At 40.7% G+C, this 288358-nt stretch overlaps 1 protein-coding gene across 1 annotated transcript; it reads right to left on the bottom strand.

The window, feature by feature from the left end:
• Positions 1-19738: 19738 nt before the first annotated feature.
• On the bottom strand, positions 19739-33453 carry RGS18 (regulator of G protein signaling 18). Its single transcript, XM_059677486.1, has 5 exons — positions 33077-33453; positions 32402-32503; positions 31391-31452; positions 21742-21908; positions 19739-20100 (listed from the first exon to the last, which is right to left on the bottom strand). The coding sequence occupies exons 1-5, from the start codon at positions 33193-33195 to the stop codon at positions 19843-19845; spliced, it is 708 nt and encodes a 235-aa protein (XP_059533469.1). The 5' UTR covers positions 33196-33453; the 3' UTR covers positions 19739-19842.
• Positions 33454-288358: the final 254905 nt, after the last annotated feature.

Here is a 288358-nt window from a genome sequence, read left to right as displayed (position 1 = left end):
AGATCAGGTATGTGTAGTCTTGGTTCCAGATTTCTGACACGCAGTGAATGTCTGCATGTTTAAATTTCATGTTGAAAAAGACACAAGCAAGAGAAGTGTTTTCACGGGAAGAGATGAGTGAGTACTGTGTTTTGTCAGAGTATGGCTTATAGGAAAGAAATGCGAGACACACGAGAGGAAAGCGGGCGACTAATGCGTCGTTGAATGTTCCAATAAGCAATTCAGGCTGTGAGGTGATAATTGCAGAGTTTGTATTTCAAGTCAAATTTCTGCATTATCTGTGGCATTTTAAGCCTGGAATCTATTATGCCTCCAGAACAATTAAAAACGTTCTGTGACACCAGTAAGTGCTCTTCTGTTTCCCAAGTAACAGACTTCCCCGGCGTTTCACTCACAGCTCCATTGTCTTATTTGCCATTGTGAATTCTGTGTTTTTAGTTGGATATAAAATGTGTCCTTTTACACATTAGACTTTGGTTGCTCTTAAGCGTGTTCCTAACTTTTTCTTCTGACACACGCAGTGTCCTGGGAAATACGACCGCTCCATGAACGTGTATCCTCTCTAGTTATCCTATTAGTTACTATTGTTGATGCAGGTCAAGTCCAGATGGTAACCCTGAATCACTGCCATTGTTCTAGACCTTATGTACATATCCTATATAATAAAGAGTAATATGCAAATTGACCATCACTCCAACACACAACATGGCCGCCCCCATGTGGTCAAAGATGGCCAGCAGAGGAGGGCAGTTAGGGGTGAGCAGGCTTTCAGGGGAGGGCAGTTGTGGGCGATCAGGCCTGCAGGGGAGGGCAGTTGGGAGGGGGCCGGCCAGCAGGGGAGGGCAGTTAGGGGTGACCAGGCTGGCAGGGGAGGGCAGTTGGGGGTGACCAGGCCAGCAGGGGAGGGCAGTTAAGGGCAACCAGGCTGGCAAGGGAGGGAAGTTAGGGATGACCGGGCCAGCAGGGGAGGACAGTTGGGGGCGACCAGGCCTGCAGGGGAGGACAGTTAGTGGCTTCCAGGCTGGCAGGGGAGGGCAGTTGGTGGCAGTCTGGCTGGCAGGGGAGCAGTTAGGCATTGATCAGGCTGGCAGGCAGACACGGTTAGGGGCAATCAGGCAGGCAGGCAGGCTAGTGGTTGGGAGCCAGCAGTCCTGGATTGGAGAGAGTGCTGGCTGGGCTGAGGGACACCCCTCCCCCCTTGCACAAATTTCGTGCACCGGGCCTCTAGTGTATATATAATAGTATGATATATGTCACCTACAGAATATGTGATAGTATGATATATATCATGTATGTGACTATAATTGTATGCTCTATATCATATAATGTGTATATATAATAGCATGATATATATCACATGTATACATGCACACAAACACACTCACATTCTATTTCCCATAATGTAGTTAGAAAGAAAACGTTCCTAAGATATGTTTCCGGTGAGTTTAACAAGTTGATCCTAAAGCCAGGTGTTCCAGCAGTTTGGGAGATATTTTGCATTTAAGAAAATGCCTTATAAGCAAACTGCTAAATATAGCTTTTTTCCAAAAGGATACAAGATGCCAAGGAGCCATTGATTTGCACATTGCTTGGCAACATAAGCATAACATCCCTAAAATTTAGAAACTGAGCATGCAAAGGATGTAACCCTATGGTTGTTTCCATGTCCTGTTGTGAGGTGTGGGGGCAGATTTTCTGTTATATGCACTGAGCAAATGAAAAAAAAAATACAGTCCATTTGCATGTAGTTTTGTTCGAGAGCATGTTTAAAAATAGTTCTGAGAGTTGCCTGTACTCTGCATTTCTTATTAGTTTTGCTCTGTCCCCATGGTGAGGGGAACAGCTGAAATCTGGGAAGAGAGAATTAGGACTTAAAGTGAGTTTGATGTATTTGAGAAGTGGTTCGGAGGCATGGTCTGTGCTGCCTACATTCTCCAATGGAGTGCTTGTTCTCACTGCTGAAAACAGAACAAAGGAAATTCATTTAAATCTGAGCAAGAACAATTTGGATCAAGCATAAGAAAAGTTTTTTTTATTTTTTATTTTTTTATTTTTATTTTTCCCCCCAAATATATTTTATTGATTTTTTTACAGAGAGGAAGGGAGAGAGATAGAGAGCTAGAAACATCGATCAGCTAAGCAGTGGGAGTGCAGAAGGAACAAAGAAATCTGTAACTGGCTGTGGTCAATTAATTGTAGGCGCCACTGCACTCGGACCAGCCGAAAAGGTTTTTTTTTTTTTTTTTTGGTTCAAACAGAAGTCAGACATGAAAGTGGATTATGGGTGAAAGCTGTATTTTGCTATTCACTGCAAATCATTAACTATGCATGAACCATGGTTTGGACCCAGAAGTTAAGATATACATAATAGAGTCAAATCAACCGCCAAGCTCTTCAGGACTGTCTCTTTTGCCTGTTTTCCATATTGATATTTTCTTTCCATTATATACATAAAATAATTAACCTCAGGCAAATACATGAATACATATTACATCTACAATGGTTATTTTAAGAAAATCACTTAAAAATCATCTTTGGAAAAAATAAATAATGCTTTATGGCTATGCATCAACTTTGGGTGGGTCTGGAACTTTGAAGCACTTTTATGAAAAAATAGGAAAATTTTTTCTGTTCCTTAAAAATAATATTTTTCCTTCTGTCTCTGTTGCTCCCTATCTGTGTGGGGTCAGAAATGACCGCTGTCTGGTACCAACAGGGGTGATTCATTACAGTTCAGGCTGTTGGTATTTGGGAGATTCTTGTCTGCTACTCAGTTTTCTGTCTCTTCGAGTTGTCGTTAAATGTCCCTAAATGCAGATCTCTTCATTGTCATGCACAGGAGTGGGCCGTCGCTGGGCTGTTCCACTTATGATATAATTCTCATGAGTAGGAATTGTTTCATGTGTAGATGCTTCTCTTTTTATTAAGAGTAAAAAGTTGCAAATCTTTATAAAGTTTAATATTCAGCAATAAATCTATACTTCTCTTCTGAGGTCGTTTAATCCATCTCCAATATAAAACATAAAGTAATATGAATTGCATGATGTATTTATGGGGATAGATATCAGCTAAAAATATAACCCTGGGCAAAACTTCAAATGAAATCCAGATAATTGATTTTTTAAAAATTTCTTATTCCATAAATAATAACAATGGTACCTTTTTTTTTCTATATGGATTATTCACTTAGAGAAAACTATTGAGTTCTAATAAAAATATAGATTGAACTTTAAATTAAAATGTTGTAATGATTGTTGGTAAGTTGACATTTTATTATAAATACTTGTCTAATTTTCTAAATTTTTATAAAATATAAATTAAATGGAAGGGCAGGTCAAAAAAGGTACCGTTCTCAAAATTTATTTTCCTCCCTTTGTCTTTTACTGTGGTGTTTGCACCCAAATGAAGTTATTCACCAAACCCTTCCGCTCCCACCTTAGCCACCCTATACCTGCCAGCAAATTGAAGTCCTTAGGGCCAAAGGACAACAATCATTTTCAAAGAAATTCAAATTAACTTAAAAGCATAGCAGAGTAGGTTATCTATCTAATGTCATGGTTTTGGCAGAACGAATTGAAAGAAAGAAGAACTCTAAAAAGACAAAAGCAAAGTAAAATAAAACAGTTAAGTAAACTCTGAATTAAATTGAGCTAAAACTTGAAAATATCACATATGTAGATCATTTTACATGAATTTTTTAAACTCTTCAATTCTATCAGTGTTTATTTTACCTTTATTTTCCTGGAGTGCATTTCTCAGCATGTGAATGATTGAGAATTATTTGTAAATAATTTTAAATGTCGAGATTTTGACAGGTGAAGAAGTTCTAGGCTTAGACCATGACCCTTGACCTACCTATGGATAGAAAGTGGAAATTGAAAATGATGGTGTTTTGTGTTTCTTCAAACTGTGGAAACGCATAGCCTTTTCTGCATTATTTTAGGTCAACATGCAGGATCTAGATTTTTCCTGGTGCCTAATAAACCCTCCACATCTAAGCCTTAAAATTTATGAGCAAATGCTTTTCTTGCTTTAGCAGAAGGAACCTGTTTTCCACTGTTTAATTCTATAGGTTCAATTCTTCTCTCTTAAAATCTCTCCCAAGAGCATGTTGGAGAATGCGATTTGGTCACACGGTGCCGGCAACTTGCCCTGTTATCTCGTAACGACTCTTACGACACACACGCTTCCTAGGATCAGGTTCTCAGCGTGGCTAATGGCCACAGTCTTCACTTAGACCTTAAATTCTCTGCTTGATGTGCTGATCTCGTTATAGGATGGCTGTATTCATGCTGGGTTGGAAGGGCTTCTGTAGGTTTCCTGTTGCTAAGGTCAGAGGATGACTCACATATTCCTTTCACCCACAGGACTACTAGGCAGTAGTCTCCGAGAAGAGGCAGTAGACTCAGTGTCCATATGAAGTGGACACAGGTTTGGCTGTATTTATATACATATGCCCTGCACCAAACTTGAAAAGCCCTGGAAAAAGTGAGGCCTTGCCTCTGTGCTCACGCATAGCTTCGTCCCTGCCACCGTGGATACTCGGCTCATTGTTGAATTGTGTGAGCAGTGGGATGGCCAAGGAGAGGGGCAGACTGACCCCTACTGGACAAGTTATCTCACCCGCCCAGTTGTTCGGTATCTTCCCTGCAGTACATGTTCTCCTGTGGACATCGACACAATACACACAAATCTTCCTATGTACACAGGCCCACCCACATGCCTCTTCACCTTAACTCCTTTCTTATTTTGTTGCCTCAAAAGCAGACCTAAGAGAAAGACTTTAATTCAAGTCACACCCCGGTTCTGTGAAGCACTATGACTTTTATTATTATTATTTTTAACTGCTGAATCTGCTCATCTGGAACAATACCTAATACCTAACAGATGCCCCAAAATAATGACTAAATGACCGATGAAATGACAAGCAGATTCCAAACTCCTATAGCTTTCCCAAACTCAGCAACCACGGCGTCCCTTTCTACTCTGTCCCTAAGTCTGTTTCCAGCCACATCATCCACAAAGCTCCCCTCACAAAGTGCCACCCCCGTCTCCTGCTTCCTGTACCGTTACGTTCCCAGGCACCAGCCCTTCTCAGAATGAAACAAGCATTCCCGAGTGTAGACTTTTTTTAAAAAATACATTTCTTTATTGATTTCAGAGAGGAAAGGAGAAGGAGAGGGGAAGAGAGAGAAAGATCAGTGATGAGAGAGAATCATTGATTGGCTGCTTCCTGCACACCCCCCACTGGGGATTGAGCCCGCAACCCAGGCATGTGCCCTTGGCTGGAATCGAACCCGGGACCCTTCATCCGAAGGCTGACACTCTATCCACTGAGCCGGCTAGGGCCCAAGTGTAGACTTTCGCTCTTCTTCCCTCACGTGTCTGAAATGATCCCTTTCCATCTCTCTCATCTGCTCATTAGCTAAGGTAGGCCTCAAGTTTCTTATACCGCTAGTGTTCAAGCAATAATGATGTCAGTGTCTATATTGTAATAGCCAGTGGCTGTTCAAGACAAATGAAAACTATCACTTTAGACAAGCGTCTTAGGGAGGATTTCATGTTACTGTGTCAAGGACTGAGCTGTGATGGCCATGGCAAAGAGAGCTTCGTAGGGCAGGCACTCTGAACCCAGAATAAAGAAGACACCCTAAGTGATCCACCTTAGTTCAATAATAACTCCGACCTTTATTTCTTGTTGTTGTTACAAAGCCTTATATCTGGGATGACCTTCTAGAAAGTCAAGGTAGTCGCCTTCATCAGTTTTCATCAAGTTTCCTTGACTTTCCTGTGTTATGCGTTTTATTATCCTTTTGTTAGTATAGGGTGGGTACTAACAGAATCATTGCAAATCATTTACAGGATGGGGCAAAAGTATGTTTACAGTTGTGAGTCTGCGAAACACAGTGCTTATTCTTGTAGTATTTATTGATTATTGTATTATTTTCCATATGAACAACTTGTAGTATTTATTGATTATTGTATTGTTTTCCATATGAACAACTGTAAACGCCCCTTTGCCCCACCCTGTATAATCATTTTGCAATGTTCACCTTAATTTTTAAATACTGAAACTTTTGCTTGGCTGGTGTGACTCAGTGGTTGAGCATCGACCCATGAACCAGGAGGTTAAGGTTTGATTCCTGGTCAGGGCACGTGCCCGGGTTGCAGGCTCGATCCCCAGTAGGGGGCATGCAGGAGGGAGCCGATCAATGATTCTCTCTCATCATTGATGTTTCTATCTGTTCCTCTCCCTTCCTCGCGGAAAACAATAAATATAAATAAATGCGGAAATTTTTACGGATAGAATGGAATTGCTCTGAGTGAACATATTACTCAGTAAAAACAGGGAAGATACAAAATAGCCCACAGATAAAAGAAAGAGCAAAATATAAATTGCCACCTCTTAATTCTGAAGGCAGATGTAGTCCGACCTTTGTCAAGCATGTTGGTTGAGCAAGCCTTGTGCATTTTAGCAACCACGACAGCCCCCTCAGTGTGCGCTGCCTATGTTTTATTCATTCTTTGTTTAGTCATTCTTATCATATTTTATGGCTAAAATAACTTCCTCTTAGATTAAAAATAAATCATTCTTCTTTGATCGAAAGAGTAGTAAATCTTTATTTTGTCAGCAGTTTGTGCCTATTAGCATATTTGAAATGAAAGAAAACTGTGTGTTCCTGCCTTTGATATTGTGAACGGTAATTAGATTATTTGCTAAGAAATTACTTTTCAGAATTAACTCTATTATTTTTCCCCGCGGTGGAACTTAACTGATTTAATGCACCTCCAGTGCCTTTGGCAACAATAGAAGAACGCCGAGGTGGGATGAGCCCACGTCTGCACAAGTAGAACTTGAGAACTTATAGGGACAGATACATTTCTGAAAAATGAATTTTTACAAAAAAACAAAACAAAAAACTTCCTACTTAAGTCATGTGTCTTATCCACATAGTGCTACGATTTCTCTGCGGGGTGACAGGAAGTGGGTTTTCATTAGTTTTCTAAAGATGCCGGGAGTGTGGGGGCAGGGACAGTGAAGACCCACGTGTCTGTAGGGAGGTCGAATCATGGCAGGTGCTGTGTGTGAGCCTTCCTGCTCTCCCCCTGCTGGCACCTCCCTCCTGGGAGATTGTGGGTGTAACGGTTACCCTCAGAAAAATCTCACATGTGTGTAGACTTTGTGTGTGTGTGTGTGTGTGTGTGTGTGTGTGTGTGTGTAATTGTGACTTGGCCACTGTAACTTCCATAGCAAAAACTTTCTTGACCTGACCACCTTCTGTCCCCCAGACATGAGAAGTCCCAGGGTCACAGCCATGAAAGAGAAAGGAGTTCCTTTAAGTTTCTAAATACATGGACTCCATTCCTTTTGGGGTCTATCTGTCTATCTATCTATCTATCTATCTATCTATCTATCTATCTATCATCTGTCTATCTATCTAAAACCCTAATATGCAAATAGACGGAAGGGCAGAACAATGGAACAACTGAACAACCGGTCACTATGAGGTGCGCTGACCACAAGGGGGCCTGCGCGAAACATGGCAGGTGTTGGCAGCAGGCGGCATAGAGCAGAACATGGCGGGTGTCGGCTACGGTGAGATGGTGGAGCAAGTGGGCGGGGGTGCTAGACCAAGGCAGGGTGTGCCATCATTATCATCGGGGCGAGCCTCTGGTGGTTACTGAAAATTCTTTGCTCCTGTGCACCATGGTCCTGCCCAGCGCTTGCACCTGCTGCTGGCGCCGGCCCCTCTCGCCCCCGCTGCCAGTGTCCATTGCTGGCCCGGATCGCTTGGCACTGTCACGGGGTGCGAGCGGTGGCTGCCAGCCCTGATGGCCCCTTAGGACTTCTCCACGTCCCCCTGCTTCTGAGAGGCGATCGGGGCCAGCAGCCGCCACTTGTACCTGTTGCTGGCGATGGCCCCGCTCGCACCTGCAGCCAGTGCCGGAGCCACCGCTTGCACCCGCTGCCGGCACCCAGCACTGGTCCCGATCACTCGGAGCCGTCAGCAGGTACGAGCGGCAGCTGCTGCTCCCAATCACCCCTAAGGGCTTCTCCTCCTTCCCCTGCTCCTGGAGGGGCGATTGGGGCAGCAGCCGCCACTCACACACGCTGCTGGCGCCGGCCCCAATCTCTCACCGCTGTCAGCAGTTATGAGCAAGTGAGGCCAGCAGTGGCAGAGGCGGGACCGGGGCTGTTGGCAGACGGGACCAGTCGCCGTGGCGGGAGGGGCCGGGCAGGGGCACGGAGGATGGGCCAAGACCCGCCCCTCTGCCCGCTGCAGCCTTGCGGCCCACAGTTCCTTTCAAGGTGCATGAATTCGTGCACTGGGGCCCTAGTATGAATATAAGTCTATTGGCTTCGATGGCACAAGCATCGTAAAGCAGGCGGTACCAGGTCTCCTGCCCAGAGCTGGTGTCAGTCCTAAAATTATGGTCTCCTTAACGTCTTCTGTGGTCTGGCTCCTGGGTCCACCGGCTATAAACATAGGGCTCTTGTATACATTCTCTGCTGGGCCCATTTCCCTCTGTAACTCTTGTGCATAATTTAAAACATATTATGTGAGCCTGCAAAAGATTTATGGGTTTGGGTGGAAGGCAGAAGTAAATCTTAGTTATTTACCTTCTCACGTGGGGACTTTTCTTTGCGTGCTACGCAGAGGTGTGGGTGACATTTGAAGCACGGTTAACTGAGTTGGAAGAAACTTTTTATTTTCGTTTTTACATAACTCGGGGAGCTTTTAAAAGTCGGAGTGGGCGTTGCACAGCAGGTGGTGAATGGCAGGCGTTTGGGCAGAATAGGAATGAGAACATCAGACACCTCCAAGGAGATGAGCTTCGGAAACAGAGTACTAGTATGTTGGGTCTGCTATGTGACAATGCATCTGAAATCACCAATTCCTTCCCGGTCCTCTCTGTTTTTCTTTTTCTTTTCTTTTTTTTTTAAGTTCTGGTTACATTGCTTCTGTAGATTTAAATGAATAAATGAATAGAAGTCTATTTTAGATACAATTGGAAGTTTGAATTTAAAACTCTCAATAAAACTTTTCACCAGTGGTATGATTGTAGTTTTAACTGTTTCCAACTCTGAACTTTTCATTAGTCATTTCTGGCGAGGGAATTAATGAAGGGGGGGCGTTGTAATTGGAAAAACTCTAAATTTGAGTTTGGATCTGACTTCTCATCCCATTCTAACCACTATCACCTTCAAATCGTTAAAACAGGGTGGACATTAAAGTAGATTTTTAAAAAAAAAATCTTTATTGTTGAAAGTATTACATATGTCCCCTTTTTTCCTCCATTGACCTCTTCCAGCCCACCCATGTCCCCTGCCCCAGGCTTTCACCACCCTTTTGTCTGAAAAAAAAAATTATACATATATATATATATGTATATATATATATATATGTATATATATATATATACACAAGTTTTTTGGTTGATCACTTCCCACCCACAAACCCTCCCCTAAACACTAGTTTTTCGTGTTAAAGTCTTGAAAAAGTCAATGTCTGCTTTTCAGCACAGACATCTATTCATTCATTGAAACTTTTTCTATTTCTACTCTGTAGGAGACCCCATGTTGGATACAAACATGAATAAATCATAGAATCTTCAAAAAGCCATTTCTATAGCAAGGATGACAAGAGGGAGAGTAAAAAAAAGAACATAAATATGTTCAGAGATGATCACATCGGAATGCGATCCGTGTGTTTTAGAATTTAGAGCATTTCCAACAGCCAGGAGCTGAAGTGCAACAAGGGGGAGGACCCTGTGTTTATCTTGAGAAATATCTATTATTTCTACCCAAGGAGAGAGATGGGACCTTTCAAAGAATGACCTGAGCCACAGTTGGGAGAGCAGAAAGTGCCGAGTATATGCAGAACAGGGAGTGGTATTGGCAAAAGGGTGGGAAAGAATACGAGGGTCGCACCAGTACACCACAAAGACAAAATCAAGAGGTGACACGAAGGCCAGACAGTAGAAATATTCTTGATGATGAAATGAAAGAGCTTCCCTATTCTGAGTACGGTGAGCCTCGAACAAAGTGGATGCTAAACAAATATAAATCGGATGAATGTCTTATTTCCTTTGATTCCCCAAACAATTAAATAAAGTAGGAATAATCATTGTCATTATAATGAGAAAACTTAGGAGCAGAAAGCAATTCGCACCTTGGTCAAATCCTTACAGGGAAGTTTTGGGATAGAGATTCAAAGTTAGCTGCACCCTATTATGGCTGCTTTGCTTATTACCAGGAAGGGAATTCCGATGCCATAAAGATTGCAGGTTCAAAGCTGGGCTTGTCAGTTCAAGTGCTGGGACACAAGGCCTGGCAACCGATCAGGAGAAACGATGTACCAAAGTCACAGGCAGTCCACCTGGTAATCACAGCTACGCCGTGTGGCAGGAGCAGTGAGCTGGAGAGGGAGTTAGAACCTTCGTAATTGTTGCAGGAATTTTCACACTGTCTCCATTAAGTGAATGAATTTGTATGGAAATGAAAGTTTGAGTCATTATTCTGAAAAGAGTCCTCCTCACCTGGCCTGTCCAGTCTCTGTTTAACGAATCTGTTGGAATCCATCTGGTATAAGTCTATGAATTCAATCTGACTCGTGACTTTCAAAAGACAATAAAGAATAAGTTAAGATGAATGCAACCCACATTAAAAAAACAACAACCAGTGGATACTGCTACTTAAGCAGCTAAATACACATAAACATGTAAGTTTATGCCATTTATAAAACACTAGAGGCCCGATGCATGAAATTCGTGTAAGAGTAGGCCTTTCTTCCCCCGGCTGCCGGGACTGGCTTCGCTCTGGCACCCAGGACCTGGGCTTCCCTCGCAGCCCCGGCTTCATCCGGAAGGTCGTCTGGAAGGACACCCGGAAGGACATCTGGCCTAATTAGCATATTATTCTTTTATTATTATAGATAAAAACTATATATTCTCGCCCTAACCGGTTTGGCTCAGTGGATAGAGCATCAGCCTATGGACTCAAGGGTCCTGGGTTCGATTCTGGTCAAGGGCATGTACCTTGGTTGCAGGCACATCCCTAGTGGGGACTGTGCAGGAGGCAGCTGATCAATGTTTCTCTCTCATCGATGTTTCTAACTCTCTATCCCTCACCCTTCTTCTCTGTAAAAAATCAATGAAATATATTTTTTTTAAAAAAACAAAACAACAACAAAAAAACTATATATTCTCATAAATAAATATATAAGTATTTTAATATACATATCCAGGGAAACCCCAGCCCCCAGTCCCTGGGTATAGCTCATTTAAACTTAGTTACCAGTAACTCAACACAACATGTATATACTCCTGCTCACACAGTTCATATATAGTATTTGCTAAATACAAGTGTGCATGCTCTGTGTTAAATAGACTGCCCAGCGAATTCTGTGACTAGAAAAATCTTAGTTCTAAGCACTCAACGCTCAGATGAAATACTGAAATACAAACCAACATACTCTACCCTGAGCTCCCCACCTTCACCACATTTAAAAAAGCCAAATATTTCAGCAGCCATTTATTTTATTTCTAAATAAACATATTCTATATATTCAAATTTTCACACTTCAGTTGGTTGCAGATAACTAATGCCTTCGAAAGCAAAATCATAGATGGGAGTGGAGGGGACCAATGCAGTGTGTCTCCTAGTGGGTGAGCAACATTTTGGTCACAAGAGTAAAATAAAAGTTCAGTAAGGCTAAAAAAAACCCCCCAAAACATCAGCCTTTACATGAAGGATATTTGCTTTCTAGCTTCATGCCTACCATTTTGTTTTCAGAGGTCATAGAATTATTTAAAATGTCAATAATTTCAACGTACATTAAAGAGTTGTTCAGAAGTTCCTGCATGCTGCTTATAAGATAGTTTTTACTATGCATCAGTCACCCAATCACAATTACAGTAGATGTTTCTAGAAATGTCAACGGCTTTCTGGTTTAGATTCACTCCATAGAACCAACAGGAGCTTGTAATTGACATTTTACTATTCCACTTCAAGCTAAAGGCAGATGGGGGTGTATGTGTATGGGATGAAAAGCAAGTGTTTTACCAATTTTTTCCCAAATCAAATCATGGTCAGGTTTCAGTAGGTTTTTGAAAAGGTGTGTCTATTCTTTATTTCTAGTGTGGTATTTTATTTTGTTTTTGTTTGGTGTTTTGTTTTTTTTTTCTATCTCGAATTGCAGCCTGACTCAAGGTCTTGCTTCATAGACTATGGCAGCAGGCAATTGGAAATTAGAATTTCAATATAGCAATTATCTCTTTGGAAGGTATATAGGAATTAGTGGTAAAATAATAATGAAGGATCAGGTTAGATAGTACGTCAATCTGACATCTGTTTTGAGAATTCCAAATATGAACATTAACGTGAAGGTTGTATTTTAATTTACTATACTCCTTGAAATCATGAACCCATAATCAGTGATGAGTCTGATGCCTGTTGAAATTAAGGTTAAGACGATGCCTACAAAATGTCATCTCATATTTATTTCCAGAACTAATCATTGCAAAAGATAGAGAAATGTATTTGATCTGGTGAAGTCACTACAAATTAAGTCTGTTCTTAAATAGGACACCATGGCAGTATAGTTGGATAAGAGAGACTCTATAAATAAGATCATTAAAATGCCTTTTGTTATTAGTAATCTCCTTTTTGCATTTGCAAAGTGTACTTCAAGAGGCTTAAAGTGCTTTTAAAAATATCTTTGTGCGGCTTCACAGTAACTCTTGAACAATGAAACAGACCTCCTCTAAAAAACGTCATCGCAAAGAGAATTTTCTCTGTGGGAATGAATGACCTAACATTGAATAAATAGCCTCCTGAAATCTATGGCTACCGTTGCCTGCCTCAAAGTGTACAGTCAGATCAATGGTCCCGTTGAACTTTGCACTGGTCTGAAATCATCTGATGTATCTGATCAATTTTGGGTGTAACATTTTAAAAAGGAGTAGTCGATCCTGTTTAATTTATCACCAGGTCCAGTACCCCCAGCGCCTCTCCTGTGTTCATGATATACAATGGCTGTTCAATAAATATTCAACACCCGAAATAATAGCAGGTGGTGGCTATACGAAGGCCATCAAAGCTCTACAGATACAGGGAGAAGTTTTTACTGTTGCGTAGCAAATTCCCACAAGCTTAGCAGTAGATCTGGGATCTAGGCAGGGCTCAGCTGGGTTCTCCGCTCAGGTCTCTGTAGGCTGAAACCAAAGCACAGGCCAGGGTTATGTCAGCATGGGAGTGATCATGCCCTCATGTGCTCGGGGACATCCTCATTCAAGGCCAGGTGGTTGTCCAAGACCTGTGCACGGGGGAGTGAGAACCTTGAGGGACCATCTTAGACTTCTTCCAACCACAATGAGTAGGTGTGCGCGCGCGGACACACACACACACACACACACACACACACACACACACACACACAGAGGCAAAGTCCAGGAAAGCCATCATGTAAATATCATTACTGTTCCTTCATTGTTCTCTCCTTGCAGGAACAGGGATAGGAAGAGGACTGGCAGTTCTGTTCTGCCTGTGGATCAGCTGTTTCGTGAGATAGTAGCGAACATGTAGAGAGTACTTGCCTGTAGTGCCAGCGATGCATCTCAGCGCTTTAGATGCACTAGTTCCGTGGTCGGCAAACTGCGGCTCGCGAGCCACATGCGGCTCTTTGGCCCCTTGAGTGTGGCTCTTCCTAAGCCTTAGGAGGACCCTCATTAAGTTCATAACAATGTACCTACCTATATAGTTTAAGTTTAAAAAATTTGGCTCTCAAAAGAAATTTCAATCGTTGTACTGTTGATATTTGGCTCCCTTGACGAATGAGTTTGCCGACCACTGCCCTAGGTCATCGCCTCCCCCAGAAACTGGTGAGGAGTTAACATGATTGTTACCATTTTTTAGTCGAAAAAAGAGCCACAAGAAATTAAAGTGTCGGAGTCTATATACGGGAAGTGGCCCTGTAGGATACTATGCTTAACATGTATTATAGACTCAAGACAGGGAGTTTTTCATGTGATTGTTAGAGTTACTAGAAGTTGAAAGCGTATAGAAAACACCACAAGGGCACGGATACCTACCGGCGCTTCCCTGGCACGGTCGCTGTTTATGTTAGTGTCACCCCAGAGGAGGGCAAAGCCGACTGGGAACGAACTCCACATTCCAAGTGACTTCTGTTCAGTCCTGCCTGGTGCGACGCCGCCCAGCTTCTCAGTGCATTGACCAAGACAACCCGGGAGTGGAGGGGATCAGATCTTAAAATGACCACAGACACTTCACCAGAAGCAAACCCCACTGGGTAAGGTCTGTCTCCATTCTACAATGTTTAAGATAGAAGACAGTGAAGGAAAAACGTTTGACGCACATTTTACTTAGGGACATAACCTGACTTGGAGCCCATGGGAAAGAAGCTGACAAAAATGTAGCAAATGCTTTCTCTCTCTCTCTCGCTCTCTCTCTCTCTCTCTCTCTCTCTCTCTCTCTCTCTCTCCCCCCCCCCTCCCTCCCCTCCCTCCCCTCCCTCCCTCCCTCCCTGATTTTGTTTTTTCCAAAGGAATGGAGGCCATCTCTCCAGGTGCCAAGGGCTGGCTGGGAGGTTGCCACAGTATTGTGCCTGTTCCCTATCTCTTCGCAGCATGTCCCCTGGCCCCCCAAGAACTGATTGGCCCCCCAGCACACTTGTTTTCACCTGGGGCAGAGACTACAAAGCCTGATGAATGGCTAGGAATCTGGACTCTACGCCAGGGTTGCTGAGCCAGTGGAGGGAGCCCTGGAAGGATGGAGGGAGGCAGGCAGGCTCCGTGAGAGGTTTAACACCAGGAGCCAAACCCGCAGGAAGTCACCTGGAGGAGGTAGTGTGAGCCACGCAGTGTTTCTTTGTAGGCGTTCTAGCAGTTCAGACCAGCAGAGAAACAAAGTCATGTCTCCGAATCAGTATTTTGTAGGATCCTTTATAAAATGTCAAGAAACTCTGGAGCCCAAATAGAGTTCCAGAAAAATCGGACTTCTTTATCAAGAAATATCGAGGATTGCGAGTTATTCTTATTTGAAGGGATAGGGTAGGAATCACTCAAGTGACCCAGAGAGAGACTGTCATCCTATGACACTCTTCTTATTGAGATAATTTAGGATAAACGGATCAGCCCAGCCAGCATGGCTCAGTGGTTGAGTATCGACCTATGAACTAGGAGGTCAAGGTTCGATTCCCAGTCAGGGCACATGCCGGGGTTGGGGCTCGATCCTCAGTAGGGGCATGCAGGAGGCAGCCAATCAATGATTCTCTCTCATCATTGATGTTTCTCTCTTATTCTTTTTCCTTCCTCTCTGAAAGCAAGAAATATCTATATCTATATCTATATCTATATCTATATCTATATCTATATCTATATCTATATCTATATCTATATCTATCTATATATCTATATCTGTATATCTACCTATCATCTATCTATCTATCTATCTATCTATCTATGATAAACAGATCAACGGGTGTCTGCCATATTATTGTGAATAAAAATGCAATTTCAATCCTGTTCGGATAAATAAATGTGGGACATAGCCAATAGAGCAGAGAGTGTTGGTTGCATGATTAAAAAAATATTGAGCTACAAAGAGATAATCAGCATAAATATCAAACTGACATGAATTACAGGACCTGATTGGTGGACCTGCATAGGGAATTGGGCTAGTAGGAAGACAAAGCTAGCATTGCTAAACACTTCCGGAAGCCAGTGGGCTTGTGAAGGAGGCCTTACAAAGGACTGCGAATTCGAGAATGTGTTCTTCTCCAAGACTGTCTCTCCGTGTCTCTCACCTGGAGAGTATAGTAGTTGACATCATCAGAAAAAGTTTGTTGTAATTGTTGAACCATTTCCTATAATTGCTTTCTTAGCCCTGAGGTTGGTTTTTAAAGCTGGAATGATGAATTTTTCATAGTATATTATTTTCATATTCCGTGTGCGTACCTCATGCAAATTGACTTTCTTATAGCCTCTCCCTGACCTTTCCCTCATTGAACGAAATTAAATTGTACAGGGAACCTGTTTAGGAGATGTCTCTGTGAGGAAAATGGCTCTTCTATACGGTTCAGGTTTAAGAGAAGCCTTTAGCATTACAAGTCACCAACCCCATTACATAATGAAATAAAAACCTAGGTAATCGGTAAAAAAAATTAAATCATTTTTGTCTGTGAACAGAAAATACACAACCTGCCGTTTTATTTAAATTAAATGAAAATATTTTGTTTTCTCAGAATGGAAAGGAAATAGCAAGGTTTAAACTGTTAGCATACTGCACTGGGGGGGGGGGGGGGGGCGGGGGCGGTAGGAGAAAGTGCCTGCAACAATTGACTTAATATTTTCAGGATTCGAGGGTCCTTTTTATACCATATACTGGCATATTTGACATTTTCCCCTGGCTGCTTGAAATTGGGGGAGATGCATATTGAGAGAAAGATATTCTGGTTCTGTAAATAATCTGGATATCCTCAATGTCTGCTTCCAATAACATATTCATAGCCTAAGAAACAAACAGACAAAAGCAGTCTTGGATACCTAGACACAAAAATGATTATTTTTTTTGGCATGTAGTTCCAAATAATAAACTACTTTCTATTTTATCGGAGAGTGTTTTGGGGGAATTTTACATCTGGTGATTTCTGAGGAAAATAAAACCGCAGGTTGTGTATTTTCTGTTCACGGAATCTCGGCTGCCTCCTAAAATTCGCCGTAACCTTCTGGTGCACGGTGGCGCCCATGCCTCGCATACTAAAGAAGGAAAACTTTGGTCTTCCCCTGAGCCATTTATTTTAAATTCACACAGCATCTTATTTTCAAAACTCTGAAATCATATTACATGGATTTGACTTCCTTTATCCAAAGATCCTAATTCAATTTTCATCTGAAAGTGTTCCTGAATGTAATGGTATGCATGGGATCAAAAATAGAAGTATGGGTGTTTATTTTTGCACCCAAAACAGTGTTGTACGTAAGCCAGGTTTAAAGGGAATGCACCTACAAGGAGAGAGTTTCTAGAATAATCTCCATAAACTACTACTTAGATTAGGAAGCCTGGAGTCTGAGAGAGAAAACAACCCCATCTGTAGAATAACTAGAGACTCGATTGATATTTTAATTTAAAAAGACGTAGAAAAAAGAATAGCATATGAAGTAGAAGAATTGTCAAGCTTGTTGACTTCGGGGCTTGTAAAATAAAAACAAACAGATTCCATAATGGTTTAATGAAGTCTATAACTCAGTTACACACAAAATATTAATGTACGTACACAATTCTTTCTTCATTCTCTGGTTCTCCCCCTGCCCTACACACCACCATACCCCCAATCCCTATTTCTGTCAAAGCTACACCTTTCTTTCTATGTGATGCATCGTTTTGGTATGATTTTTAATGCTATGTTGTGTAGCATAATTAGAAATTTTAAAAGGGTATATTCATTAAAAAACTTGCAAATTTATCATCGTGGTGTTACATTTGACATCTGAATCCCTTTTTTCCCCTTCTCACTGAAGTCAAGTCTGCTCTGAATCATCACTTATACTTTGGAAGAGACCTGAGCAAACCAAACAGTTTATATCTTGGCCAAAGACTTAGCCTTGAAAAGTAGGAGACAAAAATTAACCTTTATAATCATTTTCAGTTTTCACTTTTTATAATACTAATTTTAACCAGTGTTCGTCATCCCTGCATTTATTTTTGCAGATATATTAGACTCTTGGAAGCAATTAGAAAGTATTAAAACGAATCAGTAGGGGTTTTTATAAAACAAAAGAATAAATCTACAGCTCCAATTAAGTCTTTTAAAAATTATCCAATATCTGAAAATTAAAGTAGCTTCTATTTTGAAATGAATTTTAAGAGATCAACTCATTTAATATGTAATGCATATCTTCAATATAAAAGCCAGATAGAACTATCTATGCTTAGTATTTTAATATTGAGTACTTATCAAATATGCAGTTTTAATATAAAACTAACTGAGTATCTCAGTCCTTAAAAAAATCTGGAAGCCTGGAACTGTGTACGTATATGACTAAAATTTAAACTCACTTAGAAATTATGGCTAACATGTTTAGATACTATGCCAGCAAGAATAGTTCATTTTCCCCCACAAAATAAAATGATCCGAACTTTCATTGCTCCAAATATTACCTTCAATTAAATTGTAGTATCTTTAGCATTTTATATAGAAAATAAAATTAAAAACAATTGATTCTAATATTTCTTTCAATAATGATGGATACGCATGTGTATATTCACTACCCATATTTATAACATCAGCAGAATTACCCTTGAAAGACAGAACCTCGTTTCAGGATGAGTTCTGACCTAAGGTTTAATTTCCAGTACAACAAGCAAGACGACTTTTTTGACAGGTTGGTGTATTTGACATACTCACCTGATACTGTATTTTATAAGAGAATCCTGATACTTAGTGGGCACTGGTCAGTTACTTTGCCGTGATAACTATGTAACGCCACCTTTAGAGATGCGTTTTCTGACTCAGGCATTCACTGGAGGCCCCTGACTACTTCCGAGGTTCTGTGTGAAAAATTGACAATGAGGATCCCTTTTCCTTTTTTAAGACAGACTCTGATGTTGCTAGAACATATGCAGTAATATTTTCAGTATTTAGGGATTAAAAACATACTTCTTTTCACATGATTTTTTAGAACACAATATTTAGTTGTTTTATTGATTTTATTTCTCTCCAGTTACTTTTTATCTGTTATTTGTAATCCCAATTTTTAAATCAAAATCCTCCGCAAAGTATAAATATTGTCTGTTTATATTACCTGCAACATCTGCCTAAGGATTTCCCTTTATGAGGGAGAAATAGTGTGCTGTGGCAGGGCAATCATACTTAGTAGACTGAAGAATAATTATAATTTTTATTTGTCTCTTAAAAATCAAGCTGCTGATCTAGATCTATTTATGTGTAGGTGCCACACCCTGAAAACTTCTTTTACCTAAAATTCTTGGCAAAATAGCCAGCTGGAGAAGAAGAAAAACAAAAATAAAATAGAAAAGAAGAAAACGTGTCCTAAATTGGCTAACAAAAAGTAAATTAACAGACTCAATTGTAAAGTTCTTGTTTCCTTCATGTGATTTTTTAAAGTGAATGTATTTATTATATTTCACAATAGATGGGCTTAGGAATTATATCTAAATATATAAAAGCCTAAGTGACTGGCTGACCAGCCGACTGGCTGGTAGCTATGATGCGCAATGACCACCAGGGGGCAGACACTCTGACCGGTAGCTATGACGTGCACTGACCACCAGGGGGCAGGCGCTCAACGCAGGAGCTGTGATTTGGCAGCTGTGGTTCTCAAATCTGGAGCCCGATTCTGGGGTGTGTCACCTGAGAACTGCCCTCTCCCAATCCGGGACCCCTTGGGGGATGTCAGAGAGCCAGTTTCAGCCCGATCCCCTAGGCCAGGCTGAGGGACCCCACCAGTGCACGAATCTGTGCACTGGGCCTCTAGTAGATAAGTAAAATTTTATGGGTTGAATCTCGATCTTTCAATGAGTTTACTTCATTGTTTCAGGTGTCATATATATTATTTTTTGGTTGATATTCATTTATCAGTGTCTGTTCACATCTACTTTTCTTGATTATGTATGGAATGAAGTCAAGTGGAAGGTGTGACTGAATATACTGGCAGGCACAGTATGTATTGTTAGAATAAAAAGTTTTGATTTACGTTCTTAAAATCCTCTTACATGACATATTTTATTTTGTTCACATATGCTATGTCTTAGAGGCAGATGTACAATCTCGCCCCCAAAATGAGCAAAATTAATTTTCTTTAAAACCAAATGGCAACATCCGACTTCACGTCCTGGAATTCGTTGTAGGTGAAGGAACGTGACCGCCTTCTCAGATTGGTGGGTCTCTGAGGTCTTCCTTCTACCAAGTCTGAATAGATGTCAGATTTCAGAAACCGCGTGTAACTGTCTTGTTCCATCAGCTGATACACTCTGCTCTGTGCAGCATCAAAACTGTGCAGGGTGGGCTGCGTGATGCTCTTCACGATGAGTTCTTTGGTGTGAAAGTCAAGGTTAACCTGGATTGTAATTTCACAAAAGGGTAGTTAGGGTCAGTGGATGGAAGTAAACACCTTTGAAAAACAGCACAAGACTATTCATTGTTGGAGTGGGCATGTGCTTGGGTGCTGGGGTGCTCAGCCTGTCATGGGTCGAGGGGTTGGGTGATTGACTCTTGGGTGGCATCCCATGTGGCTCTTGTCTCCCCGATGCTGCTGGTCCTTGCCCCTCGCTTCTAATCAAATAATGGGACGTTGTAATAGCAAGTACCATAGAGGTCATTAGGTCCCACTTATTTTCAATCATTAGTAAAATCATGTTCATTGACTGCCAACAGGGAGTTTAGAGCCTATTTGGGATTTCAAAGTGGGCCTTTTGTTTTAATCCAGCACTTGTTTTCATGCTATGATGATGTTTTCCTACAAGCACATGTGTGCTGAGAATGAATATGTTTAAAAAATGTAAATCACTGAATGCTTTTTATCAGAGCGCCGCTGATATATCAGGTTCTGATGGGTGAGTTTTCAGGGGTGTCTTTCCTTTTCCCTCCTGGGTAACACCTTACACCTAGCTGCTTTTTCTTGGTCTGTGTATAAGGTTGGCCCTGGGAAAATCAGAATCATACATTGAATCACAGAACAGAATGAAACATCCTGAAGCAAGGAGAACAATCATTCTTTTCAGTGTGCACCAATATCCACATAGACAAGGTCACCTCACGGACCATACAAATTTGTAGTCAAGTAGAATTCTTAGCAGTGTAGACTGCTAGATCTACCCCTTCAGCAAAGAAGCACTATTTATTGAACAAATAATAAAAATATAGAAACTACTGAGTTCATATTTGAGGATAGGTAATTGCCATTTTTAGCAGTTGTGTCACACAATTATCTCACACTGAGCTTTCAGTCAAAGACAGTCACAATTGTGTTGTCACTTGGACCATTGCCAAATTAGGTTTTTCTCATCTATTATGATTTTTTGAAGTCTATTGTAAGGAGGAGGAATAATCATTTCGAGGCAAATAAAAGTTTGTATAGGTAGATGAGCTAAAGTGGTGCATGATACCAACTTCTTGGTTTCTCTTGCCTTTATCTTTTGTTTCTATGAGAGTTTGCTTACGCTAAGATGATTAATATGGCCCTAAACGGTTTGGCTCAGTGGATAGAGCGTCAGCCTGCAGACTGAAAGGTCCCAGGTTCGATTCCGGTCAAGGGCATGTACCTTGGTTGCGGGCACATCCCCAGTGGGAGGTGTGCAGGAGGCAGCTGATCAGTGTTTCTCTCTCATCGATGTTTCTAACTCTCTATCCCTCTGCCTCCCTCTCTGTAAAAAATCAGTAAAATATATTTAAAAAATAAAGATTATGATAAAAAAGATGATTAATATGAGTAAGTGACTGACTCAATGTTGCAAGTAATTGTGTTCACTGTTCGTCTAGAATCAAAATAACCCTGAGGAGCAACCTCGATTATACCTTTTCTTCCGTGACAATGTCTTACAACGTGTTCTGTTTGAGTGGAGAAATCTAAAAAGACCCATTCTGCTTCCACAAAACCCTGGCCTTTCTGGTGGAATGTAGCAGGAAGGCACTAATTTGATGAAGGCAGATTCTCTCCCCAAATTTTCAAACAGTTGTACATTTTCCTAGTTGTCTTTACCTCCTGTGGGGCATCATTCTGGATAAATTTCTCATATATTGCTTTTGCTTTAAGGATCATTTGTTGAGGGTCTTTGCTTTTCTTGAAGTCTTCGCAGGCCATCCAGAACTCAATGTTTTCCTCGCTGAATTCGGTTTTAAGAAATCGGGTGAAAGTCTCCAGTCCATCTACCAAGAAAGGAAGTGACATATTTTAACTATAAAATATTAATGCGGAGAAAAGGCACTGCCTGCTATTAAAGTAGAGCCAGAAATACGAACAGAACAGCTATGTCTTCTCCATGGCAGCACAGCAACCCACTTCTTGAACAGAATCCATGAGGGACCTCATAGACATTAGCTATAATCTTCACAGCTGTGAAAAGGAGATATCATTCCTGTTGAAATGAGGCTGGGCTCATACTTAGACCTGAGTACGAGTGACCCCCACTCTGGAACTTGCTTAGGATCTGTTTTAATCATGCCTCTTCCCGGGTGTGTGTGTGTGTGTGTGTGTGTGTGTGTATGTGTGTGTTTGTGTGTGTGTGTGTTAGTTACTCTATACTATAGAAGCCATTCCACCAGAACCCCTTCTCCCCTTCTAGACCATATTCTGGTACCCAGGACTCTGGATCTCCCTGTTTAAGACTCTTTCTCCAGGGTTTGTCTGCTCAACTCATTTTCACTTACATCCACTTCTGTGAATTAATTATTGATTTTTTTTTTGAGAGAGAGAGAGACATTGATTTGTTGTTCCACTTACTTATGTGCTCATTGGTTGATTCTTGTATGTGCCCTGACCAGAGATTGAACCCACAGTCTTGGCATATCCACTTATCGGGACGATACTCTAACCAACTGAGCTACCCAGCCAGGGCTATATTCATTACTCATGTTCACTACCCTCTAGGACAGTGATGGCGAACCTATGACACGCGTGTCAGAGGTGACACGCGAACTCATTGTTTTGGTTGATTTTTCTTTGTTAAATGGCATTTAAATATATAAAATAAATATCAAAAATATAAGTCTTTGTTTTACTATGGTTGCAAATATCAAAAAATTTCTATATGTGACATGGCACCAGAGTTAAGTTAGGGTTTTTCAAAATGCTGACACACCGAGTTCGCCATCATTGCCTTAGGACTATTTCTCATGGTCAGTGATTATTTGTAACAGAACCAGTTCAATACAGAAGGAAGCAAGAAGAATAAATCCCTTTTGGTAGAATTGTGGCAGTAATTCAGGGTTTTGCATTGATAACACGTGGAGGGGTTGTGAGGGCTAAGGGCTGTTTATACTCCTTTCTGCATTTAATTTTTACAACGGTGCCTGGAATATACCCCATGTTCATCGTCATTGACGAGGAAACTGAGTTTCAGATACGTCCAGTTGCCCCAGGTCTTACTTGTCCAACAAACAAAGAATGTTAGAAATGGATCTAACATTCTGGAAGGCAGCACTTTCGGTGGGAGGCACAGTGACAGCCCTCCAAGGGCTGATCCCCAAAACGGTGATTGTGACCTCACAGGGGACACGGGCTTTGCTGATGGGACCTCGGGGAAGGAGCTCGAGAAGGGAGAGCATGTGGGGGATCCAGGTGGACCTGCTCTGATCACAGGCGTCTTTAAAAGCAGAAGTTGTCAGAAGAGTGGGTCAGAGAGGTGCAGTGTGGGAAGGGCCATTGCTGACCTTGAAAGCAGAAGTCGGTCATGAGCCAAGCATGCAGTAGGTTCTGGAAGGTGGAAATGGCCCTCAGGTTAGAGCCAGCAAGAGAATGGAGAGCTTCATCCAAAATGTCAAAAAACGGAATTCTGGCCCCAACCCAAATTACCCCTAGACCCTCCAGAAAGGGCACCGGCCTGTTGACACCCCGATTTCTTTTCAATGAGGCCCATAGTGCACTCCGACCTACAGGACGGTCCTATAATAAATGTGCCCTGTTTTAAGTCACTCAAGTTGTGGTAAATTGTAATAGCAGCCACAGCAAACGAATACAGTCCTCAAACTGTGCTTCACGCATCCCCATTTCTTTCTCCTACTTATAGAATGTTCCCTCTTTGTTATGAAGCCTTTTTTTTTAATGTTGTAAGCAATCTTTTGAATATATGAGGGACCCAGGAGCGTCGTGTTTGAGAAACCAGTAGTTAGAAGCGATGTGACTGATGTCCTAGACCAGTGGTTCTCAACCTGGGCTGCACATTAGAATCACCTGGGACTCTTTTGAGAATCCTGATGTCTGGGCCTCATCCTCTGCAAATTCTGTCTCTTTGTTATGCGGTGGGGCCGCAACATGAGTAACAAAGATACAGAATTTCCAGAGGATGAGGCCCAGACATCAGGATTCCCAAAAGATTCCCAGGTGATTCTAATGTGCAGCCAAGGTTAAGAACCACTGCCCTATAGGCATCACCTAAGTCTCAGATATGATATGGCTCCAATCCCACCTCGATGAGAGCCACCTGGGTATTTTCATTGGCAGGAGGAGAGAGTCCGCCATTTCTTTTCCCCAGTAAATTGGCCCAGGGCACCAGCTGATGGTGATGAAATGCTGGTGAAGGAACTAGGAAAACAAGCAACGTCGGGCTCAACAAGACTTGGAGGAGACATCGTGCGTCTGGGGCGCGACTCAGGACTTGTCTCCGTCATTAGATGCCTGTAGTGTGGTCGTTCTTGGCCCAACGTGACCGTCTTACGGAGGCCATAGTGCTGCGCGCTTCCTGAGCGAATGGACTAATTTCTGATCCTGGAGCAGCAGCCGGAGTGGTCAGCGTGAGTGGTGATTAGCACACTTGTTCTTGTTTCTCCAGCTTAGAGCTTGATCTTCAAGATGAATTTCTTAAGCTAAGTCTTGTGCTTTTTCTCAGTAGGTAGCAGGAAACAGGATTGGACAAATGATTCTTTGAAGAATTTTTTTTTAACTATTATTTATATATATTTTTTACTTTTTCCCATCGCTATTTATCCCTCTATGCCTTCTACCACCTCCCCTGCCCGCCAACACCACACTATTATCCTTTGAAAACTTTGACAGAAGATTTCCCCCCAAATACTTAGAACTGTATGTACCTCAGGATAAACTTAATGACCTAGTTCTGTTTTTAGTATTTTTTTAAACCGAAATCTTTGCCAAGATGAACAACATAGGAGTCAGACGCGTGGGTTTTACTAGGGTTTATTCTCATGGCAAAGTCACGGGATCGTTGGTTTTCAGGGTGTTTCTGTTGGATTTCCTCCCCCATAATTCCTTTCACCCTCTTATCTCAGCCCCCGAACTTGTGAAAAAAAGCTGAGCGTCGCTGTTATTTGAGCTGAGGTTCCTTTAATGGTGGAAAGCGATTATGATAACGGTGGCAGCCCCCTCTCCTGACCTGGGGCCTTGGGCCGGAGACTTCAGGGAGGGGTGGCCTGAGCATCCTGGGGCCACTGGCTGGTAACAGCCTGAACACTTCTTCCTCTTCTATTTCTGAGACAGGAAAGGTGGTTGTGTTGCATCCTTTCTGGTTTTAATGCTGTCTTTCCCCCCTTCCTCCTCTTCCTATATTGATTCTGGAAGGAAACCAGAGACGAAGGCAAAACAAGCCTTTCAACCCCTCATTCAAAGCTGAGGTAGAATTCGAAAGGTGGTCGGCCTGTAGGTCTCTGAAGCAAAACCACAACCAAAACAACAGTCTGTAGGCCAGCGGGCGTGACCCACCCACTGGAGTTGCTTTCGCCATCATAATTTACCTACACGGTCCATTTATAACTTAAGGTGGATTTTACTTATTTTTATCCTTTAGATGATTAAGGAATTGGGTGTTTGTTATGGGTAAGCTTGATTCAGAAATTTTAATTTTGCAGAACAACGGAATCCCTTATCTCACAGAAAATTGGTAAGTAAAAATGGGGAAGAGCAACTTTAAAAGCCACTAGATGAACAGCATAAGGAGAAGTAGCCCTTTTCTTCCCCAAAAGGGAAGTACTCGTTTCCTTGTAGCCTTTCCTCTCAACCTCAGTAATAAGTATTTTCCACAGTCTCATCAGTTCATGTTTTTAAATCAAGGGGGTGCAATGACATACATCTTTTACTTGTTTTTCTTCATTATCCTCAGCATTAAGCTTGGTAGGACCACAATTCAGGGTGCAAAGAGTCCAAGCAAATAGTCATTAAGTATAAACGTTAAAAGTATTGGACTTATTCGCCGGGAGTAGGAAAAGAGGGTGCACAGGAGAATAAACAGCTATGTAGTTGTCGGAAGATGCTCCTCTTGATGGGAATCCCTCATAGGAGATACCCTTCTCTTCCTCATCTTCAGTTATCAGCTGTGTGAGAGGGTTAGAGAATCTCTGTGTGTGGTCAAGCTGTCTTACACCTTCTACGTGTGGGCCTCCAAAACCCTGCGAAACTCCTGAGAAGGTTTCCAGCAATTAAGTTTGAACTCTAACCTGATATCGTCTCACAAATACTGTTCTATCTCCATTTCTCATCTATAAAAGGCACGGCTACCTTCCTCTTAATATGGAATAGAATGTGGGGATCTTTTTAAAGTTATTTTTTTAAATCTAATATTTATTTAAAAAATAATATGTTTAGCCCTAGCCGGTTTGGCTCAGTGGATAGAGCGTCAGCCTGTGGACTGAAGGGTCCCAGGTTCGATTCCGGTCAAGGGCATGTACCTTGGTTGTGGGCACATCCCCAGTAGGGAGTGTGCAGGAGGCGACTTGTTGTTTTCAAAATTATTTATATGCAGAAGTAGTGTTTCCTTTCAAAGATATCTTACACAGAAGTATATACATATATGTGCACAAACCAAACCTATAATACACATGTATAAGTAATGTAATTGGAATAGATTGATTGGTTAACTTCATATTGATAGCATTTACTTTCATAAAGTCAGCCAGTGAGAAGAAATGATGACCAGATTTGAAATCAATAATTATGAATGATGGATATAGTCTGATGTTGGTCTTTCATGCTTTTTGTTTTTATGAAGCAACATTTTTTAGAAATTATTAATTATATAAGTAGTTAAGTTATAGATTTTTATGGTTCATTTGCAATTTCAGACAAATTTGTTAACAAACAGGAATGGGAAAAATGTATTCTAATACTTGTATAGTAACAAATGGGAGAATGACAGTTAAATTATTGAAGGATTTCAGTAATTTACTAAATGTCTTTGAGCTTATTTTTAAAAATTTTTTTTTAGAATAAATTTAGATTTACAGAAGAGTTATGAAGATAGTACAGTTCCCACATATCCCACATTCAGTTCCCTTCTATTATGAAATACTGATATGTTATTATTTAAAGTCCATTCTTTGTTTAGATTTCCTTAGATTTTAACTGACGGTGTTTTCTTAAGTGTCAAAAGACTTAAACTACAGTTTAAGAATGGGATTTGAATAAGGTAGTGGAAATACCAAAAAACTCCTGGATTGTTTGCTTTCTGTGGAATACAGCAACAACATTCTCTAATGTAGTCTCATCTGGCTATTAACTGTTACCTGAAGCCACCTTTTTTCAAATGCTGTTTCTCAATAAGGAATTACGTCTTATTAGTTCCCTAAACTCATTGCGTTGGTCACTTCCCCAGGCCAGTGCTGGCTCTCTGCCTGTATGTTCTCTTTTCCTCCTTGTCCAGATGGTGAATTTTGATGAATCCCCTAAAATCTAGAGTAAGAACCATCTTTTCCTGTGGCCCCATTTCTGAAGATGCTAATACCAGTCTCTAGTGGTTTTAGTAGCTGCCGTTTTTTTGTCCAACTGAGTACTCAGATTTCTATTCTGTTTTGTTCATTTCATGTCCCATTTGACTAAATTGAATAAAATTTCCATTTCCTCTTTATACATGTGACATACCGAATTTGAGAAGCTTACACATTTAACCAAAGGGAAAGTCTATAAAATTTGATAGATAAGGTCTTGTGTGTGTGTGTGTACACACCTAAGTATAAGATATTTCCTTTTTTTAAAAAATATATGTTATTGATTTCTTACAGAGAGGAAGGGAGAGGGATAGAGAGTTAGAAACATCGATGAGAGAGAAACATCAATCAGCTGCCTCCTGTACACCCCCTACTGGGGATGTGCCTGCAACCAAGGTATATGCCCTTGACCGGAATCGATCCTGGGACCCTTGAGTCCGCAGGCTGATGATCTATCCACTGAGCCAAACTGGTTAGGGCTAAGATTTTTCCTTTTTTTTTTTTTTTTTTTTTTTTTTTGTGGGGTGGGGGATGGCTAGAGTGAAGTCAGTAGAAACGAGCTGAATTTAACCATTGCCACCAATGGACTTCGGTAGCTGATTATTTTAAGCTTTATAATTTAACATTACAATAAGCTTTCCAATTAAAATAATTGGATTTTTTGAGGGCTGATTAAAAGAACACCAGTCGCACAATTTTTGGTGAATTCAGTATAATTTAATTAGCACTTTGATCGTGAGTGCCCATAATAGCATCCAAGTGGGTCACGGCGGATTTTTTGTTATTAATGTCACCCCCTCTTGCCTCGCGTGCTGCCGCTGCACAGCTCTGAAGTCTTCCCACCAGTGAACGGGAGAGATGGAGTTTTTCTCTGTTTGGCTCTGACTACTGGTAAAGCAGCGTGATTAGGCTGCCTGGTGAGCATTTTCTATAGGACTGATTACCCTCGCTAGCTAACCCTTTCTTTTCTCTGAACGGGCTGCGAGAGTATGATGGAATTACTAGGTACCGATTTATTAAGTTAAAGGAATAAATCCAGTGTATGCTTTATCCCCCCCCCCCCCAATGGAAATGTAGTCCTGTCCGTGTTTGTCCAGTGAGGAGTGAACTAAAAACCAGGAAAAGGTAATTAAAGCCATTGTTGCTATTTCATAATAGCAGTGACATTTACATTTGTGTGGCAGCGAGCAGGCCTGGGTATCGTATTTGCCATCTCTTTTAATCCAGACAGGAATCTGTTTCCACTGGAACTAAAGACATTGTTATTTCCCTTGACCTCGGAGGCAGCTGAAGGTCAGAGTAATTAGGAAGCTGAACTAAGATGATACAGTCTTTATGTTGCAGAAGAGAACCCAAACTCAAAGCTCAAAGGGACCCTGGAGAACTTCTCCCAGCAACAAATTGGGTTTAGTTGAGTTCTTAATATTGACCAGGTGATGTGCTGGCTTAAAAGACATCCTATATAATAAAAGGCTAATATGCAAATCGACCAAACAGCGGAATGACCAGTTGCTATGATGCGCACTGACCGCCACGGGGCAGATGCTTAATGCAGGAGTTTCCCCCTGGTGGTCAGTGCGCTCCCACAGAAGCCGGGCTCACAGCTGGTGAGCTCAGCGGTGGTGGTGGGAGCCTCTTCCACCTCAGTGGCGGCACTAAGGATGTCTGACGAATGGCTTAGGCCTACTCCCCGAGGGCTCCTGGACTGCAAGAGGACCTAGGCTGGGCTGAGGGACTCCCCCCCCCCCCCAAGTGCATGAATTTCATGCACCGGGCCACTAGTCTTCCTTATAAAAAACAGTCAAGTTGCAAACCAAGTGAATTCCCTTTCCCCTGCTCGTCCCTTGCTCTGACTGGCTAAGAAGCTGAAGGGCTTGTGTGTGCCAAAATATTGGAAATAATAGGATTTCTTTGAAAGCAGATTTGGGGGGCATGTATATGTTATGGGGGAACATTTTACACAGGTCGTTATAATTCGTCTTGGGAACTGATCAATTTAGTGGCAGCGGAATTAGAGAGGATGGGCAAGGTTCCACATCTGTTTGGCAAGAATTTTGACTGTAGTTCAGAAATGATTGGACATAGGGAATGAAGTCAAGTCATTGAGGATACCTGTTTACTTTACTCTTCTCCAAAGGGGTTGCTGAGAGTAGGAAGTACCAGGGCAGTGAGGGGGAAAGAGTAACAGGTTATATTCTGTTGGCATGAATGTCTTTTCTTACTCCTGCCCTCCATCTTCATTGATTACATCCTTGTCTACATTTAAGTCTTGATTTTGCTACCTATTTTTTTTTAAAATTTATTTCTTGAGTCAATATTACAGAATCTGTTTTCCCTGGAAGAGGGAACATTTTCAGGAATAGTCTGCAGAAATAGGATTCCTAGGTCACTAAATTCAGGGGGAACATGAATTGGTCACCAACGCCTTATAGGAGGATAGACAATTGAGGAGGAGAAAACACAGAAAATAAAAACCAACAAGCGGAAGTCGGGGTTTTCTCCAAAGGAATACAGGCTGGATTACTGCCTGCCCCCTCCCCCCATCCGCCACTGCCCCAGCGATAGGAACCTCTTCTTCCAGGAGGCCCCCTGGAATGTGAGCCCCACTGGCAGTGTTGTGAACAGCCTGGTTAGCCTCACCTGGGAAGTGGCTGCGTAGCATTTTGGTTTCAAAGAACGAGGTAAGGAACAGGAAAACATTGAGATACCGGTGAGGGCTGCAGGCTTGAGGAAGTGCGTGGCTCTTCGGTAATGACAAAGCAGACGCTGCCTGGTTCAGTGTGAACAAGGAGCCTGTGGTTGCCCCGCCCAGAGCCACTCACGTCAGCCTGTCCGCTTTGCCACCTGAAATACATCCTGGGCCGAATGAAGACCAAAGAAGCTCCCTCACCTGCTGCCTTTATAAATGGACCCTAAGCCTGACCTCTGACCCCTGCTTTCTCATAGGGTAGGACAAAGGGGGCTCCAAGTCAGTCCTAACCTCCCATCGCACCTGCAAAGCTCCACCTGCACAGACCACTTCTAGACAGTTCCGCGTTAAAAACACACGATTACGTGAGAACATTATGCGAAGTGAAATAAGTCAGGCAGAAAAAGCTGAGAACCGTGTGGTTTCACTCGTATGTGGGAAATTAAACCGAGACGTAGGAACACAAACAGCGGCGTGGTGGCTGCCAGAGGGAAGGGGTGCAAGAGAAGGGGGTCCTAATATGAGGTGACAGGAGAAGATTTGACTCGGTGCAACATACAGATCTTGTAACCTAGAAACCCACACGTGAAACCTATATGTTCATGTTGATCAATGTCACCCCAATCAAGTTAATAATAAATAAAATAAAAACACATGATTGATAGGGAGAGTAAAGTATAAAAGTAAAAAGAAACTAGTTTCATGAGCGTTACCTGAATGTCCACCAAAAGCATTACTTTAAATTTTAGCTCACTTAACAATAAAAATAGCACGGATAACCTGGGATTTAATAAAACCAAGGGTTGCATTTAAAATTTAAAAAAGAATAGATTTGAAACTGTTAACCACAGCACAAAGAGATATTTCAACCACAATAAGTAATTCTTAATAAAATGAGATTGTTTTATATTAGTTGACTATTATTTAGTTACTAGAGGCCTGGTGCACGAAATTCGTGCATGGGTAGGGTTCCTAGGCCTGGCCGGTGATCAGGGCTCTCCGGCTGCAGGCCAGGGCCTCCCTTCCTGGCTGGCTGCCGGCCGAGACCTTCCTTCGTTCTGCGCTGCCTCCTGGTGGTCAGCACACGTCATAGTGAGCGATCGGTCTCCCAGTTGAACTCCCGTGGGGGCAATTTGCATATTAGGCTTTTATATATAGAGATCTGTCAATCAGAAACTCAGATGGCTACAAATTACCCATCAGACTCAATTTTTATGAAGGCCTCTGTTATCTAGATAGTTCCAAGCATACTTAGGATATTTTTTCGTGAAGGAAAAATACCACTAACCTTTATGGGAGAGCAGTTTATCGAATGATTCACCCCATCGTATTGCTTCTTCCGGGCAGACTCTGTTCAAGACACAACATGTTTTGTAAGGAGCGTGCGGCAAGTCTGCCTGGAGTCTGCGCTACAGACGCCGCGAGGCTGCTCTTCCCACCAGCCTTCACGGGTTCTCGTTGGCCTATTACATAACGAAATCTGCATTCACACTGGCAGCTTCAAAACACCGCTCAACTTGCTTTTCACTTTTGTCTTTGATTATCTTCTAAGGAAAAACTGAGCGTGTGTTAGGTTAAAAACCAAGGGGGAAAATTCAGGCCCATTATTTTTCTTAATTCAGCAAATAGAAGGACCTAAGCTGATAGTATCTTTCATTTTTTTTGTAAACTGCAATTTCCTTGAAACTCTGACCACAATATGCAGCTTTTTTTTTTTTTTTTAACAGATACAGGAAGTTTGACTAATGAATTTTTAAAGGGATAAGAAATAGAAAACATTTTCTTTTAGCGATGCTGATAATTTAGGGAGTTGAGTATATTTCACGTTTGGAAGAATTTATACAAGTACATAAGGCTGTTCCATTTTCTGTCTGAATTAAAGAAATGGCTAAAAATTACAAAATACTCCTTTTTTGTAATTTACTTGCTGTCATATCTAGAACATTTTTTCAAACCACTGAGGAAAGATGTGGCTAGCTCTTCTCTATGACTGTACACCGTGAGAACTCTTAATGAGTATTAGTTTACAAGGAGTCAAATATATCATTTAAAATGGACAGCTCTATCATTTTAAAAAAGAGAGCCCTTGAATTTTTATTAGACTATGTAATTCAAGCTATCGAAGTGGTTACATTTTATAGAATATTCCTTGTTTTTCTGAAATGAGATCGCTAACCTTCCCATATTCCTGTGCAGTTTTCAAATAAAATGGAAATTCCCGACTTCCTCTTTCTTAAACCTTTCCTGATAGAACCAGCAAAATTCCTCTGACCCCCCCAGGTAACGAAACCTTACTCACCTGGTTACTCCGGTCAAGTGCGCAGACCTCCTGGCCTGCGGCTCCTCATGAAACTCGGATTTCTGCAGGAGGAGGCTCAGCCGGTTCCGTTTCTCCTTTGCTCTGTCATGAAAGGGATTAATTAGTGTCAGGAAAGTTTCGGTGACAGACTCTGTCCTGGTGACCCTCAGGTTTAGAATGACCTGGTCACCCGTTCTCACCCACCTCCCACCCTCACAGTGGTTTTCTTAACTTCACTTAAATACTACGGGGAGGAATTAGGGTAGCATATGTGAAATATACTGGTTTTTCCCTCCGTGACTGCAAAGTATTCAAGATTTTATTTCAATAAAGATTGTTGCTAGTCTGTGTGGTTAAAATTTATTTTCTTAAAAAAATTTTTTTTCTTAAAAAAAATTCTTAGCCCTTTTTTTTCTTAAAAAAATGAAAACACGTGAGGGGTTAATGGGAGAGAAAAGGGGACATACGTAATACTTTCAACAATAAAGATTTTTTAAAAATTTTAAGAAACGAAAACACCATTTAACAGTTTGCTTCTAATAAAAACTTTTTTTTTCGATTGGACCAGTACAGTCAATATATTTTCAATTGGATATTTTCAAAACAAGGGCGAGCCAGTATCCTTCAGTCATGTTTTTACAAGTATAAGGCAGGTTTTAGAAATTCGGATTTTACCTGATTTTGGCTTCTTTGCTTGCTTCTTCTTTGGCTGAACCAGGCATTAACTTGAAAAAAGTTTTTTCTTTTGATTCCCACATATTCCGTTGAGAAAAGAAAAGCAACGACGTTTCCATCTTCTCTCTAAAAGGAAGAGAGGGCTAATCCGCCCCATCCTTCGCTCGCAAATGCGATTCCATAGTCAGACATGGTGGAAGGGAGAGTTAGCTCAACTCTGCGGGCAGCTCTTCTAATCGAAAAGAAAACAAGAGGCTAAGAGGAGCCGGCTTTCTGCCTCCGCAGAGGCAGGAACATGCAGAACTGAGGAACCAAAGTGCAGCTCGGGCCCCGGTTGTTTAGGGAAATGATACTTCAAATTTGCAAAGTGGCTCTTGGTCTCTGAGATAAAGGCTGGCTTCACCACAGCACGACTTCCCTTTCTGGCTTGTGCAAGCAGCCAGATGCCTGAACAGGCCGATGCCACGTGAACCTTGGGGAGAGATCGCTAACGTGGGGAGTGCGTGTTCAGATGTGTTGCGGCCAAGTCCCACGTCACGCCTAGAGATGATGACAGTGTGTGTGCGCTCATGTCCTTGTGAACAAAGAAACGGCAGCTCCCCATTGGCTCAGCCTTCACCTGGGTAACTTTTCCATGAAACCCAGATCGATAGCTAAGAGATTCTGATCTAGTCCATAACTCAGAGGTCATGGAAGAGGAAACCGAGGTGGTAGGTACTATGTGATGTGTTTTTACAAAGTCCCAGGGGTGGGACGAGGCATGACATTAACAGGGACCTCGATCACCAGTGGCGAATGCTCTAATGCAGTGGTTCTCAACCTTCCTAATGCTGTGACCCTTCCTCATGTTGTGGTGACCCCCAATTTCATTGTTACAAATTGAACATAATTAAAGCATAGTGATGAATCACAAAAAAACATTATGTAATTATAGATGTGTTTTCCGATGGTCTTAGGCGACCCCTGTGAACGGGCCGTTCGACCCCCAAAGGGGTCGCGACCCACAGGTTGAGAACCGCTGCTCTCATTCCTCCGTGGTGTGTGGGACGGGGGATGAGACACTTTGGAGAAGGCAAATACCAGGGAAGCAGAGAGAAGTTCTGAAGTGACTTCGAAAGTCGTGGGTTGGGCGCAGTGGCAAAAACTCCAGGAGGGGAGAGCGCCCCTAGGACCTGGGTCCCAGCTTGGGGAGGCGCAGCGACCGATGCCCCCAGGGAGCAGCAGTGCTAGTGGTGGAGCCTCTGGAGAAGGAACACATCACAGCCGCCAGCGGGGTGGACTTGGCCCATTGGCTGCTGACCACCCCGGGTCCCTGCCACTGACCCTTCGCTTTGACAGCTGGGTGCTCTGAAGGGGTTCACCCCATGGCTTGGATGATGGGAAGCGAGGGGTGCATGACTCACGAGTGGACCCTGACGGATCAGGATGTGTGGAAAGACATTTCTCTCCAATGGGCGAGGAAACGGAACCCCAGGGGTGTCTCCCAAGTCCCCAGCGAAGAGGGGTTCTGGCCTGGGACGTGAGCAGAGCATTTTCCCGGCTCAACGCCCTCAGCCACTTGCACGTGACCTCCAGGAAGGCCAAGGATCATACAAATCCCACTTCAGCTTTCCCTCGGCCAGTGACGGGCTGGCAGTGTGCGTGCCATCTACCTCTGCTCAGCCTCGATGCTCTCAACGGTGGGCTGGAACTCATCCATATCTTTGATTCTGTGAATCTACAGAGGCAGGTTTTCAACTTCTTTGGATATGTTGACAGGTTTTATATTTGATGACGTAAAAGGTGAAAACATAGAGCCCGTGGACACAGACAATAGTGCGGTGAAGGCTGGGGTGGGGTGGGTGCGGGATGGAGGGGGGCCGTGAGGGGAAAAAACAGAGGGGACATCTGTAATGAATATAACAATAAAGATAAATGTAAAATAATAATTAAAACATATTGCAATATGAAAGGGAACTAAACATAGTTTTGGCCGGAATATAAGGCTTTACATTCCCATTTTGGCAAATCCTTGGATGTGGTAATCTCACTGAGCTGTAGCATTTTCCCAGCCTGTGATTTATGATCTGCCTAGTGACCAAAAAAAAGGGGGGGCATGTCGACCTACTTCACATTATTCAGCTAATTCTGTTAAACAGCTTAACTGCTTTTCTTTCCTGTGTCGTTGTTGCACACATGAAAACGTCCCATGGAGCAGAAATTGTCTATAATATATTCCTTAGGTTTCCAGGCTCAGCTTCCAAAGGAGAATTCCAAGCAGTGATTCTTGGATTCTTTTCCGCTGTGTTTCCTTTGACCCCTTCGGGCTTCCTTAACCATCTCGGTGAGAGGTCTTTCTGCTTCCCTCTGTTTCTGTAACGTCGGTGCTTTTACTTTCAGGGGGAAGTAGGGCCTCTGAAGGTTTAATTGGTGTGGAGTCCGCGCCTGATTCGCTCAGATCGGTATTTACAGCACTAGCTTCGCTGTTCTCTTCTCCCGACCGTAAAACCATCCAAACCCCTCAGGAAAGTCCATTTGTCCAATAAATGCTCACATGCACTGCACTAACCAGCCAATTGATTATGTGAAATACACGCTGTCTGCATAGGTGCACCTCCCTGCACTTTTTGGGCTGGACTTTCCTGACTTCCAGGACTGTCCCTTTCTCAGAGCAGCTGTCACCATATTCCCTTCTAGCCCTGGCCCCCTCGCTCTGGGGGAGCTGACCCCAGTCTCCAGGGGGGGCTGGCAGAGGAAAATAGGGACTCTCTTTAGCATATAGCACAGCCAAGTGAGTGCCACGTGGTCGACAGTCTGAGTTGTGGGGAGATGTGTTTGCTGGGCAGATGTTTCATTTCAGAGTTGCATGGGCAGCCCACCCCCCCAATGGAATTCCTACCCTACACCTTCTGTTCTCTTCCAGTAACTTGATGGGACAACTAATGGGGTCAGAGGCTGAGAAAAAGAACAGATCAGATCCTGGGGAAGGTCAGAGGAGTTAGGAGACTTAACGGTATCCTGAGGGGAGTGGAGGAGAGACAGAGAGACAGAGATACCCAGAGACAGAGAGAGGCAAAGAGAGACAGCGATAGAAACACAGAGAGACAGTGACAGAGAGACAGAGACAGACAAAAACAGAGAGAGAGAGAGAGAGAGAGAGAGAGAGAGAGAGAGAGAGAGAGACCTTGAATTCTATTTTATGCCAACCGAGTAGACAGATAATAACCTGATAGGCAAATATTTGTGCATGCGGCGTATGTGTATATTATTTTATTGGATAAAAATAGAGACCAAGAGGTAGTTGTGTCGAGACAGAACTTAGAACAGAATCAACAAGACAAAACTCGGAGAAACCAAGATGGCGGCGTAGGTTAACGCAGGAGATCGCTGCCTCGAACAACCACTTCAGAGATATAACTAAAGGACAGAACGGACATCATCCAAAACCACAGGAAGGCTGGCTGAGTGGAAATTCTACAACTAGGAGGAAAGAGAATATCATACCCAGACTCAGAGGAGGCGCAGTGCTGAAGTGAAATACTCAGGTGCGGAGTGCGCGCGCGGAGTGGGCTGGTGGCGGAGGGCGCGGTTGTTGTTTTCAATCGGGAGGGAGTTTCAGACTCTGAGCTCCAGATCCGGGCGAGTCTCTGGGGAGCAAGACTCAAACGGGAGAAGCGGGACTGTCTGGCTTCGGTCGGAACTCGAAGGCAGCTTTCTCTCCGAGGTTTGCAGCCATTGTTGGGACTCTGAGAGGCAGAGCCCCTGGGGAAGGAACTGAGAGCAGCCATAACTGCTCGCTCCAGCCCGCCCTGTAGATGCCCTGGGACCCGCCCCGCCCAAGCCCAGCGCAGAACCATTTGCCGGATAGCCTCAGGCAAAGGCTAGATTAGCACCACCTTAGAGATCCAGCACAGAAGCCCTCCCACTGCAGACCCAGCGGACTCTCATAGCCAGTTAGCCTGGAGGTCAACTCACCCCCGGTATTGCCGACATCAATCAAGGCTTAAAGGCAACAAGACTGCACACAAAGACCACTAGGGGGTGTACCAAGAAAGCGTAAAAAATGCGGAGACAAAGAAACAGGACAAAACTGTCAATGGAGGATATTGAGTTCAGAACCACACCTTTAAGGTCTCTTAAGAACTGTCTAGAAGCTGCCGATAAACTTAGTAAGGCCATCGAAAAGACTGGTGAGACCGCCGATAAATGTTGTGAGATCCTCAAGAAATCTAATGAGACCCTCGATGTTATATTGGGGAACCAACTAGAAATTAAGCATACACGGACTGAAATAACGAATATTATACAGACTCCCGACAGCAGACCAGAGGAGCGCAAGAATCAAGTCAATGATTTGAAATCCGAGGAAGCAAAAAACACCCAATGGGAAAAGCAAAATGAAAAAAGAATCCAAAAATGCGAGGATAGTGTAAGGAGCCTCTGGGACAGCTTCAAGCGTACCAACATCAGAATTATAGGGGTGCCAGAAGATGAGAGAGAGCAAGATATTGAAAACCTATTTGAAGAAATAATGACAGAAAACTTCCCCCACCTGGTGAAAGAAATGGACTTACAGGTCCAAGAAGCGCGGAGAACCCCAAACAAAAGGAATCCAAAGAGGACCACACCAAGACACATCATAATTAAAATGCCAAGAGCAAAAGATAAAGAGAGAATCTTAAAAACAGCAAGAGAAAGAAACTCAGTTACCTACAAGGGAATACCCATACGATTGTCAGCTGATTTCTCAACAGAAACTTTGCAGGCCAGAAGGGAGTGGCAAGAAATATTCAAAGTGATGAATACCAAGAACCTACAACCAAGATTACTTTATCCAGCAAAGCTATCATTCAGAATTGAAGGTCAGATAAAGAGCTTCACAGATAAGGAAAAGCTAAAGGAGTTCATCACCACCAAACCAGGATTATATGAAATGCTGAAAGGTATCCTTTAAGAAGAGGAAGAGGAAGAAAAAGGTAAAGATACAAATTATGCATCTATCAACAAGTGAATCTAAGAATCAAGTGAATAAATAATCTGATGAACAGAATGAACTGTTGATTATAATAGAATCAGGGACATAGAAAGGGAATGGACTGACTATTCTTGGGGGGGAAAGGGGTGTGGGAGATGTGGGAAGAGACTGGACAAAAATCGTGCACCTATGGATGAGGACAGTGGGTGGGGAGTGAGGGCGGAGGGTGGGGCGGGAACTGGGAGGAGGGGAGTTATGGGGGGAAAAAAAAAGGAACAAATGTAATAATCTGAACAATAAAGATTAAAAAAAAAAAAAGAGGTAGTTGTGTCTGTTGTGCATCAACACCGTGCCAATCATTTCGCATATATTTCACCTTTAGTCTTCAAACAACGTTGAAGGAAAGTCCAGCAGCCAGCCCAGGGGTGCAGACAGGCAGTGTGCTGTGAGGCGCACACGCCCTAACTTAGCTCTGAGTCCACTAATTGCTTGAATTCAAACTCGTTCAAAAGAGGTTTTTTTTGGTAAAGTTATTTAAAAAAATGTTGTTATGTAAGTGTTATTTTCCTAAAGGCAATACTTTTAATTTTCTTTCTTCTCCCCAAACCCCACTCCATTCAGATCTCTCTCATTTGCACCAATGAAACCACCAGCCTGGTTTTGCTGGGCTGGCATGTTTAAATGCAAGTTAAATGACTTGGAATGAAAGGCTACGCATGGACATTTTCCTGAGGTATTTTCAAACTGCGGAGGCCTTCCGTTCTTGATGGATTTGAGAGACAGTATCATAGCCACCGAGCTCCGCTCTGCTTTTATTAGGAAGAGAAAATCTCTCCTCTCTCACATTAAAAAAAAAACACACCAACCACTCCCTTGCAGACTCCCGCTCTCAGCTTGCAGCCTGCCCTTCGAAAGGCTTTCTACAAAACGCTGGCGAAGCAGGAGCAGCACTCGAGTAAATCCTCTAGGTGATGCAGACAGGCAACATTATCCCATTTTTAAGTGCTTTCTACCACTCTCATGAGATCCAGGGGCTGCCTGTAATTGCCAGCTTCAGATGGTCACACTTCCTGACCTGATCATGTCATGCCAGTAACCCAGCCAATTCTAGAAATCCTACTTTGCTCCATGATTTGATTATTCTAAACCCTTCACAGAAGTGTTTTTTTTTCTATCAGGAAATAATTGGAGCAATTTTCAAAACACTTTTGAAATTAGTCATACATGTTTGCACAGCCTAGGTACCCTCCTATATATAAATTTTAAATTTTTATATATATATATATATAAAAAATTGAATTTATTGGGGGTGACATTGGTTAATCCTATACAATAAAAGCCTAATATGCTAAGTGTCCGGTCGGCCATTCAACCAATCAAAGAGTAATATGCTAATGATATGCTAAGGCTGTTCAACTGCTCGCTATGACGTGCACTGACCACCAGGGGGCAGACGTTCTGACCGGTAGGTTAGCTTACTGCTGGGGTCTGAGTGGGACAGGCCAGACATGCCCTCGATCCCTCCCATGGTTCCTCTCTGGCTGGCCAACCTCCTGCGTTCCTCCCCAGCCCCAGTCGTGCATCAGTGGGGTCTCTCGCAATCCGGGACCACTCGGGGGGATGTCGGAGAGCTGGTTTCGGCCCGATCCCACAGGCCAGGCCGAGGGACCCCATTGGTGCACGAATTTGTGCACCAGGCCTCCAGTAAAATTATATGTTTCAGGTGGACTTGACCCAACTACCTTTTAAAAATATATATATTTTTTAAAAATTGATTTTAAAGAGGAAGGGAGAGGGAGAGAGAGATAGAAACATCAATAGTGAGAGAGAATCATTGATTGGCTGCCTCTTGCACGTCCCACACTCGTGATCGAGTCTGCAACCTGGGCATGTGTCCTAACTGGGAATCAAACTGTGACCTTCTGATTCATAGATCGGTGCTCAACCACTGAGCCACACCGGCAGGGCGACCAACTCTTTTAGAACTAAACTTCCCAATATATGTCAAACCAGTATTCACTTTGGCCAGTACCCAAATAGGGATTGATTTGGCTCTAATACCCGTGTGTTGACACACAGTGAATCAATCCTGTGTCCTGCCTGTCAACTTTCCCCAACTCTCCCCAGACCTAGTTATAGTTACTAAAAGCAGGATCTGCTATGTAATTTGTAGAGTTCAGTGCAAGATAAAAGCAAGTGTTTCTCATTCAGAAATCATTAAGAATTTCAAGATGGCAACATCAGAGCATTAAGCCACGTGCAGGGATCTCCTGAGCCCTGAGCCCGTGTCACTGCCCACACCCCACGCTCAGGAAAGCAGGGTGGGTATCATCCCAGCTACTGGGCTGGCCACTGTGTTCTTTCCTGGTAATAGCCTATGTTCCAGGTATCATGTTCATAGTCATATTGTTAAAAAATGGTGGCTCTACTAATTCTGTCTACAAATAAAGATGAAGTAAAAGAAAACCATGATGCTAATATAATTTTCCTAGATTTTGAGGGCATTCTCAGAAACATTCCTCACATCAAGTTAACTCTCAGAATGGGTAACATGAAGAACTAAAGCAAATGCTATGATCTGTCAAACTTATTTTGAGCTTCAGTACTTTAAAAAAAGTGACTGGGTGCTGGGTGACTTTAGGAAAATGCATTTTTTCTTGCTATACTAGCAAAGCTCTCTAGAAATCTCTCCCAAGTGAACATGCCATTCTCTTATATCTCAGATATATTTCATTCTCTGATCTCTCAGGTACTGTTTCTGATCAGAGTGCCCCTGACACATGCTCTGAGGGTTATGACCCTTGAAGGTGACCTGCCCTCCTCACCTGTGTCTCCAAGTGTACTTTTCACTTGCGAGGATGCGTGTAGACACTTTGAATGATTTATTGCAAACCGGTGGTTCTCAGCACATGAATACATCCTATAACATAATTAATGTATGTAGTCTAAAGCAAAATAAAAATTCGGGCATGAAAAATAAATAAATGACCCATATTTTCCCAACGTAAGTTATTAAATTTTAATATTGGGATATATTCTCTGTTTTCTTCTCTTGTGTTTAAAAGAGAAGAGGGTACTATGCATATTTATATATTCTTTTGGTATTTAACACTACACATTAGAAACGTCTTTCTAGATCAGTGATGGTGAACCTCTGACACACAGAGGTGACACGCGAACTCATTTTTTCGGTTGAGTTTTCTTTGTTAAATGGCATTTAAATATATAAAATAAATATCAAAAATATAAGTCTTGCCGAAACCGGTTTGGCTCAGTGGATAGAGCGTCGGCCTGCGGACTGAAAGGTCCCAGGTTCGATTCCGGTCAAGGGCATGTACCTGGGTTGCGGGCGCATCCCCAGTGGGAGATGTGCAGGAGGCAGCTGATCGATGTTTCTCTCTCATCGATGTTTCTAACTCTCTATCTCTCTCCCTTCCTCTCTGTAAAAAATCAATAAAATATATTTAAAAATATATATATAAGTCTTTGTTTTACTATGGTTGCAAAGATCAAAAAATTTCTATATGTGACACAGCACCAGAGTTAAGTTAGGGTTTTTCAAAATGCTGACATGCCGAGCTCAAAAGATTCGCCATCACTGTTCTAGGTCAACAAATGTGGTTCAATTGCCTTTTCTATATCTGCACTGCAGTCTATTGTATTTGTAGCGGATTCACACAGCTCTCCTCCGTTGCTGGGGAGTAAGGACCTTGGTCGACTCTCTCTTGCAGGCCTTTGTTACTCAATCTTTCTGACCAAAGTGCTATCACCTCTTATCTCTCAGCCCCAGCATCACCTTTTCAACCATAATCTAGTTCGTAAGAAAGCTGTTGTGTTGTTTATTTAAATTCATTTTCTTTTTGGATAAAATGCCATGTCTCCCTCTTGGCTCCCAGGCATTTGTTTTAGTATTTAAGTTTCCACTTATAAGGCACTGTTCTCTTCCCTTGGTATATATCAGGCAAAAATTATACACACTCCCCAAACCCTCCTTCCTTTATAGGAGAGAAATGGAAGTGGACACATAAATAATTTTAAAGTATTGTTAAGAAATGTAATAAGAGAAAATGGTGTTCTTTTATCTCCAACAGGCAGGGAATGGATCGCTTTTCTTAAAAAGTGACACTTGCTAAGTTATATTACACCTGCAACTAATATAATGTTGTATTTCAGTGTCATTGAAAAATTTTTTAAAAAAGTAAATATGACAGTGTGCTGAACAAATAAGTGACATTTAAGCTGGGAAGCAACAGACACACACAAATATCTAGAAAACGCCCATGCAGAGGGGACAGCAAGTGCAAAGGCCCAGGAGGCATGCGGGGTCACCATCTGGGGCAAACAGACAGTATTGTGACATTTTGACAATAAGCGGGAGGGAAAAGCTTAAGAAATAAACTCATGCTGTGAATCAAGATAAGGCTGTGGATGACTGGGTGAGGTCAGGTAGACAGCCCAGATCTTTGGGGTTGATAAGGCTGAGAAACTGATAAGCCAGGGTACTGGGCAAAGCATTGTCATGGGTACTGAAGTCTCTAAGGATGATGGTATCCCTTTCTTTTCAACCACAATTAGAAACTTCTAAAAGGAGAGGTCACCAACAAACTAACGGATTCTAAATTGGGGATGTTGGAATTGTAGAGTTAGAAGTAGGGAGAGAAAGACTGGGGACAAGGAAGAAAATCCTATATAATAAAAGGCTAACATGCAAATCGACTGAACGGCGGAACGACCATTTGCTGTGACATGCATTGACCACCAAGGGGCAGACGCTGAACACAGGAGCTGCCCCCTGGTGGTCAATGCACTCCCACAGGGGGAGCACCGCTCAGCCAGAAGCCGGGCTCACAGCTGGTGAGCGCAGCAGCAGTGGTGGCGGGAGTGCTGAGGATGTCGGACTGCCATGGGGAGCAGGCCTAACCAGGCCTAAGCCATCAGTTGGACATCCCCCAAGGGCTTCTGAACTGTGAGAGAGTGCAGGCCGGGCTGAGGGACTACCTCCTCCCCCCTCCCCAATGCACAAATTTCATGCACCGGGCCTCTAGGATAGAAAATAAAATTGCACACACACACACAGAATCATTGAGGGTGGGGGAAGATAAGCAGGCAGGCAATATTCCCAGATACTAGGACCAATTTGGGTAGAGGTGGCTTGATTGGTATGGGACGACTGTGATGAACTGAGTCATATAGTGCCAGCTAAAAGGATGCCATTTGGGGTTTCAATCACTGAGATTTGAGAGTTGTTACAACACCATGACTATCCATCCTGAGTGACACAAAAAGGAAGTCTCAATCCCTTCCCCAGACACACTTTACTGCGAGAGGTATCAGGAGATCGACTCAAAATCCTTCAAAATTTTGATATTCACAATGGAATATTGATACTTAATTTAAAATTTGATTTTATAAAAAATTATTGTTATCAGTCTATTGAAAGTTCTACAGTGTAATAGCCCTGAACTGTTATTACATTTAAGTGAAGGGGAAGTTGGTAGAGCTGGAATTAACATAGAACCTGCTCCCTGATGTGATTCTATTTATGATGTTAAGAAAGAACAGCTTAAAGACTCCATTTTAGCTGCAGTGTAAGTTGAAGGGTAAAAGTTAAAATTACATGTTTGGAATGAATTTACCTATGAATGAAGCCTACTGCTCCTAGGAAATGTTTCCGCAATTTATCAAAATCACATGCATATTCATTGTAAGTTTACTTTTACTAAAAGCCTTAATTTGCCAACACTTTCATGATAATGTGATTGTGATGAAGATCTAACTAGGCATCACTTTGTCATCAGAGAAAACCTATGTTTGTCTCATCAAGAAGTTTCAAAGCAAAAATAATCTTTAGGAGCTACGTAAAGGAAAGATCATGGCAGTCGAGTTAGAATAAAGCTTCATTTTTGCAAAGAATAGCATCTTACTCAGTTGTCATGAGAATTAAAATTACAGCACCTGGCCTGGCCGGCATGGCTCAGTGGTTGAACATCGACTTATGAATCAAGAGGTCATGATTCTCTCTCATCATTGATGTTTCTCTGTCTCTCCTCCTCTCCCTTCCCCAAAAAAAAAAAAAAAAAAAAAAAAAAATTGCAGTACCTGGCACATAGAGAATTCTCAAAATATGTTAGCCAAGCACTATGGCAAACTCTTTAGATAGATATAGAAAAATACTTTGAAATATCACCCAATGTGCTTTCCTTTCTCTTTAAGTTTTTGTTGTTGTTGTTGTTTGTTTGTTTGTTTTTGTATGTGGTGGGGGTATTGGTTAGAGAGGTAAAGAGTGTTTTAGTTATTTGGCCATTTAACCGTTAAGGCTAAGCCTAGAGGTTAGAGGAAGGGGATAGAAGAAACTACCACCTTGGTCTTCTTTCTGCCTAGAATGTTCTTTGTCATCTTTACAAGGTTAGCTCCTTCTTTGATTACAACCTCAGATTAATGTCACTATTGTGGGAAATCTTCCCTGACTTCTCAATATCATGTAATCACTCTATATGTATTTACCATTCAGTTGTTCTGCACTCAAGTTTTTGTAAGAATTAAAATGCTTCCCCCCTTAATGGCATTGTTTATGAACAAAGACTTTTAGGGCTTTTGGAGGAAAAATGTCCCTGGTTATTTTAGTGAAGTGTGTGAAGAAGATGAAATGACCAGCTCCCTGATACAAGACATGCTAACAGTGGCATGTACAGTATGAGAGGGACGCCATTCAAACGGCAGCCTCTGACATTATTCAACATCGACTTGGAGAATTTTCACCAATGTTTGCTACAAGAATGCCAGAGGTCAGGATTCACTGAGCACCGATGTACCTCACAAGACCAGACTCTGAGTTGAAATGTGGGGAAATAAAATTATGGAGGAAACTTGGAATAATTTTTCAGATTTTACAAGGAAGTCAAGATTGTTTTTCTTATAATCATGCAAAAATAGGCATTTCCCGCCTGGCCGGCATGGCTCAGTGGCTGAGCATTGACCTATGAACCAGGAGGTCAAGATTCAATTCCTAGTCAGGGCACACGCCCAGGTTGCAGGCTCCATCCTGAGTGGGGGGCGTGCAGGAGGCAGCCCATCAATGATTCTCACTCATCTTTGATGTTTCTATCTCTCTCTCCCTTTCCCTTCCTCTCTGAAATCAATGAAATATATTTAAAACAAAAAAACAAAGATAGGCATTTCCAAAAGCCAACTTCTGGACAAAAAGACAATATATATTATGCTTAACATACCATTCACAGGTTTAAAGAGGGGAATGAAGAAAGAAGTTAAAGTAATGAGAGGATGAAGATGGATTGCCAACATAATTCCTTATAGGATCTGAGACCCAAAGGCTCTCTTCTCAGAAGAAGACATATCACTGTGTGTGTGTGGTCTTAGTTGAAGATAAAATGGGCCAGCAGTGAATTGCCGACAATCCGAGTACTTCAGGCATATTTGCATTTGTCAGAGAATCTGCAGACAGTCAAGAAAAGAACGTTAAAATGGGAGCGAAATCAAAATTCAAGAATGCTGAGGGAGTAAGCACAGTGTTCTGCGTCTCCGAAACTTTGACGCACATTTTGACAATGAAGGATGTATTTTTAACCGTGGGAGACAAACACTAGCAGATGAATATGCAGAGGTTGGGTTGGGACACTTTCACCAAAAAACCTGGGTCATATGTCACTCAATTGCTGTTCCTAATTTTATTTTGCAACAATTTAAGAGCCGTTTCCAGAGAAAGCACTGAGATTCAGCTAATAAATCCCTTTTTATTAGCCTATAGATTAAAAGAAGATAAATGTGAGGATGAGAACTAACCACTGTTTCCAATGAAGAGGGAGGTTAACTATAGATTCCTGACAAAGACTTTCTCCTGGCAAGTCATGCACCTCTCAGAGTAGGCCTCATCCTTGGGCCTACTCTTTGGCCTGTACCCCATTTTTAGCAAGAATCCTGCTAAGTCAGTGTAGCAAGAATTACCCCCACTCTTGATATAAGATTGCTCTTAAATATGTGATATCATTATTTTTTAAATATATATATTTTTATTGATTTCAGAGAGGAAGGGAGAAGGAGAGAGAGAGAGAAACATCAATGATGAGAGAATCATTGATCTGCTGCCTCCTGCACACCCCCTCCTGGGGATGGAGCCTGCAACCCGGGCATGTGTCCTGACTGGGAATCAAACCACGAACTCCTGGTTCATAAGTCTACGCTCAACCACTGAGCAACATTCGCTGGACATGATCACATTCTTTATCCCACTGTTTTGCTCACCGTGGCCTGTCATCCACAAGAATTCTCTCGTACCAGCTTAGCAAGAATCCCCCTACCCTTGATGTCCCTTCTTGCTGACTTTCCACTCACTGGTCCCCCTTCATTTTCCCTGGCTGTGAATCCTCACTTGTCCTTGTACTTGGAGCTGACCATCTCTCTCCTCTAGTGCAATAGTATCGGCCCCCACTGCATTGGAATGAAGTCTGCCTTGCCATTGTAATAATTTTCCTTTACCATTGTGCACAGCTCTTTTATCATATAGAACTCTCATTAAACTAAAGAAGGCAAAGGATGAGGCAAGTTGATGGTGATGGACAGGGCGTGTTCAAGTTTCACTGCTCAGATGGAGAAGCTGTGGGAAGGGGTGTATCCTACTGAAGAGAGAGTTTCTGTTTTCATGGAACGACCCATGGAGGAGGATGAAGGTTCAAAACCTGGGAGGGTTAACCCAGAAATCACACGAGACGAAGGCCAGCCTTCTACTGAAATGGGTGAGGTGAGGACCGAGCCCAGGGACAATCCTGGCTACAAGGACGGAGCCCATTTCAGGCCTGTGTGGGCACTTCCTCCACAAAACGGCTTCAAGTGAGGAGCTAAACTAGCAGCATTTCACTCGCAAGGGGTAAAACGGTGCCATAGAGATTCTAAAGGCATAGACAGACCCTCCATAGTTGGAGTCAGTGTCTGAATTTGAGTTTATCATTTATCACGTGATTAGCACCTTCCAGATGGATCCAGAGACCATTTCCAAGGCAAATAAATTCGTAAAGCATTTAAGAATTTTCCTCAATTCATCATGTCTTCCTCTGACCTTTGAAACTGCGACTAGATCACACGTTTTTAAAACCACGCCTGTTTTTCCGCGTGCGCTTCTTGCTTATGAAAATCCTATCGTTTACCTCAAATCCCTCTGGTGCATATGTCGCGTCGTTGCATAATTTTATGATATGCGTTGTGATCCGTCGTATATTTAGATCGCTCACATATTTTCCTCAACTTGAATCTCTTAAAATATTACGATGGCAGTGGGGACTTGTGTCTCCTCTGGCTCCATCTAGCTCCCAAGAGGCAGATGCACTGAGTCATGGATTGTTTACGACAGAGAACAAACATGCATGTACCTTTAACAAGAAAGCCAACCCAACAGCAGGGAAAAGACCTTCCTAATACACTTGACCTTCTGTAGCTTTCTGTATCTGGTCACTCGTGACTTAACTCTCTTCCCTATAAATCCTCACCATCTGCCATCAGACCTGTGTTCTCCGAGCTGCCCTCACACCACATACTGCGCTTCTTTGTCAGCTGTCTTCTGTCTGAGCTTGTGCTCTTGTGACTCCACAAGGCAGAACCCCCAGCAGCGGGTGGAGATGCAAAGAGGCTGGTTTTGCATAGAATTTTCTGATGAACAAAGAGTGGCCACAGACAGACATGAGCAGCAGTACACCCCTGAGCCTCTCCCAGGTCCTTCCTGCAGAAAAGCTACATAAAAACCCCGTGCCGGGGATTTCAGGAAGTCGATACCTGTGGCTGCCACCGCTTCTCCAAATACCTCTTTGGAGTCCATCCTTGGACTGTTCTGTACGCGGCACACTCGGAACGAGGAGTTCATTCTGTCGCTTCCTGTTCTGCCGCCTCCCCCATTAATTATCCCACATTAACTCGAACTTTGTTCTCTGAGTCCGAGGAACAGGTTGTTCCTTGAAATGACTGTTCATTGCCAGGGACAAGAGGCAGTTACCACGTTGCTCAGGACACACCCCATTCTTCATTGTAACTTTGGAGATTAAAGAGTTCCCCTCCTAAACAGATCGATTCCCCCTCTTGCGCACTTTCTCTTTCAAGAACTGTCTCACTCGCCCCGCCAGCCTGGCTCAGTGGGTTGGGCGTGGACCTATGAACCAGGAGGTTGCGGTTCGATTCCCGGTCAGGACACATACCCAGGTTGCAGGCTCGATCCCCAGTAGGGGGCATGCATGAGGCAGCTGATCAATGATTCTCATCATTAACGTTTCTCCCTTTCTCTCAATCTCTCAATAATAATAATAATAATAATAATAATAATAATAATAATAATAATACAACTGTCTCACAATATGGAGTAAAGAACATCTACTTCTTTGTGTAAGTTTATCAATATAAGGGGGGAAAAACAATGAAAAGTTGTTCCATGAGGCTTGACTAACTGCTGCTGTGTTTGCAAAGGTGTTGCCTGGTGACCTGAAAAGAGGGAGCCACCTTGAGGAGCAAGAGGAGTTTCCAGTGGCCAAGACACAGTCAGAAGTAGCAACAGAGCCCGAGGTCACAGCATCACCCACAGCTGCTTGAACCCTGCCTTGCAGGTAAGTCTACTCATTGTCCACACACCAGGCTCTCCCCCAGACCACCTGGGGTGTTTCTCTCCCACTCCCGCCCAGAAACAAGCATGCAGGTGGGGTCAGAAGGAGTGAGGGTCAGGGTATAACGTTCTGCCGGCCTGGGAGACCGGTGGCCTCCGAGAAGCCGGAGCGAAAACCAGGGAAGTGCTTGTGGCAGCCACAGGCACCCTCCTGACACTTGCCCCTTCCACGCAGGGCCTCTGGGAGCAGGACATGAGTCTGCATTCCGTTTTACATGCCCATTTCCTGAGGCCGGTTATTTAAGCTGTCTTCTGTCGGATGAGTTCGGAATCACGTGCCTTTTCTATAGGTTGGCCAGTTTATCTTTAGGAAACCGATGTTTCCCCCAAGGTCAAAGCCAGCATACGCTGTGTTGTTGGCAAGAGTGCGTTGCTAAGAGCAACATACTAGCCTCAGTTAGCATCACCCCACCAAGGGCGATTCCTGAAGGCCTGCATCTCCGTGCTGGCTGCAGTAATGGCCACGGCAAGACGTTGTTTCTGTACAGAACAACGATAAAATGCTGCTGGGCACCACAGTATACAAGCCTGCTTAGGTCTCTTCTGCAGTATCCCCCCAGCACCGTGTATCGCCAAGCCCGAGTTCTGGTCTATTGGAAATATTAATGGAAAATAATTACCCACAGCTCTACCAGCTAGACCATTATTTCCAATTCCCCCTGAATCATTTAAACAACATAGAATGGATCTTCCTTGATCGTTTAATTATTGAGTATAATTACTTAGAAGTTTGTAAGAGGGCTTCACTTAAGAATAGACCATACATCCAAAAATTAGATCTTCTACACTGGATATATCCTGAAATTAAAACATGTCAAGACCGGGGGTGGGGTGGGTGGGAAAGCGGATCTTGTTACAAGCATATTACTTGCAGAGCCCCTTGCAAAAACCTGCTCGCCATAAAGGCAGGAGCTTGGCTGTAGTAACGTCGTAACCGCTCCATCGGCAGCACCTGGGAGACGGTCTGGCAGTTAATAGGAATTCAATAAGCAGCAGCCGAATGAATAAATGAAGTTGAATTTAATCAAAAGCTTAGGCCTGCACTTAACACGATTCAGACTTTTTAATTTGACACATAGAAATGGAGCTGGAGGAGGATTTGTTTACTGTGTTATTGCTTTTGATTTAAGAGTAAAATGATAGAGTCAAGGGTCCCGTGGAACCTTTTCCGAATTGCCTTTGCCAAGTTGTGGTGTGTGTTCAAAGGGCTCAGAAGGGCCAACCTACCTGGGCTGCGCATGACCCTTAGGATATTATCCCACCAGCAAGGAGGTACTGGATGCCACCTGGGCATTCATTTCTGAGAGAAATCACAAAGAAATAGAAGCTCCTCTCGCCCCTCAGGGACACAGCGGTTAGAGCAGTGGTTCTCAACCTTCTGGCCCTTTAAATACAGTTCCTCATGTTGTGACCCAACCATAAAATTACTTTCGTTGCTACTTCCTCACTGTCATGTTGCTACTGTTATGAATCGTCATGTAAATATCTGATATGCAGGATGGTCTTAGGCGACCCTTGTGAAAGGGTCGTTCGACCGCCAAAGGGGTCGCGACCCACAGGTTGAGAACCGCTGGGTTAGAGGGAAGTGACCCCCACCAAAGAGTACAAAACAGTACAGTGTGAAGCATGAAGCCATTTCATGAGTTAAAATCCCTGCATTAAAAAGTACAACCCAAAATGTTCCCCTTGTTGTGGAAACCGGAGGTGGCAAACAGGTGGCTCCAGGCAACACTGGCTTTGTTTTGCCTCCACAATGTTCTGAAAGGAGGAGTGCGTAGTTAACTCTTTCTTTTCAAAAAATAGACATATTTTTATTGATTTCAGAGAGGAAGGGAGAGATAGAAGCATCAGTGATGAGAGAAAGTCATTGATCCGTTGCCTCCTGCACGCCCCCTACTGGGGATCCAGCTGGAAACCTGGGCTTGTGCCCTGAGCGGGGAATCGAACCGTGACCTCCTGGTTCAGAGGTCGATGCTCAACCGCTGAGCCATGCCGGCTGGGCAGTAGTTAACTCTTAACGATTTTAGATTTAAAAATCTTTTTGTTGCTTTTCTCAGAAAATAATTTCAGAAAATCTGGCATGGTTGGATCAGCCCTTTTTTTTGGAGATGACGGATGGCTGTTGCTCTTAAAAGGTGCTGATGACTTCACACCAAACATGACTCTTACCCACTTCTGTTCCTCTCCTGGAAATACAGTGGGGCCTTGACTTACGAGTGTCCCGACTAACGAGCTTTTTGAGATACCAGCTGTCTCTCGGCCGATTTTCTGCATTGAGTTTACAGAGTAAATTGAGTTAACGAGCTCCTTAACGAGCTCGGTCTCGGAACGAATTAAACTCGTAAGTCAAGGCCCCACTGTACGTGCTTTTGTCCCTCTGGCACTATTTCTGCAGCGTGTCTGTACCCTAATCCTTCCTTTGGTCTTTCTGATACAAAGGACAGGGATATCAAGGAGGTTTCTGTGAAAACAGGTTCTTAAACATAGAGAGGGCACCGCACAGCTGTGTTTTTTTAATTACATGCAAGAAGGACCCAGAGTCCCAGCCCCAGCCCCATCCTTAAGCGAATGTTTGCACTTTGTGACTTCCGCTGTTCTTTCCGGTTCAGCAGCTTATCATCTCGTTAATTGTTTCTTTATGCTGGATTTTGAGGAAGAATTCTTTCTTCTGGTCCTATTAGCTTCCTCTCCAAAATCATGCAGGCCTCACGAGCATTCTAGATGTCATCATCCATTTCTTCCACCCATTATTTATATACTAGAGGCCCGGTGCGCAAATTCGTGCACAGGTAGAGTCCAGCCAGCCCGCCCGATCGGGTTAGGGGTGAGAGGCCGATCAGGGCTGGCCGAAGGGAAGGGCTGCGGGCAGTTGGCTGGCCAGCCCCGCCCCCTAGTCAAAATCCTGGTCGAGGAGACAATTTGCATATTAGCCTTTTATTATATAGGATGTCTATTCCAGTCAGGTTTTATTTGGATCTTTTTTTAAGTCTTGGAAACCTTTGTGGAAATAGAATCACTTGTAAAAGCCAAATTTGTGAAATGAATGTGGTATGAACTGTGCATAGTTGAACACATTGTAGCACTGTAGATTCTTAGAGCGCAAGGGACCGTACAAGGCCCTTTAGTCCAAACTCCGCCTTGATCCCCAGAAGTTAAGAAAACATTTTCATGCCCAAATGTTTGCAGGCTGGTAACTGCCAGGGTTGAGGCCTATCACTGTGGTTTTGTTTTTTTTTTTTTTTGAATCAGCACAGACTTGTCCCAATACATCACAATTAGAGACGTACCCCTGGCTGGCTGTCAGTCAGGCGAGCCTGGCGGGGACAGTACTTCCCTGGACAGGCACCCGGGCGTGCAGCGGCGACGTCAGGGGCTTAACTGCTTTCCCGACCCCCTGCTGCTTGTCACATGCCCGTGGTTTTGGTCACTGGACGTGTCACGGACATTTACCAAAATCACAATAAGACGGCGTTCGACTTAACCGCTCCTGTTTCCTAGTGGATGTGGGAAACTGGACTCAGGTCCTCTTGAAGGGCCACAGCATTCATCCTGATTAAAGCGCGGAGGGTAGGTTTAATTGCACCCACACGCGAGAAGGACTGTTTTCTCTCAATCGTCAAAGACCCTGCATTGTCTTTGGGCTCTTAGTACGAGAACAGCCCTGGTTTGGAGCCATACGCCGGCTTCCCAGCCTTTAGGGCCACATTCTAACCATTCAAGCATCCTACATGCTGGTGGAAGGAGTGGTGAGTGCATCGATGCTCATATCTTGTTTCCTTTGCAAGAAGAAACTTGTTGAACAAGGGAGCTGTCCTGGGGGATAACGGCACACTGGGCGCTCCCTCCTCCTCGCAGAGCTCCGTGCTCAGCTCTCCTGCAGCCATGGGTTCAGGATGGTCCTTCCCCTGCTGATGGGCACGAAGGCAGAACCTGGGCGGGCGGACGGCTGTGTGTTTAAGCTAACGGTGATGCCGCCACTGCTTGAGTGGCAGCTCACTATGGCCGTGGAGGTTCTGCTGGGCACTTTTTACATACGCTGCCTCCTTGAAAGATTGCTCTCAAGTCCAGGTACTTATTTTTCAAGTTTGTCACGTTTAGTCAAACTCAGGTTCTATTCCTTCATCCCCTCTGCTGGCTTCCCCATATTCTTCTACTCCATCCATTGCCTTTATCCTTGGATATTTAACCACAAATTGTGAGCAAGCGCCAAAGCGACTCTTTTGTAAAAATGTCTCAAATTGAAATCCACCTTGTCGCTCACGTATCTGGCACGCGAGCCTGTGATTTTTAGCTTCTAGACCAGCGGTTCTCAACCTGTGGGTCGTGACCCCTTTGGCGGTCGAACGACCCTTTCACGGGGGTCGCCTAAGACCATCCTGCATATCAGATATTTACATGACGATTCATAACAGTAGCAACATTTCAGTGATGAAGTAGCAACGAAAAAAATTTTATGGTTGGGTCACAACATGAGGAACTGTATTTAAAGGGCCAGGAGGTTGAGAACCACTGTTCTAGACAGCCTGACTCGGCACTGTTGGAACCAGCTTGCAGGGGACACGGTGCTCATGTCTCTGATGTAGCCCAATCTATATCGGCACTGGATTCTTGGCTCGCCTGGGATTGTCCCCCAAGCCAGTCACTATAACTCCCTATTTGCAGAGGCTGCTCTAAAAAAGAATGACACCCAGTGTCCCTTCCGCCCCTGACATCTCCAGCGCCATGCCCTCCTCATGGTGGGCATCCAGCCCTCATGGACCTTCCCTGGTCCAGTTGCGTTTACCTGAGTGCCCACTTGGTGTCTTTACTTGAGAAACGTGTAGGCATCTCCAGGGGCAGCAAGATCTAAGCTAAGCCAAACAGAGCTTCTTTCTTAAAAAAAAAACACTATATCTCTATATATCTATATATATCTATATATCTATATCTATATCATCTATATATTTATATCTAGATCTAGATTCAGAGAGGAAGGGAGAGGAAGAGAGATATAGAAACATCAGTGATGAGAGAGAATCATTGATTGGCTGCCTCTTGCATGCCCCCTACTGGGGATCAAGCCCCAAACCCAGGCATGTGCCCTGACTGGGAATTGAACGGTGACCTCCTGGTTCATGGGTTGACGCTCAACCACTGAGCCACACCAGGCCAGGCCAGAGCCTCTTTCTTTCAACCAGAAAATTCCTCCATTGAACTGACAGAATCGTGTCATCCCTTGGCCAGAAGACAGGAAAGGGAGCCCCCAAGGGTTGGAAAATGAGGGGAGGATGGGAGAAGGAGAGAACCAGCGAAGGAGATCCCCTGATTCCAGGTGTGAACCCTCAGAAGTTCCAGACTAGCCTCTGCTATGCGCATGCATGGATCCGACTCCGCCCCGCATAGCAAAGGCTGGGAAACGTGCACTGAGAATGGAACAGGCCCACATAAGAGTGAGCACAGAACAACTTGCCGTCTAAGGCTAGCACGACTGATCGCCTCCTGAAACAAAAAGCTCCATATTTTGCAGAGATTTACGACAGAACCCAGAGTTTATATAGCATTTGCACGAAGTGAAATCCGAAATCACTCAATATTGAAGGAAGCAGGAAAATGTGATTTATGCTCCAGAAAAGGCAAGAAGATGTCGGCGGCAAGCTCTCTGAGACATTGAAATGATCAGATGAAGGCAAGACTTCAAGCAGACCTTATAATTATGCACCAGGAGATAAATGCAAAGTCATCTGCAGGAAATGAAAGGATAAAAAAAATATAAGACTATCAAAGGCTATTTGTTTTCTCTAAAGTTCCATAAGTTTCCAAATTTATTAGTGTACATTTGTTCACTGTGTTCTTTTATTAAGCTATTAATCTTCTATTGTGCTTGGAATTATTCCTCTTTTTACATTCAGAATTTATTTGCATGTTCTCACTTATTTTATGCTTTTGGCAGAGATTTGGCCAAATTTCATTGTTCTTTCCTAAAACACAGTTGTTGTTTGTTTAATGCTGTTAATCTTACCTGTTGCCTTTTCTCTGGTTGTTATTGTTACTGACCTCTACTCTTATATTTATTATTTTCTCCCTTCTGTCTCCCTTGGGTTTACTCTCTTGATATTTCACCAATTTTTAAAAGTAAATAGTTTGATATTTTTTTTAAGAATTTGCCTTGTTTTGCCAAATATATGTAAATTTTTCATTTCCTTTTTAGTCCCACTTTATCATCTACTCCCTATACTTTTGAAATGTAGTGTTTTCATTTTCCTTTGGTTCTAAGTATTTTTTTTTTAAATATATTTTTATTGATTTTTTTACAGAGAGAAAGGAAGAGAGATAGAGAGTTAGAAACATCGATGAGAGAGAAACATCGATCAGCTGCCTCCTGCACATCTCCCACTGGGGATGTGCCCGCAACCCAGGTACATGCCCTTGACCGGAATCGAACCTGGGACCCTTCAGTCCGCAGGCCGACGCTCTATCCACTGAGCCAAACCGGCCCTGGCTGGTTCTAAGTATTTTTAATTAACCTTGACAACTTTATTTCTATAACAAATAATACATATTTGATAGCAATCTATACCTATATGCATAGATATATTTATTTTAACTTCATGTTATATATACACACACACACACACACACACACACACACACATATATATATATATTAAGTATACAGTCATACTTAATGATTTCAATTTTTATCTTATCAGCATCAGCAAACATAACTTTAAGTTGTTGATTTTGTCAAATTTGTTGAGATTTTCTCTTGGAGATTACATTGTTAAGAAAAAAAACTCAACTGAGTAAGTTTTAAAGACCTTATTGGCTTTATTCAAACATCCATGGATTGGGCAGCATCTCCTTTAGAAGATAGAAAGGGTCTCCTGGAAAGAGCTGTGTAGGCCAGTGATGGCGAACCTATGACACGCGTGTCAGAGGTGACACGTGAACTCATTTTTTGGGGTTGATTTTTCTTTGTTAAATGGCATTTAAATAGATAGAATAAATATCAAAAATATAAATCTTTGTTTGACTATGGTTGCAAAGATCAAAAAATTTCTATAGGTGACACGGCACCAGAGTTAAGTTAGGGTTTTTGAAAATGGTGACATGCCGAGCTCAAAAGGTTCGCCACCACTGCTCCAGGCCGAAGGGGCGGGCCACGGCAGTTCCTAGCGAAGAGTGGGTTGTGTGTGGCCAGGTCACCTTCTTCACGGAATGACAGGGTCCGTCAGGCAGAAGCCCTGCCGAGTGCTCACCAGGTGAGTCCAGATGGACCTGGTGTAAGAGTCCGCTCCTTGGGGAGGCTGACCCTATAATTAAATGAGGCATTAGGTCGTGGTTTGGGAATGTGGCTCTAGCACCACTGACTCCATTTTGAGCCTGTTGTCTCTCTTTTTTAACAGTATGCACAATTTTGTTTGTTTTCCAAATATGCTCAAAATGAAAGCGTGTTTTTTTTTGAGGTTTAAAGCACATTTTGTGGACCATGTCCCACCCAGGGTATTATGGGAGTGACACAATAGCATCCACGTTTTCCCTCAGCAAAAGTTTCCTCCCCTTCTCACTGTCCACCAATCCTCTTCCCATCCACCCAGATAGTCACCTCAGGTCATAGCTCTTCTGTTTGCTTAGGGGGTTTCTTCTTTTCTTTTTTTTTTAAAAAAAAATAAATTTTACTGATTTTTTGCAGAGAGGAAGAGAGAGGGACAGAGAGTCAGAAACATCGATGAGAGAAAACAACGATCAGCTGCTTCCTGCACACCCCCCACTGGGGATGTGCCCACAACCAAGGCACATGCCCTTGACCAGAATGGAACCTGGGACCCTTCAGTCCTCAGGCTGATGCTCTATATCCACTGAGCCAAACCAGTAAGGGCTGTTTCTTGTTTTCATGTCAGTTTCACATATCCACAGACTGTCCAATTTTTATCACCGAAAGAGGACAGGCAACCATGTGTTTATTCTTTTCAGGAATTATCATCAAGATGTAGAAACTAATCTTACACAGAATATGTTTATACACCTTGCAAACTGCCTTGCATGAAGGCCAAATGTTGCTTGACAGAGAGTTTCAGCAATGCACTGATTAAGCAGTATGACTGAGAGGGACCGGATTGCTCAACTTATACGCTGAAATTGATGACCATATAAATAAAACACTGAAGGTCTACGTTGATATAATGATTCAATTAATTTTTCCTGGTTTCATGTTCGGCTTTAAGGCAAATAGTACAATTTCGGTAAAATCACTGTGTTTAGGTACGAAGCCAACTGCGAGAGATTGCTCAGTAAACTTTCCAACTCAGTGGCTCAGTGACACTAGTGACAGCTTTTGCAATTAGTTCAGGCTCTTTGTTTCTTGAGGCAACTGTAAAACCTACCGCCATGGCTCCACTTTCCAGCGAAATTGGTCCACATCATAAAAATCGTAGTTGAGTTAATTGGTGCATCAGCTGACAGACTGTTCGGAGAGGCCGCGCCCCAAGCCATTGGGGTATTCCTTAACTTCTCTATGGTAGCTACGCTGGCTAAGATCACTGAAAAGGCTCTGCTTCCCCAAGGCTTAAATAAGGCACGGATTGAGGACTTTGGTATCGAGGAATGTCAGTCTGACACTTTTCATAAGCATCAAACACTCAAAATTACGAAAACTAAAATGATATGCTTCCAACGAGAACATTTTACTGTATAAATACCAAGTGATGATATTGCTCAGGAATAAGCAGCAAGACCTGGCCAGTGTGGCTCAGTGGTTGAGCCTCCACCTATGAATCAGGAGGTCACAATTCAATTCCAGGTTGGGGCACATGCCCGGGTTGCGGGCTAGATCCCCAGTAGGGGATGTGCAGGAGGCAGCCAATCAATGATTCTCTCTCATCATTGATGTTTCTATCTCTCTCTCCCTAGCCCTTCCTCTTTGAAATCAATAAAAATAAAAAGAAATAAGCAGCAAGGAAACTTTCTGGTAACTGGATGGATAAAAAAGTCATAGGTGATACAAAATCTATTTTTAAATTTAGATATTCCTTTATCAATTCTACTGGAGCCTCATATTTTAAAGTCCAAGAAATTTGGCTCTTTTTCCTCCTTTGACCCCCAAGGAACTTCTCATCCACTCCGTGAAAATAAACTTTGAGCTCGCTTTCAAAAGTTGTTTATTTTGAGTATTCTTGTAAAACAAGAATTCCTCACGTGTCTATATAGAAAGCCATTATTAAAGGACACCAGATGTGATAAGATAATTATTCTTAAACCTGAGGCTTCCCTTTAGAAGAGCATGAATAGACCAATAGTGATTCCCTCACTCATTGTTGGTCATCTACAGCCAAGGAAAAAGAATATGTCTCAGAGTGTACTCAGGATATTAAACAGTAAAACATTAAGACTACCTTAGAATTAAATAGATTATTCTAAGTAAACCTGACCCCTCACAGTTTTCAAAAAACAGGTACTTCTGAGAAACCATGTATTTTTCAATTCCAGAGTTTTGGCCACTGGACATAGACAGGCATCTATATATAAAAGCCCAATGTGCAAAGTGTCCCCTCGGGCGTTCGACCGACTGGGAGTTCCATCGCTCGCTATGACATGCGCTGACCACCAGGGGGTGGTACGGAATGAAGGAAGGCCCCTGCCGGCAGCTGGCAGCCCCTAGGGACCCTACCCATGTACGAATTTCATACACTGGGCCTCTAGTTTAAAATATTACTCTATTATGTCTGTAGCATTCAGGAGGGGACAGTGGTAACCTAAGAAAGTAAATCTCAATCTGAGAATAATTTGCCAGATCCCTTTCTTCTCAAATGGCTTTCAATAATTGCCTCTGTCTGTGAAACCCCACCATGTACACGCTACGTTAAAATATAAGAAGGGAAGGTGAAGATCATGAATTATAAACACCGTGGACCTACAGAGCTCTGAGTGAACACTACATTGGGTAATTCAAAATGTCTGTAACTGCATCATTTTTCCTAATTGCATGGTTTGCATCTCGCCCATAAAAGCATAAAAGTCGCTAATTTCCCATCACACTCGAATCTGCGAAGTGTTCTGCACAGATGGCTTTTAGCTTCTCGTTTGCCAGCGGAGCTTCATTAAGCACCAAACACAAAGGCAACCGCACAGAGACGAACCCATTCTTCATTTCTGCTTCTTGGCAGAAATGAAGAACCTATGTTTTATTTCTGGAGAAAAGCTCCTTTAGCTCACATTTGTGTGTCCTAACATTTTTGTCAGGATTTATCCTATTGAGCATCTTAAGGTCAAACTCAGGTTTAGAACTATGTACTTGGGCAAAAAATATGGCACTTTGTCATCCTTATATTTCCAGAACCTAGTGGGGTGTCTGGCTTTCAGTAGGTGTTTATTGAAGGTGAAAGAAATGAGCTACGTGATCGCAGAGACCAACGAATGGAGTGTCTGAACACTAAGTTCATTACAGTGTTTATATCTATGAGCGCTCTAATGTTATACTCACCGTTGAAACACCATACACGGAATAACTTATTAACTTCATGTAGATACAGTAATACTGTTTATATAATTTCTTATAACATGTGGATTTATATTTGCATAAAGCATTAAATGTGGGGGGAGGGGGAGGCATGCATATTATTAAAATGTTTGAGAGGAAATAAATTACCTTATACACTTAAATTTCCAGCTCTGTGGCTTGGCATATGTTTCCGGCGTCTTTAAACACACTGATAACTAGCATGGCTGCTTGAATCTTGGAACAAAGCTCTAAAAATAGTTGACATTTTGCTGTTGCTATAGTAACAAGGAAAATGGCTTCATACTCTAGCACCGATCCCACAGAGCTTAATGTTTTCCCTCTGTTGCCTATGAACTAGACGGCTACGTTCTTGTAGTCAAACTCCCGTTAACTCTTCTCTTCACGCCTTCGATGTGTCTTCTAACAGTCTGATCCCTGGGGGAGCAATCTGAGTGTTTACCTAAGGGGGGCAAGGCAAATATTCCAGACACCTCTCAAGAAACGTAGTTTTACCTCAAAAAGTGCTAAAACCAGACCAGGCTTTTACATGACGTGGTTTGAACTCAACTGGACGGTTCCTGATTGTCGTCTCCACCAGACTCAATGTCTAACATTTTACCAGAACTTTCAATAATAGGGAATCGACCCAGACATAGGTTACCAGATAACTGTGTTTGTTGAGATACTTTGGTTAAAGGACAGAGGTTACCGGATAACTTTGTTTATTGAAATGCTTTTGTTAATGGACATAGGTTACTGGATAACCTTGTTTATTGAGATACTTTGGTTAATGGACATAGGTTACCGGATAACTTTGTTTATTGAAATGCTTTTGTTAATGGACATAGGTTACTGGATAACATTGTTTATTGAGATACTTTGGTTAATGGACATAGGTAACTAGATAACCGTGTTTATTGAGATACTTTGGTTAATGGACATAGGTTACTGGATAACTGTGTTTATTGAGATACTTTGGCTAATGGACATAGGTTACCAGATAACTGTGTTTGTTGAGATACTTTGGTTAAAGGACATAGGTTACCGGATAACTTTATTGAAATGCTTTTGTTAATGGACATAGGTTATTGGATAACCTTGTTTATTGAGATACTTTGGTTAATGGACATAGGTTACTGGATAACTGTGTTTATTGAGATACTTTGGCTAATGGATGTAGGTTACTAGATAACTGTGTTTATTTAGATACTTTGGCTAATGGACATAGGTTACTGGATAACTGTGTTTATTGAGATGCTTTGGCTAATGGACATAGGTAACTGGATAACCATGTTTATTGAGATACTTTGGTTAATGGACATTGGTTACTGGATAACCATGATTATTGAGATACTTTGGTTAAGGGACTTGGATGCCATTATTCTATATTTTAGAACTTTGCAAGTAGTCGGCAATACTCCCTCCCTAAGAGAGAAGATAGTGTGCAAAATTAGATTTCCCCAGAATGGTTATTGCACATTGACAAAATTAAAATTCTGCTAGGAGACTTCTCCCAGTGGAATTTACGTTCACAAGTCTTACAGTCTGAAAACATCCCCGAGAGGATCGATCTGATAGTTCACTCTCTCAAGCCACTTTTTTCTCAGAAATGACTGAGTTTCTGCCACGCTCTTTGGCAACACGAGGCACCAGATTATAGGAACATAATTTTGCCCGAGGAGCTGCTTTTGGGAAAAGAGTTGGCATGTTTTTTTTATTTGGAGAGGATGGGACTGATTCGCTATTAATTTTGCATATGCTGTCATCTTTAAGTGTTCTTTAAAAGCGAGGTACATCAGAAACTTGACATGAAATTAATCCAACTTTTGAGGCCATAAAAATTTCATAATAGATATCCCAGGGAGTGAGAGAGCCGTGCAAGTCCACACAGGCTTTGAGAGCCTCAGGCTGAGACTGGACGAAGGAGGAAATAGAATGGGTTGCTTTGGGCTTTCATTAGATTGGGCATTTAATGCCTGGGGGAAAGAAAGTTTGATTTTGCTAATTATTTTAGACTCCGACTTATAAAGAGGTTTGCATTGTGGATTTTATTTATTTTTAATATATTTTTATTGATTTCAAAGAGGAAATGAGGGAGAGAGAGAGAGAAACATCAGTGATGAGAGAGAATCATCTATCAGCTGCCTACTGCATGCCCCACACTGGGGATCGAGCCCACAACCCAGGCATGTGCCCTGACTGGAATTGAGCATCGACCTCCTGGTTCATAGATCGATGCTCAACCACTGAGCCACACTGGCCAAGCTATGGGTTCTCTTTTCTCTGTCTCCAGGACAGAGCAAGGCCTGGGATAGGCTCTGAGTATTACAGGAAATGGTGGCAGAAGCTTCCATGAAAAAAAACCTTCGACTTAACCTCTTATTTTTTAAAACTAGTGGGCCGGTGCATGGATTTCTGCACATTGAAAGGAAATTAATGAGAAGAGAACTGCCACTGCCAAGTCACCGCAGCTCAGCAGTAAACCAGATTTGGGGCCGACAGTGCCCCAGCAACAACATAACCCATGTCTGAAGGTGGAATCGCGCAGCCCCGCGAGGAATCGGGCTCCCTCCTCTCTGGTTCCGGGGTGCATCAACCGAGAACTGCCGCTGCCAAGTCACTGCCCCCTGGTGGTCAGTGCGCATTGTATGTTCCAGCTGGTCGGACAGTCACTTAGCCTTTTATATATATACTAGAGGCCTGGTGCACAAAAATTTGTGCACTCGGCGGGGGGGGAGGTCCCGCAGACCAGCCTGTGCCCTCTCTCAGTCTGGGACCCCTTGGGGGATGACCGCCTGCTGGCTTAGGCCTGCTCCCAGGGGGATTGGGCCTAAGCTGGCAGTCAGACATCCCTTTGGCAGCCCGGGAGCCCTCGAGGGATGTCCACTTGCCAGCAGGGAGTAGGCTTAAGCTGCAGTCAGACATCCTTAGCGCTACTGAGGAGGTGGGAGAGGCTCCCATCACCACCACTGTACTGACAGCCGTCAGCCTGGCTTGTGGCTGAGCAGAGCTGCCCCTGTGGGAACGCACTGACCACCAGGGGGCAGCTCCTGCATTGAGCATCTGCCCCCTGGTGGTCAGTGTGTGTCATAGTGACCAGTCATTCCCAGTCGTTCTGCTGTTAAGGTCAATTTGCATATTACCCTTTTATTATATAGGATACTAGTGGCCCAGTGCACGAAATTCATGCGGGGGGGGGGGGAGCGTGTCCCTCACCCTGGCCTGCACCCTCTCCAATCTGGAATCCCTCTCGCAATCCGGGACTGCTGGCTCCTAACTGCTCACCTGCCTGCCTGCCTGCCTGATTGCCCCTAACCACTCTGCTTGCTGGCCTGCTCACCCCCAACTGCCCCCCCTCCCAACTGCCCTCCCTTTCTGGCCCGATCACCCCTAACCGCCTCAGCCTCAGCCCTTGCAGCCCCGGCTTCGTCGGGAAGGTTGTCCGGTAGGTTGTCTGGCTGTCTGGTCTAATTAGCATATTAGGCTTTTATTACTATAGATAGATAGGTTCTTAGCATCCTAGCCTTTCATTATGTGCACAGCCCGGATAGGACCACCGAATTGAATGAGAGCCGCTTTCTTTGGTGGCACCACAGCTTAGGGGCAGGGCTTCCAGATCACGGTGGGGAGGGGGTCACCTGTGTCGCCTGGAAGTGGTAAAGGGGGACTTTGCTGAATACATCCTGTAAGTCTGCCCAGGTTCAGCGAGCTTTGCCTTCACCCCCAGCAGTGCGGGCACGGACATTGTCCAGTCATTACGTGCGTTGACAAGTCCTCACTCCTAATGCAATGTACACAGTTGATCAGATCGAGTTAATTCTGAGATACAATCTGCTTGGGTGACTCTCCACCTGCTTAGGAGCCGAAAGGCCATACGGCGTGGAATGAGACAGGAAGCCTGGCAGGCCCCCGTGGCCCTCTCTTCCCTTTCATCGCCGCCCAAGACAGATCTGATTTATTGAGGTTTAAATCTGCACTCCCAGCACTGTTGACTGGGGGGAAATATAATTTGCATGTCACCAGCTGTGAAGAAAGATTATTAAACAGTAAAGGATTAAGAGCTAAACAGCCCAGCCTGGTAGCAATACGTCGAGTCCAAAATTTAAGTGCTGAGCATCTAAAAGTTTTGGGGTGTTTTTTTGTCATCGTTGTTTTTTTAAGAGGTTTTGAATAGTGTTAGGGTGCTGACTCTGTTCTTGGAATAGGAAGAAGTATAACAATCTGCAAAAACGCTTTGCTGTTTCATTACCAATTCTAGGAGTTTAGCTCCTTTTTGTGATTAATGTGGCTATATTTTAAGTTTTAATTTATGCTATGCTCACTCGGCTTCCTCCCTCACTTTGATAATGTAAATATTCCTAAGTTGAATATGTTTTCTATGGGACAATTTGCAGCCACGATCATGCGTAAAAAGAGATTGTATCTCTAGCATTAGCATTGATCCTCAAGACGACCGATGCTCTCTCTCTCTCTCTCTCTCGCTCTCTCTCTCTGGCTAATCTTTAAAGTTGAAACAGTAAACAAAGTTCATTAGCTTTGTTCCTTTTTAAATTGCTGTTTTCAAAGTTACTCATTTGTCAGCCTATACATCCGTTCTCACTTTCAGGAAAGCCAGTTATTAAAAAAGAAAAAAAAGGAAAAGAAATGTCTCTGTGTTTCAGACATGTATTGGGATTCCACCGACAGTCTTCGATCATCACTATCTTACTACTCATCTTATTACTATCACTATCCTGTTACTCCAAGAACCCATCTTAAGCAAATTTTTTGAGATAATATTTCTAGGCTATGCAGAGAGAAGCATTTGAGAGGAACAAAAACTTAATTTACCACTGTAGTTTGTGAATACAGAGCCGTTGGCTCTAAACCATATATAATATTCTCTCCTATTTATATTGCACAACACCGCCAACTCCATTTATTCTTTTTTTAAAAAAAATATATTTTTATTGATTTCAGAGAGGAAGGGAGAGGGATAGAAATAGAAACATTAATGAGGAGAGAGAATCATTGATCGGCTGCCTCCTGCACGCCCCACACCGGGGATGGAGCCTGCAACCCGGGCATGTGTCCTGACCAGGAAAGGAACTGTGACCCCCTAGTTCAGTGGTGGGCAAACTGTGGCCCCTTGAGTGTGGCTCTTCCACAAAATACCACGTGCGGGCGTGCACGTATGGTGCGATGGAAACTTCGTGGCCACACTCAAGGGGTCAAAGAGCTGCATGTGGCTCGCGAGCCGCGGTTTGCCGACCACTGCCCTGGCTCATAGGTCGATGCTTAAGCACGGAGCCACACTGGCTGGGCCATTCTGATTCTGTGGCTGACAATACATTTTCTGATGTGATTTTATTGCTTAATTTTATAATTACTGAACAAGATGGGTATGCTCCCTATTTCTGACAGATGCATTGATTCTTTCTCTCTCTTTTTTTGGTCTGTTAACAAGGTCTCCCATTGTATTATTTATAAACTTTCCTATTGCAGGTTTGATTAGTCTGCGTAGATCACCGATGGGTATAATTGAGATGTCCTCTATTTTTTAAAAAAATATATATTTTATTGATTTTTTACAGAGAGGAAGGGAGAGGGATAGAGAGTTAGAAACATCGATGAGAGAGAAACATCAATCAGCTGCCTCCTGCACATCTCCCACTGGGGATGTGCTTTCAACCCAGGTACATGCCCTTGACCGGAATCGAACCTGGCACCTTTCAGTTCGCAGGCCGACACTCCATCCACTGAGCCAAACCAGTTAGGGCGAGACGTCCTCTATATTAAGTGCCGGAAGGCTAACCCATGAAATAAAAGACAGGTTGCTTCCAGTCCTCGATGAGTATCCATAACTCCAATGTCACCTCCCAGTCTTCCACTCACAGATAATTATGTGGGTTTTATTAGGCATATGAATGTGTGTTTGCAGGATGCTGGTAGTATCAAGAACTTGGTTAATAGGAAGGAAGCCAGGGAGAAGTCTCATAGTACTAAGGGTTTGCTGAGAGTGGTGATGGAAGCCGGCCGAGCCAGGTTACCTGTCTTCAGGTGAGCTGGACGGGTATTCCAGGAGTCCAGGTCAAGTTATTCACACAGCAGGGAGGGGAAAATGTAAAGCTTGCATCTGATTTCCACCCTGAAGGATGTGGGTTTTTATTATTATTATTATTATTATTATTATTATTATTAATTTTTTGGTTAATCGCCACCTGAGGTGGTTTTTCCATTGAGTTTTAGAAAGAGTGGAAGAGAGAGAGAAAGACAGAGAGAAACATGGATGTGAGAGAAACATATCAACTGGTTGCCTTCTGCACGAGCCCCGGCCAGGGCCCGGGCCAGGGAGGAGCCTGCAACAGAGGTGCGTGCCCTTGCCTAGAATCGAACCCGGGACCCTGTGGTCTCTGCAGTCCCAGTCCATTACTCTGTCGCTGCCTCCATCTGCGTTTCTGCTCTGTTTGAGGATTGTTTTGCATTAATTAAGGAGCCTGACAATACATAGTCATTTTCTCATTTTTGCTCTTTATTCTGAAAAATACTGTCGAATTGAATGTGGGGGGAAAAAGCCCACACACAACCTCTTCCCTTTGGTATTCACACGAGCCGCCAGCAGCTGAACTGGGTGCTGGTCAGACGTGGCGCCGACTGAGTCTGACAGAGAGCAGACGCGTGCCAAGGCCCATTGGGAAGGAAAGGCCCTGCCAGAGGCAGGCTGCTGAGAATCGGGACTGCCCAGGGACCTGCCATTGCAGCGCAACGGCCACTGTCTCCTCACAGTGCTTATTCTAGTCAGTAACGATGATGTTGCTATGGAATGTATATGGTTTCGGGGTGCTAGACTTCCCAGGGGAAGGGGTCCCCCGAGTCACGTCATGTGCACACCCATCTGTTACAGGATAGGACAGGGGCTCACCTCCCCCGGTGGCTCATGGGAATGGGGTTCTTGCGATATCTCAAGAAAAAGAATTTTCTGAGACTTGCACTAGAGAATCAATGCTTTTGATTTGGATGGAATTACACCCCTGAGTTTCCAAAGTCCCCATTCTTTTAGTCCAGACCTAGAAGACGTGCAGCTGGGGTTTCTGTTGGAGCTAAGATCAGAACCAGCATCCAGAGTTTTTCCACGTGTGATTACAAAGCCTGTTTTCCTAAGAGCTACACCATAGTTCCTGTATCCTAAAACCCCCTAGTATCACCTTGCTCTAATGAAAACTAGAGGCCTCAACACAAATTAGTTAGAAAAAAAAAAAAATCACTGAACACACACACGGACAATAAACCTTTTTAATAATACAAATGAATTTTGTTTTATATATTTTATGATTTTTTTTAAAGGCTCAGAGGGAGTAGTGTTTAAAACCAACCATTTGCTTGACTGATGTGGTTGGTTGGTTGGCTTTTTGTTCACCTGTTTCCCAGATGCGGACTCTGTTTGTCACTCTTTGTCCACCCTTAACAGTCTGCAAACGTTACGCTCTCCAGCCTCTGAAAGAGGAAACAAACCTTTGAAAGCATCAGAACGGGATCAGGTGCAGTTTTGACACTCGTTCTATTTCGGCCTTTTTGGGGGGTTTCCGCTGCGCTTCCTTCCTCTCTCGATGGTTTCAAAGATTACTTTTTAAGCTGGTTCTGTCGCTGCGGCGTATAATAAGAAAAGCGTTAGAAGCGCTTTTCTGACGAGAGAATCCTTTTTGTTCCTTTGTGATATTAGCAGCTGAGACTGTTACCAAGAAGCCTGGAGAAAAAAAGGGAGACAGACAACGAAGAGACACACTTCCATGGGGGGTGGCGGGGGGTACACAGCCAATGTATTTGACTTTGGTTGACTCTGGTAGGCCCCTCCGGCTGACATGACTAGAAGGTAACCCGGTCCCTGGAATGAAGTAGAAATGGGGAGAAGGAGGCAAGAGACTTTCTCCCCATCACAAATACTGTAAACGAGACCCCCCGAAAGATTCTTCTCTAGCCTTCCGTTAGCCTGTTCTGATATTCCCTTTCTGGTTCTGCACTTTTCTCTCTGGATTCCTAAACTTGCTGATGATCCATGTTCCCTGTTAATAGCGGGACCATCAGTAACAAATTGGAAGTTTTGTATGTTTTTTTTTTTTGGTCAGAACTGGATTTATAAAAAGCGTGCAATTTGAATGTTACTGTTTGTAGTTGGTTTGTTAAAGGGCTCGTTGAAACTCTGCTATTAGCTGCGGCCTTTGAGTGTCCTCTGAGGTCCCAGAACTAATGTATCTTGGAGTTTTGTAAAGGAAATGCAAGTACGATTTGAGAATAAAATAAGTCCCAGAGATAATAAATTACGTCATAGTTACTCATCAGCCAGTGCATCTTCATCAAGCTACCAATATTAGTAGTCATTCCAGCAAGTAAAAATTATACATCTTCTGGCCAGCGTTTTCTTTTCCTTTCCCCTAGGAAGACACCAGGAAATGCTTTTCTTCTCACCATAACCTGAATTTTCGTGTAGAAAAAAATAGTAAAATTTTGGTGGGTAATTTGGGTCCGATTTGCTTTAAAATACAGATGTGAGCTCCAATTAACAATGAATTCTTCCATTGCTTTTTTTTTCTAATAACAAGGCTAACCCTTAGAGATCAGCTTGTACACTTATATATTTTTTTGATATTTTTATGCAATTATTCTGCAGCACTGAATTGACATAAGTAATTGTTACAGAATTTACCAGGCGACCGAAAAACACACAGGGAGTACTCGGAGAGCCAGGATAAACTCATTTATTTTCAGATGTTTCAGATGTACCAGTACCGTGACTCAGCGGGTCAATTCTCCAAATCCCTGAGTGGGTGAACATGGAGGAAGATTTACCTTTTACTAGTATACCCTTTGGTTTCTCTCTGTTTCGTAACTACCAGGCTTCTGTGGTGGGCTTCCACAGCCCCCCTGAGTCCCTTAGAATGGGGAAGTTAGATTGTATCCAAATGCCCGGTGTGGGTGGTGCCAGGGACCTCCCCTCTAGCTAAGTCATTCCATTCTTTGTTTATGGCCCAAGGGCGTATTCTGGGAAACAGGTTCTGCAAGACAGAAGAGGGATCAATGGAGTTAATTATCAGCCAGCAAGAGTGTGCCTTACAAGGCAGGTTACTGGCACAGATTCAGTCCCCAACCCCCCAAAAAATGTCTCATATTCCCTATCATAATCTAATGCAGCGGTTCTCAACCTATGGGTCGCGACCCCTTTGGGGGTCGAACGACCCTTTCATAGGGGTCGCCTAAGACCATCAGAAAACACATATATAATTACATATTGTTTTTGTGATTAATCACTATGCTTTAATTATGTTCAACTTGTAACAATGAAATTGGGGGTCACCACAACATGAGGAACTGTATTAAAGGGTCGCAGCATTAGGAAGGTTGAGAACCACTGATCTAATGCCTCTCAGAACTAATCATCTTTATCCCACTTTCTTAAGTCAAAAGTAAATAATTTGTTTAAATTTTGCAGGAATTATTTGTTATTAAAAATATTTACCCTTTGGGTTTCTCTAAAAATGTCTATTGGTAAAAAGAAATACTAACCAGCTGTACTTCTAATAGAGGTTTCCTAAACTGGATTTAAACCTAATATTTAAATTAGCCGAATCCACTTAAAGTAGCTAAGGATTGAAAAATGTCATAAAAATAAAAAAGAAATGTCAAAATATTAGAGAGGAACTAAAGAGAGAAATAACCTAACCTCACGAGGGGATAATCTAAGGATAGAATTGCTTAACTTGTGTTTTTATTCAACATTAACTAATCTTCCTGTGGAATTTTTTTTTTCTTTTCTTTAATGAAAGTGCTGAGCTCATTCAGGGAGCTCGATGCTGAAAGGACGTTAAGATTCCTCTGCAATTAGCAGAACTCTTTGTCCTTTCTTCAGAGCTGAGATAATCCCTCACAGAGCTGCTTAAAGCCACGTCAAGATGTCAGCGGGAGTGGGGGGTTTTCCCAATAACCAGAATCCCATATAAATGTTAAGCACGGGCATTAACTCGCTAAGACGACGCGGAGCCCTGATCCCTGGGAGTGTTCAGCCTGGAAGGAAACTGTAAATTATAAAAGTTCTTTCAGGGCTTCTTTGATTTGTGTCCAAACTACTAGTTGGAGACGGAGGATCCGTGCTGATGGCCAGACAGCCATTAGCACCCAGGTGAAGTCGAGCGCGAGGCGGCCGCCCTTCTGTTCTTGTCTGGGAGTTGGAAATGGCCAACACAGTGCTCCAAAGGAGAAATTTTAGAAACTTTTACCACCTGATTTCAGTTCATTACAAAACTGGTGTGAAGACAGACATGCGTGTCAATAGGAATGAAATGCCATAGGAGGCACATTGCCCATTGGTTGGCTAAAAGGTCAGGTGATCCGAGGCAAGAACCTCACTTACCCTCTCACTGCTGTGTCTCTGTGGCTTCAAACCAGGCTCTGTACAAATGGAAACTCAGTATTTGTTGACTAAAAAGAAGGCTTGTTAGGGATCCCTCCTGGTCTGGCATCATTCAGAGAAGACAGGTAGGGATGTCTGACTAAACTATACAAGTCATCATTTTTGTAAACAAACCCAAGGCCCTGCAGTGGTAAGTTAATTTTTGATACACTCCATGACTGTACACAGGCAGAGAGAGAATGCGGTTTATATATTCTTCTGTGCATTATAACATAAAGCCGAGATAATTCTTTAAAAGATGAGATGGCTTGAGTTTAGAAAACTGATAGAGTCATTTACAGATTTTTGGAACTGTGTAGACACGTGGAAATCTAATTGCAAAAGGGTTTCAATGAGGCAGGAGATGAGTTGATAAGATAAACTAAAAAGGCCAACCCCAAAAGGTTAAACCGTTTCCGCAGAAATAGTCCCAAAGATGCAGGTTCCGGGAGGCCTTTGAACAAGGTGCCGCGGAGAGAGAAGAAATGGAAAAGGGTGAAGATAAAAGTGTTGCCTTGAAGGAAGTAGAATAAATAAATATGTAAAATGAAGAGCAGCCAGTCAAGGGAAATATTCTGAATTGTGTGCTTTAGTCTGCTGTTTTATTTGTTGTTGACATGGGCATGCATAAGAAGGCTTTGATATACTCATGTATGTGTTTTATGACTGGAGTTATATACACACCTGCACACCTACACACATTATGTAGATTACTGGTATGTAAATGATCACAAGATGTCTGTATCTATATTGATCAATGAAATGGCCTTTAATTTTGATTCTTAATGTCTTTTACTGGTTTTGATCTTAAAGAAAACACAGCACGAATTAGGGAATATTCCTGTTTTGTTTTTTTTCTCTTCCAAAGCTACTGTGATCTCTTGCAAATATCTGAAAACTAGAGGCCAGGTGCATGAAATTCATGCACGTGTGTGTGTGTGTGTGTGTGTGTGTTTTCCTCAACCCAGCCTTCACCCTCTCCAATCTGGGATCCCTCTCACAATCCATGACTGCTGGCTCCCAACCACTTGCCTACCTGCCTGATTGCCCTAACTGTTTCTGCCTGCTAGCCTGATCACCCCCTAACCACTCCCCTGCCAGCCTGATCGACACCTAACTGCTCCCCTGCCAGCCCTATTGCCCCTAACTGTCCTCCCCTGCCGGCCTGGTCACCCCTAACTGCCCTCCCTGCCAGCCTGGTTGCCCCTAACTGTCCTCCCCTGTAGGCCTGGTCACCCCCAACTGCCCTCTCCTGCTGGCCTGGTTCCCCCCAACTGCCCTCCCCTGCAGGCCTGGTTGCCCCCAACTGCCCTCCCTTGCAGGCCTGGGTCCCTCCAACTGTCTCTCCCCTACAGGTCATCTTGTGTCCACATGGGGTCAGCCATCTTCTGTGTTGGAGTGATGGTCAATTTGCATATTACTCTTTTATTAGATAGGATGTCTGTGCCTTAATTTCATCATCTTTCACTTTATAAATCAAATGGTATAAAATATATACATTTGATTAATCCAATTGGACACTTGCTACATGACGGCTATTGTGCTAACCTTGTGGGGCAATGGCATTAAAGAAAATGCCACAGCTACCTCTTATTGAGTACAAATTACAACATGGCCAATAACATAAGCTGAGTGTGAACTGAAAACGAATAACATACTAGAGGTCAATAAATATTAGATCCATCTGCTGACTTACTCATAGATCTGTCCATAATGCTGAGAAACTTTCAAAGTCCCCTTCATTCAGAAAACCTGCATGCTTTCTTCTTAGTTTTCTGTCTCATGAATAGGGCCGCATCTGCCATCTGCAGCTCTCCACAGACCTTGATTATAGTTACATGGGAAATAAGATTACTCCCCACATAGCCAGCATGTTCATGTCTATTTCACCAATTATTTTTATATTAAATCTTAGGAAATTGTTAAGATGCATGGCGTTATGTAAAGCATAAAAATCTGTCATATGGACATGTAGGCCGGAGTTCTGTCTCCAAAATTTATTAACTACATGAACTTGAAACGTTGATCTTCTCTTCTGAGCAACTGTTCATTCAGTGATAAAATAATGATGAGGAGGCTAGTGGGAAGAAAAAGAAGAGTCCTTGCTTCTAGAAGGTTCCTGTGGGAATCATCTAAATGAATATATTTGAAAAGTGGTTTGCTATCTGATGCGAGCAATACGTATATTAATGCTCAAAAACAAAGAGAAATGTATGGCCACAGGCTATCTATGGCGTTATAACGATTTCTACACATTTACGTAAACAGAAGTGCCATAATTTGGATGTCACTCGCCCCTTGTCCAGTTCTTCCATTCTGAGAGATGGATGAAATGATGAAGCATCTCCACAGAGGAATACAGCCGCCTCCCGAGCAGCCCCAAATCCACATCTGACAGGTGACTCTGCATCGGCCTTTTGTACCTGCAGATTCCACAACCGGGGACCGAAAACACTGTTTTCCATCTGCGCTGAGAATGTGCGGCCACAGATGTGAACAGCATGTGAGGCTGGTGGAATCTTTAGGTGCGAAACCCCTGATGGGAAGTGTGGACCCCACTGGGGTCAGTGGCCCCCCAGCTCCAGCCCAGGTGGCGCGAGGGTCTGGTGACCACGAAACCTCCTGAACCAGCCAGGTACCAGCCAGGTAGTTACGCCAAAAATGTTTTAAAAACGTAATATTTTAAAAATGTGACTCCATATGCACATAGATTAGACACACTTAGCAATGGCTCCAGAAGAAAGTCAGAGGGAAAGGATGAAAATATGGGGAAAAGTTACTCCTCTTCTTGCATTACTGGCCCGTGCCACTTCCATTACCCGCCGTCTTCTTGTTAGAATTCATCGTTGCCCTGACCGGTTTGGCTCAGTGGATAGAGCATCGGCCTGCAGACCAAAGGGTCCCGGGTTCGATTCCGGTCAAGGGCATGTACCTTGGTTGTGGGCACATCCCCAGTAGGAGGTGTGCAGGAGGCAGCTGATCGATGTTTCTCTCTCATCAATGTTTCTAACTCTCTATTCCTGTCCCTTCCTCTCTGTAAAAAAAAAATCAATAAAATATATAAAAAAATAAAATAAAATTAATCGTATGTTGGATTAATGTTACCGCTGTCTATTAAAAGGATTTCTGCTTTTGTATAACTGGGAATAAAGTTTATTATTTATTATGTATCTAATACACGTTTTAATGACCGGCAGGACACTTTGGAGTGAGAGGAATGTGTCTTTTTTACACTGTTCTCTCCCTCAGTAGTGTCTGCGGCACCAGAAGTTGCTACCTTGTCTAGGAAGTGTGTGCATTTGAAAAAGTGGTGGAAATAAAAGGTGCTAAGAAAAGTTGTTCACAGAGAGAGAGGTAGAGGGATCGTTTACCCATCTACCCCACATGCATTTCATCCTGAAATATACGGTGCCTCCCCAAATGTATGCACACTTTGAATAACTATTAATTCCAGTGGGTTAAATCTAAAAAGACAGACACATCCATGGAGCTATCAGTTGCTGAATGTGTATACATTTTTGGGGGGGACACCCTGCATTTTTCTGTGACTTGACTTACAGGAAGGTAACCTTGAAGGGCTTTAGATCTCTGTACACTCCAATTCCATGCCTTAGCCGGGCCCACCAATAAACACGTTGACTCATTAGAATTCTACTTAGAAAAAAGCCAAATGCCTTATTTGTGAGCCAGTCAAATGGCTTATGCTCCAAGTACTTAATAGTTGACTTTTTCTGGATTCACCTCCTCCCTTTGAAAAATAAAATCAGTGAATGTTGCATGTGTAAAGGACCAAGTCATGAGATTGAAGGGAATGGTTAATTCCTGACCAACTAGCTGGAAAGAGAAGTCCTCTCCTCTGAACACGCATGTTCTGATGGGAAAAGTGTGATTCTGTTATGTGAGGGCAGTTTTACAGTTTGGGTCTGTTCGTTACAGCAGCTTGTCTGCGACAGGACTTACCTAATCTAGCGGGTGACCAGTTTTTAAAAACGAAAATGTTATGTCTCCCCTACAAAGTCTCCTGTTTAGGGAATTTCTCTCTGCATGAGCAAATGGTAATAATAAACATAAAATACACTTTTAAGGTAAGATAAAAATTATAAAACTAACCGTAAAAGCAATTTCAAATAGCTTTTATATCCCTTCCTCACCTCTAAATTTTACTTTTTGAGATATTAATTTTATTGTGGTAATTACGTCTGAAGGAATGATTTGTCTAGAAGTCTATAAACCAAGACAAAATTAATATTTCATCAAAATAAATGCATGCCCCCTGGCTCCTGAGTAGAACCCGAGAATAATGTCATTCTTGAGGCTAATACTCTGGTTGATGATTAATGCTCTTTTTGAGGAAAATAAAATAAACCTTGCCAGGCTTGTATACTTCCCTGTTCCTTTAAGATTCATTCATGCCAGGGCTTGTCACTTTGAAGGAGTGATTCTTTGTAAAGGTAATTAACAGAGAACATCCTCACAAGAATTATTTTAATTGCTTTCGTGTTGTTGCTTCTTTTTCAGTCTCGAGATGCAAACCTCAGATGGGAGATCGAGGCCGAGCTATTCCTCCCGCCTGGTTCTCAGGTGAGCTCAGCTAAGGAGGTTGACGTTGCTAACTTCCCCTGGAGGTGGATTGTTTCAGGGGAGATGGAGGAGCACTTTCCAGATCCCTTTCTCACTCTCCTCTTGCCATGGAGGGTTGCTGCAGGTTCACGATGAGTTTTGTTTTGTCTGCAAAGAGGCCATTTATTCAAAGCCTCGATACAGTGGGGCTGCGATGAGTTGACTTGCCGAAAACTACGGTGGTGATTTGTTTACTTTCTTGGGTGTGTGAGGTGCATGCTTGCGTTTATACTGGCATCCAGCACTTTGGCAAGTGTTTCATTACTGACAGGTACACTAACAAGCCACCATGATGTCACTCTGATTTTTGAAGTGTAAATGTCATATCACCTTTAACTAGAGAAGCATTGCATCTTTAAAAATTGTGTCTCAAGCCAGCAATCACTTTTATTTGGCTGAATTAACCTTATTATTCATGAGTGCCTGTTGTATGGGGGACTGTTTTTGGTATCGGGATAATACTCGCCTCATAAAACGAGTCCTGAGAAACTCTGAAAAGCGCCTTCAGATGAATCACTGACCTGCTCCTCAGTCACCCGAGAGCAGCACACACAGCGTTATTAGGACAAACCTTTCGCTGCCTGTTGGAATCGATACGGGGGTGAATGTTGGCAATGTGAATATTGTGAAAACCATTGTTTTTACACGAGCCTGGGCTGGGGATGGGTGAGAGATTTTGCAACTGTGAGTGAGTTGGTATTGAAGTGAAGGTGCCAGTGAAGAGGGAGGCAGGGAAGGCACAGGCACTAAAGACAAGCACTTAGGAAGAAGGGGGAGGGGGCTGATTGGCAGACTCAGCTCAGGGGAATGATGTAAAATTAGACAAAAACCTTTAACAGGGATTGGTAGTTACTCCTTGAGACAATGGCAGGTGTGTCTATTTTCTGATAAACAGGATTCTAAAATTTCATCTCTAAAAGCAATTTACTGCCCAGCTGGCATGACTCAGTGGTTGAACGTCAGTCAACCTATGAACCAGGAGGTCACAGTTCTATTCCAGGTCAGGGCATGTGCCTGGATTGTGGGCTCGATCCCCAGTAGGAGGCAGCTGATCAATGATTCTCTCTCATCATTGATGTTGCTATCTCTCTTTCACTCCCCCTTCCTCTCTGACATCAATACAAATATAAAAAAATGAAATAAAAGCAATATACTCATTTGTACTGGTTTGTATGTAGGAAACATATAGTACCTAGATAAGTTCTGGGGAGGGGCAATACATGTGTTGATATTACTCCAGTTGATACTGGGATTTGGGATTACATTTATTTTATGAATGTATCAAGGAAATATATACACATATATATATTTAAATGCAGAGGAAAGCAAAGAGGACGTTCTCTGAAAAACTGTGTGAGATGATGCAAAAACTGGCTCTATGGTGCTTGATGGCAATACTGCAAGTCAGGAGCCTAAATCATATTGTTTAATACCAGGTAACGAAGGAAAACATATGGTGTATTTCTAAATAAAATGTTTTTTTATAATAGTTAAGATAGTTATTTAATTATGTTAATAAATTAGTATCAGTGATTACTTTATTTCACCTAGGTTCCCAAGTGCTTATATATTCACACTGACCAGAGTACTTTAAAAAAAAAAACACCAAAAAACTTTAGATTTGGAAAATAAATTATCACTTTATTTTCTAGTTTCCTTTATAATTAGGAATGCATGCTGCATTTTGCAAACTGGATGCAGAATAAGTTATATTTCACACCTGATAATTTCTTTCTGTAAAATGGAAATATAGATGTTTGCCAGTTAAAGCATGAAGTTAGATTCTCAAACTTCCTATAAATATTAATGTGACGATAGATTGATAGTAAACATAAATTCATTGAAAAAACTATTCATTTTGCTTGCAACAATTTGGAACCTTGGTTACTCGATAGAATATTTTTGGGGAAGAAAAACATGAAAGATGGAGAACTGGTCCAGTTGACATTTCTGTTCGTACCTTCTAATCCCAGAAGGACAGAAATACATAAATGTATTATTTCAGTTGAGCATGTCACTATATATGTAGTGCTGTAGAAATTGCATGTAGCATTCACTGGATATTGGCTTAACAAGGCCCATATTTTCTGCAAATTGCTTCAATCACAAAGCATTTAAAATAAAATTCCATTTCGGCTTAGCTTGATTCAATCTATATTGATGCTAGCAAGTCAGCGGGCAGCGTAATGAGCTCATCTGACCAGTAGTTACGGTGTTTTCTAAGTGAACACTGTCAATTTCTTTCCCATCAGTGCCGTGACCTGAGCTGAGTTTGACATCATTCTGGATGTTTTCTTCTAAATATTATAAACTGCCGTTTAAAACAGACTGAGATATAATCAATGACATCTAACAAAAAAAAACAACAACAGCAAAAAGACCACAAAACTGTTCCTGGAGCCTCCAGCCCTCTTATCCCCCCAGGCAATGCGCAAATCTCCGCTGGCGAAGGTGGGCGTTTTAGCACTAACAACACTCCTCAGTATGTCACCCACTCTGGAGATGACTAAAAAAGTCACACTTCAGCTGGAGTGTCTTTGCAGCTTGTACTTTCAAAACAAGGCCCCGCAGGAGCAAGTTTAGACCTGGGACCTAGAAGTCAGGGTAATTTACTAATGAATTTTCTTACGTGTTTATTATTAGCAAGTTGCAGGGGTCTGCAGAACTCCTCCTCCATCTGCAGTGGATGGTGCTTGCTCAGGTGCCCTGGTAGGATGGCTCACAGGCTGCATGCTGAGCTCAGCGCCTTTGTACTTGCCCTTCCCTCTTCTGGAATGCTGTTCCCTCTTTTTCTCTCCCAGTTTCGGAAGCCTTGACTGAAAGAATAGCCAAGTTCGCCCCCCCCCCCCCCATCCTGCTGCTTTGCTGTTCTCCTTAGCCACTATATCATCATCATCCAAGCACTTTATTTCTTTTTAAAATTTCTTTATTGATTAAGGTATTACATATGTGTCCTTATCCCCCTATCACCCCCCCCAACTCCCCGTTCATGCCCTCACCCCCCTGTTGTCTGTGTCCATTGGTTGGGCTTATATGCATGCATACAAGTCCTTTGGTTGATCTCTCTCCCTTACTCCTCCCCTCCCCTACCTTCCCTCTGAGATTTCACGGTCTGATCGATGCTTCTCTGTCTCTGGATCTGGTTTTGTTCATCAGTTTATGTTGTTCATTATGTTCCATAAATGAGTGAGATCATGTGGTATTTATCTTTCTCTGACTGGCTTATTTCGCTTAGCATAATGCTCTCCAGTTCCATCCATGCTGTTGCAAATGGTAAGAATTCCTTCTTTTTTACAGCAGAGTAGTATTCCACTGTGTAGATGTACCACAGTTTTCTAATCCACTCATCTGCTGATGGGCACTTAGACTGTTTCCAAATCTTAGCTATGGTGAATTGTGCTGCTATGAACAAAGGGGTGCATATATCCTTTCTGATTGGTGTTTCTGGTTTCTTGGGATGTATTCCTAGAAGTGGGATCACTGGGTCAAATGGGAGTTCCATTTTTAGTTTTTTGAGGAAACTCCATACTGTTCTCCACAGTGGCTGCACCAGTCTGCATTCCCACCAGCAGTGCACGAGGGTCCAACCACTTTATAGAGGCGGATTAATTTGTTTACAGCCTGTATCATCTCAACAAAATGTAAAATCTCTGTGGCCGGAAATGTTGTTTTGCTTCTAGAACTCTGTGTCAGACACCAGGTGCTAAGATAAATATGAATACATCAAATATCTGTTGACCAAATAAATGTGCTTGCATGGGTGCATGAAAGAATAAATATATGACTGTTAGAAGTAGATTCAGATAGTAAGATTCTCAAGCATTTCCCCACATAATTAGCCAAAAGACAAATAATTTAAGCCTGACTACCTTAAGTGTGTTTTCTCAAACACAGAAAATGACTAATTTCAAACTTCTCTTTACATAAAATGGAATGCTATGCGAGTATTTATTTTAGAAGTTTGTCGACCCTACAGTTTAGATAAATATATATGTACATTAGCGAGTTAATTTATATTCCTTACTTTTTAGGACAAGCTTTTTTTCAAAGTTCGTTCTATTTTTTTCCCCCCTGCAGTACCTCTAAAAATATCCTTAATACATGAACACAAAAAATAATTTTTTATAAAATGAGAGGACAAACGATTAAAAAATGGGTCAACAAATGGGCCAATATTAAAATTGAAACCTCCTGTGTGTCAAATGTCAGTTCTTAAGGGGAACATGCAAATCACACCGTGGGAGAAGATATATTTAAAATTTATATAATGAGGCATCAGTGTTTAGGATAGTGGGAAAAATAGAAGCAACCTGTTTCTCAGCAGAGGAATGGACCAACAGGGGCTTATGTAATGCTGCCATGAGAAATGAATATTAGCAAGATGTAAAAAGTGTATACATCCCCAAATAACATCAGCTAAAGAGACAGGCTGCAAAAGTGTGGGCAAGTATGATACCACTTACGTGGTTTAAAATACAAAACAACATACATTATATAAGCATATGTGGGTATGATACATAAGAGTTGTCTCGAGAGAGGGAATATAGGAATCCAAAATAGAACTTTAAAAGTAACTGTATTTATTTAAAAGAAAGAACCAACTAGCAGAAACTTCAACCAATTTTATCTTTTTGGATGAGTATATCGGGATATCTTTTTAAAAAATATATTTTATTGATTTTTTTACAAAGAGGAAGGGAGAGGAATAGAGAGTTAGAAGCATCGATGAGAGAGAAACATCGATCAGCTGCCTCCTGCACATCTCCTATTGGGGATGTGCCTGCAACCAAGGTACATGCCCTTGACCGGAATCGAACCTGGGACTCTTCAGTCCGCAGGCCGACGCTCTATCCACTGAGCCAAACCGGTCAGGGCAACGGGATATCTTTAGTATCTGTCTACCCTCCCCCCTCCAATACCAGCTGTGAACCAGTCTCATATGTAGAGAAAAGGGTATTTCAAATAACTTCTCTACACCATTTGAAAATAATTGTGCATCTCTCATACATACTTTAGTATTTCACCCGAACACATTCTTCAACAAAGCCTCCAGAATAAGAAAATCACTCCCAATACATCTAACACTTAGACTCCACTGAAGGTTTAACAGCTCCTGGTAAGTGTGTCCATTCAAAAGAATGCAGCCTGGAGCCTCACATGGCAGTTAACTGCTGTCTTTTCGTTTTCCTCAGTTTAGAGTTTAGACCATGTCTCCAGCTTTTCTTTCCTTTCACGACCTTGACATTTTCAGTGATTACAGAACAGTTATCCTGCAGTGTGTTGGGGGAACGTAATTAAAAATAACATCTCCTTCCCACCCAGAAAACCTCTCTATGAAGCTAGAAGAGGGGGAAGAAAAGGACAGGTTGAGCTTTCTTAATGAAGAAACATGGAAGCAGAATATGCTGCCCATCACCGGCCATGCACCAAGAGGGCTGCAAAGACAGAAAGAAATCTTAGCTTCACATAGGCAAGCAGACACAACCCATTCCATATGCGTTCTCAAGAGAAACAACCACTGGTCCACGAGTAAGAGGAGTTGACCGCACCCTGTCACAGGTGTCGTGCCATTGAGTCGGCTATAGGCTCTGACTCCTGGTGGCCCTGTGAATGAGTGACTTCCACATGTCCTGTCCTCACCGCCCTGGGGACTCAACCAATGGCTTCTTTGATGGAGTCAATCCATCTCCTATTCTAGTTCAGGCAGTGCCCTCCCATAGACAATGGGAGATTGGGTGCTAACTTCCTTAATGATTGGATCCCAAAGTCCTTGATTAATACCTTTCTACTCATTCCTTATAGTGTCTGATGGCTGTTAAAGCCACCCCTGCGAACGCTGCCATGACACTGGGAAGTTCATGTTTTAAAACATCAAAGCGGGAAGCTTGTTCCTGTTTGTATTTAATGGCAAACATTCAAAAATTCAGTGTAACCAGAAAATATTTATAGGATAATAAGACAGCTTTAAATGCTATAGAAAAAAAAAAATCAAGGACTTACCAAGGAACAAACCAAATTAAAATAATAAAACTATGTCTGGGAAAAAAAAAAAAAGCCAAAGCCAGTCTCCATGCAAAAACATTCTAATATGCTAATTATGCCCTGATGCATAGGCAGGATGCTAATATACCCTTGCAACACAGGACTTCCCAGCTGAGGAGCAAACCAACCTGTGCTCCACTTCCAGCACGAGAGCCACAGCAGACTAATTTTCCTCCCTAGCTCGGCGTGCAGGTCGGGTGCATCATAAATGGATGTAAATATCACACCTCTATGATGTACAGTGCCGGGCCCTCTAATGCAGTTTCTAAAAAGTGAAGTATTTATCACGTACAATTGTCAGTTCTTCGTTTGCAGACCAAACTGTCAGCAAAACCCATTCTGCATTAATGGAAAAACTGTGCTACTGAACTGCAAAAGCATTATTTTTATAACAATGCCTATTTCTCCTTGCCTTTTTCTCTTTCTTGATTTTTTTGAACATATTTGAAAGTGGTTGGCCAGTGGCTTTGGCAAAGAGACCTGCTCTAACGTATCCATCCCTGGTGTTTTTGGAGCGCGCGCGTGTGTGTGTGTGTGTGTGTGTGTGTGTGTGTAAAGCTTGATGTCAATATACACTGAGTGGCCGGATTATTATGACCACCTGACGTTTGTAGGCAAATTAGCCGTACACTGCATCGTATGGGATATGGAAGCCGAAGGCCGGTTCGAACACCTTTGCTGTCTGCAGTTACCAAGATAAAACGTCTCCAATTAGCACAGGAACACAAGGATTGGACAGTTGAGCATTGGAAAAAAGTCATGTGGTCCAATGAATCATGTTTCCAGTTGCATCATGCAGATGGCAGAGTGAGAATTTGGCGGAAACAGCATGAAAGCATGCACCCCACATGCATGAGTACAACCCTTCAAGCTGGCGGGAGCAGTGTTGTGGTTTGGGGCATGTTTTCCTGGCGTGATTTGGGCCCTTTAATTCGTGTGGAACAACGTCTGAATAGCACAACATACCTAAGTATCACTGCTGATCAAGGTCATCCTATCATGTTGATGGCGTATCCCCATGGAGATGGCTTCTTCCAACAAGACAATGCGCCATGCCACGGTGCTCGTGTTGTGCAGGAGTGGTTTCAAGAACATGAGGGAGACTTTACCTTGCTTAGGTGGCCCCCACACTCACCAGATCTCAATCCAATGGAGCATTTGTGGGACGAAGTTAAAAGAGCCATCAGGCAGCTGGTTCCACAACCATCAGATCTCACAGAACTGGACAGTGCTATTCATCAGGCATGGTGTCAGATTCCTCGCATCACCTTTCAACATCTCGTGGAGTCAATGCCAAGAAGAATCGCCGCAGTACTGAAGGCAAACGGTGGCCCAATGAAATACTGATGGGGTGGTCATAATAATCTGGCCACTCAGTGTGTGTTCTTCTCCCCTTTTGTAACTGTTTTCTCAGATAATCCAGGCATCTGTATCTTGAGAAGACTAGTTAGAAAATTAGGTAAATTAACTTCTTGCAGGTTTGAGAAGTAATCACGGTTCAATGTCTGTTTCTTCTAAAGAGTATTGAGATCTTCATGTGGAAATTGAATTATTTAATGCAAAACAAAAAGTTAAGGGCCAATCAAACTTGAATATACACAAAAGTCATTGGGGAAATGTTGGGAAAATGTGGTGTCCAGAACACCGTCAGAAGATTTGACTCAGTAGGTCCAAGATGTGGTTTAAGGAAGTTTGTCCCTCCAAGTGGCCCTGTGGGACTTGGCCCAGTGGCTACACTGTGAGGAAGATGGTAGTGAGAAGGTAGGCATTTCTGGGACTATGGGGAGGGGTGCAGATATTTTTGACAGTTTTTGTTCAGGCATCTTTGTTACCAAACTGAGGCATCAGACTACATTTTAATGTTGCCACTAAGATCTTTAACTTTTACATCATTTTTAAAAAAATATAATTATGGGAGAGCAACCATATAAAATTGGTTACATCTCTATATGATATGGCTGCCTGCAAAAGAGGTGATCGAGTCAGGCAGGCTGAACTCCCCAAGCTGTCCAATTCTTCACCATTTCCCATGCTCTTCCCTAAAACCTTAAGTACAAAGAACCCATTTGTATGAGGCCAATTGTTTGTTGAAGTGCATATGATTTAAATAATTACCATTAAGTATGCAAATACTTGAGTCACATCTCAAATTTTGAGAGTAATACCTAACGTGGACTTCTGAGATGTCATAGGGAATCCAACAAAGACAAATGTTTGCACTTCAAGTGTCCTGAAATAAACTTTCATCTGAGTGAAATAGAATATGAAATAAAACTCCAAATGCTATTTCCAATATCAGTGACATGACATAGTAAGTCCAGGGACTGAATCAAGTAGCCGCACGCACACAGTCTGCCCTGGAGGGAGATGGGAAGTACTTACAAAAAGGCTAACCACACACACAGAGGTAAGTCTCATCTATACATATTCATCCTACCACGTTGACCTAGAATATTATGTAAAGTTTCTCGTCAAATTATTCATGAAATATGGATGCTTCTGCGTCTGGATAGGAATTCGATCTGAGAAGACATAAAAAAAAAAATAGCTGATTCTATTAAAGAGAAAGGCTGGGAGTGGAGAAATGAAATGTTATAGCTGTTTAATATTTCATGATTATAAAACATCGTATCAGAGCAATGTGTAATTTGGATAGATTTCTTTTAGGTACCTATCTTTTAATTTTAGAAGTAATTAAAAAGCAAAAAAAAACCAACAAAGCAAATCGTCACTTTGGACCATGCTTCTAATTTAATTACCGCCTGGCCCAAATTCACATTGAAGTCGAAGGGATGAACATGAACAACTTCCTGTCTTGAGGTGAAGGTTTTCAACACGAGAAGAAATGCCAAATTGGAAAATATATCTAAAACCTGTTCTTGTACCTTCAAAGCCATTTAATACAGTAGGTAGAAACCGGACGGCACGTAGTTAAGAAACAAATAGAAACAAATGGCTCTCCAGTGAACTGGAGTTTCAAGACAAGTTCATTAGCGTATGAAAAATAAGCGTGAGGGGAGTTGAGAGCCTTGCAATAAAACCATTTTGTAAATAAATTCTGCTGAATAGGGGGAAAACAGGTAGCCCAGCTAGAGGTGGATCCGCATAACTCACATTTATGTGGGACTTTGTGGGCACTAGTCACTGTTCTAAGTGGGTTACATTTAAAAGTTGCAATTTAAAAACGAGGAGCCATCATTAGCGCCACTTCCACTCTATAGATAATACAATGAAGGCACAGAGGGGTAGGTCCCTCCTCTCACAGCTACTCAGTGGCTGAGCCAAGACATAAACCCGGGGGTTCTGCTTCCATAGTTCATGCTTTTTTCTTTTCTAAATGTATTTTATTGGTTTCAGAGAAGAAGGAAGAGGGGGTGGGGGAGAGAGAAACATCAATGATGAGAGAGAATCATTGATCGGCTGCCTCCTTCATGCTCCCCATAGAGGATCGAACCCACAACCCGGGCATGTGCCCTTGACCGGAATCGAACCTGGGACCCTTCAGTCCACAGGACAACACTTTATCCACTGAGCCAAACCGCTAGGGCATAGTTCATGCTTTTAACATCATGATATATTGCTTTTTGAAAATATATATTTTTATTGATTTCAGAGAGGAAGAGAGAGGGAGCGACAGAAACATCAATGATGAGAGAGAATCATCATTGCGGATCGAGCCCACAACCCAGGCATGTGCCCTGACTGGGAATCGAACTGTGACCTCCTGGTTCATAGGTCGATGCTCAACCACTGAGCAACACTAGCTGGGCTCTTCTTTATTATTTTTCATTAATTTTTTGGAGTGACATGGGTTAATAAAATTACATAGGTTTCAAGTGAACAATTCGGTGGTACATCATCTGCATGTTGCATTTGGGATTTTAAATAGCTTTACTGTGGTGAAAAGGGGAAATGGATGGAAATGCTGATAGAGGTCAGGCAACTTGTCCAGGGGGAGAGGTTGGCATGACGTTGAAATGGGGAGGGGGCTGTGACAGAGCCGGCTCGTGTGGCAGGATAAATACTGTTGCTATCTATGCACAGCGATGGAGAACAGTGGAGGAAGACAGCCTTTTTTTTTATCCTTTTTTTTTTTAAATAACTTTCTACAGACGAGTGTGGGTGTGTTGTGGACATATTGAATTCTGAGCGAACATGTTGAATCATTTCTGAGGAGGCAAGCAAGCCGTTGGATGGGAAAGTCTGAAAATATAAATGTACGCGTCAGCTGCTCGCAGCTGAGAAAGTGCAGCCCAGATGGGGGTACTGGGAAGTGGTCGAGGAAGGAGCCATGTGTGATGTCTGCCTGGAGGAAGCTTCGTATTTGGCTGAGATAAACCAGCCGGCGGGACTGAGAAGCTACGGTGTGGGGCGAACGCTGTTTCACAGAAGCTCAGAAGTGTGTGTTCCAGGCCCGGCAGGCGTGGCTCACTGGTTGAGCATTGACCTAGGAACCAGGAGGTCACAGTTTGGGGCTTGATCCCCAGTAGGGGGCGTGCAGGAGGCAGCCAGTCCATGAATCTCTCTCATCATTGATGTTTCTGTCTCTCTGCCCCTCTCCCTTTCTCTCTGAAATCAATAAAAATATATTTTTTAGAAAGAGTGTATTCCAGGAGGTAATACTGAACATTATGTCACCCCCCAAATGTATGTAATCCTGAGGGTTCACAGGGGTGAGGACTGCAGATGAGTGTTGGAAAACGGATAAGCACCCCGAGAATTATTTTGGGGTGACTGGGGGCGAGTTCCACTCTGAGCACGCCAAAGGCTGGGAGGGGAAGACATGGACATCCCTTTGACGAGTTTGCTAATGATGCAGCGGTTCTCAACCTGTGGGTCGCGACCCCTTTGGGGGTCGAACGACCCTTTCACAGGGGTCGCCTAAGACCATTGGAAAACATATATAATTACATATTGTTTTTGTGATTAATCACTATGCTTTAATTATGTTCAATTTGTAACAATGAAAATACATCCTGCATATCAGATATTTATATTACGATTCATAACAATAGCAACATTACAGTTAGGAAGTAGCCACGAAAATAATTTTATGGTTGGGGGTCACCACAATATGAGGAACTGTATTAAAGGGTCGCGGCATTAGGAAGGTTGAGAACCACTGACATAGAGGAATAGGTCAGCTGCTGAATGGGGATAGCAGGTTGAGAGAGGGTTTCCTTGAAAACTTGGGAAAATGATATCGTGTTCAAAATTCTTCTACTTCTGACATTCTGGCAGACCTGATACGCTACCAAACACCCCCTCTTAGAAAATCAGAACACCTCCAGGCACATTTCCTATATAAAATGGAACGACTGTGAATCTATTCATGTAACACTTGTCTGTATAAATGCACTGTTATCTGGTGAGGAAGGTAGGAAACCCTCCTCAGAGGGAGGAGCCGGACTTCCCGGACCCACTCCAGTAGGAACAATATTGAACTATTACAAAGAAGTCCGCCAGGAGACACGAGACCCCGCCAGAGGCAGGGGAAATTGCTGCCATCATTTTGTAGTGAAGTTGATGATGTACAGGCCCTGGGATCTAGTGTTCCCACTCCTAGAAGATGGATGAACTACAGCTATTTCAGTGCATAATGTCAAAAGTAATACAGCTAAGCAAAAAGAACAAATTAGAGAGGCATTTGGTACAGTATGATCAATGGTGAGTGTTAAAAACCATGCAAACCTACACAACTTACGTTTGTATATTTATATAATACATATAAAGAAGCACACATACATAAATATATGTTTAAAACTCTGAAGACATGCACATAATTTAGAAATAGCATGGTTGTTGCCTTTGATGAGATTAGGCATTAATTTGATCAAGAAGAGTCTCAGGGCTTCAAAAATAATATTCTATTTATTTCAGTATAGTCTTTTCATCTATTCTTTTCTGGGGGAAATTGAAGCTTCCCTTTATGAAATTGTGTAAATCACAGCTGTTGATTAAATACCATCGAGATGGTATTGGAGACATTGCTACACTAAAAAAAAAATATGGTTTTTATGAACTTCAATGTGACTGATTTTTATGGCATTATCTACATATAGGAATGATTGTAACTGAATTTTCCATACACTGCAACTTCAATGAATGGCCATTTTATGTTGGGGGGAAGCCATTCAAATGACTTTACCTTTTTTTCCTTTGTATATTTCAGCTGCCCCAAAATGTAAAACATGCATATTTTTTGACCAGAGACTATACACCCAACACACCACCGACACACACCACTAACATACACATGATCAGATGTTAGACTGAGGTTTTACTTTGAACAAACCATCTTCCATTTCTCTCCTGCTCTTTGGAACATGGCAATGTCTTGAGAATCAAAGATCCCTGTCCTCCTTCCTCTGGATAAAAGCCAAGCTTAAGCTCTTGCTTATAAGCAGAGAGCAGTAAATAATTCTTAAAATGAAGTACTTTAGAAGAAATGAAGTTGTTATCAGCCTGCTGAATAAGGAAGCCATTCATGTGATCCCGGACAATGAAGGTCTTTAGAAACAATGAATAACTCGCCTAATAGCCACTGAAGTCATTAAGAAACACATTAAAATGTTTACTCAGACTCACACAACAGCGAAACATCATATCAGAATATACATAAAATAGATTTATGTATGGCGAGGGATTACGGTTTATGTACAACATGACTCTCAGTCCCAAATCCTTCATGCCCTCTGTGTGCTTTAAAGGGGAGCCCGATAGTTGTTTTTTCTACATTCTACCCTCTAAGCCAGTTTTCACCCTCACTGTACATTTGCAAAGGAGGTACAGAGAGGACACCGTAGGCAAATGCCTATTGAGAAAACCCACAAATATTGTCCTGCCCTGATGAGCCATGCAAAAATAATGGAAATGGAGTTATTACTTTATTAGAGGTCTGGTGCATGAATTCGTGCACGGGTGGAACCTGGAGGCCCGCCCAGATGGGGGCTGATTGGGGTTGGACCATCAGGGGGAAGGGGAAGTGGGAGGTTGGCCACTGGCCCCACCCCTGATTGGGGTTGGGGGTCCGATTGGGAGCTGGGCTGGCTGGGGCTGCAGGTGGTTGGGGGGCAGATTTGAGGCCAGGGCGAGGATCCATGGGTGGTTGGCTACCTAGCCCTGCCCCCAATCGAGGTGGGGGGCTGATCGGGGACCAAGCCCACCAGGGGGAGGGGCCGTGGGTGATTAGCCGGCCAGCCCCACCCTCGATCGGGGTGAGGGGGGCCAGTTGGGGGCGGGGCCGGCCAGGGGAGGGGCCACTGGGGATTGGCCAGGCAGTGGTGCCTCCTATTGGGGTCGGGGGGGGGCTGATCGGGGACGGGGCTGGCTGGGGGGAGGGGCTGTAAGAGGTTGGGGGGCTAATTGGGGCCCCAATTGGGCCGGTTGGCCACTGCAGTGTGTGTCATAGTGACCAGTCATTCCTGTCATTCCTGTCGTTCCGTCATTCTGGTTGCTTGGCTTTTATATATACTATATAGATTATTGCTAATATTCATTAGCTATGTTTGTTGGAATTGAATCCTGTGAGCGGTGGCTGCTGCCCTGATTGCCCCTCAGGAGCAGGGGGAGGTGGAGAAGCCCTCAGGGGCAATCGGGGCCGGCAGCTGCCACTCGTACCTGCTGGTGGCACTGAGCAATCGGGACTGGTGTCGGGCGCCAGCAGCAGATGCAAGTGGTGGCTCCAGTGCCGGCTGCAGATGCACGTGGGGCCAGTGCCAGCAGTGGGTGCGAGTGGCAGCTCCTGTCCCGGCAGCGGGTGCGAGTGGGGCCTTTGCTGGGCACCAGCAGTGGGTGCAAGTGGCGGCTTCGGTGCTGGCAGCAGGTGCGAGTGCTGGGCCGGACCATGGCATGTGAGAGCAAAGAATTTTCGATAACCACTAGAGGCTCACCCCGATGACAGCAACTAGCGCCTTGCCTTGGTCTGACACCCCTGCTCACCTCCATCATCCCACTGTGGCCAACACCTATCATGTTCCACGCTCTGCCACCTGCTGCCAACACCGGCCATGTTCCACGTGTGCCCCCTGGTGGTCAGTGCACATCATAGCAACTGGTTGTTCTGTTGTTCAGTTGTTCTGCTGTTCGGTCTATTTGCATATTAGGGTTTTATATATATCGATGTCTTTATATATATAGATGAAATGATTTTCAATTATAGATGAACTAGAGACCCGGTGCGTGAATTTGTGCACGGGTGGGGTCCGGCCGGTCCACCCCAATAGGGGCCGATCGGGCTGGGCTGGCCAGAGGGAGGGGCTGCGGGCAGTTGGCAGGCTGGCCCACCACCAATCGGAGTGGGGGGGGGTGGTCAGAGGTGGGCCCGGCCAGGGAGAAGAGCAGCAGGCGGGTGGCTGGCTGGCCCCACCCCTGGGTGAACTCCCCGTTCACTTTCCGGTCGAGGGGGCAATTTGCATGTTTCTCTTTTATTAGATAGGATAATACCCATCCAGTGGTTCTCAACCTTCCTAATGCCGTGACCCTTTAAATACAGTTCCTCATGTTGTGACCCAACCATAAAATTATTTTCGTTGCTACTTCATAACTGTAATTTTGCTACTGTTATGAATCATAATGTAAGTATCTGATACGCAGTATGTATTTTCTGGGGTCGCGACCCACAGGTTGAGAACCGCTGGAGACTGACATGAAAAGGCAGCAAACAAATATAAACTATGACTTTGCAAAATAACGTCTTCATCCAGGGCCTGTCAATTCAATAGTTGACTTCCCAGAGGGTTTTGAATGTTGTGCAAATCTCTTTTAGCTTTTGGCAACAGCATTAATTTAAATATAAAATGCCATTTGAACCCATAAACCGTTTTTCATTAGTGACTTCTAAATAACAGTTAGATTAACAGGCAAACACTTAATTACTGCCTCTCTCTCTCTCTTTTTTTAATCAGGCAAGCAATTCTAATAGGAAGTGACAGGGCATTGATTTAGGAAGCTACTTACTTTAAACCATCACTGACAGTTGCAGAGATTTTCTTTTAAGCCTATGAAATGGACATTGGAGATGAAGAGCCAACAATATATTTGAAAACTAATTGGGGAAAATAAAACCTGATAGCCATTACTTCCCATGTTCAGATTGTAAAAGTTCCTTGTAGGTAGTAGAAGTCTGAGGATCAGAGATACTGGGAGTTAAAGAGACAGGAGTGAGTTATGGTGGAAGGATGTGCTTATGGAGAGCCAAAACTCAGAGTCACTTTAGCAGTTGATCACAACTTGAGATATAACCGTCAGCCTTTTCTTCTTTAAAAGCTGGGCTGAGGGGCAGGTGCGGGGTGGATGGGATCAATGGGGAAAAGAAAAACAAAGGGGACATTTAATCCCACCCCCATTGTCTCTAGGATCTAGTTTTATTTTCCATTCATTTATTTATTATTTTAAAAAATATTTTTATTGATTTCAGGAAGGAAGGGAGAGGAAGAGAGAGAAACATCAATGATGAGAATCATTGATCAGCTGCTTCCTGCATGCCCCCTATTGGGGATCAAGCCCACAACCCAGGCATGTGCCCTTGACTGGAATTGAACCCAGGTCCCTTTAGTCCACAGGCCAACGCTCTATCCCCTGAGCCAGACCAACTAGGGCTATTTTATATTCAATTTATTTTAATCAACAATAAAGATAAATTTAAAAAGATAACAAGCTGGACTGGCCCTGGCCAGTGTTTCTCAGTGGTTAAAGCATCGGCCTGTTCACCAAAGGGTTGCAGGTTTGCTTAATGGATGCCGTCCGCTGTGATTCTGGATTTGCTTTATTTAAGGGGCTAAAATGCACAGTGCTTTAAGAAAATCTTTTTACTTGAGAGAAATAAAATTCTATATAAGTGCAAAACGATAATAATAAAAGAAATAGGTACTTCTAAATTTAGATTCAAATTCTAATAGGGCCAAAATCACAAATTCAGATAATGATTAATTTTATAACTGGAAAGATCTTTTATAATCTCCTTTTTAAAATAAAACCAATTAGTAGTTGATTCTTTAATTTATTTTTTGTTAATCCTTGCCCAAGGATAGTTTTCCATTGATTTTTAGAGAGAGTGGAAGGGAGAGGGAGAGACAGAGAGAAACAAACATTGGTCATCGGTTGGTTGCCTCCTTCACGCACCCTGACCAGGGCCAAGGAACTGGCAACCCAGGCATGTGCCCTTGACTGGAATCAAACTCAGGACCCTTCAGTCCACAGGCTGACACTCTGTCCACTGAGCCAAACGGGCTAGGGCAGTAGTTGATTCTTTATTACAGTTATGACACTTGTGTAGCTGACGAGACGTTAAAATAAAATGTATAGCAGTGCTGTTGAAACTCAACAATTTAATTTCCTTGAACACTGTATATGTGTTCTCTTCCTCACCATCTACACTTGCAAGTTTGCCCATCGAAACCACTTGCTATTAATTCTAAGGTAGCGAACCCCATAGCGTGGCCCTTAAGGGAGCAAGTTATACTTCACAAGCAAAGAAATCCATTTCCATGATGTTTCTATAGCACGACAGCAAGATTGGTTAAAACATGAAGAATTCAGACAATCAGCCAGCTGTGTCCTATACAAAAGGCCAAACATCTGGTTCCCCTGGCTTTGTGTTTCTGACTGACTTGATTGAAACAGCAGGGTTGATTGTGCTGTGCAAATATAGCCCCGGAGCGGGGAAAGGCGGGAGTCAAGAATCTTGACTTTATTGTCGACTTTCCTGAAATCTCAGCTTCAGAGATTCAGAGGCTGTAGCGTCAGCTATTTGAACAGACTGCCTTCTATTGTTTTTCATAGTCGACTCAGTGAGATGTTCATGGAAGAATTCCGGAAGCTGCAAGACCATTTTAATGACCATAGTTATTAGCATTTCTGTTCCCCAGTTACCTTCCAAACGCCCCTCCCAAGTCTAGATGGATGGATGGAAGACTGCTTACTGGTAGATCTTCCACAATCCCAGTTCCACAAACAAGCTGGTGTTCTGCCTAAAGAGAAGGCCGTTGACTTGATACACATTTGCCCGTTAGAGTGGATGGTATAGGACTCCATGGCATTCTCTCATATGAAGGTGACAGGTAATCTCAGGCCAGCGAGTCAGCTGAATTGTGGATTCACAGTCGAGATAATATGCTGTGGTTGACCCTGCTATGCACTGCACGCACAGCTTACCATCCCACTTGGGAGGGGTTGGAACCATTATTATAATGATAATTGGTATATTCATAACAAAAGTCGACAGGCTGTCAGCTAGCAACAGGAAGGCTGTAGTAGGATGATAGAGTCAAAACAGAACAAAACAGCCTGGCCGGCGTGGCTCAGTGGTTGAGCATCGAACTACGAACCAGGAGGTCAGGGTTCAATTCCTGGTCAGGGCACATGCCCGGGTTGTGAGCTCGATCCCAAGTGTGGGGCATGCAGGAGGCAGCTGATCAATAATTCTCTCTCATCATTGATGTTTCTATCTCTCCCTTTCTCTTCCTCTCTGAAATCAATAAAAATATAAAACATTCATGCGCGCGCGCGCACACACACACACACACACACACACACACACACAAGCCCCAAAGAAGAATAGGAAAATATCCAAAAGAAATGAGAGGGAATTGGAAAATGACCTCCTCCTAAAATTAAGACCATGCTTCAGTGAAAATTGTAGAAAGGTGCCGGATGTAAAAATCAGAGTCCATTCAATCATTTGCCTACATAGCGAGGATTCTAAACAACTAGGCTTTTCCCCACAAATTGTATGCGTTTGTATACTATTTATCTGCCGAACTCGGCAATGAAAGAGAAAAGCAAGGTTAAAGTCATAGAGCACTTAAAGACACAACCTTCAGCAGGTAGCATTCATAATTACCAAATTATATAGCAATGTTTTGCTAATCAGGATGGAGATTTCAGGATGGAAACGTAAAAGAAAAAGAAAACACCCCCAGAAAACTGAACTGCAAACAAGAAAGAAAAGGAGAGAAAAGAAATTTAATTACAGGTGCCTTTTCAGTGCCTCCTATACGTTAGAATACATTTCTGGTAGCTCTCCAGCTAGGAAGGCAGCCATTGTTCTCAGGGGAGCTAATTATCCTAAGAAGCCCGCCTTCCTGGTGGACCCTAATCAGCACAGCTCATGGAAGAACTCCACCAGTGCGCATCCAAGACCCACAGCTGCGTGGGGCAGGCAATGCACAGCTCTGTAGTGTAGCTGCAGTGAACACACACCCCATTACTGGGGAACTGTGGGAATAGTAGAGAGGCCTGGATGAAAGGGAAGTTACGGTTCCCTTACTGCTGAACTGTAGGGGTCAAGAGCTAATGAAGGGGTTAAAGGGCCAATGATCCCACCTGTGATGCACACTATCCACCGTGTAGTCTTGAGCAGACTTCTATGTTAGCAGGAGTTGTGTGGAAGGGACTGTTAGCTTTCTGCTCATGTGCTACTTGACATTTTTTCTCTTAGCTTAGTTACTATAATCAGTGACCACAAGGCAATGGAAAGACCAACAGTAATGGGCTGGGAGGGATTTACAAACCCCAGTAAAGTAGATGCAACATATACACAACTTGCGATATACACTGAGTGGCCAGATGATTATGACCACCCCATCAGTACTTCATTGACACTTCCAAAAATACTTAATATTGAAAACTTCCTAAGCAAATACTCTCAAGGTTTTATTATTAGTAGTATTGGCATAACTAATTCAGTTCATTGTACTGATGAGGTGGTCATCATAATCTGGCCACTCAGTGTATATGTATCTCAAGTTGCCATTAGAGTTCCGTAAAAGAGTGATCATTAAAATCTAACCATTAATCTCTTAAATGTTCACCTGTTGAGTTTATGTCTCAAAAAATGGGACCCTTGGATCGTGAATGAGGTCTTCATGGTGTCTAACTTTGAGTATCACTAGAGAGTTTCAAGTCTCTTCAATGAAACACAATGGGTACAAGTTGACACACCCACATGAGCAGCCTATAATTTTACTATGAATTCCTAAACTCTCTGTTTATATCGGGAACTTAATTGATTGCTTTAGTCTATGGCAGTGGTTGGCAAACTGTGGCTCGGCAAACCGCAGCTCGCGAGCCACATGCGGCTCTTTGGCCCCTTGACTGTGGCTCTTCCACAAAATACCGACTTCTGCACATGGGCCACGAAGTTTCAATCGCACTGTACGTGTGCGCCCGCACGTGGTATTTTGTGGAAGAGCCACAGTCAAGGGGCCAAAGAGCCACATGTGGCTTGTGAGCCACGGTTTGCCGGCCACGGGTATGGGACAAAATTTCGTGAGGATGGCACCATGTTTGTTTTTCTGTCGCCACAGAAATGAAAACTTGCAAAGAATTTCTGAATGCGTATTCTTTTCTTATAGCCACGCAGGCTTCCGTCTTTTTTTACTCCCTCCCAATGATTGTCAAAAAATAAACCTATTGGCAAACACAGTTGCCTCTTTATAATGTAATGCTATATAAATAAATTTCTGTCTACAGTGCTCTAATAATAAATAAGCAATAGAGTTTAAACTATCCAAAATGTAAAACCAACACAACTTACAGCAAAGCCCTGAAAACGCCTTTGAGACGACCATGCTTGCTGCCCTTGGCTGTGGACTTGCAGACTGTTACCTTAGCTCCAGTGAGCATTCATGCTCCTTGGGAGAAGTTTTGAAATTTCCGCTGGAAATCCCACGAGGGAGCTTCCTAAAAAACCTTACGGAAACAGCCTGGCTTCCAGCACATTCCTGTTGCTTCAGTTGAACAGAGTCGGCCAGCTGTAACCCAGAGCACAGCGAGTTTCTCCTTCAGTGTCCAACTCAAATCTTCATTACAGTGAAGTTGTCTCCCTTGGGAGGAAACTGCAACTTAGTCTTAGGATTGGTGGCGTGAATGCCCTCCCGTTCTTACAGAGTAACAGGGTGCAGATGCCAGTATTCGAGGGGAACAATGGGAAACAGCACCCTTCGCCCGAGACATGGAGGAGCATACCCTTTCTTCTTGTTGTTCTTTAGTTCGGGGCATTTCATGCCTCCCTAAAGGAGAAGCAAGCAACTGTTTCCCAGTGTCCCTATGTCTGATCCCATGCAGGTGAATGAAGTTCCATCAACCTAGGAAACTCACCCAGAGGTGGATCTAGAAGCTGGAGATGTGGGATGAAGAAGGCACTACACGGAATCCTGCCTGGAGGGGTATTCTGGGACATTTAGTTGTTTTTTAAAATATATTTTTATTGATTTCAGAGAGGAAGGGAGAGGGGGAGAGAGAGAGAAACATCAATGATGAGAGAGAATCATGGATCAGCTGCCTCCTGCATGCCACAAAACTGAGGATTGAGCCCCCAACCGGGGCATGTGCCCTGACCTGGAATCGAACTGCGACCTCCTGGTGCATAGGTCGATGCTCAACAACTGAACCACACCAGCCGGGCAGGGACAATGTTTTCCAAGGCCGAAGTATCACAGTGAGAGACTGTGCCTGGTGAGGGTGTCAGTGGTGTAGCATCCAGAACCACACCTGGAATGGGCACCTGGATCTCCAGTCATCAGTTAATTATGGATTAGAAGTAGGACATCATAGATTCCTCAAGCCGTGCATTTGGAAAACATTTTGTGATGGTTACTGTTTGCCTTTCTCGTACACTCTCCGGTGGGAGACGCCTTCACGAATGCAGACCGGATTATTAAGCACACTCGGCAGGGCCAAGGGCCACGGCACCTCCAGTTCACCCGTCTCCCGGCAGGATCCAGCCAGCACAAGGAGCAGTAAAAATGAGCCGGTGATAAACTCCGGCCACGTCCGGGAAATCGATCATTTTCCAGCCGTCCCCTTGCCTACACTGATAAATGGCATTGTTTTTGCATCGCAGGCCCTTTTCAACATGATGAACTTTTCTGAAAGGAACCCAATTCCATGATGAAGAGATTTGGGCAGAAATGAGGAGCCGCTGCCCAGTCAGAGAGCGGGCTGCAGGGTTTGATGAATGATGCAGCCGGGCGGTGGCTGGGCGCCAGGAGGTGGGAGCAGGAGCGTCTGTGGCTGAAGGCAGGAGTGGTTGCCGACATCCTGAGGACACCGTGTGCCCTGATACGCCTAATGCCATCCTGGGCTCTGATAGGCTCTCCGTAAACATCTTGTTGAATGAATGAATATATGAATACACGATTGTGACATTTTGACATTTGAATACTATGTCTGATTTTTTTTTAAATCCAAAGTTTAGTACCCTTGGGAATAACTATGTGAACCAGTTCAGAAAAATATAAAGCTATTTTTAAAGGGCAATATAAACTTTACATGGACATATAGTGACTGCAGTTTATAGGATTTAATGTACTTTGAAAAATAATTTACGAACTGAAGACATTAAATATGGAATAAAATTATGGAAATCTAAAAACCATATTTGAAGGTGCTGTCATACTACGTGTTATAGCTAGAGCTGTAGACCCGTAGAACGATGCTCTCAGAAGCATAGATGTCTTATTTCACTACTATTACGCCATTAAAGAATTAGGTGGTTACACAAATATTAGATCTCTTTCAGACTTGGGAGTGGAGGGGGAAGGGAGGAGAAGTGCTCAATTCCAATAATAATTAGATGAGTTTTAGCCTGGCCTGCGTGGCTCAGTGGTTGAGTGTCGGCCTATGAACCAGGAGGTCATGGTTTGATTCCCAATTGGGGCACATGCCCAGGTTGTGGGCTCGATCCCCAGTGTGGGGCGTGCAGGAGGCAGCCGATCAATGATTCTCTCTCTTCATTGATGTTTCTATATCTTTCTCCCTCTCTCTTCCTCTCTGAAATCAATAAAAAAAATATTTAAAAGACAATAATCAGAAGAGTGTTAGCTCGATCTGGATAATTTGGTCACATAACCCTACATTACACCCAGCCCTTTCAAATTTCATGGCTTTGCATAAACCCCATTCTGCATTTCAATGGACCTTTCACTCACCTTCTTAGTGTACGACTCAGAGGAACTCCAGTAGGAGTGGGGCATCTCCCTCGACGTAACATCCATGTTCATGGCCGGGGACAGTTTTGTATTGTTTCTCTCCAGGGCCTGACCCCCTGCCACCCTTTGGTGGCAGCACTACAGCTGACAAAGGGAAAATGCTTTGGACTGGATGACTGGAACCCTTCGGTGTGTTTCTTCCAAAGACACGTGACCGTGACGCATCCAAAGTATGTTCCTGGAGACAACACACAGAATTCCCTTTATCCAGGGCCGTCGTGAAGTTCCGCAGCAGACCTCTTCCGTGAGTGGGACTTCGCTTGTGCCATGGCTCTTTATAGAGTCCTTGTGAGAGACCACAGCCCTGTATGGACACGTGCTCTCGGGTGAAAGTCAGCTATGATTGATTGGCAGGCCTGGTCCGCTACCTACATTGTCAAGAAAGAGCAGCGAAGAATAAAATTGCACTCACTGATCACTTCTACTGTCCTGAGGGTTTTTACCTGATATATGCTCTTCAGGGATTCTTTGAAGAAGCAGTTTTCTATTGTTTAGAAGAGTTTAATAAGATTGAGATGATTTGTTGCTGGAAGCCAGTAATACCATCTTTGTAGGAATAGTTTTCATTTTTTTCTGTGATTTTTAAAACTTTCTAATTATAGAATTTCTTAAGCAATTCTGGTTTCCTCAAATCAGAAAGACTGATTGTTTTCTACCTGTGCCAGCCAAGGGCTCATAGCCCCAGGGTGAGAGCTGCTAAAAAAAACACAAACAAAACCCAGGAACTAGGTGTCTTCTCCTTTGTGCTTTCAACTGCTTATTTTTTTTTTGGGGGGGGGGTATTATGCACAGGTTTTATGCAAGGGGTTAATCCAGCAGGGCCTTTATTGTTAGACTCTATTGTTGCTTGAAGCACTAGTTCCTAACTTCTCCTGTTTCATTGATTTGAGTCTTGTATTTCTTATCTCCTTCTGTCTTCCTTGGTTTGCTGTTGTTCTTTTTCTAATTTCTCGATATTTCATTTTTAACCTTTCATCTTTCCAGGGGTAAGTACACAGGTATCAAACTTTATGGGAAACATTGTGGCTTCACTCTTGCTAGTTTTTTTTAAAAATATAATATATTTTTATTGATTTCAGAGAGGAAGGGAGAGGGAGAGAGAGATAGAAACATCAATGATGAGAGAGAATCATTGATTGGCTGCCTCCTGCACGCCCCACACTGAGGACGGAGCCCACATCCCGGGCATTTGCCGCCTTGACAGAGAATCAAACCGTGACCTCCAGGTTTATAGGTCAGTGCTCAACCACTGAGTCATGCCAGCTGGGTACTCTACTAGTTTGACTAAGTAATAAGGATTTAAAAGCTGTATCTATGATTTTTCTTGCATTGTTGTTTTACACTCTGGTTGGTTTTGAAAGACATGTGCCTAAATATCATGCTGCTTTGTCATTTTCTCAGGTTGGTCACTATTTTTTCTTCACATACTTGATACATACGTGTTCACAACTGCTAATTCTTTTTGGTAAACTATATCTGTTACTTTTTTCATGATATTCTTTCTTCACAAAGATGTTTACTACAGTAAAATCCATTTATCTGCTATCAATTTAACCATACTAATGTCTAGGATCATCAGTGTTTCAGTCAGTCAGGAGTGTGGCCAGAGGTTTGATACATGACACATTTCTCTGTATATCTGGCTTCTGGATAATTCGTGCTGTGTTAGAATCCTAAAGTGTAATCAACCTATTACAAACCAATTTTGAGTATCGTGAGAAATCTTCCAAGCAGTAAATAGTTTTGTTCTCATTTAATACACAATTAAAACATCACTTTCAGAGGTTAAATCTGTGTCTGATGCCTATTTACCTAATATTTCAAGGGCTGTGCAATCTCATTAAGTGAAATCCAATTATCTGTTCCAAGGAGAAACAAGTATTTTTTCTTATCTCTCTGCCCAAAATGTTATTGATCAGAAGATGACCTATGGCAAGTAACATGCCCAAGGTCAGAGATAGTTTCTGATGCTCAGAAGGTTCACCCAAGGTTCTCCGTGTCATAGATGTCTCATTTCATTTCTGGCTGATACTACTTCCTTTATTTTAATTCGGACATTAAATTTAACTAATTGAATACCTAAGCCACTTTCTCCTACTTTAGAGTCAACATCACTTTTTTATAAACAGAAGCTCATTAAGCAAGTAAGAAAAGTCTCTTTTTATATGACTGGTTCCATTATAGATTTTCAGTTCCAATACTAAGTAATTTACTTTTTTACACTGCTAAATATTAAGCACATCTTTTTATCTTTCTCAAAAATATGCTAAATATACTCCAAGGAGAAGTGAATTTTATTTCAAAAATCATATGGAAGATATAAAAATAGTTAAATAAGATACTAGGCACTTTATTTCCATTTCATCTCAATCAGGACAAGAGGTAAATGAGAAATGCAAAAATAAAGATACAATGGTGGAAGAAGAATCAAACTTTTAAAGTCTTTATCACCCCCTCTCCAGTCGTCCCCACCCAGGAGCCGTGGCTAGTTGAGTGGGAGAGGAAAGGAGGATGGGGGGAGGGTAGAAATTGACCCCGGCATCCGCCCACTGAGTTTTCTGTACCTGGGTCAGGCCTGAGCTCTGAGACACAAAACTTCAAGTTGGATAAAAGCTTGATTAAAAAAAAAAATAGTTCATCACATTCTTATGTGTTTTCATGGAATTCTCTCATCAAGGCCTTTCCTGCTATCTCCCTTATGCAACACAGAATCCCATGCTCACGGATTTTCCCGTATCCTAAGACTCAGCTTCATGACTCAGTGCTACCTCACAAAATTCTAATTAAGACCGGGGTGGACAGAATGTCAGCTTTCTTCTCTCTCGGTTAGACAACTAATTACTATAGCTTGCCTATTCTCCTTTCAGATGTCGTTCTGCAGAAATGAGTAATGCATAATTTAGTTTATGAAAACAGAGGTTTATTAGAACCCAGACATTCTGCTACAAACAAAGTGATGAATCAGAGTGGGTTTCTATGCTCGTGTTAAGCAGGTTTTAATTGGTATTCTGGTAGGAGAAACTGATTGAGATTCTGAGAGCGCTCTGCTTTTAATAATGAACACCAGTAAAGCCACAGGCAGTGCCTAAAAAACACACATAAATGATCGGAAAATTTCACAGCTTGGTGCGCCGAACACAGTCCCTGGGACTGATGGTCTGAGGGAGCCGCTGTGAACAGAATCATTCCTCATTAAAAGCTGCAGGTAGAGCACGTGTATTTATAAAGTGTTACGAGGACGTTGGCACAAATGATAACTCAAATAAAGTCACAGGCTTCTAAATGGAAAAAAAAATCAGTAAGACAGACATGCTTACTATGTGGATGGATACTGGTGCTATTAAAAATATCACTTCAAAACGAGGGATCCTTTATTATAATAATTCTTCAGAATGAATCTGTATGTACACAAATTATATTCTAGACTATTTTATTGCAGTGCATTGAAAACGTTTGCCCTAATGTCCCAACATTTTAGTCAGTTTTACACACAATATGGAATGGCACATCTACACTAATAAAAGAGAAAGACGCAAATTGACCGTACCTTCGCGATGCCTACCAGCCAACCAGAAGTGAATATGCAAATTAATCCAACAAAGATGATGAGCTGATTTGCATATGTAGGTGCCCAGTGGGTGGGGGCAGGGCGACGACATAGGCATTCCGCACGCCCCAGCCACTTCGGGCCTCTGGGCAGCATGGGAAGGCAGAAAGGCGGCTCCGGGCCGGAGCAAAGGTGGTGCTGGCAGCCAAGGGAAGGAAGGCCCATTCTTGCATGAATCTTCATGCATCGGGCCTCTAGTTATTTCATAAACCATTGTTTAATGTCAGAACCAATTAATTACATGAAAATCCAACATCAGACAAAGCAACCAACACATGGATAAGAATGAACCAAAACAAAAAACAGAAACCAAAACAAGTTTATATGGAAAAGGCTCTACAAAAAAAAGAAAGGACCAAAAATTCATACTTAAAAATGATAACAGCCCAGCTGGTGTGCTCAGTGGTTGAGCATCGACCTCTGAACCTGGAGGTCGCAATTCAATTCCCAGTCAGGGTACATGCCAGGTTGTAGGCTCGATACCCAGTGTGGGGCATGCAGGAGGCAGCCAATCAATGATTCTCATCATTGATGTTTCTATCTCTCCTTCTCCCTTCCTTTCTGAAATCAATAAAAATATAATAATAAAAAAAAGCTTTTAAAAATGATAAATATGAGAGCATTTCTGTTATGCACAAAATCATCTGCGAGAAGCTGTGCTCTGTACAATTTATGTGTAACGAATACAATCTTTACCTAGTGCCTTAAAATTGTGTCATCTGTTAGGGCAGTGATTTTCAGCCTTTTTCATCACATGGCACACATAAACTAATTAGTAAAATTCTGCGGCACATCAAGAAATATACCGTTCTGACCAAAAAATAGATATGACACTTTTTACAGATAATTTGCTGGTTGCCTTGGGAAGGATGACAGTTTTGGTCAATGTCTCATTTCTCTGTAGTTCTTAGCCGTAATCGCTAGAGCCTTCTAACGGCCTCATGTTTAAATTTAGCCTCGAGGACCTGTAGAAATAGAATACCCACCTTTCTGGTGTGATGCTCAAAGGACTTTTCTTTTTAATGCAGTCTTTATGTCCACTTTTATTTCAGAAGGCCGTTGGGCATGCCATATTACGTGTCTTTACAGGTGATCTTATGCTATCAAATCTAATTTAATTTTACCTTCCATAAAATTCCAAGTAGATGTCCTGCAATAGATATCTTTTTTGAGTGGTCGGAAATATTTTACCTGTTGCTTGTGATATTACTATGAAAAAAGGAAGGAATGAGAGAGGTGCATTCAAATTTCACATCCGGAAAGGCAGCCACCTTCAGCCTCATTTCTGTGTGCTTTGTACTACATCATATTAACTACAACACCCAGAAGGTTCTGAGTTTTGTAACAGCCATTAAGAGCTTCAAACCCATTGAGCTAATAATTAAAACAGCTATCATTGTATATGTAAGTCTGATTTGAGGAATTTATTGGCATTTATTTAACATTACCAAAATCTTATTAAAGCTATATTAAATGCATCATTGGCAACTTTAATTTAAACCTTATTATTATTCTATATTTAAATTTAAAGAGTACTGACATACAGTACCACTGCTTCTCTATCCGGCAGAGTGTTGAATATTTTGAGTTGAATCACTCCATCAAAAATTATTTTCCAGAGATGTTTTGTTGGGGGGAAAATTGCTCATAACGTTTAGAGAGTAAAGACAATAATTTTAGTTAATTGGTTTCTTTCTAGTGAAATTTCTTTTGTGAAGTAGGGATACTTTAAAAGACTTTTTTTCAGGAAAATGGTGACTAACTTTGTGTGATTGCGTCAAAGTCCATTATCCTGAAAACAAAACAAATACTTATGAGAGTCTAAGAGTTAAATCCTTTTTATAATTTTTTTTCTTTCCTATTGAGTTTATTGGGGTGACGTTGGTTAATAACATTATACAGTCTTCAGGTATACAATTCTATAATACAGCATCTATATTGTGTGTCCACCACCCAAGTGAAATCTCCTTCATCACCAATTATCTCCCCTTTATCCACTTCTACCTCCTCCCCACCCACCCCTCTTTCCTGTGGGAACCACCATACTGATGTCTGTGTTTAACTGTGCAATTCTAATAACTTCCCACTACTCTTAACTTTCACTGGAAACATAACTTATAAAGTATTCCCTTTATCCAAGTAAATTGATGTAGCAAGACATAGGAGCGATCATTAAATATAAGGGTACAAATAGAATTTTAAAATATCTTAGCTATAGATGGCTTTTCTTCTAAAAGTGCAGGATCATATGTGGGTTCATTAAGTTTCTTTGTTGTTAATGCTGTCGCAGAGCTTTTACATTGTAGACGCGGGTTAGTGCCCAAGTGCATTACAGTCCATCCAGGGTTAGTGCCCGAGTGCCTGTCTGAACACCTACTGCAACCACCCTTTCTCCTCCAAAGGCTGACGTGTAGCTCGGTTTGGGTCACTGGAGTTTCAAAACAAGTGTGTTGTTTGTTACATGGAAGACCCAGCTTGAAAAAAAAGAGAGGGAACGAGGAGGAAATTGTGTTGAATGAATGCATTTTGTAAAGCTAGGTAAGCAAAGAGATTTGGCCAGGCGTAGACGTGAAGAAAACAACACCTCCTATTTTGTCCAAGCGCAATGCTCTGTTGGCAGGAATTCACACAGGGTTGAAGGCGTGGATTCTGCTGTGTCTGTGCGGGCGGTGATGCTGTGTCCTTCCTGGCCAGTGCTAATGGGCCAGGGACCACCTTGTTTGCAGAATTCCCTGAATAAGTATCAGTTTTCTTTCTGATTCCAGCTCAGTACCTACAGCTTTTCTTGCCTAGAGGAAAACAGAAAATTTGTAAAAGGGGTGAAATTTGTTTAAAGTGCATTTTGCTTTGTTTCTTATTCTATCTCTAAAAGCAGATGTGGCAACATCTGGTGCTGCTTTACATATGTACTCAGTGCAATATTTTTGAGAGTGATTTATTTATTCATTCAACTCACAGGTACTGTGTGTTTCATTTACTTCTTGCCAAGAATTAAGATAATGAAGTATACCTTGGTGTTATTTTTAATGTCCCTAGCTCTTTCCCTTCCGGAGCCAGCTTTATCTCAAATCAGACCTACTCTTGGAGGTTCCACTGATGAAAGCCAATAAATACATTTCCGTTTCCGCATAACTAATTTTGCTCTGATGTTCTGCCATTTTCAAAAATGCTTCTTAATACCACATATAAGAAGCAGTGCTCTAAAGATGGATATAAAGAGTTCTTGCTTTTCAGCTGTAGGAAGGGCAGATTTCTTTAAACAAAGAACCATGGAATGCCTGGTGGAACAAAGGTATTTGCAAAGGCCTGTGGGGGAAAGACAGCTTTTGTGGGAAACCTGTAGCCACTGGGAAGATTAATTATCAAGGAGGATAATTAGTTGCTCTGGAATGAATTGTCCAAAAATAATAGACAAGACCAGGAAAAAATGTTTTCAAAAGCCTCAAAGTAGACTTCTCAAAATTTGAATTTGTAGAAATGAAAAATTTGTAACGAAAAAAAAAATCACACACAAAAAACACCTTTAAGAATGTAACCCAAATCTCAGGCCCCATACTTACTAGTTGAGCGTAATAAAGTATTTTGTGATGCCTGCTCATAATTCCTGAAGTCCCTTCCGTATGCTTGGTTAGTCCTCTGTATAATAAAAGCCCAAGTGACCGGATGACCGGGCGACTGGGTGACTGGATGACGGGACGACCGCTGGCCAGTAGCTATGATGCGCACTGACCACCAGGGGGCAGATGCTTAACGCAGGAGCTGCCCCCTGATGGTCAGTGCATTCCCACAGCAGAAGCTCTGCTCAGCTGACAGATGGGCACCAGACGCTGGGCTCACAGATGGTGAGTGCAGCGGCAGCATGAGCCTCTCCCGCGGACACTCCCTCTGCACACCCGAGCGGATGCAATGGGGCCAGGATGAGTGGGAGCAGCATGGCTCCCAGCCGGGGCTCGGGGTCCTCCCTGGCCACCTGCCGCTCCACGTACTACTTCGTGCTGTGGGGGATCGACGCGGACAGCGGGCTGGCGCCCGTTGAGCTGGTGGGTAAGGCTGGGCAGAGGTCCACTGATCCCTGCAGGTCAGGCTGAGGGACCCCACAGGTGCACGAATTCGTGCACCAGGCCTCTAGTGTTTCATAATTAGGCACAAAAGCACAGGCTTTCAATGCACAGAAGTAAATGCTTGGCTCCTTCATGAACAGGACAAGTTAACCTTGTCCATCTTCCCTTGGAAACGAAACAATCCTAGTCCCTTCATTGAGGTGAAAAACAATGTCAAATGTACTTTCTCCTTAAAAGGTGCAGTCACGTAATTAGTCACCTTGATGGTCAGGAAAGGCTTACATGAGCTTAAACACCTTGGCTTCCCAGATAAAGTTTTTCCTTTCTTAAAAGATTGAAGTGGCCACTTGAAAATTTTTTTTATAAGAATAGAAAGTCCATTAGGAAGTATGTGGCTTCTCAAACTTGTTACTTGAATAAGTAATGTTCAAGGCATTCCTTTAAGACAGAATCCTCTCAGAATGAATAGGAAATTTTTTTAAAATAAAGGCAATAGTGATAGTTACTATCAGGGTACCTTTCACCCGGAAGTAAAAGACAATGAAAGGAGACAGGAGTAGATCAGTAGGTGATACTCATCTGGGCCCTTAAAAGAGAATGTGTGGTTTTTGTTGTTGTTAAAGCATGCAGTAGGAAACTATTAAAGCCCATTTTTATCATAGGAAATGAAGTTCAGTATAAGAGTTTAAGTGAAAACGCTGAAATATGAATAAGCTATATCCTTGATAACATTGAAGCAACATAGACCAAAAGGCAGAAAGCGGGAAGGAGAATAAATAGGTGAGTAAAAGAATGTAATATGCTAAGAACTTTACCCAAGACATAAACAACCAAACCACTGAAATATCTAACGTGGACAAACATTCGGGATGATTCAGAGCTGGAACATTTAGCAATATTTTTCATTAGGATATGAATTTTACTGAGGAAATGTAAGTTCAGGGAGGAGCGGGTTACTTTTTGAAAAGTTTGAAATTAACCAACAACTTAGTAAAGAAGTAGGGGAAAACCATTAAAAATTTGGATTATAAGGGCTCTTTCTTTTTTTTAAAAAATATATTTTATTGATTTTTTACAGAGAGGAAGGGAGAGAGATAGAGAGTTAGAAATATCGATGAGAGAGAAACATCGATCTGCTGCCTCCTGCACATCTCCTACTGGGGATGTGCCCGCAACCAAGTTACATGCCCTTGACCGGAATCGAACCTGGGACCCTTGAGTCCGCAGGCCGACGCTCTATCCACTGAGCCAAACCGGTTTCGGCATAAGGGCTCTTTCTTGTGCGGATCTCAAAATGCTTTATACATTTCTGCCCTTCTCTCTCGAAGAATAGATGATAAAGTGCTTCCCTTCACAGGTTAATTAGTACGTCCCAAGGATCCAAGATCCCATCACTCATTAGCGCCTCATACATCGAGCAACCCTAAGATCGTCCATAGTGAGTAGTTTACTTTCTTTTACAGAAAATTCTGATAATACAGGGCCAGGTATAGGTTTCCTCAGGCTTTTCTCTGTGTTCAAAGGAAAAAAACAAAACAGGTAGAGTCTAGGCCAGTGGTCCTCAACCTTCCTAATGCCACGACCCTTTAATACAGTTCCTCATGTTGTGGGGACCCCCAACTATAAAATTATATTCGTTGCTACTTCATAACTGTAATTTTGCTACTGTTAGGAATCGTCATGTAAATATCTGATATGCAGGATGTATTTTCATTGTTACAAATTGAACATAATGAAAGCATAGTGATGAATCACAAAAACAATATGTCATTATATATGTGTTTTCCGATGGTCTTAGGCGACCCCTGTGAAAGAGTCGTTCGACCCCCAAAGTGGTCGTGACCCACAGGTTGGCGACCCACAGGTTGAGAACCACTGGTCTAGGCTGTAGGATTCAAGAGCCAATTTTGAGAGTCCAAAGTAGACGATTTCCCTTTCTTTCTCATTTAATTCCTAGCCTAGCAAGTCTGATTCTCTTCCCAACAGGATTAAACCAGGAAAACCAAGATCTATAGTCCAATATTTTTCTTCAAAATGTGTAAGAGTGGAGATTTGCCAGTGTACATATGTGCGGAAAGAAAGTTTGCAAATGGCGCGCCCACCAGAGCTTTCATAGTTGCAGCATGAGTTCATCTGTGCAGGCCTTTCATTCCACTGTATTTCATGAGACGTTCAGGGGGTGCCTTATGCTGACTGTTGAGTGTGATTTCTTCTCAATCTCCTCAGCCTACGAAGGAGCCCCCAAACACCTCAAGATAGACCCCAGAAGAACAGGAGAGAAAGAACCAGGCTCATTCTCTTAACATTTTACTGTGTTGGAAGCATATTTTGCATTACAATTAAGCTGAAATGTAACTACTTCCCTGAACGTTTTTTTTTTTTCTTCAAGCAGGAAATTTAAATGTCTATTAATGAGGCCATAAAAGAGAACAATCGCTTTTATGTTTAATAAAGTACTATCTATAATATTTTATTTATATAGTATTATGCTTTCCATTTTGAGCGGCGAGATGTAAAATCACTCTCATTTATATGAGCGCTCCTCGGGTAGCCTTTCAGAGAGGAGGCCTGGGGAGATGGGGATCCGTCCTCAAACCATGAATACCAAGTAGATCCGATGCCGCAATGCTCCCAGGAGCTCTCACAGCCGGGCGGGTTGGCAGTAAAATGCCTAATTAGCAGCGTGGGCTTTTAGGGAAGTTTGTCTCTACCTCCAAAGGAACAAGTGCTCCTCCCACATCCGTTCAAGATGCTCTATCCAGGAGCAGCTCAGCAGAGGGAGTTGGAACATAGCTTCCCTGGAAACCTGCATCTGCTGGACATTTTGTAGATGCGTACACCCTGGACAAGTCATCAACCTCTCTGTCCCAGTCTTCTTACCTGTCACTCTCCTTCGTGGCGGGGGGTGGGGGGGACTCGTTTAATGAACAGATTTTATTAAATGAACAGATTTTATAACACATTTAACATGAAAGTATGGCTTTGTGAAGTACTGAGAAAATTGGTTAATCACATTATCTTACTAGAAGCCCGGTGCACTGGTGGGGTTCCTCAGCCTGGCCTGCGCCCTCTCACAATCTGGAACCCATCAGGGGATGTAGTAGTACACGAAGTGACAGGTGGCCGCGGAGGAACCCGAGCTCGGGCCGGGTGCCATGCCCTCCAACTCATCGCAGCCTGATGGCCTGCTACTGCCGCCCGGTAGCTGCCACGGAGGCGGGTGAGCCCAGTGTCTGGTGTCCATCAGCTGAGCAGCGCTCCCGCTGTGGGAGCACACTGAGCACCAGGGACAGCTCCTGTGTTGCGTGTCTGCCCCCTGGTGGTCAGTGCGTGTCATAGCGACCGGTCAAATGGTCGACTGGTCACTTAGGGTTTTATATATATAGATGTGAAAGGATAAAAACAAACGTGGTAGGGCCATGCCTCCTCTCCCTTTTACCACACCCCAGCCTTATTATTATTTTTCCTGCTACCCATCCTGAGTCCCTGAATCTTGACAGAAAGACAAGCTGCAAGTTGGCAAAAACAGGTCTCAAAGGAGGGGCAGGAGCCGGAAATTCTTTGTTCTCCGCCATCCCCACGTGTTGGCTGCAGTCCTTATACGCGCGTTGCTGACGGCTTCAGTGTCAACGTCCTACCTGCATTGGGAGCAGTCGAGGGACGAAGAGCAGGGTCACACAAGAGTTTGCCTTCTGTTTTTATCAGGGAGGCGGTGGTTTTTCTAGAACACTCCCCAGATGGTTCATGTCTGGGCTTGGTTTAGACTGCACAGGCCTTGCTGAGCAAGCCTAGGAAACTGGGGCACAGGATGCCGTCCTTGGCCTTGACCCTGGTTCTCCGCTGTGGCAGAGGCCTTAGAACCGTCTGGTGAGCTTTAGAAATGCCGACTCCCAGGCTCACCTGTTCAGGCCTCGAGCTGGGCTTCCTGCTGCCTTGCACAGAAGAAGCGTCTTGTCCCAGTGTCGCCTTGTTGTCCACGTTGCCCCTGGGAATTGTGTGGTGTGGAAATTGTGTAATAACTCAGAAATCCCTGCTGTGAGTACGGAGAAGAGGAAAAGGATACCGTGTAAGCAGTTAAGTGTGTCTGCCCCCAGTGGCCAATCCAAACCTGGCACATAGACCTCAGTAATGAGATGGCTGGACGGGCGCCCAGTGAGGGACAGGGACGCATTCCGTTGGCACTTCCTTTGTGAATCTGGCTGGGAAATGTCTAAGCTCACGAGATTTTTTTCCCTTTTACTTAAGAATTGATTTAAACAATATTTCTATCACTGGAGACATTTCAGATTAGTGACATGATTTTTAAAATTGATCCAGACCTGCCCAGCCAGCATGGCTCAGTGGTTGAGCATCGACCTACGAACCAGGAGGTCAGGGTTCAATTCCTGGTCAGGCCACATGCCCGGGTTGCAGGCTCAATCCCCAGTGTGGGGCATGCAGGAGGCAGCTGATCAAGGATTCTCTCTCATCGTTGATGTTTCTACCTCTCTCTTTCCCTCTCCCTTCCTCTCTGAAGTCAATAAAAATATATTTTTAAAAAAAGTCAATCCAGACCTATGTTCACTCACATGTGAACGAACGGCCAGGCTATTCTTCGCTGGGCATGGGGAAGAATGCAGGTGCCTCCCCATTCACATGTGAATGAACGTAGGTCTGGATTGATTTTTTCAAATGTATTCTTATTGACTTCAGAGAGGAAGGGAGAAGGAAAGAGAGAGAGAGAAACATCAATGATGAGAGAGCGGGCGTAGGCAAAGCTCCGGTGCCACACCAGTGTGTAGAGCAGCGGTTCTCAACCTGTGGGTCACGACCTTTTTGGCGGTCGAACGACCCTTTCACAGGGGTCGCCTAAGACCATCCTGCATATCAGATATTTACATGACGATTCATAACAGTAGCAACATTACAGTGATAAATTAGCAACGAAAATAATGTTATGGTTGGGTCACAACATGAGGAACTGTATTTAAAGGGCCAGAAGGTTGAGAACCACTGGTGTAGAGGATGCCCAGAGCACAGGAAGCCTGAGAAGTGACTGAGAGGTCTCAGAACAAACATTCTCGAAGGAATGCAGTGTCCACAGCTCACCCGCCGCCGATCCATTAGCGTGGGGCTTATCTAGCCACCACAGTGTCAGCGGGTGACTGATGGTAGAGCCATTCCAGTGCCTCATTGGAGGGTAGACTCAGAGAGTGGCTAGATGGATGAGTATTCAGTGAGGAAATGAAAGAAGTAGGGCTGAGAGTTCTTTCTAGATTGTTAGATATAAAAGTGAAGATAGAGAGAAAGTGCGCGCCTGTGGCTGCCCCAGGAAAGCATGAGCTGTTGGGGGTAGTTTTATTGATGGTGGGTTTGGGAATGGAGGTGGAGGTGTACATTAGGGGTGGCGCACACAATAGTTGAGATTTTTGTCTTTGCTCTGACTTCGTTTTGCTTAAACCTTGCTTAGCTCAGACAGGCTGCCAATGAGCTAGTTTTGGAGCTTTGAATGCCCTGATTTGATGATGGAGCACCAGCTAATATTGATGTTTATTTGTATTTTCTCTAGAGAGCATAAGGCCATCTATGTGTTCTCTGCTTTAGTGGAATTTAAATCTTCACTGCATGACAGGTTGGCATCATTCATGCTATTACACTTATGTGAAATTTGTCTGTCACTCGTGGATGGAAGCAGTAATTATGCCATTGAAATTCAGTTGGCAACCTATGATTTTCCCTCCCCAAGTTTATATTCTCTAAACTGTTTCCTGGAAAGGCTCCCAAATTCAAGGCCACACTGCCGCTGATGATACAACCTTCATTTCTAGGTCTCACCTTAGGGCAGTCAGATATGGCGGGTCTTGCAGAAAGGGAAAGAATGGCACAGGCAGAGGCATTTATGAATATCAAATGCTAAGAAATGGAGATGGTTTTACGTGATCAGAATGTGTCCCACTGGGAATAGTTTAATTAGAAACTGATATCGGACAATCCGAATATCCCCAAAGCAGGTAAGTTAGGATTAGATTCAGAGGAAAGACACGGGTCAGGTTGGCGTTTTCAGGCTCCTGCTCTAAGCAAGATCCATTTCAGCCGGATTTCTGACCTTCACGTGAACCTCAATATGGAACACAATTCTAATACTGTCATTTCTTGAGGCTTTTCAATTATTTTCAGGTGAGGAGAGGTTAAAGCTTTGCTACCTGGTTCTCTGTCCCCAAATAGATCCTACTCTTCCTCCCCTGAAAAGTAGAAAAGAGAGAGAGAGAGAGAGAGAGAGAGAGAGTGTGTGTGTGTGTGTGTGTGTGTGTTAAGTAGTTGAGAGGGGAAAGAGTAGTAGTTAAGGAGCAAGAAGGGGAGGATGAGGCGAAGGTGCGCATCTCCATAGAGACACAGGGGAAGGTGCAGGCTGCAGGAAGAGACAGGTGAGGGTGAGAAGGAAATGGGGGGGGGGTTAAGGGAGAAGAAAAGGGCAACGCAATGCAGAGGGGAATTTTTAAAAATGGCTTGTTAGGATTTGGGACTACAAATAAATTTCTAATATTCAAATTAGTCAAAATAGTCCATACCATTTCTATGATTGGGTGGGATGGACAATAGTTGGTGCTAAATCAACTAAAATTATAGAGAACCTACTGGCAATAAGATGTAGTAAAATATAAACTCATTTTATAAAGAACCTCCTTTTAAAACTAATTTTCAATGTGAAATAAGATAATAGCATTATAAAGGAGGAGGAGGAGGAGAGGGAGGAGGAGGTGAAAGGCAAAAGTTGAAATAAGAACATAGTGAACTAAGGAAATGTAGACTGGGGTGGAGTGAGAAATATGTCAGGGGGGACTGGGCTAGAATATATATACTCCAGTGAGGATACTGGATTTGAACAATGGAACCCAACCCAGCTAAGAAGCACATGACAATATGGCAAGGAAATTGGGCAGTTCTTGGTATCAACAGGCGAAGAAAAAGCTTCCAAAACCCACAAAAACAGCCTTCAGGGGAAATGTAACCCAAGTCGTGTGCTCAGGTGTGAATGAATCAAACTTATACCTTTTTTTTTTTTTTTTTTGGTCGGCTCAGCAAAAAAAATACATTTTTTGGTGTGCCGCAGAATTTTAGTAATTGGTTTATGTGCACCATGAAATGAAAAGGTTGAATGTCGCTGTTCTGTGTATCATGTTCTGTGCCCAGGAACCTGACCTGTACAGGCACCTTAATAGACCCCTTTTCCTCTCTGGCTCCCATTGTATTTGGTTAATAGGAAGCTCACACAATAGATTGGAAGAAGGGAGGAGCGGTAGCTTCAGATGTTTATTCTCAGCTGACCTCCAGGCAATGCCCCACAGTATAAAGCTTCTGTATCTAAAACAGTCTCTTTCCTCTGGTTCTTTCTCTCCTCTGGCCTGGGATTAAATCGACATCGACAGTAGCTTGAGGGCACTTCATCATCCTTTGTGTTTTCCCTACTCCTGCCTATGTCCCTGTTCATAGTCATGTGTGGACACTCCCTGAGTTATTTTAATATCATCAATAATTTATAATATTTTTCCCTTGGAGGAAATAGCCTAGCATGTTCCAGATCGTTGCAACAGATAAATGAATCGAATGACCCTTTTACTTCCTGATAATTTTATATTCTACATAGCTAATCACTATTTTGTTCTACACTGAACTAGCCCTGGCTCCCTCCAGGCAGAATCTCTGATTAAGCAGGTGGGAGTGATTGGGTTAATTTCTCTCTACCCCCAGATCCATCTGCAATAATTTCCATTGTGTTTTCTTCATGCCTTGGATAGTTTGTGTACACTTTTCTTTTTCTCTCTAGTTTGTTCCTGCATGGTGATTAAAGAAGGTAGCATCATATTTGTGTTAGCTTGGCCAAAATTTGTCTAGTAACCTTGTATGTGATAGAATAATAAATCCTCTTTGAGACTGTAAATTGGGGCGTAAAGGGATGTGATGGTGGAGGAAGGAGCCTGGATGGAGAATTAAGTCTAAATTCAAACCCCAGCTCTGCTTTTCATTATTGTTATCTCACAGACATAATTTAATCCCTCTGATTCTCACTTTCTCATCCATAAATATGAATAATAATACCTCTCTTACTGGGCTTTTATAGGAAACAAATGAGACACTATTTGTGAATGTACTTTGTGCCTTATAAATCACCATAAAATATGATAATATCGTTTTTTACAGCACAAATTGATTTTTTTGTGTGCTCTGGAGTTCAATGGAAAAGTTTATTTCTGCAGAATAACTATTTTATAATAACCTACCTTTGCTACTAACATAACAAATGAGCTTACTTGGCAAAGACAAATTGCCAAAGTATCTCAAATAAAAACACTTCCAATTTAATGTATTTTATTGATTTCATCCTAATCTCACTTATACTGCTTGATTTTTGAATCCTTAATAATCTTTTTAAAAGATATATTTTATTGATTATTTACAGAGAGGAAGGGAGGGGGATAGAGAGTTAGAAACATCGATAAGAGAGAAACATCGATCAGCTGCCTCCTGCACACTCCCTACTGGGGATGTGCCCGCAACCAAGGTACATGCCCTTGACCAGAATGGAACCTGGGACCCTTCAGTCCGCAGGCTGACGTTCTATCCACTGAGCCAAACCGGTTAGGGCGATAATCTTTTATCTTCTGATTAAATAGGAGAAGGCATGTTGTCATTGTTTGATAGAGAGAGAGAAAAAGAAACACATTAAACTTATATTTAACTTCTCTTCCTTTAGATGCAGTAAATGAAAGTTAGCGTGTTGGATAGAGTTGACCTACCCTCACTGAGAACCAACCTCTTGGTCTTTGTGGTAGTTTCCTCTTCAGGTGTCCTCTTGCCTCATCACCCACCCTCTCAGAATCTCGTGGCAGCTCTTTTCTCTCAGTGATGCGAATTCTGCGATCATCCGTACCCTCTTCTCTATTTTTTCCTCTGTCATCACTTTAGGGTTCTCCCGCTCCCTGAAATACCATCCATACACTTCCCCATGTGTAGCTACAGCCAAGATATTTTTACTGAGCTTTTGATATTTCCACTTGGATAGCTCAGAGACGTGGAAATTTAGCCCATCCAACATTGAAACATTTATTTTTTTTTATCCTTAAAGTTGAATCTTTCTCTAAGTCTCAAGAACTTGAATAACCTTCTCCCCAGTTATTAAAGTCAGAAACAAGAGAAAAAAATTCTGACACTTTAGTTTAATATTTAACATACTTGTTGAGGGTAAGCTTAAACCTGATTTTTAATTTTTTTTCTTGTTCTAGCCTGTGGGGGGAAGAGGGAAGACATGCTTATCATTCTCTTCACATACATACACACATACCCAATAGGATTAGTTGATAAAGTCAAATTGAACATGACAATAAACAGGTTTTTTTCATTATACTAATATATTTGACTGCATTCATTTAAATAAAAAAAATCAGTGTAGCATATGTTTTCAGTTTCTCTTTGGGACCCAAATATTTAGCTTTCATGAACTTACTTAATTCCAAGAAAATGCCAGTTTATGTAATTTCTCAAATTCCAGGCTAAATGTTCCCCATCCATCCATCATCGCACAGCACTTTTATCTGCTTAGAGTGGAGCTGAGATCAGCCTTTGAGATGTGACTTCCCAGGCCACAAGGACTAATGTGTGTGTGAAGTAGAGAGAGGGAGGGAGGGAGAAGTTAGAAAAAAAAAGAAAAGGAGAAAAAAAAAATCAGATGAAGAAATAGCTCCTGTCTTTTAGAAGCACCCGATTAACAGTTACGGAGTTCTTGATAATGACCAACTTTATCCTCAAACTTTCAACTAGCAAGTTCGTGATTTAGTCTCTAAGCCTTTGGCCTCATCGTTTTGCCCTGTCCCATCCCCTGCATCAATGAAATCGCAGTGAGATGCATCCAAAGCATCCATTCTCTCTACCAGTGGTCGGTTTCATGAGATCCTTAATGCAGGGTGATTTCGTGTTCAACCAAAGGCGGTCTCAAACCCCGTGAGGAAAAATGGTGAAGAACCTCTGCATGTTCTTGCTACTTAAATGCCGACTACTTCCGGCAATCATATTTATTTTTCACCAGGATATGTTTTCAAATGGCAACTTTTGTCTTGCGGATAAAGCACACTGAGAGATAAATAATATTGTTGGTTATTAGTGAAAGTACTGCAAGAAAAGGAATAGAGCCCTAGCTGGTTTGGCTCAGTGGATAGAGCGTCAGCCTGTGGACTGAGGGGTCCTGGGTTCGATTCCGGTTGAGGGCACATGCCTGGGTTGCGGGCTTGATCCCCACTAGGGGGCGTGCAGGAGGCAGTCAATTGAAGATTCTCTCTCCTCATTAATGTTTCTATCTCTCTCTCCCCCTCTCCCTTCCTTCTAAAATCAATAACAATATTTTTTTTAAAAAAGAAAAAGAATAGAAAATTAATGTTATTTCTAGGAGAGCATGATATGAACCAGTTTGTTTGTTCAAGCCTCAAGCTAACCATTCTCTTAGTATATTCAGTTGGAATTATTGCAGTAAAAAAAAAAACCACACACACACAAGAAAAAAACATGGTTTGAGCTGAATATTCTTAAGAATCTTTCTGCTTAATGCTTTCACCAATCTGTTGAATAACATTAAGTTGGATTTTATTAGAAATTAAAAGGGAGAAGAGATTTTTAAAAATTGCTTAGTTTCAGGACTAGTTTATTTCCATTAAAAACCAATAATAGCATGCCTCATCCATAATAATAAAAGGGTACTATGCTAATTAGACCAGACGTCTTCTGGACGTTATTCTGGACATCCTTTCTAACGAAGCTGGGGCTGGAGGGAAGCCAGCGGGTCCCGAGTGCCTGTGGGTGGCCCCAGGGAAGCCAGCCAAGGTCCCGGGTGCCTGCGGGTGGCTTCAGGGAAGCCAGCCTGGATCCCGAATGCCTGCTGGTGGCTGGAGGGGGGTGGCAGCCCGAGTCCTGGGTGCTGGAGGGAAGCCGGTGCCAGCAGCCAGGGGAAGAAAGGCCTACTCTTGCACGAATTTTCGTGCATCAGGCCTCTAATGTATGATATGACATTATAAGTCATAATTTGTTTATGGTATTATCCAGGCCCATAAGAAGTAGACTATGTGACGACAGGGACTCTCAACCAATTATTTTTTTTAGCCAGTGACTTTTCAGATCATATTTTTAATGTCTAAGGCAATTGGACAACTTAGTTGATAACCTTACTCATGAAGAACCTATAACTAATGGAGTCGGGGAGCCTTATAGTTGGAGACAGCTCTCTCATTTCTCTCTGCACATTTCCCATTGAGTTGGTGATTTCCGCGGTGGAGGAGTTTGTCATCCTGACATTTGCTATGGAATGCTGATTTCCCAAGGACGTTGGCTAGCGTTAGCTCCCATGTGAGCATCCTGGCAATTTTGCTTCGCCTGTACTATTTCAAAATTGTTTAGCAGGTCCTGGTAAGAGGCCAAAGTTGTTCATCGAAACTATCTACTTGGAACAAGAACATCTTATCTGTTCACTTGTTTTTTATAGAACTTTTTGCAAACTTAGGCTCTGACTTCTATTGTATCATCTGTAAGGCCTCCTGATGATAATTACTATTCAGCTGCAAATTAAAGGACAGTTTTGATGGAAGTAATTATAATTTGGAGCACAGCCCTATGATAAAGCAGTTCAAAGGGTAATTTCTTACTGTGTACATAGCAGAGGTTTACAAAGGGGATGAAGAAATGATCAGAACCTGTTTTCCAACCGTGAATAAAATGATTGCATTGATAATTATTGATATTATGTGCCTTAAAAAGTGACATGTATACTTTTTACTTTGTACATCAAAACACTGAAAAATATAAGGTAAGTAAGATGGAATTTTTGGGTTAGGAAAAATATAACAATTTTGCAAATCTAGATATTAACAAAAGGCACATGTGCCTTAAAAAGTGACATGTATACTTTTTACATTGTACTTCAAAACACTGAAAACTATAAGGTAAGTAAAATGGAATTTTTGTGTTAGGGAAATATAACAATTTTGCAAATCTAGATATTAACAAAAGGCACAGTTGCACAATATTAACCACAGTACTGCTTCTAATAGAAGTTGTGCCGCTACACAGGAAAATCCTGTGTTTCCTGAGATTTGATTTCAACTTGTTTTTGTGATTTTAATATACTTTTCTTACATTTTGGTGCCTCAAGAGCAGCAAAGTTCGCTTGTAAAGGTGAGATGCTCCACAATTGAAAGTCCCTCCGTTGATCATAAACCCCTGCATCCTGCTCTCTACCATCCGTCTGTTTTTCCGGTGCTCCACTCTTTCCCTTACCAAGATCATCTATAATAATAAAAGCATATTATGCTAATTAGACCAGGTGTCCTTCTGGATGACCTTCCGGATGAAGACAGGGCTGCAAGGGAAACCCGGGTCCCGGGTGCCGGAGGGAGGCCGGTGTCGGCAGGCAGGGGAAGGAAGGCCTACTCTTGCACGAATTTTGTGCATCAGGCCTCTAGTTTTCTATAATCAGCTTCATGTTCTGGTGAACTGGGAGATCTTATGTTTGTTTCAGGCATCATTTGATTGGGTTGATATTTAAATGCAGTTCAAGAATTCGAAAATGTGTTGGTTTGTGGTCATGCCCGTGTCGTGTGGTTCACCGTTGTGTCATAAATCCATAATTCTAATTCCGTGTTGCTCAAAGGAGTCAGTTAGCAAATAAATTCCAAAATAATACCTACGAGTCAGGAAAGATGAATGGTGACTTAATTTCAATGAAATGAAATGGTGAAGGATTAGGCCTCCCTATCTGATTAAGTTGATTATTCCTTAGCATGTGTTATTTACACGTTTGTATTTGCAGATATTTTATTTCTCCTTTGAGCTATTCGACTTCATTCCCGCAGCCCTAATCTATAAGAAAATTCAATTACTTTCTGAGTCAGAACCTTTAATGCTTTTCCAACACTGTGTATTTAAGAAGAAATGCACAGTATTAGCACTGCGTACAAATGTAAAGTCAAGCCCACAGCATTCATTTACGTTATTTCCTAATGAGAATTTTCCTAGTAATAGTAATTTATTATTTTTTATCATCAACTTTATGAGTCAGAATGTTGCACATTTTCCTGCTAGATAATGGCCATATGTAATGGAAGGGCATTATGTGATGAACATATACAATGGCTGATCAACAGGAAGAAGCATTCTAGTAAAGAAACCTATTAAACTGCAGGACATTATCTCTCTAGGGAAGTGGCACCTGTGACAATGGACCAGAAACAAGGAGCACTAGACACCAAACCAGGTGGGAACAGTCCTGCTTTAGCAGGAATAGAGAGTAGGTGATGTAGCAATTGCCCTTCCTCTCTACTGCTGTAAACATCTTTTTTTTAAAAAAAGTTATTGATTTCAGAGAGGAAGGGAGAGGGAGAAAGACATAGAAGCATCAATGATGAGAGAGAATCACTGATTGGCTGCCTCCTGTACGCCCCACACTGGGGATGCAGCCCGCATCTCAGGCATGTGCCCTGACTGGGAATGGAACTGTGACCTCCTGGTTCATAGGTCAACGCTCAACCACTGAGTCACGCCAGCCGAGCTATAAACATCTTTAACATGCATCGCAGTGTGTTCAACAAACACCTGGGTCTTTCTTCTCTCCTTTGGAAATCTTGACAATTTAGACTTCATGAAAATTTATGTAGTGATGATCATTTTTTAAATATATTAATACATTATTTTATTTTATAAATGTCTTTTAATTTATTGGGGTGACATTGGTTAATAAATTTATATAGGTTTCAGGTGTACAATTCTATAATATGTCATTTAGCTTCTTCTGAAGCTGTAAATATTTACTTAATACTTGTTTTAATTGAAAGATGTCAAATATTAAAACAACTCTTCATGTAGAATTAATTTAACATTTAACAGTATAAATGAGGCCTTCCAGACTTAGCTTAGAACTTAGCTATTAATACATTATCGTACGATAATAAATTAATTTCAGCTCATGATTTACTGTTTGCAAGAAAAAGTAATCAACTATATGATGCAGTATGACATTGTGAATTGATAATATGCAAATGTATTCTATTTTTATAATCAAAGACTGAAATCATTAATACTAGCCAATTTCTATTCCATTTGTTACTATAACATCTATCATTATTAGAATATTTAAGACTGCATATGGCATATAACAGTGCTTTGTGACTAACCATGATTTTGAAAATTACATTATAAATGATAATATTCATATGGTAATATACAGATGATAAACAAATGAATCTTCTGTTTCAGTAGGTGAACTCAGAATGCAGATTGGTTGTGAATTACATTTAGCATCTCAAACAGAGCTCACTGTTTGGTTTCACTTGAAGACTTGGCTAAAGTTTGGGTTAAGGAAGCCACTTAATTTGTTCTATATCGGGGGGGGGGGCAGTTTAGAGATTAAAATTCTTTTGAACTTAAAACATACCAAGAACTTTCCAAAGGCCCCCCTAAAGCTTTGGTTTTCGTGTGGCAAACTCCAAAACCCGCTCTGAGGTAAGAAATGAAGGATAACTAACAGAGATCCGAGCTAACAAAACATGTCAGTAACTTACAGAACACCCAGGGGACTCAGAACCCACTAGAAGCCGAGGGGGAGTATGTGATCAGAGGACTCTTCCCCACTAAATCCATAAATTGAACCCCATGGTTTTAGGCTCAGATGTCAGAAGTCAGGATCAAAGCCAGGACCCTAATACACCTGCTGTTAGTCCGTGTTAGGTGAGGAATATGGAAACTCACTTCTGTCATCAGTAGCCTTGGCACATTGTCACTTTATTCTTATTGTATTGTATTGCTTCCCTCTAACTCAGTTAAAAGAGCATAAATGCATAACGAAATATGATATTGAGTCATCAGAGTACAGTGAGAATAGGGATTTAGAAATTTCCCCCAAATTTAGCCTTCAGGAAACTCTGAGTCATAGTTCCGCTGGGCTAAATGACTCATAATCATTAGTTGGTTTACCCAGATCACCCACTTTTTTCTTTGTTAAAGAAAGTGGTTGGAAGGCAACATGGTATCATCACAAATGGACTAACCGTGAAGCTAAGGAGGCCAATGCCAAAAGGCCCCTCACACTGGCCTTTCTCAAGGTCTCATTATTCATCGTGTATTTGTAATTTTGAATTATGTTTCCTTAGATTCGCTCCTAATATTGCCTGGTGTTCAGGAACCTACAAGATCTGATTCATCCCTGGAAATAATCCATAAGTTCTTACATTGTATTTATTGTATACGTTTCAAGAGGTTCAAAAGCTCCTCAAAATTGTAGGCAACCCTTTGTGTGTCCATAGCAGGTTTATAGATTTCATGAGGAGAGACAGGATAACAACATTAGAGCAAGGCATTTAAAAGGTGCCCAGGTAATTCTAAACGTGCATCCCAACTTGAAAAACGCTGATCTAGCTACTATTTGTCATTCTTGAACTGCGTTGGAATAGTTAAAAGGAAAGTCAAGATTCTGCAGTCAGAACATATCACCTTGAATTCTGTGACTGCCTGGGCAAGATATTTAACCCTTCTGAACTTTAATTTCTACAGTAGAAAATGAGCATACTAATAAAATGACCCATGTTATCTAGGGTAGGTAACAGTGATACGTGAGGAGGGATACTTGAGAGTGAAAAATAGTTGAGTCAATAGGTAGGAAGTTGTGATGGTGTGAATAATTGTTGGAGTCAGGGTATCAGAATATGTGAGTGTGATGAAGAGAAGTCAATGATCAGCTATGGTAATTAGAGGAATGTCTGAAGCAAAGATTAGTGAATGGGTTAGACGTTGGTGAAGACATGACCTAGGGCATGACCATAGGAGTGAATGTCTTAATATGCGCACAGGAGATTTTTGGAGAAAAATGGAGGAATGGAACTCATTGGCCAGGGAATTAGGTTTTTCCAAGAAGTTATTGAAATGGCCAAGATATTACCAAAGAATGAAGAAGGATGAGGTAGTCACATTTATGATGTCCATGCCAAGAATATTTTTTTTAGCATTCCCCAGCTTTAGCAGTTTAATCATAACCCATAAAATAAATCAGTAATCTCTATTGGTTCATTATTTCACTGTCCCCTTCTCCCCAAACATAAGGTAAATGATGACAATGCCATTTTAACCTTCCCGTTAATCAATCAGGCTAATTTTTTGGTGATATTATTGAATAAGATGATTTGGGAATTTCCTCTCTGTGGATGCAGCTGTCAGATTCTATGATACTTTCTCAAATACCATGGAGACTAAACTTCTACATAATATTGAAATCGCCTCTAACAGCTTAGCTGATAAAAGAAAAAATCATGTTCTGTCCGGGTTTTGCAGATTGTAGGAAAAATATCTTTATTGGTCTCTCCATTTCTTAGGTCTCTTAATCACGTTTTGCTGCTTGAGATTTTATAAAAGAAACAAACAATTAGAGTGGGATTCTCTCAGGCTGCCACCGCTTTGTGCTGACACAGCAGGTTTCTAGGGTCTGTCTGTGCATCTACGGCTGCTAACACCCCTGCCGTCCTCCAACCAGCTCAGCACACAATCCCTAATCCAGGGAACACAGCTTCCTGCGTGTCCGGTTACTTAAACTGTCTTTAACTTCAGGGGAGAATTTGCCAATTACTTCTTTCCTGGGCAGTGTTCTTCAGCCCCCCTCCCCCCACTGCCATCCCCACTCTGAGCCAAGTAAATATTTTTAAAAATAATAATACCCGTTGGTTCTTAGATCATTTACATTCTCTGGGAGCCACACATCAGATTTTTTTTTTTTTTTTTTTTTTTGCTGCTGTGCTATTTAGGACATTTTAATTCTTTAACTGTCCAGCTCTGCCTGACACGCTGGCTCACCGCAGCCAAGAAACTGCCCCAGCGGGAAAACAATTGTGTATTGAACTCTGTCCTGTTTGACAAGTAATAAATGAGATCTTTAAAGGGGAATGACCAATGTTTTCTTGCTGAACATGGTGCAAATAAATAAAGCTTTAAATGCTCTAAGTAAAGTGTCCAATTTTTTTAGGGGATGGTGAACATTCAGAATTTTTCTCTTCTAAAAAACGGCACACGTTCTTGATCGCCGACACATTGCCAGCTATGGATGTGCTTCTGCTTTTTTGATACGTGTGGCAAAAATCTCATTTCCATAAAGGAATGTACTGAACGTTATGCAAAGTGAGTTTTAATTTATACATGGTCCTTTGGTATTTTTCAAGGACACCGAATACATTCCCTTGACTTATTTGACCTTGAAAATACCAAATGACCAAGGATTATTGTTTCTAGTTTGTACAGATAGGGAGATTTGAGATTCAGGGAGATTAAATGACTTAACTAATTCACACACCACCTCGTGGGATGAAGTCATGTTATTCTGGACAGCTCGTCACTTGCTCTTTCAACTTGATATTGCATCACGCTGAAACCTAGGTCATCCCTCCAGAGATCCTTGGTGGATGTGATGCTTATATATTTGTGCAATTTGGGTATGCTAATTAGTCAAAGAAACCGGACTTCAAATGAGCAAATAGCTCTCTTTATTTAAATAGATTCTGACGTGAGGTTTGGCAAATGTTAAAATATTTTTTAAGTATGACTCACTTACTCTGAATACTTATGGTACCAATTTGGCAAGAGCCCCAGGCACGACTGTGGAAGTCATTCTACCCAGGGTGGTGAACATGGTTTTCTTTATTCTCTTTCTCTGTAAACAAAACTGAAGTCTTTGTATGCCTGTTAACATTGCCATTGGCATAGTCTGTGGCCTGCCAGAGGGCTATCTATTACATGTATCTACTCCTTGTTTCTGAGAGAAAGGGTTCTCTCTAACCCGCTCTTTTTAACGTCTTCATTCCTTTTTCTAACTCTGCCTCCAGACTTCTAAGTATAACACCCACAACAAGCCTTTGGGTGTCCTGTCATTTGCCCCTCTGGGTTATGCTGCAGACCCAGTCCCCGAAAGGGGTGATCTGTTCTAAGTATTTTTTGTTCGTTTGTTTGTTTGTTTGTCTTCTTGGTCTCATCTATAATTCATCCTCTCCTACTTTCCTTCTAAATCATAGGTATTTTCCTCCACATAGGAAAAATAAAAGTGAAAAAGTAGAGTAGATGAAAGATGATTGAGACCGGTGAAAAGAGATTGTCACGTTGAAAGAAAAGTTTAAAAAATGAATGTAAATGAAGAGTAAGATGTATATAGAAAGTTACGATCACAGGGAAAAAAAAACAAAACCATTCCAACAGCAATGATTTCACCAAAACTAAATATAACCCAGAAGTAAAAATTAAGGAACATATGTCAAAATTGTATGTTTTTTTTTCTGAAATAATAGGCTACAAATATCAGAGGGATTGTTGAGTTTTACATGAATCATAAAATATCCCTTAACTTTAATTCTATACTTCTTTAATTCAATTTGTTTTAACTTATTCTCTGGACTGACTCCAGAAATGCTATTTTTAGGATCAAATTTATAATGATCCCTCTTCTCCTTAACTGATAAATAGGCACCTGTGTCAATATGACATGCTTTCAAGCATCATGGAATAGCGGTTAAGAGCTTGGATTTGGACCCGGCGTGCTGGGGTTTCATTTTTGGCTCAGCCATTGAATAACTGCATGGCCTGAGTATGAAAGCTGCTTGACTGACCTGTGTCTTAAATAGGGATGATGAAATTTTCCACCTCACAGGGTGACCTGAAGGTTAAACAGAGAATGCAGTTGAAATCAAACCCTACTCCAGCGGTTCTCAACCTGTGGGTCATGACCCCTTCGGTGGTCGAACGACCCTTTCACAAGGGTCGCCTAAGACCATCCTGCATATCAGATATATATATTTTTTTTAACTAAGATGTCTTTATTTATTTTTTTGTGATGAATCACTATGCTTTAATTATGTTCAATTTGTAACAATGAAATTGGGGGTCACCACAACATGAGGGACTGTATTAAAGGGTCGCAGCATTAGGAAGGTTGAGACCACTGGTCTAAGGTTTATTTCTGCCTCAATTGCTGGCCCCTACCCAGCCTGGCCCTGTTCCGGGCTTGGGCAGGAGGCAACCAACTGATGTGTTTCTCTCACATCGATTATTTCTTTCTTTCCCTCTCTCCCCCACTCTCTCTAAACATCAAATATCCTCGGGTGAGGATTAAAAAAACAAACCACAGTGGGAAACCTGCTGAATATTCTTGCGCATCTCCAGGAAGGCCTGCGGGGATGGTGCCTCGACATTCTGGAAGGTGTTCTGGACTCTGCCGAACAGCACGAACGTTGTATACACCAGATCGATGAACCCCAAGTGGCTCTCATCGAACAGGATGAAGACTCCAGGATCGCGCCAGACGGAGCCATCTACGGTACCCGTGTCCACGCCATAGAAACACATCCTGCAGGTCCGGGGGTAGTTCTGGTCCCTTGGGCTCACGCCCACAGGCAGAACAAACGGGACAGGCTGCTCCTCTGCAGCTGCAGCCCCGGACTCCCCGATGCGGCCTGGGCAGGGCTCTGCCAGCCATGGCCCTCGCTTTCCTCGGTCCCGTCTTCTTGCTGCTGCTCCTGCTCCCGGGTCACCTGCTCGTGAATCTCCCGGACCACGCGGGAGAGCTCGTGGAAGTCGCGGAAGATCTCGCCACCTCGCAGCTGGATGCGGTGCGTGAGCTGGATCTCTATGTCGTTGTGGTGTCCCGAGATATTGGTGGCCCTGGCATATTTCCCGTGGAAGCTGAGCATGACAATCGATAGGCCGCAGCGATCGTATTTGCCTTGGAAGAGGCCTGGCCTGATGAGGTCGTCCGGGCGGCGGGGCGGGAGGTAGAGGCGGCGGTCGGCCAGGCGGTCGTACCGCAGTGTGTCATCCAACAACAGCGCCGTCCCGAACTCCCCCCTAAGCCGCGTCGGTGAGTCCCCTCGGTGGTCTGTCTTCATGCACTGGCTGGTGAGCCTGTCCTTCCGAATGTGCAGGCGGCGGCGGTGGGGCCGGCGGTGGCGGCCTTCCAGGCACTCCACCGCGGCTGATGTCCGCTCCGCCAGGCGGATTCGGAACGCGGGCTTGAATTGCATCGGGCCGTCCACATGGGTGTTAAGACAAGGCACGTTCGTCCAACCCGTAATGCCCAAGCCATCCACCGCCGCATACAGCAGTGTTCTATAGCCCTCGGCATCTCGCTGCCACAGTCCCAAAATGTGTCGGTACGGGAGCAGCTTCGCATAGACTTCTCGGTAAGACATACCGATCGTCTGCAGATTCTGCAAGTTTCCACGAAGTGCCAAACTCCTCCCGGCAGCGCCGTCTCCAGATGCTGTCGGTGTGCAGGATGCGGCGGAATTTGGTGCAGGCCAGGGCCAGGCTGGGCAGGTCGGTGCCGGGGAGCGAGGCGAAGATCTCCACCAGCATCTCCACCGGCAGGTCCTGCAGCGAGCAGCGCGGGGGCAGCCTGGGGCTCGTGATTCCTCAGCGTCCGCCTCCAGGTGCTTTTCTGCTGGGGCCGGCTTGCCCTCGGCCGCTGCCTTCTCAGCCGGGCACTGGCGCTCCTGAGGACACCGACATCCCCGCGAAGGGCCCAAGCCACAGAGGCAAGCGCACTCCTCCATGCCTCCTGGCTTAACAGCCACCACAGTGTGGGTCGCCCGGCCTCAGCGGGGTTTTAAGCTGGCTAGGTCTGCCCTAAAGTCCAGCCACGCCCTCCAGGGCCTAGCCACGCCCCCTCAGAGGAGCCAATTGTAGGACTTTAATCCCATACCTATTAACAGTCACCCCCCCTTTCCCAGTGCCCCCTCCCTGTCCTCCCGCCCTAGCCCCAGGCAGTCACTAATCTCCTTTCTGTAGGGATATGCCTCCAGGGATATGCCTGGGGGGCAGGGGGATGGACATTTCACAGAAATGCAGTAAAAAACCCCCACAAAACTCAGGTATATCTACACAATGGAATACTGTACTACACTGTGGTAAAAAAGAAGGAGCTCTCGCCACCCGCAACAGCATGGATGGAACTGGAGAGCTCCACACTAAGTGAAATAAGCCAGTCAGAGAAAGACAAATACCACATGATCTCACTCATTTGTGGAATATACAGAACAACATAGACTGATGAACAGGGACAGATCCAAAGACAGAGAAACAGCGATCAGACTATCAGTCCCCAGAGGGAATGTAGGGGAGAGTTGGGGTAAGGGGAAGAGATCAATCAAAGGACTTGCATGCATGCACATAAGCCAAACCAGTGGACATGGACAACAGGGGGATGAGAACATGAGTGTGGGGGGGGGGGGGGTTGGGGGTAGGCTGGGGGTTACTGGGGGGATGAGGACACATTTTTAATACCTTAACCAATAAAGAAATTAAAGATTAAAAAAAATAAAAGAAAATAAAACATTCATGAGAATGCTTAAAAATTGGACCCCTCCATACATTGCTGGGCGAAATGTAAAATAGCGGGGCCACATTGGAAAACCAGAGTCACCTGATGGCCCAGAAGTTCCACTTCTAGGTACATACCAAAAAGAAATGGAAACATGTTCACACAAAATCTTGTACACAATGTTCACAGTGCCGTTATTCATAAGAGCCTCAAACCGGAAACAACCGTAATACTCATCAACTGATGAATGGGTGCTGGGGTCCAACCCCAGCAGGTCCAGGGGTCCCCAAAGGTATGGACGGAGTCGGCGAAGAAGGAATGACACGGAGACAGCGTTCAGTTGATCAGCAGCCTAGCCAGGATCTCCAGCCAAGTTCTGTTCAGGATCTCCAGCGAAGTCCTGGTTAGGATCTCTAGCCAAGTTCTGTGTCTAGGTTCTCTAGCCAGGTTCTCCAGGTTCTCCAGCCAGGTTCTGTAGCCATGTTCCCTCGCTAGGTTCTCCAGCCAGGTTCTGTCCAGGTTCTCCAGCCAGGTTCAGTCACCAGGTTCTAGTCAGGTTCTCTTGCCATGTTCTATCCAGGTTCTGTAGCCAGGTTCTGTCTCTAGGTTCTTCAGCCAGGTTCTCTCGCTAGGTTCTGTCTCTAGGTTCTGTGGCCAGTTTCTGTCCAGGATCTTTTGCCATGTTCTGTCTCTAGGTTCTGTCTCTAGGTTCTGTCAGATATTTACATTATGATTCATAACCGTAGCAACATTACAGTCATGAAGTAGCAACGAAAATAATTTTATGGTTGCGTCACAACATGAGGAACTGTATTTAAAGGGCCAGAAGGTTGAGAACCACTGCGTCTGTGGTAAGGCAAAGGTTGTAGTCTCCTCGATGTGTAAGAATACCCTGGGCACCTTGTTATTCTTTGTTTTTAAAAAGAAATTTACTGCATAAAAAACACAGGATTGCTGAAGAAGTTAATAACATCACCAGAAGCTCACTTCTTATTGCAATCATCTGATAAATTCTGAATTCATATTCCAGAGAATGGAAAATGAAGATTAATGGTCACATACAAAAAAGCTTTAAATGCATTAGAAGTCTGACCGTTCTCCATAACGTCACTGTGTTAAGCTGTGTGATGGCATAATTGAAGCTGATCAGGACACATGCTATTGATTTAAGGACATATGGCCTAATTAAAAGTTGAACTTTTGTTCAAAAAACCTTGTATTTTTATAAGAGGATCACAAATGTATGCAGAGAGAATGGCTTGTGCTCGTTCCTGGGTGAAAATAAAAATATTCCTGGGTCTTGAAAGAAGGTTTAATAAGGATTTGCTCTTTAAAGAGAGACTTAAATTAAAAAATGTTCATCGCTACAAATGAGAATTTATCCCCCAAACAGTTTAAATCCTTTTATAAAAGGTGATTTTATGTATTCTGTATTTAAATGGAGATGTTGTATTCTTCCCTCCCTACCTGCTTTCCTCTCTCCCCCTCTCTCTTCCCTCAAAAAAAAAAGTATCAGTGTTTTAACAAAAGCTTTATTGTAGAAAAATATTATACGGGAAATAATGGTAATACATAAATATAGGAAGGTATAGTTTTTCAGGACACCACTAAATAACATTGATCAATGGAATTCATGTCAAAGGAAGAAAACATCTTGGAAAAAGAGAATTATGAACTTCCAGAAGCTACAAAGAAAACTTTTCATGATTTTTTTTTCTTGCTATTTTTTTGAGAATCACTCTGAACATGTAAGTTCAAGGGTGTCTGAGAATGAAAGGAAAGGTAATGAAAGAAAAGTAATGGAACATTTATAGTCCTCAATAAGGGATTTATTCTCCAAAGGGTCAATTGGCTGAGTTAATTTGCTCAGCCTGAGCAATAATGGGCCAGTGATTTAAGGTTCAGTGTCTTTACTTACTGGAAAATGCATGTCAAGCCTAAATAAAATCAATTCTGTTCAAACATTCTACCTTCTTTCATTCCTACCAAATAACACGTCTTATGATCCATGAAGGTATCTTTCTGGAAGTTTAAGAAAGCATTGTCGAACGTGTAATTCTTAAATGCATAGCTTAAGATTTTTTAGAACACAAAATTAATGTAAATTATATTAGGAGCCTTAAAACGTGAAAATGGTTTCTTTGGTGTATAAGTACTCCTTTAGCACCTTAGGTACTTTTGCAAGAAGACTAAAAAGTGGAAGTGACTAGAACAGCGGTTCTCAACCTGTGGGGTTGAACGACCCTTTCACAGGGGTCGCCTAAGACCATCGGAAAACACATATTTAATTACATATTGTTTTTGTGATTAATCACTATGCTTTAATTATGTTCAATTTGTAACAATGAAAATACATCCTGCATATCAGATATTTACATTATGATTCATAACAGTGGCAAAATTATAGTTATGAAGTAGCAACTAATATAATTTTATAGTTGGGGGTCACCACAACATGAGGAACTGTATTAAAGGGTCGTGGCATTAGGAAGGTTGAGAACCACTGGACTAGAAGGATCAAAGTGAACCCTCCCAGTCTGTACTCATTGTCTAAATTCTACCATGCCTATGTTAAAACTTCCCAATTAGTTCTCTTCTGAAGACAGAATTGTGTCGTCTCAGAGCAATTGAGAGTTCTTTTTAGAAGCTAACTTCTTACGGACCGATTCAACTAGTATGCCATTAAGATTCACTGTGATTAACATTTTTTTTTCAATATCTTTTTATCAGGTTTTGGTTCATATTTTTAAGATGCTACCTAGAGAGTTCATGACTAAATAAATGCACAGTATTTTAAGGATTCATTTTGTAATTTCCAAGTGACCTTAGGGAATATTTTTGTCAGTATTCCTGTACATAAGCAACATAAGTCACCTTTGGTCCAATCTCTGAGCCAGGTACCAAATCTCGTGCATTCTGAGTTGTGCTTTTAAAGGCTGATAAAGGCTGGAAACACAAAAATCAATACGTTTTAATACTTTTTTTTATAGGAATATTCAAAAAAGTGCCTTTTTGGGTTTTATGAGATTGTCTTTTTTCAAAAATACTACTTTTGGGGGAGGCGCATTATAATATATATAGAATTAATTTTATATATATATACACACACACACACATATACATACACTAGGGGCCCGGTGCACGAATTCGTGCATGGGTGGGGTCCTGCCATGGGCTTGTGCACAATCAGTCCTGATTGATTGGGAGAGGCTTGTGCTGCCACAGCAGTGCTCACCAACCATGAGCCCTGCGTCTGGCTCCCTTCCAAGGGGAGTGGCCTGTGGGATCGGGTTGAAACCGACTCTCAGACATCCCCGAGGGGTCCTGGATTGCAAGAGGGTGCAGGCTAGGCTGAGGGACCCCACCGGTGCATGATCGGGCCAGGGAGGGGCAGCGGGGGGGCTCCAAGGCCTGTCCAGCCCATCTCGTTCAGTATCGATCGGCCAGACCCCAGCAGCAAGCTAACCTACCGGTCAGAGCATCTGCCCCCTGGTGGTCAGTGCATGTCATAGAAACTGGTCGACCAGTTGACTGCCCCCAGTGGTCAGTGCACATCATAGCGAGCAGTTGAGCAGCCTTAGCATATCATTAGCATATTAACGCTTTGATTGGTTGTTCGGTTGTTCTGCTGTTTGGTCTATTTGCATATTACCCTTTTATTATATAGGATATATGTGTGTGAATTATACATATATATAATTCATTTTAAGTTAAGATTATATGTGTGTGTATCAACTATATATATATAACATAGTTTTTATATTGTATAATATTAGGGCTAATTCCCTGACCCTCCCCCATGTTGATAGATTCCTAATTTTATCATTTGTCAGGTATCAAGTGTTGACTCAGCAAAGAATTACCAGTATGACTCCTTGAACAAGAAAAGTCCAATTTACCACCAGCTGCAATAAGGATGGTCATTGTACTTAGTGGAGCGTCTGAAGGGAGAGGTCACAGGTAGTATTTTATGGCCTTGGCACCCAATTTAAGGTGGCTCGTTCAATGGAGAGATGCTGGTTAGGCTTGTGCAAAATGGGTTAGGATCAGTGGACACAGCCATGTAAACAGGTGACTGAAAGTAGACAACTGTTTGATGGGGCTAGTTGAGTGAGCTGTTGCCCTGAGAAGGAACTTTTACCTCTGATGAGCTAGCTGAATAGTCTTTAGAATTAACTGATTTTTAGAAAGTTTCTGCAATAAGCAATAATGTTTTTTGAAATCTCACTTCCCAGGCAACTGGACTACTAAATGTGTGGTAATAGAGAGAGTAAGTCTGGCTGTAGATGATTGTAGTTCTCATAGGTCAAACTCGTCTTATATTTCTATTCCCCACTTTAGAAAATGAGATGCTGATTTTCTGAATTACATATAAATTATATAATATAAACTTATGTTTAGCATTGCAGTTTATTTAGTATTAAAGAACTACTGCACTTTTTTTTCATAGTTTATCGAATTAAAGATGGATGCTATGAAATATGTGATGTCCAGAAATAGTATCTGAATAGTAGACTTTTATAAAGAGCTAGAATTTAGTTTGCTAATCTGATTTTTGCAAATCACGAGTTGAATAAGAAGCTCCGAAAAAGCATTTTAAGCATTTAAGAACCTGATTTTTAATAATAATCTTAAATGATGAAAAAACCGTGCTTCTTATCCTTGTCATTTATCATGTTTTATAAGGCAGTATAGTTCTGGTTTGCTAAACATTAATTAAAATCACAAATGTAGTTCCTGCTAGTGTTGATGATGCTATAGTTGGTGAACTATTCATGATAACTAATAATGGTTTAGTTGCTTGGTTTCTCTCTATTTATTATACATATAAAACATCATTTAGAATTTGGTCTTTCCCAATTAAAATCCACATTTATCTCTCAGCTCTTTTTTAATAATGAATATTTATTTCTTTTTTGAGAGGCCTCCTGGATGACTTTATATATGATCAAAGCAGTTCAACACTTTATGCTATACAGTTCTGAGTTTATGCTAATTTATGCTAACACCAATATGTCCCTCTTGTTATGAATAATAACACAACAAACTTGATTACAAGTAGCCAGAACTAGCAATACATCCAAGAAGAAAGAGTTGGAAGGCATCAGGTTGAAAAGAGGTGTTGTCCACCTGGTGTAGATGAGTGGTTGAGCATTGACCCATGAGCCAAGAGGTCAACCGTTCGATTCCAACTTATACAGGGTTGGAAATGGGGCAAGAAAGTGGCCAGAGGGCTTAGGAAGTTAAAGTACATACATTGAATAGTAGGGACAATTCACTTTTTTTCTTTTTAAAAAGATATATTTTCATTGATTTCAGAGAGGAAGGGAGAGGAAGAGATAGAAACATCAATGATTAGAGAGAATCATTGATCGGCTGCCTCCTGCACACTTCCACTGGGGATCAAGCCCATAATCCGGGCATATGCCCTGACCGGGAATCGAATGGTGGCCTCCTGGTTCATAGGTCGACACTCAGCCACTGAACCACACCGGACAGGCAATGCACTTTTTTTCTAATCAGACCAGGTGACACAATGTGCTTGTCTAGCAAAATATTAATTGAGTAATGCTTATATCTTGATAGCAAAATGCTTTTAACAGTGCTGTCATAGCTTTCCCTAAATTGTGTCTGAACCTCCATTGCTGTTGGTTGACATGACATTTAAGGAAAACTAAATGGACATTGATGGAAATAATCTTCTAGAAACTGTCAGTGTAAAAATCTTCATCCCCTAAAAGTCATTCTGCTTCAACATGTGATCAAATGACACCTGCAAGCAGAACCCTTCTGAATGTATTTCCCAGAGGCCCTCCTTTCTGCTCCAAGTGACGTCATTGCCAAGTTCGCCCTGAATCGGCTCTGCTCATTTACGGTTTTGTTCCTTTGGTGACTCGTCTGTCTGCTTTGATCGCTCGGTCACTTCCCCTCTGTCCATCTGGCGAGCCAGCTCGTTCAAAGTCATACTATTATTTTCTAGCAAATCTACTGAGGATCGCAGTGTAAATATTGGTAGGTCAAGTTGGGCAGTGCAGAAATGAAGTACTTAGCATCCCTCCTCTAAAGTGCATTTCCCGTCATGCCCGTGAAGAATAAAATCTGAAATCTCAGGCACATGCATCCCTTAATATCTTCCTCAAATACCCTACATGGCCCTGATCTTCCCCTTTGCAGGAATCCTGTCGCTTGTAAGCCTAGCGCGAAGGATTCAGGACTTCGGCAGGCGTTGCTTGGTTCCCTCTTTATTTTTGCATGCCTTAGCCAGGCTCCTGCAATTAGGTTTCTTGAGAACAGGGAATAAAAGAAAATGTTCCTTCATATCCCCATCAGTACATATCTCCATGTCAATGACAGATACTTCATAAATAGTTCTTCCTTCCATCGATGATGGATCACGGGCTTACCGACCAAGGCGGCGATTTAAACTGCTCACTTTATTATTCAGGAGCATCAGGCATGGTGATGGGTTTTGTACAGAAACCGAAGGGTCTGGATCATGCTTGCAATTGCCTCTCGGTGAATAAAGCCGTCAGCTCTAATTCAGCAATGCTTAGCTCTGCTTCGGTATGCGTTTTACATATCATATCCACAGGGCTTTCCATATTATTTCTTGAGTAGAAGAGTCAATATTTCAGGAATAAAAATTCACCTCGTAATTCAAAAATGTGTTCTCACAGTCTTCAGGGGCATGTCCTGCATTTCTGACATGCATAAACCACATCAGAATCATTCGGAAGCTACACATAGAAATGACAAATTGCATCAGTGAGCTGAATAACATTAGGCTAAAGCCAATAGAAACCACTGGGCACACTGAGCTATCATAAGGAAACAGGAGAATATGACACTTTAAATATATATATATGTATATATATATATGTATATTTTTAAATATATTTTTATTGATTTCAGACAGGAAGGGAGAAGAGAGAGAGAGAGAAACATTAATAATGAGAGAGAATCATTGATCGGCTGCTTCCTACACACCCCACACTGGGGATCAAGCCTGCAAACCCAGGCATGTGCCCTGACTGGGAATTGAACTGTGACCCCCTGGTTCATAGGTTGATGCCCAACCAATGTGCCACTCAGGCTGGGCAAGAATATGACACTTTTGACACTTTCTTTGGCAAGGAATACTAGTATGCAATGCTAAAATATTCTATATAATAAAGAGGTAATATGCAAATTAACCCTCACGCCCTCACAAGATGGCTGCCTACAACCAGGCCTGCAGGGGGGTTAGTGAGGGACGACCAAACGACAGAACAAGCAGGCTGCGTGGGGTGACCAGGCCGGGAGGGGGGGCAGTTAGGAGCGACCAGGCAGGCAGGCAGGTGAGCGATTAGGAGCCAGTGGTCAAGGATTGTAAGAGGGATGTCCCCCAAGGGGTCCCAGATTGGAGGGGTGCTGGCTGGGCTGAGGGGACCCCCCATGCATGAATTTCGTGCACCAGGCCTCTACTTTAATAAAAAATAATACATTTTTATGAAAGTCAAGTCCCATATGCACACATTCTGCAATGAAAACTGTAGCCCAGCATAATAAGGAATTACGCATGTTGTGTAGACAACATCTCAACCTAGTAAAATTATCCCAACATTAAAAGCATTAAGTCCCCCTGCAGGTATGGCTCCTTTGGTTGGGCATTCCCCCATACACTGAAAGGTTGCCGATCAGGGCATAGGTTCTGGTTGTGGGCTCAATCCCCAGTAGGAGGCGTGCAGGAGGCAGCCAATTGAGGTTGCACTCTCACATCAGTGTTTCTCCCTCTACCTTCCTGTCTCTCTAAGACACAAAACAAACAAACAAAGCATTGATTGTATTTTCAAGAATGGGAATTCTGTGGTCGATACTATGCATCCCTGGCAGTCTTTTGTAGTAACAAAGAACAATTAGATTGAAATACTGTTAGGTTGGCCTGCTATTATTATAATATTATGGGAGAAGTATTTTATAACTAAATATAATTTCATGAGACAAGTTCAGTGGAATTCCACTTTTAAAAAGTGAAAATTTCAAATTTAAATGTTAGTTAAAACCTATAATTTTTAAATGATCTCATAATTTATCAACATTCTTTTATTCTTCAGACTAATTACCTCACATTTTGGTTTCTCTATTCTTTTCTTGATTGTGTTATTTTCTTTAGAATTGTCAAGAGATGGAGATTAACCCCCTCCCCTACTACATTAACATTTTCTACTCAAAGGGTGATTGCAATATTATGCAATCTTACGCAAAATAGAACTTACCAAAAATAGTGGAAAGACAGAGAGGGCACTAAATAATTTATCCCAAATCACTCCAGATGTGGTATGCTTCCTTTGAAGTGCCAAATGCATGGTTCTGAATGCCCTATTAATGTATACTGAGCGGGTTGATGAGCTATATTATAATATAAATTGTGAATTGTTTGGTGTTAAAACTTCCGTTTTAATTACAGCGTAGTTAACTTCTGATTAGTCATTGTAATGGGGGCGTGAATAGTAGATATAAACACAATCCACAGATTTTTTTCCACATTAAAATAATATTTTGATTTCTTGTTACATATGAACTTTATCTGCCCTCCATATTCTCTTATTCCCATCTATCTTTAACTAATATGTAATGGGATAAACTAAAATCTGTGACAGGCATATGTTAGCTTACATCTAATATTTGATAAATGGTATCTGAATTTTTAAGGCTTATCTGAAAATTTCTATGTCCTTGTAAAGACATGGCGATGTGAAGAATTAAATGAATACATTTCAGTTATGATTCCACTGTACACTTGTGATGTGTAAGAATATTAAGTATTCAGAGGAATCATTAAGATTGATTATTCAAGACACATTCATGATGTACATACAGATTTGCCCTTTTACATAGAGGAATACATTTGGATGTGTCTAGGTCTGTACCCCAAACCATTTCTTCTTTTTGTTGTTTGGGTTAGTTGATCACCCAGGGTGCAAGCTCCAACTCTAGGGGTTATAGGTTTAAAGGAAATAAATATAAAAATGTCCATATACTTTTCTTTCTTTTTTTTTATTGATTCTTTTTCCTTCTTTCATTCAAAACTGGACAGCTACTGAGAGTAAGAAATTGCCACAAACTGAGATTTTAATCCCAATATTTTTCAAGGGTTAATGACAGACTTTTTTTTTTTTCCTTTGGTTAATCCTCACTTGAGGATATTTTTTCATTGATCATTTTTGAGAGAAAAAGGGATGGGGAGAGACAGAGAGAGAGAAGCATCACTGTGAGAGATTCATTGATTGGTTGCCTCTTGCACGTGCCCCCATCAGGGCCAGGGATCGAGCCTGCAACCGAGGTACATTCCCTTGACCGGAATCGAACCTGGGACCCTTCAGTCCGCAGATCCGTGCTCTATCTATTGTGCCAAACCGGCTAGGGCTAATTTCAAACATTTGACAAATACTTTTAGTAGCCGGGAGACTAGGCAGGCGACAGTGCGGGATCCATGATATTGTCATCGGCTGAGAGAGAAGATCCAGAGTCATCGGAGGAGACAGGAGCTGGCCAGGTGGGAGCTGGGCGTGTAGGTGCTGTGTTCCTGACAAAGAGAGGTCGGGTCCTCATGAGGAGGGGCCGCTGTGAGGACAGGAAGACAGGTATCGGTGCCAAAGCAAAAGGGGTAACACTAATCATGGAAACAGATAACGCAACAGTGTTATTACAGCCTGGGTATAAGTCACCGCTACAGAATTGACGAGGGACCTGTCCGCTTCTTTCCAAAGTCCAACACCTGGGTTCCTTGTCAATGATTTGGGGCCAATGACAGCTAGTTCAGACTCTTGCTGTAATAATCGCATCATGAATAATAGACTCAAGCATTAACTGGAGGGCTGGCCAATAGTCGATGGCTAGTAATTGGTAGTGGTTGATATTTTTATCTACTTGATTTAAAAAGTAATAGGGTATCTCATTAGTTTTTTTTAAGATTATTAATTCTAATCCCTAGGAATACCCTACAAAGTAAACACTGTTATTCCTATTATATCTATAAACAAAATGATTCTTGGAGACATTCATTCCTGGTCCAAATTTGTAAAGTGAGTCAGTAAAAAAAAAATCTACCTTCAAACTCAGGTCCTTGTAACTTAAAAGGCTGGTAACTATTTGATTCTGCTGCATTATTGATAGTATTGAGAAAGCAATAGTTTATTAGGTGAACATAATTGAGTAAATATGAATGATTTCATCTTTAACTCACCAATTCTCTGTTAGTGTTGGGTCTGTTTTTAACACATTAATAAAGCCGGTACACAAAACATACCAGTACTATAACAATTGCTTTCGATTAGGATTAGGGTACCTGATATTAATCAAATAGTATCTTATCACTGAGCAAGATTATTGATTTAATAAAGTTTTAACAAGTTAATGTATTTCTATTGAACATCCTTGCTTCAACCTTTTATTGCTATTTTGAAAATCTTATGCCACTAAAGTTTTACTTTCCTTCAGAGACTTGATTCATCTTGTGATTGATGGCTATGGGTTCAGATGCCACCCTGTCACACTGCTAAATGTTATCTTTGACACCGGCATGCCTGTCTTTTATTTACACATTATAAATACGGCTTTTCTTCTCTGAAATGAAAAGAATATGCCATTTGATCCCATATATTATTCATATTTGGGTGAGGAAATATTCTCTAAGGTTTGATTCTCAGGAAGATTGATTCTTTTTACTGAAAACCCGTTGTTTTGCCAAATAATTTTTTTCACAGGTCCATTAAATAGTCCATTAAATGGCAATCATTCATATGCATTTCAGCGAGGACTTAAGTCTGCCAGGTGGTTTATAGCACAGTTGACTTCATACATTTAGAATGCGATTCGTAAACATTTGTCATCTTCAATCTTGTCATGAATCTCGTTCAGCAGGTATTTTTCTTTGCAGGGAATCAGTTAGTGACAGAGCCCTAATGCTTTCCTACCTACTTCTTCCTTCCAGAAGCGCATTCGTTTTTCCTAAATAGACCCACAGAGAAAATTCAAACTTCCTATGAAAACACTGCCCTGTACCCTTAAGCCTGCTTCATCCACCTGTGGTCTAGTAAACAATAGCCTCAAGAAGGCACAGACTCAGTGGTTGAGCGTTGCCCTAAGAACCAGGGGGTCACAGTTCAATTCTGGGTCAGGGCACATGCCCGGGTTGCAGGCTCTATCCCGGGGGACATGCAGGAGGCATCAGATTCATGACTCTCTCTCATCATTGATGTTTCTGTCTCTCTCTTCCTCTCCTATCCTCTCTGAAATCAATAAAATATTTTTTAAAAAAGAAGTCAAAGATAGAAGTGACAGGAATTAGATTTTCAAAATGAGCAAAATCCCATTGTTTATAAAAAGGCTCTGTTCAACTCACATGAAATCCTTTATAAAAATGTGCCAGTTAGAGAAAGACATCTTTACATAACAACTCCTTATACAACTGAGGTCAGTTAATTATACTAGTCGAATCTGAGGTTACTTTTAGGCAAGAGAAGTGTTCAGATTTATTTCCTGAAAATTCAGCGTCTGTGATAGCCAACATGTTTAGCATGCAAGTCAGCACCGTCAATGAAGTAAAATGTGTTCTAATGAAAAATGCATAGTTGCTGATTATAAATATACAGCCAGTAAATGCACTATGTTGAATTATGGTTTTATTGGAGTTCTGAGAACCTGAGTTACAAACATTGATGTACATAATGCTACCTTGTGTTAAATATGACAGTACATAGAGGATACATAATTGGTGAGTTCATAGTCTAAAGAGTATTTCCCAAATCAGTATATTTTGTGACAAATATTATATATGTCTTTTTAGAAATTTTTTGATGAATGAATAGAATGTGTACGGACAAAAAGTTTGGAGACATGTGCTTGAAGAGATAAGCAAGAGAAAACTTTGCCTGTCCTTTGTGTACCTGTTCGCTTTTGTTCAGGGAAATTGCATCTCTAATCCTCCAGGTTTCCCAAGACACATTATAGAATATGCATATCAGCTGATAAAATAATCATACATTTTAATATTTTATAGATGCATACAAATAAATACTGCATAAAGGAATATTTTAATAAACTTCAGCAAACATTTTATCTTCAATATTTAGCCCAGATTTTCCAATTAAAAGTTTAAAAATGCTAAGTATAGATTTTTAAAAAAACTTTCAGAACTACTTTCTTCCCTTCCTCCCCTCCCCCTCCCCCCCCCGGCAAACTGTGGACTTTCCAAATGGCCTATTCATTTACTGGTATGTGTGCTCCAAGTTTGATATCATTATCTGTATATATAAAAGCCTAGCCCTGACCGGTTTGGCACAGTGGATAGAGTGTCAGCCTGAGGACTGAAGGGTCCTGGGTTCGATTCCGGTCAAGGGCATGTACCTCGGTTGCGGGTATACCCCCAGTGGGAGGTGTGCAGGAGGCAGCTGGTCGATGTTTCTCTCTCATCGATGTTTCCGACTCTCTATCCCTTTCCCTTCCTCTCTGTAAAAAATCAATAAAATATATTTTTTAAAAAAGCCTAAGTGACCGTTCGACTGGTAGCTATGATGTGCACTGATCACCAGGGGGCAGACGTTCAATGCAGGAGCTGCCCCCTGGTGGTTAGTGTGCTCCCACAGTGGGAGCACCACTCAGCTGACCGAGGGGCACCAGATGCCGGGCTCAAGGCACGAGCCTCTCCCACAGACAATTCCTGTGTGCCCCTCTCCCATCCGGTCCGGGACCTGGATCAGACTGGCATTGGGACTGACTGGATACGAGCCTGCGACCACTTCTTGATCACGGGCATGCCAGCGTCACCCTAGGGTGGGTGCTAGGAGACCGCAGCAGAGCGCAATGAGCCTCGCTTCACGGACTACTACATCCCTGAGGGATGTTGGACTGCCAGTTTTGCCCAATTTCCCCTCCCCCCTCCCCCCAGGGACCCCACCAGTGCATGAATCTGTGAACTGGGCCTCTAGTTTAAGCATAACTTTACTGATTAGAGTTCTCCAAACATTTTCATATTCTTCTTCCTAGATTGGCAGCCAGGCCGTTTTCATTGCTCTTCTACCCGATTAGCAGGGAAGTGTGTGTAGGCATGGTCTTTTCACAATGTTCCAAAATTGTACTCCTTTTGTATATGTGGAAACATTTTTCCAGAAGAAAGAAATATTAAGTTGATCTTATTATAGTTTCTTTGAATGTTGCCCCCATTAAAAGTGATGTCATTGACAGAAGTGATATCATAAAATATTCAACAATATTTCCCTATAACACGGCTACTACCAAATCAGAGATAACACTCACTGTAAACACTTGAATGGCTATAATGTGTTTAGCTGAATAATAGTCAAAGCTATCAGACATAAACTCATGCGTTCAATATAGCACCTCTAAGTATCAGTGGCTATGAAATCCTATACCCGTACAATGACATAAAACATTTATGCATTTCTAATTGTTTGCTTGTTTGATTTTTTGAATAGGATAGAGAGATACTAAATTCCAGATAAAGAAATCAGGCATAATTCCAAATCCTCTCCAAGTCCTCCTTTTTTAATGTGCAGAAGAATAACTGGATAGTACTTTTGCCTGATCTATTTGTATATCCCAGTTTCTTACTTAAAAAAATCAGAGCTCTGTCAACTTTTGACATAGGGGTAATTTATATGGTGTAGACTTAGTTGCTAAGTTGATCTTCAGAGTCATTGTTTTGAAACCATAGGTATAATTCAGGGAAATGATTTTCAATGTTGAAATTGCTCTTCTTACTTATTTTGCTACTGGTCTTTTTATTTTTCCAGAGGATACTAAGGATATATAGTCTTCAAAGTTAAAGTTATATTATTGATGATTAAGTTAAATGTTAAGTAGACAGAAATAATTGTAAACATTTAACAAAATTAAGTAAACAAAATTTTTTTTTTATTTTGCGTTTCCCCAGGTTTATTGAAATATTATTTGACATGTCACCTATGTAAGTTTAAGGGGTATAATTAGATACATACCTATGTTGCAAAATGAAGATCACATTAAGGTTAGTTAGTGCCTCCATCTCAGATGGGATCACTTTTAAAGTAGGTTATTAGAAGTATAGTTCAATATACCCATTTAGTTCAGTGTTGAACTCTTAGGACTAAATGAGTCATTGGGCCATGGATAGCAAGTGTCCACTAAATGATAAAGCAAATAAAAAATAATGAACACTTTCTCTACATGGTGGATATCAAAATGTGTTTTTGTGTGTATGTGTCTGGAATAAGTGTGAATGTGTATGTGTACAAAACGGTTTCAAAAAAAAAATAAAATAAACTGCTCATGTGATATGTTGTTCACCCATATGTCCAGATCCTTTATCAGGCTTTATGTTCAAGATGCATTCATTTAGATAGATTCTAGAAGTATGTTAGCAATCTCAAGTTCTACAATATTGGATTTAGGACGTTGTATAAGCTTTAAAAATGGGGGTGTATTACATTCCATTTATATTCTTCCAAGTGGTAAGCGGATTTTCAGAACTCATAGAACAGATAATACAGTAAAGAGCCACCATTTATTGAAACTTATCCTCTAATCTTAAATCACATGGAAGGAACTATTGTAAACACATCTATACAATGATTAAACATTTATGTGAACATCTATATGTCACCGAAACTATCATTATTAAATCATTTGAATAATTCACATCTTCAAGAATGTGATAATAATGTTGAAGTATAAAGAAACAGACACGTTTTACACACAACTTGCAAATAACAGATGTCTTTTTATTTACCATTTATCCTATCTCCATGGAAGAATAAGATACTCCCTGCTTTTTCTGCTTATCTGATGAGTTTCATTTCAAGTCTCTTCTTACTGTGGCTTGTTGCTTGGGAGTTACTTTATTTCGTACCAAAATAGAGTTCATTTGAATGTATAATCTGCTGTGCCTAAGCATTTACAACCGACACCCACACTCTCACTGGTCTTTATTTTACAGGAAGAGAGGCACAGGTGCTTGGATCTGAAGTCCCTCCCTAGACTGTACATAGCTCCATAATACTCCCACCGATTGCAGGGTAGACAATTAAATGAAAGACGAATCTGATTAGGGAAGTCACATTCTCATTCTCTTAATTTCCAGTGTCCTTCGTGGGCAAATCGTATCATGCAGTATCCCTTTCGAGACTCATTTTATATTCAAGAGAAAACAGTGGATTTAGAACACTTTTAGAAAGCTTTCTCCAAGCCAAGAAGACAAACAAATGTATTACTCACAGGAAAATATTTTTATCTTATTTTATGAAACTTGTCTTTTAACCGGAAGCAAAAGGTTTTCTAAAAACCGCCTCCTCCCCTTTAATACACCAACTTCATCAAAGAGCTCTTTGGATGGAATGGGACCTCAGGGGCTTGCCTCTCTGCAGGTGGGCCTGGGAGTTAGGCTGTTCATGGCGGCCCCCACTGGGTAACAGACAGAGCCTGTTCGCTTGGTTAGTCAAGAAACAGCACTTCCTGTCTTGATCGACCCCCATCCCCCTCATCAAGTCGGGGTTAAATACCCTTTCCTGTTGACCTTTCCCGCTGACCCTTGAGTTCGGTTAGGTGCTCTATTCTGTGCTCCCATGTTACACTGAACTTATCCTGTTACGATATTTCTAACAGTGAGTTCTAAGAACTCATTCATCAGCATTTTATGAGACACTGAACATCATGGAAAGGAAAAGGCTGTTGTTCCATAATAAAGGACCAGAGTTCAGCACAAATTACACATAATTTGATAAAATTATTAGACAGGCTAGTCATTGACTATGTTTCCCAGAAAAGAAAGAGGGAGTGAAAAAAACATGAATGAAGGGCAATTTAAAATACTTGGGACACTTTAAGTACTTACTTACACATTTTTGATTCTTTTAGGTTTGTTTCTTTTTCTCTTTCCAAATTAGCAAAACTTTGAAAAATAAAAAAAGTAAGAGATTTGCAGAACCTAAAAGTTTTTTAGTTGTAGCTGAGGAAGCATATTCTGAAATAAATTGAATTGAGAAATCAGATATATTCTGGGTTTGAGTTCTGGTTTTAGGTCTTATTTAAGTGGATAATAGAGGGACCTAGCTCGTAAGGTTATTATAGAGAATAAATGAGATAATCCCTGTTAAATATTGGTTAATATCTCTAATTCTAGGTAAACAATAATACATGTGAGGTGTTTTTTAATTAAATATCTTTTTTTTTTAACTTTTAAGACAGCTGATTATCAAGGCAGACCCAACAGTGGGAATAGAAAGTGTACCATTTAGTCATAATTATATTGACATTATTTGTCTAAGAAACCTTATTTTTCTGTTTTTCACTTTATAATGGCAAACAACTGAACTGAGGGCAAACTCAGGATCATTATCAATGATATATCTTTAGACGGCCAAGAAGAATAAATCATGAGGATTAATCAATTCTTGAAGTTCTAGACTTAATTGTAAATGATTTGGACAAATTGTACATGAGTATTGCTTTTTCTTAAACTTAAATAAATAATATATTTATGACAACATTTTTTTTTTTTAGGTCCAGAAAGCAGAACAAACATAGCGTGTGGGACTATGAGCCAGGCAAAAGCACAGAAAGACATTCAAGATGAAGTTATGAGGGAGCAGGAGAACCGTGAGTTAACGATTTGTTCTTTTATGGCAAAACACCACATTTTTAAAAACTGAAGTCTAAATATGTGTTGAATACACATTTTCCCAGGAATGTTTGCATCGTCAATTTAAATTTGCTTAATTCCATTAGCATTGTCTCACTCAGTAGATCTGAACAAGTTAAATGCTTTCTCCTTCCTTAGCAACTAAGCAAGGTGCATGAGTTGTATACCTTCTTACTGGTTTAAATTACTCAGTCTTTCTAAAAATGACTTCACTTGCTGAAATTTAGTTTTTTCTCCCTCTATTCTGTTGAATGTACTCTTGCTAATATTATCCACGCCCTCAGGGGAGAAACCGTTTCATCATTTCCTATATTTATTTATCTCTTGAATACATCTTAGTCTCACCTGGTTGAACCATGACATGGGTATTAGAGAGAGACTATGAATTAAGGCCAGTTTCTAATGGTAATTGATTTGTTGTGTTTTATGCCGGCTTGAAGCTGTAAGTCATAGGTTTTCCTATGCATAGGTATCTTACAACTTTCTAAGGAACAGTTTGGGAATTTGGAAGATGTTATTGTCATTACAATAATTGAGGAATCTAGTGGCAGTGATAAGAGGGGCCCTGGCTATAATACGGTTCATAATAATCCTTCACACGATTTGGTTGCTACAAACTAATTTTAAATACCCTCCTGAACATTCATCTACATGTAAAAACCTTCTTCAAGTTATGAACTTAGAACCTAACCCTTTTTGACATGTACTTTTTATGTTTTTAAGATATACTAAACGTCTAAGGAATATGATAATGATGTACTTTGAAAGAGATTGTATTTGATTTTGTTTAGCGCTTCCAAGAGCTGTTCACCATTTTACCAACAGCAGCACCACTATGGGACTGTGTATGGGCTATAGTAATTCCCAGCCAGTCTGCACTTAGGTTGCCGCATTCATGGTCCTTCCGCTCTCTCCTCTGACTCAGCCACCCTGTTCTCATCTCTTTCCAGTTCTAGAAACCATGCACAAGAAATGAGGTGGGGGGAAAAAACACTAGAGTTTGAGGAGAATTGACTGAAATGATGAAATAGATGGGCAGGATAGCCTGTGGGGAAAGATGAAAAGATTTAATTCTCCCCTTTGAAAGTGAACCTTTATAACATGAACCTGAGGTTATAAAGCCATAAGACTAAATGAAAGGGTGGGTGCTTTGATTCCTATAAAATCTTCAAGGAGAATAGAGTTTGTGATCTTTCAGAGTGTGTGTGTGTGTGTGTGTATATATATATATATATATATATATATACATATATATATATATATATATATATATTTTTCCCTCTAAAATGGAAAATGGGACCTAATCTGTTTATACCCTTAGAAGAATTATGATTTTAAGAACTTTGCTTAACTCTCCTCCATTAAGTTCCTACTGACATCATGGTCTTCAAACAATGTCATGACCTTAACCAGGCTTCCTAACTGGGTTTCTTCTAATGGGAAAGGAATACGTCCATGGGAAGCCAGGGGATGGTTATCTAGGTGGTTATAGTTCCGAAGGTAAATGAATATATTGACCTGCTCTTAAGCAAATTAGTGTTCTGTGAATTTGGGTAGCCCAGTGGTCGGCAAACTGCAGCTTGGCAAACCGTGGCTCTTTGGCCCCTTGAGTGTGGCTCTTCCACAAAATACTGGCTTTTCCACAAAATACCGACTTCTGCGCGTGGGCCACGAAGTTTCAATCGCACTGTATGTGTGCGCCCGCACGTGGTATTTTGTGGAAGAGCCACACTCAAGGGGCCAAAGAGCTGCATGTGGCTCATGAGCCGCGGTTGGCCGACCACGGGGTTAGCCTATGTCAGGCTGTTAGGGCCCAATAAACCCTTCAGTCCTGGGAGAAAAAAGACTTGGATCTGAACTAATTGTTTCTAAGATCCTTAAGGACCATGATATATGCCCCCAACAGAAATCTGAGTATGTAGATAATCTAGGGCTTGCAAATATAAATTATATCTTACCTAATAATAGACAAACGTGTAAATTGACTATCCTTCTGCTACGCTCACCAACCAATCAGGAGAGTATGCAAATTAACCCAACAAAGATGGCGGTTAATTTGCATACGTAGGGGGTGAAGCAGTGGAGCGAAGACTGAAGGCTCCATCCGGAGCTGCGATGACTGAAGGCTCCGGCCAGAGCGAAGGCCTGGGTCCCGGGTGCCGGAGGAAAACCGGTGCCGGCAGCCAGGGGAAGGGAAAGCCTATTGCACGAATCTCTTCATGCAACAGGCCTCTAGTTATTCACTATAATCTTACGCTGGTTATTGGATACTGATAGGAGACATACTGACCTTGGCTTATTAATGGTGCCCAAACTATAACACAACTAACCTAGCAAAATCCAATTAACTGAATGGATTACTAATATAATCATTGCTGTGGGCATTAATTAAGGTGAAAATTAATTTTATGACCTGGTATAAGTAGACATCTAATCATATAAATGATCACTGTTATAGAAAAATCTCCACCTTATAAAGCCACATCTTTAAAAGGTTGGGAATCAGACAGTTTATAAAAATTGTTCTTCATAGCCATTTAGTAATGGTACATGAATATACATTAAATGTACTATAGGACTTTGCATGACATGGTGAACAGTGACATAATGTTAGTTATTTAAAATTCAAACTCTTCATTTAAAATATGTGGAAAGCTGACTAAATTATATCCTACATTAAAACACTAAACTTTTATCATTTACAGTTAAGTTTTTTTAAAAAAATATTTAAGAATTCTATACTAATTCTTCAAAATCATTAGTTTCTAAGTGGATAGCAAACAACCCAAAATAGAGGACAGAAAGATAAGGTCAGCCTAATGCAGCTTCTCTTAGAAATGTCGACTCTTCTGAGAGAAAAAAAAAAAAATTGGCATGAAATGTCCTTATCAGAATTTTTCCTCCGGCCTGATGGAAATGTTGGGAAACAAACACCATCTGAAATGCTTTGGTTAAGGAGACACACAAATAAAGCCTTCATTCAATCAAGTGGATCACTTGGCAAGTAGGGCATCTGGTGTTCTAAGAATCAGGACATGCTGGTTTTCTCTCTTTTTTTCCTCCTTCAAAAACTTACCTCGTGGGGCCATAAAGTCACTTCTTGCCTGGATTGGGTACATTTGTCATCTACCTGATGCTTGAAAGTCCTTTCCGTCTAGCCCGTGTTCCCAGCCTCTGCCACCCTGTTACACATGCTGGCTGTGTCCCGGTTTTGTTATAAGGAAGAGTAATTAGACTGTATTAGAAGTCATCATGTTTTTATAAGTAACAAGAAATTAGACATGTCTGCACCAAGACAATCCCCAACAGAAAAGCAAACAACTCAGTTGTGTCCATCTTTGGTTTCACGGAACTCACAACCGAGAACACGAGAAAGATCACCACACAGCCCGGTAGACTCTTCTTTGGTTGTTCATGAAATACTAGAGGCCCGATGCACGAAATTCATGCAAGAGTAGGCCTTCCTTCCCCTGGCTGCCAGCACCAGCTTCCCTCCAGCACCCGGGACCCGGCTTCCCTCGCAGCCTTGGCTTCATCCGGAAGGTTGTCTGGAAGGATGTCCGGTCTAATTAACATATTATGCTTTTATTATTACAGATTTCTTCTTGGGGAGCGAACCCAGATACTGAAGGGTACCAATAACCCAAAGAAATCACAAATCTTTTGTCCTTCTAGGAGAGGAATTCTCCCAGCCGAGGAAGCCCGTTTTAATATGCTTTAGGGATAGCCATGCAGAGAAGTCAGTGCAGAAATGTCAGTGCCTCAGGGGCGGACGTGCTGGTCTTGCACGTGCTCAAGTGGATCTGAAAGGCTTCTATGTGTTTCTGCCCATATCCGCTGTGATGTTCCCCTGTGAAATTCACACGCAGACCCCTTACACAATCGTAATCACATTTCTAGTCTCCCTTCAGTTTTCTGTTCTCTCTTTTCAATATGTGGCTGAAGTGGGCGGATTGAGGGGGGGTGACTTCAAGATCCAGTTCTGTACTTTCAGCGAAACCTCCCTTTACAAACCGACATCTGCCACTACCACCCACACCCTGGGCTGAGAGTCCTGAGTTTCAGGAGACACTTCAAGACGCCTCCACTGTTGTCTGTTTATATGTACTGTAGAGATTCATCCGTTCATGTTCATCAGTCACCAATCTTCCAAAGCTTTCTGTAAAACTCCCCCTCCTTGTCTTTCTTCTCTCTCTCTTTCCTTCCCTTTTCTGCCTTTCTATTCTTCTCTCTCCCCTCCCCTCCCCCTCCCTCCTCCTGCTTCTGGTGTATTTTCCACTGATGACTAATTGTCATATTCTTGGGAGTGAACCGAAGTAAATCAGATGACCAACTTTTTATCTTTGAACATCCAATTTTTCTAAAATGCTTCACCAATTATTACCTCACTGTTTTAATATTGTTATTCAAAGAGAGTAATTATGAACTTGTGTATCTAGAGAGACTGCACAAAGCAGAAAGTGGTGGATTTCTTAGATATTGGGTGAAGGAACATACTACCGTAAACTAAACAATGACTATAACCTGTATGCAGTTAGATTTTTTTTCTGTGTCCCATTTTCCTTCATTTCCTGAACTTTTCACATTACTATTTTTCCCTTACTATTGTTTTTACTCAGCCACCCTTGCCAGACATTGTTCTTCTACCTATTTTTGTGCAAATTCTACACATGTGATTTTGGATTCCTTTGGGGGAAGGCATAAGTACTGTGTATCCTTTTATATATTCAAAAAAATTTTATTAGTAATATATTGTCAGTAAGAAAGACTGGCTAATGGTAGTTTTCAGTAAAAAACCTTTCCAAATATACAGATAGTATAAAGACTGCATATGATGGTTTTGCTTCAAGTGCATGTGCCAAGTTCAAAATGACTAGCACACATTCTATTTAATGTGACAGAGATATAACCTGACAGAAGTATTTAATATGATATACCAAAAGGATCATTAGTATGGAATGAGGAAGCTTGGATATCAGTGTTTTATATGCCACATATGTGATCCTGTGAATTTGGGCAAATTATTAAAACTCTCTGAAACTTACATTATTGATTTATAAAATGGGGCTTAGAATACATCCTCAACTGGCTATTAAATGAAAGAGTTTTGGAAACCTTAAACGTGCATGAAATACTGTACAACCTTAATTAAAACCTGAAATAATTTTATGTCAACATTGCTCTTACTAAACAAATGGACTTCCCACCTTGTTCATAAGAAATAGTCTTTAAATACTTCAAAATGCATTTGATGAACCTCTCTTTGATGGGAATCTATTATTTAAATTTGAAAGTGCTTCCTTTAAGAGCGCTTGAGTAATTTAAATGATTTTCCTTTCATATAGTGTGACAGGTCTGTAAATTGTGGTATCGATCTGCAGGAGTTCTGTGGATTCTATAAGCTGTTAGATCAGACAATACATACAATAAATCTGGAGGGTATTTTAAAGGGAAACACAGAGACCTCTTTCATATGTTTACTGCTAGGGCCATTTCGTTGATTAGTTAGGTCTTCAGTAGGTGGACTTATATGCTGTACTTTTGAAATAGTAGCTGTGGTGGATCATTTTCTCTTATGCAGATGAAATCATGTGTCTAAAACAGTGGTGCAGAGAGGATGAGCAGCAATATTGCAGCTCAATGGTTTTCAATTAATCAGCCCAGGAGAAGGTGATATGAATTGGAAACGCATAGGTCCGAAGAATATCTGATGAGTTTTGACACAAGGCCTATTATCTACTAAATATTTTTAGCACCCAACTCAGATACCATGAAAGCAATTACTTATCTAAATCAAAATTGTGGACTTATTAACAACAAGGAGAGGATATTTTTATGATGCTTTAACATTTCATAATATGTTTGCTATATAACTTATGACACTGGTGATGAGAGGACAACCTCAAGAGAGTTGTTTATGCCCTAGCTGGGTTGGCTCAGTGGGTAGAGCGTCGGGCCTGCAGACCGAAGGGTCCCGGGTTTGATTCCATTTAAGGGCATGTCCATTTAAGGGCATGTACCTCGGTTACAGGCTCCTCCCTGGCTTGGGCCTGGTCGGGACTCATGCGGGAGGCAACCAATCGATGTGTTTCTGTCACATCGATATTTTTCTCTGTCTGTCCCTCTCTCTTCCACTCTGTCTAAAAATCAGTGGAAAAATAACCTCAGGTGAGGATTAAAAAAAGAGAGAGAGTTGTTTATTATTGCTAGTAAATGCTAATGTCCAGTTGCATTATTGGTTCAGTGATAATTTTACTCAACCCAAGTTTTGTTAAATGTAATGTCATTTCCTGCTACCCATCCTGACATTTTTAATTGTGCTCTTGTCACCTGACCAGGAGACCACAAACATTTTCTGGAACCGAGTGCACCAAAGCAAGTCACAGAAAAGCTGTTTATAGGTCACACAGGATACAATGAATCTCAAGCATCTTATAACAAAACTAGAGGCCCAGTGCACAAAATGCAGGAATCAGTAGGGTCCACAGGCCTGGCCTGTGATCAGGGCTGATCTTCCCTGGCTGCCAGCAGGGTGATTGGGGCCTGCTGGCTGGTGGTCAGTGCGTGTCATAGCCGACCAGTCTTTCCGTCTCCTGGTCAATTTGCATATTATGCTTTTATATATATAGATTTTCAAAAATATAAGAACATTTCAATAATTATCTATTCAACCTTGAATTTAGAGTCATTGATAAGATGACATGTTCCTTACCCTTGCTAGTGGGGGGGGGGGGGTAGACATGACTGAGGTCTCACCATGGAAGGATATGTGCTCATAGGGTCTAAATTGTAAATCTCCTACAGAGGATCAACTCCACCTTCTGGGTAGCTTGATAGATGATGATGTTCTTGGGAAAATTTTGGAAGACACATATAGAAAATGGCATAAATTTAGTTGTCATCTGGGTCCCTAAGTGACTGCGTGGCAAAGGCTGCCCTTAGTTTTGTTCAACAACCCAGTATCATTAGATGAGTGAGAAATTAACTACATTGGGTTAAGCCATTAATATGTTGTAGCTCACCGATCATAGAAACTAGCTCTACCCTAATACACAATCCTAAAAATCAAAGAAACATAACAAAGTATGTGAGCATGTGTCAAAAGGGACATGCCAGTCAGCATTGAAGGTGGTGGCAACATTCTGGACACAAGATCATATCTTCCAATAAATTATATCAATGTCATGTCACAGGTTATTAAACAGAGTGAGGTAAATGATCTGGAAAATAGACATGATTGATTTTTAATTACAGATGGATTCTTCACATATAGATGTCGGTGTATGTTTATATGGGTAAGGTGATTTATGATTAATGGCTACCTCAGGATACAGGAGAGGGGGATACTTGATACATTGATCATTTTATTAAAAATTGGTAACATAAAGCAACTTTCTAATTGGTTCACCAATATTTATGTTCTTCTCCTATTAATTTTCTTGGGACTTTATCTTCCTGCAATGGATTCTCTTATAGGTATATCGTTTTGGAGGAAAGAGGTCAACTAAACAAGTAATCTGAATGTTTTGTCTCTATTCATGTGTGTATTGGATTTAGGTAGTTGTGCTAGGATTCATTTTTTTGGCAGAATTACACATTTTGTCAAGATATATGAAGTATATCTTATGAAGTATATGAAGTTTCTGTAGGTGAAAAAGATAATATATCTGGACACGGGTGGCTTTTCTTCCATTAAAGAAAGATAATTAAATGATAATAATAATGCTTCTATTCATCGCATCAATTGCATGTACCTGTCAAATTGCAGTTTTCTAGTTAGCTGAACATAATATAGTATATAATAAGCCCTGTTACGAATAGTAGGATTCTAAATTAATACTTTTATTTATACCTTGTATTACCAAGAAGTACATAATTTCCATAAAATTAGTCAGCCATTAAAAAGGGCTATGTTTAACTAGTTTTACAATGTCCATTTGTCCATTTTAACAGACAGCAAAATGGTATTTTGATTTAAAATACACTAATGGTGTCTTCCCTCTTCAAATGAAAATCTTGCCCCTTTTCTCTTATTTGCCTGAATATATCTTGGTTTCCAATTAGCACATCCACATAAAATAGCAATTTAGGATGAGGCCACTTCATCATGCTGGTAGCTGCTAAGCTCTCTTAAGATGTATAGTTTGAATCTGGAGTTGTACAACAGTATCTTTCTAGAAAGCACGTCAGAAACAAGATTGCAATCATCATTTGAATAGTTTAGACCAGTGATGGTGAACCTATGACACGCGTGTCAGAGGTGCTACGCGAACTCATTTTTTTGGTTGATTTTTCTTTGTTACATGGCATTTAAATATATAAAATAAATATCAAACATATAAATCTTTGTTTTACTATGGTTGCAAATATCAAAAAATTTCTATATGTGACACGGCACCAGAGTTACGTTAGGGTTTTTGAAAATGCTGACACGCCGAACTCAAAAGGGTCGCCATCACTGGTTTAGACTCCTTTTCTGTTTTTCTTTTGTCTGTCTGTCCCAGTCCTTAGAAATCTCTTTTTTACAAAGACTGGATTTGCCTCACATGGTCTGCAGTGGAGGCTCCCAAAATGGTCTAGTGATACTGCCCAGAGAACCAGAGGAGGAGCTGTTATCTCATGTCACCAGTGCTGTGTCCAAACTTGTTAGTTACAATATCTGTCAGGTGGAAGCCATCACTGTGGTGCATGCGTTTGTGTGTGTGCGTGTGTGTGTGTGTGTGTGTGTGTGTAGGGGGGGTGTTAGTGTATTTAAATCAGGAGTCCTCAAACTTTTTAAACAGGGGGCCAGTTCACTGTCCCTCAGACCGTTGGAGGGCCGGACTATAGTTTAAAAAAAAACTATGAACAAATTCCTATGCACACTGCGCATATCTTATTTTGAAATACAAAACAGGAACAAATACAATATTTGTATTTGCATGTGGCCCGCGGGCCGTAGTTTGAGGACCCCTGATTTAAATTATCACAGAGGCATTCAGCAGATCTGAGGCAGTACTTCAATCCCTGTGTGCGTGTGTGCGTGTGTGTGTGTGTGTGCGTGCGTGTGTGTGTGTGTGTGTGTTGTTGTTGTTGTTGTTTTCATACACTAATCTGAGAAAGCAGAAGAGAAATAGAGAGGAAATACACACAAACGAAGCAATGTTTCAATGTTATTTAAAACATTCCTACATCTTACCTCTGAAATACCATTGAAGTCAGCAATCTCATATGAGGGAGAGAAGTACATACATGTTGTTGTCGCTTTCTGCCAAACTTAAATTGATTTCAGAGAAATCTAAAATCCAGCAGAACCTGAAGGCCCTGTTGGAAAGGGGGGAAACCACTCTACAGACAGTAGTTTGGTCCTATACGAAAGACCTACCTGCTGAGCTTATACACTGGAAAGAAGCAAAGTCTCAGGAAGTAACCTTAACCTGTACTTGAACCCAGCCTTCTGCAAGTGTGACTACAACTTAAGAGGGTTTCCCTAATAAAACCCAGTGAGCACCCAGGGTAACAATGAGTTCTGGAAGTCTAGGGGGTCCCTTTGGAAAAACACAAAAACTGTAGGAGAGAAGAGATTGTCTTGAGAACAAGAAGTAGCTAAGCCCTGTTGGCCCGGGGGCAGGTAAGTTAGGTCCACATGACGCATGGGTCGAGCAGTGACCCAGGAGCTTGTGGTGCAGTGTAGACCTCCTCTGAGGATTAACACGCTGCTGGTCTCGAGCCTGTGTAGACTCTTGGGGGAGAATGTTCACCCGGTTATGTCAGACCATGTGCATCTGCAGAGAGAGAGCAGGGCAGCCAAGGACAGCCTGAGGGAAGAGGAGTGCAGCATCAGGCAAGGGTGTGATAATTGTATGTGGGACTACTCTCCGATGCTCATTGATCCTACAGGACTTTGGAGAAGGAAGGTAGATAGAGGGCTCAGATCACACATAGACCTAGACCAGTGATGGCGAACCTATGACATGCGTGTCAGAGGTGACATGCGAACTCATCTTTTTGGTTGCTTTTTCTTTGTTAAGTGGCATTTAAATATATAAAATAAATATCAAAAACATAAATCTTTGTTTTACTATGGTTGCCAATATCAAAACATTTCTATATGTGACACGGCACCAGAGTTAAGTTAGGGTTTTTCAAAATGCTGACACGCCGAGCTCAAAAGGTTCGCCATCGCTGACCTAGACTGACTGTATAATCTACTGTCCGGTCTGGCACTGAGTTCCACAGTGAAAGAGGGCACCGATAATCCTCACCTGGAGGCTGGTTCTCTTCCAGGTCACCTGTGTCGTCTAGGTAACAGTGATGGAGCACCTATTGGCATAGCAGACTGGGTTACAACTTGTTAAAGTGACTGACTGCTAAACTTAGTGTTCTCAACATAATGAAGCTATGGTGTATTTGAACATAAATATAACTAGGGAATTGTAGTTATTGCTTATAGTAATGATGGCAAGGGACCTAACAAATGACTATAATAGCCCAGCTGGTGTGTCTCACTGGTTGAGCGTTGACCTATGAACCAGGAGGTCACGGTGCGATTCAGGGTCAGGGCACATTTCCCAGGTAGCGGGCTTGATCCCCAGTGGTGGCATGTAGGAGGCAGCTGAACAGTGATTCTCTCCTATACCAGGTAATTGATGTTTCTATCGCTCTTCCCTTCTGCTTTTCGTTATGAAATCAATTAAAATATATTTTTAAAAATGACTATAATAAATATTCAAAATCTGTGAACACACAAAACAGAACTTTCTAGAAATCATTTGTTCTATGACGATTTGTACAGCTGTCTAGTTTTTATTTTATTATTCTCTAAAGTACTACATTTTGCCTGCTGGGAGTTAGAAGGGTCGATATCATGCCCAGGTTGTAGGAGGTGGGCATATTAAGTAGACATTTAATATGCATAACCTCAGTATTTATATTTGTTTTTTTAAGTAGGCCCTTATAGCCAGACTACTTTTCCATCACCTGAGGGTGTTGGGGGAGTAGGGATGTATAATCACTCATTCGTGGTTTGCAGAAAAAAATAGAAATTGTGGCTTAAGATAAGCAAATTGAGACTGTAGAGTGTTTAAAAACTGAAATAATGCCAACTAGCGTAATTATTAAATGTTTTTATTAATTAAGATTAATGATCTTTTATTAAGCTGAGGTGGAAATCTAAAAACAAAAGAGCAAAATTCAATAATCACCAGTGAGAATTTATATCAATATTAAGATTCTTATCAATTGTGATCATAAAGTACAAAACAGACATGGCTTTATGACAGAACACTAGGTTTTCTCAGCCTTGAAACTGACATATTGCCAATGAAACCACAAAATTGTCTGTAGTGAAAAATAAAAACAGTTGAGACCACTAGTTCTGATTCTATCAAGAATGAACCAGCCAATTCATGGCTGTTTTGCCTGAAAATAAGTTAGGGTGTCTAGTGATTCATACTAGTTTTAAAAAGTAAGCAATGTATTTTTTTTTCTCATTTTTCTAATTTTTCCAATTTTATTTATTTGGACCATATTTCAGAATACAAATGTCAAAATGATTAAAACAGTCTGTTATCATAGATACTCAGTGTTTTGTTTAGATGGGCATTTAATTACATTGACTAAGCAATACAAAGTTTTATATTACAAAGAAAATACCCAAGGATATACTGAAGATTAAATATAAAACACCAAGAATTATCTCATATTGCACATAACTATGTTCAAGCATATTATAGAATAGAAATAAATTATATTCTAAATAAGTGCTATTTTTTACCCAAATCTATTTTTATTGATTTCAGAGAGGAAGGGAGAGGAAGAGATAGGAACATTAATGATGAGAGCGAATTATGGACTGTCTGCCTCCTGCACACCCCCTACTGGGGATCGAGCCCCCAACCCAGGCATGTGCGCTGACCGGGAATCTCACCATGACCTCCTGCTTCATCGGCCAATGCTCAACCACTGAGCCACATCAGCCCGGCTAAATCAGTGCTATGTTTTTTATTGAAAAAAAATTTCCCCCCATAATAAACAAAAGTTAAGTTTTGCAGAGATATTAGGGAAAATATCATGGGCTTTTGTTTTCACAAATGTAAGAGAGATCTCAGTTGGAGGAAATGCATATCTGGGAAACAGACATCTCCAAGTGATATGTGGATTCCTGTGATAATCAATATTTGATAGCATTTTTATTGTAGTGCCAGTGAGAATACCAAATGAAAAAATATTCTTAAAGGAAACATCTCTAACTGTCAAATCAGGTACTGGGAATGAATTCACTTTTCTTAATTTCTGAAGGCCTTTTGTTTCAAAACCAGATTCTCTCTCAAGTCAAAGAGTAATTTATGGCTTACCGCCACTTAATTAGCTTAGAACTTGATTGTTTTCATTGAAATGAAAGGAAACAAGCTATTAATTATAGGCTTAGACCCAAGCTGATGGGAACATCAATACTTTTACTGCAGTTTTCTCAATAAATCCCAGATTATAAAACCCTACATATGCATTCTGGATGTGGGACAAGTTTTATGTCCATTAACATGGAGACAACACATTGATTGCCCGCTATGACATTATTAAAATGAACTGATGAGACAGCTCCAGGGCAGGAAAATGCTCCAATAAAGTTGGCATTCCCTGACATCAACTGATCCTTTCTTAAAATAGGATGTAGACTATTTGAGCCATTGTTATGCATGTTAAAGCAATATAATTTTGACTTTAAACCCTCAGTAGTATAGTTTTTAACACAGACATTAAATTATTTCAATACAGACATTGTAAACTTAGCAGTCAAAGTTAATAGCTCTTTGATCCACTTTATTACCTGATGATTATTGCCAATAAATGTGTATTCACTTCTTTTCAAATGCATTTACTGTGAGACTAATCAGTACCATAAACTCTTCCTTGACTGAGGGAGAGGGAAATTGCTAGCCACTCTAATTGATTGAGTGACAGAAGATAGAATCTGGTGTAAAAATGGCAGGTGTGGCATTATGGGATTAGAAATGCAATATTCATACCTAACTTTTGGAGAGAAGGTAGAGAGTCCAGGAACAGATTGTTGAATCTCAGAGGGAAGGCAGGGGTGGGTGGGGGTGGATAGGAAGAGACCAACCAAAGAACTTGTATGTGTGTATCTGCATAACCCATGGACACAGACAATAGGGTGGTAAAGGACTGGGGTAGGGGTGGCAGTGAGCTAGATGGGGTCAATGGGGGAAAAGGGGTGCTATATGTAATACTTTCAACAATAAATATTTTTAAAAAAATAAGTAGGTAAATTCAGTAGTGGTAGCTTTGGAATGCTTTCATCTGAGGATTATTTCCTTCATTAATTGTGGGAAAAGGCCCATCATTTGATAGTGTACTGGTCATTTGATAGTGTAAAGTTGGTTGTTTTGAATTTAACATGGATCCAGTGAGTATAATTATGTCCTTTTGCCCAACCAAATACCTGAGCATGAATGCAGGCACAGAATAAGGGCTTTTATCTAGAAAGAGTTGGTCTTCTTCCAGATAATATGAGGGGAAAAAGAAGAGAAAAAGGGGTTTGACTATACATGCAGGAGTATGATTAGAATGATCGGCCAAATGATCAAATTTAGGCACGGAAAGAGAGATGATATACAAGTGATAAGCAATAGTGGATATCGGTCATGGAGTCCTTGGGGTATTTGGGGGAAATTGGACAAGGAATTGTTGGAGTGGTGGATGTAAAGGGAATGAGATGGAGAGAGAGAGCATTGAGTTATCGTAGAGTATTCTACAACTCAGATTATAGAAAAGTTCAAATAATGCCACTAGTGGGTTTTGAGATAAATTTCACGGGTCATGGCTACCGTTTTGGAAATAGAAGGAAAATTTGGGAGTAGAAAGAGTGTTTTCGATGACCCATTTTTCACACACACGGGCCTGTGTGTGTGTTGTATAGCCATGTACACCCCAGTCTCGAGGCTGCCTTACTGGGGCTCTAGTAACACATTGGAAAGCCTCTGGCAGGTGTAACAGTGAAATAGCTGAGGTAGGTTGGAGGAGATAAAATCAAGGAAGAGAGAAAGCGGGAGAAGGTGGTCTTATCTATGGTTTTTGAAAAGTCCTCTATTGCTACAGCTATGTTTGTGTCTCCCAGCACTGCACCTGATTCACATAAATATTGATATTTAAGAAGGTGTGGCTGTCCTCCAGGCCCTGGCTTGTAAAGTCCCCATTGATGTTCTTCCCTCTCTTCTCTCCCTTCCCCTCTCTCTAAAAATCAATGGAAGGGATGTTCTTGGGCGAGGATTCACAACAACAAAAGAATGAGCCCGCCTAGCTTCTACCTCCTCTCCTGTTCCCTAAGGCTCTGAGCTGGGGTGGGGTCGGGGAAAGGTTTCTTTTCTTTGAAGACTGCTGTGGCTTTGGCTTGTTGAGAACAGTTTTCAGTTGAGTGACTAAAATAGGCTACCCTGCTGTTCTAAAGAACTTTTCTGTGTTGCTCACAGGTTTCTGCTGTTAAATACTTCCTCACATCCCAAGTACCCGAGGGGTTTTCACTTAAGTTCTTCATGTTTATTCATGCCCCGGCTCTCGCAAGCATCAGCTCCAATTCTTTTCCTCTTAATGATTTACCTGATATTTAACGGGAGGGATGGAAGCTCTGTGATTTTATGGGAACGATAGAATTAAACTGCCTCCCACCACGTCCCCACAGGTGGAAGAGATAAAAGACACACTTGGAGAACAGATCTCAGGAGGATGCGTTGTTATGGCCCATGGGGAATAACAGACAAGCAGCGGAATAATTGGGATTAAAATGCCCACTGCCGTTGTGATGGGTGAGTGCCAATGGCATGTTCCCAGAAAGAGAAAAAAACACACAGGGAAGATGAAAGAAACATATTCAAATCATAAAAAGAAAGCTGATGAAATTCTAAGCACATTGGCGAAATTAAATAAAAGATCACTTTTTTATTGTGAGCGTCTGTCTCTCTACAATTAAAATTTAAAATCCCTGCTAAGGTTAAAGATGGAAATCTTTCCCATCAGTTAATTCTCTTCCACTTCTATTATATGTTTTCATCAGGAATTTAGTTTAATTATTTTAATTACTATATTCTGATTAATCACATTTATTTATGTCACCTATTAAATATAAATACTTAAATAATGAGAACACTCCTTCAACACTAATAATATATTCTATATTAATTGACCATGTATGGTGATTTAGGAAGGAAATCTGTATTTTGGAGGTTATTAAATAAACACTAAACATTATTTGATTACAGTTGTAAATGTGCATTATATAGATGGCTCGATACTATGAGAGTATAATCTATATATATATATATATAAGCCTAAGCAACCGTTATGACTGGTCGACCGAACGACCATTCTACTGGTTGCTATGACACGCACTGACCAGCAAGGGGCAGACACTTAACACAGGCACTGCCCCTGGTGGTCAGTGTGCTCCCACAGCCAACCTCCCACTTCCAGCCAATCTCCTGTGGTCCCTACCCCCGGCTGGCTGGCCCTGATCAGCCCCAATGGGCCCTGATCATCGCCCAGGCAGAGGGACCCCACCCATGCACGAATTTGTGAACCAGGCCTCTAGTATTCAAATAAGACACAAAGTTAAAACATTAATCAGTTACATGTAAAAAATGTTAAATTCTTAAGCTTAACAGAATGCATTTGCTCAACAATTTTTCCTAATCTTAAAGAGAAAGAAACCTGTTGTACCTTTTGTGTTCTATTGATTGACATGGGTGTAAGATGCTAATTTTAAACAGCTTATCAATCAAGAATGTCATTCAGGATATGGACATAATCTTTTGAGAAATGTTTTTTGTTTTTTAAATATAAACAAATGCTAATGTGCATATTGTACATGCTGGCACACTTATACAATAATTGCATTGAATTGTACTACATACAGATTAGCCATTAAGGTCTAGAGGAGTGGAAGATCATTCTAGAATATAGTCACCTTGATTAGCACAAGTTTTTTTGGTTTTGTTTTGTTTTTAATATATTTTATTAATTCTCTACAGAGAGGAAGGGAGAGGGACAGAGAGCCAGAAACATCGATGAGAGAGAAACATCGATCAGCTGCCTCCCGCACACTCCCCACTGGGGATGTGCCCACATCCCAGGCACATGCCCCTGACTGGAATCGAACCTGGGACCCTTGAGTCCACAGGCCGACGCTCCATCCACTGAGCCAAACCGTCCAGGGCGATTAGCACAAGTTTTAAATGTCAACTCAGTGCATCCTTTTCACATGGGTAATTACGATGTGACAGCTTCCCTCAATAAGCTGTGATAATCATAGTTTCGGGATTCCTCTCCTGTGGTGCAAGCTCAGTGCATGTATAGGTAGCATCGGACTTTTATCATATTGGCGACTGGGGTTCAGGGATGTAACCAAGAGATGCTCTGTGAGTGGTGAACACCCCGTTCTTTGACCCGGAGGCCTCCTGGACTTGGTCAGGACAAATAAATAAATATCGACAGGAAAACGTAGCAGTACTGAGTTAAAATGACTTTATAATGTCTTCAGTGTCCTTTTTGGCTTTAAAATCATGAATTTAATGTTCAGTTTCTACCAAAAATGCTTGAGCACTTGTATGAGCCAGGTACTGTGCTAAGTTCTTTCACATGCGTTGCCTTCATTCATTTGATGCTCCAAAGTTGAAGACCGTAATTTAAATAATGCAGTCAAATTTATACTGATTTGTACCATTTCAGAATATATTTTGGGAATCATCAGCATGCTTATCACAAAAAAACCTTATGTTTAAAATGTATTATTTATATTAGTCTGTACCCACTTTTAAATCCTTTGCCTTCAACTACGAAACACACCAGTGGTTTCTTTCTCTCTCTTTTTTTAATCTACAACAAAGCCCAACTCCATCAGCATGCCAGGAACACTTTAACTGGGAAGTGCCTTGGTTCATAGACTAAACAACCAACAGTGGCTGGTATGTGAAAAACAAACTTGTTAATATTTACACTAGTGGACTTCGCTGAAAATTTCCTTTGAATGCATTATTAGGTTGGAGCCCTAACTACATTCACACATGGAAACATACCTTTTTAAATATTGAATTTATTGGGGTGACCTTGGTTAATAAAATTATACAGCTTTCAGGAGGTAAAAGAGGGTAAAGTGGGGGATAGATGGTGATGGAAGGAGACTTGACTTGGGGTGGTGAACACACAATACAATATACAGATGATGTGTTGTAGAAATATATCTTTTGATGAACTCAACTGTATTCAAGTTCTTGGAAAATTTCAGTGGTATTTTCCCCCAATGAGTTAAGAATGCTTTAGTTGCTAGAAATAAATCAAACACTTTTAGGAAAAAAAAATAACATAAGGCATACGCTCCCAAGTTCTCTAGATTCAAGGAGATTGGCTGAGCTGAGCTCATGCTAATTGGACGTGTAGAGGGCATACCTTTGGCTAATTGGACCCTCTCTATTGTAAGAAGAAACACAAGTCTCACACATTAACAAGGTAGATCCATGAAACTCAATAGAATGAACACAATTTAAATATGAAATTGTTAGGCATTTTTTTTCCTGGACAGTTTATAAATGGAAAATGAAACCTGAGAGATTTGGGCACAAGCAGACACACCAGTAACTCCACAGCCCTCTCAAAAGTACTCACAAGTTCATGATCAGCGTGCAGCTTGCCATCTACTTGTCAAAGCAACCATCAATCCTACACTATATTTTCATATAACATTACAAAGAAAATTTACAGTCAAAATAGGAAAAAAATCCAATTTCCCTGGGTAATTATATTCACCATCTTTATAAAATAAAACTTCAGAAAAATTATCCTTGTCAAAGTTTCCTTTTTATTTTTTCCCCTCCACTCTGGTGACTTGCTAACAACTAACATTGTTATTTTCCTTCATCTAATTTAATAAGGAACATTAATCATCCATTAGTTGGTTCTTTAGCTTAATGTTATTTGCTCTACTCCACAAATAAGACAGCTATGGCTTGAAGTTGTTAGCATTGGAATTCTATTAGGATATAGCATTTATCTTGTCCCTTCATATTAGTTCAGTTAATTGCATTTGATTTTTTATTATTCTATTTAATGAAAAATATACACTGTTCTATGTAGGGCTAGCCCTAGGCAAAAAGAGTTAAGCATATTAATGTGTCTTCAGTTTCTCTCTAGTCATTGTTCTTCCCTCATATTTAGGAAGGATCTCACACACAAAAAAAGTTAATAAATAAAATGATTGATTACAGTGTTGGCTTTCAAGCATCATTGCAAGTGAACAGCCAAGAGCCTGGGGTAGCCAAACCTTCCAGAAGGCTGTGGTTGTCTGATGTGTTTGCAAATTGGCCACAAATGTCTAATAGCCTCAGTGAACTGAATTTGCTAATAATCTGATTCAAGACAAAACCTGATGCACACATATCGATATATGAGAAGGCAAAGGTAGCGGAAGGAATACATTAAATGTCTTCTATCATAAATTCGATAGGCCAAGCAGACTGTGGGAGAGAATGAGTTCCCATTAATGGCAGTGTGGTAGAAAATGAACCATGAACAGCCCTTCTATGAGCCCATTAGCAGTCAGTTTTGTGTTGTCACAAAAGGCAGGGTTTTCTGAGGCTAAAAACAATGCAGAAGTAGGAACTCTGGGAGGTAATCAAGCATCAAGGCTGCTTTTACTAAAGACTTTCTACTGAGAGGAGAGGGAGTGGGGGTGTCTCTTTTTATATGGGGACTTTGATCTCATGACTTAATTACTCTTTCGAAGACCTTATGTCTAAACACCATCATGTTGGGTGTTTGACGTCAAGATAGACATTTTTGGGAGACACAAACCTTCAGTCCACAGCACCCAGAAAGCAATGCTGTTTTGCTTCCTGCAGGCATTAGCGAGGAGAGAAAATAATCCCAGGGCCATGCACGGCAAGTCTAAAGGTAGACGGCCACCTAAAAATTGGAATTCTCTAATTTTGAGTTTCTTGCCATGTTTTGCTTTACAAAATTTTACTTTCTTCTTCTTATTTTTTAATCTTTATTGTTGAAAGTATTACATAGGTCCCCCTTTTCCTCTTCCAGCCCGCTCCCATGCCCCCCTCCCCCACGCCCCACCCCATTATCTGTGTCCACGGGTTATGCATATATGCGTACAAGTTCATTGGTTGTTCTCTTCCCACCCACCCTCCCCTGCTACATGCTGCCAGAGGTGGGATTTTCCTGTTTTACAACGAAGATGCCTCCCTGGGGTGTCTGGGATGTCCAAGAACTCACAGTAATCGCCACCTTCAGTTACCAGCTGAATGTAACCTTCGAGCCACGGCCTTCTTCTGGGGAATGTCTCCCATGGACCAGATGCTGCCTAACGCTTCATCTAAATGGATTTCCGGGTCTCGCAGGGAAACCATGAAATTGCCAGGCCTCCATTTGTCTCCCTTTTGACCGTGCTACTTTCACACACACAAACAGATGGAACACGTTGCCTTCCCCCTGGAACCGTAGTTCTGTGCGCTGTGGTCCCAATCCTCTGATTAAACATCTGATGAGAATTCTTTCCCTCTGAGCGTTTCTTTATACTGACTGTTGTTGTACTTGTTGCTTTTCACTGAGGGAAGTTCATCATTTCTAAAATGTGAGGGCTGGGAATGCGCTCCAGGGCCATGTTAACTTGTCCGAGGGCGATTTTCCCTTCTCCTACAGCAATGATGTTTAGCCATTGAGTGTAATGTCACTTTATGCAGTGTGTTCTGTGGATTAATCTAGTCAGCAGTTGCTTTTCTAATTTTTACATGCACACATCTACCTACATGTGTGCAAATCATTAAATATCATATTGTTTATATATATTATTTCATTCACCTTAAAAACGTAATTACTTCTTTGATTTTTATTTTGAGTAGGATTTTATTATTTAAAAATCTTCCTTGCCCTGCCGGCATGGCTCAGTGGTTGAGTGTTGACCTATGAACCAGGAGGTCAAGGTTCCAGTCTCAGTCAGGGCACACATCTGGGTTGCAAGCTCAATCCCCAGTAGGGGGTGTACAGGAAGCAGCTGATCAATGATTATCTCTCAGCATTGATGTTTCTGTCTCTCTCCCTCTCCCTTCCTCTCTGAGATCAATAAAAATATATTCTAAAAAAATTAAAAAAAAAATTTCCTCCTTAATTTTAGTGCTGTAACAACGTGTGGTGATCAAAGTAGAATAAGGGAAAAAATGTAAGGTAGGAAGAGGGTCAATTTCCATTTTTATTTTTATTAAACTTTTTTCACAGGCACCTTCCAATTTCTGATGCAGTTTTTCTTAACCTCTTTTCCTTCTCAGTCCAGGAAGCAGCTTGTTTAGGCTTTTTTTCCCATTCGTATCCCCATTCTGTCCAGAGATGCTGTTTTTGTTGCTTCTGTACTGTGATCCATTGGGGGACAACAAACGGCAGTAATATCTAAGATTTTCCCACCACTCCCAAACCAATTTTCACTGGCTTGTGGTTGATATTACTCCTGCTGAAAACACATCCCTGGGATAGAAGAGCCTAATATTTACCCTAGAATTGTCCCTACAAAGGCCTTTTCAGGATTTTCACACAAAAGAAAATGAAGTATGCTTCAGACATTTCCATTCATTTTCTTCTTTACAGCTATCTTGTTTGGAAAATTCTTGTAAGGTGTCCCACTTCAGTTAGCCAAACATTACAGTAAAAACAGCCCTGCCTACATGGCTCAGTGGTTGAGCATCAACTTATGAACCAGAAGGCTATGGCTTGATTCCCAATCAGGGCACATGCCCGGGCAGCAGGCTGGATCCCCAGTAGGGGGTTTGCAGGAGGCAGCCAACCAATAATTCTTTTTCATCATTGATGTTTCTCTCCCTCCCTCTACATTCCTCTCTCTAAAATATATGTACTTTTTCTGTGTTAAATCCTATATACTGCCTTTGAAAAGTGACTCACATTTGCTATGTACTCAAGAATAGCTGTAGAACGAATGGGCAGATATACATCATGTTACTCATTTTTATGTGTGCAGAAAGATTGGGGGATCTAAAGGTTGTCTACCTTAATCGATCTTCTCCATTGACTTCCCTTTGAAGTCTCTAAAATATGATAAAAATATTGAACATGTATGTTCCATGTGAACTGTTAATACCTTTCTTATAATTAGTGTATCATGCTTATTAGATAGTCTCATCTCAAGTATATTCAGGTCCTTAGAAAGAAATTCCTACATATTATTTACTGTTATGCCTAATATTAACAATTTACTAATGTTAAAAAAAAAAAGAATTAGTCTTTTCCTGGCCTATTTCATCTCTGCTAGAGTCATAGCATAAAGGTATAGGGTTTTTCTGTCAGGTCCTTGAGTTCAACAGTGATTCTCCTCTTTCTTATTCTAGAAGACATAATTCTAAAGTTCGACAGCTAGAGCGACCCGGAATCTTGCTCAACATTACTAGTCTGCTCTTGTCAAGTCTTAGAATCACGCATGCTGGGAGCTGAGGCAGGTAGGAGTCCACACGGGCCTCCAGGAAGGCTAAGAACACTGTCACTTTCATAAGGTCTCACTGGCGCCATTCATCAAGTAGAGCGCAGGATGCAGGGACCCGAGAACTCTCATTAGAATGTATCTCCCTGTGCACACGTGAAAGCAGCTCGCCGGACCTCCAGTGAAAGATAGACATCCTAACCTACAAAATAGGCCACGGCTAGATTTTCTGTCGACAAAAACGAACACTTGGGTAATTATACTATCAATCAATAGAAAGCAAAATCGAACCCTAGGTTGACTCAAGGATAAACAGAACTCATTTGCTTTCCCTCTGCAGTGCCACTGTTCTCCGCCCGAGCTGAGCGCTGAAATACACTGTTCAGACCAAAGCCTGACCCGTGTGGAACAGATGGCCGCTAGGAAGGATTTTATTAAAATAATAGTGGGAAGTCCTTGAGCTTTACTAAGGCATTACGTGTTACAAAATAGGAATCGCCTTCATTTTTATTATCCCTTCAACCCTCATTTCCAGGAAGTGTTTGTGCAGCTACTCAGCTGCTGGGGCTCAGCTCCCCAGAAGAAGTGGAAATTTTGGGGCGTTTGCTGTGTAGGTGTCATCCTCACCCCCTGACTCGGCGCCTCTCTGTGCTGCGACTTCTGATTATGAAAGGCCCAGACAGTCTGTGGAAGGCTCAGGAGAGGACCGACAGGAGGAAAAGAGAGGGATGGAAGGCTGAGGGGAGAGAGGGAGTCTTACATTTTGTATCATTTAATGAAGGGCGTTGAGATGTGCATGGGAGTCATGGAAGGGAGGCAGAATAGGAGAGCGAAGAAGACAGAGAAGAAAAGGGAAGGCAAGGAAATAGAGGGGGGGGGGGAGAGAAAGAAAGGGGAATTTAGAATGCTTCTGGAAGTACCTCCACGCCTGTAACCTGTAGCAACTATCTCACACACGCCCCGCCCCTGACACAAGCAGGGACATATATTAAGCCAACAACCAGAGGGCGGCTTGCCGGTCTGGATTGTATTTCTGTGGATATTTTAATAACATTAATAACTTTTATGCGACACAGTAAAAGACACTCCAGCTCGAATTGCATCATTAAACGCTTAGCAGGTTTGCGGGACAGCCCCGTTATTGCTGTCCATTAACTCAACAGCAACCAATGAGGACCAGACCCACCACGCTGAAACGTTGATTTTAATTAATATCGTTAAAATAACAATTAAATACGATGTCAAGGACATCCATGGCTTTACTGGTGTCCAACCCGGCGATTACTTCTGTTTTATTTTATTTGGCCTGTCAGCAGGCTTCAATGATATGGGCCATGTTCTTTATCTTCAGGTTCTTCAGTGAACTTCGATCACAGCGCTGCCCCCTGCTCCCCTCCCACTTCTAGCTTCCTTTCCTGAATCTTCTTCCTCTTCCCACCATGCCATGGGGGAGTCCCTGGAATACTGTCTCAGTCCTAGGCTCTGTGTCTGTCTAATTGGGGCTATGAAGTAATCTAATCTTAATCTAATCCACTCTCTTAGATTTAAGTAGAGCACATGCTGACCACACCCATTAGCAGGTCACTAAAGATGGCTGTTCATACTCAGTGAGTTAGGAAAGGAATAAGAATTTTCTTCACTGGACTTTCCCACAGCTAAATATAAAATAAAAATTAAGGAAATACTATATTGTCAAAAAAAGTACATTCATTTCTCTGAGTAAAAGGTAAAGGTACTTTTCTCTTGCATATCAATGATATGAGTTGACTTCCCTTCCCCACAATAATTTTGAATTCAGCAGTCCGTTTATGCTCTTATAAGGCTGTTTCTTAAGTATTATTATTATTTTTTAAATATATTTTTATTGATTTTTTACAGAGAGGAAGGGAGAGAGATAGAGAGTCAGAAACATTAATGAGAAACATCGATCAGCCGCCTCCTGCACATCCCCCACTGGGGATGTGCCCGCAACCCAGGTACATGCCCTTGACCGGAATCAAACCTGGGACCTTTCAGTCCACAGGCCGACGCTCTATCCACTGAGCCAAACCGGTTTCGGCAGTATTATTTTTTAAGACATGAAGTTGTTTGCATATTCGACACTGCTCATTAGTTGTTATCCATACCTCGTACTGCATGTAAACATTATAGACTCCCAACAAAAACATATTGAATGAATCAATGTAATGTCATTTACAACTATACCCAAAGCAGCAGTAGTACTAACACAGTACCCCAACAGCAGAGGTGTCTAAAACCAGGAAGCCTACATTGCTCATTGATTTTAATATTTCAAAAGTTGTTCATGAATGAGCGGAATTCATAACAAGATGATACTTTAACCTATAGATATTAAACCTCTCGCATACAATATATTTTTAAAATTAAAACTAGAATCATATTTAGTTTTAGTGGAAACCTAATCAAATTAGAAGCATTGCACAAAAGGGATTAAGACCATAGAAGGGAAAAGGAAATTGGAAGGGTTGCTTTTCATCCCAAGGCGTTTCCATTCTCCCTTCCCACTAATAGCACTCCACCAAGGATATGAATGTCTTATAAGAAAGTGTTAAATAGAAAGAAAAATATAGATAGTTTCTTAATGGCTTAAACTAGAAGACTTTACAGGAAGTCGAGGATGATGGTCAAGCAACTGAGGGGATTTAAATCCGAGCAGCTGGGAAGACCCCAGGAGAACCTCATCTTTATAGCCAGCCCTTGGCTAAATTACAGAGTAACACAGATTTATTTGGAATGTCTTAAACTATAAAGTTGAGCAACCTTTGTGAAGCTCTGGAGAGGACAATATTTTATTTTGAGCCTAACAAATTAAAGATCAACCTTGGCCATCTGGGCCTGTAATAAGAACAAATAGCAGAAGCATGGTTAGCAAATATCATAGCGTGGTTAAAGGGACGTGGCAGACATAGCTGTCTATAGATGCTGTGATTTACAGACACTTTCTAATTCCTCTGATGATCAATTCAATTTATCCCTGTAGCCCTTTATTTTGGATAAATTTCCTTTTACTTTATCAATACATTTCCAAGGAGTACAGAATAGTTGAAGTTGTGTATAAAACTCAGGGATCTAGTGCATTGTAAGTAACACAGTGCAGTTCTCATAAATTTGCTACAAATAATTTTCCCTTTTAGATTTATTTAAGAAATAAAGGTTATTCAAGTGAATTATAAATGGGATATTTCTAGCTTATTCATTGTCTATTAGATTAGCTTGGAAGGATTGGGGGGAAAAAAGATACCGATTACAGGCATTTTTCACAAGATAACACTAACCACATGAAATATTTCCAGAAAGACTACCTATTTTAAATTGCACCATAGAGTCACATTTTTATTTTACTGTGTCTTTCTACACTCGCAGTATTTTATTTTTTCACTCTTATGTCAAATATTTCATTCTTATTGGCAATTCAAAGTAACATGTAAGTGAAAAGATGAAAATGAGATGCAAGGAAAATGCTTTTTGACAACAGCAAGTTGATAATGAGTTGCTTATGCTTCATGAGGAGAGATCTCTGCATTCTTGGTTTTGCATTTGATTATTTTATATATTTTTTTATTTTTAGCTAAGAACCACTGCTACTAGTTTATTATGTTGAAATAAAAATATTTTAAAGTGATAATGAACTGGTTTGCTATCCTAATGACTGGTTGCAATAGATGAACTCTGAAATGAAAAGATAGGATTTCATCCTAGGAGGATTTTTTAAAAGTTGGACAATCTGTCTTTATGCAAGAATTTATTAACATTATTGAAAGAAATCAAGTAAATTCTTAATCATTCAAATTACCCCATATTTAAGACCTCTCATTTTAGAGATATCTCATTGGCCACATACTTCTCTCCATCTATATTTTTTATATGCTTTCTCCAATTAAACCTATCTTTCTTTTTTATCAGTAGCTGAGAGGTTTTTTAATCTAAAAAATTTTTATACTATACTTCTTTTTTTTACAGTCCTAATTCCTTCCTTAACTCAACCTTCTTCTTAAGAATTCAGTTTAACCTGTCATTTATAGAGATATTAACCTAACTCTAATGAATTATTTACTCTGTTCATCTTATTCACCCTACCAATTATTATCTTTATCTGCTTCTCTGTTCTCAGGTGAAAATGATTTGGTCTCTGCCTTCTACTATCTCAACCACCCATATCATTGACCATAATACTCCCACCCATCTGTGATGTAATTTCACCTAGATCTTAAAAAAAAAAATCTCTCTCTATAAGTCACCTAACAATGTTTCTGATAGGATTACACAGCTGTGACCGAAAGAAAACTACTAGAATGACTTTAAATCTATGATATTATACGGCAAAAATGGGAGGAGAAATCATGGAAGCCTGTCATCAGGGTACGATGTTATCATCAAGGGACCAGGTTGCTTCTCCCTCTTTAGTCCTCAGTGTTCTGCAGGTTACTCTCATGATTATGATAACATCATATGGCTGCTGAACCTTGACCTTTGTATCGCCATACCTGGAAGCTGAAAACATCCTTCCCCTTATGATAGTTTATCTTTTATTCTCTTGAAGGGAAGAAACCCCCAGGGTCACATGGTCACCCTTAACTGAAAGTTCTGTATGTTTGGCTCCCCATTCTTCATAATCAAGAGCATATAGGATTTGGAGGGCTGGTAATAGGCCCCAGATATACATTCGACAGTGTCAGCCACAGCATTTAGCTACATACAACCTCATCATCTGTCTCCTAGCCTATACTGTCATCTTCCGTCTCAGTGATATTCACCACCTCCTTTAATAGCATGTGAAAATGATGGGGGCATTTCTGATTGCTGAAGACTGAGTATTGCTGCCAGCATTGTAGAGTATTCATGCCAGGAACCACCAAAGCCCGCACTGGGTGGGGTATTGTCACCTGTCATGGCATTCCCATCAAAATTGGTGGCGGAATCCACTTAGTTAAATAAAATCAGCTTCATATTTCTTTTATCGCCAAATTCTAATTATATATTTTATTTGCACAAAAGTAAACATTTTCACTGCCTCCTCTTCTTCTACTGGATTAGTAAATAAATAACCTCTCATTTCATTATAAAAATAAGTTTTGTCCTGAGTAGTTGCATTTAATGCATGTGTCAAAGCACAAGAATAGGGTAGACTCTCATGCCGGAATGACCTAGAAATACAGAAAGATCATTTTGTTTGTACCTTTTTGTATCTACTTTTATCAAATACCAGATGGTCTGGAAAGGTAAGATAATGCCAATGAGTCTCAAGGTATTACACAGCAATTAGTTTAGCAGCCAAGGTCAAGCTGCCATTGTTCCACTCAGTAGAACAGTTTAATTTATAAGTAAGTTGTGTGTTTTCCCCAGAAAAGAAGAACACTCCTCTCTTCTACTTAGAATTACTGTATATGAAAAGATGTCATGAATAAGATATTGTATACATTGTTAAATATTACTATATTAAAGATAAGGATTAAATGTCAATTAGACAAGTTACATGCTTTATTTTACTAAAAAGAAACGATTCTCATATATAAAAGAGGTGGTAGTGCAATGATAATTACAAAGGTGATGACTTCTGTAAGCTACAAAGAATTAGAATAAGAAAAATGCATGAAAGAGAAATGAGGATACATGTGCAATATTCCTGGTCAACATTTCAAACAGAAAATAGAGACTCATTTTACAGGGCACAGGCAGTGCATGCAACTTTTGCCAATAATGCAGGATAGATCAATCAGCTTTCTTCATAATTCATTTTTGATGAATCACTCATAAGTACGTTATGTTTTCAGGTGCAGATAACATTTTACTGAGGTCATAATTTTAGCTAACTATGATTAGGAGTATTTTCTGAAAACAATTTCTTTTTTCTTCAGACTTCACTGAAATAAAGCAAATTGGTAATTACAGAGACTAAATTATCTCATCCTATTTTACCATGTATGCATATATGTATATACATACATAAACAGTAATTAATCATATGAGATCTTTGTCATATTCTTCAGATGCTCAGCTTAGAAGACCAGCCTTGTTTTCAGTTTTAGGAATTCCTGTGGTTTTTCACAGTCACGTTCTCCCTTTCCATGTTATTTCTTAACAGAACAGTCAATACTAAACTACTCTTTCTATTGCTTGTTTGGAATATATTTGCTAAAATATATAACGTGCAGCCTAGAGTGACAATAGTGGGAGTGAATTTTGAAAATGTGGCCACTACTTGAGTAATTTCACTGGGTGAGAATGATCAAGTTCAGCCACTTACATTTGTATTTACTAAGAGATTCTTACTCAATTTACTTAGTCAGTTCTACCTTTATGCAATTTCTTCCAAACTGAGAGCCCCAAATGATCTTAAATTACCCAGAAACAGAATCTGGCACAGAGAAAACACAATAATGTATTGATGGAATGATTTAATGCCATAGTTTTTTTTTCAATATCAAATTATTACAAAGGACCCAGCTGAACTTCTGGGCATAGGCTGGCTGTCAGTAGATGAGATGTAGGCCTTGGCCCTGAAAGAGGGCATTTGATCAAGACTTGGCCTACTGGTCTACCTTAAATCCCACTGACAGTAATTGGGGCAGAGTGGGTGGTACAGACACAGGAAACAACCTGGCAAAAAATATATATCCTCTGAAATCCTGACAATAAAATTCACTCTTTTGTGTTATCCGATTATACTTTCAAAGGAAAATCATCTTGTGATAAGTCATTTATAACAATTGTTATTATGATCGAAGTGTTTTCTTCAAAAGGAGTAATGTTGTGTTAAAATATAGAAATTCTAAGAGAGGAACAAATCCTTTTCTAATACATAAACCATATGTAAGATTTTGTATCTATGTAGATCTTCCCAAAGAATATTCTGCTCACTGATAGCATACCCACGGTCAGCAAACTGCGGCTCGAGAGCCACATGCAGCTCTTTGGCCCCTCGAGTGTGGCTCTTCCTAAGCCTTAGGAGTACCCTAATTAAGTTAATAACAATGTACCTACCTATATAGTTTAAGTTTAAAGAATTTGGCTCTCAAAAGAAATTTCAATTGTTGTACTGTTGATATTTGGCTCTGTTGACTAATGAATTTGCCAACCACTGGATAGCCCAATAGACCACACATTGTGTTCTTGACTGTAGAGCTTGGTTAAGGATAGGGAATAAACATTATTTTTATACTTTTCTACATGTGTGTTTTATTTCACAATAAAAAGTTCTATAAGGGTAAAAATTCTATATGCATTTTAAAATTAATCTATACTAAGTATATTATCCAGTTCCCTTAATTCTCATTTATTTTGCACTGATTTTCTGCTGAGCGTTGACTTGTAGAAACCTCATTCCACATGCTTTCCTTTAATAAATATTTTCGAGGGTTTACTATAACTGTATCTGCCAGGACTGTTGTAGGTGATCAAGATTCACAGGAGAAAAAGGTAGAAACTATACTCGGAGAGTTTATAAATATTCTTCCTAAGTGTTTCAGTGCTTACAATGTATACCGATAAAGTGGTATTTTGCTCAGGAGGCCCCGGCTAATTCAACTTTATTGAAATTGGACTGATACACATCATATTTTAATTCTTCTTGACCAGGGAATTTTTATTTATCTAGATTCAGCACTGTGTGAGCCCAGAAGGCATTAGTGTTGTCTGTGTATTAACTTATCAGTCCCAAATCTGGTGATTTGGAGAGCTCTCTCCCTACCACAGGATCTATTCTGTCAGTTTTCCTTATGAAATGTTTATTTTCTCTGTAATCAAAGAGGTCTGTTTATAGAGAAATTGTCATCTTTTCTGTATGTTATATTTTTCTGAAGTGTGATCGTTTACAAAGAGTCTCTGAATGTTATGCAAATCAGGACAGTGTGAAGGACACTGGGAGAGAAAGTTGCCTGTAAGACATACTTCAAGTGACTAATATTAATACAACTTTGACCTTCTTCCCTTTATCCTTGCACAGCAATGTGAATTTGTGGGGAATGAACATTATCTGTTAGTTGTGAGTGGTCTGTATTTTCTGACAAGCTAGAGCATTTGCTATCTTCTTGACAAAATATATTCCAAGAGTTTATTCTCCTTGAGCTCCAAAACAGAGAATGGAAAGTCGATTACTAAGCTGTAATAATATTATGATTTTAAAATAAAAATATTTTGTTTCTATAAATCCATTCAAAAGGGCCATTTATTTGAACAGGTTTAATCATCTGCTAATCTTCTTCCACTTTTCTATTTAAACGTAGAAATCAGAGCCAAATCAGCTCCATTTGTAACCGCAACCACAATTGGTTTGCTGTTAAAACCGTCCTGCTGCTCATTTCCGACCAGCCATAAAACGCATAAAAACAAGCCACACATGCCTGGAAAGATTTCTGAGTCAGGCAGCTTGAATGCTTAAATGTTTATAAAAGAACAATACTAAGTGGTGTAGAGGTATATTAGAGTAACATCTTTAAATCATAGGAAACCACTTGCTATGGGATTCATAATCAAGTTCCCATAACTATAAATCAGAAGTCACTTGGAGCTTATGCAAAATAACACGTAAACATGTAATGTTTACAGCTGGGATACAGGGAAAGAACAGGCAGGATAATGATAGGTGGACTGTCTTTTGGAGAAAAAATGGGAAGAAACGCATAAATCGTTGATTGTAGGAATGGAAGAAAATGAAACACCGAGCATTTATTTAAACTTAAGATGATCTCACCCAAGATATTTGTCATTAGCACAGTCAAGAAAGGTTACAATGTGACACGGTGACATGGAGATGATGAGTCTGAATTTAGGATTAGGGACTGTAGGGCGAATGCAAAAAATGCTGAGAAGTCCTGACAACAATACAAGGCTTCCAGGGAAGTAAGTATAGGGTGTCCCAAAATTCACGCAAGAAGTAATTTTGATAGAAAACACAGGTTTCTAATTAAAAATCGTAAATTTTTTATTGACTCATAAAGAATACAGTATAGGGTTATGTATGGAATAGCATATCGGGTAAATGGCCTCCACAGCTTTGCTGGCACATATGCAAAGCCGTGGTCTTCATTGGTCTTCATTGTCCCTGCTCCTGGGCCAAAATTGGTACTTGGTAATGCTTATCAAATTGAAGGGATTGAAATCAAAGGGCAACAGATATTAGAATCTGATTCAATAAACCAAGGAAAATTAGGCTTTTATTTGTTGTTGTTGTTAATGCTCATGCAAAATTCAAATCTTGCGTGAATTTTGGGACACCCTGTATTTGGGGGTTATTTTGTCCATAGATGTTGGTTTCCTAATTCTTTCTTTCTCACTCCACTTTGTGTGTTCACGTCCGATGATAGAAGAGATAACCAGGGAATTAGGTGCAATAAACTTGGAGGCGTTACTATCTAAAACAGTATGTCAGGATTTTCTGTGAATTTGTTCTCCAACATTCTCTCCGGGTTTAATTTCCATGGATTAAAAACGTGGAGCGGACTATCTGTACACAGGTTTTCATTTCCTCTTGTTTACTCTAACGAGTCGCCAGGGCATCCTGGGTTATTAGTTTCCCTGCTATTAGACTTGATGACTTCCTTTTTCATTTATTTTATTTTCCTCCTTGGTCCTCCAGGAATACAGCTTTCTAAATAATCTCCTTTCTGCATGGAGCTTCTTCCCTCTGGGTTGGATTATTTTTAGATGGGTCAGAAATATGTCTGGCAAACCATGTGTCACGTGCATTTTTTAAAATTTATTTCTTTGGTGGAGATACTTCTGTTTTTGCTATCAGTATGGGTCCATTCCAGAATCTCAGAGGCTTGGCCTCATGGTCATTTACAGAATTACTTTATGAATACGTAGTTCATGCTGCTGTTTGGACAGTTTGAAAATAAGGACAATTCTATTTTAAGGTCTCCGTCACTTAACTATTGAAATTTACCTGCTCCTGTTTCCCATGTCGATAAGATGATTTTGAGGAGTTTTGTCAGCTTTCAGCTACTCTTTAGTTGATCTGTGTATTTACTCATATGTGGTGTCCATACCATGGATTTTAATATTTAAATATGAAGAGCCCAGAAAGAAGACCTGAAGCAGGGAGGTATGGAACAGACTAACATACCTCCATGTGGGGTTGAGGGGACAAGAAGAGATAAACCAAAGAATGCATATACTTATATGCCTATCCCATGGACACGCAATAGGGTGGTGAAGACCTAGGGGGTGGGTAGGGCTGGGATAAGTGGGGGACAGGGAGGAAATGGGAGATATCTGTAATACTCTCTACACTCATAAAAGAGAAAGATGCAAATTGACCATACCTTCGCAACACCCATCAGCCAATCAGGAGTGCATATGCAAATTAACCCAACAAAGATGTCGGGTTATTTTGCATACACAGGCGCCAAGCAGCTGGGGGTGGAGCGGGATGCTCAAGTCGTCGCCGGGCCTCTGGGCAGCATGGGAAGGTGGAAAGGTGGCTCCGGGACGGCAGCCAGGGGAAGGAAGGCCCATTCTTGCATGAATCTTCGTGCACCGGGCCTCTAGTCAAAACTAAGAATATATTTTCAAAAAAGAGTCCAGAAAGGCAGAACACTAGAACTAGAAACAAATGGTCTAGGAACTCTTTCTGATTATTACTTTGAGCTCATTTCTTTGGGTTGTTTTAGGATAATTGAGTCATTCTATTTTAAAATTCTTTGCAGTCAGTACAATATGTGAGTTGCATACTGTTTAATCTGGTTAATAGTTAATTTAATGCATCACCCCCAACAAAATCTGTTCCATTTCACTGATATTAATGGTTTTTATTTCAGATCCTAACTCAAGCTTGGCTATATATTAGCTCTTTGGGCATTCTGGTAGGCACAAACAAAAATGAGAAACAGAACAAAACTATTTAGGAAAGAAAATCTATATTTTTTCCCTTTTAAATGGCCTGTATTATAAGCACCTTAAATTATTTTTCTTTTGCCCAACCAGCATGGCTCACTGGTTGAGCATCGACATATGAACCAGTAGGTCAGGGCGCATGCCAGGGTTGCAGGCTCGATCCCCAGTGTGGGACGTGTGCAGGAGGCAGCCGATAAATGATTCTCTCTCATCATTGATGTTTCTATCTCTCTCTCCCCCTCCCTTCCTCTCTGAAATCAATAAAAATATATATTTTTACATTTATTTTTGTTTTCATGTAAAAGGAGAAATGTTGATGTAATCATAGTTAATTTTCAGAAGTTGTATGTGACATTGAAATAGTTACCAGGGAGATATATATATATATATATATATATATATATATATATATATATATATATATATATATATTTAAATATATTTTATTGATTTTTTACAGAGGAAGGGAGAAGGATAGAGAGTTAGAAACATCGATGAGCGAGAAACATCGATCAGCTCCCTCCTGCACACTCCCTACTGGGTATGTGTCCACAACTAAGGTACATGCCTTTGACAGGAATCGAACCTGGGACCCTTGAGTCTGCAGGCCGATGCTCTATCCACTGAGCCAAATGGTTAGGGCTGATATTTTATTTTTATCTCAATCATTTTATCAACACTTTATAGCACACTGAGCAGTTGCATTTTAGAACTCTGTTCCTTTAGAAATTATCCAACTGGTGGAATCTTTATTAATGCATCCAAACCGTCTTTGGAGATTTTAAACTTTAGTCTTCTGTCCTTTCAATAAGAAATATATCTTACTAATCATCATAATAGTACCTCGCAAAGTTAATTCAGGAAATATGTGTGTGCAGGTTCCGTATATAAATTGTGACTCAAGAGCAAACCAGAAACTGAAATAAAGCACTGATCCTTGTGTACTCAGCATCAGTGGGGCACCGGAGGACCAAAGGCTGATCTTGCTTTTGAAGAATCCAGGGGCTGGGTGATGGGTTTGGTCCGTGCAGGAGGCGTGAGGGGTCAGTGTGTTCACTGTGGGCATTCCCTGGAGAGTCTTTGGTCATCCCTTCTGAATATGGTATATCTCACCTACTCTTGCAAATGATCCTCCAAAACTTGCGTATTTCCGTCCATGTTGGGATATTTTTTCCCCCCATATACAGTCTTTTCACTTTGTTTCAACAGGTAGAAATCAAAGACTGTTGGGGGGATAGTCCCCCTCCCCCCAACCCCGTCATGGCTTTCCATGCTATGTTAAGATAATGATTGATGTACTAATACTTTCGCTGCTCTCTGACCAGCACACTTGGGGCTAAGACAAGGACCCAATAAATGTTGTCCCTTCAGGAAATCAATGATATGTAGATATTCTAGAGCAGTGGTTCTCAACCTTCCTAATGCCGTGACCCTTTAATACAGTTCCTCATGTTGTGGTGACCCCCAACCATAAATTATTTTCGTTGCTACTTCATAACTGTAATTTTGCTACTGTTACGAATCGTAATGTAAATATCTGATATGCAGGATGTATTTTCATTGTTACAAATTGAACATAATTAAAGCATAGTGATTAGTCACAAAAACAATATGTAACTATATATGTGTTTTCCGATGGTCTTAGGCGACCCTTGTGAAAGGGTCGTTCGATCCCCAGAGGGGTCGCGACCCACAGGTTGAGAACCACTGTTCTGGAGACAGAATAACGAGTGCTAGTAAGAAAATAATAGGGATCACAAATTTAGTCTAGGATTTATGTAGTTTAAACCTAAATGAGATTTAAAAAATATGTTATTTCTGTTCTTAATAGCTCTCATACATCTCCTGGGAAATGAAAAATGGTAGCACATTAACTGCCTTTTAATTACTTTTCGAACCCCGATGAGGCCTGATGCTTTACACCTCTTGCTCAGCCTTAGCTTGTAGCCTAAGATCATTAAATCTTGTGTCACGAGATTTGAGGACTAATATTTCCTGCCCCTGGTCCCTCACATTAAAGCTTTTCCTAACGAGCATCTAATCACCTTCAGGTCGCCCTGTCCTTCTAGACCTAATGAGAAGAAAGTAAGTTAGAATATTAATACAGGCCCAGCCCCAACACATCAGACAACTGTGAAATGTTATTCCTGCTTATTGCCTGAGACTGGGAGTATCAGGTGACAGTCACTCCTCTGCATAGCATTACAGAAGAGCCAGGCCACCTGCGGGGCTCCCCTGTAATCATGGCTTCTGCTCCCTGAAGTAGCCGCTTGTCCCATTACTGAGCGGGCACAGCCAGCCGCCCTGTACCCAGCCTTCTGACAACGTCTCCTTTTCTCTGTTGTACTTAAAAACGCAAAATAACCATTTTTCTTCCGTAAAGAAGATTCTCTGGATGGATACTGCCGATTGGCACATAGCTTGGAGGTGCCACTTGTTGCAAAGAATGGAATTTCATGAAGCAGCTTTGAGAAAGCAGCTAAGCATTATAGACTCCGAATGGATCTTGAGGTCTGTTATATCCATGAAATTAGTTCAGGGAATAACAAAAACACATCATTTGGTTAATGACAGGTATTTAGCAAAGTAGCCCGAGCGTTCACAGATGTGGAAAGCAGAATAAAAGACCCTGAAAAAGAGATCTGAAGGGTACACTTGGCGAATTGTCTAACACACCGATCAAGTGCCCGAGAGCGTGTGCATTTCACAGACACAGAGAGGATGAGAAATTAACAGATTGCCTGCAAGGAAGGTGCTTTCTAGGGTAACTCTGACGTTATGACTACAGTGAGGAATTGGGATTTCCTTATTGATTTTTTTCAAAAGGGATTTTCAGTGTATTTCATTAAATCAAAATTTCAGAAAATGAGTTAAGCTGATACCACATTTTAAAAATCTTTTCCAAAAAGAAATCTTTTCAGATAAACTCTATATGGAAAGTTCTGTGGCACTGAGGTCTATTAATTGCTTAGTTCTGTTAATTAATTAAAGTTTGAAGTGATTATGCAAATGAGGAGGGGTTCCCAAAGTCATTCGTTAAAAAGAGCACATAATGAACATATATGATTGTGTAAAGTCATCAATTATAGGAACCAGTTGGACAGGAAAAAACAACTATGTCACAGGCTGTTAAAGTTCCCCAATATTCTACAACGTCTGTAATATGTGTTGAATAATGTAGCCAGAGCCTGGCTAAAATAGACAAATAAACCTATTGTAAGAGAGATGGCCGAGCATCGTATGTGCTCCTCTCACCCTCTTCCCCGACCACTTACGGGTATGCGGGCCCAGCTCTGCCCTTAGTATCTAGTGTGTATCATCATTATGCTGTTGCACAGTTTTTTCCTAAGGGCAAGCGTCCGCTCAGAACTCAACTCCAACGCAGAGGCTGTTTATTAGAGACAGCGCAGTAGAATTCTACTGAAAAAGGGGGGAAAAAAGAAAATGAACAGATGAAGAAAACACAGAGATGCCATTAAATGATTGTGAAAGCATCATTTTTCTGACATTTCTGCTCCTTCCTTGGGCTGAATCATTTTTATGATCTAATTCCAATCTCCCAATGACTTTTAAATGCAGGTTTACATACATGTAGGAACAATTAACGCATTATATAAAATTAGCTTAGAAACGAGGCAAAAGCAAGTAAAACAGAAAAACAAAGACTTTGATGCTCTGTCCAAAGATAATGATCAGTCAGAGCCATCAATATAGGGTTATTGTTTTATAATAAAAGGAAGAAAAAATATAATTGATAATCTTTCCAATAACCTAAAACCAAAGCTGTATACAGGTTTCGTGTGTTGTTGTTTTTTTAAATTGATTTTAGAGGTGGGAGAGAAACATGGATTTGTTGTTTCACTTATTTATGCATTTGTTGGTTGATTTCTTTAAAGTATGTTTTTATTGATTTCAGACAGGAAGGGAGAGGGAGAGAGAGATAGAAACATCAATGATGAGAGAGAATCTTTGATTGTCTGCCTCCTGCACACCCCACTCTAGGGATGGAGCCTGCAACCCGGGCGTGTACCCTGACTGGAAATCGAAAGGTGACCTCCTGGTTCATAGGTCGATGCTCAACCACTGAGCCATGCTGGCTGGGTGGTTGGTTGATTCTTGTATGTGTTCTGACTAGGGAGCAAACCCAAAATGTTGGCATATGGGGACAACACTGTAACAAAGTGAGCTACCCCACCAGCGCCCAGGTTTAGTTTTTTAAGAATATTCATGCAATTCAAAACTATAAAGTCAGTATCATTGCTTGTTATAAGAAGTGAAGTGTAAGAACAGGCCCAGGGCATTCAAGGTAATTGTACTATAGTGTCATAACATTGGTTAAAATAAAATGATAAAAGTTAACAGTGTGCTAAGTCCTTTCTCCATCTCTAAGTTTTTATTATTATTGTTGTTGTTTACCTTTAAGCCTTAGAATACAATGTTAGCGATTTATTTTCCCTGCTGGTTAAAATGATAGTTGAGCCTGTTTTATTATTGTCACAAACTGTATCTGACGTAATCAAATGTGTAGAGTTGATAAATTTGTTGAGCCAGGGCACATTCATTTTCCTTCAAGCTATAAAACACATTGCAATTTGGATATTATTTTTCAATTTACTCTCAACTTCCCAAATTTATTCAGACTCTTGATGTATTCCATGTTCAGCTATGTTGGCTCATATTAAAGGGTGTTAGACGCCATAATTAATTGTGACACTTAAAGAGAGAGAGAGGAAGAAAGAAATAGGCCGTATCACATTTTGAAACATGCGAGCCAGCCAGCTCCAGCCGGGGAGGCCTTCACCTCTCCCTGACCCTGGGTAATGTGCCCATAAATATCTCTGCCTCCCAGCCTCCCAGCAGTGCTGCCCGTTACGTTTTATTCTTTTATTTATTTTTATTTTTATTTTTTATCGGTTGTCATCTCCTGACTGCACCATGGTGGCTGCTTTTTCATCGTCTCCTTAGCTTCATCAAACGCTCATGGGCTGATGGGCGCATTTCCTCCTCGTTTTCCGGTGCACGGTGTTGTCCATCCATCAACACCGAACTCACCGCCCACATCCCCAAAAGCTTCTCGATAAGTATCTGCCCCCATAATGGATAGATACACTAATACATAAAAAGTCAATATGGCCCTGGCTGGTTTGGCTCAGTGGATAGAGCGTTGGCCTGCGGACCAAAGGGTCCCGGGTTCGATTCCGGTCAAGGGCATGTACCTCGGTTGCAGGCTCCTCCCCAGCCTGGGCCGTGGTCGTGGCTCGTGCAGGAGGCAACCAATCGATGTGTTTCTCTCACATCGATGTTTCTCTCTGTCTATCCCTCTCTCTTTCAGTCTCTCTAAAAATCAATGGAAACATATCCTCGGATGAGGTTTAAAAAAAAAAATCAATAGGTAAAACAGGAAACGAAATGTACCAAGATGAAGACATTTATGTGCAGTACTTGATCCATGAGGAATTGCGTTGTTTACGCTTCTCTGTTCTTTCTAAACAACTTGAAATATCCACTTATGTATTTCAACGACAAAAGAACAGAGCGAGGTGATGTGGATTATTAAGTAGACTGAGAGTGACATTTGCAAGTTTCCTGCCGGGTTTGGTGGCAAACACTGCCTGGCTGATAATCACCCTGCTCTCCACTTTCCTCTCCGAGATTCAATTTACATGCCATTGTTTATGAAACGAATAAGTGAATTGCCATAGTGCTTTCATGGGAAAGCTATAGAGTGTCTCTATTAATTGGGATTCCAATAACGAGTGAAAGCTTTCATTGGCTGCTTAGAACTTCAGCTGCTGTGCACAGTAGTATTTTTCCTTTATCTATAAAATATATCAGATTGCAAAATCTGCATCACTAGACTGACCCCAAAATGTAATTTTTTTCTGACCCCATGTGGAGTCCCAGTGAGATGGGAGAAAAAAAGCACAGTTGTCCCTTTATGTCTCTTATATATTTAATTGGCATATTTCAGATAAATTTCAGCAAATGTGACTGCAAGAGCCCTCTTCCTTTTAATGTGCTGTTCTTCCTATTTATAGTCAAGGCTTCAGGAAAAGCAGGCAGTGAAGAGAAATGCAAAATGTTTCATCAAGGTAGCTCTTAAAGAAAAAGCCCTAAGAGTATAACCAAATGCAGTTAATTGGTTCTCCTTCCTGCCCTTTCTTATTTTATTTTTTTAATTTCATAGAGAAAGGGAGAGGGAGAGAGAGAGAGAAGCAGCGATGATGAGAGAGAATCATTGATCGGCTGCCTCCTGCACACCCCCTACTGGGAACTGAGCCCCCACCCCAGGCATGTGCCCTGAACAGGAATCAAACCATGACCTCCTGGTTCATAGGTTGATGCTCAACAACTGAGCCACACTGGCTGGGCTGCCGTTTTGTTGTTGTTGTTGTTGTTGTTGTTTTTAACATTTCCAGAGTTAAGTAGAAAATCTGTTCCAGCTATGTGTTTGCTGGCTCTGTTTCTTTTTTTTTCTTCTTTTAAAATCCAGAACTTATTTAGACTCTTCTTTTTAAACTTCAAATGCCATGATTCTAAACAGCACTCAGAGTACCAGTTAAAACTAGTTTATCTCTGGAGAGCCTCCTTTAAGCTTCTAGAAGCTACTAAAAGTAGGGTAGGATTAAACATTCAATTTAAGAGAGGTAGAATAATGCTCTAAGAGAGAAAGAAAAAGAATTAAGAAGACAGTATAACTGGCCATTGCAAGAGAAAGACCAATACATTTTATGTCTCTTGGCCACCAGCATCCCCTGAGGAATTATAGGATCACAAAGAAAGCTTATTTCTTGTAACCCTCCCTCTGTTTTTATGCATCCAGAAATTGGCACCAGCACCACGCAGAGGTGCTGCTCTAGAATAAATGCACAGTCTTCCATTAAGTTGATCAATTTTTTAAATATATATATTTTTATTGATTTCAGAGAGGAAGGGGGAGGGAGAGAGATAGAAACATCAATGATGGGAGAAAACCATTGATCAGCTGCCTCCTGCAGGCCATCTAGAGGAGATTGAGCCTGCAACCCAGGCATGTGCCCTGACTGGGAATGGAACAATGACCTCCTGGTTTAGAGGTCAACACTCAACCACTGAGCAACACCGGCCAGACCAAATTGATCTATTTTTGATTCAAGTCATCAGGGGCAGGGTACACCCATATACCTGTGGACATTAATTTTGTAACTTGAGGGAACATTTTGATTAAAACTAGCAAGGCATACAGTTTGCTTTACAAAATGCTACAAATGTAATGTGTGGCACTTGGCAGTGGTCACACATATGTCAACTAACATATTTGCATCTAGCGCAGTAGACTACATTGTGGTAGGTGTGGACTCATGTATCGATGACTGTCTTTGATTCCCTGCACGCCCGTTTAATTGTAAAAAGCTGGAGCGTATGAGGAAGATGCCCAGAATAGTGATGGGTGGTCTTGAAATGTCTTGTAGTCGTAGGAATGGAAAAGGTTTCTGCCTATGCACATAGTTTACTTAGAAAAATAGACCCCAAATAGTATTGTTTTAAACTTGACACCAAAGAGTTTGTGCAGCAGCTGGAGGTGCAGTTTCTTTAGGTGATATCACCAACTAGTGACATTTGAACAGTCAGTACGGGGCTTTTGAAGAGCAATTAGTTATGTGCCTATTGCTGATATAAATGCGTCAATACAGCACCTCAGAAACAAACAAACAAAAAACACGCCAGTAACAAACTCGCACGTATGCCAATTGCACTGGTCACGTACTGCAGAGAGTCAGTGCCATTTCATTTAATTGTACCCAAACCACAATGTTTGATTCCCTTTGGAATCTGAATAAGAATTTGTTACTCTATATAAATCGATCTTGAAATGGAAACCATGAGAGGTTTATAGCTCTTCTTTAGAATTTCTGGCTTGCCAATACTTTGTAAATGGAGGGAAATTCTACTGACCAATAAAGTATTTTACTTTCCCAAATTTTGAGAAAACAATAATAGACCAAAGAGAGAACGAACATGCATAAGGTATAATTTTATAACCTTAACATATGTACTTACCTTTTTTTAATTTCATTTTACATATAAAATATTCTCAAAAGCCAACAAGATAACACGCTCAATGTTGCAGACTTGAAGACTTGTATTGTTTTTTCCTGGTGATTCTATTTGACTTCCTAGTTATTCTCTATAAATTGTCCAACCTCTGTCTTTTTGGTTGGCCCCTCCAAGAAAAGAGTATTTCTTTTCACCTAATTGCATTGTCAATGATTTGATTTTTAATGGTTTCATTGCTTGGGAAATATATATTCAAATGTTTCACTGGGATCAATTATTAGGAAAAAAATACGCCTTTTTTAGCATTGATGGCCAAATAAATATCGATGAGTTGCGTGGGTTTATTTTACTTAAAATTTTTTGGTGATTCTAGGAGTTTTGTTCTTTTCATTCCGCCAGTCGAGTTTTTGAATTACCTGCTGGATGAAAAATAGGGCACTAGCACGTCTTAGACTGCAGCTATGATTGTATCTTGGCACTGTTCTCTCTCTGGGAAGATGCTTTTTTCCTCATATGTGATAGTGTATGTTTCCTTATTCTTATTTTTTAAGGAGGTAAAGCATTTCTTTTTCTTATCACGTCCACAGACACGATTGCATTAGAGAAGAGATTTAATTTCCTGATCCGCATTCGATTGAGAAACAGAGAATTCATGGGTTTCTTGTATTAGAGGAAGATTGAAATGCGAATTTATCAGTAGATTTTGGACACTTGTTTTTTGTGCTTCTCCAACCCCCCCCCCCCCCCCCAGTATTCTGTGAAAACAACCTTCTCAGCCTCCCACACTCCCACACATGCAATGATTACTCCTCTGCCCCCGTTGCATCTGTAGGTAAGGCATCCCACACAAATGATACCAATCTCAGCTCACTGGGGGGGTGATTTGCATAAGAAGTTTAAGCAAATAAATGAATTGAGGTTGAGAAGTTTCCCAACATCAAATAAGTAGTAGAAGAGTGAAAGATCCACAGTGATTCATAAATTTGTCCAAGGTCAGTCAACAAGTCAAGACTAAAACTTGAACCTATTAAGATTAACCTTAATGGAAATACATGCGAAGGCACCATTTGCATTAAAATACAAACACGGAAGAAGGGTGACCTTAGGGCATTAAATCTGCCATTCTTAATTACTCCTTGTTGACTTGTAAGATGTGATTTAACGTGATAAGGAAGCATTTGAGGGGCGGGGTGGTTTTACACAAATATTAAAATTGCTACACTAATAACTGTCCCAGTGCAGTCATGATGTTCGGAGCAACATCAGTGGTAAATTTCTCATCCATAATTAAACATCATTCCTATTTCTGGGGGGAAAAACTATAATGAGACTTTTGACACAGTGAATAATATACAAAGTAATGAGCAATATGCAGATTTAACTTTGAAATGGGAAAAGCTGTATTCTTAAGTTTATGGGTTAGCACCTCAAATGAAAGAGGAAATAAACTTATGTTGTTTACAACACAGAATGGAGACTAAGGGTAGAAATCATAGGAAGATTGAGATTTATCATTGGAGAATTGCTAAACCACACACTGAAAACTATGAGAAGCTGTAGAAGGCAGGCTAATATATTAGAGGAGAGATGGAGTCAGGTGTGGGGAAAATGAAGCTATATGCTGATGAAACTCAAGATAATAACCCAACTGCAGGCTAATGTACCTGTTCTGAGCTTGTGTTCAAGATAGGCGAGGCTGAGCTATGCTTTTTGGTTGGTTAGAGGTATTACATGCATTTTTGACTTACGGTATTTTCAACTTAGAGTGGTTCATCAGTCTGTTTTCGGCACCTGCGAGTCTGTTTTGATTTTGTTTGTTAGTTTACTTTATTCGTTAGATTCCACGTATAAGTTGTATCTTCATTTGGAGGGCCAGAAGCCGAAGTAGATGGCCATGAAGGCCGAGGAGCTCAAGTTCGGAGCCCCTCCCTAGAACAGACCCCTTTGATTGCTGGGAGTTACTGTTAGTTGTAGGTCCTGCTAGGAGAGGCAGTGAAGACAGATTGCAAGCAAGAAGCATTTCTCTGTATGCAGTTCTGGTAAATTGCCTAAAGCAATTTCACAAGAAACGGACCTTGAACTCCAGGGCTCCAGTAATTATGTATGCTCTCTTTCCTTATTCTAAATAAATATTTACGTTCAGACCTAATTTCCTATTTATAGTTTTGTAATCTTTTCCTCAAAGAAAGCTCCTTATCTTTTATAAGCTCCAATCTCCTCAAAAGAGTGATTTGCCTCCAGGCAGGGCATTGTAAACCCTGGAGTGATGCCCAATTGTCGTGAGAAGTATGCTTTTCTTTATTGAATGTGAGAGAATGGTCAATCAGATAAGGGAGGTAAGACAGAAGACTTGAGGTGATGTCTCAACAAGAGGCATTCTCCTGCATGGTCTACATTTAATGTCTATAAAATCGGAGACCGTGAAAGATGAGTATTTTTGAACAGTCTCGCTTATTTCCCTTTGCAAAATCCTCAGGTAATCTCCACTGCTCTCTTGGGCAACCTTACTTGGTGATTAGCAATCCTTTCAATGTGATTATTTGAACAGCTTAATCATGTCATGGTACTGTGATACACCTGTGTACCATCTAGATGTTGCTTTTCATTTCGTCATGGAGAATCTCATTGGTGTTCATCAATTCTCAATAATTTTTCACTGACCAACATGTTGGTCTCCTTTTTTTCTTTTTTAAAGCAGATACCTATTGTTTTGTCTTTAGACCTATTTATATCTCCTTTATTTCTCAATAAAAAATACCTAGCATGATGTAGATGGCAAAACACTCATAGAGTGAAAACAGCCAGGGTTTGTGACACATCGATCCATTACTGTGTGTCTTAGAATGAATACATGTCCCGAGTCTCTATTTCTTCACTAGAATGTTATCCGTATGACTTTGAGGTAGCCACACTCACTCATTTGTACACACATTCTTGTTTGTTTACTATATGAAAAAACTCAATGAAAGGGGAAAATACAAAGATAGAAGCTATCTTTTCTCAATTTTTAAAATTTTTAAAAATATTTTCCTCCATGAAGTACATGCATATGGTTTAAAAATCCAGATAATACCTCGAAGTTGATGCTGTTGCCTGCCCCACCCCTTTGGAAAGACACAAAACATTTTCAACTCTCTTCTGTTTATGTGGACAACTACTCTTGAGTATGGAACTTTATTTTCTCGCCAATTACTTTGTGGCACAAATTAGCTTACATGTTCCACTTCCCCCCATTGCACACTCATTTGGTTTTGGCCACTCTGCTAAATCAGTTACAACTAATTTATTCACATTTCGCCTTCCAAAAGTTTTTACAAACACTCATTGGTAGTTGTTCACTCCCACTCAAATTTGATTCTGTACTTTTGTATCTTTTCCCATTATTTTTACTACTGTTGTATTTCTGTCTTAGGAGAGTATTGACATAATATTTATGTTTACCAGCTGACTATTAACAGGGATGAATTAATTATACAGGGACCCTCAGTTCATTCTGTTGTATGGACATAAAAGCATTAAGTGAGAAGCTGACATTAAAAGGCATTTGATAAATGCAAGTCTCCTTTTTGCCTTTCTTATTGGAGATGTAAGCACTCTGTTAGGGTTGATGAAGTAGCTGCTAATGGGTCCTGCATTTTTCTATGGCTCCTCTCCTGACATGAGCAACTTAATGCATTAACATAAAGCACTGTGATTCCTCTGGATTTTGATGCAGGAAAACATACCAGTTGATTTATACTCTGTTCCATATCATCTCTAATAAAGCCCTGTGTCAATTCACATAAATGCTTTCAATGGAGTATCTCATTTTGGGGCTGAAATCATAATATTCTGTAAATTTGCTAACCAAATTGTTTCTGTGCATGACATAAATACTTAACATTCCTGTAATGAGATGATAACGGGTCAATGAGAGCCTAGCACATTGATGTCTGGTATTTTCTGAAAAGTCTCATAAAGATGATGGCTCAGAAGTACAGGTAAAAGTTCACAACGTTTTCACAATTCTGAATTCCAGCACTGCACGCTTAATTTTTCCTGGATAACAAGGAGTATGTTTTTATGAATGTAGGACGCATAAAGGGGATTAGGATTCCATCCCCGTATTTCCAGAGACATGGATTGCTACGCTGGTTTCTCCATTTGTTCAAAGAGCAACCCAATTAAAATTATTTATTGCAGTATTTCAGAAATAATAAAACAAATGAGATTCATCAAGCAGCACTCCTGGAAGAGTTATTTAAATTCTACGTGATCCTCAGAGCTGAAACTTTGAGCTGGATTCTTGCCTTATAATCCAGTTTGTATGAATGGCACATAGAAGCTAGAAAACAATGGGCTAGGATGTAAAATCTTATGAGGAACGAGAAATGACTTTTATCCAGAACATGAGTAGAGGGACCCCTCATATCCTGTGGCCCCACAAGAAGTGGACACCACAGGACCACATACTGGGACTCTGAGGAAAGATTTTGGTGCCTAGATTGCTACTGGGGTCAAAGGGAACTATTGCTGTGGCTTTCTATTTTTTTAAAATATATTTTTATTGATTTCAGAGAGGAAGGGAGAGGGAGAGAGAGAGAGAAACATCAATGATGAGAGAGAATCGTTGGTCGGCTGCCTCCTGCATGCCCCACACAGGGGATCGAGCCCACAACCCAGGCACGTACCCTGACCTGGAATCGAACCCTGACCTCCTGGTTCATAGGACGACTCTCAACCACCTAGCCAGGCTGGCCAGGCTGCTGTGGTTTTCTAAGAGGAGTCTCTATGACAAAGAGCAGAGGAGTAGGTGAGCACCACTCCATGGATAAAAATAGACGACCTTCACACAGAGGGGTTACACCAGCAAGAGTTACCACCAACAGTCAGGATCCAGCCACGGCCCAGAGAGTAGTAACTAGTTATCTATTTCTGTTGCCTGAAATCTTGAGAATCTTGACACTCCAGAGAATCATGAAAGAGAGAAGTGGATGGGAAGTATTTTAGATCCTGGTCTACTGAGACATTCTTTGTATGGCCAGAGCCTATTTGTAACTATTTCTGTGGTATGGAAGCTAAGAGATCTATGATTAAACTACAGTAGTCCCCCCTTATCTACAAGGCTCATGTTACAAGGCCCCCCGTGGATGCCAAAAACTGTGGATAGTGGTAGCAAACCCTATACCTACCATGGTTTTTTCTATACATTCACACCTATGATAAAGTTTCATTTATACATTAGCCACATGAAGAGAATAACAGCAATCACTAATAATAAAATGGACCAATGATAACCATACACTGTAATAAAAGTTTTATGAATGTTGTCTCTCTATCTCTCTCTCCAGTGATTTTTACATTTTTTCAGTCCAGATATGGGCCTCAGTCTGTGTAAAAAGCATCCCTTACTCACAGTTCATGGTGTGAGGTCACTTGCTCCAGGGCCGTGGTCAGCAAACTGCGGCTCGCGAGCCACATGCGGCTCTTTGGCCCCTTGAGTGTGGCTTTCCTAAGACTTAGGAGTACCCTAATTAAGTTAATAAGAATGTGCCTACCTATATAGTTGAAGTTTAAAAAATTTGGCTCTCAAAAGAAATTTCAATCGTTGTACTGTTGATATTTGGCTCTGTTGACTAATGAGTTTGCCAACCACTGCTCCAGGGTACCTGACTGAAGTCGTCCTATAGACTTACTGCTTTCTGGGGCAGCCTGTTGCCACCAATCGGAACACGTTTTCTGTTCATGTCTTCTGCCCATAAATGTAATGCCTTTTCCGTCTTAACCAAGCCCTCACCATGCATATGAGTTATTATTTTTTTTTTTGACCTCACAGTATCCGGGTTGGGGCTTTACCCCTGTAGATTAATTTGTGGCATGAAAGACTTGACACAAAATGGGTTTGTGATGAAAGAAATCTCCACTTTTTACTTTGTTCAACTGTGCAGGTATTTGCGGGGAAAATATCAAATCATATAAACCTTTTGCATGTGCATGTAAATCACACACAATATTTTGTGCTTTTTGCATCACGACCAACAGTGACTGTCCATTAACAACAACAAACAAACCAAACCGACAAGAATCCCCAAACTTCACATTTGAATCCTTGCTGTTGTATCATCTGTTTTAGTGATAATTCCTTTCATCCTCACTGATGGAGTGTTTACTGGGTGAATGGATTTCTTTCATTCACCACTAACTGATTTATCCTGAAGGATCCAGTGTATGTATTGATCTATTGTCCAGCCTTACATAGATCGAACTCTAAGAGCTAGAAATATCTCGAGTCTATGATATGCACTGTTAAGAATTTAGAAGACATATTTCTTTAAAAAACAACAACAAACAATTATGATTTTGACATCTCACAAAAGCACTCTAGTCAAAAAGGAATTGGGAGAAAAAAATGTATATAATTGTAGAAAATTTGGGGCAATTACAAATTAAACTGCTGTGGACATTAGTGTACAATCTTTCACTCACAGTTTTTGGGGATTAACATAGAATTAGAGATTGGATCACGTGATACATGTATATTTACATATAACTGCTGGACTGTTTTCTAGAGCAGTTTTAACTTCACAGCAAAATGGAGCAGAAGGTACAGACATTTCCCATGCACCCCTTGCCCCCACATATGCCTACCACATTATCAACACCCTCCCCCCCAGAGTGATGCCTATGTTACAATTGATGAGCCTATGTCAGTACATCATAATCACCCAATCTCTATAGTTCATATTAGGGTTCACTCTTGGTGTTGCATATTCACTATATTCACTCCTGGTTTGTACAGATGTGTAATGATGCGCATTCACCATTAGAGTTCTATACACAGTAATTTCACTACCCTAATAATCCTCTCTGCTCTTCCTACTCTTCTCTAACTCCCAACTCTGACCTTATTGTTTTTAAATATGTTTTTATTTACTTCAGAGAGAGGAAGGGAGAGAGAGAGAGAGAGAGAGAGAGAGAGAGAGAGAGAGAGAGAGAGAGAAATAGAAATATCAATGATGAAAGAGAATCATTGATCAGCTGACTTCTGCATGCCCCATCACCTGCATGTGCCCTGACCAGGAATTGAACTATGATCTCCTGGTTCATAGGTCAATGCTCAACCACTGAGCCACATGGGCTGGGCCCAACTCTGATCTTTTTACTGTCTCCATAGTTTTATTTTCTTCAAGAATATGTATATTGAAAAAAATTACTTATCATATAGTTGAAATCATACCGCGTATAGCTTTATCAGATTGGCTCCTTTCACTTAGAAATATGCTCTAAGTTTCCTCCATATCTTTCTGTGGCTTCATAGCCCATTTTGTTTAACTACCGAATACTATTCTATGGTCTGGGTGTGCCGCTGTTGATTTATCCACTCACCTATTGAAGGGCATCTTGGCTGCTTCCAAGCTTTGGCGATTATGGATAGAGCTGCTACAAACACCCCCATGCATGGTTTTCTGTAGACACAAGTGTTTAAATTCCTTGAGTAAATACTGAGGAGTGTGATTGCTGGGTCATATGGTGAAAGTATGTTTACTTTTCTAAGAAACTGCCCTTCGTAGTGAATTCCTTCATGGAGCATGACTTTGGCATTGTGTCTGAAATGACATCACCAAGCCCATGGTCATCTAGAGTTTTTCCTATGTTATCTTCTAGGAATTTTAGAGTTTGGAGTTGTACCACATTAGACCTGCCATCCATTTTTCAATTAATTTTTATAAAAGATGTAAGCTCTATGTTAGTTTGGATTTTTTATTATCTTGACAAAGTCAAAGAGTAGACATTCTTATTTTGATGAATTGAATTTGTTGTTGTTTTTTTCTTTTATGACTTGTGCAACTGCTGTGATAGATAAGAAATAATTTTGTGGTTACAAGAGCAAAAAGGTTTTCTATTATGTTTTATGTTGGAAGTTCTGAAGTTTTGGGCGTTATAATAGATTTTTAGTACATGGTGCCAGGTATGGATCAAAGTTCTTTTTTTTAATTTTTGCATATGATATGGGTTTCCAATATTTAATATGTGTTGAAAAGACAAACATTTTCAGATTTTAATTTTAAAATAAAATGCAACCTATTATTTGAACAGCAAAAGTAAAATCCTCAATTCAGAGTTTAATTTAATGGTGTCAGTTCAGGAATAAGTAGAAAAGATATAAAACAGCCAAAACAACACAATATCATACTATCATAATGCTATGTTAATAGCTTGACCTAAACACTGAGGGAGGGGGCAGAAGAGGAGAAGTTTACATTACCTATGTAATTGGAAGGCCCCACAGATGAGGGAACATATGTGGTCAGTGTTGAAACATGAGTAAGAATTTATCAATTGAATTAAATGTGAGATGGTTGGCATTTCCAGGAATAAAAAAGAAAACACTTGACAAACAGCATTTATATAACCATTTCTAAAACTGCCAAAAATACTATTTGTAGGACTGGCAAGAAACTCCTTGTGAATGAAATCTGGAGTTTGTAGGGTTCCTGGTATGAAATGAATTGGGAGCCAAGGAGGGAGTTTGTGAGACATGAGGGAGCTTGGATTTTATTTAATGGCTCTCCAAGGAGCATAAAAATGACAATAAATTATATCATTTGGAAGGCTTTCTCTTTTGGAACACTCAATATTCTATGTCCTTTTAAACTTTAAAAGAATGTCAATTACCTTTAACATGCAATCCCTATATGGAACAAATGTCCGGAAATAAAACATTATGTCCATGATCATTTCAGAATAAAAATTGTACAATCTCTGTAAAGGGAGGTGTTTCTTCTCAGCCGTAGGAGTTCTCCTTAAACGTCATCAGGCTGCTGAAATTTGACAATAACATAAAAAAATGAACATTGTATGAAACTAATGTGCAGGTTATTGTTGGAGACGCAGAGTAATGTCAGAAAATGTATCCGCTGTTTGGTGAGAAGGTTACAGCCATTTTGCTCGTTTAAAAAAATAAAAATAAAACTTTTAGTCAGTAGCATGAATCATTTTGTATTTATTAAGAAAGTTGACACTGTATGATGCCTCCTCTTTTAAACGGAATCTTCATTCACTGACCCGCAGCTAACTACCCTAGATATTAGATACACATTGCAAAACTCATTAATATCACCATTCATTCTGCTCTATCATTCATTAAGAAGGAGCTGTGATTTATTTACGTCTCTGATGGTGCAGATAGGAGAGGACGTGACATCCAGGGGTAACAATTCCCGCCTTACAGTTGTGAGTTCTTGGGTGTATGCTTTTTTATGAACCCAGCTTCTCCTTTGTTAACACAATGTCACTTTACTGGTCACTGCAGTTGCAAAACGAATTATAGGGAAACATTTACTATAGAATATATTGTGACATTTTTCAATTAAGCTTTCTGATAATGTCCCGATTTAAATATATATATATATATATATATATATATATATATATGTGTGTGTGTGTGTGTGTGTGTGTGTGTGTGTGTGTGTGTGTTTTCCTAATCAATGCATCTATACAAGTTAGATTTTTTAAAAAGAAACCTTCTGTAATGCGGATTTATGAACCGTGGGAGAGCTGAAATTGAAAACCTGAAGGCAGGTCGGGCTTTGTGGCTCTCCGGAGACTAGTCACTGTCTGTGGCCATCTCTCTTCCCAACTTTATTCGTGGATAGTTTTGAACATCAACCTGGGCTGAGACGTAAGCCACAGGGGACTTTAAGATATTAAAAGCAGGAATTCAAGGAGAGCTAGCACCCAAATGGTTCAGTGTTTACCAAGTAAGAGAAACTCATCTCATCTCTGTCAAAAAAGAGGCCCGGACATGCTTAGGCTGCCACATAAGAAATGGTATCACTTGGCAGCTTTAAAAGGTGTAAAAGTATCAAGGTTCCTCTTCAGATTTGTTTAAAAATTTTTTATAACAAAAACATAAAATGGTACAGATGTAAATATGCAAAAGCCCTAAAATTAAATTTCTACATTTCAGTCCATTAAAAACAGTAAATCCCACTCAAAGATAATGTAGCTCTTGCTGTAAGAATTGTTACATTTTAATAGCGTGAATGTTTGCATAAAATTAGTAAAAGTAAAATAGCCTGGTTGATATTCTCAGAGGTTAGTGTCGACTCATGAACCAGGAGGTCAAGGTTCAATTCCTGGTCAGGACACATGCCCTGATTGCAGGCTCCATCCCCTGTTGGGAGCATTCAAGAGGCAGCTGATCAATGATTCTCTCTCTTATTGATGTTTCTATCTCTCTCTCCCTCTCCTTCCCTCTCTCTGAAATCAATAAAAACATATATATTTTTAAAAAGTAAAATAGAAGTCTACAACTTAAGTATCCAAGATCTTTGCTTCATCATCTAAATAACAAAAACTGAGAAACTTTTCCCACTAAACACTTCAACAAAAACTCTGAGAATAAGTGGTAGTATTTTGGGAAAGTACTAGAGTCTTCATATACTTTTCAATATAATTTTCTTTTATAATGGTTACTAGAGGCCTGGTGCATGAAATTCGTGCATGGATAGGGTCTCTAGGCTTGGCTGGTGATAAGGGCCGATCAGGGCCCCCTGGTGGTCAGCACACATCATAGCAAGTGGTTGAGCTCCCAGTCAGTCCAACTCCCAAGGGGACAATTTGCATATTAGCCTTTTATTATATAGGACTAGGGGCCCGGTGCACGAAATTCGTGCACTGGGTGTGGGGGTGGGGAGTGTCCCTCAGCCCAGCCTGCCCCCTCTCACATACTGGGAGCCCTCAGGCGTTGACCCCCATCACCCTCCAATCACAGGATCGGCCCCTTGCCCAGGCCTGACGCCTCTGACAGAGGCGTCAGGCCTGGGCAGGGGACCCTCATTTCCCCCCATCACTGGTTCTGCCCCCACCCCAGGCCTGATGCCTCTGGCCCAGGCATCAGGCCTGGGCAGGGGACCCCCAGACCCCTCCAATTGCTGGCTCTGCCCCTTACCCAGGCCTGATGCCTCAGCCAGAGGCGTAGACCCCCATCACCCTCTGATCACCTGATCGGCCCCTTGCCCAGGCCTGACACCTCCGCCAGAGGTGTCAGGCTTGGACAGGGGACCCCCATCTCCCCCCGATCACTGGCTCTGGCCCCCGCCCAGGCCTGAGGCCTCTGGCCCAGGAATCATGCCTGGGCAGGGGACCCCCATCTCCCTCTGATCGCTTGCTCCACCCCCCGCCCAAGCCTGATGCCTCTAACCCAGGCTTCAGGCCTGGGCAAGGGGACCATCATATCCCCCCAATCCCCGGCTCAGCCCCCCGCCCAGGCCTGATGCCTTGGCCAGAGGAGTTGACCCTCATCACCCTCCGATCACCAATTACCGGATCGGCCCCTTGACCAGGCCTGAGGCCTCCGGCAGAGGTGTCAGGCCTGGGCAGGGGACCCCCAGCTCCCCGCGGTTGCAGGCTCCGCCCCTGCCCAGGCCTAACGCCTCTGGCCTAGGCGTCCGGCTCGGGCAGCGGGGACCCGCAGCTGCAGCGGCCCCGCGATCGTGGGCTCAGCTTTAGGCCCAGGCAAGGGACCCCTAGCTCCTGGGACTGCCAGCTTCCACCGTGTCCAGCTCCCATCGCTGGCTCCGCCCCCACTTCCTGCTATCACTGGCCAGGGCGGCAAAGGCGCCTGATTCTCCGATCATGGCTGGGGGGCAGGGCAAAGGCGGCCCCAGGGCCGCCTTTGCCCTGCCCCCCAGCTCTTAGCTCCCCCCTGGGTTTCCGATCACTGTCAGTGGCAGGGGGCTTCTACCTGCATTCCCTTTCGCCTCCCTGCATTGTGCCTACATATGCAAATTAACCGCCATCTTGTTGGCAGTTAACTGCCAATCTTAGTTTGCAGTTAACTGCCAATCTTAGTTGGCAGTTAACTGCCAATCATAGTTGGCAGTGAATTTGCATATAGCCCTGATTAGCCAATGAAAAGGGTATCATCGTACGCCAATTACCATTTTTCTCTTTTATTAGTGTAGATAAAAGAACTTCACTTGAAACTAGAAATTGATGTGTTTGAATTACATAATGCATGGAATCTCAGAAATGGATTAACAGTGTGTTGTAATATTTAACTTGTATGAATATTTACTAACCTACCCCAGATATTTAAGGGCGTGAAATCATGTGCACCTGGATAATGATCAAACATAAACTTAAAACACACTAGTTGAGCCATCCAAAGACCATTGTTGTAATTTTTGTTTTCTCAAAAAAAAAAAAAAAAAGATCTTTGTATTTTCTCTAAATCATGCCCAAATAATGCAATTGCCAATCCCTGGGGTTCTCTATCTCCAAAATGAAGTTTTCCATATCTCTAGTGAATGCTTTACAGAATCTTTCCTTATATTTGAAACATAAGAAGTACTTACAGACTGCTTATATAGTCGTTAAGTAAAGCTACTGCTTATGTAGCAGATGTGTACTTGCAACCTCTGACAGTTTTTCAAGATCTCCATTTTTGTACAATGAAAGTAGTGGATTTTTAAGATTACTGAGACTAATAGTCAATGCGAAATGTGATCTTTCTCCCAAAATATACACAGTTAAGCCTATACATATTCTTTACAGCTTCACTTAGGAGTGTGAGAGTAAAAGTAATTTATATTTGAGATTAATGTTTTTATTTTAAATTTAGGTTGATATCATGTGAAATTCATACCAAAAATGACTGAGCTCAATATTTTTATTTTATATTCTTCTTTGCAAACTTATTAGTGACTGTTTCTTCTGTCGCACATCAATTTAAATGCCACACCTTTTTATTTTAAATGAGACTTTCATAGAATTAGAAGTTAGGTGTTTTGTTTTTTAGCCCATCAAGCTCTTTATATCTTGAGGAATTTGAGCACCAGTATAGTGTTAAAAGTGTATGCTGATGATGGGGTAGGTTTTGTCCATTTTTTTTAAATGAAAATCTTGTTCTCATGGCAAGATGGAAACTCAAAAAACAATAATTTTCATAGTTGTATCCATATATGTAGTGATACTAATAAAAAGTGGTGATATGTTGGTTATAGGGTAGCCAGTCAATGGTATTTTTTTATAGCAGCCCAAAGGATCCTTCTGATTTTCTTTACTTTGGGCAAAATGGCACAGTTTGTGAAAACTTAATGGAAGAAATGGGTGAAACCATGTTTTTATATTTGATCTCCTCATTTTACATGGTAATAGAACCTTTGCTTTAAGAAAAAAAATTTTTAAATTGATTTCAGAGAGGAAGGGAGAGGGAGAAAGAGAGAGAAACATCAGTGATGAGAAAATCATTGATCAGCTGCCTCTTGCACGCCCCAGACTGGGATTGAGCCCACAACCTGGGCATGTGCCCTGACCAGGAATTGAACCCTGACCTCCTGACTATAAGCGACACTCAAATATTTAGCTGGCCACCCAGGCGAACCTTTGCTTTTCAACTCTTCAACAAGTGTTAAATCCCTGTGATGAGTCAGTTCAATGAAACAGGAGCTGAACTCATAGAAAAGCCTCAATAAAGACTTTTTGACTCCGCTGATTAATTAAGAACCACTAGAAAATCAGAAAAGCTAGAAAGCACAAGAGAGTAAATAGCCTTCTCTCAGTAAGAACATTCAGAATAAACTGTCTCAAAAATATTTATACGCTTTTGAGAAACTGAAAGACTTGCTTGGGCAAATGTTTCAAAACTTAATAATCGGATTATTTGAAAATGAAGAATTTAGCATTCAAAATGAGAACTTGAAAAATAAAACTTAATTGATGTTCATTAATTTTCTCCAACAGTTTGCTTAACTTCATACTATTTATTTTTAATGAGCTATGCAATGGTTCGCTTCATATATGACTCATATATGAAGCTCCTGCTAATGACATTTTCATCAAAAGATTAGATTTTTGAAAATTAAATTAAGAGTTAATTAATACACATTAACAATAACTACAACAACAAACTCAAAACAGATTTGATTGGATATGATTTTGGAACCCTTATTTACAAAGCAATGATGGTGGTACTTTATGGTAAGAAGGCCTTTTGTTCCTGGAATACTCTTCTTTACATTTAAAAAATAAATGAGGTGCGCATTAGGAACGAATATTTTCTTAGGAGTGCAGGTAATGTACTTATTGGAAGATACTGAAAGGGAAGTTGAGGTGTTGTCAGGTTGGTTCCTGACTTGACCTTGGGAGAGTTTCAGAAGGTCCTTGCGCCAGCAGCTGCCCTGTTCCCAAACTTCGATCCTTCAGATCGGCTGCCATGAATCAGTCTAAAAAGCAAGGTCTGAGCTTGGATTTGTTTATTTGGTTCCAACGGATGAATTTATATGGTTATCCTCGACTTTGTAGCCAAATAGGTTTGTTCCCCCTTTAAGAACATTAGACAGAATATAAGAGAATCAGACCCACAGTCTTTTCATTGAGTAATTGGTCTTGATAAAGTCACTCCATTTGTTCCCTTTTAAACTGCTTGTTATCTTGCTCTTCCCTTTGGGTTTGCTTTTGTCTGTCCCCTTGAGCCAAGCTGTATTCTTGTTTTTGTTCTGGATGGTCTAGAAAGTACTTAATACCGAATTTCGACTTAACATCATTTGTTGGTGACTTTTATATTAGAAATAATAATTTTAAAATACCAGTCGTAAAAAAATCCGACTTCTAATCAAAATCCAAATTGTTACAGTGACTGAACTGTGGCCTTCTGTAGGGAATAGAAAATTACTAAAATAGAAAAAAATGTTATAAATCTACCCAGTATATATATTATATAAAGACATATAAAATATGCATAGATGTTGGCTTTGTGAATAATTCACTTAGTCCAAATGCTATAAAAACAAAGCTTGCTTAATTTAAAATATAAACAGTCAGTGTGAATTACCTAACGTAGTCACACTACCCAGAATACTATGAGAGAAACATCATCGTCGGCTGCCTCCTGCAGGAACCCCACTGGGGATTGAGTCCACAACCCGGGCATGTGCCCTGATTGGGAATCAAACCAGTGACCTCTTTATTCCTGGGTTAACGCTAAACCACCGAGCAACACCAGCCGGGCAGTAGTACAGTAATCTGAACCCCTCAATGCATAGAAGACAAAATAGCCTTAGATTTCACTTCGACAACTAGGAGTCTCTGATGTTGCTAACAATTAATGTTCTACCTGGACTAAAACCACAGGCGAGATTCCTGACTACAGCGAGTAGACTCAGGAAGTCATAGAATTTGGGTCGTTGTTCATGACTGGGAAAACTTGGAACATTGTTCCAAAGTAATTTTATCCATTTAATAATTTTATTATAGACCCATCCTATATAATAAAAGCCTAATATGCTAAGTGTCTGACTGTTCGTTCCACCATTCAACCAGTCACTATGACAAGCACTGACCACCAGGGGGCAGATGCTCCAACCTGTAGGTTAGCTTGCTGCTGGGATCAGGCCAATGGGGGATGGGCCGGCCATGCCCTGGAGCCCTCCCATGGTCCCTCCTGGCCCTGACTGTACACCAGTGGGGTCCCTTGGCCTGGCATGTGCCCTCTTGCAATCCGGGACCCCTTGAGGGATGTTGGAGAGCCGGTTTCGGCCCAATCCCCACAGGCCAGGCCGAGGGACCCCACTGGTGCACGAATCTGTGCACTGGGCCTCTAGTTCTATAATAAAATTATATTGTTTGTTGTGCTATTGTTTGATATCTGTGATCCAGAGTCATGAAGGCAGCAACACTATCATGGTCTCAACAGGTGACTCAAAAAACTAGTCAAAGAATAAAGGAGGTTAAAACCATGCTGATTAATGTGCCAAACAAACCCAGATCTGCACAGGTGAAACTTCATTTTCATTAAAAATTAACTGTGGTCGTGAAGATCAGGATCAACTTTGATGTTCCTCTCTTACCGCGTTGACTAATGAGTTCAAAGGGCTTCAGAAACATGAAAAGGACTCATTGGTCCGTAGCCATAGAAACCCGTAGTACCCAGAACGAGACTTAACCCTGTTCAACAGGTAAACTCACCTCAGTGAACTCAGTTTTGCAAGCAATTAATGTCAGCGCCTCACAGCTGACAGACTCACTCCAAAAAACACAACTCCCAGCGACACTTAATCGATGACAATCTCATCGGAGCCAACGCTGTTCTGCAGGTGGTGCCAATCCACTTACGTCTGAGAGTCCACCGATCCCCAAATTCAATGCCTCCTAAGTACCTTAGAGAGGACGTGCAAACTTATGTTCTCAGATAGACTGTGCCGGACCACCATCTCTCCCCCGTAGGAATATAGGTTAACGGATTCTTTTGGCTGGTTGTTTAATTGCTGAGTTTGCCTGATGTTTTAATGATCCTTTGATGTGAAGGAAATCTTTTCCCTAGATTTCTTTTTAATTTTTTTTTTTATTCTTTGACATTGTGTACATCAGAAAGTCACTGGTTGCAATTCTAAATGAAAGTCAAATATATATGAGTATATATGTATGTATTATCTAAGAAACATCAACATTCCCATGCTACTTTGCTCTTTTAGGCAAAAACACACTATTGTTATTTAGGATCTAGTTTTATATCTGCTAATACAGTTTTACATATTTTCATAAAGTTTCAGGTTTCTCATCAAATATGTATTTATTTTATCTGCACAGTGGTAATTGAACTATATACACTTTGTGCCTATTCTTTCTCACTTTTTAATCTATATTTTGATAATATCAATATTTTCTAGGTTTCATGGAAATATGTCTCAAAAAAATCAAAAAGAAAGAAAGAAAGAGAGAAATGATGAATCTAATTCTAATTCTGGAGGGCAAGTTTTAGCATGGCATGTGAAAGTTCCTTAGATAATTTCAACAGTATTGGTACTCGATAGCTAAATCAATATATATTGATTGCAAAAGGAACCTGTATTCTAAAGGAAAATCAAGGGGAAATTTGAGAGATAAACAGAAAGAGGTTAACAGAAAGGGTAAATGAATAAATATTTCATAGAACTTTTTAGTTGCATGAGAAGTAAGCTTATTTTATAGTTATATATATTTTAACAAATCTAGATCTGTTTTCTTTCAACTGAGCTCATGCTATTTAATTACATAGATCCACCTCTAGGGCCACCTTCCCACAGGGGGTAATTTTAAAATTAAATATCTGTTACTCATTTTCACTCTTCACTTTTATAGATTGTATTTATGTGACAATAATTTTCCCTTTTGGCCTGTTTTAAATTTTAATAGAGTTGGAAATATAAATTATTTTGTGACATTCTTCTCTAAACTCAATATTGTGATATTGAGATTCAGCCATGTTGATGAATGCAGCTTTAATTCTTTTATTTTTCAAGGTAAAAAATTCATTTTTACTAAAATAGCACAATTTATCTACTGTACTATGTATGGATATTTGGGTTGTTCCATATTTGGAGGGATTGGGCCACTTATGAGAAACATTCATATATGCAGATTTTAGGGTAATTATGCAAAGTGCTTATAATCTTTTATGAATGAAATTGTTCTACAATTTTACCAACATTTGGCATTTTACTATTTTATTTTTGTTAATCAGATAAATGTGAAATATTTCACTTTCATTTTAACTAGCCTTTCCATAATCCCTACTTAGTTTGAGCATGCCTTTACCTACAGATGATTATTCATAATTATACAGAGTGCCCCCAAAATATATATGTATACAATTTAACAGCTGGTAGTTCAATTTTGAAAATGAAATTTAATTTAATAAATACTGCCTTCATAATTAGTCAAAGTGTGTGTGTATACATTTTGGGGGACCTGCTGAATTTATGTCAAATGCATCTTCATGTTCATGTTTCTTATTCATTTCTCTATTGAATTGTTAGTTGTTTTCTTAAGGACTTTTCATTGTTTATTATATATTACTAGAAGTCGAATGCACTAAATTCGTGCATGGGTAGGGTCCCTAGGCATGGCTGGCAATCAGGGCTGATCTGTGGGGCAACGGTTGGGGCGGTTGGGGGGCCCCCCGCTGGTACCTGCCTTGGCTGGCCTGGAGCTGCCCACTCGCCAGTCCTGCCCCCCGCTGCTGCTGCCAGTCGCCTCCCTCTGTGGGGGGGGGGGTGCCCACTGGCACCTGCCTTGGCTGGCCTGGGGCCTGCGGGCTGGGGGCAGTTCCTGTGTTTAGCATCTTCCCCCTGGTGGTCAGTGCGTGTCATAGCAACTGGTCATTCCACGGTAGTGCCGCCATTCAGTTGATTTGCATATTAGGCTTTTATTATATAGGATGAATACTAAACTGTTTTGGGCTTTGTGTATTAACAGTGTGCATATGTTATATAAATATACCATTATTATATTTTAACTCACATTATGGGTATTTTTTATAAACAAACACTCTTATTGTAATGTAGTTTAATTCGCTTATCTTTTACTATATAGTTTGTGCTTTCTGTGCCTTAAAAATTTTTTTCGTACATTAGTTATATAAAGATATTCTTGAATGCTATTTTTCAGACACTTTGTATTTCTTTTATATATTTAAGTCTCTGATCTCTTTATTAAGAGATTGTGTAGACTATGAAGTAGAAATCCAGTTTTATTATAACCCAATATGGGTAACACATATTTCCAATAACTTTTATGGATTATTGTTATTTCCCAGCTGATTAAAAATGCTTCCCCATGACATATCAAATTACTATATATGAGTTGCTGTCATTGCTTTGGGTTTTTCTCGTCTCTCTTAGTTTATTTTTCAATTCTGGCACTAATGTCATGTTATAACAACTTGGGTTTGGCAGGGGGTCCATTTTTGTCCATAGTCAAAGAATGGAAGGATGGGGGATATTTACCCTCCAGTCCTCCCAAACCCTGCACAGACCTCAAGACGCCAGATTCCATCCATTTGTGAAAATTCCAATCGAACCCTTAGGTTCTGTACATCTCTGAATTTATTTTCTGGTAGAGATGTCTTTCGTTTGGATGCTGGCAATTTCCCTTCCTTATTTTCCTGGGTGGAGCGTCATTTTGGCATATTTGAAATAAACAGGAGAGAATTTCCATATATGCTCAATCATCATTTTTAAAGTAAAATCAGTGTAAACCAAACTTTCATCCGAGTATATATAAATCTGATTAAGACTTGATTATACGTATAGAATAAATCCAAGTATAATTTAAACATATTTTTAGTTGATACATGGCGATACAACTGCAGTAATAAATCAATATTTTCCTTAGTATGTTTTTTCCAAATATGGTTGAACCCTGCATAACTATTATTATTTATGCTTTACGGTCATATACTTTTATTAAAAATAGTCCTATCTGGCTTAGTCATTCACTTCATTAGCCTTCCTTTTTCAATTTCTTCCATCAATAGTTATTGAACCCCATGTTTAAATGTCTTTAGATTGTATCAAAATATTACAATTCCCACAAAAGACACATTTCCAGCCCCTAAATATAGGCACATACTATACTAAGAACAGTAAAAACACGTTCAAAGTTTATTTTAAGCAAGGTTACCTCATGTAAACATTATATAGCATCTTACATGAACTACTTTCAGGGGCAAAATCTATACTTAGGCATATAATCTCAAATGTGGGACTTTTTAATTTGTCTTTATAATCACCATTCTCAAAATAATTGGAAAGAGCATCAGTGTTTTGTTCAGTCTTTGGCCACTGTGTCAAAAGGAAATGTGACTTGCTTAAGATTGTCATTTTCTCAGAAGGAGCAAAATGGTTTCAATCATTTATATCCAATTACGTGTATTTTACATCTAATTCATCCTCCAAATAAAACAGTAAATTAGAGGTATTATTGTAACCAGAAAGAGATTTCTCAGCTAGTGAGGGACGGCATTCTGTCACCCGGGGTAAGAACTATTGAGCGCCACTTCCAGGTAATAGATCCGGTATTCTTCAGATCAACCTGGCACCGGCTTGACCTTACATTTATACCCAAGCCACTGGAAATGAAAATCTCATTTCTCCCGGAAAGAGATGTGAATTCAGTGTGTGCAAAATGTTCAAATGGAATGTCATAAAGAGTGAAAAATACTGTTTTCGCAAAAGAAAATGATCATGCATAATATATGTTTTTGCTAACTTGTCACCGACATAATGGGACACTTTTACTGACAGCTCATTTATATGTAGTATTTCTACTTAAAATGGCTAACTTATTAAAATTTAATAGTAGAGCCTGGCCAGTGTGGGTCAGTGGTTGAGCATCGACCTATTAACCAGGAGGTCAGGTTCCATTCCCAGTCAGGGCCTGGGTTTCGGGCTCAATCCCCAGTAGGGGGCGTGCAGGAGGCAGCCAATCAATGACTCTCTCTCATCACTGATGTTTCTATCTCTCTCTCCCTCTCCCTTCTCTGAAATCAATAAAAAAATATTTTTAAAAAATTAATAGTAGAAATTGTCATTTATGGCCACAGAAGGCTTCAAATTTTTCCTAAGAATAACCCATAATGCCATATTTACTTTTTTAAAAAAATATGTTTTATTGATTTTATACAGAGAGGAAGAGAGAGGGATAGAGAGTTAGAAACATTAATGAGAGAGAAACACCGATCAGCCGCCTCCTGCAGGCCCCGCACGGGGTTGTGCCCACAACCAAGGTACATGCCATTGACTGGAATCGAACCCGGGACCCTTGAGTCCGCAGGCCGACGCTCTATCCACTGAGCCAAACCGGTTCTGGCAACTTACTTTTTTGTAACTTATATTTGAAGCTGTATTGATAGGCTAATAAATAAAATTTGAACATTATTTTTATTTCCATTCATGTAGAAACACATCATTCATCTGAAGGTTAGTGATGGAATAGTCTTCGTTACATAGTAGTCTTTCAAGACAGAGCTAAAAAGCTGCAAAGAAAATGGGTGAAGAAACAGCCTGTATGGTATATGCATAGCAGTCACAAAGGGGTTAAAGCCATCGTCTTCCTTGTGGCTATCAGCGGCACTATTAAATGAGAGAGCTCTTTTTCATTAGTGGGCAATTTTTATCCCAGGAAGAAATAGAGATATTTTAGAGTCAAGAAACGGCCGAAAAAAGGAGGAGATAATATTTCAGGCAATAATCTATCTGAAAGATTTGTATTCTGTGTACTCAACCAATAAAACCTCTCCAGTCCCTCTCTGTAACTCAGGGCGGGCGACAGAGGGAGTAAGTTGTTCGCGGAAGTTCGATCACCTGAGGTCCATCTGTCACATTGATTCTGTTGCGGGTAAGGGATTATCCCTATTATTATTTTCATTAAACGTCACAGATCTCTGACAGCTGGATAATGACCCCTCGCACTTGCTACATGCATCACCTCACACAGCATTGTCCCAGGAACCTCACCCCCCTATGTCATAGATACCATGATTGCCTTCCTCTTACAGGGGGGCGGAATCCGCCTCTGAAACATGCCGTCATTTTTCCAGGTCACATGGCGAATAAATGTTGCACAGGGACATCATGCCCCGGCTAACTCCAGAGCCTGGCTGCCTGGCACTGTAGAGAAGTGCAAGAGCAGCTGAAAGAGGAGGGACGGGACTTCGGAGACATGCGGGATCATGTTATGGAAAGGCAGTTAGGCCCTCGCTGGTTTGGCTCAGTGGATAGAGCATGGGCCTGCAGATTGAAGGGTCCTGGGTTCGATTCCAGTCAAGGGCACATGCCTGGGTTGCAGGCTCGATTCCCAGTAGGGGGCCTGCAGGAGGCAGCCGACCAATGGTTCTCTTTCATCATTGATGTTTCTCTCTCTCTCTTCCTCTCTGAAATCAGTAATATCCATATAGGCAGTAATGAAAGAGGTCTGTATAAGTCTGTGGAAGACCTACATAAACACAGGAATGAACAGAACAGCCTGCAGTTGACTCCAAATGCCAAGGCAGCGAAAGCAAAAATAAAAACGAAGGGGGACTACACCAAGCTAAAAAAGCTTCTGCACAGGAAATAAAATCAGCAACATAAATAGAAAAAATAATCTAATTAAAAAGTAGGCAGGAGATCTGATTGGTGCACACATTTCCAAAGTAGACACACACATGGCCAACAGGTTCATGAGAGGATGTTCAGCATCTCCATTCATCAGGAAATTACCATCAAAACCACAATGAGATGCCACCTCCCCCCCATTAGAATAGCTACGTGAGTATATTTAGTTTTTGTAAAAACTCTACGTGAATGCCAGTATTTGTTTGAATTACCATCAAACAAATGCAAACTGGAGGCAAATGGCTAAGTTTTAAAAGTCAGCTGACCTTACACATATTTAATATTCTTGCAAGGTGCAGGTCAGTGCAGATTTGAACTACTCTCCTTTTTCAGTAACTTATTTAAATCACACATTAGGTTCCACGCATTCGAAGGAAATGCCTCAGTCCAGCCTGAAGTGCTGTGAATTATTTGATAGCGAAACTCTTAATAAACGCTGTTCTGACCCAACGGTCAGGAGTTAATTGGTATTCAAATCTCCCTTACTTGCTCATCTACCAAGAAAAATAATCATCATTTTGCTCCTCCTCTTGAGTAGGGAACACGATGTTTAATGCTTATTCCAATTAATTATTCTCCACATCTTTAGTCTTTGTTTATATCCAGAGAAAATGTATTTGTCCTTTTTTTTTTCCTGCAAAAAGAATAGGACTAGAATTTGTCACTGGGATTTTATGCCAGTTAATTAAAAGTCTGCTTAATCTTCAACTTTAACCTTTTTATTTCTCTCCAGGCTTAGTTAATATCCATTATTTTGGTTGGGTAATATAGATAACACTAAAAGCATCCTAACATGAGACATAGAATTCATTTATTAAATTGAGAAATGGATGGGCATGAAGGTGAAATGGGGTTCAACATAATTCTCCTTTCTGTCCCCAAATTTGATTAATGTCCTCAGGGAAAGAACCTTGGAGCTCATTTTCCTTTGCAAGGGTCTTTCTTTGGAGTCTCCGGCCTCCTGGTATTTGTTGCTTCAGAATCTCTCAATTTCCTTTGAGTAATGGCACATTTTAATTGGCATTTCTAGTTGTTTTTGGCAAGAGTGTTGCTTTGCTCCCAGCTGGTCCATCCCAGTGTAAGCGAAAGGTTGATCGGAAAAAAATGGTCTTAAGCTGGTTCTCCAATGGAAAGATCATTGAAGTTCATAAGCAGAAATAAGGCTGTTTTTAATGATGAATCTTCCCGCTGAGTTAATGAGGGAATATTCCAGGTAAAAAAATAATAGTGATTGGGACAATGTTTTACAAACAGTTCTTTAACTTTAATGAGGAACACGACTTGGGTCACTGAATGATTTTTTTAATGTAGTTTGGGTACTTTATATCAATAGTGACTAATTTGGAGTCTTACTTTCTAAATTTTCCTTTTTAGGTTTTCTTAATTTTAGGTTTGTTGCCTGCCAAATTGAGGAAATTCAGTCCAAGAGAATGCATCATGTTTTAATGTTGCCTTGCTTAAGTAGTATGAATTTCGAAGACTTAATGAGCGACTTTTTGCTGTGCATTCTCATATTTTGTTCACCTTCACGTATATTTATACTCAGAAAAATACTCTATAATAATAGAGTATTATTAAATTTAGCAATACTCCTGAATTTTGAGTTTCTAGCATTTGTCCCATATTCAGATGAAGTATCCCTTTGAATATACTCTAAGGAAATTACTTTAGCAATAATGCGGCATCTTCCTTGTTCTCTCTGAATCTTCTATCCTGCGGGAAAAGAAAATAGCACGTATTGAAATGAGTCTTCTGTGTTTTTTGGAAAACCTCAGATTTCCATCCATTCTTACCGGCGATCATCCATTTTATAGTGTCATCTGTCCATATCCTCAAGGTTAATATCACACACCCTGGAGTCCTCCTGCGTGTGTGCAGAACATCGTTTTGACAGTTATAACCTGGGGCAAATCACTGAGCTTTTGCTTGCTTCTCACCTATTCCACGTGATGGGAGAAACTAAGGGTATCTAGTACGTGGGTCATTATGAAGATTGTCTGACACGTGATCTGAACATATGTAAAATGTCTTAAGCGGTCAGAGCCTCTGATGCATTTTTAAGATCTGTCCCCAAGGTGACCTCCAAGCTGCAAGGGTATAAACCTCGGACTCCCAAGTGCCCGGAACGCTTGTGCATACGTCCTCCTCCTGCATTTCCTTTCCCTTGATGCAGGCATGGCTACGGCTCCTATGGCTACTCATGGAAACATCTTTGCTTGTTTGTTTTTTGCTCCTTTAGCCATTCAATAATTGTGTAATGAATCATCTGTAGTATAATTATCTCTCTTTCAAATAACTAACACTGTTGTTTTTTCGTTCAGATTGGACCTTGAGAGATACATGTGTGCTCTCTTGTTAAACTATCTCTTAATTTCCATAGCTTGAGTCATGTGACTCAAATATACTTTTCAAATTGTTCAGTGCTTGCGATTCTTTTTCACGGATTAATCTGCACTTAACCCATGTCTTACAAGTGTGTTCATAATTGTGTGAGAGTCTGGAGGAGACATTAAATGTAGATGCCCTGAGTCAGCAACTATCCCCGATCCCAGGTTTTATGACCCAGTCTCACTGGGATTAGTATGCTAAGAGATTCCTCTAATGGGCTCTTTTCTGCAAACACACAGTTTTTATTACATTTCTGTGTCAGACTTGAAAACCGCCTTGAAGCGCCATCATTTTCATACGTCAACACTTTGATCGATCCGTCTGTAAAATATGTATTTCATGGGAAATTTGCATTGTTACCCTAGAAGATACTCATTCTGTTAGTGCGCTCACACCATATGGAGCACAATCAGAAACCACTTTGTATGAAATCATTGACTCAGAAATCGCATCTGCTGGCTTAAAATGGAATATAATGTAAAATATACATCTGTTTATGCTGGGGATGTGACCAGAAGTTTCTAATTAAGAATCGATACTGCATATATAAAGCTCATGCAACAAAACCATCTAGAGTATTGTCAGTTACTCAAATTGGGAGGAAGTGTGCTTATTTTTATCACATCGGTTAAGTGCATTAGCTGTGGACTAAACTACATCCTGAAATATCTGGATGAGTTTTCCAGTATCTACAGGTCCGATGTCTTTGTGTTTCTGAAATAATGACATTCAGTAGGGTTTAAGGCATGTGAGCTGCAATTTTCTCAGACTTGCAGCCAAAGCTGTCTCACTGATAACTGATCGGTGAAAATCCTTTAGAAGAATATTAATTATTGGTAGTAACAGCAGCCATGCTTGTCATTTTAATTCAATCTTGGAAAGAATTGTTAATCAGAAGTGGATGTGAACATTTATCAATTGTGTTTTTTAAAATATGTTTTTATTGATTTCAGAGAGAGGAAGGGAGGGGGAGAGAGAGACAGAAACATCAATGATGAGAAAGAATCATTGATTGGCTGCCTCCTGCATGCTCCCTACTGGGGATTAAGCCCACAACCCAGGGATGTGCCCTGACTGGGAATTGAACCTTGACCTCCTGATTCATGGGTCGACACTCAAACACTGAGCCACATCTGCCAGGCGGTGTTTTTATTCCCATTACATGATAAAATAATTTTTAGTAATCCATTGTATTAAGTAATATCACAAAGTTGAATTATATTCCTGTGGTAAACCTACTTGTTTATGATTACTAAGATTATTTTAATATACTTCCTGGACCAATTTGATATATTAGTTAATAGTCCTTATCTGCATGTGTAAGATTGGATAAGAGTTACTTTTTGATGCTATTCATTCCTCCTCAAGTAAAATGCACCAGAAAGTTTTATTTAAAAAAATATCAAATGCCAAATAATTATCTATCTTTCAATAGTATGATTATTAGGAAAGTTAATATAGAAAAATATATTTGCACAAGTACCAAAATTCAGTGTATATTTTTGTACAGTGATGTAGGGATAAAACCTCAAGATTATAAAAGTGTAATTGAATGTCATAATTAACTTCAGATGTTTTAGGCATAGCATATATATGTTTATATACATATATATAGTGAAATGTATACTTTAGATATGTATAGTTTGATGATTCTGAAAAGTTTACCCAATCACCTAACCACCAGCCAAATCAATATACAGACTAGTTCCCTCATCTCACAAGACTGCCTTACTGGCTTCATCATCAGTTCATTCAGCACTTGCCTTAGGCAAACATTGATTTCTCTCTCAGACATCGATTTCTTTCTCTTTAGAGATTACTAGTGGCCCAGTGCACAGATTCTTGCACATTGAAAGGAAATTAAGACGAAATATTTTAATATCGCTATTCACCCTTTCTCTATAATAGAAGTGTCATCCAAATTCATGATTGACAATGACAGTTGGAAACACACACGTGAGATTGGTGCCAGCGAGAGCTTTATATGTATCGTCCATGCGTGAGTCAATTTAGCCTTTTATAGATACGGAATAAACTTGCTTAATTAGACCTGCTCTCTGATTTAGCTAAACCTTTTCCAGACCAGTGAAGCACCCCAACTTCTCTTTCAGGTAATTGTCAGCAACACAGCAGTAACTATCAACACGAAGCAGATTATTATTGTAGATCACGCAGGAAGAACAAAGGGTAAAGTATTTAACTGCAGCAGTGTTTGACTATAACCTGTACAGTGAGAAAACCTGAAGTCATTTTCAAGGTCTACCATTTCTTACTTCTTTTCAGTTGGGTCAAGTTTCTAAGCTTTCTAAATCTCCATTTTCGGGCTAATGAAAAGAAAATAGGATTCCATTGAGTCTCCTATCTTCCTACTCCAGGACTTCTGTGAGGATCAAATGAGATGAGGCACGGGAAAACACTTCACAGACATTAGGTTAACCCTTTGAGTGCCAACCAATATCCTAGGAATGATGCTAAAATTGCCAAGGCATTTTTGCTGATTTTACAGCAGTTTCGGGAAAAAAAATTATGAATTGCAAGTAAATGAAGTTACATATTCAATATCTTCCACAAAATCGTCATCTTCACAGCAAGAATTGACATATTTAGCAATTTCATCATCACTAATAAAGGCAGACTTAGAATTGGACACTGCAGGAGGAGCGTGATAGCGCTCCCGGCACTTTTGGCGAAAGACAGGAGGAACGCGATGGCGCTCCCTGGCACTCTAGGGGTTAAAGTATAAAATGTTTCCACCTGGGTATAAAGCAAGTCATGTTCCTGGGCTAAAGAAACTGCAAGGAGGCTGGTTGCTAGGGAGAGGCAGCCGGGCATTGCTATGTGATGTCATTACCCAGACGGACATTTAGCATATTAGCCTTTTCTATATATGGATAGATTTTTGCCTCTTCAAAATCTTCATGTAAGTTTAAAAAAATACGCCATATATACTCTTTTCTGTGTGACTTCATTCCTTCAGCATCATGCTTTTAAATTTCCCCTGCTGTGTCATATATCTGGGGTGAGCTCCATTGTATTGCCGAGAACCATGGCCTTATGCACAGGTACCTCAACTTGCTTACCCATCCATCTGCTGAGAGCTGTGTGGATTGTTTCCAGTTTTTTCTCCTAGGAGTGGCATTTCAAGAAACATGTATACAATAGTTTCTCTGGATTTGTACTTTCATTTTCTTGGGTTAATACCTAGGAGTGGAATTGTTGGGTCATGAGGTATGCTAGTTATCAGTGTTAGAGATCTGAAAAAATCAAATTCTCAAACAAGCACTAAAAAAGGGGGAAAATTAGAGAAAAAGACTGTGACCTATAAAATGATTCCCTTTTCCTGTTGCTGTGAGGGTGAACGTCCAGGGCTGTCAGCATGTCCGTTCTCACCACGCTTCTGAAAATCTTGACAAACACATTTTTAAAAATCTTGCTGCCACAATGTATCATAAGCTGTAAAACATCTTAAAATGTCCATTTTCACAAACGGGAAGCATCAGGATGAAAGTGTTGGGCTGCAGCATTGGTAAATATTTGATGCTATTTTCTACGGACGTTACAGTTATGGTCAGTGCAACTGCTAAGTGTTCCGATCCAATAAGACATCACGTAGTGAAGTGGGCTCCGGGGGGAGGGAAAAGCATTCAGGTCCCATTCAAGGAAGTTTGCGGACGCTCACAAAACCTTTAGCAACGCAGCCTTCACTCCCCAGTCACATATTTCCTTCCCACCTCCTTCGCTGTGATTTCTGCCTCAGCAATTCCAGGACTTACTGATTCACGCTCTCTCCTCACCTCTTAACCTGTTTGTTTGCAGTTGGTGCTGCTGAGCACTTTAAAATATTTATCTCTTGTGTTACTCCCTGCTATACTACATCTTGTTGGTATTTCTCCTTTCTGATTCTATTAAATGAAAAATAAATGCAGACAAAAAGTGGGTCTTCTAATTAGACATTATTTCAAATAAATGAAAGCTCTTGAACTGAAGCAATACTTTCAACAACAGAGATAAATTTTTAAAAACTGCTTGATGTTAAAATTATTAGGAGGTTGCCCTAACTGGTTTGGCTCAGTGGATAGAGCGTCGATCTGCGGGCTGAAGGGTCCCAGGTTCGATTCCGGTCAAGGGCATGTACCTTGGTTGCGGGCACATCCCCAGTAGGGAGTGTGCAGGAGGCAGCTGATTGATGTTTCTCTCTCATTGATGTTTCTAACTCTCCTTCTCCCTTCCTCTCTGTAAAAATCAATAAAATATATATTTAAAAAATTATTTGGAGGTAAACACAGGGGTGGGGAACCTTTTTTTCTGCCCAGGGCCGTTTGGATATTTATAACATCATTCACGGGCCAAACAAAATTATCAACTTAAGCACTTGCCTGCTCTATTTGGTCAAACATTTAATGAACTCGCCCCTAATGTCTTGGCGGGGCCAGACCAAATGACTTCAGGGCCTTATACGACCCTCGGGCCAGACTTTCCCCACCCCTGAGATAAAGTATGTGATAATGCAGTCCCTTTGTTTTAAAATAATTTTTACTTTAAGTGCACCCATGCGATCGGTGCTAAAATACACATTGCCTTTGTTGAATTTTCTTAGAGAAAGTTCAGGTTATGTGGAAGATCAAGTGTTAGCGGCCACGTCGTGCAGTTATACTTCAGAGGTTGACCTTTGTGATGTCTGCTTAAGGAATACGATGTCATTTTACTCAGGAAAGAAATCATAAATCATTCTTTTTTGATATCTTCTGAGGCTTCAGTCTATATTATCAACATTTGGGCATTACCTCCGTTGGTCCTATGTGTGGGTGTACACACAAACTAGACTACTAAAACATATGTGATCCTCTACATTCTAATGTAGAGACTATTCTTGCCCTTAACTTGCATGACACACGGAGTGTCAGAGATCGTTAATTAGACCTCCTGTGAGTTGCTTTTTCAGGTGCTTCCCTAGTCACTTGAACAGGGCTGCTGAGGAAGCTGCTAGAAGATCCGGATTGCCTGAGGCAAGTGTAAGAAACCCCACCACCTGGAGAACAGGCGCTCTTAGAGGGGGAAAAGGTCTCTATTTCATAAACTTTTATATACCTGACATTTGCTTCGGAAGAGAGAGATAGATCAATATCATTAGGATACTTCTGTGCATGAGGGAAAGACCGTAAACTCCCATCTTGGCAAACACAGCACAATGCCTTTCAGGTGTGGATGGGGCCCAGTATATAAACTGAACATGGAAATGAATAGGTATGTTCCCTCCTTGACAAAAGAGGCTAATGGAACCTACCCAGCTCAAACTTCTCACATTGAAATGAAATGACACCCCTAAATCGTCCAGATGGTGGAAGCGAGGCGTACCTCCTTCCATGTTAAGACACTGCAAAAATATTGGCTGAAGCAAAGATTTAAACGATGTCACTGGAAGCATCGGCTCTCACACTAAAGAAGACAGTGGATGGGGAAATGATGGTTGAGATTCAAAATAAATCACATGGCACCTCAGTAATTCCGCAGCACTTAGGTCTCCCTCAGCACCCTGCAGCTGGCGTCCCATAAAGTTGTATTTTAAGGGAATTGTTGTTCTTCACAGGTTTAACAGTTTAGTGTTTAGACTTTGAAGTTACAAAGAAATATTAAGAAAAAAGTTCACACACAAAAAAGGAAAGATTCAGCGAGGTAAATGCACTTTTTAAAAAATATGTTTTTTTTATTGATTTCAGCGAGGAAGGGAGAGGGAGAGAGAGAGAGAGATAAAAATATCAATGATGAGAGAGAATCATTGATGGGCTGCCCCCTGCATGCCCCCTACTGAGGATTGAGTCTGCAGCCCGGGCATGTGCCCTGACTGGGAATCACACCATGACCTTCTGGTTTATAGGTCGATGCTCAACCCCCGAGCCAGACCCGCCAGGCAAGGTAAATGCACTTTTAAGTTTTAGAGAGGACTGATACTATGTGAACGGATTCTTCAAAAGGAAACAAAACACTAAACAGAGCGTGAAGAACATGATTGATTGATTGTTTTTTGCTAGGAAAAACTAAGAATTGTGTGAAACAAAAATTGGTGATCAGAGCTTGTTTGTTTTCAATGATCGTGGACTTTTCTTTTGATGATAATGATTATTTTTTTCACTCTGAGAAGGGAAAATGAAACTAACCATGATGTTGACGATTCCTTCCTCTGCACATGGGTGTTTCTGGTTAAGTCTCCTCCCTCTAGCCTACAAGTCTTTTCTGCCCATCAATTGCAGGTAGTCTCGAAACTTCATGGAAAGAGAAGTTAGCCTATTACCTACCCTCTGTCCAAATGCTATACACTTAGCTCTGTCTTGTAAATATGTATCGTTCCTATATGTACCTTATAGGAATCTGTAGGTTAGGTGTTTTACAGTTTAAAAATGGCTGAGCTTTTAAAAAATCTTTATTGTTGAGATTATTACAGATGCCCCTCCCTTCCCCCCCCCCTTGCCCTCCACCACCCGGTTCCTGCCCCACCCCAGGTCTCCACCACACTATTGTCTGTGTCCATGGGCAATGCATATATGCATGCAAGTTCGTAGGTTAATCTCTTCCCACCTCCCCTCCTTCCCTCTGAGATTCATCAGTCTTTTCCATGTTCCATGTCTCTGGTTCAATTGTATTCATTAGTTTACTGTGTTCATTAGATTCTACATAGAAGTGAGATCATGTGATACTTGTCTTTCTCTGACTCTCTCAGAATAAAATTTTAAGCAGAATTTCTGTATGATTTTAAGATTATCAGGACACATGGGGCATTGTTCTGAAGAATAGCATGTAAGAAATTCTTATGTTTTAAAGCATATTTTACATCTGAGAATAAATCGTGTGTCAATACAAAGAGGAGCAGTGCCTCTCAGATCATATCTTAGACATAAAAAGTCAGTCGCTGATAATTCCTTAGGTGCAGAGCTCCAGTGAGATGGGGCCACCCGTCGTTTACTGCCTGTGGGGCCGTAAGGCTCCGTCCGAACAGGCGAGGAGGAGAGTACTTAGCACTTCTGGAGATGAAAGCTCAGGGACTGTAATCGCTCTGAAAATCACTCCATTAAATTGTCACGCTGTTCATTACAGTTCAAAGAATTAGCATCTGGTTGAAGGTATAGGGGTAGCTTTGAGGAATTGGTATCACAGGAAATGCATTTAAAGAATCTTTAATCACATCATGAAAAGGTCTCAGCCCAGCCCTGGGGACCTTGTACCCAGCACACCCAGTAAACATGCCTGGCGTTGACTAAACGTGTCGGAGTATAAAAATCAACGCGTACTGTCGTTTCTTCGGTGGGACAGGAAGACAGTGGCAGTTAACATTGCAGACATTATGGTCCTTAAAGGACAGTAAAATTGTGGAACCTTGAATGAAGTTTTAAGTTCCAGTGACATTGAAGGTGTTACTGTTATGAGAGTTTGGTCTGATCTATAATCAATATGTTAAATGTGATATGAAATTAACCAAGGGACATTAAATGCCATTAATTTTTTATAGACTGAGCCAAAAGTGTTTATGAGAAGACTTTGTGTAAACCATTTCATTCAGGCTAATCCATTGGAAAGGAGGCATTTCATGATATATATCTATATATATCTATATCTATATCTATATATATACACACACACACACACACACACACACATATATATATATACATGTGTGTGTATATATATATATGTATATATATATATATATTTTTTTTTTTTTCAGAGAGGAAGGGAGAGAGGGAGGGAAAGAGAGATAGAAACATCAGTGATGAGCAGGAATCATTGATCAGCTGCCTCCTGCACACCCCCATTGGGGATCAAGCCCAAAACCTTGGATTTGCCCTGACTGGGAATTGAACTATGATCTTCTGGTTCATAGGTCAATGCTCAACCACTAAACCACACTGGCTGGCTGGATTATTCTTGGAATTTTGATTTGGAAGTTAATGTTTGAAAAAAGCAATGGAGAGAAGATCCATAAACAGACTAACCTATTTTTTAATATGTAACAAATGCAGCATTTAAAACCAGTGAGAAAGAAATAATTGTTTTCCTGAAACTGTGTTGGCACAATAGGCTAGTGTTTGGGAAAAGAATTATAGATAGATTAAAAATGTAAAAGCAAACATTGAATCATAAAAATAAGGAACAAAATATGGGTAATTTTTTAAAGATAATTTTTTAAGAAAAAATTAAAAATGATATAAATTTGGACTCAATGAAACAAGGTGAGTCTTGGATAAAAGGTAGGGCCCCTGTCTCCCAGGCTCTGTGGCAGGTGAACCTATTGCCAATAGCATCAGTTAGGAAACACTGATGCCCTAAGCATAGTGAGATGACCCACCTCCCCCAAAACTTCTTCCATGAGCTCACCCCAGAGTATAAGATTCTCCTGCCCGTTGTCTCAGTGGCGTTGGGTTTCATCGCTCCTGTTGCAATAGCTTCACATGATCTCTTCCTTGCTTAACTTCTGGTGCAATTTTTCCTTGACATGATATGTAGGTTATAAGGAGGATCTCAAAAATATGTGTAAGGAGTCCTAGCTGGTTTGGCTTAGTGGATAGAATGTCAGCCTGAAGACTGAAGGGTCTGGGTTTGATTTCGGTCAAGGGCACATGCCTGGGTTCCGGGGGTGTAAGGAGGCAGCCAATCAATGATTCTCTCTCATCACTGATGTTTTTTTCTCTCTCTTCCTCTCCCTTCCTATCTCAAATTTAAAAAAAAGTGTAATGAGAGTCCCACTCCCATGTTATATTATTTACACCACATTGTATATAAACTACTAAGCAACATCATTAACCTGAAACTTGAAGTTATCTTTTCAGATGCAATTTCCATGTGAGCTTCACTTTTCTGGCTAACTTGTACATTCGGCTATGAAATATATACTTTAAATCGGATACTATTCAAATTCTAAATGATTTGTAGCATGTAGTAGTGAATATTCAATATTCATAGCTAGCCATAATTTTAGCGATAGCCTCATTATAAAATCAGAGCATTAGTGTAGTGGATTTCTATTTATGATTATGCTTTTAAGACTTAATATATGTATTAATCATATCCTCCAGTTTATTTTAATTAATAGGGCAGTAAATATTTTCGAGAATATGCACATTGCTTTTTAACACATTGAAACTTAACATGGGATAGAATGGCCTCCCATCTTTAAAAAAAAGATATTGCTTAGAAGATATTAATGATTTCCGTGTTTCAGCCAATGTAATTCGATGTAATTACATTCCTGGAAGTACTTTCACGTTGATTCTGCTGATGAAGGCAACAGCCGAGAGGACACAGTGGCCACATTGGGGATAATGGTCGCGTGCTAACTCCCCCTGCACTATTTAAGCATCACCCTCCACTGTCCATGTGTAAGCACCGCACGCCTATTCGCATGCAGTCACTTTTGCAATTCTGTTACGCTGTCAATGAGTTGCACCTCTTTGGTGAAAGTGCGCTAGAGATTGGCATGCAGACATAGAAACTACTTTCCCATGATGTCAGTGATAAAAGCAAAAATATGGGTCATAAAATAGAAATGCCATCAGGAAGAAAGCAGACAGCCAGAGACTGCTCCAAAGGGCTGGCAAGAAACGTATTAACACTTTATTCTGTTTAAAAATACATATTGGGAAATGCAAACTCATGTAAATCATGGAAACCAGATTTTTCATGCCGGAGCTGCTCAGAGGATAGGAAGCCGTGCAGAATGTTTAAAGTGTGGTGTTTCTACCACCTGTATGGTGGTGACTCAGGAAAAGGGTATCACAGAAAAGAAGAGTAGAACCGCCCTAGCCGGTTTGGCTCAGTGGATAGAGAGTTGGCCTGTGGACTGTAGGCTCCTGGGTTCGATTTAGGTCAAGGGCACGTACCTCAGTCATCATGTACTGGAGTCAACCAATTGATGTGTCTGTCTCACATCGATGTTTCTCTCTGTCTGTCTCTCTCCCTCCCTTATACGATCTCTAAGAATCAATGGAAAAATATCCTGGGGTGAGGATCAATAACAATGAAAAAAGAACAAAGAACATTAGGACAGAAAATCAAGTGCTCTGGATCTAATGTGAGATAAATATAGGATTAGTCAAACACAGTATGCTAATTTCATTCATTTGGGGAAATGCATTTGATTAAGCATCAATTTGGGGATCAGTTACTATAGCTTTATTTCTAAACTAGGGGCCGGGTGCATGAAATTTGTGCACGGGCAGGGGTGGGGGGGCACGGAGAAATCCCCCCAGCCCGACGTGCACCCTCTGTCACATTCTGGGACCCTGGCTGCTCTGGGCCCTGGCGGGGGCCTACAGGCTCAGGGTGGCCTGGTTCCCAAGGATGCCTGTCCCGGGGACACAGGCCTTTAGGCACCATCACGCTCGCAAGCAGCCGTGGAGCGAGAACCCCTGCCTACGCCCGCACACACACTCCAGTGGGGCGGGAGCTTCCCCAACGTCGCCACATGCACCGCCCCTCCCCCGGCTCCTCGCCGCCTGTGCGCGCTGCCCCGACCCTGGTTCCCCGGCGCCTGCGCACGCATGCCAGCCAGGCAGGAGCTTTCCCGGCGTCACCATGGCAACACGGGGGGAAGTACCTGCCCCGCCCCCGGCTGCCCAGTGCCTGTGTATGCAAATTAACTCACCACATTTGTTGGGTTAATTTGCATACTCACTCTGATTGGCTGGTGAGCATAGCAGAGGGACAGTTAATTTACATGTTTCTCTTTTATTACGTAGGATAGATGGAAAAGGTATTTACAAAGAGGCTTATTGATTAATACTTGTGGTGAAGACTGGGACTAGAAAATGTAGCACTAGTGATATGCTGATAAATGTTTAATAATAAATTCAATGCTCACATTGTGAATACTATATCCAGAATATATATTATAATATTGAATACTCCCTTATAATTAGAATTATTTTATCCTAATTAAATTTTGGTGTAGCCCTAGCCAGTTTGTCTCAGTGGATAGAGTGTCGGCCTGCAGACCAAAGGGTCCTTGGTTCGATTCCAGTCAAGGGCATCTACCTAGGTTGCAGGCTCCTCCCCGGCCTGGCCCCTGGTTGGCGTGCATGCAGGAGGCAACCAATTGATGTGTTTCTCTCACATTAGTGTTTTTATCTTTCCCTCTCTTTTCCACTCTCTCTGGAAATCAATGGAAAAAATATCCTCGGGTGAGGATTAAAATAACTAACTAAATAAATTTTGGTGTAAAAATGTGAAGAAACATGGAACAAAGTAGTTCAGGATTATGATCATTGCTAAACATGCACATGAGAAGTCTTATCTGAAGTGCCCCTTTACTCATTGACCCTTGTCAGTGCTCGGCACATCTCCCGCGTGTCCCTACACGGCACTGCCTGCGGGTTTCTGAAGGACACTGGGGCTTTCCAGGAGTCCCCCCGAGTTGCTCCTGGGATGTTTCTCATGACCACATACTTTGCAAAGCATCTCTGAGCCTTCCGTGTTCTTCTGGGGATTTGTTATGGGGCCTGAACCGTATCAAGCAAATTAAACAAAGCTCATCGTTATAAATACATAAACCAGGAGATACTGAAAACAAAAGTCCCGTGAGACCATTTATTGTTTTATTCTTTGTTGTTTGTTTGTTCTCTTTTCCTGGAAGAATACAAGATGCATTGCCTTTTATTCTGCACATAAGCATTGTTTCGGTAACATTCACCAATGACCACATTGGGAATAATTAGTCGAAACGAGTACCTTCCTAATTAATGAATGCAAAAAAAGTGCTGCGATGCGCTGTGAAGGCACTTAGAAGTCCTTGCAAACATTTACATTTTGCAAATGCTCTCTAAAGGACACGCTTTTATATCAAATATATTGCTCTAAAATACGTAAAGTATCTTACAGTAGTTTAATGACATTAAAATGCTAATTAATGATGCTTAACAGAAATCAAGGGCTTTCACATGATGGGTTCAAAGTGGTAGGAAGATCTCTAATTTATTAGATCATAATTTTTTTTCCCCTAAAAGCTATTCTGTAACACATTTGGGTGGAAAGTGGGCATGCTCTGAAGTATCAACAGCTCCTACAAATCGTTGTTTTCCTAGTCCCCTTACTACCTTTCTCCATGGGAACTTTTTTAAAAAATCGCTTTTGAAAAAAACAAAACTATTTTCACATAGTTGACCTTTAGCTCAAATTACCTTCCCAACTATTTCACAAATAAATTAGATGCCTTCGGAACTTGTAATGTAACTTCCACGCACCTGCTTCTGGAGCTATCCCCCTCAATAGAAAAAAATCCTCATGTACAAAACCCTAAATAACATGGATTTATCACAGCTTCAAAAAACTAAATGTTTTCAACATTAAAAAGTTCAAATTCAGATTTTTTTATACTTTTTTAACTGAAACATTAATTAACATGAAGTGGATTTGTTTTCTATTTCCTGGGGACTCAAGATGAAATTAGATTTTACCATCCAAATACTATATTTTAATTAAATAAGTAAAAGTAAAAGTAATAATGTATTTTTATGTGCAGAAATTGATCCATATATTCAGTGGATTAAAAATTAAGTGGGTCATATAAAAATAATTTCATCCAAATGGTTGGAGTATTTTATCAGATGTTAAAGTTATGTTAATTGAAAAATTAGGACTTCAGTTAGCTAAAAATGTTTTGCATTTTTGCAAAGTTTAATTAATAATTTTACCAGTATCTCAACTATACAATATTACTTGAAACATATCACCTATACATTGTTACCAGTACTAACAAATTCTACTTTATAAAATTCAGTAGGTGGTGTGTGATTTGTCTGTATTTTATGCATTATGAAAACTGCACACCTCAGAAAGGGAATAGGAAGTTGTCTTCATGTATTTCTGTCCCTATATATTAATATAACCTCTAGGAAATTCTGAAAGTCATCATTTTATATCTATAATATGAAGCCTTGAAGTTTATTGACAAAGACATTGACAGTTGACCAAGGGGAAAAAACTGAATAGGAAACTGAAAATGTTTTGAATGTTTTAAGTACTACTAAAGTCAGTTATTTTATAGATATACTAGAGGCCCAGTGCATGAAATTCATGCCAGGGTAGAGTCCCTAGCAGCTGTCCTGTCAGCTGCTGTCCAGGGCCTCCTTTCTCCGGCTTTCGGCTGCCAGCCAGGCCTTCCTTTGTTTCGCACTGCCCCCTGGTGGTCAGCGCACATCATAGCAAACAATCAAACTCCTGGTCAGTCAAACTCCCAAGGGGACACTTTGCATATTGGGCTTTTATATATATAGGTATACATTTATAACATATACTAGAGGCCTGGTGCACGAATTCTTGCATGGGTGGGGCCCCTTGGCCTGGCCAGCAATCGGAGCCAGTCAGGGCCAGCTGACTCGGGGGGGAGGGGTCACAAGAGGTTGGCTGTGGGAGTGCACTGACCACTAGGGGGCAGCTTCTGCATTGAGCATCTTCCTCCTGGTGGTCAGTGCGCATCATGGCGATTGGTCAACCAGTTGTTTGGTCATAACGGTCACTTTGGCTTTTATATATAGGCACTATATATTGAAGTACATATATATTTATGTAACTACACAAAATCTAAGGTAATTCTGTTTATAAAAAATAATTGTTATTATTATCAAAGCAAGTGGCATGATGTAAAATAATTATTTTTTTTTTGGAGTTTAAACTTTATCACAGGGATTTAGGTATGATTTGAGGGGGAAGGGGAACGCTACTTGTATTTTGTTTAGGGATACCTCAGTTACCTTACCAGGGCTGTCACTTATTACTTGGGTGATCCTAGGCAAGTTCTTACAGCTCTCTGACCTTCAGCCTTTTTGTTTTGTTTGATATTAATGTGTGTAATGGGGAGTGTGAGGCCAGTGGAAAAAATATGCAGAAAATATCTGCCACAGTAGACAGTCTGAGTTAGTCCTTTATGACTAACATGGGGATACAGGGAGGTGACAAAACTAAATAGAAACATGAATTCCATCAAACCATTATTTTATGTTCTCTGCCACAGTATCTATTCATAGTGAGTTGTAATATCTGTAACTGTTATTATTCTGATCATACTAAGTGAGGCTTTCCCCGGTGGTTCATTTAATTTCCTGCATTGGAATTATTGTAATTAATCACGACGCAGGCAACATTTGATCTGTGTTTTCCCGGTCTCCCTTCTTGAGTTCTAGAAATGCTCAGCCACAGCAAAAAGGATATGTCCCCTGGAATATTGGCAAGCATCTCACAGTTAGAGTGTCAGAAATATGTGCATCCTGATGCCTTTCAAGCTTCTTCTCCCTTAGTTCTGTCTCATAAAACAGCGACAGCCAACGCCCCTATTCTCAGCCCAGAAATTGAAGTCGATCATAAATCATGTTCATCTGACCTGTTTATGTAAACCCCCTCCATCCTCTCTGACACTATCCGAGTCCATAACACAACCATTTGTCTTCATTTCCCATCTATTCTTCAATGCTACCCTGAGTTACAGTCTGAAATGAATACCTGATGATGTCATTTCCCTCTCTCAGGCTCCTCCGAAGCTTCCCATTCTCTTCAGCTAAAGTAAGAAAGTCCTTCCTGTCGCTTGCAATGTCTCATGGGACCCGTTCTCCGCTCCCTCTTCCATTTTTATCTCCTGTCAAGTAGGAAACTGTCTCACACATTTACGATCGGCTTTGGAATGAATGCCTGTGCCCAGCCAGCAGAGTTCTGTAATTTTATTTGGAGGACTTCTGCTCATTTCTGGAATGGGTACTTTTAACATTTTAGTCATTGAAAGTAAGTTCAGCGAAGGTAGCGAAGGAGTGACTTCATTTTTACAACGTCATCTCAGTGTGACACCTCTCTAAGCTGGAATATAAATAAGTGAGCCTACCTATGACAGATGTGTATTTTTAAGATATGCATCACTGTTAAGGACAAACTAAATGTGTCCTTGGTTTGACGAATGTTCTGTATTTAGTTTCAAACTCCTTACCTCAACCACATTTAGAAGAAGCTCAAAACATGATCTAAAAAGCCATTGAGCCTTAGCCGATTTGCCTCAGTGGATAGAGCATCAGCCTGTGGACTGAAGGGTCCCTGGTTCCATTCTGGTCAAGGGCAAAAGCCCAGGCTGGCTCAACCCCCAATGTGAGGTGTGCAGGAGGCAGCCAGTCAGTGATTCTCTCTCATCATTGATGTTTCTATCTCTCTTTCCCTTCCTCTCTGAAATCAATAAAAATATATTTAAAATAAAATACAATTCAATAAAATAAAAAGCCATTGAATCATGGGAGAAGGGAATTGGTCAGAATTGCTTAACTGGTCCATGCATACATAGGCGTTTGTGTAGATAGACCACTTTCCCATATGTCCAGTGTCAAATTAGAAAGAGATGTATATTTCTGTGAGGAGAGAGCTCAAAATTTATCTTGGGGGGAAAAAAATCTTAGGTTTGTACATAAAGCATTAGCATCAATTGATTAATGAAATTCCAATAAATATGAATTGACTAACTACCTTCATATATATTTGTTTTCTTTTGAGAGAAAAAAGTTATTATTTTACCTAAAATATCCAAACTCTTATATAAGACATTTTGTTTATCAGGCACAATAATAGGTATACTAAGACATGGACACCAATAAGTAAAAATGAGTCCCATCCCTGATCTCCTTGGGGGGGGGGGTGTGGAGAACAGACATAGGAGATTGGATGAGCAGGAAGTGATTTAATCAATCATGCCTGGGTAATGGAGCCTCCATATAAACCCAAAAGGAAGGGGTTGGAGGTCTCCCAGGTAGGTGAACAGGTGGAGGTGTGGGGAGAGCAGTGAGCTCGGAGAGAGGAAGCTTTCCACCCTTTCCCTGTACCTGGGCCCATGCATCTCTCCTGCCTGCTGTTCCTCAGTTATATCCTTTTATAAAAAACCAATCATCTAATAAGTACAAAGGCCAAGGAAAGGAATGCCCTGCAGTGAAATGACAGAAAATATGGCGACAGAATGTTAATTACCTACAACTTTTAGGAGGTGGCACTTTCAAGAATCATTGGGTAGAGCTCATGGCTACCATTATCCTTCACAGAGGAAAGTCCACTCATAATGATTCTGTCACATTTATTTTAAAAGCTGCAGTGAGTATTCTGTGTAGTTCATGATGAAAACTCTATTCAGAAATGACTTCTATTGAAAATAATGTGTGCACAAAATATTAGGAACACATTATCCTATTATTTCCATAAGTACCAATTTAAGTCCCATTAGGTATCACTTGGAATCTTCTCTTCATGAAAGATAAATAAACAAATGGAAAATTAATAAAGTGTCATGTGCAAGACCTGCTGAGTAAAAAGGTGTGCTTTCCCTATTTAACTGTATTTTCAAAGTAAAAGACATTTAGTTCTATAATTTCATATAGTGCAAAGAAATAGCTTGCCCCTAAAATAGCATGCTTCAAATTATGTTCTTCAAATGAAATGATAATAAGTAAATATTCATTAGAAAAGAATGTGATTACCTTAACAAAGAATATTCTGCGATGTACAATTCTTTTTATAATGTAACTCCATAGTTAATTCCACCAAAAGATTATTATTAGGCATTATTTATTTCTCAGGTTTGGGTGTAATGAGGGGAAATCCAGAGAAGTATAAATAAGATTCCTTTCCTCATTAGTTTAGCATGCTCTTGAGTAGAAAAGACTAATAATATGTAAATATGAAGATACAGATAAAACATGAACAGAATACATACTCCAGATGATGAATTGCAGAATCATCTGTCTTGTTGGCTTGATCATAATACAAGGTATTAATTCTGTAGAACATAACCCTCCATTGAAAATAACTTCTTTTCTCAGCCAAAGGTTTAAGGACAGTTTAGCAGTTAGTATAAGGAGCCTGGAGTTTTAAGGCAAATTAAGTAGATAATATCTGAATGGCCAGCAATTCCTCCTCTGACTCTGCTATCTAAGGTCTAGCTGGAAATCAACCTTTGTCTTCTTGGGCAGAACATGGTTTACCCCAGATTCAGATACAAGGGTAACTTTCCCAATTACCACTTTGCAGCTTTCAGATATTATTTTGAAGAAAAAAAAATTATCTACCCTGTTTTGAAATTGGTAAGTAATCTCAAAATTTGTGTGTGACCGACCTATGGTGAGTTAGCTAAGGACAAGAGTGGAGTCCTGCGTTGATGCCTTGAGGAAAGGCATTATGAGGACGCTTATCAATTCATAACTGTTTCCCAACAGGCAGTTTATTTATGCATGAATTGGCCTTTCAAGATAATTAAGAGTATCTGCAAAGAGGAAATTTCAGAAAATGCAAAAGATACCGTATCGAGGTCAAGCATGATTTTTACTTAAGATTCTAGATCATGACTGGAAGCCATCACATACACATATAAATACACCTTAACCCGAGATAAAGTCTTCTGTGATATTTTTGACCACCCAGTGTAATTGCAGTTACATATCTTGTCATCAGTTCCTTGAAAACCAATATCATAACATGTTTTTTTAATGTGATATTCTATACCTGCCTCTCCAGATAAATTTTTTTCCACACATCAATTTTCACAAAATATGTGATAACATTTTTCATTTCTGTTACAGTGGAATTTAAAATTTCAATATAAATTATACCAGTGAAGAATTTTACCATTTTGAATGTCACTAACAACTCTATTTTTGGATTTCATAAAATACGAGATGAAAATGAGGTTCTAAAAGGGCCTTAAAAATCTTAGCAGAATCTGAGCAATAAGAAAAGGAAACTCATGAATTACATGAATTAGTGCAGGATCAAATAATAGTTGTAAAGGGAGTGGGTGGGCCTCTCTCTTCTCCTGACTAGTCTGTTTCCTAGGAAACAAAGGCTGAATGATTGCACAAATGACCTTATGCCTGTGGATTTAAATTGATGAAATTATATAGGACTGTACTCTATGCAGAAGAAGAAAAGCTAGTTGGTAGGATGAATTTATTAGGTAAAATGGAAAAGTTTTAAATACTTATTTTACTTTCCAAGAGTTTTTAAAAAAAGATAAATTCTTGTTAAAAATCTTCTGTCTACACTATTAAAGTCCCTATCCTATCAAGTTCCAAGATTGTAATACAACAGGTCAACCAGCATGCTGATTAAACACCTCTGTTTCATCGTATCTAACAGGAAGCTGTTCACTAACTCAACTCTGGCTCCTACCAGTAGAGCTAAATTTGATTCCAACAGACACCCAGATGGTATCAGTGGGATGTCATTTTGACTAGCAGCAAAGTGTTTATTAAATGGTGTCTGTCTGATGGACTTCCAGCAACACGAACCCAGCACAAGGATATTAAATACGAAAGCCTTCACAGAGTTGGAGAAACACAGCTTTCTCTGAGAGGAGCCTGGCGATGCATTGCCTGTGATCATTAGAATCACCCTCTGTGAAAGTATCTACTAGTCACTAAAAGGATAAAAGCATTGCCTCTTCCTGACCAAAAAACAACAACAAAAGTAACCTTGGACTCCCCATGGATAGAAATTCTTGCAGCGTTTTAAAGAGCATGTCTTTTCATGTAGATGAATGCATTTACAAGTTTGTTGCTACAAGAATAGTTCGTAGGTCTAATCTGTCGTTTCCTCTCGGAGCTCTGTGTGTTTTATTATACTTGAACAAAGCTTGGTGGGAGAAGTCACTGGACACAGCCCATGCCCAAGGAATAGGGAGGGACATTTGCTTTACCTCCTTAAGAGTGGAGTGTCCTCTTAGGATTATTTAAAATTCTTCTGCATGGGATATTGGCCCATATTTCCTCACTTATTGATTTTTCATCATTTATTTATATTTATATTTTTACGAATTCGTGCACCAGTGAGGTCCCTCGGCCTGGCCTGCGGGATTGGGCTGAAACTGGCTCTCCGACATCCCCTGAGGGGTTCCGATTGCGAGAGGGCACAGGCCAGGCTGAGGGACCCCACTGGTGCACGAGCCCACCAGTGATTGGGGCCAGGGAGGGACATGAGAGGGCTCCAGGGTGTGTACAGTCCGTCTTGCTCAGTCCCCATCGTCAGGACCCCAGCAGCAAGCTCACCTACTGGTTGGAGCATTTGCTCCCTGGTGGTCAGTGCATGTCATAGTGACTGGTCAACTGGTTGACTATCTGTCCCCTGGTGGTCAGTGCACATCATAGCGAGCAGTTGAGTGGCCTCAGCATATCATTAGCCTACTAGAGGCCCGGTGCACAAATTTGTGCATGGGTGGAGTCCCTTGGCCTGCCCGGCGATTGGGGCTGATGGGGGTGAGGGAGCAGCTGGTCAGGGGGAGGGGCCGCTGGAGGTAGGCTGGCTTGGGGGAGGGATTGTGGAAGGTTGGCCAGAGGGGGGAAAGCACCACAGAGGTTGGCTGGCTAGCCGTCTGCAGTTGGCTGGCCATGGGAAGTTGGCTGTGGGAGCACACTGACCACCAGGGGGCAGCTCCTGCATTGAGCGTCTGCCCCCTGGTGGTCAGTGCACATCATAGCAACCGGTCGACCGGTCGTTTGGTCATTTGGTTGCTTAGGCTTTTATATATATAGATTATGCTTTGATTGTTTGAATGGATGACTGGACGACCAGACACTTAGCTTATTAGGCTTTTATTATATAGGATATTTATTTATTTATATTTATATATTTATTTAAAGATTAGCAGTCTTTTCATTGGCTACTGTGTTCCATTGATATAACCATCATTTTTTTTTATGCACAACTCTCTTACTTTCTGGGACTACCCACTTTGTATAATTTCTGGTGCTGTTATAGATGGTATTCATTCAAAGTGTTCATTGCTAGTATTTAAGAAAGCAGTTACAGTTTGTATACTAGCCTTGGATCCTGTGACTTTGCTATATTCTCTTACTATTTCAAGGAGTGTGTTGATTTGCGGGGTTTTTACATAGACAATCCTATCATCTATGAGTAAAATAATTGTATTTCTTTCTTTTCAATTGGGTAGCATTTACTTGCTTCTCTTGTTCTATTGCGCTAGCAGGAACTTCCAGTCAGGTGTTGATTGGGAGTGATGAGAGGACATCCCTGCCTTGCTTCCAATCTTAGGCTGGAAGCATCTGCTGCTCAAGACAACGCATGTTGTCAACTACAGTTTCTGTTGTAGATATTCTTTATTAACTTGAGGAATTTCTCTATTCTTAGGTGAGGATTTTAATGTTTTAAGTCATGAAGAAATGTTGGAGTTTGTCAAATACCTTTTGGCATCAGTAAACATAAATACATAATTTTTCTTCTTTATCCTGTTGCTTTAGTGAGTAACCTTATATGGATTTCACGCTTTCAGACAGCTTTGCAGTCCTGAATTAAATTTCACTTGATCATGGTATATCATTTCTGTATACATTGTCGGAGTCTATGTTCTAATGTTGTCTTGACCTTTGCATCTTTGTTGATGAGAGATATTTGTCTGTAGTTTTCTTTTATTGCAATGTCTTTATCTGGTTTTGTTTCAGTGAATGAGTCAGTGAGTTTCCCCTCTGCTTTATACCCTGGAAGAGACTTTAGGAAACTGAAATTATTGCTTTCTTTAAATATTTGCTAGAATTCACCAGTGAAACCATCTGAGCCTCCATTTGAAAGGTTATTTCTTTGAAAGGTTATTGTTTGTTGATTCAATTTCATGCACAGATATAGTCATATTTAGATCTCTATTTCCCTTTGTGTTAGTTTTGCAAAATTTTTCATCTCACATAATTGACCCATTTTATCTGTTTTCATTACTCATACTATTCTGTTACTATTCTTCTAATGCCCACGGGCTCAATAGTGCTGATCCCTTTGTAACTTATGATATTGGTAATATGTGTCTTCTGTCGTTTCTCTTGGTTAGTTTGACAAGAACTTTATCAATTGTATTGATCTTTCAGTTTCATTGATTTTTCTCTATTTTTTTTTTCTGTTTTCATTTCCATTGATTTCTGCTCTCATTTTGATTTTTCTTTGAGTCTGTTTGCTTTAGGGTGAAAATGTATTTTTCCCCTCTAGTTTTCTAAAGTGAAGCTGAGGTTATTGATTGAAGATCTTTCCTCTTTTCTGTGGTGCATATTTAATGCCATGGATTTTCCTTTAAGCATTGCTTGTTCTGCACCCACAGGGTTTGGTGTGTTGTAATTTTAGTTTCACTTAGTTCAAAATTTGTTTCTTAAATGTCACTGAGGACTTTTTTGGTGATGCATGTGCTATTTAGAATTGTCATGTTTAATATCCAGCTATGTTTTTGTTCCTGATTTACACTTTAATTTCATCCTGGTTTGACAACACACTTTATGTGGTTTGTCAGTCAGAAATAAATCTGGGCTTAAGTAAGGAGACATCTTACTTGAAAGCATGATTGTAAGAGAGGGGAAAGGGAGTTACACAATGGGGACAATGGGATTATTGCAATACAGAGAAGGTTCCAACTGGGAATGTAGGAGTTTCAAAGGTTAAGTTGACTCCAGAGCCCTGAGAATCAGGAGAACAGATGGTGTAAGTTTCAGCAGGAGTCCAAAGGTAGGAGAAGACCAATACCCCAGCTCAAAGACAGTCAGGCAGAGAGAATTCTTGCTTACTCAGCCTCTTATTCTATTCAGGCCTTCAGTGGAGGGCATGAGACCCAGTTACCTTTGGAGGAGGGGGCAATCATATTGCTCAGTCTATTGAGCAAATGTTAATCTCATCCAGAAACATCCTCTGACCTACCAGGATATAAAGTCTGGTGCCCATTGGCCCAGCCAAGTTGGCACATGTTAACCATCACAAGAATTGAATCGTGTCTTAGAAACAAGACGTATGTCCTGTGAGTAAGAGCAGAACTAACACAGAACTAAACTAACAAAGAGGAACACCACCAATTGGTCATGTCTAGGTGATCTGCAAGCAATTTAACTACTTGCTAGAAGAAAACAGAGCTTTAGAACAATGTCACATACAAAAAATCTACAGTGATCATCTACAAGAGCCAATAAAATAAAAATAAGCTATAAAATAATAGGTAAATGTGGCCTTAGTGGGAATGCTTCCTTCCATCTGGTTCCTGGCTCTGTTTCCAATAAAAACCATTATTTAAAAAAGAAAATTCAGGAACAGTGAATCCATATTTCCCCCACAGTAGTCTTTTGTTTTATTTAAAAAAAAAAAAAACTAAACTGAGAACCTTACATAATAACTTAGGTATTTTTAAAAGGTATTTTGAAAGAATTCCTTGAGTCTAAGTCAACCTGATATGTGTTTGCACACTTAAATCATATCTGAATCTTTATATCTGAGCTAAAATATATAAGGAATTAAGGGGAAAAGTGAGTTATTTGGAGGTTTGACAGCCAAATATTTTTCTTTCATTTTATAAAATAAAAATAATTTCTAACATACCAAGGTATTACAAAGTACATGCATTTAAACTCTAAATAACAAAACACATTCAAGCTAACGATGTTTTGTGCACATAATCTTGTTTTCCCATGATAGCAAAGTGCCTTAATTCTTGTGGAAGATTTGTACTGCCTCCAATTGAGTAAAATGTATAATTTACGGTGTGTGTCCTATGAGAAAAATGGGTTAAGTGAGAGACAAGTCAGAGATTTGTAACTTTTAACACAGTACGTATCAAGCACAGAGGCTCACAGATTAATCCTTTCCAAGATGTGATTATTACTTTCGGAAGGTCCAAATCAGAGGGCTTAGTCCAGTCAATCACAGATGACATCTAAGAAAGACTACGGCCTTTCAGAGTGATGAACTCGGGGTCTTTCTGACTTATGTTTCAATTTTTTGACTTTTATCTTATAAGAAGTGCAGAACCTGTTGTCAGGAAGTAATTAACCTTGAAGTGTGGGTGGTCTCATTCAAGAGAGAAAAAAGGTGACCTTTGCTGCCTTAAAAGCCCAGAATACTATTTCAAATTCAGGAAGAGTTCTTCTTTTTTCTTTTCCTTCTTTACATTTATTTATTTATTTATTTATTTTTTCTTTCACTCCAAGTGAACAGTCTAAGAAACTTTACTTATTGAAATAGCCACTCAAATTCTATTTGGAAAAAAAAAAATAGTAGATCTAGTGAAACATGCTCTACATAAGTGTGAATAAATAAATAAATGATTGCCTATGACAAAATACAGTGTATTTTTAAGTTAGTATTGTATAAAATGAATCTGTATGGGAGGAATATTTGGACCCTGATGGGAGTTTTAGTAGAAATTAATTATGGGATCGCTACGAGACCTTTGTCAAGTTTTTCTCTCTTTTAGAGTTTTAGAGATTGAGGCAATAAAATAATGTTGTGCCCATGAGTTTATGCCTTTTCTTATAAGATCCTGGAACCCACTGAAGTATTTGACCAGAGAGATGAAGTAATCAATGCACTCATTGATTACCGTGAACATCGAAGGATAGGTTGGAGTAGGAAAATTCACACTAATGAGACCAGGTGGGAAGCGGGAACAGTCTTTCCTACATGTGAGGGAATGAGGATCATTTCTTTCAGTAACATTTAGTGTCTTACATCAACTGAAGTTATTTTGCAAAATTGTGAATAGCTTTGTAATTTTTTTTCAAAGTCTACTTTTAATAACAGAACAATGAATCTACTTTTAATATAAGTTTTCTTCAAGTCTTCTAATTCAACCCATTCTTGAATTTTCATAATGTATTTGGCAGGGAAATCATCATCATTATTTTATAAAATAATGCTCAAAAGAGAAAATTCAAAACCCAGTTACATTTGTCTTTGAAGTGTGTACATGCTGTTCCATGGGGATTCTGTGGAGGAAGATAAACTCAAGTTTATGAAAAAGAAAGAAAGGAACTGAGCCATTTAATCTTCTTATATTGATAATTGGAAGCTATGAAAATTTTTACACCGTGTGCTCCTAATACTGCCACATGGTTAAAATGTGGTTTATACTGTAATGAGTGTCTGTTTTGTGACCAAGGTGGCATTTTTATTTTGCCTTTTATAATGTACATTCTGTACCCCCTGTATTTATATTCTCAGATGGTTATTTTAACACAATACACACTTGGAATATTTATATATCCATTTTCATACCTCATGTCCAGATTATGCGGAAGCTGGAAAAAAATTTCCAGTCATGGATTTTAATGAGCAAGGCTGAGAAATCAAAGTTCTTTTAAGGATTAGGAAAAGGATTCAGTATGTATAGTATTAGAAAAGCTTACTGATTTGCATGTAAAATATAGGGCTTAGTTTGGTATTAAAAGTATATTTTATAAAGAATAATAGAAAATGTGTCTGTGCTGAGAAATGCAAAAAATGGAAAGGGAACATCTGGTAGAGATAGAAATTATCTCTACAGTCATTCACATTTTAATATCTGTATTAAAGAAAACTTTATTCTAGAAATGTATTTCGTTCTCAGAAGCATTTGTTAGTGACAGGAATAATGAAGCAAGAAAATGAGTCCATTTTAGAAAGTGAAAGTGAATTTTTGTCTTTATAAAAATTGTAAAGGACGCCTTTTTATTTTTAAAAAATATTTTTTTATTTATTTTCTATCAGAAGAGAGAGAGATAGAAACATCAATGATGAGAGAGAATCATTGATCAGCTGCTTTCTGCACGCCCCCTACTGGGGATCTAGCCTGCAACCTGGGCCTGTGCCCTGACTGGGAATTGAACCTAGATCTCCTGGTTCATAGGTGGACGCTCAGCCACTGAACCATGCTGCCCGGGCTGAATTTTATTTTTATTTTTTTGTTTATCTTTTAGTCAGCGTAGTCCACATTTTAAGAACAGACAGGAGTACAAGAAAACTGCCTCCTTGCCTGGAAGACACTCATCCAAACACTGGTCCAGACCACTGTGACTGCGGCATTTGAAAAACAATTTATTTAACCGTTACAGACTTGACCCAGCCTTCCCGGAAATGTTAAAAAGCTCTCTGCTTCTTTAGGAGAAAGGCCAGTGACATTTTTCAGCTGTAGGATTTTTGGCATAGCTCATCTGTAAAGCAGTCAAAACTCAGGGAAAATCTGCTACTCCCACTCAACGTGCAAGAACACAAATTTTAACAAGAAGTGAAATTTCACAGCCAACAATGAGGGGTGTGTAGAGAGGAGGCTATTGCTAATTATTAGACCTGTCACTTATATTTCCACTCCCACCTGAACTCCTCTTTTGCTCTCAGCGAAGCTTGAGACAGTATCAAAGGAAAAAAGTTCCTTGCCATCATACAAGTACCTGGATTTCATATTTTCTCGGCTTCCACTTTGAGTGTGCCCACGTAACATGGCACAGTTTATTCACTAAACTCGGACTTCTGGGAAAATAGCTAATTAAAAAAACCACTTCTGATTCAGCCATTACATATCATATCATAGATGCAAGAAGGCTCTAACAAATGAAACAGATAATTCTCATAAGTTAAACTTAAAATCATAAAAATGTGCATATTAAATTGGAAGTAAAATTTTCTAACTCACTAAATACACCTTATCCAAGGACTCGGATTTTCAACGCTGTCGTCCTTGACCTACAAGCATGTAACTAAATATATATGAAGAGCTCGGCCTGTGTGACTCAGTGGTTAATCATCGACCTATGAACCAGGAGGTCAAGGTTGATTTCCGGTCAGAGCACATGCCCGGTTGTGGGCTTGATCCCCAGTGTGGGGCGTGCAGGAGGCAGCCAATCAATGATTCTCTCTCATCATTGATGTTTCTCTCTCTCTTTCCCTCTCCCTTCCTCTCTGAAATCAATAAAAATATATTTTAAAAATGAAATATTTATGAAGAGCTTGGCTCGAAGGCCAGCCAGAGCAGAATAACGCCTCTCAAGTAATTTCAAAGTGTAAAGAAGAAACAGTAAGCACAGCAGCTGGTGGATTGGAGGCTGGGGGAATCCAGGTTCAAAGGCAAGACTTCTTACCCAAATGCAGAGAAATGAGGGACCCACAGCATCACAAACAGACCGTCTTGGTGTAGCCAGATCTCTCTCTTTTTTTTTTTTTATATTTTATTGATTTTTTACAGAGAGGAAGGGAGAGAGATAGAGAGCCAGAAACATCGATGAGAGAGAAACATCGATCAGCTGCCTCCTGCACATCTCCTACTGGGGATGTGCCCGCAACCCAGGTACATGCCCTCGACCGGAATCGAACCTGGGACCTTTCAGTCTGCAGGCCGACGCTCTATCCACTGAGCCAAACCGGTTTCGGCGCAGCCAGATCTCTTTGACGCCCTTATTCCCCCGTCACTGAGATGTGTCATCTGTCATAGTCAGATCATTGCTTCTCTGTGAAGTAGACAACATTTCAGGTAGGTGACAAATGTATGTGACACACTCTCAGTGTCACTTAGGAACAGAATAACACTCCGTGGGCATTTCCCCAGCCGCCACTCAGCGAAGTCAGCGTCAGTTGACTTCAGAATGGAAAAATGCTACCTCACAAAAAGTCAACACGATTGAAGAAAAGTTTTCCTGGTAGCTTATTTATCCGTACAGAATACTTACGAGAGGGTATGTCTGTGTGCTGTGCTCAGCACGGCCAGGGGTGAGCCTGAGGCGGGGAGGTGAAGGATCAAGGAAGACAGACGAGAATAAAGCTGAGGCTAGGTGTGACGCTGCTCTCGGATGGAGAGACCGTGCCACAGCCTGCAAGCCGAGTCTTTATTTTATAGCCAGATTCCACGAGGCAAAGTAAGGGCATGGTCAAGATGTTTACAATGTTCTTGCGGGTTTGGAATCTATTCAATTACATGTACCTGAACTCTGTGAAGCTTTGCTTTGGCAGCACTTGCTGCATCTCCCACAGCCCACCTCACTCAGCCACCTGGGACCACAGGTTCGGACCATAAGGTCAAGCTCACAACCATAGGCTTTGGCTGTAATTGTGCTGGGAGGGCTTTGCCCTCCAAGCTGGGACTGGCACGTGGCTTTGCCACGCGAGGACAGTGCCCTCTCATTAGTCTGAGGCTTGGACCTGTGCAAATGCTATAGCCGCTCTCCACACTTCTGCATAACGGATCCAAATTAAATCCATGCTTTAAACCTACAGCTAAGCTGTTCAATAAGAATATTATATCTTCAAAGCAAATGGAATTTTAAATTAGTATTGAGTACAAACTGTGTCATACTGGGAACAGGTTTCTAGGAAGAGGTTCCCATTAAAGTGGGTTTTGCTGCCTGGAAATGTCCTCAGAAATGGCCATTCAATTTTATCACCCATTTTGGAAGTAGAGCGTCTTCTACATTACAGTTCCAATTTTTTCAACTCACTCCTCTTGAGTGAACACAGCGGTTCTCAACCTGTGGGTCACGACCCCTTTGGGGATCGAGCGACCCTTTCACAGGGGTCGCCTAAATATAACCTGCATATCAGATATTTACATTACGATTCATAACAGTAGCAACATTACAGTTATGAAGTAGCAACGAAAATAATTTTATGGTTGGGGGTCACCACAGCATGAGGAACTGTATTAAAGGGTCGAGGCATTAGGAAGGTTGAGAACCACTGAGTTAACAGCTAGTGTCCCGTAGCTGTTGTGGGTTCTTTGTAGTCTTTGAAGCTGTAAATATTGCGAGGACTTCTTGATTTCTATGGGAAAATTGACATTTCATAGTGAATATATTACCCAAATATATTCATGTTTTGGAAAGATATGTGCAAGGAGGCTAAAATCTCCAAAGGAAACTGCATTAGAGATATTTATCAGAGTTTCAGAAATAATGGGTTAAAAGAGAAGTTAATTAAATAATAATGAACCAAGGTACTCACTAACTCGGTACTCCATCCACTGGCTCAGCCAATTGAATCTACCAGAATCGTTCAGAATTGTTGTCTAAGCATCGAAGCAGCAAATTTGATTCTGACTAATAAGGTAGATCATAGCATAAGGGACATCTTTAGATCTCTTGATCTTGACATCACAACTCTCTCCTACCCACCTTTATCTCCCTTTCTGTGCAGAGGGAACGACAGAAAAGATAAGACTTTTTTTTTTTTTTAAAAAAAAGAATGCCATGAACACACACTTTGCAAGTATTATAATGTCTGTTCTGCCTATGTATCATTCTATTTACCTATTTATTGTCTATTTGTCTATCAAAAAATATCTATTTTCTCTCTTTTATAGTTTAATTTGTAAGTGATTTTGCCATCTAATATTTCAATAGAAAAATACCTAAAGTACTGTTTTTGTTTATTCCTGCTGTGCTCCTAATCCTTATTTCTCAATGATGGTACATATTCCATGATGAAAGAGGCATATTTAACTTTATGTAGAATTGCATTCTTTAGTGTTGGTGAACTTGGAATTTTGTTAATCAGATCATATGCTGAGTGCAATTAAATAGGCAGTTCTTTAAATACCTTCGTATAATTTTTTAGTAAGGAGGAAAACTTTTCATTTCTGTAATCAATCCGTGCTTTCATAAATTTCAGTATTGAAATCTTTGTGTTTTTTTTTTTAATCTAGTGGGATTCTTAATTAACAGTCACCAAAGAAAAAGTACATATTGAGGTTCTACTGCTAAAACAATATATTGGGACATTTGATGGAAAAATAAATCCATATAAAAATGTAAGATATGGATACTATCCTAAAGGTTATAATCTAGCTATGAAGAAAAAATCAAACATACATAAATATTAGCAAGAATTAGCTAATTTTTTAATTCATAACTTTTAAATAATCACCTATACTCCAATTCTCCACAATGCTGCCCCTATATTTTCTTATTACTAAAGACAAAACTGACCATTGTCTAAACTAATTTCTAAACTAATTTGACTTTGGGTGGTGGGCACACAATGCAACGTACAGATCATGTATCATGGAAATGTATCCTTGAAACCTATATGATCTTATTAACCAATGACACCTAACAAATGTAATAAAAAAAATATTCAAAAGCAAAAAAAAAGGCGAGCAAAAGCACTTTTAATTCCTACAAAATACTATGGCTTTGAAGTGTCCTTGACTTCATATATTCATACCTTTCCTGTTTATGTTAGTGTCACAGCAGGAAAACAGTTCCCTGGCTTCCCAGGCAAACTCAGGGGTTCCACCTATGTGGTCCATGTCTCTCTCATGTCCTCATCCATTATGACATTACAGTATCATCTGCAGCTCTGGCCAGTAGACTGGACATTGTCTAGCCTATTCCCATCTTACACATAGTAGGCATTTCATCCACATTTATTATTGACTGAATCATTGAAAAAACAACAACACCCATTCTGATTTAGTGTAATTAAAGGAGGAAGTTGCAGTATTTCTCAATTTCAGTAACATTACACTGAAGTGCTAAGTACAGCGCCAGGCAAGGTGAGCAATGCAGAGAGCTGATACTGTGCCAAGTTCAACTGGTCATTGCTCAAGAGATTTTGCATAGGCCTGACCTCAGCGATCCTGTCATTACATCATCCCTGATGCACCATGTGAGCCAGGGCAGGAGGGGACCCATTTTTCATAAGGGTCCTCACTTAATGCTAGCTCAGAAGAATAATGTATTAAGTCAGTGGTTCTCAACCTTCTGGCCCTTTAAATACAGTTCCTCATGTTGTGACCTAACCATAAAATTATTTTTGTTGCTATTTCATAACTGTAATGTTGCTACTGATATGAATCATAATGTAAATATCTGATATGCAGGATGGTCTTAGGCGACCCCTGTGAAAGGGTCGTTCAACTGCCAAAGGGGTCGCGACCCACAGGTTGAGAACAGCTGTATTAAGTTCTCAAATCCGTTTATTTCTTTGTCTTGAGAAATATAATTGTTTGCCCAGCTGGCATGGCTCAGTGGTTGAGCATCAACCTATGTATGAACCCGGAGGTCCTGGTTTGATTCCCGGTCAGGGCACATGCTGGGATTGCGGGCTCTATCCTCAGTGGGGGGCGTGCAGGAGGCAGCCTATCAATGTGCCTCCCTCATGGATGTTTCTCTCTCTCTATCCCACTCCCTTCCTCTCTCCCTAAAAACAATAGAAAAAACATTTAAAAAAATCTGCCTTCACTCTGTCTTTCCTGGTATAAACATCAATTTTTATTCCTTATAGAGAAAGGAATGTGTAATAAAGGAACATAGAAAGCAGGAAAAGTAGCAAACGAGGTATCTAGAATAAACTAAATGCACGTTTTTACAATACCACATTACAGGCAAGGTGCTTTCATCTACATAATGGTAATTTGATAGCAGGTACGCATATGATGAATATTATATGTCTCACTGAGTTATTAGTGCGCAAGTGCAGGTATAGACATTGTCTCCTACTTCACGTTTTATTAAATAACATGGTTACAATTCAGCTACATCAGAAATGACCTCAGACTCCAAGATGCGAGTGATTTGGCAAACGGAGCTAGAGAATAGCTCAGCGTGGTTAAATGACTTGTGAGCAGACAGAGGGAGGAGAAACAGATGTTTAATGGGGGCGTGGAACATGTGGAAGGGAGATTTTCCGTTCTTTAAAAGCACTGGAGTACTTGAGAACTACAGTGATGGAAGAATGCTGTTTAATTCAGCACTTGAGTTTTAAATTACAAGATGGAAATCTGCCCCTTACAATAATGTAATCAATGCACTGTATGTAAAGGGACTATTCATATTCCTCTCGTTCTCCAAGTCTAACTCTATTCCATTAAAGCACTATCGATAGTCTGGTTTGCATATTTCTATTATCATATATATGAATATATCATGCACATATATACATATATATAAAACTAAGAAAGAAGAAATATATATATATATGACACGAGAATGTATAATGTATGACATGTACCACACGAAATATGAAAAATAATGAGTAGCTATTTTCTTAATAGCTAGTTTACAGGTAAAAAATGCATATAGTGGGAGAGACCAGGTTTATCGTTTGTTGAGATGAGGAAACATGATAAAAGCAGAGATAGTTGATTTCTTTGTTTGTTTGTTAAAGTATTACAAAGAGTATTACATATGTCTCCTTTTTTTTCCCCCCTTGACATTCCCCTGGCCTCCCCTTCCCCCCAGTGTCTTATGTCCATTAGTTATGCTTATATGCATGCATAAAGTGATAGTTGATTTCTTAAACCCGAGTTCTTAGCCTCTGACCAGACAACCCCTAGGAAGGGTCTACTCTAGACCAGTGGTTGGCAAACCTCGGCTTGTGAGCCACATGCGGCTCTTTGGCCCATTCAGTGTGGCTCTTCCACAAAATACCAGCTCTTCCACAAAATACCGACTTCTGCGCATGGGCCACGAAGTTTCAATCACACTGTACATGCGCGCCCGCATGTGGTATTTTGTGGAAGAGCCACACTCAAGGGGCCAAAGAGCCACATGTGGCTCGCGAGCCGCGGTTTGCCAACCACGGGTCTAGACAGATACCAGAGATGTACCTTCTTTCTTTTATCCCTCACACATTTCTTTCCACTTCTTTTTTCTCTCTCCAGACAATATAGCTCCTCTTAAAATATACATTTCTATGTTTGCTGCCATTACTTTTGTGGACAGAGATTTCCATTTGACTGGGGGCAATAGCACTGATGCTGTGGAGACCTGAAGGCAGTGAATGAAAGGGAGACCATTATTGGAAATAACCACAGTTATTAAGAAAACATCCTAAATACCTCATGATTCGGTTCCTTATGCATCATTTAAAAAGGTTCGAATAGAAGCTGAGTACACAGCTGAAGAATTGGAAGGTGTTTTTGCTTTTGTGGGAATTGGGCCAGTTGCCTGCTTTGTACTCCTCCAAGCCTAATATTCTAAAATTGTAAGATTATGCTATTTAGTACACTTAGTCAATTTAGTACATTTACTTGGTGTTTTAGAACGGGTAATTTCTCTAATGCAAATCGCATGTTTTCTAGGCAAGTAAATTGAGACATAAAAAGATTTAAAGAATAGAACTGAATTTGGACCCTACTGAGAGGAAATTGACACTTACATCACCAAGTTTTGGTGGGAAATGGTGATTGCTCCATACCAATCACCCTATGTAAGATTTTGCACAAAGAATACATTTTTACAGTGTTCAGATATCTTTTTTCCCCCATAAGCAAATGGCATGGTTTTTCAATACTAAGTGATACTTGAGTTCAGTAAAGAACGTGCTCTAGTTTTTAGAAATTGCTAAAATCTTAACCTTTTACAAAGTCCACAATAGCTTCATCTAAGTGTACAGCTGATAACATGCATATACAGATAATGTGACACTATGTTCCATATTAGGAAAAGAAAAATGTTCCCAAATAATCATCTCTGAAATCAATAATCCTATATAATAAAAGGGCAATATGCAAATTGACCCTAACAGTGGAACGACCAGGAACCACTGGTCGCTATGAAGTGCACTGACTATCAGGGGGCAGATGCTCAATGCAGGACCTGCCCCCTGGTGGTCAGTGTACTCCCACAGGGGGAGCTCCGCTCAGCCACAAGCCTGGCTGACGGGTGTGAGCACAGTGGCGGTGTTGGGAGCCTCTCCCGCCTCCTCGGCAGTGGTAAGGATGTCCGACTGTGGCTTAGGCCCAGAGGGTTCCCAGGCTTCCAGAGGGATGTCTGACTGCCAGCTTAGGCCCAATCCCCTGGAGAGATGACATCCCCAGGTTGACATCCCCCGAGGGGTTCCGGAATATGAGAGGGTGTAGGCCAGGCTGAGGGACCCCCATGCCTCCCCCAGTGCATGAATTTTTGTGCACCGGGCCTCTAGTAAAATAAAATAAAAATGTCTCAATGAATGAGACTGAAAACTGGGAAAACCATTTTAAATGGGGAAGTTTATTTGTTTGTTTGTCCTTAAAACTTTACCAGAAATCTTCATTGGTAAGTCTAACCAAGTAGGCATCATTTAGCTATCATTGCTTTAAAAAAAAATCCCAAATTTAGAGACTTAAAATAACGTTTGAAAAATTACGTTATAGGCTCATGAGTCCTGAGGAAGGAGTCAGGTAACTGGGGAGGCAGAGCTGACCTTGGCAGGGTTCAATCTTGTATCTTAGGGGGTGGGTTGTTTGGTACATTTTGAAACTAGAAGCTTCCCTTGCCATAGTGGAATTGGCTCAAGGTAAAGACCAAACAAACCAAAACCCAGCAAATTTGTGAAGAAAGAATAAAAGCACCCAGCCAGCATGGGTCAGTGGTTGAACGTTGACCTATGAACCAGATCAGAGCACATGCCCAGGTTGCAGACTCAATCCCCAGTAGGGGGTGTGCCAGAGGCAGCCGATCAGTGATTCTCATCATTGATGTTTCTCTCCCTTCCTCTCCCTTCCTCTCAGAAATCAATAAAAATGTTTTTAACAAAAGAAAGAATACAAACGAGAGTCAGAAAGCAAGGCAATATATGACACACACTTATATATATTTTTTTCACATTTGCATATATGCCAGAACTAGGTATTTAAATATATAGGAGACTCTACTTTTAATAAAAATAACATTACTTAAAGTTTATACACTTAGTATTTAAGAGTAGCTCCCTTGTTTGAAATGTCCCTTTTGGGAAATAAACTAAGTAAAAATTAGATTTTTTTGAAATCCTCAAAAGACTGAAGAGATTTTGTATTTTATCCTTAATTCTATCCCATGGCCATATTTAATTAAAAATGTATCCTGTATCTTTCTTTCTTTAATAAGCATTGCATTCACAAAGCGTGCAAACACATTCATATATACTTGGAGGCAGCGCCAAGATTTTTATTTCCTCTGATAGATTATACTTGAAGTCAAAAAGTACAATGTATTATCAGAACATTTTGTAAAGATAAAGACTTTGAATTTATGTTAATTTCTTGAAAGAATAATTTTCATCATTTTCTGGAAGAGTAAGTCCCCGGTGTTTTTCCTCTTAAATGCATCTAGCCCCTTAATATTCTCTCCAAAACATAGTGAATTCAAACTACTATTTACTCTACTCATGATTCATAGGTTATTTTTTCCAGCTTTATTGTGATGTAATTGACCCAAAACAGGCAGACTCAGGACCTCAGACATCTTATATTCTCTGCCTATGTAAATGCTATTTTCCTGGATCAAATGGCCTAATCTCTGATTTTATTTATCTCTGTTTAAATCTCACCTTTAGAGAAAGAACTTTTTCTGACAGCTTTTGTTTATCATTGGGTAGGCTAATTATCCTACATGGACATTATCACTTCTCTTATCTATTTTAAAAAAATATTTTTATTGATTTCAGAGAGGAAGGGAGAGGGAGAGAGAAAAGCATCAATGATGAGTGAGAATCATTGATGGGCTGCCTCCCACATGCCCCCTACTGGGGATCGAGCCTGCAACGCAGGCATGTGCCCTGACTGGGAATCAAACCCTGACCTACTGGTTCATAGGTCAACACTCAACCACTGAGCACCATGGACAGGTGTGTCTCTTATCTGTTATGTAATTTCTTTGCATTTTCTATCTCACCTCACTATGAGCTCCTGAGAGATTTCAACTCTTTTGATCCCTGTCGTGGGCCCAGGGACTAGAGTGGTGCTGTGTACATAGTAGTCACTCATTAAGTCATTTTAGAACAAAGGATGAGTAGTAATTTGGAGTTTGACATCTGGGAAAGTTTCTTGTCCGTGACATATGGTTAAGTCTCTATAACCGTCAATACCTGCTTTTTTTCACATTTGATTTAAACACAAGGTTTGTCTATCTACATAATCCACAATATGGCCAAAGTAAATTATTATGAAGTAACATCTGTACCATTCTTACTGATATTTTAAAAATCATGAATATTTACATATTTTACCAAGGTCCTTAATTATCCTGAGCAGGTGTTTGTAACACACAAACTCTTTTACATCCCATATTTGGAATTTTATGACTACGTACACACTTTTGAACATTTGGAGAGAATTGAACACCACAGGGCATGCACAGTTGTGGCTCTGAGAGCTTTATTTGAGATCTAATTGTATTCAGAATTGTTAAAGAATAAATGGTCACTGATTCAATTTGGACCAATATTCCAGAGACATACTTCTTCTTAATTAAGAAAAGTAATTCATCCAGACTGTAAGAAATTAAGTTTTGTTTACAAAAAGGAATTTGTGACATTTCCGCCTACAAAACATTTTAGAATATTATGAACACGGCATTTGATATATTTTTATCTATATGTGTTGATATAGATATATCTGCTAAGGAATAGATGATTTGTGCTGAATAATATGAAAAACATTAGTTAAAGGGATATCAAGTAGCTACAGAAATTTAGGGAGAAATGAGGAAGCAGGCCTAAGAATCGGTTGGGTATATTGAGATAGGAATGTATGGGAAGATGGTTGTGAAATGGATATTGAGCTTCTAATTTCTGATGAGTCTTCTTTGTCCATGGAATTGGCTTCCCCAACCCTGTGTTATTAGTCCCTCTACCAACAGTGGTCCCTTAGCATTTCTGTGTGAGGGAATGAGCCAGCATTGCCTGGAGACAATGATGAGCCTCCTGAGGACCTAGCCCCACCTCCCCTCTTCGCTTCTAGTCTGGATCACCAGACACAATTCCCTGTGGGGCTCTACAGGTGAGCTGCAATATCGGACCCATGAGGACATATGGTCTTCAAAAGAATGATTTGCATTTTCTAATTTATACAGAAAAAGCCAAAGGAGCCTGTGTGGGGATGGACAGTAGGGTGTGGGATAATAATCTACATTAATAAAAGAGAAACATGCAAATTGGTGTCATTCCGCTACACCCACCAGCCAATCAGGATGAGTAAGCAAATTAACCCAACAAAGATGGTGGTTAATTTGCATATGCAGGTGCAGAGCAAAGACTGAAGACGACTGAAGACTGAAGAGACTTGACTTCTCCGCTGTGGCCGGAGGGAAGGCCTGGGTCCAGGGGCCCGGAGGAAAACTGGTGCCAGCGGCCAGGGGAAGGAAGGCCTATTGCACGAATCTCTTCATGCAACGGGCCTCTAGTATCTATAATAATAAAAGCATAATATGCTAATTAGGCTAGACGTCCTTCCGGACAACCTTCCGGATGAACCAGGACTGCAAGGGAAGCCCAGTTCCCGGGTGCCAGAGGGAAGCCAGTGCTGGCAGCCGGGGGAAGGAAGGCCTGCTCTTGCATGAATTTGTGCATCGGGCCTCTAGGAAGGCATATAAAGTTGGATGCGCCCGATTTAATCATGCAGGCTCACCAAACAGAGTCTCTGCGAGTAACCTTGCAGCTCAAGGAGGGAGAATGGGCTCCCACAGTGTGGTTGGGCACCTGAAACCGAACCAAAGGTGCCCACCGCGAGTGAAGTGGAAATGCCCAACCAGGGCAGGGGAAAAAGGGGTTTGAAGGCTTGGGGAGTTCAGACTGTGAGTGTGTACTTTCCATTCCAGACCTACTCACTCGTACTGAGAGGGTCCGGAAGACATACCTTTCACCTGTCCTATCGGGAATACGTTTGGGAGGGCAGCCCTGGTCCCCTTGACGAGCTCTGTGTTTAGTAATATATTATTAAAATTATTAGAATACATAATAATCTGTACACATAGATTCTTTTAAATAAACAAATGAGGAAACAGGCTCCAAAAATAAACGTGAGCCCAGCCAGTGTGACTCAGTAGTTGAGCGTCACCTATGAACCAGGAGGTCATGGTTTGATTCCCGGTCAGGGCACATGCCTGAGTTGTGGGCTCAATCACCAGTAGGGGGCGTGCAGGAGGCAGCCACTCAATGATTCTCATCATTGATGTTTCTATATCTCTGCCTCTACCTTCCTCTCTGAAATCAATAAAGACATACTTAAAATAAAATAAAAGTGAAGTGTCCAAGGTCATAAGGGAATTAATGATGACACAAGCACTGTCTCTAGTTTTTTAAATCCAAAAATAGTTTATTTAACCTACATACAACATGTATCTTGTACTACATATATAAAAAGTAACAATTTTCATTATAAAGTGAACATACAGAGTTTTCACCTAATTAAGGACCATTTCATTTCTTCAATGTGAGATTTTTTATAATATATTTTATAAATATTTTATAAAATGTCTAAAAGTTTTTCCACAATTGGGTTCTGCAAAAATTTGAAAATGAATTCTTCAAAAATACAAGCTCAAGAAGAACTGAAGTTGAGCAATGATGCTGAAAATATCATGTTTAGTGCTATCATCAACATAAAGAATAAGAACATTACCTGCCTCAAGCAATGCTTATTATTTTCCAGTTTTATTTGGTAATGAGCTAAATGTCATGGGATCCATAAATCATTACTTCCTGTTATTTTGAAAAGAATACAGTAGTAAATGACATTTCTTACTTGGGATTTTGTTTTTTAAATAGCAGTTATTGTTTTTCCTCCGATTTAATTATAGGAAATTTGAAATATAACACATTTCATGGGGGAAATCAGCATCATACCGAACTTAAATGTGTAGATTTTGGGATTATATTGCTCAGGTAGAAATTCAAGGTTAAAATTACTAAGAGTAAGATTTGTCATTATTTTACAAGCCTATTGCTTTTATCTGTAAAACTAGAATAACAAGAATACACACTTCTAGGATTGGTGGTTCATTTGAATACTATAATCAACACAATAGTTCTTTCTTTTTATAAATAATATTTTATTGAATTTTTACAGAGAGGAAGGGAGAGGGATAGAGAGTTAGAAACATCAATGTGAGAGAAACATTGATCAGCTGCCTCCTGCACACTCCCTACTGGGGATATGCCTGCAACCAAGGCATATGCCCTTGACTGGAATCCAACCTGGGACCCTTGAGTCCGCAGGCCAATGCTCTATTCACTGAGCCAAACCAGCTAGGGCAACACAATAGTTCTTAAAGGACAAAGTTTGATATTGAATATGTTTTTCAGAAAATGTTGGCTTGTATAAAAAAGCTTTTATTTTTATAAATAAGAGAGAGATGTCTAAATTATTTTTCAGTATTACAAATTTTTAAAAATGAATTCCTTTTTGTTTTACCGCCAAAAAATGTTTGATAAAACATTACATTATTTTCAGTTGCTTAATTTTACATATTAGAATTTATTTGTTCTCACTCTGTTAATTATTGTCACTTTCATAAAACAAACTCGGTTGCACAATTTTATGGTTTTTAAGTTGACTTTCAGACCCACAAACATTTAGTAGCTAGGGTAATAAAGACTGGAGTTTGATATTTTAGAATTCTGCCTTGTAATTTCCTGACCCAGTGAATTATAGCTAATTACCGTAAATTTACGCTGCTATACTATTAGATCATTGATCATAAGAAATTTAAAAAATTGCCACTATTCATTTGCTTTGTGGATAGAAATCATTGAAAACTTTATGTTGACCTCTATTTTTTGCACTATTTTTATTAACATGAAGTAATTGTCGCCATCATCATCATTCTCATCATTACCAGTGACTATTATTTGCTAAAGCTTAATGAATCCAAGACCAAAGACCACCAGGCCAAAGCCTGTATGTCGCCTGACAAAGTTCGATTTCTGACCTGATACAACAAGGGACAGAACTCCAAGGGAACCAGAAAACACTCTACACAAGAGCGATTCGGGGAACATCCTTTCTAAGGTTTGGCTTCTCACCAATGATTCTTCGGAGTCTAAGGGAGGCAGGAGCCGATTCTGCATTGGCCCATATCTGCAAAGTGGACGTAGATGCTGTCGTGAGGCAAGGGGAGTTACCTTAGGGCTCCCCAATAATCCATGGGCCTGGCAAAGTGGCCAGATGGTGTCATTGATAAGAAAGCAATGGTCATTAAAGGAGGGTCATTAGGGGATTTCATAGTCGCTGCATGAACTTGGGAAAGATAACACTTCCGGTGAATTTTGGAGTTGGCTTGACTTGTGTCTATTCTGCCCTGTGATTAACGGCAGGGCTGCGGTTTCTCCTCTGCAGCCCAAGTTCATTTCCACTCTTTTAATCCCCAGACTGTTTTTTACTCATTCATTATATACTCAGAATACAAGTCTGTTATTTTATGCAGTGAGACCATCACCTCCCCTCCTCCGGCTTTCCCTTTTCTTCTCTTAATAATGTCTTCTGGTGAGCCGAGATCCTTAATTTTCATGACGTGAAATTCACCCATATTTAGTTTGAGGTGGTGTTTGGTGTGTCCTTGCTAAGAAATGTTTGCCTGTGCACAGGTCATAAAGGTATTTTCCTGTATTATCTTCTAGAAGATTGGTTCATTTAGCTTTCCCATCAAGTCCACAATTCACCTGGAATTGATTTCTGTGTACAGTGTACAATAGGAATCTAGATAATGAAATTCATTTTTCCCTCTTTGCATATAAATAGCCATATTGTCCAATAACTTTTATTGGAGAGATTATTTTTTTGCTGTGTTACAATGGCTTTTTCTTCACAAATTAGATGAATATATATATATTTTAGAGGCCCGATGCATGAAATTTGTGCAAGGGGCTCAGCCCTCACAGCCCAGCTTCATCTGGATGATCATCAGGAAGGATATCCGGAAGGTCATCTGGAAGGCCGTTTGGCTGTCTGGTCTAATTAGCATATTACACTTTTATTATTATAGTTTTCTGTTTCTGTACTACATTGCTTCCCATAGGTCTCCTTAGCTATCCTTTTACCAATATCACAGCATTGTGATTACTGTGGCAATATAATAACTCGATGTTTCTCTCTCTCTTCCTTTCTCTCTGAAATCAATCTGTAATAATAAAAGCATAATATGCTAGTTAGAACGGACATCTTTCTGGATGACCTTCCGGATGAAGCTGGGGTTGCCAGGGAAGCCCGGGTCCCGGGTGCCAGAGGGAAGCTGGTGATAGCAGCCAGGGGAAGGAAGGCCTACTCTTGCATGAATTTCAGGTATCAGGTCTCTAGTAAATACATATTCCTTAAAAATAATTGCCTAACGAATTCACACAGGTCAGCTTATCTTGATTAAAATGGAGAAAAAAAAGTATGCAAGGAGCCCAGCTGGTGTGGCTCAGCAGTTGAGCATCAACCTATGAACCAGGAGGTCACTGTTTGATTCCTGGTCAGGGCACATGCCTTGGGTTGCTGGCTTGATCCCCAGTAGGGGGCATGCAGGAGGCAGCCGATCCATGATTCTCTCTCATTATTGATGTTTCTATCTCTCTTCCTTTTTCTCTGAAAGCAATCATTTTTTTTTTTAAATAAAAGTGTGGAAGGAGATAAGACAGATTCCTTTCCCATCTCCCGTAGAACCTCCATTCCTGGATGTGTATACTCACCTGGCTTTCCAAAGGCAAGGACTGCCATATCGAATGCCTCTTCAATGAATCTTCAATGAGAATAGACGAGAAGAGAATAGACTTTTCTGTTATTTTTTTACACTGCACCAGCTCTCTTTCCAGCCCTAAACTTCATCCCAGTGAACCCTGAACCACAGTTTTACTGTATCTCTGTCCTGTAGCTGGTGTTCCCTCTGAAGCTAATCCTATATAATAAAAGGCTAATATGCAATTATCCCCTTGACTGGGAGTTCGACTGGGAGTTCGGCCAGGGGATGGGGCCGGCCCGCCAACAGCCTGCAGCCCCTCCCCTGACTGACCATGCCCCAACTGGTCCCTCCCACCCTGATGGGGGTGGGGTAGGCCAGCCAATCTCCTGTGTCCCCTCCCCCCTGGCCGGCCCAGCCCAATCGGTCCCAATCGAGGTACAATGGGCCTCTAGTCTATATATATATATGAAAGCTTAAGTGTCTGTTATGGCCAAATGACTGTATGACCAGCAGGTAGCTATGACATGCACTGACCACCAGGGGGCAGACGCTTAATGCAGGAGCTGCCCCCTGGTGGTTAGTGTGCACCCACGGCCAACCTCCTGCAGCTGGCCAACCTCTGGCGGTCTCTGCCCCCAGCCAGCCTTGATTGGCCTCAATATGGAACTGGGCAAGATGGCCCTGATCAACCCCATTGGTGCTCAGGCCGAGGGACCCCACCATGCATGAATTCGTGCACCGGGCCTCTAGTTGATGAATATTCTTCACTCCTGAAGTGATGAACTAATCCATTCATTAGTTCTGAGTCAGTTTACCTTTACTGGCCTGGATAGGGTTGACAAGACCTAATCCTTTCTTTTTAAGTTTAATGTTTAATCACATTAGTTGAACTTGAACGTTGTCCCATGTGCCTTTACTATTTTTCATTAAAGCAACAACTATTTATTGAACATCTTCTGTTCTCAGGCTTTATCCTAGATGCCAGAAATGTGAAATCATCTATGCTAGCTCTGACAAGTCACAGCTTGCTGAAAATATATTTGTCGTCAAATGGAGGATAAATATACAATCTTGTGGAAAAATATACTCTAAGCCTTTGTACATTTGTATTTACCAGATTTTTCAAATTTAATGAAAGATTATTGAAATTAAATGATAACCATTAAAACTCAGGAATCATTCTGTAAATCAGGCATAATTTGGAATCAGTAAGAAGTCTTGCAAAGAAAACCACTCATTCTTTATGTTCCAATGACTGAACTCTAATGATTTAAACAAAATCATTACTGGCAGAAAAAAATGAGTTAACGTTAACAGTGGTTTTAAAACTACTGACCTGGTTAATTCTACAGAACCAAGTCTGTTAATTCACTGACTTACTCTTGTGTAAATAGGGTATGAATTATTAAAAGTGTTTCTATGCGTTGATTCATGTATTATTTGATAACAAAGCCACAGAAAATATTAAGAAGTTATTTCCATCAATTAACCAGTTATATTAATAAAATTCAAATGTATGTACATCAACCATAAAAGGTAAAGTGAAGATCATTCTACATGTTGCACATACGGCTTCGAAAATACTAACCCATGGATTTGTAAACAAACTGATCATGAAAATGCTAATACTTTTTAAAAATACATTTTTATTGATTTCAGAGAGGAAGGGTGAGGGAGAGAGATAGAAACATCAGTGATGAGAGAGAATCATGGATCGGCTGCCTCCTGCATACCACCTCCTGGAGATCAAGCCTGCAACCCAGGCATGTGCCCTGACTGGGAATCGAATGGTGATCTCCTGGTTCGTAGGTCATTTCCCAACCACTGAGCCACGCTGGCCAGGCAATGCTAATACCATTTTATGGCGAGATAAAAATAATAAAGAAACATACTGCTTAAAAGTTTTTAAAACTTGTTATGAATGTACATTTCAAGTTATCTTCTATTTCTTTTAAAAGTGAGACATCAATAACGTGGTCATTTTTGCAATCAAGGAGCACATGGGCCATCCGCCTCTTTACTGTGGTGCATCAGGGGGCCGAAAGGGCGGCCCCCACTCCCCACGGCTCCTGGCAATGGCAATTACTTTCATTATGGGCTCACAGGGCATCAACATCTCAGCATATATTTTGACAACTGAAACTTTGCCATTTAAAGGTCAAAATCTCTTTTTCGAAAGGAAAACAGAGACGCCCTTCCATCTTATAAGCTCTTATTTAACTTCACCAAATATGTGAGAATATTATTAAATCATAAGACCTGTCCACTTAAGGCATCACAAGTTTTTCTGTGTTTTTCTTTTCCAACTGAGCCTAATAATTCAGTTATGTCCATTGCCAAAAACTGAATTATGAAAAATAGATCCCCAAATATGGACAGGTTGCAGGGCTGGGTGAAAAGGGTGAAGGGATTAAGGAAAATAAAACTCATGGACACAGACAACAGTGTAGTCATGGGGTTGGAGGGAGGTAGAAGAGGCTATAAGGGGGATAAATGGTGAAGGAATGAGACTTGACTTGGGTGGTGAACACAATATACAGATGATGTATTGTCCACTGGAAACCTATATAATTTTATTAACCATCATCACCCCAATACATTAAAATAAAATAAAATAAAATATTAAAAAAAGTTCTTTTACTGGTAAAAAAATAAAAAAATAAAAATTAAAAAAAAAAAACAGAACAAAAGTAAGAACATAAAATTTAGAGAAGAAACTCAAAACACTAACCTTTATGTAATGAGATACTCAAACTCATCAGTATTCAGGCAAAATATAGAAATAGCAGATATTATGTTGCCCTTGTTGGATTGGAAAAAATTCAAGAGCTGAATGGTGCTAAGTACTTTTAAAGATGTGGTGATATTGGACCCTCATACACATTAAACAGGAGGGAGTCTTTTAGAGGCCAGTAATAATTTAATATGTTAATTAGCTTAACTATGGTAATCATTGCACAAGGTATACTTATATTAAAACATCACATCATTGTCCATCCAGTATGGCTTAGGGGTTGAGCATCGACCTATGAACCAGGAGGTCACAGTTTGATTCCCCTGTGCAGGAGGCCGCTGGTCCATGATTGTCTCTCATCATTGATGCTTCTATCTCTCTCTTCCTCTCTGAAACCAATAAAAAAATATTTTTTTAAAAAATCACATCGTACACTTTAAACATAAAATTTTTAATTTGTCAACAATACCTTTTAAAGCTGTAAAGAAAAGAATAATGTTCCTTGAACTGCATAGTATGGCTAACTTAAGTCTTAATAATTGTGTTTCAGAAAAAAAAATGCAAGAGAAGAAAAGGGAAAGTAGTTTATTAGGAAATTCAGAATTATGAATAAGACAATAGAGATTGAATACAAGATCAGAATATAAGATCATACTACCAATGTGCTGTGTTTGAAGAATATATCAATGCCTGTTCAACATTGTGTTTATTTTTCTTTGTACAGTGAATATCTTCACTGTAAGGAGTTAGTGTTAATGATGATACTTGAATCATCGTATGTCTCTTTCCTTTCATTGTTCAAAGATTTCTCTCGATAATGGTGTTTCCAGCTCACTTGTTTTACATATTAGGCTCTGCTGTGACTAATTCCACAGCGTTCAATCGACAGCCCAGCACTTCTCCCTCTTATACAGTTGGAGGAAAATTAAAATGGAGTTTTATGGGTTCATTTTGTGTCTAAAACAGATTTGAATTCTCAGTAGGAAGCATATTTCGTACTTTGTTTTTCATCTCTCACATCCTCCAGGTTCACGGCTTTGCAGCCAGACAGTGACACCACCGTGTAAGCCGATGGTCAATTTCTCTGTAGAAAAGTTCATGAACTAGTATTAGTAACGCATTTTTTTCCCTTCAACTCAACACTCAAGGAGTCTGTAAGTAGGACTCCAAAAGCCTGCTTGGTAATAATATTTTATTGTCATTTTTAATGCCAGTTCATGCACATTTTTTTACGGCCCTGCTGAATTATAAATTCCAGTTCATCCGGAGGTTTAAACATTATATTTTCCAGATTGTGATTCACACTGCGCCGCAAACAGCATTATGCCTGGTGCAGCTGTCATAATGGGCGTATTATAAAGTGGTGAGCAGATATAAAATATAAACTTAAACTCTGCAAAATTCCCCGAAATTAAGGGTGAGCAAGGAGAAAGTTAATATTAAAATGCTGGCTAGAAGACAGTCTTTCTACACATACATATAGATACACGAACATATATCTTCAGAGATCTTATGCATTCAGCATCCCATTGGGAGCTCAGGTCATTCATTTACTCATTACCAAGTACCCTAATGTTCTGTGCATACGACAGTGAACACAGCGGTCAGATTGCTCCCCACATGCTGCTTGTATGCGAGTGGAAGGAGACGGACCTAAATAATTAAACATGTCAACATATAACATGTCACTCACTGATAAACTCTAGGAAGGATAGCAAAGCTGAGCAAGAACCAGAGGGCTTTCTGGATATGGGGTGGGGAGAGCATCTTGTGTGCTATGTAATAGGAAGAGAGTTGAGCAGAGACCTGGATGAAGGATCTGAGAGAAGCAGACAGCTGCAGCAAGAGCGTTCCAGGGAGAAGGCACAGCAGGTGCTTTCTGAGGTGGGGACAGGGGCACTGACCTCCAGGAGCCCTGCTTAGAGAGAGAGAGAGAGAGAGAGAGAGAGAGAGAGAGAGAGAGAGAGAGAGAGAAAGAATGAGAATCTTGTCAGTGTCATGGAGGACTTTCTGGACCATTTTAAGGTCATTGAAGTTTTTATTTTTATTTTCTTGCAGATTTATATTGTCAAAAAGTTTCAAATTTATAGAATAATTGAAAAGAGAATAGAGTTGCCATATACCTGCCCCCCAGTTTCCACTCTTATCTATCTACCTACCTATCTATCTATCTATCTATCTATCTATCTATCTATCTATCTATCCATCCATCCATCCATCCATCTCTAAAGAACCCCTACAAATTATTAAGGGAAACAGCATGAACTTCTCAGAAAAAATGAATAGAATGTGTGGATAGTTATTTATAGAAGAAGAAACTGAGGGTCACAGTGCTCACCTTCTGTGGTGGAAACTGCCAGATGTGGCCCCATTTCACCCCAGGATCAGTGCTCTCTTTGGAGTGTTGTCATGGAAACCACTGAAGTCAGAGTCTCATCATGGTCCTGACTGTTCACCGGGATCCCCAGCCATTCTTGCATCTTATTAGTAGGTGAGGTCATGAGACCAGCAGCTTAACAAAGAGCTGTGAGTGGAAGAACATGTTTGGGTTCTGGGTTGAATTCTTTGAAATATAGAGGCTTCTTGGCGTGCTGTTTTGCTTCCTCCAGCCTTTAACTAGGGCTGCGAGGAAGCTGCATGAGGTGATGGAGCCACAAGATGAAAGGAGCCATGGACCCCCTCATGGAACAGACCAAGCTCCCAGGACCAGCCGTCTCTGTGGTGAACATTCTGGCAGGAAGAGTCAAGGCCTCGCTTGTTGGAACCACTCAATCCCATGTCACAGCACCGGACTTAATTAATCGTCAGAACTGGACTTGGAAGTGAACTACAGTTGTTGGCACGTGTGATGCTCGCATGACAAATCACTTTCAGTGAAGTAACGGGGCAGGTAGACAAGATATCTACTGAGCCTGCAAAAAAAAAAAAAAAGTCCAGATATTGGTGTTTCCTTTGAACTTCTTCTTGCTTTAAGAACGAGCCAGATGAACAAGTCAGAGCAGGAGGGGAGAGCTTCTGATACAGCTGCCATCGCAATTGACTGACAGCCCACTCACATGGAGTCTTGCAGGGATATAAAAACCAACTGCTTTTGTCCACCGAACAGCAATGGATAAGATTATGGAGCCCACACGTCCGCATGCTGGGACATAAAGCAGTAGCCAACCCAGCTGCAGAGACCAGATTATGGATATGGTTTGTCCACTGAGCCCATTATTGCAAATGGCCTGGAGGTAGCTGTCTTTAAAAGGAGTGTAGATGTCAATGAATAAGAGAGAGCCATCCAGGCTTCGGCGCTGGTCCAGGCAGACATTGCACTGCACTGTAATTTCTTTCACGTGGAACTGAAGGGACACAAATAAATCAGCAGCCTCCTGAGTTTTTGAGGAAATGGTGATGCCCCCAAAACACTGTGGCTTCAAGGACTGGGGTTGTTCAAATACTTAGGAAAACCCAAGTCTCAAAACCTAAACCAGCCCAGCCGGCATGGCTCAGTGGTTGAATGTCAACCTGTGAACCAGGAGGTTATGGTTCAATTCCTAGTGGGGGCACATGCCCAGGTTGCTAGCTCGATCCCTAGTAGGGGGCATGCAGGAGGCAGTGATAAATGATTCTTTCTCATCATTGATGTTTCTATCTCTCTTTCCCCCTCCCTTCCTCTCTGAAATCAATCTACACTAATAAAAGAGAAAGATGCAAATTGACTGTACCTTCATGACTCCCACCAGCCAATCAGGAGTGAGTATGCAGTTAACCCAACAAAGATGGAAGGTTAAATTGCATATGCAGGCACCCAGCAGCCGGGGGCAGGGTGGGATGCTTGTGTTGTCGCCATGGCAACAACACAGGTGTTCTGCACCACCCCAGCTGCTCTGGGTCTCTGGGCATTGAGGGAAGGCAGAAAGGCAGCTCCAGGCTGGAACGAAGGCGGTGCCAGCAGCCAGGGGAAGGAATGCCCATTCTTCCACAAATCTTCATGCATCGGGCCTCTAGTAAAAATATATTTTTTAAAAAAACACAACTAAACCAACAGGGAGTCACCTATTAAAACTCTGCCACATCAAGGAAGGAACAATCCCCACTGTTTGTTTTGACTCTGGGAAGAGAGTAGAGAAAATTTCTGATAGAACTCAAAATAATTTTGGTACTTAACCTATCTGTTGCTCCGGGGCCTGGTTATTTTATATTCTCAGAAAAAGTATAAGTGCAATATCCTTGTGAGTGACTGAAGAAAGTAATAACAAACTTGAATTTTGCAGCCTCATAAAGTTTGCACATATTCAACCTTATATTTCTGGAGGCACAGGGTTTAGCTACTTCCCTGGAACACTGTAGGCTCCGGTGACTGGACTACCCTACACCTGGTTTCCTGAGGATAAGGTTCTGAGCCACCTCATCGGTCATCCCCCCAATATGTCTTCTCCACTCTCACATGTCCAGTTCACTTTATGAGTTCATTGTTCAAAGGCTCTTTATCTCACCTGTGTCAGAAAAAGCTTCTAGAACGGCTGTCGGAATTGTTAATGCATTTGTTCCTTTCCTTTAAGTCACTTTCCATTAAGTCACTCTATGGCCACATGAAGGATGTTGAAAAGGCCACCTGCTTCTCTTTCAGTTGGAGACTGAAATGCCAAGGGGAAGGCAAGCCCTGCTGAGGCCAACGTGTGTTGGCACTTGTTGTCATTCCCCCGCACGTGTCTCCTCAGGAGGCTGGCAGGCTATTCCTGGAGAATTCTCTTCATATGGTTTCACAGACACTGAAGTTTATCATTCACTCGGATACACTGAGTTTGTAGACCCAAATCGATACTGAGGCTTAAAGTGTCTCAGCGACTGTGACTGGTACATGGCTTGCATTTGGGGCACTTACATCAAGATTTGAGTGGTTTACTTCGCCTTTTTAGAGGAATTATTACTTTATATTTATCTTAAGCAAAATTGTTGTAAAAAAAATTACACCTCTTTCTAGTTGCAGGTAAATGAATATTCTAGGATTGGAAAAAAATATCACAGTCCATGATTTAAAAATAAATTATCCAAGTCACCTATAACTCCTAAAGCAGAATTTTGGTCCCATCTCTTGAAAAAAATTCTCTGTGCTTTAAAATTTAAAACTGATATTTAAAAAAGCATATCAGAGAATGGAAGTGCTGTGGTTACTATAAGGAGCTAACAATTCATTGATCATTCGTAGTCAATGGTAATATTGATTAAATAGAAAGAAAATAATAAAACCACAAATCATTAAATGTAATTTGAAATTTTCATATTTTTAAATTCTTTAAAAATATTATAAATTCATTTTCTTACACTGGAGATTTAAGACACATGGGTTCTAGATTGATTGTAAACATATAAGATTTAAGAAATTCAATGGAAGAGCAAAACATACTAACATATAAATGAATTGTTGTAACATTTAGATATGGTATATCAAAGAATTAGAGCATACAATAAATGGGATAGAAATTACATCTAAAATACAATGTAAATAATATTATTATTTTAAGATTCCTAAAATGAATATAAGGTACTGAGATTCCTTAAATGAAAAAGAAATCAAATCTCTAATTAAGGTGGTATAACTTGTTCTAGGATACAAAGTCATTGGTGAAGAATACAGTGAGAACATTATTGATCAGCTTGCCAGTTCCTAAGCAAAATGAGACATTTCACAGGTATCAGGAATAAATCTATAGAAATGGGGGGGGGGGAGACAGTCTAAACACACATGTGAACAAACATGCTGACCACCAAACTTACAATGCCTAGTTGAGAGAACTGACATTTTGAGGCAAAGGAGTGTGACCCGTGGCATTCTATTTCAGAGTAAATTACCCTTGAGTAGAAAAAAAAAGCAAGGGTATCATAAGAACTATCAGACCTCAATGTATTTTTTCTATGAACTCCTTCCCACCCCCTTCCAGACTGTGTATACACACACACACACACACACACACACACACACACACACACACGCACAATAAATCTCAGCACAGAAGGAATGGCTCAAAATAAAAGAACTAAGAAATTGGGACATTCCTGTAGGAGAGAAACTATGCTCGTTGTAAAACAGAAAGATGGTTTATGTCTTGTATGCGGTTTTAAAAAAGAATATTTTAACCATTTTATCACAGTACCTTGAATAGATGATCTTTAATTTCTAAAGAATTAATTCATTTGTCTTTAGCACCCAAAATAAATGACCCAGTTCGCATCCCACAAGCCATGACATATCTATACCATTGCTGCCCTCAGTTTCCCAAATTAGCTGCCGGCAGGGAAGATAATGCCCGAATATATTACAGAATGGGATTTGCAGCGTCGTGATTTTTCCTAATACTAGGAAGAGAGGCTCTTATAGAAAAAAAAATTGTAGTCAACACATTTTCCTGGTATATAGGAAAGGGGCAATATTTCAAGTTTGGCTAAGAAAAGAGATCATCTTTCTAACTTGTGTTAAAATAGGAAGAACAAAAAAATCCCACAAAACCTTAGAAGCTCTCAGTGGCCTGGTTTTATTTGCTGGAAAAGGAGTCCAGGTAGGTATTTGAAAGCAATTCTAGTTACAGGTTTTTTTTTTCCATTGATGGGCTCCTTATGTACCTTCTCCTATGGTTCAGTAAGTGAATCAATGCCCATAGGTATAAATTCAAATTCTGACCATATACCCAGGACAACCTAAGAGAAGTGCTTAGCAAATGGCATTGGAATTAATTAATATTATAAACAAACTAGAGGCCCGATGCATGAAATTCGTGCAAGGGGCTTGGCTCCCACTGCCACCCGCTCTGCCTCGGTCCTGCCGCCACAGCTTTGTCTGAAAGTTAGTCCGGAAGGACATCCAGAAGGACATCTGGTCTAATTAGCATATTATGCTTTTATTGTTAGAGATATCCCTTCTGTATGACATACTTGTGTAAGAAAAACATTTTTAATCTGTTGTTTTTTTAAATCTGAATGATCCTATTCAGTTCTTATAACTTTCCTACCTATTTAGACCCCTATCTTCTTGGATGGTGTTTGAACAGGGGGTGTGAGCCTACTGAAAGTTATCTGCATTTTTCTTCCCAAACAAACCCACTATATGTATCAATACATTACCTATATTTGAAATTCAAAATAACCACAAGATATTTATCGGAAACTCTATGACAAATAAATGGTTATCTTTAAGAAATACATACAGTGGTAGGTCTATTTGATTTGTTTTAGAGTATTCACTCTTTTGGGTTCATGGAACCACAGATTGAGGAATTCGATTCTTCCCATCAAAGTATTTTGTTTAATTTCCGCATGGACCCTATGGAGAAGCCAGATAAAATGATTTGTCCAAATCCAGTTCTTGGCCAACACTAGATGCTAGATTTCCTACCTGCTCCACGCCTTGCTCTACCCAATCACCCTCAGTTCCTTGCTTTGGATTCCAGTGTCAAGGAAATATAACCCAATAAGAACTGTCAGATAACTCTTCTCCTCTGAAATACGTGTCTCAAACAGGAAAAGGGGCACATGGATACCCATCTTTCTCCTCTTATGGTTCCTTTTCTCTTAGCTGGTGTACAGTTCTGCAACACATCATCCATATATTGTACTGTGTGCTCACCACCCCAAGTCAAGTCTCCTGCCATCACCATTTATCCCCCCTTATTCTTCTACTTCCCCCACTCCCCCTTTTCTCTGGCAATCACCATACTGTTGTCTGTGTCCTTGAGTCTTTCTTCAACTTCTTTATTTTTTTGCTTAATTCCTTCACCTTTTTGTTGTAAGTGTTTCCCTATAGGTCCTGCGTGGTTCAGGGTTCGGGTCTGGAAGAGGAGCCGCACAACAAATGAAAAAGAAAAGACAGGAGATAATTTGGGAATATTGGGGGACCAGGCGGCAAGTCCAACTCAAGAGGAAGGACTCTCTCAGGCCTCACCAAGCTTTTTATAGTGAGCGGTAAACAAGGTAGTGGTTACCAAAGTTACACTTTTCTTGTGAGTTTCACTTGTTTTTGTTCTTGTGAGTTTCACTTGTTTACACCATGGTTATACTTCCTGCACTTCCTCAGCCCATTAGATTCCCAGATAAGATCTAGGGAGTGTTACAAGGTCAAGCCTAATTATGCTAAGAGGACTGTGCCCTCTAAGCTAGGACTTGTTTGTGATTTTGCCAGCAGGTCAGTCCTAGGCTTAACCCTATATCAGTTTCCCACACCTTTTTTTCTTCTTTTTTTCCCTAATGAAAAGCATCTATTACCCCCTGAAGCACACAAGTTCCCCTCACCTTACACTGTTGCCTAGAACAGGCTAAAGGGAATATTCCTAGTTGCAAGGGAGACTCAGAGACTAACCAGTACGACCCATGGGATGACAATGTCAGGACTGCCTTTAACAATCTTGACTCACACCTGGGGCTCTGCCCTGAGCAAAGTCAGAGTGCTGACAGCAAAGGAGGAAGAAGAAATAACTCGTAGGAACAACAAACAACCTCTCTGCACATGTATTTTTCTTCAAACCCCGGCACTCTGAACTCAATCCATTCATACAAGCTTTATTCACCTAGTGGATGATTGAAGAATAATTTTTTGATGTAGTTGAAACTCTTCTCTGTAAACTGTGTGTTCAAATGACATCCAACAATGATTTGAATATTACCTGAACAACATTTAAAGTATTGCTAATATTGCCCGGCCGGCGTGGCTCAGTGGTTGAGCATCAACCTATGAACCAGGAGGTCATGGGTTAGATTCCCTGTCAGGGCACATGCTGGGGTTGTGAGCTCGATCCCCAGTAGGGGGCGTGCAGGAGGCAGCCGGTCAGTGATTCTCTCATCATCATTGATGTTTCTCTCTCTCTTTCCCTTCCTCTCTGAAATCAATAAAAATATATTTTTTAAAATGTTGCTAGTATTAGGTCGCTAAATATCTTTCATGTAAAGTTATGGAGTCTGTGGCTGGTAGCAAACCTGTTGAATGAAGGCTATTTCCACCTCTGAGGATAGGCCCCTGATTTCTGGGATTGGTATTTTCAAGCCCTCACCTTTTGCAAAACGATGTGTCTTTTGCATAGCCAATTTGATGAGCAAATCCTTTCGTTACATCCAATTAAATTGCAAATACATACATGACTATTGCTGATATGGCCGTGTAAGTCAAGGCTAATTAGATTTATCTGTCTACGGTAAGACACACAAACCGATCCCTCCCGCCCCCTTCTTGGAAAAACACACACAAGTATCCTGTCAAAATGGCCGCATTTATTAAACTGAAGCAAGAACCCGAAAATGGTTGTGTGCTTTTAAAGAGATGACTCCGGCTGCCAGGGCCTCAGGTGCTTCTGATGCATATTAAAGAGGGATCATTATCAGCATCATCAATTTCTATGATGTATTTCTAAGTAAGCGTTTAATTACATCAGCCCCAGTGCAGTGTTAGGGTCCGTGTCAGCTGTGGATTCCAGAGGCAGTGAATAAATAGTCTCCGCAGACGAGGTGACATTTGAGCCAACGAGGGATCGGCCGCTGAACAGCGTGGTATTTCTGCCTCCTGTTAAGATCAAAGTGACAACTGTGTCCTCTCATCTGGATGTACAGGCCAGGCGTAGGTGGTGATCCTTAGCCTCCTGCATTATTTACAGGGAAAAGGACAGTACCATGAACAGAGGACGAGGGCGCTCTGCCTGCTGGTGATGTGGCTGCACCAGACTTGCCTTTGAATTTCCTTAAAAGAATTTTCCATTTGATTGTTTCAGATTAATGTATCTTCATACCAAACACACTAGTGCTGCAAGTAACAACGCACCTTTCACCGTTTCATAGCATATTTATTCTTTACCTCCTGGCCTATAGAGCCACTAAATAGACTTAGTAGCCCTGGCTGTTTTTGCTCAGTGGTTAGAGCATCAACCTGTGGACTGAAGGTGTCCCAGGTTGAATTCCGGCCAAGGGCACATACCTTGGTTGCAGACTTGATCCCCAGACCCTAGTGGGGCACGTGCAGGAGGCAACCAATCAATGTGTCTCTCTCACATCGATGTTTCTCTCTCCCTTCCTTTCCACTCTCTCTAAAAGTCAATGGAAAAATGTTTTTGGGTGAGGATTAACAACAACAACAACAACAAAAATAGACTCAGTAAAAACCTAGTGATTAGAATAGGAGAGACTGTGCATGTATGCACACCATGCCATTTCAGAGCTCTGTGAGCTGGGGAGTTTGTTTAACCTCTTGTAAAATCCCTCTAAAGAGCCTTAGTTAATGCACATAACATAACGTTCACTACCATAACCATTCTTCCATGCACAATCAAGTTCAGTGGCATTGAACTCATTCACATCATTGAACCACTTTTACCACCTCGCATCTCCAGAATCTTTTATTTCTTGCAAAATTGAATGTTTATACCTGTTGAACATCTACCCCTCTTTCTACTCCCCCACCCCCCAACCCCTGGCCACCACCATGCATTCTACTGTTTCCATGACGATGACTATTTTAGAAACCTCCTGTAAGTGCAACCACTCAGTATTTGTCAGGATGTGACTGGATTCTTTTCTGTAGCAGAATGTCCTCCCGGTTCGCCCACCAGAATGGAAATTCCAAATGGAAGCTCAGTGCATTTTAGAAAAAAAATAAAAAGTGTAATATATCTTGCTTTTGTGGACTGAGGGAGTGGTACGGCCCTAACTCCTGGCATAATGTCTTGCATTTGTGTAGGTACAAGAGACAGTGGGCCTATCAATGGACTTTGGTGAATTTCCCTTAAGCTACTTTAATGTATCAGCCTACATTTGAATGATTTGCAAATGAACAGTCAGTATAATTTCTGGATTGGTTTGGATAGAATTCTTTGAAAGCCAGCAAGAGGAAATCTGGTGTGAAGTCACCTGTACGTGTGCTAGCCAGCTTCCGGTATTAAAACTTCAAGATCAAATGAATGATTTATGGCCTTTAGAAAAATGCCACTTTTAGATTTCAGATGTCACTTATGCTTTTCTGCCCATTCAATTTATTTTCCTCTTTTGTCCTTAAATGCATTATTCATCTTACCGCCACCTCCTGTAAATATCATGGCTTTCTATCACCATTCCAAGCAGTTTCATAACACCATGGGAATAACTTATAAAAAACTATTTTAAGGAAACTACTGAATTCACTTAAACTTTTTATTGAAGAGAAGATCTGGCAATAGAACTATTGATTCTCAGCTAAGAGGCTTGAATGGGGAAAGGTGCTGTTTGATTGATGTGGGTTTATGTGTATTTTACCAAAAAAATTTAAAAAAACATTTGTACTTTGTTACTTTAAAATGTACTCACTTCTTCTCTATGAAAGTAACTACTTTTATCAAAGTGTCTATGAGTGAAGGCATCAGGAATGGAGGTCCTCTCTGGCACACTTCTCTAACCCACTGCCCATCCTAATGGTCCCAGCATCCTCTTCTCTACAGGTGTTCACCTTCTTCCTGGCCAAGCCTGTTCCATCTTTAATGGTTGTTTTTTTAGTTAATCCTCACCCAAGGATATATATTCCGCCCCCCCCCCCCATTGATTTTTAGAGAGAGTGGACGGAAGAGGGAAAGTCAGAGAAACATTGATGTGAGAGAGACACATTGATTAGTTGCTTCAACACAGGCCCCTACCAGGGCCGAGGATAGAGCCTGCAACTGAGGTACGTGCCCTTGACAGGAATCGAACTTGGGACCTTTCAGTCAGCAGGCCGAAGCTCTATCCACTAAGCCAAACCGTCTAGGGCTGGTTTCCATCTTAGAGCCTTTGTTCTAGCTACTCTTTTATCGCCCAACATTTTTTGTCAGCCTTTGCATGAGTTGTTTTGTCCTGCCAATTAAGCTTCGGGTTGAAAGTGTTTCTATAGAGGGTTTCTCTGACACTTGGATCTAAAGCAGAGATTCTTCCTTTGTCTGGCTTATAAATTTCATGTGGACACGAGCTTTGTGTGGACATAGCTTTTGATATCTCTTGGGTAAATATCTGCAAGTTGAATCGCTGATGGTTTATAAGCATATATATTCGGTGAGCAGGAACAATATTTATAGCTTGCTATCATCTCAGTTATAGTACTAAATAATCATTTGTTCCCCAATCTCAATGAGGAAATATAAGAGCATTTAAGAGCCATTGAAGAACCAATGGTTATAAATGTATATGTACATTCTGAGCAGTCATCATTGTTGTGTTACGATGGTAAAGACTCAGTAACCTAAGTTATTATGCTCAAGTTCTGTGTTTCCTAGGAGGTAGAGCTGAGAGGAGTAAATGTAGACAGCTCTACCAGAGAAAGTCAAAGCTCACCTTCTCTATGTTTGTTATCAGTAGCATTTTACTTTAATAAAACATGAGCTAGTCAATAGAGACTGTGTACTATAAATTCATGTGACTAATATCCGTAAGCAAGCCTGTGGTTTATGCAGATGCTAGAAAGTAAACAATTCCTTTGTTACGTTCAGACAAGTCACTGCACATTTCTGTATCAATAATAATAAGACTATCTAGTGTCTTGAGAGGTTATGTGGGTTGAAGAGATAAGAGAAGTGAATGAAGAGACAAGGGAAATGAAGATTATGTGGCTTGAAGAGACAGGAGAAAAGGAGAAATGTGTTCCCCTTAGAACACAAGTCACTCGGCTGCTCTAAAAATAAATACATAAACGGATGTGAGGAAGAAAGTAGGACTCCTTAAAGCAAGCATGTCAAACTCAAAGGCTAACATGGGCCAAATGAACGAGGCATGTGGCTCGCGGGCTGCAAGTTTGACATGCTTGCTCTAGAGAGACAGGTTTGTGAAAGTCAACAAAATCAATTCCTTTCCCATGAATTAATTTGTGAAGTGATACAAGGAATTTTGCAGCTAGTTGGCCAGAGAACATAGTGTAAATCAGATGTATCAAAATTTTTCGACCACATAAGTTGTTTCTTACAAACATATTTCTTACATATTTTCAGAATATCGCCTTCAGGTTTAACACCTTGGAAACTGGGAGGCCTGATAAACTTGTTAAAATCTTATTCGCACCCCTGTTTAGGCATCGGCGCTGACATTTTTTTATCGTTGTTTGCATTATTTTATGCTGAACTTCTTCATGGCTTTTTATGACGCTGTCACTTCAGTTTGGTCTTGTGAATTCTTGTTACTACATTTGTTGAATTTAGTTGCAGCTTAAAAAAATTTTCCATTTGTTTTGTGAAATATCCCATGGAAACCGTCTAAGTGGTATCAAAAGAGAACCCTCGTAAGAACGTGCAGAATAGATGTCAACAGTTTGGGAGAAAAACCGGAAGATAAAAGTGGAACACGTTAGATCATGTTCAGTTACTGGCACTCCAACCATCCAGAATCTAGGCAGTCTTAGTCAAAGCCAAGCAAAGCATTCAGTGGCCCGGATGAGTATATAGGCAGGGGTCCTCCAACTACGGCCCGCAGGCCACATGCAAATACAAATATTGTATTTGTTCCTGTTTTGTTTTTTTTTTACTTCAAAATAAGATATGTGCAGTGTGCATAGGAATTTGTTCATAGTTTTTTTTTTTTTTTAAACTACAGTCCGGCCCTCCAACGGTCTGAGGGACAGTGAACTGGCCCCTTGTTTAAAAAGTTTGAGGACCCCAGATATAGAGTGTTTGTTTAGGAGGGATGGGAAGAGAGAGAAGGCCTGGAGGAGATGGGCAGACCTCATTGGTGCACAGAATAGAGAAGATGAGATGAAAAGGAAGAGCTGAGAGGGATTTCCTGCTGACAGCCAGAAGGGAAACAGTCACACAACCACAAGGATCTGAGTCCTGCTGAGAGACTGAATGAGCTTGAAAGGAGCTCCTTCCCCACAGAATGTCCGCCCTTATGTGTCCCGGGCCCCTTCCAGTCCATTCCCAAAGCAGATGTCGCTTTCTTCCAGGCCAGCTGGAGCACGTCTGATGATTTACCTTTTTTATTTATTTTATTTGATGAAAAAATGTATTTTTATTGATTTCAGAGAAGAAGGGAGAGGGAGAGAGAGATAGAAACATCAATGATGATGAGAGAGAATCATTGATCAGCTGCCTCCTGCACACCCTCTATTGGGGATCGAGCCTGCAACCTAGGCATGTGCCCTGACCAGGAATCGAACCTTGACCAGGATCCTGCCTGGTTCATAGGTCGATGTTCAACCACTGAGCCACGCTGGTGCAGCTTTTTTTTTTATCTTTTTAAGAAAAGCCTCCTTTGAGTAAAACTTTTCCAAGATGATCTCCACTTGGATGAATTGAAAGCTGGTTGGTTGTCAGGCTAATCACAGCAGTGCTTTTCACTTATGTTCACAGGGAATGCCCATATTCAGGGGAGGTGATCGCCTGGGACATCTTCACAAGGGAGCTGTGACCTTACGGGCCGCCTTAGATTGCCGCCCCTTCCCCCCCCCTTCCCCCTCAAACACACATCTCCCCCTAAAAGCTCTCATCTTGTTCATGCTAACTTAGGGTAATGCTACTGGTAACACCAATTGAACTCATAGCGTATGAGTCCCGATGTGTTTCTTCATTTGCTTCCTTCCATCTGCAGTATTTCTGGTAGAACTAGCCAACGCTTCAGTAATATTTCGTTATGAAATTACTCACTGAAAAAACGGCACTTACTAGCCATCAGAGAAGAACTTGACCTTTGTATAATTTCCATTAAGCCACATTGAAGACATAATGTACCATCGGTTCCAACATTCGTTGGAAAGAAGGTTAAAAAATAAAAAGAGAATTTCTTGATTGAAATTCAATATGCACTTATATTTTTCACAGACCCTGAGATTAATGAGCATATGTGATTTTGATAAATGGTCTATTAAAACAGAAAAAAAATGACATGGGAAGAATGAAAGACAGCCATTACTGGGAACAAGCAGATGTTTTCTTTGCATATCGTACGGCGGGCTTTCATCAGACACTCCTAATTACAGTCTGCACACTGGTATTCTTGCAATTCAGTCCATTAACCTTCATCTGAAGCATTCGTTTCTGCATCAAGTACATTGTCATCACACTGCTCCTTCCTTCTCTGTGAAAATGCATGCCGGCCTGCAGAGTGAAAAGACAATCGGATGAACGTGGGGTTTGTTTTCTGTTCCAATGCCGAAGAAAGAGAAAAATAAAGACAGAAATCCCAACTCCCCCTCTCCAACAGCTCAGAAGGAGGCCTAAGCTATTTTAGCCATTTTCAAAAAGAAACAAAAAAATCACATATATATCTTAATTATAGAATCAGTCACAAGATATTGCTGAAAAATAGTTTGGCTAAAAACAGGGAGCAATACAAACACAGAATTAGAGGGGTGATTTAGCAGTTCCAAAAGGAATGACGTGTGGGATAATATACAATTAGATCCAAGCTCGCTCTTCACAGAAGCAAAGGAAAAGTGGCCTGCCCAAGTCACGGATGGTTTGTTTGACACGTAGCTCCGGGTTCCTTAATTACTACTTAAGATTTGATTTTCCTGGTAGCCTTATAAGCACAAATAATCACTAGTCCCTCTTATTTCTATAACATAAGCTTAATAAGATGGTGGAATGTTGCGTGGGATTGTTTAGGAGCAGGAAAATGCCTTGATTCCTGTTGTCTCTCTCTTAACCCTTTAAATGCTCTGAGGAAGAATTGGTGATGAGAGCAGGGCAAATTTGGATTATTTTCTTGCCGAAAAGGGTATATAAGTCCATTATGATAGTAACATGCAGGAAAAATAATTTCATATGTGTAAATGAAAACGTGTCTTCTCTATTATGGATTTGATATAATTTATCTAATACATTTCCCCCCAAATGAAAGTAATTTTATTTTTTAATAGATTTCTTTGAATGTATTCCAGATGAAATGCTTTCAGAAATATTTATCCCAATCATTAACCAGTTGTTCAGATTATAAAGTACATTTGGAAACTACAGAGTACACAGAGTTTTAGAGCCAAAAGGGACCTCAAGAATCATCTAAAACCGTCCTTTAATCTAAATTATGAGATATATTGCCTTAATATATTAAGTGATTTGTTATAACACTTAGCAAATAAATAAAATAAACTGATTAAAGTCCCTACTTAGCTAGTGAACAAGTAGTGATTTCAAAACAACACAGTTTCCGGACATCAACTGCAATCTTTTCTATATTAAATAGTCAATTTCATTAAGAACTGGCTCCATAACTACTTTCTATAAAACTTGACGTGTCCTTTTTTTTAGAAAATGCCTTTTAAATGTGTAATTTTGTGGGGGATATTGGTCAAAAGTTTAACCTTGATGGATTATGTCTCAGAGGGATTTAAACATTGGTTCCCTGATTTCACTGAGTTAGATGCTACTGTTAACTTACATTGGAAGAAATAATCTCAATATATCTGCCACAGAGTTGTTTCTGTGTCACCTCGAATTCTTTTTCCATATCCCACACCATGAATTTGCGTTTTATGCAATTACACGTAAAAGACATTTTCAATAGCTGTCACCTACTTACAGTAACAGACATACAGGCTTGGAGTATGAGGAATATTTGATTTTATTATCTATCAGAAAAGTAAATAATCAGTCATTCTTTTTGACTTGATAGCATTTAATGTGTTACTCTAAACTTCAAATTGTAAAGTATTCCTTTGAATGTTTAATAATTTATTTAAATCTCCTTCTTGAATTTGTCATTTCCACTTAGTAACACATTTGCTGACTATTTTTTGGTTTTTACCACCATGTGGAGCAGGTGGATAGGACAGAACAGCCTTAAGTTACAATCCTAATTCTCAACTACTTTACATCATAGCTGGGATATATATATATATATATATATATATATGTATGTATATGTATATGTATATATATATATATATGTATGTATATGTATATGTATATATATGGAAAAGAATCATATACAATAAAGTATTGAAATCTTAGATTTTTACATTGAATCGATAGTAGTGTCTTCCTCAAAGATTTCTGTACTAAGTGAATTAATACATGACAATAACTTAGCTCAAAGCCTTCATATAGCAGTCAGATAATCTATTATCGCTATTAGGTCTGATAATATGGAAAGTGATAATGAATGGATTATTTAGTTCTCCAAGTCTTTTACTGTGGAAATGCATTTATTAGTCCATCAATCTTGAAAACTAATGTTTTCTATGTTAAAAACCATATCCATTTATTGACCTTATGTAAGTACAGTCAGTTCAGTGTTGGTTTTTTTAGATCAGAGACAAAAATGTTGTCAATAAATCCTGTCACCTTAAAGCAATGTGTCAATAAACACAGAATGTCAGTGTTTTAAGATAAATGAAGCTAAAATTCAATTTCTTCAGAGTGGTGGAGTTTTCTCCTTCCTACGAGTCATGGACCTGCCACAGATCTCATATTCATTGTATGGAGCCGCCTTTGACTCACAAGCCATGAGTCATGGTACACACGCTTTAAGAATCCTCCCGTACAGTTCAGCTCAGTGTACACCACGGGCACAGTACCTACATTTAAATATTCATTAACTATTAAAGAATGGTCATTAGGTGTAAATATGCAAAATTAAAAGTTCGGCATTGCGTGTTACAACACAATGAAAGACGACAGAATACATGAAAAGAACAACACATCTTAAGGTAATGCATCAGGCACATTGGTGATTTCAAAAAGCTGACAAATATAAATTTTGTAGACAGAGAACTGGGAGCTTATAGAGCAGGCAGGGCACACTCCTATGTCATTACGTGCTCCCAGGCCATCCCATCCCCCAAACCTAGGACAAGATCGAGCATTTAGGAAGGTGTAGCTCTAGGCTTTGTGCATAGTAACTTAGTTCCTGCTGCAGCAGCCCTGGGGCAGGTACTTTTGTGCATAGAATAAAGTTACTTCCTAAATATCTTTCTCAAAGTAATGCAGTTCACACACAAAAAAATCAAGATATGTCACATTTCTCTTCAAATTATTAGAAACTAATAACTAACCTTATGGGGAAAAGATAAGGTATACATGTGTATTATCTTTGAATTAATATTAGTGTGTTTTTAAGAGAAATTGATGTTTTCCCACTGTAAGTATGTAACATTGTGTCTATTTAGGAGTTACTACTCCTAACTCTCTCTCTTTACGCACAACTCCAAAACGAAAATATACCCATTCCCAGAATGTCAGTGCAATTTGTTGAGGTTAATAAGTCGGAATAAAATATGACATTAGTCTAATCTGCCGTTTTATTTTTTGTTCTTTCCAAAACGACAACATAGTAATGACAACAACAACAAAAACAGTGCAAAAATGGTAAAAACCAATCAATAACCCTGGTAGAAACGGCAGGTGGGACGTTTTCAAGTCAGATAGAAAGCATCTGGTCTTCGTCTGAACAGTGCTGTGTGATCGAGCAGGAGTATTCGCTTTAGTTCTGTTTTTCCTTGCCAGCAGCATGCTGTTCTCTCGGGCATTACATACAACGTGGTGTATAATGATTTCTCTTTCAGAAACCCCAGACGTGGGAACTGAGCTGAAATGTGCACTTTTCCATCCTCAGAACGCCCCCCGGGCAGGGTAAGTGGAATGTCTTCATGTGGGTTCGATTTATTCTGCACCGCGCCACTGCACCTGGGAGTATACATGAGGAACTGTTGCAAGTCACAGTGGCCAAGGCAGGGCTTTCTGTAGATAATGGCCATACAGTAGAAAGGACTCCAGATATCAATGATAATTCAGTTAAATGAGTAAAAGTGATTTGGGGATTTTATTTTCTTAAAGTCTCCATAAGACAATTTTTAACAAACTCCCTGCCCTCCCTCCAGTTAAATAAATAGGAACATAAACTGTCAATTTGGTGAAAATTAGGAATATTTCAGCCAGAAGAAGTATATCAAGCACTGATTTCTTAGTTAACAAATTACTTATGAACTAGAGGCCTGGTGCATGAAAATTCATGGGCTGGGGGGGGGGGGGAGGGGAGGAGGGTCCCTCAGCCCGGCCTGCCCCCTCTCACACTCCAGGAGCCCTCAGGGGTGGGAGGCGACCCGGCGATCAGGGGATGGTGATGCCCCATCACACTTCTGCTGCTACCACTGCCAGCAGCGCAAGCCTCGGCCGGCCCTGGTTACCTGAGCCTCGGGTGGCCCTGGGGGGTTGGGGGGCTTAGGGGACTGGGGTCTCTGGAGGCAGGCATGCCTGCCACCCCAGGGGAGCTGAGGGGACTGGGCACTGCCATCTTGTGGCTGTGGGCTCTGCCATCTTTGAGTGCATGGCAGTCAATTAGCATATTCCCTCCTTATTGGCTGTGAGCACCGCCATCTTTGTGACAGCGTGAGGGTCAATTAGCATATTCCCTCCTTATTAGATAGGATAAGGATTCCATAAAGTTTGAGGTTGTCATAACGTACACCTGCATTAAGTATTGCAGTGGAGTGGTTCAAGCAGAATTCTATTAAGTTTAATATCATCAGGTATTGATCTGTATTGTTTCTCCATCTTACCTGCCCAAATTTGGAATTTTGCAAAAGGCTCAACGTCTCAAAAAAACTAAATCCTTCTCCTCTTCTTCAGGGGACTGCGCCTCTTCTTTCTAACCAGGTGGTTCACGTTGGGTTGCTACCTGCATCCAAACGTTGTTGACTGTCTAGAGAGGAGCTGTTGACAGGTCCAGAGATGGGTGCTTCCTGGCCCAGTTGAGACCAACCACAGCCTTTCCCTAGGTCTTTGAAATGATCAGTAAGGAAGCCAGGTCTCCCTGGTGGGAGGAGTTCCAAGTGTTTAATTATGAACGCTAGAGATGGTTGTGTTTCCCAAGGTGTTCGGAAGCCTGTTCCCAATGAGACTAGGAACCTTGCCACTGGAACTTGAGATTATGAAGGTTAAGCCACCCAGCAACGGCCCAGGGACATAGCTTTATGACGTTCAGAAATGGAAGCAAATGTTTAAGTGTTTAAAGATCAGACACATTCACAGAAATTCAAAACCCAGGGAGACATCAAAGAATGAATTGATGAAACCCTCAAAATTAATGAGATCTTACAATGCATCAATTCATATCAGGAATGTAACTTCAGATACTGGGCCCTGAACTATGAGCAAAATAATTAATTATCGGCAAAATAAATGTATAATTTTAGGTGAAGATTACATGGTATTTTGTGTGAGGCCTGGGCACAAAATTGATGACACCTTGAGATGAAATCACTGAGAGACCTACCAGTGTCCCATTGAGTTCTCTCAGTATCTTTTCTATTAAAACACAGAAAATGGAAACAGATGGTGATCTTGGTAGGAAAAGGTGAATTCCACTTTTCTGCCTTAATTACCTCTCTCCTTTCTGGTGTATAACAGGAGTGGAATTACCTATTGGCTTTCTTGTCCGAAAGAAGTTAAGGCTGTATGAAAGGAGAAATCAAGTTTGCAGAAAGGAAATGTAAGGCCTCTTGGGTTGCATAGAATATTTCTGCAGCCTTCCCTCACCTTGCAGAGTTGCCAGACACAGCAGGCCTTGTTGGCAGCCCTTTGGGGATCACAATGTTCCCTAGTGAAGACATCACCAATGTAAATGGAACATGGAGAGTGTCTAATGGACAACCGATCAGAAACAGTGTTTGGAAGATGTTAGATTCTCTAGTCAAATGTTCTTCCACGTGCACAATTTCCCTGTGAAAGGCCATGGCCAGCGTGGCTTTCAGGTTCAAAGGCTTGGAGAAAGAGCTGACGCACAAATTGACATACAAGATGAAATATTAATTTTGAAATTATGGGGGGAAGCCTGGGGAAGACTACACTGGAGAAGTCAAGTTCCACTGAGTCTCCCTTCCTGTCTGCTTTTATTTACTAGAATACACAATTGCCTTTTAGGAATGCAAACAGACATATCAATGGTAATGTTTAGTAAACAGTAAGATTGTCAGGTTTTGGGAGAGTTTGCTCTAGGCCATTGAGTCAGCAGTAGGTAATAAAATGTAAATATTCACCCTGTGAATATCAAAAGGAGTCCCAGCCAGCCTTCTGCAGGACTCCTCACATTTATACTAATTACTGTTGATCTTGGTTTTCAGCATTTCCCCAAAGTGCAAAGCTGTTATTAGAAACTTGTAATGACAAAGCATATTCCAAAATATATTCCTAGGATATTTGTAATCATCACTGTAAGTCCCATGACATGTGGTCAATTCTGTAACATTGATCTGTGGACAATAACCTCAATCACTTCGGTAAGCTGTCTTCATTATTGCAGTGTATCATTAAGTGGAAAAATAGACAGGGTGGGGGGAAAGTAGGTTTACAGTTGTTCAAATGGAAAGTAGCAATAACTAATAAAGAGTAATGCAGGAATAAACTCTTGTACCGCATACTCACAGCTGTAAACCTACTTTGCCCACCTCATGTTGCTATCTTCTTTTTTTTTTTTAACTCATCATTGGAAAATGTAGTCTGTAAAGATAAATACACTGAGTGGCCAGATTAATTATTAAGACCACCCCATCAGTACAATGAAGTGAATTAGTTATGCAGATAATGATAATAATAATAATAATAATAATAATAATAATAATAATAATAATAAAACCTTGAGAGTATTTGCTTAGGAAGTTTTCAGTATTCAGTATTTTTGGAAGTGTCAATGAAGTACTGATGGGGTGGTCATAATCATCTGGCCACTCAGTGTATATCCCCCTTTAACTTTCAGTGTTTCTGCTAGCGGCTCAGAGCAAAGGTCTTGGAGAGTTTGTCTTTGCCACTTTTTAAAAGCGGACTGACCTTGGGCAATTTCTTTAACCTCTTTAAGCCCAGTTTTCTCTATTTATGAATATCAATGCTAAAACCAATTTCATAAACTCACGGAGGAACTGGAAGAAATAACAAAGTGAAGTTCTTGTTCTGATACCTGTCAGCAATTACATTATCTCTGCGGACAGGATGGGAGTCAATAGCTCACAGAACCTGTGTCGGAAAGATAAGCGTAGGGTTCATATTTCCAAGTTAAAAACTGCCTATATTTAAATTCCGTACTGCCTTATCATGTAGCAATAAGAGGTGGTGTTAACTAGGGTTAATTTTGAAGTTTCTTTTTAAGATCTTGATTAAAATTATATGTTGTTTTCAATTTTTAAAGAAAGTTCCATTAGAAGAGGTGTTCTTTTTTTTTCCCTTTTCTTTCTTTTTCCATGGTTAGCATATGTGTAGCTAGTTCAAGGAAATGAAGACAAAAGTTTAAAGTAATTTCTTCAGTATAAGTCTAAAGTTAACCTTGATTTTAAAATATCTATGTTATTATGACATCAAGTTGATTCCTTTTCTTTGTAAAGGTAGTGTGGAGGAGACTTTTAAAATTTTATTCTGATTTTCTATAGTAGACCTAGTAAATGTAGAGAGATGATTTAAAATGCTCCTTGAAGGCCTAGTGAATAAAGAAAAGAAAAGCTGTTATTTGCACATATTCATCAGGTAACAGGCTTAATTAATGACTTTTTACCTAATTTTTAAAGAAAATAATGTATATACAAAATATTATTTTATATTCAGAATTTTTTTATTTTATTGTTTACTGCTGGATCAATTTCTTTTTTTATTCCACAATCAAACTAAGAGTCACAGTACTCCTATTTTAAAAACAAAATGAGCAACACAGATGAGCACATTGCAAGACGCTTATATCTCTTCTGAGGTGACTTAGAAACATGAGAAACTAGAATTCTGTGAAATTGTTTCTATTTCTTAGCATAGCTTTTCTTTTCTTCCTATTTAGGAAATTCCCCGGAAAGTCCAGCCTCAGCTTCAGTCCTAGGGAAATGAGGGGAAAGGGTTATCACTGGGACTCAGTTTTTTTTTTCCCCCAAACAATGGAATTCTTGCCTTTAGTCATGACCTTATGGTCAAGTTTACCCTATCGCCCTAGCAACAGGCCTGAAGCGATTCAGACACCGATTTCCAAGGAGGGTGCCAGAGCTGGCTGAAGAGCTTCCCTTTGCCCCTGGCATACTCACTGGGGCACTGTTCAGTCTGACAATGTGACATTTGAATATATCGTCACGTGGCCAACATTGTTGGGGGAAAAGAAATCACGGAGCAGAAAACATAAATTTAATCCAAGCGTTATTCTAGAGATGGTGTTGATAATTTAAAATAGTGTTACACTAGCCGACGATAGGCTGTCCATTAAAATTGTGTTAGGGTTTGACTGAATTCCCCTATAATAGAACAAAACATTTGTATTAATTTCTTTTTCTCCCAGATGTGTTAGAGTAAACACTGTAAGTAAACACAGTTTCTCTGTCTGTTTCCTCCTTCTTTTCTTCCTTCCTCTTCTCACTTGTCTTCTGGACTTTGGCATGTCGTCAGTCTATTGTTAATATAATCCATAGGTGATATCACTGAAGTACATGCTGTTCGGATTGTTCACTTCAGAAGCAGTCTTACTACTTTTGGGACTATTTAATGGAAGTGTCTAATTGTCTAACATCTGTACTATTTTCACATTTCTATGTGCCTTGGCTTTCCTTGTGAAACTATAAACAATCTAGGCCGTAACCGGTTTGGCTCAGTGGATAGAGCAGGGGTGGGCAAACTTTTTGACTCGAGGGCCACAATGGGGTCTTAAACTGGACCGGAGGGCCGGAACAAAAGCATGGATGGAGTATTTGTGTGAACTAATATAAATTCAAAGTAAACATCATTACATAAAAGGGTATGGTCTTTTTTTTTATTATTATTTAGTTTTATTCATTTCAAACGGGCCGAATCCGGCCCGCGGGCCATAGTTTGCCCATGGCTGGGATAGAGTGTTGGCCTGCAGACTGAGGGGTCCCAGGTTCAATTCCGGTCAAGGGCATGTACCTTGGTTGCAGGCACATCCCCAGTAGGAGGTGTGCAGGAGGCAGCTGATTGATGTTTCTCTCTCATCGATGTTTCTAACTATCTCTCTCCCTTCCTCTCTGTAAAAAATCAATAAAATATATTAAAAAAACACAATCTAGGAAATATAATCAAACAGTGATGTGTTTACACATATGAAATAGAGTCCCCTGATTCATGCCACTGTCTTGCTAGAAAGGCCTGAAAGAGTGCACTGAGCTGGACCATTAAAAAATGGGACTCAGTCTTAATATTTGCTGGAAGAACAGCGAGACTGCCAAACTTCTGTGAAGTCCGACTTAGAATTATCACTCACAGAGGGTAAATTTATGGCACTTAACGGCAGGAAGGCATTTTTAAACTTGAATACATCACGGTAGCCCCTTGACATTGAGGCTCACCGTGGACTCCTTAAAAAATAGCCTGGCCCAATTTTAAGCGGGCTCTGTGACCTTGGCACTTTGTCTTGATGGATCAAAATGTCACCACCTGGACGCTGTCGCATTTCATCAGGCCCAGCTCGGCCCCCCGTTCGAGTTCAAGAGGCTCACCTGGGCCTCTAACAATTATGAAGAGGCATTTCACCACCTCCATTGCGAGGAGAATAATAAATGGAGAGCCCGGCCCAGCTCCTAAATCCTCTTTCTGAGAATGAAAAGGATTGTATTAAGGGGGAAATTGATCATGAATAATCATAACCCTAAAGCAAATAAGGATCGCAGACCTAGGTGAGCAAAACATACTCAGAGTGATGTTTTTAAACATCAAATCAGGGAATTGCTAGTCAATCAATCCAGTGCAGTGGGAAGACCACATAGGATAAAATTTATGACTTTTCTAATACTAATGTACACCTCCAACTCTAGTGGTGTTCTGTCACTGTAATTTTGATGGTTCATGTTCAAAGGTGATGCATTTTTAACCTGCATAGGTGTGATGTAAAGCCTTCTGCCTTGTCAATAGGTCTTCCTATTGGTTGAAGCAGAGTGAGCAAAAAGAATGTTGGTAGAGGAGGAGAGCAGTGTGGCAGCCAGGGCCTGGATCATGTAGAGCCCCAAGGATCATCCAAAGGTGTCTGGCCTTTATTGCGACTGTGACAGATGTATGTTTAGCCAAAGGTAAAGGACAGTAAATAAGAAAGCAAGGGAATCAGCCAGAAAGTCATTGATATAACAATGAGAGATTACTATGGCTTCAAAATGATTCCAGCTACATTTGGTGAACTGGAATTTCCAGTTTTAGTATTGACAGGTAAGAATATAGTCTCATCTACTTTCACACATACCACAGACAGAGAGATGGATAGGTGGATGGATGGATGGATGGATGGATGAATGGATGGATGAATAGATAGATGATAGATAGATAGATAGATAGATAGATAGATAGATAGATAGATAGATGATATAGATAGATGCACAGACAGATAGATAGGATACATAGAGAGAGATAATAGAGAAGAAAAAGAGATAGATGATAAAGATGGACAGCGCGATGGGTGGGTGGATAGATGGATGGATGGAAGGAAGGTTGGATGGATGAATGGATGGATGGATGGATGGATGGATGGATGGATGGATAGATACACAGGCAGATAGATATGATATATAGAGATAAATGATAAAGATGGATAGAGGGATGGATAGAAAGATGATTTATTGATTAGATTAGATAGAGGATATGATCTAAAATTTTTCCCCAGAAAAAAATAACCTCTTAATGAACAATAAATTATGAAATTATAATCATATATGCATAGATAATCCACACATAAATAAACATGCATGTAATTAATATTTGAATATGAGTATCTATCTTCTCAAAATGTACAGACAGGCACACATATATTTCTGGAAGTCCTTCTGCAGAACAGTTATAAAATATTCCAATAATTTTTTTTTTTCATTCAATAAACTAGCAAGCAATAGACTTTTCTGGGCATCGTGCCAAAAACCGATGGTAATGCTGATTGGAAACACGAAGCCCTCTTGTGGAAAGTCCGCTCTGTGCTCATCTCTTTCCCAAAGCGTCACAGAGAGGAAAAAGCACCCTAACAGCCTCTCCCCCTGCACTCATTCATGCTGTGAATCCATCAGGGCGAAGCATCCTGCACACCGCCCTCGCTTTGTTTGCCTTTGTTTATGGAATCTATTTAGAAGCACTTGGAGAGAACATTTGCCAATTTTTTAATCACTTATCAAAATTCCTGGTAAGCGGAGTGCTTTCAAACACTAACCATCTATAAACACAGTTATAAAATCAACCCAAATGATATAGAATCAACCTGACAACAGGGTAAGCGCTCCAGCATGATGGTTGGAATTAGTCCTGCTCTCAAATGCTTTCAGCTAAGAAAAAGAAAAAGGAAAGGGAAAAAGAGCAATCTCTCTTTTATTTAATTTTTTGAGCTACTTAGAAATGGCAGTAGAGTTCAATATAATCTTTGAGACTGAATAATAATAAATACAATTTTATAGAATATGCTATTTCTAACCATGTCCTTTATTAACCAACTAGAGGCCCGGTGCATGACATTCATGCACTGGAGGGGGGGTGATGTCCTTCAACCCGGCCTGCACCCTCTAGGGAATGTCCACCTGCTGGCTTAGGCCCGCTCCTGCTCCATGAGCCTGGCTTCTTGCTGAGCAGCACTCCCCCTGTGGGATCACACTGACCACCAGGGGGCAGCTCCTGCGTTGAGCGTCTGCCCCCTGGTGGTCAGTGCACATCATAGCAACCGGTCTTTCCACTGTTCGGTCGTTTGTATATTAGCCTTTTATTTTATAGGATTGCTGAGACATAGTATCACTAGAATGAACATGTGAAAATCTGAACTTTGAATATTGTGGAGGGCACACAGGGTTAAGCACTCACTATAAAGTCAACACTTATATATTCTACATTGTAATTTATGGATCTGTTTTGTAATTCTTGCTGTGGATATGTGGTCTAAGTACATTGCAATGAAAACAAAACAAAGAGCAAGCATCTATCTTCATATATGAACTTGGAAGCCACAGAGAAATATGTGTATCATGAGGTTTTACATTCTTTTCTGTTTTGCATCATTATGTGTTCACCATCCATTTCTCTCATTTTCCTAAAGATCTCAAAGAGGAATTTTACTTTATTGAGTTACTGTGTTCAGGATCATTTAATCCGAATCAATCTTAAAATACTTAGCAATTCATGCTGTAATAGTGTTTTATAGAGAAGGGTTAACTATCAGGAAAGGGGAATTCCATGGTACTTCTATTGGGAAGTTGAGAAAGTTCTAGATATGAATGATGCTCCTAAAAATGTGTGGTCTCTTCTTAAAAGGATAACATGTTTCAGAGCACAACTGTTCCAATTTTGACCAGTAATATTTATTAAGAATGTAATAAAGATGAAACATGTAGTCACATACTAGTATAGTAAAAGTAGATATACAAATGAATATTAAAATCATATTTAATAGAGTTTCATAAATACCTAAGAGCTTGTGGAACATTATAGAGAACTTTGCATATATTTAATAAAATCCTCAGAAAGAAACTATGATATATGTACTGTATGTGTGTATGTGTATATACCCACATATGCACTCACACACATACACACACACATATACAATGAGTGGCCAGATTATTATGACCACCTGACGTTTGTAGGCAAATTAGCTGTACACTGCATCATATGGGATATGGAAGTCGGAGGCCTGTTCGAATACCTTTGCTGTCTGCAGTTACCAAGATAAAACATCACCAATTCACACAGGAACACAAGGATTGGACAGTTGAGCATTGGAAAAAAGTCATGTGCTCCGATGAATCATGTTTTCAGTTGCATCATGCAGATGGCAGAGTGAGAATTTGGCGGAAACAGCATGAAAGCATGCACCCCACATGCATGAGTACAACCCTTCAAGCTGGTGGGGGCAGTGTTGTGGTTTGGGGCATGTTTTCCTGGCGTGATTTGGGCCCTTTAATTCGTGTGGAACAACGTCTGAATAGCACAACATACCTAAGTATCACTGCTGATCAAGGTCATCCTATCATGTTGATGGCGTATCACAATGGAGATGGCTTCTTCCAACAAGACAATGCGCCATGCCACGGTGCTCGTGTTGTGCAGGAGTGGTTTCAAGAACATGAGGGAGACTTTACCTTGCTTAGGTGACCTCCACAATCACCAGATCTCAATCCAATTGAGCATTTGTGGGACGAAGTTAAAAGAGCCATCAGGCAGCTGGTTCCACAACCATCAAATCTCACAGAACTGGACAGTACTATTCATCAGGCATGGTGTCAGATTCCTCGCATCACCGTTCAACATCTCGTGGAGTCAATGCCAAGAAGAATCTCCACAGTATTGAAGGCAAAAGGTGGCCCAACGAAGTACTGATGGGGTGGTCATAATAATCTGGCCACTCAGTGTGTGCATATGTATATTGCAATATATATATTGCAGATAAGTCAACAACAATTTCAAGATAAAGCTTTTCTATTTCTCCTTTATCATTTTTACTGATGTTTTCATAGACATTGTGTCTTAGGATTGAATGCTATACATTTTTGGACACCACATGGAATAGTGTTTCTTGATGCTGCACAAAGGTACTGTATCTAAATGGGTGCATTTGAACCGATCTTAAATTTCCCACTGGGTGCTTCCGTCTTCCTAGCTTGGGCGGCCTTCAGGCATTCACAGGGATTCTAGGGAGGAGGCCAATATTTCCTGAAATGTCCTGAGGATAAGGGTCGGCTCTGGGCAGCAGAAGAGTGCTGACATCACCACAGGGAGTACTTCCTCTGCAGCAATAAAGTGTGACCTGTGGCACCTTAGCTCTGCCTGAGATATTTTTACTTTCCCAGATGAACAGATGGGGGAATTTTTTAAGAAGGCGGGAGCTGGAGGGTAAAACACCTGCTTGCCAATTTGGGGCAAATACTGAAATTGTGCTTATAAAAGAGATGCCTAACGTTTTGGCCCTTTATTTTAGTATCACGATTAGGATTTCACAGCGAAGCGCTTGAATTGGCCCCAAGAACCTGTTGACTGAAATGTTCTCCCAAGTCTAGATTTTACTATTGATATGAAAGGATCCTCGTTATGAAATCCACAGGTTGCCCTTCTGTCTGGAGGAAAACGCAAACCTTTCTCTCTCTCTCTGCTTTGACTGTGGCTATGAGAGTTGTTCCAGCAGCCAATCGCGTCTTAGGACAGCTGCAAAGATAGAACAGTCATTCGGAGCTACACTATGCAAACCAGCATATGATTTATCTGTCATACAGTTTAGAAACAAGTGCAATTTTAAAAAATTGCCATATTGAAAACCTAGCCAGCGCTGTTAGGTGACATTAGAGGTTAGATTGATGTGATGTTAAACTAAGAGTTATTGGGCTCCCTGTAGGCTCGGGGAGCCTCGAGGAGGGGTTGTTTTCAAACTGGATGGTATAATTAGCTCCTGGTTGGATGAAACATAATTACATTTTACAACCAATCCCAACATTTACGATCCCATGCCCAGAATTGACACGCCATTAGTAGCTTTGGGAATTGCAAAAATCATCTTATCTATGGATTTATGTAAGCGGTATTGGCAAATAGCCTTGCATGAAAATTTAGCCAAAAATGGAATCTGTGTATTGAATGTGATGCACGCGCTCAGTAGAATGTCCTTTAGACGGAAGGAATTCATCTTGTTGTTGTTGTTTTTTAAAGCAAGTTAATGATTTACAGGGACTTAGCGCTCCTCTAAATGTATCAGTAAGGGTTATTTTAGTTAACACTACATAAACATCAGAAACAGTTTATGTGAGTGCCAGAGAAGTCACAAAGTTAATGGACTGTGAAAACCTTGATGAATTCTAACCCAAGGTTTTAAAATTCTAAGACCTAGAGTATAAGGTGGAAATTTCTTATAAAAGAAACCATCTGTTGGGAATAAGATATATATACAAAAAAGGTATACTAGGTTCTTTGGTAAACTCATATAATAATGCGGTTTTGTTTTATTGTTCTTTTCTCAGTTTGTTCTAAAACTAATAAAATGTATAGATCTCAGACGTTCTTATTAAAAGGAATTATTATTACCAGTTTTAAAAATCCATGCCCCTTAGGGTAGTAAACAACAGTACATTATAAAGAGGATGTACTAAAGAATTGTATACCTGAAACCTATATAATTTCATTAACCAATGTCACCCCAATACATTCAATGAAAAATAAATTTAAAAATAAAAGAAAATCAATGCCCTTTTCAGACTTTTCACTGGATGTCCAATATTCTTGCTACTATATTTGATAGGATTTTTTATGACTAAAAAATACCATTTAAAGACCCCTTAATGGATATTTGCAAAATATGTATCTGCCTGACATCGGTATTTTAGGAATCTTTTTGGTGGGGAGTAAACTTTGTAGAGTGTACAGATTATGAACATGTTATACAGTAAATTACAATTTAACTTTAGAAATGAGGTATAGATATTGAAAAGAAAGTGAGAATGATGAATAATGGAACATACTTTTCTGAAATAAAATGGTACATATTTCTTAAGAATTAGAAAATAGAGTTGAGGGTAAGCAAATGCGATTACCAAAAATTATTAAACATAATTTAGATAGCTATATATATTATATCTACTTGCCTTGTACACTGAACTACATGCCAATATATTATCAACACTAATAAAAGATAAAATGGTAATTGGCGTACGAGCTACCCTTTTCATTGGCTAATCAGGGCTATATGCAAATTAACTGCCAACTAAGATTGGCAGTTAACTGCCAACAAGATGGCGGTTAATTTGCATATGTAGGCACAATGCAGGGAGGCGAAAGGGAAAGCAGGAAGAAGCCCCCTGCCACTGACAGTGATTGGAAACCCAGGGGGGAGCTAAGAGCTGGGGGGCAGGGCAAAGGTGGCCCCATGATCGGAGAATCAGGCGCCTTTGCCGCCCTGGCCAGTGATAGCAGGAAGTAGGGGTGGAGCCAGCGATGGGAGCTGGGCACGGTCGAAGCTGGCAGTCCCGGGAGCTAGGGGTCCCTTGCCTGGGCCTAAAGCGAAGCCCATGATCGCGGGGCCGCTGCAGCTGTGGGTCCCCGCTGCCCAGGCCGGACGCCTCAGCCAGAGGCATCCTGCAGGGGCAGGGGCGGAGCCCGCGCGATCGCGGCGCGCCCCCCCCCCCCCCCCCCCCCCCCCGCTGCCACTGCAGGTCCCCGCTGCCCGGGCCGGACGCCTAGGCCAGAGGCGTCAGGCCTGGGCAAGGGGCCAATCCTGCGATTGGAGGGTGATGGGGGTCAACGCCTGAGGGCTCCCAGTATGTGAGAGGGGGCAGGCTGGGCTGAGGGACACTCCCCCCCCCCCCCCACACACACCCAGTGCACGAATTTGGTGCACCGGGCCCCTAGTACTATATAATAAAAGCCTAATATGCTAAGTGTCCGGTCATCGGGTTGGCCGTTCAACCAATCAAAATGAAATATACTAATGATACGTTAAGGCTGCTCAACTGCTTGCTATGAAGTGCACTGACCACCAGGGGGCAGACACTCCAACTGGTAGGTTACCTTACTGCTGGGGTTGGTGATAGGGACTGAGTGAGACGGGGGCAGACACGCCCTGGAGCCCTCCTGCAGTCTCTCCCAGGCTGGCCAACCTCTCAAGTCCCTCCCCAGTCCTGATCATGCACTGGTGGGGTCCCTCAGCCTGTCCTGCGCCCTCTCACAATCTGAGACCCCTAAGGGGATGTCAGAGAGCCGGTTTTGGCCCGATCTCCCAGGCCAAGGGACCCCACTGGTTCATGAATTTGTGCACCGGGCCTCTAGTTTTAAATATAATATAATACTGTATTTACATTATTATCTTATGAATTGGAATACATTTTCTTTCTGAAAGCAATTTAAAAAAATATTTTTATTCATTTTTAGAGAGAAAGGAAGGGAGAGAGAGAGAGAGAAACATCAATGTGAGAGTGAACCATCAAAGCCCACAACCCACTGGGGCAAGTGCCCTGAACCGGAATCAAATCAGCAACCTTTTGGTGCATGGGACGATGCCCAACCAACTGAGCCACACTGGCCAGGTTCTGAGAGCAATTTTTGATGCTTCTCTTGAAACAGCCGGTTATAAAATGTAGACCTGATTTTCAGCTGTTGTTAGAAAGACTTGAACATCTTTCATAGCTGCATCTTTAATGACCAGAATAGTTGATAGAACGGCCTTTTACACATTTTTTGTCATCCTTAAAAAGTGTGATATTGCTTCATTTTTATGTTTTAGGAAATATAACAAAGCTTAAATTTTCCTTCAACTTTCATTTCTTTTATTGTTGTGGGAGAAATTGCAGGATTGTCTGCAGGGCCATTAGGTACCGTCTTTGGCAGGTGTGGTGTTACCCTGAAGGTATCCCTGTCATTAGCTGTCACCGGCTAGGAGAACAATTACAATATTTGTTGCTGTGGTGACTGAAGTCACCAACAATAACCCAAAGGCAATTTGACAAGCAGCTGTAGAGTCAAAAGGAAAAGATGCTTGAGTCATACACAAATCTCAGGAAGCCTTTACAGTCTTAAGGAAGGATCTAAACTCCAGGTGTCAAAGCCAGGGGGGTTAGGCGCTGAGGACTAGAATGAAGCTGAGAGGAAATGCAGACACAGAATAATTAAATGTTAGTAGGAAATAATCTTAACTATTTAACATATGTTTTTACCTTGCTCTATCTGAGAAGAGGGTAAGAGAGATAGATCCTCAAAGTTCATTACGTAGGTATTCATTAAAACGTGTGACTCAAGAAATAAACAAACTAATTATAAATATGAAATGCATGCAAGAATAAGCAGCGAAATTGTTGAAAGTGGTTATATATGGGGTTGAGATTGTGGGATTGGCACTGGGAGACCTTGAACAACTTTTATGAAATCCGACACTTAGTCACTAATGGATGCTTTATTGTCAAGTACTAGTATTATTACATTGACCGGATTAATAATTTTGAAATCAGGAGAGTTCTTTACTCTTTCACTTGGGACTCTGGGAAGCTGACTGCAAGTATATTGCTCAGAGGTGCTTATGGTCTGCACTTCCTTCCTGCCCCCACCTCCCGCGTTGTTATGGCCTGGTCGGCACTGATTGGGGTTAAATAAAGGGTGTCCCAAAATTCACGCAAGAAGTAATTTTGACAGAAAACACAAGTGTATAATTAAAAGTGGTAAATTTTTTATTGATTCATAAAGTATACAGTATAGGGTTACGTATGGAATAGCATACATAAAAACTGGATTATCATGTCGCGATAGCGAGCACCATTAACGGTTATTGCCTGAGCAGCCGCGTTTTCCAAGAAGAATGGTCCGATGATTCCTCCAGCCCCAAATCCGCACCAAACAGTGACACGCTGTGGATGCATTTGTTTCTCAACAATCACTCGTGGATTTTCTGGACCTCAAAGGTGGCAATTTTGTCGATTAACCAAGCCATCAGGATGCAAATGAGCCTCATCGAAATTCAGCCACATTTATGCAAAACGGTCATGGAAAATTTCAACAAAAGAGTGCGTATGTGCCAGCAAAGCCGTGGAGGCCATTTACTGGCTATGCTATTCCATACATAACCCTATACTGTATCCTTTATGAATCAATAAAAAATTTACAATTTTTAATTATAAACCTGTGTTGTGTATCCAACTTACTTCCCGCGTGAATTTTGGGACACCCTTTAAATAGAGGAGTGACATTTCTATAGATATTTTCACTTTCAAGTGGAGGAACTAAAAGCAAATGGTTGATTTAAGTTCCTCCTGATATGAGTGTAAACCCCAAGGGTTTCACTGTTACATAAAATGCAATTTCCTGCCCGGCCAGCTGACTCACTGGTTGAGCTTTGACCCATGAACCAGGAGGTCCTGGTTCGATTCCCGGTCAGGGCACATGCCCAGGTTGTGGGATAGATCCCCAGTGTACGGCATGCAGGAGGCAGCCGATCCATGATTCTCTCTCATCATTGATGTTTCTGTCTCTCTCTCTCCCTTCCGTTCTGAAATCAATAAAAATATATTTAAAAAGAAAAGAAAAGAAATACAGTTCCCTGTATCTGATAAGGGCCACCATGAGTAAGATGGGTCAGCACCTACCCACGAAGCTCTATTGAGTGGCTTGAGGCTCATGGGGCCCCAGGTGAGCAATGTAGGATGTATTTCTCCACTGTTTGCCTTTCTCATCAGCTGCTTATTCTTCCTATTTTTTTTATTATTATTAAATAGGGGACTTGATCCAACAGTGCAGTGCCTGCATAGATTGTTCTCCCTTTCCTAAAGGACATCAAACTCATTGCTACATTGTTCTGTCATTTCTTACAGGAGAGGGGAGTATGCATAGAAAGCGTAATTTTGTTTTTGTAGAACCATGTCGCTAATGAGATGCACAGATGGGATTCTACCCATGTCTCCCCGTGCTGATCTGCAGCAAATAAATTGACCTCAGTATTTTAGTTGGGCAAAGGACATATGGATGTCAATCATCAAGGGAGCATTTATACACCCATGTTCTTAGTAGTAATAGTTCCTAGAAATTACTGAATTTTAACATTCACAATTATATTAACAATGAAATGTATGCATGCAAATATACATGATCTTGGACCACAGAAACACACACCTGAAATCTATATGTTCATGTTGACCAGTGTCACCCAGTCAATTTAATAATAAAAAAAGAAATATATGCATGCAATTTACTGCAGTGTTGGTCTTAAAAGGTAAAATTTTGAAACTATTAACAGATAGCAGAAAAGATTTCAATAAAAACATCTTCAAAATTCATGCAATTATGTTATGTTATAAAATACTAGTAGGTTCAATTGTCATCTCTCTGGAAATTGTTAGAGATAGTATGGCAAACATGTGATGATCATTTCCCTCTTATTTATTTCAAGGCTGTGACCTTTAAAGAAGAATATATTGAATCTTTTTTATATTAACTGGACAGTGTATCTCTCTCATGCATCGTTATCTTAGTTTAGTTTTTCCCATTTCCATGTAAACAAATCTGTTTTTAAAAGAACTGTGTTCAAAAAAGTTAAAGTGTTCATGACAAATATTGAGCATTTCTCTTATTTTTGTGATAAGGCCTTAAGATCATGCTAAATAAAATTAGAATGAAATAAAAATAATTCCTATTGTTTCCAGCTTCTTACAGATGAAGGAAACACAAATACCTATTTCAAGTGGAAACATTTCAGTTGCTAAACAAAATACATAGTCTTCCTTTAGTTCCTTTTTTCAACTTAAAATGTGTTTTTTATATTTAATACTTAGGGAAAATACCTCAAAGCCAAGCACAAGTGAAGGACTGATGGACGCTTGTTCAAAGAGACCCCCAGAGCAGCCAGATATGACATGTACTCACGCTGTTATGTTTAGACCCGGACTCTCTTATCTCATCCCACTTAAGATGTCAGAGAAATATTGGCAAACAAGTTCTGAAACATGCCCTTAATCGTTTCCTTGCAGTGGTGTGCAGAATGCTGGAAATAATCAGAAACAAACTGTATCTCTCTGAGCAAAAGGCCCAGTTTGCATGCACTTAAATACAGCAATTGAAGACAATGTTACTTCCATCTGAAATAAATGCGTGTCTGTGGGGATTGTAGGCAATGAATTTGGCCAGTTCATGTGAAAGAAAGAACTGATATTGTAGAGTCACCAAAAGGGGGGAAATTTATTCATAAAACTTACATTGATCAGAAAATAAAATATTGTTTATAAATTGAAAGATTTACCTGCTATAAAACTCTTTTTTTGAGAAAAGAATATATTTTATTGATTTTTTACAGAGAGGAAGGGAGAGGGATAGAGAGTTAGAAACATCGATGAGAGAGAAACATCCATCAGCTGCCTCCTGCACACTCCCTACTGAGTATGTGCCCGCAACCAAGGTACATGCCCTTGACCGGAATTGAACCTGGGACCCTTCAGTCCAAAGGCCGATGTTCTATCCACTGAGCCAAACCAGTTAGGGCTGAAACTCTTTAATATGCAGTGAACTACTAATAAATTCCATAAGGTGATTAAAAGCAGAAAGAATTAAGCTCACAAGTGTTACTGGGCAGGTACTTCTAAATGATCATCCGAAATTACTAGTGAAACTTTTCAATCTGTAAATCAGATACTGGACTGCAGTTAGCAAACTTATTTCCTTGAATTTTAATATCCATTATGCTTTTTACTGTGTTCTTATAGTTTATGAAGTCAGTATGAATTACAAAGTGAATTATAACCTTCTGTTTTCTCTAGCAAAACTAAATATCCCACATAAGAATAGATAAACCTGTGGACATAAATTTCACAGTTTTTAAGCTTGTTCGTATGCAAATAAATGTAAAGTTATGGAGACAAAACTAAAATTGCTAAAATTAAAATCTCATTTGAAAACATTGTGACCAGCTTTCAGCATTCATTGTGATTTGACTGGAGAACAATAAAATGTTATTGGGGCCTGCTCACATTTGAAAAGCAGTTATGTTGAAGCAATCCTCAGTCAATTAGGTTCCATTCAGCTTCCACTCCATTATACACAAAGACCACTTGTAACCAAGGCATTGCAAAGAAATTTGTAATTTATCAAAGGGTGATTAAGTTTTATATTAGTCCAACTTCATTTATCACTCTCCTTGGACTATCACCATTCCCTTAAATGCAGACAATTGAATGTAATTTTAAAAATTAGTACTTTGCTCTGTTGAAATTGATCTAATTTTGACCTCTACTGCCTAAAGAAGGAACTCCATTGTAGGAATTTCATTAAACTGCCCAGTCTTTCCCAATTTTACTTCACAAAATTGACCACAGGTATTTTCTTTTGTCAATTATTAAAAATTTTTATCGTTATGATTCTAGTTTTATGGGACATAAATATGTTATCCATGTCTTTATTCAAAGTATATTGAAACAATTGTTCTCTCGCTCTCAGTTCAATAAGCAATGATTAAAGGCAGATGAATAGGAAAAGAAAAAACAACATTTTTATTATTAAAAATTATGTAACTCCATATTAAGAAAAAAACAGTCTACATGTAAATTATTGGGATTAATAAGTAAGTTTTGTAAATTTTCTAGATAAAAAGTCAGTATTTGAAACCAATCATGCTTATGTACACCAGCAACAAACAAAAAGAAAATAAAATATAAAGAGCATGATGAAATTCATTACAGCCTAGTACTTAGAGAGATATATAAATATTAAAGTATCTAGAGATAATGGGATACAAATTTCACAGCTTCTCCAAATTGTTTTTTGAAAGCATTTAAAATATCAAGAAGATATAGGAAAACCATAATCTCTCTACATTACTAGACAAAATTTCAAATAATTTAATTTGCTCTGAGTCAAATTAAGAAACATGGAGCCTAAAAAAACATTTGAAACTCATTGTTGCAGCCTGAGTGTTCAAACACCACACTTTATGTTTGTGAACATATTGACCCTTCTTAAATCCAAAAGGGAGTAAGGTTATGTAGTTAATTTTCATTGGTTCTTGTCATATACACTAGAGGCTCGGTGCACGAAATTAGTGCACAGGTGGGGTCCCTCCACCTGGCTGGCGATTGGTGCCGACAAGGCCATCTTGCCCAGTCCCGATCGGGGCCTATCAGGGTTGGTGGCCAGGGACGGGCTGTGGAAGGGCTCTGTGGGCGGCGCCAGGGTGTGTCTGTCCTTGCCTCGCCCAGTCCCGATCAGCCGGACCCAAGCAGCAAGCTAACCTACCAGTCGGATCATCTGTCCCCTGGTCAGTACACAGCATAGAGACTGGTTGGTCGACCGCTTGGTCGGACACTTAGAATATTGGGCTTTTATATATATAGATAGTTGATTTTACAAGGTTTAAAACTGTAGATTTAGAAGCTTTAAAATTTTGTAATTTAAGCACATTTTTTTATGAACAAATATATCTATTTTCAGTTGGTAATAAGGTGGGCACAAAAGATATGGTATCTGGTTACTCAGCAAAGGTAAAAGGTGGTAAAAGCTTTATTTCAGGGCTTAGTGAAGTTATATTTAAGGACTCTGCAAGCATAGTGGCCCTTCACACCAAATTGATAATTTTGATAACTAAGAATCATATACGCTGTTATATCTTGTTATTAATCAAGTAGAGTTATTAATGACTACTTGTTAGATTTATAGACGATTATGACTGCTTTGTTAAGTTTCATCATGGGTGAGAAGTTGAATAGGTGTTAAAATCTAATACTGAGGAAAAACAAGAAAATATCATTACTTTTTATGTCACTCTAGCTCTGTTTACTATAGTCTCTTGGAAGCATAGCCACCCAGTTATACTGATGTATATCCCTAACACTTAGATTTTTATTTCTAATATTATAGCCTACACAATGAACTTGGGCTCCTCAGGAAATCACTGATTCCTGTATGGATTAATATTCAAAGCATAGGGCCCAGCACAAATAAACAAAATATACAGACAAGTAAGAAAAAAAAAAAGGAGAAATATATATATAATAAAAGCCTAAGCGGCCGTTATCGCAGAACGACCAGAATGACCGGCTGCTATGATGTGCACTGGGCACCAGGGGGCAGACACTCAATGCAGGAGCTGCCCCCTGGTGGTTAGTGAGCTCCCATAGGGGGAGCGCCGCTCAGCCAGAAGCCAGGCTCATAGCTGGCACGTGCAGCTGCGGTGGTGGGAGCTTCTCGACTGCCAGCTTAGGTAAGGAGTGAGGGGTTCCAGACTGTGAGAGGGATGTGCAACTGCTGGTTTATGCCCGCTCCTCCTGGCGAGCAGGCCTAATCCAGCAGGTGGACATCCCCCAAGGGTCCCAGACTGTGAGAGGGCGCAGGCCAGGCTGAGGGATCCACCCCCTCCCCCCCCCCGCCGCCTCCAGTGCACAGATTTTGTGCACCGGGCCTCTAGTTTATGTGTAATTAAAACATTCAGGAGATTTCAGACTCGTAAATAACTTGGGGATTGCTAATTAAATCCACGATTAGATGCCCTTTCTTCACTCATAAATAGACGAACATGAAAAAGTTTGATATAAAGAAGAGTTGGCCAGGATCTAGAGCAAATGGAAATCTCATTCACCTCCGTGGGCAGTTGCTGGAGTGTGAAGGTGCCATAGAAAAGA

Source organism: Myotis daubentonii, chromosome 20 (genome assembly GCF_963259705.1).
Source record: "Myotis daubentonii chromosome 20, mMyoDau2.1, whole genome shotgun sequence".
Classification (NCBI taxonomy): Eukaryota; Metazoa; Chordata; class Mammalia; order Chiroptera; family Vespertilionidae; genus Myotis; species Myotis daubentonii.
This window is presented reverse-complemented; position numbering and strand designations above follow the sequence as displayed.

Excerpts from the sequence above, each read along its gene's own strand:
- RGS18 (XM_059677486.1), bottom strand. The coding sequence starts at position 33,195 with ATGGAAACGTCGTTGCTTTTCTTTTCTCAACGGAATATGTGGGAATCA. Across the intron at positions 32,504-33,076 it reads AGCAAAGAAGCCAAAATCAG|AGCAAAGGAGAAACGGAACC; the intron begins GTAAAATCCGAA and ends CTTTCATGACAG. Across the intron at positions 20,101-21,741 it reads AGAATGATGCCCCACAGGAG|GTTAACCTTGACTTTCACAC; the intron begins GTAAAGACAACT and ends ATTACAATCCAG.